Source organism: Natator depressus, chromosome 8 (genome assembly GCF_965152275.1).
Source record: "Natator depressus isolate rNatDep1 chromosome 8, rNatDep2.hap1, whole genome shotgun sequence".
Classification (NCBI taxonomy): domain Eukaryota; kingdom Metazoa; phylum Chordata; order Testudines; family Cheloniidae; genus Natator; species Natator depressus.
In genome coordinates, this window is record NC_134241.1 from 88,670,031 (window position 1) to 88,877,896 (window position 207,866).

Consider the following 207,866-nt stretch of genomic DNA (forward strand, 5'->3'; position numbering starts at 1 on the left):
CCTGCTCTCCAACGCCCTCGCATCCCTGAGCCCGCCCACACCCAGCCGCCCATGAACTCTGCCCTCCCCCGCATCCTTGAACCCGACCTCATCCCCCGCCCCCGTCTGAGGCACCACTATTCCCCCCGACCCCGTGCACTACGACCCCCATAACTCCCTGCCCCGCACACCTCTCAGCCCGCCTCCCATCCTCCCACACTGGAGCTCCGGCCCACGCACCCTCCTCCCCCTCACCCCCGCCTGGGCCACCCTCCTCCCCCTCACCCCCGTGCACCCCTGCCCCTGTACACCCAGCCCCTCTGAGCCTAGTACCCTGTGCACCCCCATGCCTGGGCCACCCATTCCCCACTGTTCCCCACCTCCAGCCTGGGACCCCACTGCTCCCTGGGTACCCCTCAAACCCATCCCCTCACCCTGGGACCCCACTGCTCCCCCCACCCTCTTCGCTTTTCCCCCCACTGAGCCTGGGATCCCACTGTGGCACCCCAGCCCACTGACCCCAGTAGAACCTGCTCCTCCCAAACGCCAAGCCTAGTATACCCCTGCACCCTCTCTGCTCGCGGTAGACCCTCCTCCCCCCCCACCTACCTACCCACCCACAGAGCCTCGGACCCCAATTTCCACCTTCCTCCCACTGAGCCTGGGACTCCACTGTACCCTTCCCTGCCCCTCAGTGCACCCTCTCTCCCCACACAGTGATTGAGCTTGTGACTTCACTGTACCCTACCCCCCTGTACACTCCTTCATTCACCTACTGAGCCTGGGATTGTATTGTAGCTCCCTGCACAGTGCACCTCCGCCCCCTACACCCAATGACCCTGGGGCTCCACTGTTGTCCACCAGCCCATGGTCCCAGGATCTCTACATTGCTACCCCAGTCTCACTGAATGCCACTGCTACCAGGACTCCCACTTGCAACCTTCTCCCTGAGAGCCTGCTACATCCCAACCTCTTCTCCCTGTGAGTGTACTACATCCCAGTATCTACTGCACCCCTAAGACTCCCACTATGCGCACAGCCTGCCACCCCAATTTTATCCCCAACTATTCAGTGCAGCTGCCACATCACTGCACCTTTTCTGTATTCCAAACCTCCATACACAATACACTCCCTCACAGCAGGAATCCATTGACCTTTCCTCTTATAAATTGTTCTCTCTCCCTAGCTCTTCCACAGGAAAGGGTAAAAAGCCAGATGCAGCTGAATTTTTTACATAAACATAGCCAGTACTATTACATCCATAAAATCTACACCTTGTGCTTGGCTCCACCAAGATCTAGCAGCAGATAAACTTGTTCCGCCCCATGCATGCTCCCTTTGATCCCCACATCTCCTCTGGGACACCACTTCATTCTGCTTCACCCTATATCCTTTCAAATTCTGCATCCTGTAGCTCAAGATCCCACCTTGCCATGTCTTCCACTTTCCCCCATAATACACATTTCCCTATGTACATGCCCTCAGGACCAACTGAAATAGAATCACTTGTGGGGCGACAGCTGCTTCACAGCACATGAATAATACAACAATTTAGGACAGAAAGTTAGCAAGGATACTGTATCTTATTAAAAATGCAAGGAGGATTTTAGGTAGGCAAAATATAATTACCCAAGATGGGCATTTGGCTAAGACACTGTTCTTAACATTCCCATTCTTGTGTGAAGTCTTATGGAAATATGGTAAATACAGATGGTCAGAACTTTTGGTGCTATGTCTCATTTAATAGATTCCACCTCCAACAGGAAGTGTCAGGTCATTCTAGTTTTTATGGTACATCTGTCTGTATATTTTCTAAGTTACTTATCACCTCACACTTAGTGAAGCTTGAGCTAGTTGAAAAATAGGACACATTTTTGATAAAAATTTTGTTAAGAATTTTTGTAATTTTTTAACCAACTCTATTTTTAACTCTAATAGAAACATTTTAATTGCTTTCTCTACTATCCTTGCCCATTTTGCTGAACTGACAAATCCTCCGCAACACTACACTCTAAACTTCTAATGACTTCTAGTCTCTAACAATGACTTTTATTATGGAATTTATATTATGAAGCAAAGAAAAGTCTCTTTGAAAGACAGAAGGAGCCAAATTCCAGTACAACTCTGGTAAGAATAAGGATCACATATGAATAAGTTATCAGTGTGTCAACTGACTGATTAGCCCCAATAATTTATGCCCCCAAAATGCTTTGTTTATCAGGCCTAAGAAGTCTCATAATTGCATGGTTTGGTCCATCTGCCTGTCAAAGTTGAAATCCCATATCCCATTTACTGGTCTCTCTTTCAAGGAGCAACCTCCTTGCTCTGCTCATGTGAAGAAAAGAATAGAAACTAGAGGGATCTTGGGGCTTTTATTTCCCTATTAAATCCCCTATGATGTCAGTTAAAACACTTAACCTCCCTCTCTCTCTTAAGCCATGTCCACATGTACAGCGCTGCAGCAGTGCAGTTGTACCAATGCCGCTGTGCTGCTGCAGCGTGTCTGGTGAAGGCGCTCTATGCAGACGGGAGAGCTCTCCCGTTGGCGTAAAAAACCCACCTCTGCAAATGGCAGAACATGAGCACTTAAATGGTGTAACTTATGGCGCTCGGGGGGGATGGTTTATTCACACTCCTCAGCGACAGAAGTTATACCAACATAGGCTGTAGTGTAGACATAGCCTTACTTATCTCAGATGAAAAACTACATAAAAAAAGCAGGACTTTACTGAAAGCCACATGCTGAACTGTGTAAATAAAGTACAGTAGGCCAAAACATTTATCAAAGGATCAGTGGTGTCCCTATACAAGGCATTTATTAGACTCTCCCTCCATATGGAACATTGTTTGTTGCATTGGTCATGGCACAATAGGAAGGATACTAGTGGAGAGAGGCTATAGCATAAAGGCAACAAAACGGTAACAGGTCTCACGGATATAAAATAAGAGAGGTCGGAGGTGATTTCCATTGGGCTGTATTTTTAAGGTGAGAACAGATTTTCAAGAAGAGGTAGAATAAACTTGGGAGAAAAACGTATCACACTAGTGATGGTTTCAAGCATTTGACAGTTTGCTAACGTATGAATAAAGGGGAAGCAGTTTCATACAAAAGGTAATAAATAATGAGTTATTGGAGAAGGACAGAGATTTAAGCACAGAATATAAATAAATTCAAGAAATACTTAAGCCTCAGTTACATTAGAGAATTCCCACTCCTGCCACCTGTTCAGATGAACAGAAATCTAGTGGGGCCTCTACTGCAGCCATGTTACAGCAGCTCTGGCATATTTACCATTTTGTTAGTTAAACCTGCTAACTAACTAGGTTTCTTAGGCCTAACGCCCCTTCATCAGTTTTTCTAGAATTTCCTTGTGTAAACACATTCTTAGGTTTTTAGAGGAGAGTGAAGTGAATGGGGGTGAAAAATGGTAAACTAGACCTTAGATAAAACAAAATAAAAGATGTGAAATGGCAGGCCTAGGCCAAGATGGTTGTCTTTTTCTGATCTTATTTCTCATCAGCAACAGACAAAACCAATGATAGAAAAATCAAATCAGATGAATAAACCAGATCCACAGTGGTGTAATAATAGAAGTCATCCTTTTGTGACAAAATACAAATGAGCCACTGGAAAAGTCATCTAGTAACACATGCATGAAGTTTTGCAGAAATTTTGCTTTGGTACAGTGCAACTTCACAAACTTTGGACACCAATTTGGCTAAATTTGAAAGAATGGATTTAGCAAACCTTAGCAAGTTCATGCATCCGATGAAGTGAGCTGTAGCTCACGAAAGCTTATGCTCAAATAAATTTGTTAGTCTCTAAGGTGCCACAAGTCCTCCTTTTCTTTTTGCAGATACAGACCAACATGGCTGCTACTCTGAAACCTAGCAAGTTAAGATTCCTAAGAATCCTAGGGCCTTTGTTACTTCTAAAATTAGTTTCAAATGGATTAAAATTCTTTTTAAAAAACTAGTAAAGAAAAAAAAACCTGTTGTCTTTTGGCATATTGATCTGAAAGTTTTCAGTGAGGCCAACAAGTTTCAGTTCATTGGGTTACCACCCCTTAATCTCATAGTCCAGAATTTTCATCAGCTAATAAAATTGCTCCTGCAGTCCTTTACATATATTTAAAAAGTTTAGAAATAACAAGTCCAAAGGAGGAGTATACATCTTTTTTCTTAAGAGTCTAGGAGCTGATATTTCCCAAATCTCAAATGGAGACTTTTTAATATCTCAGACATTTTTGAAGCGATGAAATTTGTCTTTCAGCACACGCTATGGTACAGGCTTATATTGTTACTGTTAGAGGATTTACAAATTATTATTTTTATTACAGTAGAACCTAGAGGCCTCAACCACTGATAGTAAAGCTAATAAAGAAAGGAAACTAGAAAAATACTTTTAGCATGACTATTCTGTCAGCAGTTCAGTCCTTAGTGGCGATAGATGCTCCAAGGAAGTTATAGTTACAACGGGGATAATATCCAATGTTATACAAAATCCTTGGGAAAGATAAAATCTGCCAATGAAAAGTCTTAATTTCTTCAAATGAGGCAATTTTGCCAGAGAAGGATTTTCATATCAACCAATTATTGAAATATTGATGCTAAGTACTATATCCTCAAATCAAGTACACAAACAAATCATCTTGTCGACTATTTAGAAAATGTATTTCTTGGACAATGAAAAAGTTGATAGCTCTATTAAAAGTACTGAAATACTTTTATAATCTGTTAGAAAGATTCATTTCTAGATTAAGTTATCATCATTCAGTTGTAGCTTTGCTTTTTTATTTTTCAAGATACAAGGACCATATAACAATGAAATAATCAGATTTTGAGAGCAGTTAAATTATTGAGCCCACTAAAAATATTCCTACTTTTAGAAAATGGATTGTTTTAGTTAATTATGTTATTGACAATTAATCCTCCCTATAATGATTACCTTCTCAAAAATTGCTTACTTTATTGGCTTTTAAATGGGCTGCAGGATATCTGAATACAGGTAATGGAAGGTTAATGTGCCATGCTAAAAGAAATGGTTCAGAAACTATATAGTTTTGTTTCATTAGTGGAATAAAACTCATGTCAGAGCCTATTGCACTGTGAGTGCTTGATAGGTCAGATAAGTCTATCCATTTTTTTTCTTGTTTAGAGACATTTAAAGAGCTAAATCGTATAGATAAAGATTAAGCAAGTATTTATTACTTCGATCATGTGAAGCCAGTTGCATTGACAGAAAGGACTATTAAATTATTATATGAACATTGCATTTTTCAAGTCTCATTCTATAAAGTGTTAAATTCTCAGTAGAGATCCAGATTAAGTACTTGGATTCACATGCAGGGTCCAGTCCAGCAAAGGCTTCTGCATGTAACTTTAACCATTGTACTACTCATCTGAGTAAAATGACTCACGTGCATAAATCTTTGCTGGTTTGGGTATTGCTGTGGGATGCCTGAAATTTAGTATTTTTATGAATATTTTTATTTTGCTATGTGCCTGAAGCAAAACCCCCCAAAACCGAATCAAAACATGTTTCTGATTCTCTCACCTACATCAGTGTAACCCCACTGGCAATGGAATTACTTCCCTTTTACACTAGTGCAAATAAGAGGAAATTATGTTCCCTATAACTCTGTGGCAAGGGTCTCAAACTCAATTTACCTTAGGGCTAGTGCCCGTCCTCAAATCCTCCCAGCAGGCCAATAATGTCACTGAAGATGGTGTTTATATTGTATTTTTTATTTCAAATTTCTTAGAAATAATAAAACTGTCATACAACTTTATACAATTCTTCGCCTGCCAGAGAGTTTTTAGTGTTTGCCAGACATCTGGCAATGCTTCAGTTCTGTCAGTTTGTTGATGTTTGGCCTCAGTGACTGAGCAGTTGAAACCTTCGGGATTGCAGCAAGGTGTGCATCAGATAGTTGTGTTCAGTATTTTGACTTGTATGTATTCATTGTGGAAAAAAGTGAGGCTGCCTCCATGGCTGACTCTGCCCAGCAACTAGTGATGATATCGCTGTCCCTCTCCCCCAGCCAATGGGAGTTGCGAGGGGCAGTGCCTGCAGCAGACATTGCCGGCAGCATGTCTGCCTGCGTCTCTCCTCTGTGGGCTGCAGTGGGGAGGTTCTCGCGCCGCAGATGGCCCGCGGGCCTGGACTTTGAGACCCCTGCTCTATGGGCTTGTCTACACAGTGAAATTTTCCAGCATAGTGATACCAGTATAATTATACTGCTGTAGTTATACCGGTATAAATCCCCAGGTGGATTCGCTTATTCCAGAATAAGAGTGCTTTTTTCCAATTTAGTTTATGTCACTTTGAAAGCAGTATAAAAGAGTTACAGCCCTAAAACAGTTACATTCTTACTTGCCCTTGTGTAAACTGGGAATAATTCCACTGAAGTCAACTGAATTACACTGATGTAGGCAAGAAGGGAATCAGACCCATCTTGTCTGGATTTGGTTCAGGCCCACACCTGTAATCAGAGCCCTATAAGTGAATACTCCTAAATTTGAGGATTCAAATCTGCATCTGAACTGTCTTAAATTTTGGGGTGTTCAGATTCAGCCCAATACAGAAATAGGCTTGAGCAGTGAATTTGCATAAGCCCATAATGTAGGAAGTAATTTGGTTCTTTAACGTGTTTTTACACTATAAAAAAAAATAGTGTATTGATCACCGACACCCTCATTCATGAATACAACTATACATTGACATGACATGGTCCTTGGATTGACCCTACACTGTGTTTTGATAAATTTTAACCTTGAACTTGACTTTTCCTCTTATTTTTTTGTTATTACTATTTTAAATCAAATATAAATTTTAAAATCTTTGCTATCTTAAAATCTCCGTTTTGTACAAATAATGAGATTTGTTGCCTACATACCAATTAGAGATGGATCTGAGCCACAAAATTTGTATCTGGGTTCAAATTTCTCCAAAATTCAGTGACATCTGGACACATTTCTAATGATATTAAGATTCAGACAAACTAGTGTTTGTGTAGATGTAGTAACAGCCAAGGTTTAGAGCCATGCACTAAAATTGGGAAAATCTAGACCACCCTCCCTCCAGTAGGAGATGAAGGAAATATATAACTGCAACCCTCCAGAAAATGGCTACTTTGCTTATGTCTCCCTTTTGCATATTTTCTGAACTCTGGAACATATTTATTCATTATTGAAATCCACCATTCCTATGACCAGGGTCCAGAATTCATCCACCACAGCAAAATGCAAACTTTCATTTTAAAAAAGTTTCTAGCCCTACTTAATGCAAATAAGAGTGTAAACCAATTAAAAAGTATTTTCCAGAGTTCATATACAGCTTGAAAGAATAAACCCTGAGGTAAGAGCTGCCCCTTCCATTGCAATGTGGTATAATTTTGAAATATAAAGATTTACATGTTATTGTCAAATGTTAATGAATTCAATGCTGATCATTTAAGCATCCACCAAACATATTTATCCCACAAATGTAAATTGGCTCTAACAGCTACCACAGGTGCTAAATATAGTTTGCATTTTCAATACCAAATTCTGAAGCACAATGAAAATAAGTTTTTGGGGCAATGATTTAATATCAAATGAAACACCACAGGGGTAACCGTTACTGAGTTATTCATTTTTATGGTAAAATAAAAACCTGAAATAAAAAAATCTGAATCTGTTGCATAATCTCCAGTCTTCTGCAGAATGCAGGGTCAGCTGACTGTGATGTACATGATTATAAACTAGGTGATTAGCAATCAGAATAATTCTAGACACTCAGACTGAAGTTTTGAGAGTCAGGAGTTGTGAGTTGAGGAGTGTATTTGCTTAACTGTTAGGCTTATTTTAATACAGGAGATATTTCAATTAATGGTTAGTTCTCCAAGTACTTAGGAACATAGGAATTGCAATATTGGGTCAGATCTCAGGTCCATCTGGTTAGGTGTCCTGTCTGACAGTGGCCAGCTGGCTAGCACCGGATTGTTTCAGAGACTACCAGGTCGCATGATTCAAGCAGAGATGCAGAGTCAACAAAAGGCTGCTTTCTCTTTGCTTGCACATAACATATGTCTATATAACATATATAATGACACTAAATATTCTCTGTGTATTTCAATATATGACCAAAATGAGACATTTCTGAACTGTTGCAACTTGACCTCCATAAAGATGCTAAAGCATGTTGAAAACTGACACACAAAATGCTCATGGGAGTCATCTTGGCCTGGTCGACACTTAAAATGTAGCTATGGCACTCAGCAGTGTTTGCTGTAGCTATGTCAACTTAACCCCCGGCGTAGATGTGGCTATGTTGATGGAAGAATGCTTTCGTCAACCCAGCTACTATTGCGCTGGGGAGGTGGTGTTCCTACAGCAATGGGAAAACCCCTTCCATTGCTGTAGGCTGTGTCTACACTAGGGGTCTCAAACACGCAGCCCGCGGGGTTCTTCCTTGCGGCCCGCCATGCTCCCTGCGGCCCCTCCCCAGCGCACCGCGTCCCCAGCCTACCTCCAGGCCAGGGGTGGGCAACCTATGGCCCCGGGCCGGATCCGGCCCTTCAGAGCTTTGGATCCAGCCCGCGGATTTGCCAACCCCATGGTGCTGAGGGCCCCGAGCCGCTCCGGGAAGCGGCGGGCACTGTTTCCCTGCAGCCCGGGGAGAGGGGGAGCAGAGAACCCCAACACCGTGAGTTGTTCTTGCCTGTGGGTACCTCCCCTGAAGCTCCCATTGGCCAGGAACGGGGAAGCGCGGCCAATGGGAACTTCGGGGGAGGTACCCACCGGCAAGAACAGCTCATGGAGTTCTCTGCTCCCTCCCACTGGGGCCACAGGGACAGGGTGCCCACCGCTTCCCGGAGGCAGGAAGCCTACCCTGGCCCCGGTGCACGCCCCTGTCACACCGGAGCCGCTCAAGGTAAGTGGCGCCGGGCCAGAACCCGAACCCCTCCTGCACACCAACTCCCTGCCCTGAGCCCCCTGCCTGCACTCCAACCCCGTCACACCCCGCACTCCTTCCTGCACCCCAACCCCTTGCCCTGAGCCCCCTGCTGCACCCCGCACTCCCTCCTGCACCCCACGGGCAGGGGTGGAGTGGGGGATGATGTGGCCCTTGGGCCAACGTACGAGTCCTCATGTGGCCCTCCTGGTGATTCAAGTTTGAGACCCCTCGTCTACACTATGGGGTCATGCTAGTGTAGATATGGCCTTTGCCTACAACTGAAAATCCACTTCTTGACTGGAACTTGGTAGCTGTTAAAGATGGTACAGTGCAGTTATTCAGTGCTTAGAAATAATGCATCAACAAGCAGGTCTACACTATAGACTTTTGCCCGCATTGCTATGTCAGCAAGTGGTTTGAAATGTGATCCTTCGCAGACACAGCTGTTCCAACCAACGTCCCTAATGTAGACACAGCTATACTGGCAAAGCTGCTCTTTTATCAGTTTAGCTTGTTTTGCTTGTGTGGGGTGGGGGGGTTTACTGTACCAGTACAAAGCATGCCTTTACCAGTATACCTGTGCCCGCACTAGGAGTGCTTTGACAGTACAGTATACCAGTATTCCTATAAAAATATATCACTCCTACTGTAGACATTGCCTCAATAAAAAGACGCGGTTGGTTGACTGCAAGTACTCAGTTACCAATTTTGTAGCATAGAGACAAGAAAAATATCTGTAAATAAATAGCAATTTTGGCTTCAGCAACAATAGCCATTTATATTAAGTACAGAGCACTAAAAGTTAAATATTGATATGTCTCACCTATCTATTGTTAGATTGTTGTAGGGTTTCTAAGTATATTGTACTTGGTTTAGAGCATGCATTCATATAACTTGTAAAGTAAGTAAATAGCCGTTCAAAGAAAATCAATGCAATGAACCGTAACTTACATCTATTTTCAGAACTGCAGTATTTACAATAGGATTTATAACCTTTGTTGATCAGGGCATATCTTCACCAGATCACTTTGAAGGCTGTATTTAAACTCAGCAGGAATCTCCAAACAAACCACCACAAAACAAGCTCATCTCTATGAGTCATATCTCAGGACCAGAGAAAATGAGACTGAGCAGAAATATTACGCCTTAGGGCCCTAAGGATAAGTATACCTCTCTTCAGTAAATAGCACTGTAGGTTACTATACTCAAGATGAGACCCCAGGCCCCAGCATCACACAGTCACACCCCATTCTAGCACAGTTCCCTCCCTGCTTCAGAATAAATCCTTCCTCCACCTGCATGGGCTTCATTCTCCCTCATCAATTTTAATGGGACTTTACTGGCCTGACAAGCTACGCTTCGGCAACGTTTGTATAAGAAAAAGACTCCTTGGGTATCTGTCAGAAGCAGATGGGGTAACACAGTGTGTTTGGAGTTCAGTCCTGTGTACCTTTGTCATTTGTGTCCATGGCTGATCTAGTGGCAGGTTGCTAGACGGTTGCCATCTTGCTCTTCAGCATGCTGTAAATCTGAGTTCCAGACCCAGAAGTCCTTTCTTCCCCAGCCTCTCCTGTATGTACATGCTACCTTTGCACTGTGCCAAGGGAGGGGCTGGAGCCAGTAGTATTAGGGTGACCAGACAGCAAATGTGAAAAATTGGGACAGGCAGTGGGGGGTAATAGGAGCCTATATAAGAAAAAGACCCAAAAATCGGGACTGTCCCTATAAAATTAATTTTTATCAATGACACGGGAGAAAACATGAAATAATTTTTGATAACATTTTCAGGCAACACAAAGATTAGAGGAGTGGTAGATAATGAAGAGGACAAGTCACTGATGCAGAGCAATCTGCAACACTTGTTAAGCTAGGCATAAGCAAACAACATGCATTTCAATATAGGCAAGTGCAAGGGCATACAAAACAAAGAAAGAATGTAGGCCATACTTGCAGGATGGGGGACTCTATCATGCAAAGCAGTGACTGAAAAAACTTGGGAGTTATGGTGGATAATCAGCTGAACATTGGTCCCAATGCAATGCTGTGAGCAAAAGAGCTAATGCAATCATTGGATACATAAACAAGGAAATATTAAGTAGGAGTAGGGAGGTCATAATACTTCTGTATTGGGCTCGGCTGAGACTGCTACTGGAATACTGTGTCCAGTTCTGGTGTCCACACTTCAAGAGGCATGTTGATGAATAGAAAAGAGGTCAGAGAAGAGCCACAAGAATGATTGTAGATTGGAAAAAATCTATTCTAAATAAGTTTTTATACCATGCTCATCAACATAGTATCTGAGCTCCTTCCAAGAGTGCATTAAGCAACATGACTACACATCTGTTGTGTGTTTGTTCTCTCATCTTCTTTGCATAAGGAGAAGCATGTGCAGTGGAGTGTCTTGTTTTGATAGGGTTGTTTTTGTTTTGGTTAAGTAAATATACCTGTGGCTGTGTGTTTATATAAGGCAAGGTCAAAGAAATGCACCCTGCACTTAGAGCAGAAAGTGGTGCGGTGTGTGATGTTCCTTCGTTCATGGGGAGTTCATTCCGCACAGTCATTATACGTGTTCTATAGAGAGACTCAAGTAACAATCTATTTATCTTATCAAAAAGGTTAAGTTACTTGATCACAGTCTCTAACGATCTACATGGACAACAGACACTTGATAACGGAGGTCTCTCCAATAGACAAAGGTATAATAAGATCCAATACCTGGAAGTTGAAGCTAGACAAATTCACACTAGAAATAAAACACTTTTTTTTTTTTTTTTTAAACAGTGAGGGTTAATCAACCATTATACAACCTCCTAAGGGTTATAATGGATTCTCTATCACTAGCAATTATTAAATCAAGATTTGATGTTTTTCTAAAATATATGCTCTAGTTCAACCACAGCTACTGGATATGAAACAGGGGAGTGCTGTTATTATTAATTAATTATATTAATTCAGGGGAGTGCTGTGGCCTGTGTTACGTGAGGTCAGACGAGATGATCACAAAAGTCAAATGTACCTACTCAGGTATTTCACCACTCACACAGCTACGCTACTGGCAGCACTGTAGAGAATGCAATGTACACAGGGATCAGACTCTCTTTATCACAGGGTCATCTAACCCAGAACTTGTCAACACTACAGCTTTCACCATTGCTCCCCCAGAGCTAAGGTACACACTCTAATTTTCCTAGTATGGACAACCAAGCTATTGGGGCAACATGCTGAAAAGAATATTGTGGTAACAGACAGGGGACTTCTGGGAAACTGTTTCTGTATTCATTGGGAAAAGGATGTCAAAATTATTTTCTAGGGACAGAAAACAAAATAAGTGAGACTGAAGGGTCACCAAAGAGAAAGGGAAACTAAACAAAAAAACCCAAACCAAACCGAACCATGAAAAGTACCATGAAAATTGTGAAATCAAACCATTGGGCCAGACGCTCTGTTGTGTAAATCAGCATAGCCCCATTATTACTCTCATGTACACCAACTGAGAACATGGCTCTTTGTGGAAAGAAGAACTTGACAAAAATCCAGAGAAGTATTGAGAATTGTATGTGTTTTGTTCTATCTCTGTAATGCATTGTCACTCAAGTCACACAGTAAGTGACTGAATAACTGGCACATATTGAGAAAGGGTCACATACATCTCACTGTCATTGGTGTACAGTCTGACAGCTAGCTTGTAATTTACCATTGCAAGACATTAGAGTTTAGAGTGAACATTACACAATAATTCATAACTCTGTCCCTAAAAAACGCAATAACTTATTAAAATGTGGAAAATTGTCAACACAGAAACCTTCCCACGGGCATTTTAAATTTATGTGAGTTTAAACTATTTTGCTCTTCAATAATAAAAAGGAATGGTTTCCACAGAAACTGTAATGTGACTTTTTTGCTGTTTGTGAGATACAGAAACACTTACCGATGTCTCAGACTGACTTCTGTATTTTTTTCTGTTTTTATGAGGAGGAAAAAAAAAATCCACTCTCCTGTTATCCAGGTTTTCTGGATGAGGTTACAAAAATAACTTACTTTGGTTTATGTTTTCAGAAACATTTTTTTCAGTCTGGCTGCAATTAAAATAAACAGATTTTGAGCTGTTAATATTATTGTGCAAGAATTACATCTTATAGATTCATTACTAGAACTTGCAACTCTCGAAACTGTGTGAGACTCAAACAGAAATTCAACATTATGCCATTGGAATTCACAGTAGAATTCAACTAAATAAAATTTCTCTGAGAGAGAAAATTGGAGACAGAATATACATTTGGACCATAACTATTTCACAGACTTTCTTTTTTGCCAAATTATTTCAGCACACGTCTGATTTTATTACCTATAGTTATGGTTTTAAGTTATCAGTTTAATCCATCAATTAAAATAAAGCTGGAAATGTTTAACATTCTAATGCAAGACCAGTCCATTACTCAACTGCCATCACACCATGAGATGCAAAATAAAGAATCAAGACAGGCATGTTTTTAAGGACTTCTGTATGGCATGGTGCAACAGGCTCCCTTCTCCAGCCTTTAGACCACCACCAACAGGCCAGATGCTTTTGAATTTATAAACACCAGTATTTTATTCATTGGGTCTCCTTCCCCAGATCACCAGTATAGCCTTGTGCAGCAAGTATCTTTCTTCCTTTTATCAGATTTTTCTTACGTGTCACCAGCTTTGCAACAATTTGAACAAATTTCTTTTGTGATCATAATTTTTGTTTCACCCCTTTGAACAGAACCTTACAACCCTGGTACTCACTATCATCAGCACCCATATACTGCTGCTTTTGTGAGTACTTCATGAATTATCTTCTGTTCCCTCTCTCACTTTGAATGGGCAAGGTTCAGATAACTTTTCATGATTTAAGTGCCTGATAAAATGCCTCTAGACAACTCAACCAACTTTCCTTTCAAAATCACGTTGCCAAAGCAATAATTCCAACAAGTAAAAATAATCTCCTTTTATCCATTGTGAAGCTATAAATCCTGAACATGTAAACAGCTTCACTGACCTGAGTGAACTAGCTGGGTTACTTGTCAGAGCCATACTTACACAATAGCCATAAAATCATCAACACACCATAATCTGTTAAAATTACTGAAGGCATTAAGATCATTTAGGATCAATGAACACATATATAATGAAGCTCATCATATCTTTAATACTGAACAGGCTTTAAAAAACTCATTTTCCTGGAAGAATGAAGAGAAAACGTGTGTAATGAGGCTGACTTAATTGACAGAGTTTCAGAAATCAAAGCAAGTAAAAATTAATGAAAGGCCACATGGTCTATTGGTTAGAGCTAAGATCCAGCAGGCTCCTGGGAACTCATCTGAGCACACAGTTCACTGTAGGTCCTTGAACCTCAGTCAACACAGCTGACTAACTGGGGAGGGAATGGCAGCAAGACCCTCATTAAAAAGAAAAATGCTGCAGCTCATCTTTTCTGGTTACATTTATTTCATTGTCTCACTCCACTAAGCATCCTCCTGTAGACAAACACTCGCACCTCTTTATATACTGGACTTTTTGTTTCGTCAGTCCAATAAATGTCTCACAGTGAAGCAGATTCGCCAAGAGCATATGTCCCTGAATGGGCATGGCCAGCTTTCAGCTATCAAAGTGCTTGGATTTGGGATTTGATTCACCTGTACATTCTGTAGACTATGAAACTGTGTCCTTGTTTGGCACTCTACAATAAAACAAGAGTATCGCAGAAATTACAGTCGTCCTGTGTTCAACTGCATCTAAAAATAGCTAAAATTGAGAGGTCAAAACAGAGAACAGTTACTCCCTTTTCAGGGTGGCTGATTTAAGGGTTGGGGCAAAGAACCGGGCACTGTGTTGACAGTATGTTTGTCCTTATGTAAATCTAGGAAGGAACACATGTGAGAAAGGGCTAAGAACTTTGTCATCTCTCCCACGTGAATGGCAATCACAGTACAACTACTTTGATTGCCAGGGTAGGGGCTTATATGGAGCTATTCACAGGCTCACTAATGATACCTTGTTGTTTCAGACTTGTACCACCTATCAGCTCAGGGCTTTAAGATGGCTACAGATCTAGAAACTCTCATAATGAAGTTAATAGTCTGCCAACACACCTCTTCTTATTTCTCAAGTTATGTAATAGCAGAAGCTTCAGCTGGTCTCATTATTGCAAGCACATATCACGTGTCCCTCTCCATAGGAATTGGGCATACTGTAAATAGTTAAGAATAAAAACAACAAAACAGGTACTAAATACACACACCATGACTCCTTGCAGCTCAGCAACCTTCAAGGCTGATTGCTGGGGTTTTAGATTAAGCAACTAGCAGAAAGCCTGGACAAAGGAGATATGTCATACAATGCTTCCTGAATGCAGCTTAGATGTATTTCTGACAGAAGCAACTTCCAGAAACTAAGGCTTGCTACTGAGAACACACTGCTGTCTGTTTCTATCCACATTAGTAGGCAATGTTTTAACTTAAAAACAACTAGGTAAAATATTTCAGTTAAAAAAATTAGTAATTTACTTTCCGCTAAGTGGTTTAAGTATTATTAATCTGTTTTCCTGTCTGCATTCACACACATCAATAAAATAATTAGATATTATACATAGGATTTCCAGTTGAAGCTATTAAAAAGTTACAGTGAATACACTGGAGTAATGGGACATTGATTTCTAGCTCATAAATATGAGATTAACAAATTTACATTCTGTAAATAGTAGTGTTAGTTTAATTAGGGCTTTACTTACACGGCCTCTTTCTGATAGCGAAAAGGGGCCACATCCTCAGCTGGTGTAAATCAGACTGTACTTCAGTGGAGCTATACTAATTACATCAGGTGTGGATCTGGCCAATTGTATTTTTTTCCCTTCATTTCCATTTATACTACTGTACACATAAAGAAAACTATTCTGGTATAGCTCAAACTAAAGGACTGGGGGAAAAGGTAGTATACTCCATTAGTTCAAGAGCCTCTACTAAGGGCTTGTCTATATGGGAAAGTTAGTGTGACATAATCTAGCATTTGAAGTGCCATAGCTATTCTGTACTAACCCCCTGCATGGACACTTTCGTTTCGCACTGAATGCCTTTTTGTGACTTAGATCAATCCACTTTAAAGTGGACTAAAATGAGAGATCTTTTGGGGTACTACAGGACTGGATAATTATCTAAGAGTAACTACAGGATTGTGCTTAATATATAGTACAAACTATTAACAAAATCTTTTGCAATTTTTATTTATTTCAGCAATTTCCATCTTTGAAGGCTGACGCATACGTTCACTTTTATGCTTAACGTTTCTTGCCTCTCTCTTAACTACATATGCTTTTTGTTTTGCCTCATGCTAATGCTAAGATGGCATATTTTCCATTTCCCTTGGCAAACATGAAAAGAGTAGTTACCTATAGCTTATTGCCCAAGAGCCAGGTATTACCTTTGATTCTCACTCAGAACTCCCAGTAAGTTGGGCACAAAGATCAAAGATATTCTGTGCTCCAAAAAGAGAAACAAGATTCTAGCATGAACATTTCAAAACATGAACAGGATTTAAGATCTTTCAGGAACTGCCTGCTCAGCAAAAGACCCATAAAACCAGCAACAAACAGCAAAGCAGACACAACCACATTTTCAATACCTTATTTTTTCTATATGCTGTTATTATTGGCTATGGTAAGCTTGCATTGTGCTTGAACTTTCCCAGAAGATTTAATGTTCAAAGTAGTTACAAACAGGGCTTCTTAAAATAGATTGTTTAAAACAAATACTGTAAACTGCATGTAAAAATTAAGCCCATCAGAACTAGAGATAGAACCATCGAAATAAGAGATGAGTCCTGACTATCAAGGGGTTCATAGAACTTTCCTTGGAGATGCCCATTCAGCCACACAATGAGAGGGAAATGAAAGAGAATAATCTGAGTTCAACGAGAAGTAATTCACAGAACTATACTTTATACAGTTTATTTCACTAGAGATTGAAATTTTATACATAGTATAAAGGGGTATCCTGATATCACACGTATACTTACTTTACTGTACTGTTTATGAACCAATTTTTTTTACATAATACAGTATTAAGTACCCTATTTGTTAAAACAGTATTCAGAAATCTTAAAAAAAAAACCTACATAAATGGATGTTTATCATATGCACAGTGCAAGAATGTTTTTATAACATTTTAATCACACAATGTGAATCTAAAATACAACACTGTGATTTAAAACTAATTTAAAATTACGATGCCCCATGTTGTATTAGAGAGACTTGATTAATCCCTGCATGAATCACAAAGCAGTATTAAATTCCAGATAAACAGCAGCAGCAGCTTATAATTACGATTTCAACAGAAACCTTCTGTAACAACCTGAATTTTACAATGTGTTTTACCACCTTCTGGTTTTGCCAATGGTCTAAGGAAAGAGAAATGGGATGTATTTCATTTTGGAATTCTCTGATTGTTAATGCAGTTCAAATACTGTATTATTACAGTGAAGGGAATCCTGTGCCAGATCTTGAGGGCCTTTAAGGGTGGTCAGAGGTATAAAGACAGGGAGAATACTTAGTGCTTTGGTAGGGAAGCAGAGGATTCTCCCCTTCTGCAAATTTAAAAACACCCAGTCTATTACAAATCAGGTGGTAAAGTTTACACAAAACGACTGTGGCTAGAAAACATGTAAACAAATCAGAGAGTGAGTCTTCATTTTCCCTTTTTGCAAAGTGGGGCTGTGGATGAATATCAGCTAATAAGAAACAGACACCTTCCTTGGAAGAATGACTTCACCATCGCACAGAATGTATGCTGTCCTTGTCAATAGTCACTAATGTGTTTTCCCCTCCCCCCAAAGTTCATGAATGTTTCAAGTTCAATAAATAGTAGAAAAATAATCCTTTACTTAAAAATCTTGAGATGCACTGTCCCAGGTCCCACACAGCAACTGTAAGAGCAATGTACTTTCTAAAAATCAAACGGAAACCTCAAAAAAACCATTTCTGTATCCAGCACCTTTTTTGTCTCTGGCTGCACAGATTTATACTCTTCCAGTTAAGGAAAGTAAAACATCTTCATCTTCTTTGAGCTCTCCCTTCTCTTGGCTCAGCTTAACAGGGTTCCTAAAGTTTCAGTTACTGTATAAACTTTTATCCCTGTGTTTGGAGGATTAACAGGCCTCCTGCTGCATTTTATTAAAATGTTATGGCAGGTCCATTCATCATGCTCATTTTCCCTCCATTCCAGAGCCAACGTTACATTTTGTAAATGTAAAGGTTGTGTGCATGTAACAGTTTCTTTAGGAAGGTAGTTAAACCACTCCTGGTAAAAGCACAACCACAAAGCTCCCTATTGCTGTATGGATCGTTGCTAACGAATTGCATTTCTTTTGTCATCTTTTCCCAAAGAATAAAGTCTATTAGCATTCCGCATCCACAGTGTGCACTGTGACTGCCGCCTGTAAGTGGTGGCTGTGATGAAGAGTTGGATGGTGCAACCTGTAGTGGTGAAACTTATGACTCAAGAGTGCAGCTGTTTGAGGTGGGGTATCCAGATCTAAATCTTCATCATGGTTTCCAACATCAACACCAGCTGATAGTGGATCATTATTGCATGGAGGATTTTCACTGTCTTCCTGAGGACTCATAGTGCTATAGCCTAGAACACAAAAACAACACAAAAGAACAGATAGTCTAGGGCAAAAGGCCCAACATTTCAAGGTGCTGAATACCCCAAAACCCATTGAAATCAATGGAGGAACTCAGTAATTTACAGAATAGGGCCCAACAAACAAACAGTTTTAAAATAAAGACACACAGTAGACAATCTTGTACAGTTTTAAAATAGTTCCTTCCTCCCTCTTCTCCCCTGCTTTTAAATAGCCTCTTGGCAGCTTCACTTGGAAATATCTGGTTCCCTACCAAACAAACAAAACCTACCTACCTACCTACTGGCATTTATTTAAAAATACACAATAAAGAAGAAGTATGGTTTTGGAGGCAAAAGCCTTGAAAATTATTTGGACTTTGCAAATAGATAAGGAACAAAAACTAGGTCAAATTTTGAGCTATACTCTTTAAATTGTACATTATTCCCATTCCTAATAAACTAAAACTTCCTTAGAAAAGCCATCAACTATTCTAATTGTAAATACTTCACATTATTGCTGTATGATTTTTTAAAATGATATATATATATTTAAAATGAAAAAGGTCCTTGCAGATGAAAGTGTTCTATTTTCAAAGTTCTGAGATTTTTGTAAAAAATATTACAGAACTTTCCTTAAAGTTTCAGAAGTGACAAAATATTAATATTCTGCTGAATATACTGCAAGCATCCATCAGTACCTACCTATGAGCTGCTCTGCTCAGATTTGTGACAGCCAAACCAATCTGCTTGTAGACAGCTGAGTAGACATGTTTTGTAACAAAATATATACATATATATATAAAACACACTGTGCTGAGGAGTTAGATCTAGTGAATCTATAAGAAAGTACTTCAAATGGATTAATCGAGCCAAATCCTGCAAACCGTTTTCTGGCTAAAATCTCATGAAATTAAATGACTACAGCAGGGAGACAGGGAAATACTCTGAGTATCACAATGTACCCAGCCTACCAGCTGCCTGAAATCTTGCCTGATCTCAGACAAGTACCACAGCCTATCTACTGCAAAACCTCAAAGCAGCCTGGTATGCCTGTGTTCAAGAAACCGCATCCTTTGCAACTGATCAGACTGGATATCTTACAAGAATATTAATTTGGTCTACCAAGAAAGGAAGATAATCAAAATACATCTTATATCACCTAACTCCTAAAAAGGCTTTCATATCATGTAGCTAGTTTAATCTAGAATACCAAAAGTGAATTTCAGTTTGGTCATGGCATTTCCTGAACTTACTTTATGTGCTGTAACTATGAGAACAGTATTACAGTTCTGAAAACAAAACCCACAAAAAATAGAAAATTTTGTTCTCTGCTAAATAAGGGCTTATGTTTTGTTACCTTTCAACTGTTTTAGGGTCTTGAGACTAACGTAAATTAGTTGCAAAACTGGTTACAGGACTGTTAAAATATACAGTTTAATTCTATTGATTTCACCAGGTATTTGCTGTGTGGTCTAGCAACCTCTGTCCAGCTGTTTTCTGGTCTTGCATTTCTTCTACATAAAAAAACTCTCTCTTATTTCTTTGAGAGAAGGGATACTGAATTGTATGAGGCACCTGAGATGACTCAAGTGTTAAATTGCAAATCTTTCACATATATGAAGGTGCACAACCCTGCTGGAGAGTGCCTCGTTCCCTGGCCCCATAAGCAACCGTATTCTACTCCCAGGCAACCCCTCCCATTCCAAAGAGCACACTATTTTTGTTATCTGTAGGATAGGTAGTTTTTATGATTGTTGAATTCCCTCTGTGAGAAGATACTGGCCAAGAGTAGTGAAAAGTGGCTAGTGATTTTGGCTGCCTCAATTTTTGCATTCTCAAATTCACCTTTGAAAATCAGGGTTCTCTAAAGATATCTCACCTTGGGCACCTGAAATCACTAGTTACTTTTCACAATCTGAGTCATAGTGTCCCTATGACTGAGAGAAACGAGGAAAGGATATGATGATGGGGAAGTCTCATCTCTCCTATCTGTGATGAAGCTATGGATATCTAAAAGAGGAGGTTATTTACCTGTAACTGGAGATTCTTGAGATGTGTGGTCCCTACCTGTATTCCACTGTGAGGTTACATATCCGCACCACACGCCCAGGGTCGGAGAGTTTTGACAGCAGTGCTGTTGGTCCGTGCAAATGTCCTGGCTCGCTTTGTGCTTCCAACTGAGGCGATTTCGCTCCCCCTTGCTTGTTGATATAGAACACAGTTGCAGTGTTCTCTGACATTATCAGGATGTAGTAAGAGTGGATAAATTGGAGAAAGAACTCACATGTTTTCCTTACTGCCCAAAGTTTCAGGACATCAGTGTGCACACCTGGGACTCTTGAGGTGTTCATGTCCCTTGTGTGGTGGTGTGGTTGTTCACATAAGCTTTCCAGCCTAGTCGGGATGCAATGGTAATGGCAGTTTTATCTGGAGAAGAGGGGGGACACCCACACATACATGATAAGGGTTTGTCCACCACTGGAGGGAAGGACAGTACCTTGGTGGGAACTGTGAAGGGAAAGTTCCTAGATGACTTGGTGAGCGCACTGACTGTAGCCTTGCTTGAAGATAACTTGCTTGAAGGTGGAGTCTCATGAATGGAGTGATCTATGGGCATGAGGCCATGTGGCCAAGTACGGACAGGCATGCCTTGGTCGTCACTTGAGGATTGCTCATAACGTGAGCTAATGATCTCGTTCATAATCTGGAACCTGTCTGTGGGCAGGTAAGCCTCAGAGTGATAGAGTTCAAGTTGCCTCAATGAAGTCCACAGACCGTGTGGGGGTGAACACAGACTTTTCGATGTTTACGCCGACTTCCAGAGAGGTGAGGAGGATCACAGAAATAGATGTGTAGGCCTCTTGGAGGGATCTGGCGGTGAGCAGTCAGTTGTCGAGGTACAGGAAAAAAAGTAGGCCATTATGTCTGACATGAGCAGCCACCACTGAAAATACCTATGAATACTGAATGGTAGCACTCTGTATTGCAAATGGTCGGATCCCACCATAAATCTGAGAAAGTGTCTGTGGGAGGGACGAATGTCTATGTGAAAGTACGAGTCTTCCACATCGAGAGCCATGAACCATGTGCCTTTATCTAATGATGAAATTATCGCTGCCAACATGACCATTCGAAATCTGAGTTTGTGGATGAAGCAACTGAGATGACAGAGATTGAGGATTGGTCTCCATCCGCCCTTGTGGTTGGGTATGAAGAAGTAGATAGAGTAAAATCCCATTCCATGATATTGTGGTGGAGGAACACGTTCTATTGCCCCTCACTACAGTAAAGAGCTCATCTCTTGGGTGAGAATACTGTCAAAGGGATGGGCATGGGGGTTTTGGAGGAGGTTGAATCACAAACTTGATCGTATTGCCATAGTGGATGATGTTCAGCACCCACTTGTCTGTTTATCATACTCCAGGTGTCAAAAAAGAGTGCTAGACGACCCCCAAATGGAGTAGTGCAGTTATGAGGTGTTAAGCTTATTGGTTCACGGATGTCGAGCTCGCATCAAAAATATCTCCTGGCCGGGGGTTGAGATTGAAATGTCGAGGCAGTAGCAGGAGACATGGGAAAGAGGGACCTTTGAACCTTTTGTTTTTTACGTGATGGTTTGGATGGCCTTCAGTGGTGAAAGTGTTGGCACCTATACTGCGGTGTGGCTGACTAGTGATGAAACTGCCTTTTGGGGGCCGGTGTATAAATGCCCAGTGATTGAAGGGTGGCCCTAGAATCCTTGAGGGTGTGTAGGGAATTGTCCATCTTCAAGAGGTGGGATTCAACATAGGGGAGGTCCTCAATGGTGTTCTGGACCTCCCTGGGGAATCCTGAAGAATGGAGTCAGGGCTCTCTTTGCATAATGATGACCGTAGCCAAGACCCTAGAGGAAGTATCAGTCGCATCAAATGCAGTTCTGGCTATTAATTTACCTTCCTCAATGAGAGCTTGGAAATGGGTAGAGTCCTACTGTGGGAGACTGCTGGTGAATTCTTCAAACAGCATAACTGAGGAAATCATATTTATCCAATAGCGCTTGATAATTGGCTATCTTGAATTGTAAACTGGACGATGAGAAAACCCCTCCCCAGTAGGTCTAAGCACAGGCACTGACTTGTATTTTTCCTGGTGGGTGCTCCACCCCTCCCCTGAGGCCTCACCATCTCTCCAGCTCTTCCCCCAAGGCCCTGCCCTCATTCTACCTCTTCTTGTTCCCACTCCGTCCCCTTCCCTGAGGCCCCGCTCTCGCTCCACCTCTTCCCAACCTCGCTCTGCCCCCTCCCCCGAGGCCCTGCTCTCCTTGCTTGTTGCTCCCTCCTCTCTGTCCCCCCTTCGCCAGCGCATCCCACCTGCTGAACAACTGATTGGCAGCCAGCCTCAGGGGCCCCACCGAACAGCTGATTGGCAGTCAGCCCTGGGGGCCGGAACCAGTACGGCTGGTGGGTGCTGAGCACCCCCTATTTTTTTCATGGGTGCTTGAGCCCCTGAGCCCCCATGTAGTTGGCGCCTATGGGTCTAAGTATTTTCCTTTTTAACTAGTGGCATAGATCTAGGATTTTGCTGCTTGGATCTTTTGGAAGCAGCCTGAACCACCACAGAATTGGGAGGTGGGTGGGAAAATAGAAATTCTGAGCCTTTAGCTGGTACACAATAGCGTCTCTCCACATCCTTGAGGGTAGGAGCACAAGTGGCGGGCGTGTGCCACACCATTCTAGCCAGCTCTTGTGGGTGCTGAAGTATGGAGGATGTTCAAAAGCTTGTGTTGAGAGTCTTGGATTTCCATGATATTGTGGTGGAGTAACTCGTGCTATTGCCCCTCATTGCAGTAAAGAGCTCACATCTTGGGTGAGAATACTCTCATGAGAGTGGTCCCTGAAGGGATGGGTACAGGGTGTTCTGGATCTCTTTGGGGAATCCTGAAGAATGGACTAGTATCCTCCTCCTGAGCCTCCTGCTTCCCCTCCAAGAATGCAGTTGTGGCTATTATTTACCTTCCTCAATGAGAGCTTGGAAATGGGTAGTGACTGCTGGTGAACTCCTCAAACAGCTTAACTGAGGAAATCGTATTTAGCCAATGAAAAGAACAGGAGTACTTGTGGCACCTTAGAGACTAAAATTTATTAGAGGATAAACTTTCGTGGGCTACAGCCCACTTCATTGGATGCATAGAATGGAACATATAGTAAGAAGATATATATATACACACATACAGAGAAGGCGGAAGTTGCCATACAAACTGTAAGAGGCTAATTAATTAAGATGAGCTATTATCAGCTGGAGAAAAAAAAACTTTTGTAGTGATAATCAAGATGGCCCATTTAGACAGTTGACAAGAATACTTGTCAGGACACTTAACATGGGGAAATAGATTCAATATGTGTAATGACCCAGCCACTCCCTGTCTCTATTCAAACCCAAGTTAATGGTATCTAGTTTGCATATTAATTCAAGCTCAGCAGTTTCTCGCTGGAGTCTGTTTTTGAAGCTTTTCTGTTGCAAAATTGCCACCGTTAAGTCTTTTACTGAGTGGCCAAAGAGGTTGAAGTGTTCTCCGACTGGCTTTTGAATGTTATGATTCCTGATGTCAAATTTGTGTCCATTTATTCTTTTCCATAGAGACTGTCTGGTTTGGCCAATGTACATGGCAGAGGGGCATTGCTGGCACATGATGGCATATACCACATTGGTAGATGTGCAGGTGAATGAATCCCTGATGGCGTGGCTAATGAGATTAGGTCCTATGATGGTGTCACCTGAATAAATATGAGGACAGAGTTGGCATTGGGCTTTGTTGCAAGGATAGGTTCCTGGGTTAGTGTTTTTGTTGCGTGGCGTGTGGTTGCTGGAGAGTATTTGCTTCAGGTTGGGGGGCTGTCTGTAAGCGAGGACTGGTCTGTCTCCCAGGATCTGTGAGAGTGAGGGATCATTTTTCAGGATAGGCTGTAGATCTTTGATGATGCGCTGGAGAGGTTTTAGTTGGGGGCTGAAGGTGACGGCTAGTGGTGTTCTGTTATTTTCTTTGTTGGGCCTGTCCTGTAGTAGGTGACTTCTGGGTACTCTTCTGGCTCTGTCAATCTGTTTTTTCACTTCAGCAGGTGGGTATTGTAGTTTTAAGAATGCTTGATAGATATCCTGTTGGTGCTTGTCTCTGTCTGAGGGATTGGAGCAAATGCGGTTGTATCTTAGAGCTTGGGCTGTAGACAATGGATCATGTGGTGTGTCTCGATGGAAGCTGGAGGCATGTAGGTAAGTATAGTGGTCAGTAGGTTTCTGGTATAGGGTGGTGTTTATGTGACCATCGCTTATTAGCGCAGTAGTGTCCAGGAAATGGACTGCTTGTGTGGATTGATCTAGGCTGAGGTTGATGGTAGGATGGAAATTGTTGAAATCATGGTGGAATTCCTCAAGGGCTCTTTTCCATGGGTCCAGATGATTATTATTATATTATAATAAATTATAATAAATTTAGCCAATAGTGCTTGATAATATGGCCAGTTGGAGGGATCGATGCGTGCTCGTGGAGGTCCCATGACAATGACTCAGAGGCAGATGTGGCGGTGGCTGTTCCCAGGGTCGTGCAAGTCTTTTGGGAAATGAGTAAGAGCAGTATGGGAGCGGCAGTTCTTCCAGTGGGTCTGAATCCCCCAAGGAAGAAAAGGTTGCCTGGGTTCCAACGATGGCAACACTGGTGCTGCCAGAGACACGTATGTAATACGTGGTGGGGGTGATAGGCTCAGCACTGCAGGCAGATCTTTCAGGGGAGATGAGTTCTCTGGGGACTGAAGGTCCCGATGGAGTGGGGGATTCTGGATCTGGGAAAAGTAAAAATGTCTTGTAGCGCAGCCATGGATCCGGATCTCCCATGAGTGAGACAGATTCTATCTGTTTGGGCTGCCGGAGCCGAAGATGGTATCCGGCAGTGGTCGGACTTCACCGGTGTTGGGAGGGTCCTGGGTCTTGTGAGGAGCTTGGGACGGCGGTACCAGTGGGGGCCATTCTAGAGGTGGTGCAATCCAGGCAGAGGATGGGGCATTAAGCTAAGGAGCTCGTGTTATAACACTGCTCTCACAAAAATAGCTTCATTGCTGGATGGTGTCATGCATTCAGAGGTGTCAAAATTGTTTAACTATGAAGCAATAAGGAGCAAAGATTTTATTTTTTTTGGGTCTGGCATTATCTCCTATGTTGCCAAACAAGCTGAGAATGCAGAGTCATTGGGAGTTTAAAGGTCTTACCGTGATCGCTCTCTGTTCCCGATCGCCCCCAGTACCGACGTCTACGTTCTGGACTATGTGCGTGCCGCTCAATTACAGCTGCTATAAACCGTGTGTTGCTGACTAGGAAAGAAAAGAGAGCAGGGTTTGTTTTAAACAGTGTTTTTACTAAGTTATATTAATGGAGCAATTCAATAACAAGGAATCAGACATGTTTTATAAACTACTTCTTTCAGATGCTGCTATGAAATTCTTATAGGGATTACGAGCTTCCACATCACAGAAATGATGGGACAAAGGTTTGCTGAGAAGTGCATGTCCTCGTCCAGTGCTGAGAGCAGGATGAATATAACTCTGATTTACCCCACTGTCTGCTTTGATTAATGAAAGTTACGAAGGTTCCCTGTAGCAATGCCAGAACACAGAGACCTCGGAGGCATCTAAAGCCTGCTCAACATTTAAACTGAAAAGCAAGACTTACTAACACGAGCTATATTAGTATCAATGGATACAAGCTGCAGAACTCAGATCCAGCTCTGGTTTTTGAACCTTTGATGTTGTTCAGATCTTGAATTTTGATTCAGCCCATTTTAAAGACAGGGTCACATGGGAAATTCTGATCTCTCCCAAAATCCAGAGGCCTTGGGCCCATCACTATACAATAGAATTATTATACACAATATTACAGTCATAACTGAATGGCAAAGAACTAAGTGCAAACAGGATTTACTGATTTTTCATTTAACTCTCTTGTTGAACTGAAGCTAGGAATTAAAAGGCCAGATTGTGCCTGCCCCTTCCAAGGCTGCTCATGGGCAGGAGCTTACACACCCCATGCAGTCATAACTGCAGTCCCGCAGCTCTCTAAGAGCCATTCCCAGAGCTGGTTGGGACACAGAGGGGGCGCCCCACTACAGGAAGGATGTGGACAAACTGAAGAGAGTCCAGCGGAGGGCAACGAAAATGATTAGGGGGCTGGAGCACATGACCTATGAGGAGTAGCTGAGGGAACTGGGCTTATTTAGTCTGCAGAAGAGAACAGTGAGGGTGGATTTGATAGCAGCCTTCAACTACCTGAAGGGAGGTTCCAAGGAGGATGGAGCTCGGCTGTTCTCAGTGGTGGCAGATGACAGAATAAGGAGTAATGGTCTCAAGTTGCAGTGCGGGAGGTCTAGGCTGAATATTAGGAAACACTATTTCACTAGGAGAGTGGTGAAATCTCCATCCTTAGGGGTTTTTAAGGCCCAGCTTGACAAAGCCCTGTCTGGGATGATCTCATTGGGGTTGGTCCTGCTTTGAGCAATCTTCCAGCCCTAATCTTCTCTGATTCTCTGAGAGCTTGCCACGCTGTAATATGTGGCAGAATAGGCAAGCTCCCACTGCACGTTAGTGGGCACTATATGGCCCAAAACTAAGAATAATTTTTTGGGGTGAGACTGAAGGACACGAAGCGTTACAAACTAAGTCAGTTAATCCTTTGGCCCTGTTATTTTGTAGAGCAAAGGTCACACTGTTACATCAAGGTGTTAAGAGAAATGAAAAACCCTCCACACATTTTTAATACTAAAGCAAGCCAAAGCAAGAAGCTCACCAAATCTTAAGCCTAATACCGGCATATTTTACAGTGACACAGCTCAGCACTTACTGATTCCTCTGTCTTCATGGCTGTCATCATCTCTCTCATCCCTATCATTCTCCAGGTTGGACATACGCACTGACATTTCTACACACCATTACAAATAGAAAAATGCAACTGTTAAGAGAAAAATTTTGGATCAACTCATTAACGACTCTCAGCCTGGTGGAGTGGTGGAAGCACTCTGCATTATCGTGCTGGAGTACTATGCTTTGGGAAGGGGCTTGGGAATCCCTGTTTTGGGGCCAGTTGGGGACTAGACGTACCCGGAAGAGGATATGCCAGGTACCCTTGAAAGGAACTGTATGTGTAAGACTTGAGCGATGCAGAAAGTTTAGAGAACAGGCTCAGACTGAGTCAGTATGGTCCAGTGGATAAGGCACTGGACAGGGAGTCAGGAGACCTGGGTTTTATTCTCAGCTCTGAGACTTGGGCAAATCACTTCCCCTCCTCATGCCTCTATTTCCCCTACCACACTTTGTGTGGTTGACTACTTAGATTGCAAACCTGAATGCCCTGATACAGTGTCTAGTACAACAGAGCCCCAGTTTCAGCTGGAGCTTTTTTTAGTATTCGTGTATTACAAATAATAATAATATTCATAATTTTCCTCTTCTTCCCTTCCTTTTGTAAGTAAAAGATGCCACAATGATGAATTTCTCTCAGAGTGCAAGTGAGGAGCCAGGGAGAAAAAGATACAACCAAAAAGCAGCCCCGACGGAGGCATTTTGAATATTATAATTGTAATAAACCGCTGGCAACAGCACCTATTACTTGCTAGAAAACAATCTACTATTCAGAAGTGACAGGACCGGTATTAAGCTGGGTTTACTGCTTTAGCTCGAGGAAAGTCATATCCACAGCATCCTGAGACTTGCCCTAGCATTTTCTGTCCAGGTCTTCCCAAGGAGACAGCAAGTCTAGCTGTGTACCCAGCAGAGGGCAGTAGCACACAAGTACATTGGACAGTAAATACATCATTTACATAAGGAGGGGAGTGGGAGATAAAATGGGGATCAGAAGAGAAGCAAGAATAAAGGATTCCCAAGGGATAAACCAAAAAATGATCTTTGAAACTAGGCAGAAGAATGTACAAAACAGCTAGATTTTTATCCTCACTGCTAATATCTCCCTCATGAGTTATCAGCTCACCCTGTGCAGCAAGAGGTGACATGTGCTGGTGACTCCTCCGGTGGATCTGGTGACGATACGCGTATACTGCCAGAACGAGCACCATGATGCATCCCATAATACCTCCAGCTACAGGACCAACGGGAGCACTTTTTATCATGTTCAAAGTGACCACCTCATCTCCTTAAAAAACCCAAAAACCAATATAAAACCAGAGCATAAATATCTTGCAAAAAGGTTTAAATCAGCATTTCTATAACATTAAAATAAACTCAAGGCTTCAGTACATGACTTTTGTGCACATACATTGATGGTGTATATAACAAAATACTGGCAGTTTAACAGTTAAATATGTATCCTCAATAAAAGACCAGAATTACCTATCGCACCCATGTCATCCACGTAAGGGCTTTTAGCTCCCACAATGCCACCAAAGCATTCCTTCTGAGGCGCGCAGTAGGATTTATCCAGATGGGTCTTTCCATCGCTGTCCACCATACACCACTCACAGTCCAACACGCCAAAGCAATCCCTGGAAATGAAGAAAAAGGGCTGGCTTTACCTTAAAGAAAATCATTTTTGGTTGGGTGTATCTCAGTATATTTATAGTCACTAGACAACTTGGAACCAAAATTGTCCATAAAGCCTCACAGCTCTGATGCTTGGCTACAGAAGCGTCATAAGGGTTTAATGACAGGTTTCAGAGTAGCAGCGGTATTAGTCTGTATCCGCAAAAAGAAAAGGAGGACGACTTGTGGCACCTTAGAGACTAACAAATTTATTTGAGCATAAGCTTTCGTGAGCTACAGCTCACTTCATCGGATGCATACTGTAAGGAGAGTGATCAGGTAAGGTGAGCTACTACTAGCAGGAGAGCGGGTGGGGGGTGAAACCTTTTGTAGTGATAATCAAGGTGGGCCATTCCAGCAGTTGACAAGAATGTCTGAGGAACAGCGGGGGTGGGGTCTTGTTGGAGTCTGTTTTTGAAGTTTTTTTGTTGAAGAATTGCCACTTTTAGGTCTGTAATCGAGCGACCAAAGAGACTGAAGTGTTTTCTGACTGGTTTTTGAATGTTATAATTCGTGACGTCTGATTTGTGTCCATTTATTCTTTTACGTAGAGACTGTCCGGTTTGGCCAATATACATGGCAGAGGGGCATTGCTGGCACATGATGGCATATATCACATTGGTAGATGTGCAGGTGAACGAGCCTCTGATAGTTTGGCTGATGTGAACACTTCAATGGTAACACCCATTGTTTCATGTTCTCTGTGTATATAAATCTCCCCACTGTATTTTCCACTGAATGCATCCGATGAAGTGAGCTGTAGCTCATGAAAGCTTATGCTCAAATAAATTTGTTAGTCTCTAAGGTGCCAGAAGTACTCCTTTTCTTTTTATAAGGGTTTAAGTTACACAAGGTAAATCATATGGGGAAAGAGCAGCTTTGTCATAAAGGGCCAAATGCACTGGCCTGCTCTCCTCTTTCTGCACCACTCAGGCAATGCTAAGGGAGAGCAGACCGCCCATAACTCCTTGGCTGGAGACTCTCTCAGCATGAAGGAATCCCCGTCTGGGTCGTGTCTCTCCCTCTTCAAATGCTCTAACCAGTGTCGGGGCAGAGAATCAGTGAGCTATAACTGGCTCCCTACCATTCCGCCAGCTCTGCCACACTCCACAAAACTGACTGCCTCAGAGAATCTGGCCCTGATCTTTGCTAGTCATGACCTGAGCCACAAAGCCTATTAAACTCATATCACAGTTTAGGTGACATACAGTTTATTTTTTGCTGACAGAAATCCTTGGTTACGCAGTGCCTACTCCCAATCTTTCTATGACCACTCTTTACCTTAAAGATCATCTGCTTCTCAAAAAGCGTAGGCAAATATTGTGGCACTTTCCTCTCTTGATGAGAGGTGGAATTCATTGTCCTTTCTACGGCTCATTTCTCCTCTGACTTACATTGGTGCATTCCATTGACTTCCATGTAGTCAAGAAAGGGTGTGACTGAGGGAAAATATGGTTCTCTGTCTGCTATTAACGGCATTAGGTGACTCAAATGGGAATCCTGGAGGTCTCAAGTTTACTGCATGGCAGCATCATGGTATGAGGCTGCAATTTTATAATACTTCATTTATTTAATGTCAAGGGAAGATATGTCTGTATTAGAATAAATAACAGCTCCTAATAATTTCAAGCCCTGCACGTATTTTCAGAGAGGGAAAACACTGTACTTTACCCACTCTCCAGCCTCTGATTACACCGCGTGTTAATACATTGCGGAAGAGCATCCTGTAGGCTAGGATCAATTGCTGTGAATGTCATCGGTTCCTGGTGGACTTCACAACTAGGATTCCTACATTGGGGAAAACAATTGAGATCATGTCACAAAAAAGAATTCCAATATAGCCAATCAAGAAAATTAAACTTTGCTAAGTACAATCCAACTGTTTAATCACTCTATTCTACCAGGCATTGTATATATGGTAGCATGAGAAAGTAGTCCATATTCAACGGTTATAACATGTAATACTCACAATAACAATGTTACTCGAGTTTTAGAGATACTTGTTCTCACCTGCTTTCTGCATTGGTGAGGTTGCCAGTACATTCATTGACCTCTAGAGGGCATTCACAAGGGCATTCACATTCATTTTGTTCCATTCTTTAGAAAAAAGAAAAAATGGCCAGTTGCATCGATATAAACTGAAGTCCAAATCCTAATCGCAGCATAGAGCCAGTGTTTCACATACCATGTACTGAAAAGACACCCGATTTGTAAGACTAAACTGGCTCTTTATTAAGAGAACTGTTTATTTACCAAGACGTTGAAACTTCAGCTAACATACTGGCCTCGTGTGCACTACTGCCTTCTCCACAATCTACCCTCCAGCAACCTGGGCTCTTCCCTCCAAGTTCCATGCAGGTTGCTACAGCTGAGTCATTAGGAACTCATAGTCAGGCTGAGCATTAGGAACTCAGCTGGGAGAAAGGAACCCTCCCACCCCCAGGTGGAACAATTCCTCTGGCTCCTATTCTGACTTGCAGATAAGGGGCATACCCCCAATGGGCCTGTGGAGCTACTAGCCCTCTCCTTGCCACATTTCCCAAGCCCCTGAATGTGAAGCAGCAGAGAAATCTCTTCTTCCTCCTTCACCCCATACCTCTTCAGGGTGGTCCCACCCAGAGCTCCTTCCCTCCTGTGCAGCTGTATAACGTTTTTATTGTATTTGCAGGGGCAGGGTGTGAAGGCAATAAGCTTGGCACCTATGTGACAACCCATCATATTCCACACCCAAAGGCAAGTGTTAATGGGCTGTAAAGAAGGTCTTGTCTCTGCAGACACTCAGACCTGGGAATAACTTTGCCCCAGATGAGCACTCCCATTCGCAAGCTAAGTGATTCACATGCCTGAGCGTTAAACAAAAGGGAGCACTGGCAAAAGCCAAGGAACAGAGGGGAAAATGCCTTAAACTCCCACAAAGCTTATATGACCATTTTTTTTTTAAACTACTGTGCACCATGAAAGAGAACCTGATAAATCTGCAAACCCTTATAAAAAAGGATAATAACCCTACTCATTACAAATAAAGTACATTTTATTTATGCAGGTACAATATTTGTTTTGTTCTGACACAGGAGTTGCACCGTACACGTTAGCTTAGCCTACAGAACGACCAGTGCTCTCAGTCTTCATTTGAAATAACATAAAAACCAATACCTGCACTTGCCAATTCATTTCAAATCACTCTCTTACCTGTGACAGTTCAGACAGAGCCTGTCTACCATACTGCAGGCACAGAAAGCAAGAGAGTCACAGGTTTCATTGACTATTCCAACAAAGGCATTGGTTCCAGGTATTCTTGTCAGTCTGTATTTAGAACAGTGGCTGCCATGCACAAGGTTTGTCAGATCACCCTAGGGAAAAGCAAGGCACGTCGGAGATGTAGCAGGAAACATGCTACCTAGTGCGTTAAAACCTTTCCCCCGCCCCAAGCACATTTATAGAACCATAAGCTGAAGCAAAATCTATGAGGGAACATGAACGTAGCATGCCTTTTCTTCAGATAACAGGCATACAGATTAACTCATCAGCCTGTTCGGGAGATGAGCAAAACTGAGCCAGGTACTGGATGACAAAGCACTTTTTGAAAGATTAACAACATTTGTTTATCATATAACATTATGATGTGCCATAATGGTTTCCAGTTTAGTATCCTGCCTGACAGCAGACAATACCTCATTCAAATAAATCTCTCCTCCCTTTCCTTCCCTATCATACCAATCAAGGATGTGCACGGGGTGGGAGGGGAGGGGGGCCCCAAGCAGGGACATGGCTCCCCCTCCCCAATAGTGGTGGGAGCAGCCAGCTCCTCTGGCCCCCGGGGCCGCGGCGGGAGCAGCCAGCTCCTCTGGCCCCCGGGGCCGCGGCGGGAGCAGCCAGCTCCTCTGGCCCCCGGGGCCGCGGCGGGAGCAGCCAGCTCCTCTGGCCCCCGGGGCCGCGGCGGAGGCAGAGAACGGGGCTGCCACAAAAGCAGTGAAATTTAAATTCCTGCAATGTCCCTGATGCCAATTACCTGTTACCGTCACACAGAGATTCAGTTCTGGCTGGCAGGCACCATCACAAGTTGCTGATAACTTGCTGGCATATGTACTATAAAAATATACTTCAGCTGTGAACTATCTGAAAAGCCAAAGCATTCCTGTTTCTGACTCACACAATGCAATCTAAATCTGTCCTCGGCATTTTCCTTTACAACAAAACTCCTGCCCGCCCTCCCTCCATCTCCAACCCATTTTGCATTTCGACTGTAGGAAAAATGTTAAAATCTATCCTGTTCTAACATAGATCCATTTAACTTGCCGGAGCTTTCAGAAATTTTCTTGACACTTTTACTAATAATCCTAGAAAACTGCGTTTAAACAACAGCTTTCTCTCACAGAGCCTTGAGTTTTTGACATTATTCCGCAGTGATCTTGTAAGGATGGATTTGTGACACAGTAGTCAGTACACTCTGCACAACAACATATGGCTGTCATGAATGTTATACAGACAAGGCGGGTGAGGTAATCTCTTTTATTGCACCAACTTCTGTGGGTGAAAGAGAAACACTTTCGAGCCCCACAGAACCCAGTGTGTCTCTTTCACCCACAGAAGTTTGTCCAATAAAAGAGATTACCTCACCCACCACCTTGTCTCTCTAATATCCTGGAACCAACACAGCAACAACAATACTGCAAACAAGAATATTAGATTACAGTCTGTTTGCAAGATAAAGAACAGGGGGAAGCTCTATATGAGACAGCGTCACCAGTCTTTACTTGAGATTTTTAGAAGACTTCAATTTGACAAATTATACTAAGTGCATGTTGATATATTTTCTACTTTGTTACCTAATAGCTTCTATCTAGCTAATAGTGTAAAAGGCTCCAAATGAGAAGGGTAGGAGTAAAGAGGAAGACCCCATCTGTGCACACTAGGGTGTGACAACAGAGAGGGTTGGTGACTGGACATAAGGAGCTTGGATCCACTGCAGAAGAATCCAAACCAACATTTTAAAAAAAACCCTTAATAAAAAAAGATAGGGAAGAGAACGTCTCAGCTCTCACTTCTGGGCTAGACTATGTAACGTTTGGCAAATACTCACATTCATAATCCCTGGCACCACTCATGTGACCACAGTTTGTACAATCTAGCCCACTGATTTTATGTTTCTACAGTGCCACCATGTGCTGCCCTTCACAAAGAGTTGGTTTGGGGTCTCTTTTTGCTGTTCCTGGTGATCAACATTGATTGACCTGTGCATCAGTCAAAGTAAATCCAACCCAACCAAAATACATTCAGAAAGTAAAACAAGAAAACAAACAACACTTACCACTAGGCTAGTGTTAAATTTATAAAACCTCTGAACTGTTCTGTCACTGAAACTGTTGCAGAGGTTTTTCTTCACAAAGTTTGGGTGGTTTAGAATGTCATTCGCTACCAAGGGTTCCTGAGAAGACAAGAAGAGAATTTTACCTTAAAAAAAAAAGAAAAAAAAGCATAAAAAGTGACTTCAGTACATTCCGTAATCTTTCAAAAAAGGGGGAAAAAAAGAAGAAAAAAAAGAGGATTTAGCCATACCTTGTGTGTAATATGCTGCTGTTCAACTGGAGCATGACCTTTAGGATCAATGAGAGTTGGGTGTGCCACGAGATACCCTCTATCCTCCATAATAAAGCACCTGCCCAAGATAAAGGAAATGCATTATTCATGAAGTGTCTTTATGTTTTAAGGAAATGGGTAGGTTAAATATGGCTGTAAAAAGAAACTTTAACAAAAAACTCTGGGCAATAAAAAAAAAAGTCAGTTAAAAATTCAATGGAAATAGTTTTTAAAAGAACATATCAATATTTCCCTGAAGTTTACAAACCAACCAGTATTGCAACAATATACTAATACTTGAGAATCTCAAGGTGGAATTGACTGGACACAGAAATAAGACCACTTGTTTTATTTCCATTGTCTAATTTGAGAGGAATGCACAAAGTAAACCAATAGCATAAATAGTGAAAAAACAGATTTTAGAAGTTTTAACAGCTTAACCTGAAATGCTACCAGTAACAAATGTAAGCACTCTCCTACAATTTTCCACCAGACATTGTCCCTTTAAAGTACTGTCAAGCTTTTAGTTTCATTTTAATGGGGAGAGTCACCTCCACTTAATATTCTTATGAAAACGTGAATCTCCATTAAACTCCAAATTCACACACCACTTCCCTTCCTATTCCCAGCTCTTCCAGAGTGACTTTGGGGAAAGCATGCAATCTGTGCCTTTGCCCCTCCATCTGTAAAATGGGGTGTTGGGAAGCATCGTTCTATAACATTCATAAAGTGCTTTGAGGTCCTCTTATAAAAGGGCTTACAGAAAGACAAATATCTTATTTTCCTTCTCTCCTATGTCCCTTTCCTGTCACCCTCTTTTTCCCCAGCCACTGTTGTGTTGTCAAACCCTTTTCTCACAGTTTCCTTCCCTCTCTGGCTCTGCAGCGGCTAAGCCTCCTTCTCCTTGCAAGGCCTTTCCATCTCTGGCAGTCCCTCTGCACAGCACGCCTGCCTCCCTTCCTCCTTCTGTTACCATAGACACAGAAAGCAGTGCTACAGGGGAAGGCAAAGGAGCAGGCATCCTAGAGAGAGGGCTTAGTCTGTGCAAAGATCAAGAGAACGTGTGGCCACAGAAAGGAAACTGAAAGAGGTTAATGTAGGCAGCTTAATGCTCCTGAAGAACTCAGCAGGAGTAGAGCTAAAGTCCCCCAGCTTAAGGGTAGCTTTGGTTGGGTCCTGCAGCTGTGCATGCATCCCCGCCTCCTGCCTGGGGCTATGAGAAACTGCAGGAGCTGCTTTACAAGTGTACAATTCCCACAACTGCGTGTACAGTGTAAAGTCCTGACTGTATCACCTAAACGTAAAAAAACCCCACATACATAATTTTAAAGGTAACCTGCACAAAAAAAATAGATAGGCTTGTACCCTTCACAATATAAGAAGGAGGCGTGAAAAGTTAACAGAATTTTTTTCCTACCCAACTTTTGTTTTTACATGAGAAATTCAGCTCTTGTCTGCTGTTTTTCCTGGAAGATGTTATAGACAACTGGCGAACTAGTAGACTTATGATCAAATATACCATGGGATGAATCCTGATTGATTGGAGATGGGAAATTATTTTTATTCAGACTGTTCAGTCTGACTGTTTTGGGTTGGGGTGTTTTTTTTTGGTCTGGCTTTGAAGACACCAATTTAAAATCAAATGCCTGACAAACACTTGGAAGATATGCTCTTAAAAAAACCAAAACAGGTTCAACACCACAGCGCTTTCCAGGGCTGAGAGCACCCAATTCTGTGTCCTGTGATGGAGAGTTACAGCAAAGTACTTAATCCAAGACTTGATATTCATGATATTGTAAAGTTGAAAAAAGAATGAAGCACCTAGACAAAAACAAAAGTGGAAAAAAAACAAAACAAAAAACCCCAAGCCAAAATCCCTGACAGGCCTTTTTTATACATCACAAAAGCATAAAAAAAAGTCACATATACATTTTTACCTTAATTCAAGGTCTCCTTGAAGCATTCCAAAAATACTTTATCAAGCTACTCTATCCATAATATAGAGGATTTTCGCTGTGTGAGTCTTCAGTGGAAGGCCAAGGGGAAAATGAAACATTCAGACATGCGTAGGCCACACCAAGTTAAAATTATGCACCAAAGAGGAGACCAAGCATGTTACACTACATTTGTAGTATTACTTATTTGATGTGACAACTTAAACAAAATAGTTCTTAATATTTATGCTTCAAATCAATTAAGCGGATTGTGTGATTTTCATATGTAAACAAACTTTGTTCTTTCATACTGTCAGTGTCACCAGTTAAGTATCTAAAAATACTCCAGGATAAGAACGAGTAACGGAATGAATGGAAGCTGTGTTCATCTTATAATGGATTTATGGGCATTTGTATTAAGCCTGAATAATACAAATAAGAATGAATTATTTCCCCTTTTTATACTTTATTGATTGTTCATATATGTTCAATGTCTGATATCAAGAGTCCACATTGTCCTGATGAAGATAATGACTGCAGATTGCAATACAGAAGGTGAGCCAGAGCAAGGAACAGAATGTTTGAAGATATACCACATGAAAGGGAAGACTAATTTAACTCAGTAACCCAAAGGTGTACCTTATTTTGTTGCCTCCATCTTGGTTGCAAACTGGTAGCAAGTCCATTAGAACCTTATAGAAGTACCTTAGAGTAAAGTCAATGCCCATCACAGCCACAGAATGTCCTGAAGACATTTGTGCACTAAAAAGAAAAAGAGAAGCAGGTTTGAGAACTATATGAATAACTAAGCATTCAAAATACTTTAGATTGCTGAGTTTGATATGAAGTAAATACAGACAGGCATCCAACCCCCGCACCATGTAAATGACATCCACCCAGGCTCAGACCTGCACTCAGTTAAGAAGTGTAGCTCATGCCCCATCAGGCTTATCTAGCTTAGGATAAAAGGTATTTTAAAAACACATTTGCTGAAATGTTTTAACGAACATATTTTGAAACCCACTGTGAACAGGACAGTTGTATCTTAACATGCAATTGGTGGTCGAGGTGAACAAAATGCCCCCACCTAGGTTTTACTTTTACCAGCTAACGCGTTAAACCTGGAGTATTTCTCACAATGGAACACGATCATGGCTGAGTGCTGAAGAAACCCAAAGTTATGTCCCTGCATTTTAGCTCATTTATATGCAGCCCACCCAGTATTTGCATAGTGATTCAGCTTGTATCCCTTGCATAGCAGAAAGCACAGTAAGGACCGGAGTCCTTCTTCCAGATGTTTCGCTTGAACACATCACTTGCACTCTTTCTATAGCAAGTCTGTAGAGAAGAAGAAAGCCTCAGATACCAGAAAGACTCATTTTCCACTGCATTCCCTTATGCCATATGATCTGGTCTTCATTACGCCAGAGTGATTCTTTACTGGAAAGTGAGATGAAAGGCTCAAACGTGGTGAAGTGATCTAAGCAGGTAATTTAAGGGGCCAACAGATATTCACTTTCATTACACATATAATAATGTAAGTTAGGGTTAAAAATACCCTAAACAAAAAAGAAAACATCTCCTTCCCCCACTCCCCGGCATCACCACAGTTCCCAGCCCCCTTACTCTCAGCACCAATTACAGAGCAATACACCTGCTTCCTGGGGGAGGATGCTGCTTAAAGAATCTTTTCAGCTTCTCGGGAACTGAGTGGCCTGCAGACCTTCTGCTTATTATAATTTTTATGGCTTTTTACTCACCCTCCTACTATGCCAAAGGGAGCATGAAGCCCCTCTTCAGATTATGTGAAACATCCACGGGGGGAGGGGAGGAAGGGGATTTGTTTTTATTCTTAATCCAAAGCTTTGTCTTTATTATTTATCTAGTTTAAACTCTTTAAAGTGTAATCTTCTCTAGCAAAAAGAGAGGTTGCCCCCTTCTGGTCACAATGTTTATTACTTCAAATAGATTGGAAGTTACAAAGCAGAGAGCAAAACACAAGACGACACCATATTCCACGTTTTTTTTTAAAACCGTTTTCTGCAGTTCTTCAGAACCGCCTTTCTGCCTAGGACAGTTCACACCTCTGGCTTTTACGCCACTGAGGTGTGTGACTACAAAGTTACAAAGTGTGACTTCAAAGTTAGCTGGCAAAAAAAGGGTTCATGTAAAAGCACATTAGGGGCTAAAAATATAGTTAATACTATACTAAACGCTCCTTGCGGACAAAGACTGTCATGTTTAACATCCTATCAAGCTCATCATGGTTAACCCTGGAGTGAGTCCTAGCTGACATGTAGATAGACATATACTGAGGGCTAGATTGCATTGAAAATCATGTTAGTTAACGTGTTCTGCCACAATATAATTTTCCAGCATAGGGAAACTGCACTTGGACAGAGATTCATGAAAATTCACATTCAGGAATAAAGCAGGATCTTCAGTTTTTGTGGATGATTAAGACCTGCAGCAGCAGCTGCTGCGAATTATAGTACCCTGTCCATATGTGGAGGTCTGCTGGTGTCCCCATTTTGCTCAGCAGCTCAAGAATACATATGGTTACCTTAGCAACTGACACATCAAAGACCTACAAAACACAATCTTAGAGCGCATATGCCAAAGTATGCTTCACAACAGTGCTGGAAAGCTCTCCTATTCCTCAATCATTTGCTTTTATTTCCCCACCCGTGCTGTTTTCTCCATTAACTATGCAGTACTCCAAAGAGTGCTCGTGGCCAGAGACTGGTGGCCGGTTAGAAAGTTCACAGCAAAACAACATGCTTTCTTAGGGTTCTGGTTTGTTTAGAGAGTTCTTGTTCCACTAAAAGAGCCCAAACCAGCAAAGTCTCCAGTGACATTCCCTTTAATGGTTAAGAGCCTGTGAAACTCCAAAACAAAACAACAAACAGGACATCACTTGTGTTTCCAAAGCTCCCTGCCTTGGCAAATCCTGTCTTTCTTTCTCAGGAGAGTAGCCTAGACGTTCCCTGTAAACTTCCCTGAGCCCAGCCTCTTCTAGATAGGACACCAACTTCTTCTTCTTCTCACCTCCACCCTCTGCCAGGATTTAACCCCCAAACCCCTATGGTGCTGTCTGGCTTGGCAGGGCCTCCTCCTAGGAGCACCACAAGGGCGTGACAGGAAGGAGGGACCCCCTTCTTTGGGGTACTGTATACCCCAGAGGTTCCCAAACTGTGGGGTATGCCCCCCTATGGGGGGGGTGCAGAGGAAAATGTTGGGGGGGAGCACAGCAGGGCGCAGGCCAGCCCCCATGGGTGGCAGGAAGGGAGTGCCACCCTGCCCTGTTCTGCTCTTAACTCTGATCCAGCCCCACCCCCAGCCATGGCCCTGGCTCCTGGCCTCACACCCAGACCTGGCGCCGCACCCAGCCCTTGTGCTGCTCCTGGTCACAGATCCACCCTCAGCCCGCTTACCCCTGTCCACATCTCCCCGGCCCTGGGAGCCACAGCCCCGCTTCCGGCCCTGGCTCCCGGACAGGGTGTTAAGGGGTGTGTGACCCTGAAAAGTTTGGCGACTACTGCTGTATACCCACTCACCAGAGATTATATTAATGCCTGTTTCCCTTCTAAGCACCCTATATATTGATGGGAGAATAGACCTATTTAATGTAATGCTATTTTGAAACTTTTTAAAAGAATTTCATCTGTGAAGATAGAATAAAAAACGTCAGTGCCTAGATACAGCAGCCAGTGGAACGGGACAGCTGGCCTCACGATGCAGCGGGGGCTTCTGTGCCAATATTCCAGATGCTGACCATCTGATGATTTTTCACACAAATAAAAAGCAGATCAATCAGTTCTAGTGGATTAAAGAAACCTGTCTGTGCTATGACTCCACCCATCTAAAAGAAAGCTGGCCTAATGAAGTGATCAGTGCATATATTGTGGAACAACATGAGCACGAGGTCCATAATTTCAGTCAATCCTAAAACTGTTCCCTGCACAAAACTGAGCCCGTACAAAAATTGTGCCTTTAGTTTTGTGAGGGCAAAAATCCTCAAACATGAGAGCATATCTATTTACATGTGCAAGTCAGGTAGACATCACAGAACACAGTTAGAGGATGTAAAGACCGGTTTGCATTCTCAAAAATGTTACTAGTGGCACTTTAGAGGATGGTTTTGCTAATTTAGCTCTTGAAGCTTTTTGTCCATAGCTATATTTTACCTAAAAATCCCTTTGGACATATCAAGCATATAGTCTTTTAATAAATACATTAAATTAAATCTGTTCTTATCTTAAAAAATTTCAGGGAGACAGGATTCCAGCGTAATACAATCATATTTGGTTCTATATAACAAGAAGGAGAACCATAATGTCCTGAAGATGGTCCCCCTCTCCCCCTGTAAAAGCCATACAAAAGGCTATTCTAATATATTCTGTATTAGAAAAAAAATTATTTTGTGCATGGATTGTCTTTTTCACAATCTTTGGAAGCAAATACTACGCCATATATAACAGGAACAAGAGAGAAGCAGTCAGTTCATGGATGTATTCTGATGACATCAAACATCAATAGAAGAAGAAGAAATAGAAGAAATTCAAGTATTGTGCACTGGCAAGGGATGAACAAGATGATCACACTGGCTGAGAGCATGGAAGAAGTTAAGAGGCACAATCAAGTGAAAAATTATATTTGAAAGAGGAAATTAACTGCTATTATTAATGACAATTTAGATTATTACAATGAAAACATCTTACTTCTCACTGCTGCTGCTTAGGGGTATTTCATTCAGCTTGGACAATAAAAATTTACTGATCTGTTTCACTTTTGTTTATAGGTCTCTTTGCAATTTTGGTTCCTGGTAACAGAATGCTGTAATATTTGGTCCCAAACACAGTAGGAACCGTTTTAATCTGAATAGCTGTTTCTAAAGAAAACATTAAGCCCTTGGGAATGTTTTTTTAAACACAAAACCTAATTTGGGGGCTTAACTCACGGGACAATATCCTTTTGATCAAGCAATACTTGGAGCCTCAATGACAGCTATATAAGTCTCCCTAAAATGATCTGAACCGTCTCTTATTAAACAAAACAGAAGAAAAAATAAAAAATGTACATATCACCACAAAGAGCCAGTACATTTTCATCCTCAGAGAAGAAGCTCTTATTCTCTTAAATGATTCCCTATGTGAAAGCTCCACATAGTTACATAGCCCTGACTGATGCTCCTGCCAAGAAAGATGGACAGATGTTTTTTGGCTGTGGGAAAGATCAAACAAAGTCTACATATTTCTGAAGAAAAACTAAAAGCAGCCCTAAATATTTTAGTGTTTAGAAACAGCACTGCCACTAATGTCCCCAACTCAGAGCTGGCCATGCGAACTATTTAGCAGAGCAATGCTAGAAACCAAGTTCTTCCTGCTGGGATGTTAGTTGGAGTGTGCATAGCAGACAGCTCGCCAATAAAAACGCTGGAAAATATTCTTCATACAAACCAAACTGAGTGGCTAATATTTATCTCTGAAATATTACAGTGTCTCTAGCAGGAATATTAAGAAGGTGTTCAATATGAAGAGAGCTACAGAAGTGAAAACTGAACTCTTCAAAGATTGTATGCCCTAATTTGATGGAATCTTATCATTTGGTTGAATATCTGGCCTGAAGACAAATTATTTTAAATCATCTGATCTTTGAATCACAAAGGATCCTTTCAAATATTGAAGTGGTTTTATATATAAAGACCTCACCCCTCTCCTCAGAGTCTCTTGACAGTAATGACAGAAGACATGCAGCAATGAATATCAACTCCAGAAACGGAGTGAAACACACTGAACGTTTTCTTAAAATGAGAGGGCCTACATTAACTTTTTTTTTTTTTTTTTAAAGTCATAGAAGAATCAGCAATACACAAAATGTTTCTTCCTACATCAGGACGGTGTTTATAGCTATGGGTGGTGTGTTGTTCCAGAAGTGGGGATGGATCTTTTGTTTTGATTTGGTTCCTGTCTGTGCATGTAGAGGCTGGCATGTACAGTTTCTTCCCATATAAACAAGTACATTTTTGGACATTCTTACACAAAATGGCTAAGCTCTAGGTTTTGAATAGCACAGGCGAGGGGCTTTCAAAATTTCATATAGAGAAATTCAGGGTATGTCTACACTGCAATGTAAGCCCAGATTTAGTAGAGCTTGAGTTAGCAGACTCTGCTTTTGTTAACCTAGAGCTTGAGCGTCTACACGCATTTGAAACCCCAGGTTAGGAATTGCTGAACCTTGGGTCCCAACCTTGGGCTCCAGCATCCACACTGCATGAGGTAGGACGGAGTCCAGCCACTCATATCCCAGACTTCCTAGCACCCTCCCAAAATGTGGCAGCTCTAGCCCTTTGTTTGTGGTGCAGTGTAGGAAAACTTGACGGTCTAGAAGACAAAGAAAGTCAGCCTATGGGACTGTGGGTATTTTTGGCAGACTCCCAGAGTACGAGTCTAGTGGGGCCGAGTCTGTACTGCAAAGCAACAGGGTTTGACTGCCGAGTCCCAGCTTGACTCAGACCTTCCATCCCCATGGGGTCCTGGGTCAGCAGAATGTGTGTGTAGATGGAAGGGGGATAAGGTGTTAGCCTGAAGGGGGATTAGTCTGAGTTTGATATACCCTCAGAGTGTCTTATGGCCCTACCTTCTCCATTTGCAAGTGTGCAAATTACCTCCCCTCCCATTCAACACCATGCAACGTCACTATGGCCAATACAGCAATTACTTACATGGAACAGTAATTTCAGGAAACTAAGGAAAAAGTTGATCAGTCTATTTGGCTATCTTGTCTTCCTCTCCTATCTGTTCTGTCCCCATCTCCCCCCCGGTTCCTGCTGCCCTTCTCTTCTCCCATTGCACAGGCCGTCCTGCTCCTCCTCCAGACCCCCCGTTTGGGTACTGCCAGCACAGACCCAAAGCAGCCAACTGATGTGCACAACATTGCTCCCACTGGTACCCATAAGACAGACCTGAGTAAGGCCATATTGTAAGTAAATAACTCAAGCTACAAGGATCTGAAAATATACGGGAATTGAAGGAACGAATGGAATAGGAGAACGTTCTCGTTTTAGAAAAACAACTAGCCGTGTTAGATGAAAAGCAAATTAGAAGAGCAGGAGCTTCCAAAGGGGCTGCACAAATTATGCTCCCAGATAGTGTATATGAAGGGGCTGACAGCTGATAGTGCAACATGCTAAAAAGTTCAGGGGGACACAGATATAATCTCCCAACATACATATCGCAGTTTAAAATTTGTATGAAATCTGGCTGCTCTATTTCCTTTGACCCACAATATAGTCCATGACCGATATGCCATGACATTCACTATGAAAACTAACATAGCTGCTCTCATGCATAGAGCATAATATTGTGGCTAGCCATGCACTGGCACACAGGCAGCCAAGGAGGTTAGTGCAAGCTACCTTCCCCTAACTTCCTTGCTTTCCTGATTAAGGGTGAAAACCTGCACACAGCCCAGTGAGTGCAAGGGCTATAGAGGTCTCTCACCACCAGTGGCACCAGACTCCTCAAAATGGGAACAATGGTGTAGGGAACTGGCTGTGTGCAGAGTGGAGTTTATACTGCACCATTTCCTAAGGGCGTTGCATGCTTCCCCTGTGTTCTAGGAGGCATTGTGCCAGGGCTGCACCACACACAGTGAAACTGCTGGCTGATAACCACAGTCTGGCTCAATGTTAATTTTTCTTTATTAGACCTTATTAAGAGAAGAATGTTGTCTCCAGGAAATTAAAAATGGTATGCTGGGACATACATGGCATATACTTGGTTGTGTTGTGCAGAGGAGGGGATGGGAAAAGAAGAGGGCAATAAGGGGAGGTTATTAATATAGAAAAGAGAGAGAGTGTGTGTAAGTGACCAACTGAGAAAGTGTGCATTTCTTAAGACTACACTGGAAAAAACAGATCTAACAAGAGTACCACCTGGAGCAGGGGTTGGTAACCTTTGGCACACAGCCCATGAGGGTAATCCGCTGGCAGGCCACGAGACGTTTTGTTTATGTTGACCATCCGCAGGCACGGCCCCCCACTGCTCCCAGTGGCTGCGGTTCGCCATTCCCGGCCAATGGGAGCTGCGGGGAGCGGCACAGGATGCTTCCTGTTCCCGGCCTGCTGCTTCCCGTAGCTCCCATTGGCCGGGAACGGCGAACCGGGGCCACTGGGAGCAGTGGGGGGCCGTGCCTGCGGATGGTCAACATAAACAAAACGTCTCGTGGCCCGCCAGCAGATTACCCCGATGGGCTGCATGCTGAAGGCTGCTGACCCCTGACTTAGAGAAAGAACACACATGAAACAAGATAAAGCTTCTCCTTTAAGTAGAGGGGGAAGGACGTAATCAAACATACACAGAAGAAGTTTAACTAGAAGATGGGCTTATTTTCTAAAAATTCTCATCAAAAAGCTAGTGGCATAACACAAGGGGTGGGGGGAATAGGGTATACACCAAAGTCCTTGACTCAAGGGGCATTTTTTTCATGTCTACATTTTATGTATATCAAAACTCTACTCCAATTCACCCATAATCACATTCAGGCACAACAAACCTTGTAACTCAAGTTTTGATAAACCTCCAAAATCTGTGCAATTCTCCCCCAGAATGGATTTTCCAAAAACAGAGCTTCAATTGGATGTTTCCCCTGCATCTGTATATGTTCTTTCCATTTTACTGAAGGCTCTTTTGGGACAAGCATTGTGCCTGCTCCCATTGGGAAGCACCTGGCCTATTGCGGCTCTAGCAAAAATAATTAATCACAGATAACAACGTCTTTACAAGTCAATTTCCAGATTTTTGGATTGATCAAATATTCAAAATGAAATTTTACCTTGAAGAATGAACAGTGTGGCTGATTGTAACAACATAGCCAGCTCCTCCAACATCTAAATAGGGACCGGTGAAAGTTATTAGCCCCGGATTAGCCACTGCATGTAAGTACCTAGTAAAGACCAAAACAAGCGTTATTTATGAACGAAAACCAGTCATTTTGAATGTAAAAAACGAGGCTTACACAAGTATTTAACTGAATGCCCTGTAAGCAGCACTACTGAAGTCAAAGAGACTGCTCACCATGTTGGACGGTAAGTAGGAGTTTTTATGTAAGCAGGATCAGGGCCCGAAACAGGCTAACTCCGTAGGATAATGTTACTCAACATGAAAAATCATCCTACATTTTTCTATACAAACCCATTTCACTGTATCACATTAAAGTAAAGTAAAATATTTAGATTATTTAAATCAAATCTTATTCTGAACAATGTTTGATTTAAAAACCAACTGGGTCATACATCCTTGAACAAAGTGTGGTTAAATTCACTTTGTAGAAAATGCAGGCGGAAAGGAGAAAGTATTCTTTTATACAAACAAAACTCACATGTGCAAACTTAAAAAGCTGTAAGAAAATGAATATTACATATTATTAATTTGAAGGGTTACTGCCACCTAAAATAACTCACACTTGCATCAGAATTTTTTTATCATCATTGTGACAAGTAACACCTCAAGGTTCTCTAACTGTAAGAGGTGAAAGTAAAACTCTCTCTTTTTCCAATTTATTTACTTTGCACAGTTGACATCACTTTGAGCAGAGACAATTTCACTGTTGTCTGCTTTATACATTTTTCACACGTCCCTGCGGCCCACTGCTTCCCGCAGCTCTCATTGGCTGGGAACGGCGAACCGTGGCCACTGGGAACTGCGGGAGGCCATGCCTGCGGACAGTCACGGTCAGCAAGATGTCTCGTGGTCTGCCATCAAATTACCCTGATGGGCCGTAGGTTGCCAACCACTGCTGTATACAGTTCATTTATAGTGTGAGCTCCACAAAGCCATCTAATTGCGTGAAGAGAAAAATTACAGCAAAAATCTTAAATTTATGTTCAGTATTTTGACTACAAAAATGTAAATGATTGAACACTGGAACAGAAAAAGACCAAAAGAAAGGTGAGTACTCCCAGTCCAGAACTATGGTCATTATTTTTCAGGGGAAATGTGGGGCAGTGGAGCTGTGGAACAAGCAATGCCACCGGTGATTTAGAGCCGTGCTGATAGAGCCACAGGGTAGGAACCCTAAGTTTACTTATGTACCCCAGTCTCTAACTTGATTGTTCAGAGCATACTGCAGCACCACCTGGCTGGCTTCTTTTAACAAAGCATATGTTAAAACACACTCAAGAGCTCTCTCGTGTCAAATCTCATTTGTTATATATATTATATATAAATATTTTCCTACATCATATGTTAACTGCAGCTATTAATTATGCACTTAGCCAGAAAATTCCTATTTGGAAATACAGTAAGAAAATCCATCGCAAACAAAAAGTGCTGCATAAAGTATCAATAAGCAAAATTGGCATGAGGAGCTGAAATTAACACTGATAGATCCTGAAGGATGAATAAAGTAACAGCATGGACTTCAGTTTCATGTGTAAATATTTTTACTCTTATCCTGTACAAAGGGATAAGAAATAGAAACTATCACAATAAAGAGTTATGATTTACAGCAAATAAAAATTGGAGTAAAATTACTATTAAACACAATGTGTTTTACTGAGCATATCAATTATTTAATTATAAATGTATTTAACTATCCTTTACAAACATAGCCTTTCTACTAATCCTACATGAAATATTTTGCCCAGTTCAATATTATCACCCTGTAAGATTTCTGAAATCTTTGATAATGGGACCCTAAAACTCACCATTGTCTCCTAGTGGGATCAAATGCTTTGTCCATGAGAGAACCAGGATAAATTCTGAGCACCCCATTGGGCGTTGCTATGTAACGGCGGACAATGTAACTGTTCAAGCTACTCATTTCCATTTGTGTCATCCATTCATCTGTGACGTGACTGGTAGCCATTACTTCATTTCTGACAGAGAACTGCAAAACAAAGACAGACCTAGCAGGGCTCCTTTAAGACTTGCATGAAAAGATAATAAGCTGCTTGCAGGGTTTCCTAAAGACCTATCAGAGATAATCTAAACCCAATTACTTCTTTAAAATCTTCTCACACCAGATGGAGTTAGCAAATTCCAAGTAAGGAAAAAAGCTTATTATAATGAAATATTGTTATTATCTGCACAGCTTTTAACATTTGCTTTTCACTTCAGGTAAATATAAATACTACCCCATTTGTACATAAAACAAAGTTTTCTCATTTAAATGTATAAACACACAAAGGCATCCCCTGACCCAATGTTTACTACAGCACCGTTCTGCATATTGTTAATTCTAATTGCAGCTTGTAAACTTTCTTCCTGGGGAAAAGGGCCCCTCCTCCCACCCCTGTGGTCTCTGAGCCCCTTCCCCCTTCCAATTTCTCCACCACCCTTGAAGCCCTCATGTCAGAGCCCCCATCCACCCAGCTGAGGAGTGGACAGGATTCCCTTTCAACCTAGTTCACACTGCTTCTTCAAGTGAGAGGGCTTGCTGTTGTTCAACAGGGGTCACACTCATCCATCCCGAGGGCTGAGCACAGTGTCTCTGCAGCAAGAGAAGAAAATCCTAGTATTCTACATGCCCAACACTCCCATAGGCCAAGAGCCAACCCAAAGGACACATGTGAAATGGGGACCAGCATGGTGACCAATAAGGGTAGGACGGGGGAAGGGAGGGAGAAGAGGGATTTAAATAGCATACTTTAAGCCCAGGGTTAGCAATAAGACGAGTGTTGTCGCTGAGGTATGCTGTGTAGTGTTCCACCATCCGTTTGGTCTCAGGTTGGCTCAGATGTTCATACGGAGAAGAAAAACTACCTGCAGCCAGCATTACTGTGGGGCTTTCTGAAATAATGAAGTATTAGAGAATTAAAAACAAAGCATTATAAATCGGTATATAATACAGGCCATCCCATCACAGAACACCATCTGATGTAGTATCCTGTCTGAGACTATAGCCATATAATGAAGGTACAGTACTATAGTATGGATGGTAGGGAATCTCTTCCTGACACAAGCTGATCACCAGTTTTTGCCTTGAAACATGAGGATTATCATCCCAAATAATAACAGTAAGATTATAAGCGCAGATCACGTCCTCTTTTGTTTTGAAACCTACTTTTCGTTTGAAACTTTGGAACGTTACAATAAAATGTCTATTTCACAGTCGTATGAGCATGGCTTTGAACAGGCTGGCTACATGAACCTTTTTGTAAGGTAGAGAAGGTTTGAGTGTCTTGCTGTCGGTGGTGGTGGTTTCAGTTTCTTAAGGGAAACAAGCAGATCAGTAACAGCAGCCTCACTTCACTGCCTGTCTAGCCATTATCAGCTGACAGCGTTCTGCAGGCATTGCAGAAGAAGCAAGTCTTAAGGTGGGCTCTTGAGGAAGACAGGGTAGTGGCTTAATGGGGATTTTAGCCCTGGGACAAAAAGTTCAAACGTGCTGGTAAGAGAAACTGACGAAGGTGTGATGAAGGCTGACGTGGAGTGAAGGGATGGCTAATGACATGATAAAATAATATAAATAAGTTGTGAAGGTAAGCACAATATATGGAGAATGGGGAAGCTAATGATGAGACTCAAAGAACTTTGTGGAAGAAAACTGGGTTTAGGTGGGATTATGCAGACGCCACCTTGAAGAACAACTGTGACTTTCAGGTTATTAACACAGGGAGAGGCACAAAAAACACAAGTCTGCCAAAACGGTGGAGGGAGTTTGCTAATATGAACAAGGGGGCAAAAAGAGTGACTACAAGAGATGTACAGAATAGCCTGGGTGTATTGCTTCCACTGAGCAAGAAATGTGATATTTAAAAAGCAAAGCCAAAACAGAACATAATACAAAAAAATCACACAATGATAATGAAGGGGCTGGGATGCTGAGAAATTGTTTTTTTTCCCTTGAATATTTAATAAAGGGGAACCAGATAATGTTCATCTTATTGTTTTTCTCAGTGTGCAACTGTCTCCAGGGGAAGAAATTCCCAGCACCTTAGAGAGACAATACTTACACAATGGAAAGGTTCTCCATTTTCCCACACCGCTCCCAAAGCATGCCACTGCACATCTAGCAGCCTTATCTATCCGAGTCATCACTTAATAAACCTCTATTGTATTTCCTCATCAGCTTTCCAGACTTAACTGTCTGAATCAATTATATTTTCTCTCACACTGAGTCTCTCAACATTATTGGCGTGCATCGCTGGACTTTTTCCATTAATGTCATGTCTTTTCTAAGGTGAGACCATTATGTGGTTCCCTTTTATCAAAAGCGGGCATTATATTCAAGACAAGAACGTAGTGTTTTATATAATGACACAATAGTTTACATATCATCATCTAGTTCCTCTGTAATACAGTCCAACATCTTATTAGCTATTTTGAGCACCACCATACAATGAGCAGATGTCATTGCTGAGTTGTCTAACAATGATGCCTATCTGCTTTTTCATGAATAAACTAAACTATTCATGAACAGAGTAACTAAACTCCACGGAGAAATCAGAATTTTAATCTTCAAATGTGTAAGATTGCAAACCTTTCAAACTTGTATAAACCTCTAGATTCATCTTTCTTAAAAGGATTATAAAAAGTTCTCTCCTTTCTATATATTAAAACATGTATTATCATATAATTCTGAGGCCAAATCCCTCTGTCCATGACATCAATGCAAATACGGAACTGAATGGAGTTGATTACAAAGTTTGATACATAGAAAGATGTACTATTGAACTTGAAGTTTTTATGTAGGTTTAAGAGGTCTGGAAAATCTCACATTAAAAGATTTCAAAGAATATTAAAATTCTGACTTCCTCATGAGCTATATCTTCTGATTTCTTCATACAGATGGATATTAAATATTTATGTCTGTGAATAATTTGCATAAATCCAAAGTCAACAGCCCCTATATACCCCATTTTCTAAGAATTAAACTGTGCAACTCTCATTTCTTTTAGTGAGCACTTACTCACATAAGCAGTCCACGAATTGCAGTAGGAATACTCAGGTGACTAAGTGCCACAAATGTAAGGGCTGCACAGTTTAGCTATAATAAAAAAAAGTGAAGCAGTGAAAAAAGTGAAGCAGGATAGAAAATTTCCCTTGAAAGGTTTGTTTTTTTTAAATAAGAAACATTTTTACAAGGATTATAACTAAAGATGTTTTCTATTTTCCAACCAGCTCTACAAAAACATGCATGAGATAAAGATGAGTTGAGGGATTGCTGTACCTAAGGTCGCCAGCTGCTTGAAGTGCAGACAGGCACTGGGCTGACCCAATAGATCCAGTCGATGATACAGTAGCTTGCTGCTAGGGACAGTGTTCAGATTCTTGAGCTGTTTAACAGGTATTTCTGGCTGTATTACCACAACACAAAGAATGAAGGATGTGTCTTGGGCCTGAAAAACAAGGACTAAAAATTAAACTGAAAAAAAAGTTGGAGGTTTTATATAATTGATTTTCTATTTATCCCCCCTCCCTCCTTTTTTAATTCCTCAGTTTCTTTTACACTAGAAGGTGGCATCACCTTTCCCCATACTCCAGAGCAGCATATTCCCTACTCTCTCTGTGAAATTCATCACCTCTAGAAATTGCTGAATTTCCCCATACTCCAGGAGAAAGGTCCTGATCCTGCACAGATAACTTTTGTGGGGAGGCGCTGTATGGGTGCTGGGGCATACCCAAACCATTCTAAATGCAGGATTGAGGCCTTAGACTTTAGGGTTTCCAATGGCAACAATACAGTACACATAACTAAGGTATGTGCTTTGATCAATTATCTCAAGCAATTAAAGCCATTGAGTTATATACGTTAAAAAAAAAAGAAAGATTTCTTCAAAGTTGATGCTTCGCGCACACATTTTGGTTTTCACATTTTTTTTTTAAACATAATATCTAAATTCTGATGCTTTTGTGTGGATACTTCATGAAACTTCATTATGGGCAAGAGAGTTTCAGTTCACAAATGGAAACAGAATACAATGTACCTCTTTGTAACCTGTTTCCCATTTTGAAAAATGCAAATTAACAATAATACAAGGACATCATCATTATTCCTCCAATCCTGTGTTGGATGGATTACTCGCTTTGCTGGTTTGAACACATTCTAAGTGCATCAGGTTAGAAAAACTTGGCAGTAGTATTGCCAGACTCTAAGGCTGTCTGATATTTAATACAACCTTTCAACAAGGCAACACTAGCTCCAGGAACACACCTACATGAACTTCTGGTATGTGACGACAGATTTAATCTCTTAAAGCCGCTCAGCATAATCTCTTAGATTATATTTAAATTAATTTAGGGAAACGATACACCAGTACCTGCTAGGTTTGTTGACACAAAGCAATTAGCCAATTATTCTTGGTATTAGCAAAATTTGTCTGGATCATATCTAGTTGTAGATTTCATTTTATTCCCTTGGTCAAGATAAGTACCCAGATTTGTTCACAAAATAAACTGAAAAGTGAATGGGCTGCTAGAATCTTTTTTCCCCCTTGGAACTGGGTAAGATAAGAACAGCTCTTTTCTCTTCAAGTTAATGATGCTGGGCTGCCAAATCCTCCCATTAAATATGATCTGTCTAATGATTATAGCAGAATTAAAAGCTTCCATATAGCTTCCATTCCATTTTAATTGATTTTATTCTGTAAGAATCTAGCAATTATGAATTCATCTAGATTATGCATAGGAGTTTTTTGCTCCACTGAGGGTAGTATTTGGGAATATTTTGTTGTTTTAATTGGTGTTGAGAGATTTCTGCAAGGTATTGCATCTGACTTGAATGCAAAATATGTACTGGGGAAAACTAGACACAGCACTGAAAATAAAATACCTATGAATATTAGAGTACTTGACTCAGCCTTGCATATTACAGGATAGACTAATGCCCTATACAGATCTAAGGGTTTGCAGTATTGCATAACTACAACTAATGGTTAAAAGGAAATTTTAATGTCTTGATTGTGAACAATGTTGTTAAAGTTTATTCATATTGGCCTTTCTCTCCAAACTGCATGAAGCAGTATACAGCAGGAAGGGACAATGTAGCATTTAAAATGACACCCATCTACATCCACCCCCAAAAAATTCAGCCACTGATTAGTTTAAAAATGTCCAATAAAATTAAAAGTTTTTTTTCCCCATTTTTGTTAGTATCAGCATTTTAACAATAATAAACTACATGCAAACACTATACTGTAAGTCTGTACGTTTATCTCGAGTCTCTGTGTGAAATACGTTCAACTACTTGAGCTTTGCTCTAAGACTTTATAGTGTGACATAGTTCAGTATAGACTTTTTTCCTTTAGGAAAATATGTACTATAATTGTGTGTGTACATCTATATTATATAACATATAATGGATGCGTACATTAATAGCACACACACTTTACACTTGCCTGTATGCGTGTCTCTGAGAATTAAATTATAATAAATTTGAAGCTACAATTTCAATGGAATGTGAGGTTATTTACCACAATAAGAGATGCATGCATACTGTTTCTTATAATTTAAAATTCAAACTACTCAAGCTTCAGTATATTAACATACATTGAAACTATATACTACCATTCAAAAGCAAGATCTCTTACCATTTTCCAGGCATAGCTAACGTTGTAGGCTTCTTTTCCAATTTCTCTCAGTTTGTTTACATGCCAAGACAGTGAGGAGTTCACTGGGACTGTAATAATCTGACTGCCCAGAGGGAGGCTACGGTGACAACAAATAATATCCAACATTTTATTCAACCTGAAAAAGTTGTGAATCAAGCAAAACCATCTATTGCATTTTTATACAAAAAACATGATTAGTCATGAAAGGGCTGGATAAAATCTGCTTTTAATTAAGAAAGAACAGAATGCTTTGGTTTGCTGTTCATGCATTTATCTATTTTAACGCTAATTTACGCTCTTATGTGTAATGTAGTACGGTTGAGTAAGCATTGCCTTTTTCAGTACAAATGATGAAGCAGAGGTAACTTGGTTCCTAAATTTCTACTCAAGAATTCATATAGAGTGTTTAATTTGTGTGGGGCTTGCCAGGGCTGAGCCCTGGTACCTCTAGGCTTGGCAGGTCATAGCCCCAGCACTCTGAGGTTGCCGCGTCAATTATGAGAGTAAAAAAAATTGCCTGAGCCCCAGCACCTAATTGCTTGAGCTCCATCACCTCTTTCATTACAATTTAAGCACTGTTCATAGAGAACACAATTACAGTTTGTCCTGGCTTGAGATAATGTTGCTAGTGGAATGGCACTAATTAGCTCTCTAGTTCAAAGGAACAAAGGGACGACGGGCTTAAAATTAGATCTAAATTACAATTTCCAGAACTGTTCATGCACATCATGCTGTACCTCTGACTATTCCGTTTTTGTGAGCAGGATAGGATATTGTCCGTTACTCTTGATGACCGAGAGTTTTCTGTATTTTAATACCACGCTTGTGTTTAAGAATAGAGCTAAGAAGTAGAGCTGGAGTGCAGGGAATATAAATACAATATGTACAAGCACTTTCCTGAGACTGTTGTGGGAGCGTTACCCAGCTAATAAGCAGATTTTTGTTCTTCTTTTCTTCCACCATGTCACATTAGTTGGGGTTGGCAGCTCTTGTTAATCTCCAAACGTTCCTGTTAAGTGCGTCTTCCAAGCCGACACCAATCTTCTTCATGTCCTGCTTCTGTGCCTTGAACCGCCTTTTTCTGGGTCTTATAGTTTTTGTCCTGTAACTACTAGATTGTATACTCTCTGACCAACATATCCCATGTCTCATCATCTCATATGTCCCAGCCATCTCAGTCAATGCACCCTTAGCTTTTCCATGATGGGGGATTACCAGCATCTTGGCTCAGACCATTTCATTGTGTAACCTGTCAGTTCTTGTCTGACCCAGTGTCCATGGGAGCACTCTCATTTCAGCAGCATGAAGTAGTTGTACTTCTCTTTTCCACAGTGGCCAGCATTCCAACCCATACGTCATGGCTGGGCTAATCATGATCTTATACATTTTGCTCTTTAGTTTAATTGGCACATTCTTATCACACAGAATTGCCGTCAATTCCCTCCATTTGCACCTAGTGCTTTTCATGCAACTGCTAGCATTCACATTCTTATTGTAACTCAGTACTATTTTTATTGGTTTCTTGTTGTCCCTTTCAATGCAGCCTCACATGTATTCAGTCTTCTCTTGGTGATTTATAAACAATTTTCCTCTAATGCAGCCCTCTGTCTTTCTAGATATCTTCCCAACACAAAAATGTCATCTATGAAAAGCATGTTCCATGGAGCTTCTCCCCTAATCTCCTGCATCAAGGTGTTCATTACAATCACACTTAGGAATGGGTTTAAGATTGATCCTTGATGTAGACCTATTCTCATAGTGAATGGCTCACTGCAGCTGCTTCTTGTTGTTGTACTACTCTCATACATGTCCATAATATCTGAACGTACGCCTCCGGAAGATTGTGCGACAACAGGCACCACCATATCAGTTCTCTAGGAACTATACTATAAGCCTTCTCTAAGTCCACAAACACTAAATGCAGTTTCTTGCATTTCTCCCTGTACTTCTCCTGCATTATTCCCAAACCCAAATTGGTTGTTGCTTACTTGGTAATCTAGCTCTTCATGAAGTCTTTTCTTGATAATTCTTTCCGACCATTTCATCATTTGACTCATTTTGATGGGTTTTTGTTATATGTATTATATTGATTTATTTATTTAGATTTAAAATAAAAGAGTCACTTATCCAAGGCTCTACGCACCCTAAGGCATCATTAACAATACAATAAATATAATAAAATACTAGCAACATTAATCATTTCACCAAGAACTCAGCCAGCCAAGCACTTACAGAAACTCCTTTCCACCCCTTCATCATTTGCATACCCCCTCAGTCCTGTCCAACAAACGTATCAAATTCACCTATGCCTAGTTTCCAAATGATTTATTTAAACAATAAAACAAACTATCAATTCCGAGATGACACATCCCATGCAACATCAAGCAACCTCACCACCTTATCTTGTGTATTCCTCCTTCTGCAGCTAGCTCCCTTCCTCAAAGACTTTAAGGCCAAAAGGGCCCATCATGATAATTTAGTCTGACCTCATTCACATTGCAGGCCACAGAACCTCACCCATCGACTCCTGTAATAAGCCCATAACCACTGGCTGAGTTGCTGAAGTCTCAAAAACTAACAGCAACATTTTTCTTAAGTACATCAGAAGCAGGAAGCCTTCCAAACAATAAGTGGGGCCACTGGATGATCAAGGTGCTATCGGAGAATTCAAGGAAGATCAGGCCATTGCCGAGAAGCTAAATTAATTCTTTGCATCAGTCTTCACTGCAGAGGATTTGAGGGAGATTCCCATACCTGAGATTCTTTTTAGGTGACAAATCTGAGGAAGTGTTCCAGGTTGAGGTGTCAATAGAGAAGGTTTTGGAACAAACTGATCAATTAAAACAGCAATAAGTCCCAGGACCAGATGGTATTCATCCAAGAGTTCTGAAGGAACTCAAATGTGAAATTGCAGAACTACTAACTTTGGTATGTAATCCATCACTTAAATCTGCTTCTGTACCAGATGACTGGAGGATAGCTAATGTGACACCAACGTTTAAAAAAGGCTCCAAAGGCGATCCTGGCAATTACAGGTTGCTAAGCCTCATTTCAGTACCAGGCAAATTGCTTGAAACTATAGTTAAGAACAGAATTATCAGACACACAGATGAACATGATTTGTTGGGGAAGACGCAACACAGCTTTTATAAAGGGAAATCATGCCTCACCAATCTATTAGAATTCTCAGAGGAGGTTAACAAACATGTAGACAAGGGTGATCCAGTGGATACAGTATACTTGGACTTTCAGAAAGCCTTTGACAAGGTCCCTCACCAAAGGCTCTCAAGCAAACTAAGCTGTCAAGGGATAAGAGGGAAGGTCCTCTCATGGATCAGTAACTGGTTAAAAAACAAGAAATAAAGGGTAGGAATAAATGATCACTTTTCAGAATGGAGAGAGGTAAATAGCCGTGTCTTCCAGAGAGATCAGTGCTGTTCACCATATTCATAAATAATTGGGAAGAAGGGGTAAACTGTAAGGTGGCAAAGCTTGCAAATGATACAAATTACTCAGGATAGTTGTGTCTAAAACAGACTGCGAAGAGTTACAAAGAGCTCTCACAAAACTGGGCAACACAACGGCAGATGAAATTCAATGTTGATAAATGCAAAGTAAGAAACATTGGAAATCATAATCTCAACTATATAGACTAAACAAAGGGGGTCTAAATTAGCTGTTATCACTCAAGAAGGCATCGTGGCTATGCCTCTGAAATCACCGGCTCAATGTGCGGCAGTCAAAAAACCATTAGGAAATGGATAGATAATAAGATGGTAAATATCATAATGCCATTATATAAATCCATTGTACACCCACACCTTGAATACTGCGTGTAGTTCTGGTTGCCCCATCTCAAAAAAGATATATTAGAAATGGAAAAAGTACAGAGAAAGGCAACAAAAATGATTAAGGATATTGAACAGCTTCCTTATGAGGAGAGATTAAAAAGTCTGAGTCTTTTCAGTTTGGAAAAGAGATGACTGAGGGGGGATATGATAGAGGTCCATAAAATCATGAATAGTGTAGAGAAAGTGAAAAAGGAAGTATTATTTACCCCTTCACACAGAACAAGAACCAGGGGTTACCCAACGAAATTAATAGGCAGCAGGTTTAAAACAAACAAAAGGAAGTACTTCTTCACACAATGCACAGTCAACCTGTGAAACTTGTTGCTGGGGAAGTTGTGAAGGCCAAAACTATAACTGGATTAAAAAAAGAATTAGATAAATTCATGAAGGATAGATCCATCAATGGCTATTAGCCAGAACCTCATTCTTCTGATGGTTAGAAACCCTCACCTAATTTCAAGCTTAAACTTGTTGATGGCCAGTTCATATCTATTTGTTCTTGTCCCAACAATTGTCCGTTAGTTTAAATAACACCTCTCCCTCTCTGATGTATCCTTCCATGAATCTTCATAACAGTGAATAGCAATAGGAGCGCAGCACTTTTGAAAATCTGTCCATTTATTTAGGTACTTGAGTACGGATTAAGGCACTAACTTTAGGCATCTATTTCATTAAAACTGTGGCCCTCACCTTTATATAGGAGTTTTCATTAATGAAAATAGTAGTAAACTTTTTGGCTGGGATTTTCAAAGAAGCCTAAAGGATATTTGCCCAAATCCCATTGAATTTAGGTGCTTAACTCTCTCAGGCTCCTTTGTTAGCCTTGATCCTACCCTATAACAGATTAGCCACTCTACAACACAGTCTGTAAAATGTGTCACTTCTGGAAGACTAGCATCCCAGATAAGGTCTTTGTAATTTTAAGGCCAGTGGGTACAATAATAGTGTTTGAAACTCTCTCTGCCACCCCAACAGGCACTTGCCAAGCTGGTGTAGCATCAATTTTCCCATGTCATCATCACTGATCTCAAAGCTGACCTGACTCCAGAGATAGGAGTTGATTCAGTTTTAATACTACCTTACTCCTGAGCTTCTCGTAAGCAGAGAACGCCAATCCTGTCTAATTAAATTGTCTGGGTTTTTTTGCAATCTATATTTCTATTCAATAAAGACACTGAATTTAGCCCACTGAGCAGATTTATATTCCAACAGCAAATCGGATTAAAAAAATAATTATACAAAAGATCAAACCATCTCAGACACAGAATTTTAACAGAGCACTCCTCTGACAGCGGGGGTGGGGTGGGGGGAGGAGTGGTGACCCAACTCAGTTTTTGCATATGAACACAGCATCCTGACTATGCAAGATGTGAACACTACTAGGAGCATAATCATGACGTGCTACGTGCCGACGCAGGGAAGTATGGGGTCACAAGGGCCCTCTCTTATTGCCACCGCTGGCTATATATATCACCAGTAGTAGCATCAGGGAGAGGGGGCAGCCTCTATGGAGTTGCTACTACCCCCCTCCAACCCAGGTGAGTGGGCACAGGCAGAGTCTTTGCTCCATGGCTCCCAATGTGCTGGCCTGCACAGCTGAGCTAGCATGCCAGTGCAAGTAATCTGCAACAGATTTTGGGCTGGCACAGATTACTTTCCCCCTGGAGCAAGGCAGGAATAAGGCAACAGATTGTGACTCTCCAAGTCACAGTCCAGACCGTAGTCTGCTCCTGGGACCAGAAACATCTTATTTACTCAGAGCTGGTGGCAAACCCACAAACCAGCCCTAAATTCAGGAAAGGACATATTGTATTACCCTTGATGTTGTACAGTTAGTGTACATTTATAGTTCAACTACCCTTTCTAGAAAGTCATTGTTATTACATGGAACTCTTGCATGGTCCTTCATACACATTTTTTCTCCAAGAAAAAGGAAGTGTTTCCAATATCTAAATTATGTGTTTTATAAAGATAGCTCAGCTAGTTGAACGTGCACAGAATTGCAAGTCAGGAGCTCCCATGTTCTAATCCTGATTTGTACACAGATTTCCTCTGTGGCTTTGGGCAAGTCATTTAACACCTCTTCTTTCATTTCCCCAGCTGCAAGTGGAGGATCAGGAGACTTACACACTTTAGAGAAGAGCTGTGGAGACTAAGGTTTATAAAGTCCTTCGAAGATGAAAGGCTCTACTTAAGCGCTAAATACTATCATTATTTTTAATTGGGGCATTTTTGGATTGTAAATTTAGAAATAAAGATAGAAAAATTGAGATTCAACATGAAAAAATAACTCAAAATGCAAATATTCAGTGAGAGACGGAACACTGAGAAGCAGTAACAGTGAAGGAGCCCAAAAGGACAGCAAATCACACATGGTTTAGCAATGTGGCAACAGCCAGCAAAATAGGCCAATGTCAGATTCTCTCTCTCTCTCAATCATGTATTGTCCCATCAGCCGGTACTTGGGACAGAGGGTGTGCCTCTGTTCTCCGTGCAATTGCACACATAGAGGCATCACATCATAGAGCAGGGAGGAGTTTCTCCCTATATGTCTAACGCCAAGTATATACTAACGAGTTAGATCGACCCAGCTATGTCACTCAGCGGCGTAAAAGATCCCCACCCCTGAGCAGCTCAGTTAAGCAGACCTAACCCCTGGCGTAGACAGTACTAGGTTGATGGAGGAACCCCTCCCGTTGCCGTAGGGAGTGTCTACACTGAAGTCCTACAGTGGCGCAGCTGTGCCGCTGTAGCAGTTTAAGTGTAAACCTAGCTTCACTCAAAAGCCCTTTGAAGTCAACAGAAAGACTCCCAAGGACTTCACTGGATTAGGTCAGGGTCTTTCTGGATATGGTGCAACCATTCCTAGGGCACCACTGCCGCATACCCAGAATACCAGACATTCCAGCACTTCCAGTAATGGTATGGGCCCACCCCTGCCAGTGTGACCTTGCATGCATTGTGTGGGTGAAGTCATGCTGCATGGAGGACACCATTTTGAAGAATGCGCCACCATGCCCCCCACTGGTGAGACTGCATGGAACGCCATTTTGAAGAGCGTGCTGCTCCAAGCACCACCAGTGTGACATCAGGCTGGTAGGGGCGGAGTAGAGCATTCTTCAAAATAGTGTCCCCCATCTGTGACCCAAGACAAAATCATGTCTGATTTTGTCTCAATACCAGACAGGGAACCACAGAAAAAAAGAGAACTGTCCGGCTTAAAACCGGACAAATGGCCTGCCTAACCACACCTGAAACAGTGAAAAAGATCTAAAAGCTGGAGAATGTTCAGAAAAGAACTGCAAAAATTACGAAGGAGGAGAATAGGGGCTGGAAGGATTGAGGGAAAATTTCAAGCAGCAGATATGCATACAGTAGTTCGATTACTTATTTGAACCCCATGGAGTGAGAGAAGTTATTTAAGGTGTTAACTAGGAATTACTGTCTGAAATATAGGAAGGAAAAATCCAGACTGAATATTAAGGAAAACTTCCCAACAATCAGCTCTACTATTAGATTAGAAGAGTCTCCCAAAGGAAGCTGTGGAAACTATTGCTGGGCACATTTAAGGATAGAATGGATAATGTGGTAGAAAACACAGTCCCGCATTGGCAAGAGATTGGGACTTCAATCCCAGCAGGGATCTCTGGGTACTATTACAACAGAAATATTAAACACAGTAATAATAATTCTATAAAGTAGCTCCCATTAAAGGGTTTTGTACAAACACTTCTGGGTCCTGTGAATAATTGATCTTAGCAAGCTATGAATCATAGAATATCAGGGTTGGAAGGGACCTCAGGAGGTCATCTAGTCCAACCCCCTGCTCAAAGCAGGACCAATCCCCAACTAAATCATCCCAGCCCGGGCTTTGTCACTTTGACTTGAGTCTCAGTTCTTCCTTACCTAAGGATGTTCTGCCGAACCAATTCAAATTTTGGAATGTTCTCGTAATGTATGATGTCAGTGTGAAGTGGTGGTTCAGACAGCAAATAAGGCCTTGTAAGGGATGGATGCATAAGAGTATACCCTAAAAAGAACAAAATACGTGTTTAGTACAAGTTTTGGTTCAGTATGTAATAAGCAGAGAACATAAAAACAAGTACACTGATGACGTGTATGAAAGTCCTCCAATTTACTTAAGAAACTACCCTAACAGTAACCATACCATCACATCATAAAGCAGTTTACTGCCAACAGAATTTTAAGAACTTGTAAATTAACGTAAACAAAAAATGACAAAAAAAAAGCAACATTTTTATATCAAGACCCCTGTACAATAAATGCAAACCATAAATCTGCTTATGTACAACTACTGTTAGACAGAACTACTCAACCAACTGACACACAATCTGCTGAGAAACAGCACTGTTCACTTTATTTTCTACTCACAATTAAGGAGCAGAATAAGGAGTTAGTTTCAGTCTACAGTCTAATTTCACCAAACAGGAAGATAGTGTATTTATGTATCTGAACCACAAAAATCACCTTTATTGTCTATGAGAAATGTGTAGGAAGCCAAAGAATCTTGATAATAGGTGACATCCTCCAAGATATATGCCAGGTTAACATCCACTCCCACAATTCCAAGCAGCATGTTTCCGAAGTAACAAGGTTTACTTACAGTCATTATCAGACCTTGAGATAAAAGGAAGAGCACAGAAGGCATTAGCAATAATGAACTTGCCAGTTAATTAATATAAAGTGTGTTCTTCACCAGTTGTGCTAAATAGAAAAGAGGGGACGTTAACTTGTGTAACCAGGTGACAAAAACATCCTCTGTCCAGCAAGTTCAATTTTCAAAAAGTTGCTACCGTACCACGTAGGAGTATTTTCAAAAGCTAAAATTAAAGACTTAGCAAGTAGGCTCCGATTAAACTCCCAATCAAGTCAAAAGACTCCCACAGGTTTCAATGGGTGTTAGATCAGATCCATATGTAGGGTTCCCTTCATAAATCACAGTTCTGTGGATTTCACTGAATATGGATAATTCAACCCTCTGTACAAGTTAAGGCAGTTTTAACCCATTTGTTGCAACTGTTTCCCTAGGACCATGTGACATGGTGACCCAGTGAAGCACAAGTAGTGGTACTATGATCATCTGATTCAAGAAATGTTTTCAGTGATAGATGTCAAACAATGGTAATGCCTGAAGCTCATGATTAAACAGCAGCATTAAAGATAACAGAAGCTCTACCAGTTTTGACATCTCTTACTGACAGCACTTCTGGAGTCAGAATATAGAACTGCTGCTAGCATTTAACAGTAGAAATATGGGAGTCGGGGGTTGGCGACAGGACGGAAGGCTGAGAAGGTGAGGTTGAGGAAGCATGTGAATTATGCTACAACATATTAGCATAATATCCTCATATTAGCCACTTTTTACTTATCTGGTGGTGAGTTAAGAAGGTATATTGAATATACCATAAGTTATTAAAATACACAGTGCATTTTACATTTTCTGTCTTCATCAGCACAGTTAGATGCCTTAGGGACCAGAATGTGAATAAATATAAAAGGACCTAGATTCGCATTTTTTTTTCTTTTTGTATTTTTCTTAAGGTCTGCATTTTTACTTCCCCCCCCCCCCCCATCCAGCTATAAAAATTTTAACAAAAATAAAAAAATCTTACTTGTAAAATATCAATTGGGATGAATTTTGCTCATCTGATTATATATGCAGTATGTTAGCCTCTTCTTACTTAAATCCCAACAAGGCCACTGTACTGGGTATTATAACCAAAAGCATTACAATGGTTTTTAGAAACCTCTCAATGCCTGAGGTAAAAATATAGCAGTCCATTTCCGTCTTACTTTCTGTGTCATGACCACATGGAAACTCACTCACCCTTTTAATATAAAACAGATATCAAATTCATCTCCATAAATGAGGTTTTTTAAAAATAAAAAAACCATGCACGCTCCTAATTATGTAAGCCAAATTTATTCAGTTGTACCATTTATAATCCTTATGTTGTACAACTTCTCCACTATGCTTGGATGTGGATGTGTGAGAGATGAGTGGCAACGCATCATGCAGAGTGATGAGAAAAGGAGAAACTAGGCTATCATTCTGCATGAGAGAAGCACGTCCAGGAGCAATCTCAGCACACACAGAGGACTTCAGACTCTCAAGAGTCACTCTGATCAGGTGGCAAATAAGGACAACCTGCCTGAGAGGTCTGAAAACCCTGCTGAGCCATACTCCTCAACCCCTCCTCCATAACATCACACAAAAGAAAATGGAAAACAATGTCCGGAGAAATGCAGGAGCTGTTAAGCTTATTAACTCTAATAGTAATTACATAGCACCTGAAATCTTCAAAGCACTGGGAAAACACTAATGTCATTCCCAACTCCCCTATAAAGCAGGGTTTTTTTCTCCTCACTTTACAGAAGCATAAGCAGAGGCAGAGAAGCATTGCTTTATAGGCTAGGTCGTACTCTGTCTCACAATGACAATCATGCCAGTGCAAGAGCCTATATTAAAGGCCCTCCAAGTCCCAACTCCTCCCATAAGCATATGAAAGGGGCCACATGTGGAACGCCATGGCCTTTGCATCCCTTTGCACTTTTTATGAGGGCTCTGTGCAGGACTGGCTGCATGTATTTTGCAGTCCTACACAAACATCTACGCATGCCCTCATCCCCTGCATTATTCCATCTGATCTCACTATTGCATCCAAGTAAAAAAAACATGTGAACATTAGGGTTTATAGAGGATTTAAGTAACAGGTCAGATTCATGTCCACAACCGCGATATGTCAGCATAAAGTGGTCTATAACTGGTGGATCTGGGCAAAGTATTGGGAGAAATACTCCACTGACGCAGAGCCATCATAGAGACTCCGATTCCATCCTAAACCTGGCCCCCCGGCAAACAGGGTGTAGTAACCAGGATGTTGCTGCTGATCCCTGGCTTCCAGAATGGCCATTCATGCCAGGGTTCAGGCTGCTCTGTCTTGTGCTGAGGATAACCACATTCCTCAGTCTTTTTTGAGCACAGCTTAATCAGAACAGAGAATCTGGTCAAATATTTAGCTGTTCCACTGGATATGCTGGGTCCTTCCCCAACCCTGTATGACTGCTAGAACCTTCTGGAGTCCTACTCTTCCAAACCCGGGAAGGTGTGGGGTAGAGAGTCCAGAGCAGCTGCTAAACTGTTTGGTGAGATGCTGCTCCATACCTCAGCTACTGTGGGGAAGGAAGGAAAAGGAGGAGGAAATGGCCAGCAGGAACAACCCCTCATGAAGCTGTGTTCATAGCTCCAATATCCGAGGAAGGAAGGGGGTTTTCGGCATCTGACAGGAATGCCACTTCCTCCATTATGCTGCCCTATGCACCCCTGTGGTCTGCTTAGAGGGCAACACCAGCTCTGAATGGGCCCGCTGGAGTGCAAGGGGCGCCATGGGTGCCATTACAGCCTGGAACCATGCTCCCACAAACCCAGAGGAGTTTCCTACACAAATCCAAATTACTGAGGCTGTATCAGTATGCCTGTGAGAGACAATTTCACCCTTCAACCTACATCCATTAGCTGTCACATTACCCACACTTTCCATAAACAGGCCCCTGTGAGTGTAAAACTTTACATGTAATCCCTGCATGAAGGACTTAATTTTACACCTTCCTTAGGGGCAGACCTAAAAGCACCTCCTTATCTGTTGGCTAGAAACCTGGGGGAAGGCAGACAGAAGCCTAACCTCTGTTTTTTTTTTTATCTGCTCAACTTCAGATTTTCTAAGCACTTACCATCTCCCATTTCATCGGAGAAGGGCAGACTGAAGACCGCCTCATCAATCATTCGATTGGGGAGGTTTGTATAAAATCGACCCACTGTGGTTTCCAAGTTACTGAGCTGGTTCAAGACCATCATACTCCCCTTGATCACAGGTAAGGCAGTTCGATCAGGCACTCCATACTTCACTGAGTTCTGTTCTGCCAGATCTCGGAGAAATGCCAGTTCTTTTAATCCTGTCACTCCCTCTGAAAAAAAGAGATATTGCCAGGATAAGGGAGGAGAAAGTAGGAAATGTATTTTTAGTTGAGTCTCTTACATCTTACTCCAAATTAAAACTACAGTACAGTACGTACTTTGTGTTGCCAACTCATGCAGTTAGTCTGAACATAGAGAATGCCTATTTAAGTGGAAGTGTGGAGTACTGTTTAGTGACTAATACTGGTGGGGTGAATTATAATGTAGGTATAATCAGTCACTAAAGGATTTAAAGGTGTCCACTCAGATAACTGTTCCACTGTACAGAAAATCAAGATGGTTGCTCCCATGTCACTATTTAGATATTTTTACCATTATTATTTTTTTTAAAACAGAGAGCTTTGTGTAACCCATTGTCTCCCACCAGTGACTAGTCCAGGTAGAGGTTTATGAATCTGCTATGCAGCCTTGGAGTTAATAGACCTTGTCCTTTAGCTCAAGCAACAGTCTCATGCTTTTAGATACAGATGTGCCAGGATTCAGCCCCTGCAGATAACCTAACAAAGGGAATTCTTGAAAGTGGGGACCCAAATGGGGATTTGAACTGCTATACAGCCATACAGTGTGTTAGTGTGGCTTGCATGCAAATTCTCTATGGCCAGGCATAAGCTTCCCTGGATGGGGTGTCTGTGCAACCCATGCTAATAAGACAGTCTACTGCTTTCTGTGCTACAGATATTTTTGAAAAAAGGACTATGATTCCACTGGGTCAGTGCGCGTACATTTATATTTAACTTTACTCTTGGCTTAAGCCCCAGTTCAGCAAAGCACTGAAGCACATGCTTGACTTCCAGCTCAGACTTAAATCCCATTGATAGCAATAGGAGCTAAACACATGCTTACATGTTTGCTGAATTGGGTCCTTAATGGGGAAACTCTTCCAAATTCAGGCTTGGTGTCAGAGGGTGAGGCTCCAGCAAACGTTATAGTTACACCATGTATTGAATTTGCCCCATGGTGCTAGGCATTCAGCAATTCAGGCAACATATTTTAATCAGCTCATTTGAATTCTGGTTTGCAAACATATGACCAAGTAGTTTTATGTCCCAAATAGGAAACTGTTATAATCTGGGGAATGGCCTCTGGATTCTAAGGGCCAAAACTCACTTTTGACCCTTTCAAACAGACACAGAACAACCCTGCACTGGGTTAGTAGAGAATTTTAATCTACCAGAAATTTGGCACACATTTCTTACCGTTCATGAGTGCATAAGTGAGAATCATAACTGAGTTATTGAGGAAACTATTTTCTTCATTGATGACACGGAGAGTAGCCTTTTTATCATCATCTGAAGCATCTTTTGATGTAATCCCAGCTGACAGGTAAATTATGACCATATCTGTAACTAAGCAGAAATATATATGGCAGACAGTATATTAGATTCCAATTTACTCGAGACATTCAGTAATGCAGTAAAAATCCTTATGTCAGTAAAAGAAGATAAATGTGAAGTTATCAACAACCTTACTTATAAGAGTTTCAGGTATCTGCAATGGATGAAAACACTCACTGTGTGGTTGTGAAGGCCTTTATAATTCCCAATGCACTTTCAGTTCCCACAGTTTCAGCTAACAAAGATTCACGAGTTTCAGCTCACACATTCTAACACACTATATAGTTTTTTAGTCCTAGGCTGTGACCTCACCAGATTTCTTGGGCTAGACTATTTCTGTCCTGGTCAGAACATGGAAGGGAAACATTCAAGGAACAGAGTCCTGCAGGAAGTTCTTTTAGTGATTCAATATGGTGACACTCCTCCCTTGAGAGGGACAAATTCATCCCACATGGACAGTCCTGAGCTTCTCTTAGCTGAGACCTAAGGTGCATGTAGTTACTCAAGGTCCTGTGGCAGGAGTTGGGGTGTTAGCCTCCAAAAACAAAATTTCCCTATAGGTAATTACATTTTGCCTACCTTTGCTCTCCATGCCATTTTTGCTGGTTGGCGTATTCTTCATTTTTTGTCCTACACTGCTAAACAGTGAAATGTCCCATCCCAGGGATGGATGCAGTTGAGTGATTCCTGTTTTTAAAGAGCTCTTGGTGGCTTTCCAGCTAATGTGGGAGTTGTGTGGAGGGTTACTGCACCAGTGGCAGTTGTCAGCAGCTGCCTGTAAAAGTAACTCTTACACCTCCGTTTGTACTTTGGCCACCACCTGTCTATGATCACCCACTATGTCTCCCACCTATTCCCAACATGACCCCATTTTGGGGTGGAATGTCTCTGGTCACACTAACTTGAGATGACTTCTATGTCGGCATTCTGGCTGCCTAAGTGAATGGGTATACAATGGTAAAGTGGGGGAAAGAGATTCTTACACCCTCACCCCCTCCTGTGCTGGGGCAGTCAGAATTTAATCCATGGCTTATGTGTTTGTACAGCTCCTAGCACAATGGGGTCCATGACTAGGGCTCCTATGTAGTATGGTAATACAAATAATAAACAATAATAAACACCACCACCACCACTTGATCTTTGGGATCCTAAAGGGTGGAAGACTATGGATACACAATATTGTATGTTAGAGGTAGTATAACATTTGAAGAATAAGACATGACATGTACTTACCATTCATCACTAAGTCATTTTGCCCTACTTAGACTGAACACATATCAACATATTTTTCAAGCTGTAAAGAATGTCTTATGTTAACGGCCTATCTCAAAGCCTCAAGGAAATTCAAATCAATGCTTACACTCCATCCTATACTTCAGCATTTAAAGCATCTTGTGTATCAGTTAGGGATCATACATTGGTCCTACAATACCAAAGCACACTGGAGCATATTACTGAAAGACTGCCAGCTTACCTCTGAATTTCCTTGCTTTGGTGGAAATGTCAGGTCTTGCCCGACTGATTTTAAAAAAAAAAATTTGAACATCAGTTTGCTGTTGTGTGTGTTGTGAACTAATAGCCTGAAAATGATTTAAATCAAAAGTGTTTTTTGATGCAAAGAAGCACCTGAAACTTCTATTTTCCTTTCCTTTTTTATTTATTTCCCCCCTCCCCTCACCCCTACTTTTTAACTAGAGACAGCTTTTAAATTTAATCTGGTTAAAAAAAACACTCCTCCAGGAGTATCCTCTTATTTCTGGGAAAGATTTTATGACAATTATTAACCTTTATTTTCAATCTACACTACAGGAGCTGTGTGCTGCTGTTAGGGGCACTGAGATACAACTTTACTTTTTTTATTGCTAGCAAGGGTGATAAAACATAGTTCTCTGTGCTAGGAACCCATGCTTTAGCCTAGGCTATAGCCAGTTCTCCTATACAGTTAATGAATCATGTTTTCCTTCCTACAATAGCAGTGGAAAAAAAACAAACAAAAATTTTACAATACAAAGCCCTTAACTCTCCCAAGAGCCCGGTCTTTAAATTTTCTCCACTTGTGCAGCAGGCTGTGCATTACTCGTCCACCTGGAGCGTCCTGTAAATCCAGGAGCTACAGGAGTTCTGTGGCTGTGGTGTATATATACCATTTGCAAAGCACTTTACAATACTGTGGGATTAAAGGCACCACAGGAATGTAAAATAATTACTGAGCTGCTGGTGACACCAATATAATAGATATTGACAGCAGGCTGGGGAACGCAGAAACGTCCATCTTTTCAATATAATTCTTATCTTACACACCAGGAATGCCTCAGTTTTTTCCATTATTAATTTACTTTTCTGCATGTGAATGGTTTCTTTGACACGCCTGCAGATCCTGTTAGGGAACAGGGCGTTTAAAATTCACGGTAAAAAAGAATAATATTATCTTGTTTCTTTTTGTACCAGAAACAAAGAATAGACAAGAAGATTGTTTACAATAAAATGGAAGTGCATCACACATCCTCTTCTCAGCCTGTCGCCCAGGCTCTCAGGTTTGTTGTACACATTATAAATTTTTAAAATTCTTTTGTTCTTACACATAGCCGGAGAAGGAGAGCATGTGCACTGAACTTTGAGCTTCAAATAATGTGTCCTTATGTACCAGTGCCTAAAATATAACGAGTATTATGCGTGAAACTGAAATAAATCCATGTGTTTTCACACTGCAGAATATGCCAATGTCTTCTATTCCAATACACACGAGTAAGAATCTATTGCCAACGTTCTTTGAAATAACTAATGATAACTAAGCAAGACTTACTCCAGCCAACTTCAGCTGCATTAGATTTGTTATCACCAGGCCGCTACCCTTCCCTCACTTTGTCAGAAGTTAAAAGCCTTGCCTGTTTGAGCTGATCTAGACATAAATACAAGATAGCATCAGATAGGTTGGACCTCTAGCTCAACAGATCCCAATGCTTATCAATCTAGAGGAGTACAAAGTGAAAGGGAGCACAGTTCACTTCATTGCTCTGGATCGAGCACTAAGCTCCTTAGATGTGTGTTATTGCTTTCTTTTCTTAAAAGTAAGTTTCAGTTAAGGGTCTCTCCAATGCCCATTTGAAATAATGGGAAGACTCCCATTCACTTGAAGAGGCATTGGAATGAGCCCTTAATGTACATCCAAAATCAAGCTGACCAAACCCCCAAATTAGCCCAGTTTCTCCACCCCGCACTGGCACTGGGAATGTGGAAATGGCTGAGGAAATGTGACAGTGCTTGATTGAACAAATTCTCAATTTGAATGCAATCAGTTACTAAAGAACACAAGTCTTAACTCCCGCCCTTCCTAAAAAAAAAAAAAAAAAAAAAAAAAAAGACTTCTGGGCAGTAGAATCTGCCACCCACTTTCCCCTCTCCCAGATATCTTTGTTAGTTTGGCTATTGTGTATTATTTTTGAAGTCAAATAGAAAGCATGGGACTAGATATGAGTAACTCTATAAGTCTTTACACACAAAAATTCAAGCAGATTTTCTTTAATGAGTGAGAATACAGTTAGGCCACCCTCACACATACATATAAATATATCATATTTCAGACATAGTGGTTGTTCTCTGTGAATGGTTTTTTGATGAGAAATATTGATATATTCCCAAGGATTTTACATAGCCAGAGCACATCTGTGCAAATGGGAATTTTACCTGACAGTCAAAGAAGTTTGCTGTGCTAATGATTACCATTAAAAAGGATCCACATCTGGGAAATAATTCAAAGATCTAGCAACTCATCCCCATAATTACATATTACAGATAATAAGGGAGGTAAAGGACAGTGGGTGGAAGAAGCAAATGAAATGTAATGGACAATTTTAGCAGCCACTAAGTACGTGAATTTAAAATTCAGTATATCCTATTTGATCAACATGGTAAATACTTTTAATAAGACACTGCCCTGCCCAGGCTTCTGCCAGTGTGAGCAATTCAGACAAAAAAGAAATATGCAAACTTAAAAAAAATAATATAAAGGTTTGTATAAAAACAGACTTACTTCCTTGGAGCTTTGTGCCATTGTTTGTATTTCGTATTAATTGAAAAGCCTTTTGAAATCCCACTGCATGCTGGGTAGGGTTGTCAGATGACTTTATACTACTAACGAAGGTGGACATCTTCCTTTTTGTCTCACTAGTGGCAGGAGACAAAAATGTCTTATAGCACTGATCCAGTGAGCAGGTTCTTACTGTGTCTGCCACAGTTAGCACTGAGATCTTAAAAAAGAGAAGAAAATATATTGGATTATTTTACCATTTATAATTCCTTATGTACTGATATAGCATACACAAGGATAAGCCAACAGAAAAGTTTCTGTGGATTTAAAACCAATTGTTAAAAAATAAAATGCTTGAGGCATAAATCCATCACATTTGAAAAGGATTAGACTTATGCTGATTAAGGTAAAAAGAGACTTTGGCCTTTTTTTCTCAGATTAAATCTGCTTCATTCTGCTCACACATAATAGTTACTATACTCTCATAGGCAAAAAAAAAAAAAAAAAAAGCTAAGCAAGCTATAGATATCTCAACCCAAAATCTGCAGAGAGCATTTTCAATAAATCTCCAGTGCCTACAGAAAAATGGAGTGCTTGTGGAAAAAACTAGGAAATTTCCACAGGCAAACATGATGAGCTCTATACTAACTTACTGTACTTTTAATATTTTATTGAAAGTGAGCCAAATTCACAACCATTTTTTATCCTGTAGATAAGTTAAAGAAAGCAATGATAATCCTTGCACTATTAAATGTATCAGTAAGATACAGTTTATGAAGTGGCATACTTTATTATGAGCTATGACTGATGCAAAAGTAGTGACCAAATAAAAACACTGCTGCATACCACAAGAGCCGTAAATGTGTGCCTGTAAAACAGATTTCAAAAATTACCAAGTTACTGCATAATTAAAGTGTTGTTTTAACTTATAATAAATATTTCCCCTTCATATAGTCCCTGATTCAGCAAAACACTTAAGCACATGCTTAACTTTAAGCACACGCTTAAGCATTCTGCTACATTGAATCCACAGTACCTTCTACCATAGGATTTGAAAATTCTTTCCATGCACTAAGTCTTATTCCTATATTATGGATGAAGAAAATTAGGGCAGAGAAAGGTAAAGTGACCCCAATGCCATGCAGAATGTCTGCAACATAGCTGCAAAATGGAACCCAGCCCCTGTGCTTTAGCCTTCCCCTTCTCTTATCTAAACTCTCTGGGAGCTTTGCAGACATTAATTATGTTTCACATCATCCCCGTAAGTTAGTGAAGTAAATTATCTTCATTTCACAGCCTGGAAAATGGTCTCAGAGGTTAAATGATTTGCCCTAGGCCACTTAGTGTGCCAAATGGTAGAGTAGGGATTAGTACACAGCTCTCCTAACATCTGGTCCTGTACCTAATGCACTGTATCACAATGCTTTCCATTACAAAAATGGTTACAAAATGTTTCCTAAAAAGCTGAAAGCATTACAGATAAATAACTCAGAAATAGGATTTTGTTTTAGATAAATGAAAAAATGAAAATGTAAACAACCCCCCACTCCCCGACGATGGTAAAAACTAAGGAAAGATACACTAGTGGCTTAGTGCAAACTCACCTTATCATGTTCATCTATAGAGCTCAGAATGACCTGACCTGCATCTTTGGCAATTTGAAGTTGTGTCTCTGTGACTGAAGCCCCATGGTCCACAATGATAACTATGTGTTTAGATTGGGGTCTAACCGTAGAGACGTAGACAGGCCTGAAATGACACAAACATATTGACATCATGATGACCTCTCAGCGTACAGTTTCCATAGCAGTTTACAACTGAAAAGAAAAAGAAAAAGAAAAAAGGAATAATTGCTTGGCATCATGAAATTTTACATTCGCGAAGAATACCTTGAAAACTTAACCTGATGACAGGTTTCAGAGTAACAGCCGTGTTAGTCTGTATTCGCAAAAAGAAAAGGAGTACCACTGAATGCATTTTCCACTGAATGCATCCGATGAAGTGAGCTGTAGCTCACGAAAGCTTATGCTCAAATAAATTGGTTAGTCTCTAAGGTGCCACAAGTACTCCTTTTCTTTTTGCTCATGATGAATGCTTGATGCAGTTTATCTTGGCCATATGGAGAGATGAGTACAATACTGAATGTTTGCTGGTTACACGACAAGTAAAAATCTGTGCAAGCTGTGTATAATTGCGTTAGCACAGTAGGTTTGGTTTATCACAATGAGAATAAGGCTCCTGCCAGGAAGGGCTTTTCTACCAATGCATTGGAATGTAATGCACATAGGTCATGCTCCACAAGCCCTTCTTATCTGTGCATTTTTAAACTGGATTATCAAAATTTGTCAAAGTCTGCTAAAAGTACTCAGCGTTTTCATGTATATGTTTGCCAACATCAAAATATACTACTTGGTGAAACGTTCAGATATAGTTTGATACCATGAGGTATGTGAGAAAGATTTACCGAAGATCTCTTTTCAGGGACTTAAAGCTGGAAGAAATTAGAAGGATCTTGAATAAGGAAGTCAAAAACAACAGAACCCTTTTTCCCTGTTAGCATAGACCTAAAACTACTTGACTTTAAGCATGAGTTTGGGATCTAATTTTTAGTACATCAAAATCACCCACAGAAGTCCTTTAGAGGAAATGCAGAAGATTTTAGAAAAGGCACAAACTAAGTTTAGCTGGCACAAACTATTTCTTAATTATAGAACAGGTTACAGCTCTACAGTGGTATTAATACTTACCATTTACACACTACTTTTGATCTTCAAAGCACTTAAAGATTAACTAGTTCATCCAACAAACCCTCTCAGGTAAGTACTGGTAAAAAATATTCCTAATTTACTTATGGAGAAATTGAAGCAGAGATTGAATAATTTGCACAAGGTCACAGAGGACGTCTGTGTCAGATCTGAGATTAGAACTCAAGTATTCTTGGCTCTCAATCTTTAGACCACACCCTTCTCAAACCACAGTATGTTCAAACAAGCCCAGCTACTCAGATCATATGATGATGACTATGGGGTAAACACCTACATATTAGATTAGATTGCTCAATATTGACAGATAAGTGAAACACATTTTTCAGTCTCTATGATCATCTCTCTCTTATATGGAAATATTCCTGTATGAACTAATATCTCCTCAGTAAGATTCATTATCCAGCATGATTAGCTAATATACAAGGAGAGAGTCAGGCGACTAGATTTTCTCAAAATACCACCACAAGGTGCCTTTTTATGCTGGCAAGCAAATTACAAACCTTTGTAAGTAGTCCATTACCTCCAATGTTAACCATGCATTTAAAAAAATTGTAACTAGGAAAATTCAGAGGCCTTTCTACAAAAGGGAAGTAGGCCTCAATCCTGCAGTTTCCAGACAGGCAGAACTTCTCATTACAATCAGTGAGGAGGTCCTTCGGAGAAAGGACTGCAAGATCAGGACCAATAACTGCATTACAGCACTTGCAAAGGAGTATACATTTCAAAATGGCTGATGTGAAATTCAACTGTAGGAATGACTTAACATTACAACCTTTCACCAGGTTGATCTATGCATTGGTGCTAAAATTCATATAGTGAAGGGCACTAGAGTCCAGGGAGGAAAAAAACTGTACTCAAGCTACTTTCCAACAGGATTACATCATAAACAGATTATTAGCATGGCTATCTGAATCATCCAACCGCTTATTCCCTAGTTTATTGTTGAATTTCAAGTAAGTTTCCTAGCAGAAAATGAAGAACTGATTTTCTACCATCTTCTGCGTTTCTCTACCATCTACAAAATGTTAGCTGGCTGAGGCATTACTTACAAATGTTTACTGGCTGTTAAGGTTATTAAGCTGAAGCTAGGGAAAGGTGAGTGTGTTGGAGGGTAATCTTATTTTATCCTTCCAAGCAAAATCGCTACTGAAAGTTTGATTTGCTGATTTTTAGAACAACCTAAAGATTCAATTTTCAGAGTGATAGCCGTGTTAGTATGTATCAGCAAAAATAATGAGGAGTCTGTGTGGCACCTTAGAGACTAACAAATTTATTTGGGCATAAGCTTTCGTGGGTTAGAACCCACTTCATCAGATGCATGGAGTGAAAATGCAGGAGCAGGTATAAATACATGAAAGGATGGGGCTTGCTTTACAAACTGTGAGGTCAGTCTAATGAGATAAATCAATTAACAGCAGGATACCAAGGGAGGAAAAAAATAACTTTTGAAGTGGATTCAATGTTCATGAGGATCCTCTAGAAAAGCAGGATGCTGGATTGAAAACAATATTTTGAGAATATAATTTTAGCACTTGTTTCCATCTGAGCACAAAAGAATAAAATCATACCTGCTACGATGTTCGTAACTTCCCTTACACCGGAACTTGTGCGCTGGAAACACAGTAAAAATGCCTTCTTCTGAGCTGAAGTATTGCCATTTAATTCCTGGGTTAGACTTCAGATTGTCAGCAAGAACTACGGAGTGAAAAGGAAAAAAATGAATGGGACTGCAAAGGAAAGTCAAAGGAGACGTGTGCATTTATACATGGCATCTTCAAAATATCTCCTGTTTACATGAATAGTTAGAATATCCAGAGTTATAATACCTAATGCCAACAACAACAGGTAGTAGTATTGGAAGGGAGATAAAACTTCATGTCTCAATCATGTATGATCCTGATTTAACATCTAACATCCAGACTGCTCAGTTTGGTCATGTCCTTAGTGATACTTTAATATTTTTTGTGGAGAACACCACATTTTCCCTAGCCATTGTTTCACTGCCAGGAACTCCACTTCTTAGTATACAATGAATTGATGTAATAGATTGTAACAGCTCCTTTAGCACACCTGGACATTTCCTTAGTACCTGCATTCTCCATACAATTCATAAAGCTGCTCTTTGAGCCATTGTGTCCATGCAGCTTCTCCTGGAAGATGTCACGCGCATACAAAATATCCACTTTTCCCAAGGATGAATCCCCAACCACTCAAATCCTCGTTGAACATTGTCCCCTCCAAATACCCAGAGCACTAGTGCATTATTTTCCTACCTGAGGAATGATGGGAAGAGGGGCCCATAAGACAGCAGAGGAGGAAGGAGGGTAAAGAAAGCTGCACAATCACCAATCCTCCCCACTGCAAACATACTACTTCTGTTTCAAGCAACTACTTGAAAAACCCCCTGCTTTCCCCTCCAGCTCAGAAGAATGTGAGAGCAGCTCATCTGTACATGGCTACAAGAAAGCAGCCTGCAAAAAAAGCTTCACTTTGTTGCTTCGATACACAGCTTGGCCCACTCCCAGGACCACAGGCAGCCTAACACCAGGAAGCCAGCAGGGGAGGAAGGGAGAGAGAACAAAAACACAAACAAAGCGACATTAGTGGGAAGAGGCACCCAGCAATGGGGGAGTTTCCACAAAAATAAAGTGGGAACCACTGAACTGATCTGTAGTATGGAGTGGTGGGGCTCTGAATTAGGAGGCTGTTTTTTAAAGTGATTGCCCAAAAATACACCTGAAACCACTAGCTCTTTTGTAGTCCTTTCACTTGAAAATGGCTGAATACACACACACACACACTTTACAAATAAATCAGCACCACAAAAGTAAAATCCATCCCCTTGCCTAGCAGTACTGGACTGCAAAATATTTACGACTGAGGTTACATACTTCTTGAAATTCAAGTTTGTGATGGAAACAACGATAAGCAAGTTACATGCAAATGTTACTATTGCAAATAATATTTGGGCGGAAAATGTTCAGAGAACCTTAACTCAGGATGATACTGAATCCTACTTGTAATGGATACTATGTGTCTACAGAAAACGGAAGTTAAAAATTAAAGGGAAGATTATTTTTGTAGTTTATACATGAATCCCCCCATGCATTCTGGTCCATTAGAAAAAGTTCCTTTACTTTTCTCAGTGACAGATCATGAGTGTGCTGCACATTCTTTGTATCAAAATAGCCTCAAAAAGTAACTAATAGATGGCCAGTAATGAGGCTATGGCCTGATTTGCTAAAATCATCTGGCTTATATATTTTCATGATCTGATACAAATATATTGTGGAACTTTCAGTAAATACGGTTCCCATCAGTCAGGGCTCAATAATATCTGGACCTGAGAGTGCGCCAAAGAGATTAAAAGGATACAAGAAGCTTTCTCCCAATTACACCACACCCTCATTTGTGCAAGGGATGGACACCAGTGGTGATCCCTGAACCCAAGGACTGCTCCAAGCTTCCAGAAAATGCTTCACTATAGATAGGGCCCTACCAAATCCACGGCCACGAAAAACACGCCATGAACCGTGAAATCTGGTCTTGTGTGTGCTTTTACCCTATACTATACAGATTTCACAGGGGAGACCAGCGTTTCTCAAACTGGGGGTCCTAACCCAAAAGGGAGTTGCAGGGGGGTCACCAGGGGTTATTTTAGAGGGTGTCACGATATTGCCACCCTTACTTCTGTGCTGCTGCCTTCAGACCTGGGCGACCGGAGATTTGCGGCTGCTGATTAAGGGCCCAGCTCCACAGACAGCAGCACAGAAGTAAGGGTGGCAATAATCATACCAGGCCATCCTTACTTTTGCGCTGCTGCTGGCGGCGGCTCTGCCTTCGGAGCTGGGATCCCGGCCAGCAGCCGCCGCTCTCCCGCTGCCCAGCTCTGAAGGCAGAGCCGCCGCCAGCAGCAATGCAGAAGTAAGGGTAGCAGTACCGCCATCCCCCACCCACCCCCACCACACAATAACCTTGCGGCCACCACACAATTCTTTTGGGGTCAGGACCCCTACAATTACAACACTGTAACATTTCAGATTTAAATAGCTGAAATCATGAAATTGACAGTTTTTAAAATCCTATGACCGTGAATTTGACCAAAATGGACTGTGAATTTGGTAGGGCTCTAACTATAGAGAACAGAACCATGGCCCTGTCACCCTGTACCAGTTAGCAAAGCTGGCTGCCTGCCAGGGGAACACAAGCTCTCTGTCAAATGGGGATGCAATGACCACACTGCTGAGCCGCAGTGGCACCAGAACCTCCTACCTTGGGCTATGGCTTTACGTTGTAATTGTGCCCTTTGGCCTTCATGGGCACACAATTTTAATTTAGAAAGTATGTGTCCTTTTCGCACAAAATGATACTGCTTGATTTGGTCGTTGTACCAGGTACTTTTATAGCACTTTTCATCCAAAGCTCTTGCAAACCCCTCTTATGGTAGGTTAACATTATTACACTCATTTTACAGATGGAAAATGAGGACCAAATAAGCAAAGTAACTTGTCCAGGGTCATACAGTGAGTCAGCAATAGAGCATGAAATATAGCTCTTGGGGACAGGATCCCGAAGCCCTACTCCAGTACCTAGAGCATGTTCATTCATTCCCTTAGACTGCACTTGCTTCATTATTAAAATAGGAAGCGCTTCAACAAAGTTTTAATTTATGAAGAGAGACTCAAAAACTTTATGTAGACATTTAATCCTAGAGAAGAAACAGCTGCCGGACACTACAAAAAAGTCAGCACAACAGCTGTATGCCAGTAATTTATACCCAATGACATTAACAAAACAGACATGGCTCAGTGAGAAACACAGATAATCTAGTCTGTCCATGATAAGGTTGATATATATATAGATACAGATATAATCAGGAATGGTTAATATTTGATGCTAAACTAACATTATTTTACAGACATTACAGAAATCCGTATTAAGTACACTAAATTCAAGTCACCAGAATTAGACACTCATATTTGTACCACCTCTGACAGAACACATTAAAACCACGAGTCCTGGTGTCCCAAAGAACCCCACCCTGAGACACAGAAACAGCACTTGGATTTTTTTCCCTCTTACAGTCATATGGAGATTTCCTAGCTGTCATTTAAGGTGCGTACCTCTCCTGTTACCAAAAAAAGACTGACACAAGATGAAGGAAGCAACAGACATGCAACACAACTGCTAGGTTTCTCCTACAGATGACATTAGACAGCTGCACTCCCACTGATCCTGTTAAAGCAAGAGGAAAAAAACACTAACAACTCACAGAAGAGGGAGAACACCAATCCATTAGCATAAGACTCCAATCTGCATTCCATCAGGACAATGACAGGATTCAATTGCACGCAAGCCAAATTGCCTTTTCCACTTGTGACAAACTAAAACCAAACTTTTAATAGCTGAATTACTTTGGCATTTTGCCGAACAGTGTTAACGGGACTGCATCAGCTTTAGATGGATGCATTTTGTAAAAAAAAAAAAAAAAAAGTAGATTTCCTTACTTGTGTTACAAACACCTCCTTTGATTAGAAACTTGAAAGAACTTTGGGAAAAGATCTAATTAACATTTCACCTTTAATAAAGAATTTACTTCTTGCATTTCCCTCAGGATGGATGCTGAAAATAGGCAAGTCAGTTTCATGTTCTGGTTCTCATACATTATCAGGATACTGCAGTATTCGGGATGGAATCAATGCAGGGGAATATTTCAAGCCACACCCAGATGATGTACTTCCAATACCTGAGAGTTAGATTGTTATTTGAAGTACATCCTCAACAGCTTAGCACCTTCTTGGGTTTCCCAGACTGGTTTGTGACTATATGGCTTCTCTCTGTCCAGATCAGTGCATTTATCTTGTATAATTATTGCTGTTTTTGTCCTTTATCATTATGCGTATTTCAGTAGTGCCTAGAAATCCCAAACAATCTCACGGCTCCATTGTGCTTGACACTGTACAAACACACAGTAAAGAGACAATCCTTGATCGGAAGATCTTACAACCTAAATAGAAAAGACAGAAAAAGGACTAAAGGGGATGCAGAGCTGAAGTGACTTGCTCAGAGTATCACAGTACGGTCAGTGGCAGAACTGGAAAGACAACACAGATCTCCTGACTTCTAGTCCAGCGCCCTCTTCACTGCTTCAGACTTCCTCTTTCCTCTTCAAATAATGATTTAACTTTCACACAAGAGAATGAAGCTGAGAATTTTGGCCTCTCTCTCACTCTCTGTGCCTAGCCAGCAACTGAGGTCAGTTGCGATGATCAAAGTGTCTGCCCCAGATGTACAAGTAATCAGCATCTATGGACTTAGCATTCTCAAGTGGAGGGCTCACCACTGTAGAATTCATTTGCCCTAAAAGGTCAAAAAAATGTGCGAATATTGCTAAATTTCCTAAATGTTTTCTGAGGCTGTGGGGTTGGGAATAATTTTTTAGTGTTACTCTTGACATGTCAGTGTAACAACACCGTGATAGCTGCACTATACATATTAAAAAAAAACAAAAAAACAAAAACCCAAAACACTAGTAGTTAGCTCACAGGATGCAAACTGTAGGCAGAAACTTTGTTTAGCCATTGTCAAGATACTTTCCTTGGGATGAGAACGGTTTATGTGGAGTAGAAATCCTGAGTGATCTGAAAAGTTTTTGTGTTGCCAACTTTTGCAATACTATTGAGCGTATCATGATATTTCATGTTTTTCTTTATGCCCCAACTCCTGGAGTCATGTTATTAGGTGTCATTTAAAAAAAAAAAATCCAGAATTTCTAGTCCTCATAGTTGTGGAGAAAAGCTTGAAAAAAATGAACCATAAAGGCTCAAAAAACACAAGGCAAATGGAAAAAAAACCCCAACATTTAATATTTTTAAATTTTCATGATTTTTAAACAAATCGTGATTTGTGGAGACTGACTCACAATTTTTGAACACTTAGGGTTGGTAATGCTGAGTCTGTCTCTTAAACGCCTCGTCATAATAAGATTTCGGATACAGCATTCACACAAACCAGTTTTGTACCCTCTTTCCCCTCCCCAATATTAAAATATTGAAAAATTTACTTTTTTTACATTTTGAAACAAGAGACTCAACATCTCTGAAAATCAGGCCATCAAAGTATGTGCAGGAATATTTTGTAGCAGAGTACTGAACTCCTGTTCGCTATTTTACACTTGCATTTTGTTATTAGTTTCCCTGCCTGGCAGCCAGTTTTGCAAGTCACAAGTACAGGCTGTTGGAGAGAATTGCTCAGCTGCGTTGTTTAGTGGGTGGCAGATGAGAATACTAAAAGACTGCCAGCAAACATTGTAGCTGTTTGCTCTTGGTCCAGGTGTGGAATAACTGACGGAAGATGTCAGAGTGTGTTCTGTACTTTTTGGGCTCTGCACTTAAGCAAAAAGATCACAGTTTATTTGAAGATACTATCGGTTCATGTATGTGCTGTGCCATACATCTGAGCTCTCAAGAAGTTGTGAACACTGGATATTTAAATTCAAATAGCAGCAGTGTAGATTTTGGGATTTAAGCACTTTTCGGTATTGAGCAACCCCCAACTGCAGTATTGTGTCCAGTTCTGGGCACCACACTTTGATAAAGATATGGACAAATTGGAGAAAGTCCAGAGGACAGCAACAAAAATGACTGAAGATATAGAAATGATGACTTATGAGGAAAGTTGAAAAAACTGGGTTTGTTTAGTCTGGAGAAGAGAAGACTGAAGTGGGACATGACAACAGTCTTCAAGTATGTAAAAAGTTGTTATAAAGAGGAGGGTTCTCCTTAATCACTAAGGACAGGATAAGAAGTAATGGGCTTAAACTGCAGCATTGGAGATTTAGGTTAGACATTAGGAAAAACTTCCTAATTGGAACAGAGAACCTAGGGAGGCTGTGGAATGTCCCTCACTGAAGATTTTTAAGAGCAGGTTAGACAAACACCTGTCAGGGATGGTTGAGATCAGTGGTCTCCAACCTTTTTACGCCCAAAATCACTTTTTGAATCTAAGGGCAACTCAGGATCTACCCTGCCCCTTCCCTGAGGCCCCGTCCCTCTCACTCCATTCTCCCCCCTCTGTCGCTCGCTCTCCCCCACTTTCACCAGGCTGGGGAAGGGGGTTGGGGTTCAGGAGCGGGCTCTGGGCTGGGGCCAAGTGGTTCACAGTATGAAAAGGGGCTCTGGGCTGAGCCTGGGGCAGGGGGTTGGGGTGCAGGAGGGGGTCAGGTGTGCAAGCTCTAGGAGGCAGTTTGGGTGCAGGAGGGGGCTCCGGGCTGGGGCAGAGTGTTGGGGTGCAGAAGGGGGTATAGGGTGCTGGGGTGCAGGAGGGGGTACAGGGTGCTGGCTCAGGGAGAGGGGTTAGGGCTGGGGTAGGGGGTCGGGGCACAGGAGGGGGTATGGGGTGCTGGCTCGGGGGGGGGGGGTCAGGGCGCAGAAGGAGGTATGGGGTGCTGGCTCCAAGCAGGGTCTCAGGGATAGGGTTGGAGTGCGGCCTCCCGCCAGGCAGCACTTACCTCAGGTGGCTCCCAGTCGGCGGTGGGCACAGGGGCCAACGCGTCCCTGGGGTGTGGAGGGCAGGAGGCACGTGGCTCCGCATGCAGCCCCTCTCAGCAAGCACTGCCCCCGCAGCTCTCCTGGCCAATGGGAGCTGCGGAGGAGGTGCTTGCAGGCAGGTACAGCACACAGAAGGAGACCCCTGCCCCCAGGGCGGTGTGGGGCCGGGGTAGCTAGGGAATCTGCCTTAGTGGCAGCCACACTGCACTGCCACCAGAGATCACAATCGACCAGTTGGTGACCACTGGTCTAGATGACACTTAGTCCTGCCTCAGTGCAGGGGACTGGACTACATGACATATCGAGGTCCCTTCCAGTCCTACACTTTTATTATTTAACAAAGTGGTCACATCAACAACCCTGACAACTAGATTACTAATCTCTCACTCATATAAAAAGGCTGAATTTCTGAAATTTCACCAAAATAATTTTTTTAAAATGGGTTTTAAAAATATATCTTTGAATGTTACCAGTGAAGAATCTGGGATTTAACCACTCAGTTAAAAGTAACTCAAAGAATATTATTCCATCTATAATATATAAAAAGTTTGCAAAGTTTAAAAAAAAAACTTAATTGCTGCATTAAAGCTAGACTCTATTATTTTGCTAATGAGACATGCTTTAAATTCAGCTCCTCTCTTGATGAAATAAAAATGTTCACTTTCCTAATTAACCGATTGTTCTCAAACCTCCAACTAATTACCAGAATCACTACCATCCTTAACGGCCTCTCTTCTTGCTCTTCCTTTTCAAAACAGTTCTGCTGGTTCATTTCCTTCAGCTAGTGAGTTAGTTTAAGGCGGCCTTCGCCAGAGACTGCCAATTTTATCATAACCCCCTGTTTATTTTTCTATGACCACAGCATACTATCTGCTGTCAGATAAGCAAGGACTACTACAGCTGAAAAAATAAGCTTTATTTCCTTCAGGTGCACTCTTATTTTCAATCTACTAAAGCAGCAAGAAATCCCTGCAGAGTCTTCCTACTTTCTTGTTCCCTGCTACAAAACCAAGCAGATATTCTTTTTAGGTTCTATTCTTCCTCACCCAAACCTTTTAATCTCTAAAATGATTGACTGTACTTTAATATCTCATATTTCCAACAAAGCCAATCTTGGGACAGGTTCTATAAGCACAAGAGCGCGACAAAATGTATCACAAGGTGGACTGCCTGACTGTCTGACTTCTAACTTAAGGCTGCATTTGTCAAACTTCTTTCAGTTCCAGAATTACAAGCTAGCTGGTGCACTCATGAAATAGTGCAGGGCTTTTCGCTATTAATTTTATTTCGTGTGTCTCCAAAGACCTGGCCAAGACAGTGGTCTTTATAGATCTCCCTGCTTTCAGCTCAAGATGCACTTTCTCCTCCCTTTTCCATTTGCAGAGTCTCCAGGACAGTTCTGAAAAGTACATTATCATAATCTCTCTAACATGTAGGATGATATACATACATCCTGTTTAAAATGTACATGCTAGGATAAAGAGACTGAAACCAACCACTCCACCAAATAAAGGCCCATTGTTGGACAGAGGTTGTGGAAGCTGAATGTTCAAGATTTCAAAACTAAGAGTGCAAAAGCTTTTAATTTCCTTAATTCTGCTGTAAATATGAGGGGAAAAAAGTTTAAGAGTACTAAAAAAACAGAGCACTTAAGGATATTCTCTGTCTCTCCCCCTCCAATTACAAATTGCTACCAAGGCATGAAGGACTTTGAGAAGGAGACCTCCATGTGATGGAATTTTGTAAAACTTCAAAGAGAATGCGATAATGATAATACTTAGCACTTATAGACTGCATTTTACATCTTCAAAGCATGGTAGAATCATTAACTAATTAATCTTCAAAGTGCAGCACAAACATTTAGTAAAAAAAAAAATTCCAAAAAAAGATTTAACATGATTAGTCATTATAGAACAGTTAGTTATAATTCTCTTGTTGAGTATTAAATTTGAAAGAGTGCCATAGGCTACATGGGGCACACCCTTCAAAAAAGGATGGTATACTGCATATATACACATGTAGCAGTTCTTTAAAGAGTGACTCTAAATAACAGCATCAAGGAGAACCTTGTTTATTGTTTTTCAATGATTCCAGAGTGAACTTGTTAAGTTTACAATTAAAGAAATGTTCTTTCCACCTGCTAGCCCTGCAAATTTAACCTTGGATTTGAAAGTCAAGTTGTGTCCTGACTCATACATTATCATCATCAGGGATAAAGGATTCTGTGACTGCAACCTAACTAACATTCTACTTATGTTGTTAGCCAGAATTAAATCCAGCTCACTCTTGGGTGGCTCTGTTGGCTTTCCAAGGCTAACTAGTAACAAAACCTTATTCAGTAAGGTTGGCAGACACAATTCCCTAAACATAAATGAACAGGCTTGATGACTAAAAAGATGCCAATTTATAGCGTCACTTCTAAAACTATGTCAGCTCTTTGCGTGAAACTCACCCTGTTGCAGTGGGCACACAAAATCTCTCTCCTCCCCCAACACACTTAAGCAGAGGCACAAAGTGGCTTTGCAGGGCCCTGTACCTTCTCTACAATCTGCAAAAGGAGGTTACAGTAGCTCTAAATAGGCTGAGAAAAATTGTTTGGGGGTAGGGGAGCTGTGCTGGGAAAGGTTCCACAGGAATCATGCTTACTGAGGGGTATAAGGGTATGAAGGGATCAAGTAACATGCTGGCTTTGGGAGTGACGTTCACCTCTAGCGGTAAAGGACCTGTTACTGTCAGTTAAAGAGTTCTACTTTTGTTCAAGTGATAGAGATCTACGATTTGCAGATGAAGGCCCCAGGATCCAGACTTGATTCTTTACATGTGTCCTATCCATCTACTAGAGCTGGTCAAAAACTGCAGCAACTGCCCTCCCCCTCAATGGAAAACTTCTTTATAACCAAAATAAAAAATGTGAAAAAATTTCATTTAGAACACAATTTTTCATTTTTCAACTAAATATTTTTAATTTCATTGCCGGGGGGGGGGGTACCACATCACACTCACCCTCTCACACTTTTTTCTACCAACCTTCCATTTTCCATGTGCAAAAGTATTTTAATTTCTAACCAAAATGAAGGTGTTTTTTTTAAAAAATGTTTCACAGAAATAATGAAATATGTCATGGAAAATGTCAAATGAAATAAATACATTCAATTCTTTTGAAAATTTTCATGAAATATACTTACCTTTTCTCAACTACTTCTACTGCCTACTAATTGAGTCTATTGTCAGGTTATGGATTTTCTAGAGCAGCAGTTGTGTTACAGTCCTGTGGTTTGCCAGGAACCTGTGGTGTGAATTCCAGTTCCCTCCAACCCCTATAAATACCCACCTCTAATCCTAGTTACTGAGGCTGTGTGGCATGGGCCAAAATTAATATTTAAGATTTGAGGTCAAGGGAGAACACAGTAATGTTTAAATTTATATTTTCCACATGGTTTCTACAAACCAGATTATTTAAATTGTGAGATAGCTGTTTAAAAGCAAAACACTAAAGGGGCAGTATAACCTGGCTCACAAATAAATTGATCTGGCTTGGATTTAAAAAAAAGTAGACCCAAACAAGAAAGCACTTTGAACTCCTGCCTGTTGGAAGATGTGATAGGCTCATGAACCCGTTGTGTAACCGAGTGGCAAGTTTGGGGCCCAATCACAAATATGCTGCTGCATCCAGATACAAACTCTGCTTGCTGGGAGTTCCCCAGAATTCAGAAGGAGCAGGGAAAGAAGGCAGAAAAAAAATATCAGAGATCCAGAAGCAACAACACTTGTTTACACTTAAAAGTTAATACACAGGATGTGAATTTAAAGAGAAAAATCTATTCCTGAATTACTCTTTACTCTATGTGTGCATTCTCTTGCTGCCAAATAAGAGTGTCTTATTTTGGCTTACCCCAGTGGTGTCCAAACTTACTACACAGGAGGGACACACAAACCTAAGCACAATCTTGTGTGGGCCAAACAGATTCTACACATTTTAATAAGATTTAAAGTCACCTGTATTGATTTATATTTTAAGTTAATCTTGTTTAGCATGTAGGTAGGTAGGTTTTTTCTACGTACAGTATTGTCTATTTATACACTTGTGTAAACTAAAATGATGTAAACATGACAAAATGCTAATGAATTGGTCCTTAGTATATTGTGTTGTAACAGGCCAAAGGCCTTATGAAATGCTCTGATAGGCCATGTATGGCCTACGGGCTGTAGGCTGGGCACTCCTGGTTTAGCTTAATCCACTTTGAAAGGTATTCTTATTCCAGAATAAGTGTCCCCATACATGGGCTATTTCTGAGTAATTCTATTTGTAGATAAGCCCTTAGTCCTAAATTTATCATTTAAGTAACAGATGCCACAGAACTAGGTCACAGCAGTGGGTGTGGGAAGATCCAAGAGGAGGCAATTCCACAAACTATCAAGAGATAGCAGCTCCTAAACAAGCACCCTAGAATTTCATCCAGGGTTTGAGCTCTCCATCCATACCCTAAACCTCCTACCTAAACTTTCCTACTTTCCTTCAGCAGTACTGTGTGGAAGAGAGATTTGGGGGAAGAGCTGTATCAGCTGTCCAGCTAGGGCACCAGCATCACTCTTGGTGAAATGTGTTGGATAAATTCCCATGTGGAGTGAAGTTCTTTATTCATCCTCAGAATGGGAGGCTGAAGTCCTCTATCCATAAAACAGATGAAGCACACCTAGTAGCAGGGCAAGTTTTCTCACACTGTCCTACCAGATAGTCAACAAGCCTCATTCCAGAAGGAATCTACTCCAGGGATTAAAGTCCATTCAAATCCTTGGCCTCTCTACTGATTCTACCAATGTGGTAGCCAGTGAGCAAGGGACAACTACAGAGGTGGTGATGGTTTCTATGATGCGGATTTTTGTTCCCTGGGAATTACACACAGGTTGATTCATTTCACATAGTCCACCACACAAGCATTTGATAAGGATAAATTAGAACCAGCAACCTACTGATGACTCCAGGTCTCATTTTCAATTGCTTGAATTTTGTTGTTGTTGCAGTTTCTTTTGTTTTTAAAAATTTCTTTCAGGCAGCAGAGAGTTGGCTGCTGCCATTAGTGACAGTACAAAAGGCCTTATACAATATATGTCAAACATTTTAACACCACACAGGGAAGATCTGTGTTCCCATCCAGAAGCAATCCCAATTGTTCTGTTTTCAGAAACAGAAATAGATGGGGCAGCAAATAAAAATTTCTATGCTAAATCTTCTAATTTCAAAACATGGGAAACAAAAAGCTGACTACTTTGGAAATGCTCCAAGCAAATTTGAAAATCTTGAGACAAGCTCTGGAAGACACGTTCTATCAAACTGACAAGAGGCTGGCAGTTCTGCCCAACATGTGCATGTTCTCTCTGGCCAAGTCTTTTTCCCACTGATCCTTAAAAATCTAACTTTCAGGTTCCATTAGGCCTGAACCTAGCAACAACCTTTATTTCTATACTGGTTCCAAACACAACCCATCACACCCCTTTCCCATGCACCTGCCCAAAGTTTCCCCATGCTGTTCTAGTCTCTCCTACTGGCACCCTGTTCCCTGATCAGAACATATGGGCAGAATGAAGAGCTCCCATTAAAGGAAATGCTTTGGGAGCAGCCTAGGTGGGAATCCAGAATATCATATACACTCCAGGTAAAAATGCTGAAGCACCTCTCCAGTGATACAGTACTCTTGATCCTCTCTCCTCTTGCTTTTAACTGTCCATTACTCCTGCACTGCTTGATTTTAGGATGTATGCTCATTAAAGAGTCAGCATTTGTTGGCAAGTAGGGATAAGGTGCTATTTAATTATTTGATCTTGTAACCTGTGTCAGGGGGGCTATAAGCCTTGGATAGGTGTCAGTTTTTTGTTTGGTCATAAATCCAAATTAATTAATTAATTAAGACATTTTAAGGCAATTATGGCTCCAAGTTATTTTTTTCATAAGAGCTTCAACAAAATGTTATACCAACAGGCATTCTTCCAGAAGTAAAATAAATGCTTTCACAGGAATTTGACTTAAACAAACATTCCCTCCATTTCAGAGTTTGCAAGTCAAATATCACAGCACTCTGCTATTGTAGGGGAAAGTCAAATGGACTGGAAACTGACTGAAAAAATATATTAAAAAAAATGTAATTCTCCATAGTAAAAGCAACCAAAAGAATAGGTGAACAGATGTCATAAATAGTGAAAAGTGTATTAGATTTTTAAAATTCTTTCAGTTTTAATAATTTACAGTAAGGACATTTGTTGTAAATATGATTTTAACCTGATACTGCCCCAGATATTTTAACGAACATCAAATTAAAACTTTAATTTAAAACACTAACTAAAACTTTAAAAAAAAAATAAAAACATGCCTTCGGAGCCAAATGTAGCCCATGGACTTCTATCATGTGGTTTGTGACTGCTCACCTTGAATATGGATAGAAGTGTGTGGCCTTCCATTTCAATTATAGCGAAGCAGTGTATGTATGTAGCTGGAAGGGCATACCATGTGTGTTCCTGCAGGGATCAGTTCTGGGTCTGGTTCTGTTCAATGTCTTCATCAATGATTTAGATAATGGCATAGAGAGTACACTTATAAAGTTTGTGAACGATACCAAGCTGGGAGGGGTTGAAAGTGCTTTCAAGGACAGGATTCAAATTAAAAATGATCTGGACAATCTGGAGAAATGGTCTGAAGTAAATAGGATGAAATTCAATAAGGACAAATGCAAAGTACTCCACTTAGGAAGGAACAATCAGTTGCACACATACAAAATGGGAAATGACCACCTAGAAAGTAGTACTGCTGAAAGGGATCTGGGGGTCATAGTGGACCACAAGCTAAATGTGAGTCAACAGTGTAACACTGCTGAAAAAAAAAAAATCAAACATCATTCTGGGATGTATTAGCAGGAGTGTTGTAAGCAAGACACGAGAAGTCATTCTTCCGCTCTACTCTGCGCTGGTTAGGCCTCAACTGGAGTATTGTGTCCAGTTTTGGGTGCCACATTTCAGGGAAGATGTGGATGAACTGGAGAGACTGCAGAGAAGAGCAACAAAAATGATTAAAGGTCTAGAAAACATGACCTATGAGAGAAACTGAAAAAACTGGATTTGTTTAGTCCAGAGAAGAGAAGGCTGAGGGTGGAAATTTCAAGTACATAAAAGGTTGTTACAAGGAGAAAGGATAAAAATTGTTCTCCTTAATCTCTGAGGATAGGACAAGAAGCAATGGGTTTAAATTGCAGCAAGGGAAGTTTAGGCTGGACATCAGGAAAAACTTCCTAGCTGTCAGGGTGGTTAAGCACTGGAATAAATTGCCTAGGCAGGTTGTGGAATCTCCGTCACTGGTGATTTTTAAAAGCAGGTTAGACAAACACCTGCCAGGAATGGTCTAATTAGGGGTTCTCAAACTGGGGGTCGGGACCCCTCAGGGGATCATGAGGTTATTACATGGGGGGGGGTCGTGAGCTGTCAGCCTCCACCCGAAACCCCGCTTGCCTCCAGCATTTATAATGGTGTTAAATATATAAACAAGTGTTTTTAATTTATGAGGGGGGGTGTCACACGCAGCGGCTTGCTATGTGAAAGGGGTCACCAGTACAAAAGTTTGAGAACCATGGGTCTAAATAACACTTAGTCCTGCCATGAGTACAAGGGACTTTAAAAAAATCTTTAAAAAAGGGAAGAAGGAGGATCCTGGGAACTACAGGCCGGTCAGCCTCACCTCAGTCCCTGGAAAAATCATGGAGCAGGTCCTCAAAGAATCAATCCTGAAGCACTTACATGAGAGGAAAGTGATCAGGAACAGTCAGCATGGATTCACCAAGGGAAGGTCATGCCTGACTAATCTAATCGCCTTTTATGATGAGATTACTGGTTCTGTGGATGAAGGGAAAGCAGTGGATGTATTGTTTCTTGACTTTAGCAAAGCTTTTGACACGGTCTCCCACAGTATTCTTGTCAGCAAGTTAAAGAAGTATGGGCTGGATGAATGCACTATAAGGTGGGTAGAAAGCTGGCTAGATTGTCGGGCTCAACGGGTAGTGATAAATGGCTCCATGTCTAGTTGGCAGTCGGTGTCAAGTGGAGTGCCCCAGGGGTCGGTCCTGGGGCCGGTTTTGTTCAATATCTTCATAAATGATCTGGAGGATGGTGTGGATTGCACTCTCAGCAAATTTGCAGATGATACTAAACTGGGAGGAGTGGTAGATACGCTGGAGGGGAGGGATAGGATACAGAAGGACCTAGACAAATTAGAGGATTGGGCCAAAAGAAATCTGATGAGGTTCAATAAGGATAAGTGCAGGGTCCTGCACTTAGGATGGAAGAATCCAATGCACCGCTACAGACTAGGGACCGAATGGCTAGGCAGCAGTTCTGCGGAAAAGGACCTAGGGGTGACAGTGGACGAGAAGCTGGATATGAGTCAACAGTGTGCCCTTGTTGCCAAGAAGGCCAATGGCATTTTGGGATGTATAAGTAGGGGCATAGCCAGCAGATCGAGGGATGTGATCGTTCCCCTCTATTCGACACTGGTGAGGCCTCATCTGGAGTACTGTGTCCAGTTTTGGGCCCCACACTACAAGAAGGATGTGGATAAATTGGAGAGAGTCCAGCGAAGGGCAACAAAAATGATTAGGGGTCTAGAGCACATGACTTATGAGGAGAGGCTGAGGGAGCTGGGCTTGTTTAGTCTGCAGAAGAGAAGAATGAGGGGGGATTTGATAGCTGCTTTCAACTACCTGAAAGGGGGTTCCAAAGAGGATGGCTCTAGACTGTTCTCAATGGTAGCAGATGACAGAACGAGGAGTAATGGTCTCAAGTTGCAATGGGGGAGGTTTAGATTGGATATTAGGAAAAACTTTTTCACTAAGAGGGTGGTGAAACACTGGAATGCGTTACCTAGGGAGGTGGTAGAATCTCCTTCCTTAGAGGTTTTTAAGGTCAGGCTTGACAAAGCCCTGGCTGGGATGATTTAACTGGGAATTGGTCCTGCTTCGAGCAGGGGGTTGGACTAGATGACCTTCTGGGGTCCCTTCCAACCCTGATATTCTATGATTCTATGATTCTATGACTGGACTAGATGACCTCTCAAGGTCTCTTCCAGTCCTATGATTCTATGTTGGGACATCTCGCCTCTCCAGGCCAACATCTGGGTTGAAGGTGAGGATGCCTGAAATAGTGCTGTTTAAACAATTAAGTATGGCCTTCAGACTCCTAGCAAGTTGAAAATCTTGAGTGGGAAAGTTTTAGCATCCCTACCCCAGTCAATCAAAAGGGGAAGTGGTGAGTGCCCAGAGAAGAGGGAAGGAAAAACAAGATGAATGTTGCCGCCAATCCTAAATTTCACAGCATTTATGACCACAGAAATGAATCACCTAGAGACCACTTGGAGCTTTAAAGAGGTACACAGCCAGAAGTTCTAGAGTCAAATTTGTACTTCCCTTATCAAATTTGTTGCAAGATCTCCAAATTCTAAGTCACTACAGAGGACTGGGATAGGGAGAAAACCCCACTGGTGAGAGGTTAAAAACACCTTCTTCTTCTTATAGAACCCACAAGAATCAAGGCTGTGTGCATTTCCTGCTGGTCCGGCATCAGAAGTTAAATAAAAACCACGCTAAATGGAAGTCTATAGTTAAAATACAGTAGTTTTAAAAGTTACAACCCAAAGCCATCAATGGAGGCAAAAAAATAGCGACTTTTAAAAAAAAATTAAAACCCATTTATTTCAAATTCTACAGGATATTAAAAAGAAAACCTGGGGCATAGGACCAAAGGCTGAATGCTCTCGGGGTAAGTCAGACACCTTAGACTGTAAGCACATTTCCAGTTTTAAAGTGTATCAAGCAAATGGGTCAACTCTCAAGATAGAAACTCCATGACAAGTCAAAGAAAGGAAATATTTTAAGATGTCCTTGTACTTTTGCATATCATTGCAAAAGCAGCTGCATATTATCTGAACTCAGCTAAGAAGATCAGAGAGGCACCTCAGTTTGGCACCATCAACACCTGACACTACTGATGCCATAGCAGACAGGGCTAGGAAGGAAAGCAACTTTGGGAACAGGCGAGATGAATAGGCACAAAAATCACAACGCATTATACGTGGTGTGCTGGAATAAGTCTTCATGACATTTTTATATTTAAAAAGTACTTAGACTAAGGGCATTACTTTAGGTATCATCTTTCAATCAGGAAATCTCAAATTAGGAGCTGCATGCCAGTTTTAGAGAGAAATAAAAGCATGTTGCTATAGCGCACTATGCTAATCCTCTGTACCAACAGAATGTTAAACTCTAATGGAAAAAAAAAAAGAACAAAACCAAATAAATATATTTGTATTACTTACCAGAGTTTAAATCACGTCCAGGATTGAAGGCTTTGCTATTAACTGTGGTAGACAATCTATCACAGCTAATAGTTCTAGAAACATTGGTGTTAAAATTCCCATCAAACCTGAAATGACAAACAACAAGATTAGCAAAGCAAAAGCTGACTTTGTAAAAATGTCTAGCCAAGGATTTATAGAAAAATTATCAGTTCGTAAACAGCAACTGGAGTTCCATTTGCATTTTTAATGGCACAGGCAAAGGAATTTTCCTAAGCACAAAGTGGGTGAGTTAAAACTCGCCACTTACAGGGCATATCCTACTCACTAATGCAATGTGCTGCATATTTTCATTTTATCCCTTGTGACACGTAAGCAATCATGAAATTAGAGTTGTAAAAGGCTATGTTAATCTGCAGGCCAGTGCTGGTTTGTTCCCTGGCAGAATATTTGAGTTTTGTCCAGTCCAGTTGTAAGAGACCCTAAGGCGGGGTGGCCAACCTGTGGCTCTGGAGCCACCTGAGGCTCTTCAGAAGTTAATATGCGGCTCCTTGTATAGGCACCAACTCTAGGCCTGGAGCTAGAGGTGCCAACTTTCCAATGTGCTGGGGGGTGCTCACTGCTTAACCCCTGGCTCTGCCATAGGCCCTGCCCCCACTCCACCCTTTCCTGTGCCCTCCCCTAAGCCTGCCATGCCCTTGCTCCTTCCTCTCCCCTCCCCCCCCCCCCCCTCGCCTCCTGCACGCCACGAAACAGCTGATTGGGAGGTGCGGGGAGGGCGGGGGAGGCATTGAGTGACGGGGCTGCTGGTGGGTGGGAGATGCTGGGAGCAGGTGGTGGGAGCTGCTGGGAGGCTGCTGACATATTACTGTGGCTCTTTGGCAATGTACACTGGTAAATTCTGGCTCCTTCTCAGGCTCAGGTTGGCCACCCGTACCTTAAGTGGTGAAGATCCAGCTTGGGAGAGCACATCATTAGGAATGTTTTCCAGCTATTCAGCCTATGTTTTTCTTCTCTTGGTTTCATTCCATTGCTCTTAATTATACACCCTTTTACTAGCCTGAACATTTCCTCTTCCCTGACTTGCATTCACGGTTTTCAAACACTGTACTTGTACATGGCTACATCTCTCACCATTACATTTTGGTCTTTGGAAGTCTCTATATAAGGCAGTTACAAGCCTACTTTCTGTAGTAAAGAATGGGGACTTCCAGTGTAATTAGAAAAGCTGCCTGCAGTATATTTTATTACATTTTTATTTTACGTTTTCCATATTTACCAGGCGAAATAATTTAGAAATGGTAATTGAACTTCATTTTAGATACAAAAATATAAATCAAACCCATATAAAACTCCGCAATGACTTTAATGAAGTCAAGAAATTCTCCATTTTGGTCTCTTTTTTTAAAATGTCACATGTCAAGGCTGAATCCCCACTCTGCCACTCTGAGTGCAGAAGTGGGGGCCCGCAAGGATTTTAAAAATGAATACTTGCAACTCCAGGCTTGTATTACACTCCCAAGGTTACAGCTTTTCTCTGACCTTGGCTTGGTAAACACTGCCACCATCCAAATGCAAAAAAACCCCTTTGAACCCAGGAAGGAGCATTTGGGAATTCCTCCCTGTGGGGTACCCTCAAGCCCTTTCACCCCCCACCCCCCTTCCGGGGAAGAGCTGAGAAAGAAAACAAAGGAAATTAGATGTGGCTACCAACTAATCAAACGACATGTACAAACCTCTTAGGACACCAAAAATCCAATCCTGTTCTTAAAAAAGGTAAATTTTAGTAAAAACAAAAAGAAAGAAAAGACATCTGGAACTTAGGCTCTTGTTAGATTTTAAAAGAGCAATTCAAAAATCAAGCACCCAAAACAGCTTTTTGTGGGGTTCAGCTTAAAGGTTACAAGCAAACAAAACCATCTGGGGTTAGCACAGAGGAGTCCACAAGTGAATAAGAAATAAAACGCGTCTTTTTAGACATTCCCTAATTTTACTTACATATCTGAGGCTCCAGATAAGTAGGTTAGAGGTATGAATTGGTAATCTATAATCATACCTGGTTTAAAGCTGGTTACAGCATTACTGCTCCGTGTCCCTGCAGCCCAGAGAACAACAGACAAAAGGGAAAGTTTCTTTCCCAATTTTAAAAAGTTCTACCTTCCCATTGACTCTTTTGGCCAGGTGCCCACTCCTTTTCTTTTACCTGCGGGCTTGTTAACCCTTTACTGGTTAAAAAAAAAAAAAAAAAAAGCAGAGAACAGACCAAGAGGGATTTTACAGCTAATTGGCTGGCTGGGTGTCCATCAAAGGGAGCTACTCCCCCCCCCACCTCTTCATGTATCACACCACATAACAATAAATGTGCTTCCTATTTAAAGTACTTAGATAGTAGCAGCATTTATAAGCCTTTATTTTATTAGAATTACAAATCAAAATCTGATCAAAGGGAACCTTGTCATCAGCTTTGATAAAAATAACAGACGTGATGCATCAGTGTACCTTATTTGCTACGGCTTAAGCCCAGATTTTTAAAGATATTTAGGCTTTGCTGCACTCATAACACCTAACTAATTTAGGAGCCTAAATCTCATTTTCAAAAGGCCCTTAGACACTTAGGAGTCTAAACTCCATCAAATGTCGATGGGATTTAGGGCACGTCTACACTACAGGTGCTCCTGTGGCGCAGCTACAGCGCTGTAGACACTTCTGACATCAACAGAAGGGATTCTTATGTCAATGTAGGTTATCCATCGCCCCAAGAGGCAGGAGTTAGGTCAGTTGAAGAAATCTTCCATAGATGTAGCCACATCTACACCAGGGATTAGGTTGGTATAACTGTGACACTCAGGAGTGTGAATTTTTCGCACCTCCCGAGTGATATAGCTAGGTCAATCTAAATTGTAAGCATAGATCAGGGCTCAGACTCCTAAGTGCCTAAATCCCTTTTGACAAGGAGATTTAGTCCCCTCAGTTCGGTGTTGTGATGCTAAATACCTTAAAAACAACGCTGAGCACTTTGGTAGGATTTGACACCCAGTCGTATTATTAAGGAACCTCATCAATTACCCACTTCCTGTCAAAAATACTCTGCCACTAATCTATACCTAGGAAATCATAATGCATTCCCCTCCACACTGAGTCTGCATGAGGTGAGGTTCTGAAAGAACCTTGACTTTTTTTTTTTTTTTTTTTTTTTAAAAAGAAGTTGGTGGAAAGCAAGTTTAGGAAAGAAATTGGTGAAGGAAAGTTCTTCAAGACTATCAAATTTCCAGTCTTATAGTTTTAGTTAAAAATGCTAATTGTAGAAAATACTTTGGTAACATTAAATCAGTAAAAATACTGGCCAGGCGTGTATTTATACAATATCCACCTCACCACACTCTCATTCATTTACTTGGACCCACATTCAGTAAAGGATTTAAACCTCATTGTCTTCAGTAGTGACGGGATTACTCAGTTGCTTAAAGTCAAGCACACACACAAGTGCTTTGCTCTATCAGGGACTAAAATAGTTAGAGGTGAAGCTGCTGGTCATCCTTCCACCACCACCACCACCACCACCACAAAAAAAAAAAAAAAAATCATCAACACAGATTTTCTTTTAAAAATAATATTTTTTAACTGACAAGCAAGTGGTCAAAAATTCAAAATTCAGAAAAAATTCTGATCAGCTCTACAAAGAAGCACACACACTAACCTGGAGCTTGATAAGATGAGCAGTTCTACTTTAGCCACATTAGAAACTAAAACAGTAAATAAGCTCTTAGGGATAAAGACTGTCTGCACTGTGCTTGTACAACTCTTACCACGGCTGTGGCTCCTAGGCACTATCACAATGCAAATAATAAACAAACTTCCCAGTGAGCTCAGTTAGAGAAACAAGTAAAGAGAAAATAAGAATGAGATATAGAGGAAGCATAATTAGAGGTTGCACACTTTGTTGCTCGTGTAGGCAGAGCTGTGTGTTATCCAACATTTGAAGTGCATAATGCAAGCCTGGGTGTGGGAGCTGGTCAGAACGGGGACAGTGCTGGACGTAGTGGGGGCAGAAAAGGGCCAGCTGTGGGAAGGGGCATGACTGATATATAATTTACAAAGTGTGTTACCTGCTGGTAAACTTCTGCCCGCGATATGTGTAGGCAGCAACAGAGGGTGCCAGAGAGCTTCCTCTGCCTGACGTGCCAAATGGGCAGGCGGTAGGCCTAATTCTAGTAGAAATCAGTATTTTCCAGTTTTCACCAAAAACCAGTAGGATCTGCCCACCGATACCTAGACCGTTCCCTGGAATTTTGAAATTGATTGGATGTGGTTTTCAAAAATTACTGTGTTACAGACAGACAAGTTGAGAGCAGGGCCTCGTGTGGCTCCAACACCACAGCATTATCTCACATTTTGGGAGTGCTATTCATGGCTCCATCCTCCATATTTGAGGATGAGTTGAGGTTTGCACTTAAAATAGGGATTCAACCACTTTTTAATGTAGCGTGTTTCTGAGTTACAATTCATTTTTTAAAAATCTTGTAAGAAAATGTAGCACTTGCATTAAACATTTATTGATCTTAGTGATTAAGAATATGGATCTTAATAAAGGAATAGCACAAAGTCTAATTTTACATGTACTTAGAATTCATTGGAATCTCATGCAATGGGTGCAGTGGAAGAAATAAGATGGCATTTAAACTTAAGTATTCATGATTGTTATTTCTACCATGCCCTGTGGTGACACCATGATGTAAAATGGTCTTAAAAAATATCAAACGTGTCTCTAAAAATCAGTTTAATCTAAGCCTTCACCACAAACGCTACAATGCCTTAATCATAATATATGGTTATTGAAGGTATCACTAAAGGGCAGAGTTATGGCTCTTTGGGTGCCTTAACTGTGTAATTTCATACCATAACATGTTTGGACTTCTTATAAATTTAACATTAATTTTTATTATAATGCTTGTTTTTGGACAATTAACACCCCCTGGTTTTTCTCCTAAAATAATTTATATGAAATATTAACCCTAGTTCCATCTTAATGCAGTATTTTTGTCTGGGAAGATATATAGGGCCTAATTTTTTGCACCCTAAAGATCCCTAAGCACTTTATATACTTATATATAAATTTTATAATGCATACTACACATTCTCACATGCATCTATACACGGTTATTACATATATGCCAATCAACAACACTACTTACTCTTTCCCACCCCACATATCCTTACCCATCACTGAAGTACAACCATGTGGTGGGATATGGAAGCTGTTTAATTTCATACAGTAACACTGCACAACAGTTTAAACAGGAAGCAGAAAATATGGGGGAAGGAGGAGGTATGGACAGAGAGAATGTAATTATCCACACTGAAATGTCACCAGGGTCCTTGCTCTTACGAAAAATACGGTGTGTTCTTCACTTAGCACATATGCTCAATGCTGCTTGTTGCATCTCATCCAAAAAAGCACCGTCAGAGGCACTGGGTCAGTGTTGGTGCTTTGATTCAGTACTGGCTTAGTTGGCACCGGTATTACCTACTGCATCACCAATACCACCCCCCTGCAGTGCCTGGGATTTCTTTAGAGATCTGCCTCCGAGTACCTCTGAGACCCAACCTTGCTGAGCTTGTGAGATCACAGCCAAAAGCAGATCTGCTGCAGCAAAAAGGGTGATGATACAATAACTGAACTAAACCAAGAAGTACCACCATCACTTAATGGGGAAAATAAAGAAAAGTGGGCAGAGCTTCAACTAATTAGCACAAGTATTCATAGTCCTAAAAACCCCCAAAAGTCTGCAGAGAAATTAAAACTGATCTTAAATTACCCTTAAGTTACAGAGACTGAAGACAGGATTTTTTAATATTTTTTTTTAAAACATGGATAGATGGAGCAGATCTATCATTCTAAAATGGAAAGAATATGTTCTGGCACACTGAGCCAGAACCCCCCCACCCCTCCCCAAAAAAAAGAAAAAAAAAGCATATAGGCAGGGCTGGTAGCATAACATATTAATAAGGTTGTCTGACACCTCCCATTATAAGAGGTTGCAAATAATTTTGCCCAACTTGAACCACTTGGGCCGATACTTTCCAGGCTGGGTGCTTGCTTCAGGCTGAATTTTATTGAAAAAAATTCTACTAAAACAGTTCAGAGGTTTCCAAGAACAAGGCCAGGGGAAGTTAAAAGATCCTGGCAACCTTTTCTTTGAAGAGCTCTAGTGCCCCATTCTTTGGAGCAGGGACCTGAAATTTAGCAGGAAGGGTGGTCTTTGTGTCAAGAATGTCCCTTTTGCTGTCCCCATGAAAATCTGCCCCAAATTGGTGAAGTCACAAGCCTTTGAAAAACTGTACTTCACACATGCTCAGTAGAGACTATTTAGATTTTAGCAGCTGTAATCTCCTAACATTCCATTGAGCACACTTGAGCCTCTGACAGTGCCTAGTGCTAACCAGACTGTGCACCCTTAGGGTGACCAGACTACTAATGTGAAAAATCAGGACGGGGGTGGGGCATAATAGGAGCCTATATAAGAAAAAGACCCCAAATCTGGACTGTCCCTATAAAATAGGGACATCTGGTCACCCTATGCACCTTCCAGCCCCGACTACAGAAATGAAGCTGGATGTTTCCTGTAATTGCTGCTCCAGGACAGGGTAAGCCAGGTACTGGCATGAAGAGCAAGGAGCCTGTCTCTCTTCTTTGTTCCCAATGCCCTCCGTCCCCCTTTTGCTGGCACCCAGACAGGGTGGAGGAAGAAACTCCCTGACTTGAAAGCAAAGGGGATAAAAGTTGGATGGGGAAGGGAAAGTAGCATATTGAGACAAGGAATTTGGGGAGACTAGGACTAAATGTGGGGAAGAGAAATGGTAACTGGGAGCTGGGGGAGTAAGGAGGCTGGTACTGGGCTGTGAGAAGGGCAGTGATGGAAACTGGCTGTGCAAAGAGATTGGGTGTAGGAGCTGGTGAGGGAAATGGGAGGAGGTGACACAGCTTAGACATGGAGCTGGAGGGATGAGGAGAGACTGGGACTAGGGAACCAGTATGGTATGGTGAGGAATGAGGGTAGGAGGAGGGGAAACAGATCTGACAGATCTGGGGGAGAATCTGGAAGCCTGGACACACAGACTGGGCCTGGGATGAGAAGCCTGAGGAGTGCAAACTGGGACTGGATAGGCCAGGAGAATGTGACTGGGACAGGGGTTCTCAAACTGGGGGTGCGGACCTCTCAGGGGGTCGTGAAGTTATTACATGGGGGGGTCGTGAGCTGTCAGCCCCCACTGACTTCCACTGCAGCTGTGAGTGCACAGCACTTCTGCAAATTAGACCCTAGGGTTTCAAGTTGGGCACCTAGAAAACGAGGAACACAGTTAGCGACCACCTGTGAAAAAATTGTGTTAAGTGACTAACACAACATAGCAACTCTGTGGCAGCGGCAGGGATAGAATCCAGTTCTTCATGGCAGCATTCAACAGCCCAAACTACGAGGCCCTCCTTTCTCATGCTGCCTCATTCACTATATGCCTTCCAATTTCTGTGACAAATGAGGAGGGATCCTACAGACAACAGCCTCCTTCAGGACGCAACCTTGATTTACCCCCAGAAGAGCTCTATATGCTGTGCACTGAATGAGGCAGGGGTCCTGTGGAAAAAATAGCCTGTAAGTCACATAATTAGACTATCCTACTGCCTACACACAAGGGGGCTGAATTAAGATTGCACACACACCCTTACTTCTGGCATTTCTTAACTCTGAGTGCTTGACTTTCCAATCTTAATAATGGTCTTTAAACATTTTGTGTGTGTCCAGCCCCCTGTGGTGAGGCAGAACCAAGCATACCTAGACCATCTCTGACAGGTGTTTTTTAAAATGTTCTTAAAAACTTGCAATGATGGGGATTCCATAACTTTCCTTGGAAGCCTCTTCCAGTGTTTAACTATCCTTTTAGTTAGAAATTTTTTCCTAATAGTTAACCTAAATCTCCCTAAGCCATTTCTTATTATCCTACCTTTGACACTCAGAGAACAACTTCTCTCTGTCCTCTTTATAACAGCCCTTAACATATTTGAAGACTGTTCTCAGATAGCAACTCTGTCTTCTTTTCTCAAAACTAAACATGTCCAGTTTTTTAACCTTTCCTCATAGGTCAGGTTTTCTAAAACTTTTTATCTTTTTTGTTGCTATCCAACTTATTCACATCTTTCTTAAAGTGTGGTGCCCGGTACCGGACAAAGTACTCCAGCCAAGACCTCACCTGTGCCGAGTAGAGTAGGACAGTTATCTTCTGTGTCTTACATACAACACTCCAGTTAATTCACCCCAAAAGGAGACAGCCCTGTTTCATAACTACAACAAATTGTTGACTCATATTCAATTTGTGATCTACTATAACCCCCAAATATTTTTCAGCCGTACTACCACCTTGCCAGTTATTCCCCATTTTGTAGTTGTGCATTTGATTTTTTCTTCTTAAATGTAGTACTTCGCACTTATCTTTACTCAGTTTCATCTTGTTGTTTTCAGACCAAATCTCCAATTTGTCCAGGTTATTTTGAATTCTAATCCCTTCCTCCAAAGTGCTTGCAACCCCTCCCAGCATGGTGTCATCTGCAAATTTTATAAGCATATTCTCCGCTCCAATATTCAAGTAATTAATTAAAATACTGAACATTCTATACATATATTGTAAATATTCAAAACATATTCTAATATCAAATAAATAATACTGAGAAAGACTAAGGAAATGTGAACTCTTATGGGAAGGATCCTGACATTTTAAGATGATAGGAAATAGCCAAGGTGGCCTATTGGTGCTGACAGCAGGATAATTATTTAATAACTAATGTAACATACCTCATGATATATATTTATTTATTTAAGAGCATCTGGAACCTTCTCAAGCCCCGGTTTTCCTTCCTCCATTGTGATTACCTCTCTCACACATGTGCACACACACTTTCCTAGACTCACTGTACTACTGAAATTGCCAGCTTTAAATTACCTGGTAGAGAAGTAATAAATATCTTGATTTAAAATGTCAAGGCACAGCAGTACTTTTCTTCTTAGTGCATTTAAAAGCTGCCAGACTGAATCCTGGATCTGTCAGTCAGGACAGGACAGGTAGGATATGAAAAAGATTTAAAGAACAGGAACAACAACTTGTCCAATTTTGACACACCGTCTGGGGAAGGGACTAGTAACAGAAGGTATTACTCTCACTGATCCCTCTCCTCTACCTTCCTTATTCAAATGATTTTCATCTCATCCACAGACCAACACTTGCTCCCTTTCTTACTGCCCTTTGATAGAGAAGCTTCATCCAAAAAGTGTCCTATGCCATGAGAGGTGGGTGTTTCAACAGTAACACTTTATATTTATGTAGCACCTTCACCCTAGCGTGTCAAAATGCTTTCATGCAAAAATTGGCCAACCAAGCCAAACAGCATACCAAAGAAGTAGGAATATTATTAGATTCATTTTCCCAGTGAGTAACAATTAGGCCCAGAAAGGTTGTAATATCCCCAAAGATCTCAGCAGCAGAGCTAGAAAGGAACCCAGGAGTCAACCCTGTCCTGTTCCCTCCTCACATTCTGACAACTACACCTCTATTCCTTCTGCACATTCTATTCTTTGTTAGTACATTCAAGCAGTTAAAACAGCAGAGAACATACACAAAACAGATAAATTTATAATATGGAAACTAGCTAATAAAATATGCAGAATAAAAGATTAACAGCAGCCCTGAGACAGAATTATTATCGCATTTGCTAGTAGTGAATGCTCCAGTAAGGCTTAGACTGGGAACAGTATTTACATTTTTTTTTTTCAGTTGTTGTTCACTCAAACTGCTTCTGCACATTTTCCAAAAGGGATTTGTTTTGAAAAGTTTAAGCTAAATCAGGTTCAGCCACTTTTGTGGCAGGAGGCAATCCATGTTCCAAATGAAATGTCGGTGGTCACACAGCCATAAACTTGTTGGGGTTTTGGGGGGTTTTTTTTTTAGTCCTGTGTCAGAAAACAAAAGTGAAAAAAACAAACAAACAAGCAAACATTTCTGCATTTGTAAGATCGTGTTTATAATCTCTATTTATGCATATACACAAGAATTTACTATTTGTTTCTTTCTGACTTAACTTAAAGCCACATCAGTTAGGATGTATTGCTAAATTATTTAGCAATGTATCGCTGCATTAAATCAATTTTTAAAGAATTTCCTGGCTTTTGATGGCTTGATTTCTTAACTGAAACTTGACATTAATTCTAGCTTCTGTACTTATTTACTTACAGATCTTGTAACTTCCCTGTATGAAAGTGTACATACAACCTGCAAAATCACTTATTTTGGAAAGATATATAAACTCTACAAAAGTGAAACTTACAGGCAACTGTTGATTGCTGCCACTGCTGGATATAAATAAGGCCTAATTTTTGGCAATATCCTACATTTTTGCTAAAATACTAGCTTGTAGACTAATTGGGCAACACAGATGACGGATAAAGACCCCTTCTGAAATCAGGCCCAAAATGGTACAGGTGACAATATTAAAATCATTGTTTATAAAAATCCCCCCCAGAAAAACTATATAGTTGGTGGTAATTAGTGTCTGTACGTACTTAAATAAGATCAAACTGTTGGCTGAAATTCAGTTTTAAGAGAAGTAACATTCACTGCAATTCCCCACTCCCCTTTTCATATATATAAAAACCCTTCCTTCTGGATTCACTTTAATGAACAACTGATCGAAACTGCATCCCGAGGGAGAAAACAGAACTGTGACTCCCACTTTGATCTCTTCCCCATGGAGAAATTCACTCCCTGCCTAGCTTGCAAGATGTTCATTTGATTGGCATTTGCTCTGATGTGCAAACTGCTTTGAACTTCAGACATTTAATTCCCATCAGGCTGCAGTCATTTTTATTCTCCTTCAACAGGATTTACAAGCAGGAGATCAGCAAATGCAGAAGATAAAATAAAATTTGCAGGAGCTTTGAATCTTACATCAAAACAGTGTTGAAGTGAGCTCCAATTGGATTTCATTCGGCCTCAGTTCAATGTAAATCAACTTCTGTGCAATTTCAGTTTAGAAAAAATAAGGGAACATTTATAAAAGTGACACATCTGTTGGGGTTTGCCTATTATATTAAGGTCGATTTCTTTTCTCTCACCCTTTGTTTAAATTCCTGTAAAGGTGGTTTTGGTGAGTAAATGCAGCTATATAATACATTTGCTCAAAATTCAGCATTTTCTTTAAAATTCTCAAACTAGCATGTTTTATTGATAGCAAGACATACCTTTCTACATATATATATATTTACATACTGTAGGATTCAAATATTTAAATAGTTTCAGAAAGAAACAGTTTTTTGTTTGATTTTTGTTTTTTTAAAGTTAAGTGAAAATGGCTTCATAGGTAAATCTACTGATGGAGGCCCCAATTCAGCAAGGTACGTAAGCCTCTGCCTAACTTTAAGCACATGAGTAGTATCACTGACTTCCAGCAGTGCCTGAAAGAGGAGGAGCATGCTTCATTTCAAGAAGGTAAATTATCTGAGTCATGTGTTTGGGAGAAATACTGCAACACAGAGTGCATCTAGTGACACAAGCTGCTGTAGCAAAACCCCCTCTAGCCTGAAGCACAGACACATTTCCTCTCACAAAGGAAAAGTTACATTCCAACACAGCCAGTTCCTCAATGCCCGTTAATTTGAAAGTCTGTTTTTATACATATAACTCCAAGGCTCACACGACAGAAGCCTTCCAGATTCCCTGAACACCCACAGCCATTGTAATAATTGGCATAATTGTGGTCTGGGCAGCTCTAGCCAACAGAGTTTAAATTTCCTTTAGTAAGGTCCAACCCAGTTCCCTTTTGGAAGTGCAGCACTTTAAATACTAACCAGAGCAATACATTTTAAAGGAACTGATGGGATTCCCCTTATCTCCCACTTAACTGCTCATGAGAGGAAGGATAAACAAAGCAAGAGCTGTGATAAAATTGAACAGCATTAGCAAATATTTAACCACCTGTTTAAAAAGGAGAAAAGCCCAGACCACTTCTGAAGGATACTATCACATTCATAAAGTAAATGATCTTCAAAAATAGGTTTGTAGGTTTACTTATTTAAACAGCTACACTAATGGATGTACTGCAAAGTTGTCAAGTAATATGTAATGGAGTAATACTTATCAGTGTATCTTTTCACAAATTGAGACAGATAAAAGCATTCCATAAACTTTTATCAGCAGTGGGGACTAAAACACAGAAAACAGACATCAAGCAGCCCCAAAGATGCGTAAACAAAACCAGCTAAACGTAGGGAAAAGCTGCGTACTCTTAACATGAAAAAAATACCATTACAGGGTACTTTAAATAAATATTTTTGGAAACTCCTAAAATAATTTCATATAAAAATTAGTTCTGAAACGTATTTCTCCCGGACAGAGGGAGGGGTCTGCACATGTGTTCGCGTGCATGCATATGCCACACACACACATGCAAATAAGCTCCTCGTTGCTCTCAGACATGACCCGCTGTGGCCACTTGCAGAATGCCATCGATACAGCATTGCATGGGGAGGGGTTTTTAAAGCATGGGGGAGGGAGAGGGGGAAACCCAGACTGGGTTAGAGAACACTTTGTCTCTATCTCGAAGGAAGTCAGTTCTCTGCCTCTTCTTTTCTTGAGTGGAGGGTAGTTCTTATGAAGATTAAGAAACTGACAGGCCCCTGAAAATGGAGTCCTGTCTTCAGGACAAGGATGGAACAGGCAGCAGCAGAACTAGCTCCGTCATGTTACCCCCACACATACACTTGGGTAAGAGGTTGTGATCTCTTCTTTCTGAGATAACTCTTGCTGCAGTTATCCATGGCTTTGTGATCCCCAGACTGCACTACCGCAATGTGCTCTATGGCCCCAAGGTACTTAGCTCTACACTGCAAAAAAAGACCTGCAGCTGCGAGTCTCCGAGCCCGGGTCAACTGGCTCGGGCTCGCACGACAGGGCTGAAAATAGCAGTACAGACATTTGGGCTCAGGTTCCGAGACCCATAGCCCAACTCTGGGTTTCAGAGGCTGGGCTCATATGTCTACAGTGCTCTTTATAGCACCATAGCGCAGTGGTTCTCAAACTTTTGTATTGGTGACCCCTTTCACACAAGCCATCGAGCGTGACCCCCCCCATATAAATTAAAAATACTTTATTATAAATGCTGGAGGCAAAGCACAGTTTGGGGTGCAGGCTGACAGCTTGCAACCCCTATGTAATAACCTCGCAACCCCCTGAGGGGTCACGACCCCCAGTTTGAGAACCCCTGCCATAGCGTGGGCCTGAGTCAGCTGATCCAAGCTCTGACACTGATTGCCACGTTTCTGGTTTTTTTGCAGTGTAGACATATCCTAAGTGTCAGTGGGACTACTCACAGGCGTAAATACTTTGTTGAAATGGGGCCTATAAAGAAGCTACCTTTGAAGACCACTCAGAAGAATAAGCTAGTGCAGAACATGGCTACTGTCTTTGGACCCAATCATGCAAGAAGCCGTACATCTCCCAGGGGACCTGAAATATAGCTAGGTAATACATCTTTAGTCCTTTAAATCAATGGAAGCTAAAGCCCAGGGAGGAGGCATCAGGTCCTCAACTCCAGCTTGATTCGCAACTTCCAAGTGCTGCCTACACAGCTATTTTAGAGCCCTAGCGCGAGTCCCATTAGCCCGAGTCTGTCAACCTGAGCTGGGTGGCTTGTTCCCAATCACTCCAAAATGCTGCCCAGACCATCACCCTAAATGGTTTGTGCTAATCAAAACTCTCTTCCCTAAGCAAAGACAGAGTACAGGGCATCTGTGCAAGCTCAGGCTGAAGTAGCATCCATGGCCTTCTGGGCAGCCCCTGCAGTGCTGGGCTACTGGATCCATGTAACTGTCGGTTAACTAGCCACAAACCCTCATTCTCAGGCTATTGTGAAACTGTGCTTCATGGCGTAAAGCGGATGCAGAGACAGCCCTGTATTACCTCTCCCATGTGCCATAAAGTGGGCTGCTTCTGCTGCATCTTGGCCCCTTACTTAAGCCAGAAGATTTGGTCCAAAGGAATTGACCTTGCATGAGCTGACCATGCAGACCCTGCTACTGCACACCATAAGTTCTATAGCATGCTTGGATCTATCCCACTTTGAAACAGGAGTAGATACAAGTGCACTCTGGTACTTTAAGTGCATGGGAACAGGATTCACATGGACAAGAAGCCCACAGACAAATGTAATGGAAGTGCATGGCAGGCTAGTATGAGGTCAACTTACCCGCCAGCTTGGAGTACTAACTGTGCGTATAGACAAGTCCATCGTGAGACCTCATGTAGAATATGCACTCAGTTCTAATTGCCTTTTTCAATACAGAAATACAGCGGAAGGCAACCAAAATTATTCCAGGGTTCAGGAATTCAAATTTAACGTATGCTGAAATGACTATGAAACAGACAGCTCTAAAACCTAGGACAGCAGGTCACACCTGGAACAAAGTTAACCAAATTTTAACCAATATTTAAAGGGTGTCAATTGAAAAAAATTCTGCTTGAGAATTTTGTACTCGGTGTAATAAACAGCGCCCGGGCCCCAGTGTCCAAGGTCATTGCATGTGAGTGCATCTCTGTGCCGGTATGGAGCCCCACCGACTTCGGCAGGGCTCTGTGTGGCTGTCGTGGTGAATCTGTATGCAAAGAACTGCAGGGTCAGAGCTTAAGTCAGGGCAAAAAAAAAAAAAATCCTCTCTATTTTTACAGCACATTTACTTTGTGCATTTGACAGCACTTTATGTTTAACTTATTTCCACTGTTTTGTTGATGGTCTGTTAGAGCCCCTTTTGTATACAGTACTAACAGGGTGACCTCACTCTCATGCACTGCTCTGGGAGAAACTCACATGTAAGTTTTTTTCCTAGGTCCTACAAGAAGGGATTTACTAGTAGCTGCAGTGATATTAAAGCATGATTGCCAAATCAGCACACAGATAAATGGGCAACTTGCATCCGTAACAGTTTCCAAACTAGTTAATTTGTGTTTCCTTGGGAGAGGAGTGTTTTAAGCATTATAAAATGGGCTACATAGTCTTATGCAATGGGGTTTTATTAAGTCAAGGAGCAATGTAATTCAATTAAACTGTGTTTTTGTTAAAAAAAACAAAAACAAAAAACCCACCCCCAATTCAATCATAAAGTATGTCTGGAGCCTGCATGACATCTGTTTTTCATGGCTTCTTCAGGCTCCTTTAATGTGGAAACCCAAGCTTAATTTTTCCCAGGAGGTGTTATGAGATTAAAAGAGCCGTACTATTTTCCCCTCTCCGCCTTCTCTTCTCCTTCTCAACCGCACAGCAGGCTCGCTTTCCTTCTAGCTGAGAAGGGCTGGGCACAGCTTTATCTGCCTCTCATCAACATTGTTCTGGTTGGTTGGAGTAGTGATATGTGCTGTCTCTTCCAAGGGCTCAGTGTGCTGGCACGGCAGTGTTCCCAGTCTTTTAAAGCCTTGGAATAGGGCACAAGCTCAAATCTGTAATTCTGATTTCCTGACCGCCGATATACTTCGTTACCATTGGACTGCCTTGGCCAATACCACGTTTTTGCACCATCTGCTTCTGTACTAAGCTGAGACAGCTTGCAAACCACCTGTCTGACATTAGCCCCTTTCTGCTCTGCAAGAAGCCCAGCCACATGTAATGGAAGGTGGGGAAGGCTGGCCAAGCACATGCTTTCTCAGTGGAATGCTCCTTCAAAAAGGACCTCAATCTTGACTCCTAATCAGCAGTAGAAAACAGACCTTGTGAGTTCATTTGTGCAGGGAGTGATAATTTGACTACCAGTCGTCCCCCCCCAGAAATACAGAGTTATAACTACTGATCCATAGAGAAGGAATATTTTAGGATGTTGGAAAATCCCTAGGAAAGAAGTAGACACACACCTCCCCAAACCCAAGGGATTTCTGGTTCTTTAGAGGTTATCCAAAGGGGCTTGCTAACTTGCTTAATGAGGTAAATCACGTCCTCATTATTATACAGACTAACATGGCTGCTACTCTGAAACCTGTCATTATTATAGTGTACTACATGGAATTCTTCTTGGGGTTGACTTTTAAGTTCCTTTGAGAGAGCAGTCCTCTCATAGGCATAGCTGACTCTTTCTTCCACACTGCCCTTCTTTGGGAGAAGATAAAGTAGATTTGTACCTGTCTGTAGTCTAGGCTGGATATTACTTTGTCTTTAAGAAACAGACAATCTCTCCAAGAGTTCAGGTGCAAGAGGTACACGAGGCTTTGGAGTTAACAAAGGGCCCAGACTCAGGACATGCAAAACCTCGTGTCCGGAGCTACCAGACTGTGGAGGCAGAGACCCCTCACAGAGAATGCAGTCCTTATCTATCTGAGCCTTGGGAAGACACCCATGGAAGTCCCACTGCAAACATCTGTGGGGCTTGAAGTACTTTATGAATCACTCCACTGCAGAAAAATTGGTCTGCATGTGATGCACTTGCATAATGCTTTCATCCCCTCTCCCCCAGTTACATATTGCTATTTTCTTCTGTATTTAAACCTTGCTCAGCTGCACCTGAAGCAGAGAAACACAAAGACTGGCAAAGAAAGGTACAATGCTCTGTGATTCTGATTCAGGAGTCCATCTCTATTTAGCAAAGCACTTAACTGTGTATTTAACTTTATGTGATTAAATCCCACTAATATCAGCACCTGCTTAAACAGTTTGCTAAATAGGGATGGATTTAAGCATATGCTAAAATGCTCTGCTGAATTAGAGAATATGGAGAAGTTGGTGCCAAAACTGCTCAACAGCCACTTATTGCTCTGCCTTGGTGAGAGGACTTGAAGTGGAATATAACACATGTAAGTGTGTGTGTGAGTGAGAGAGAAAGAGAATTCCGAAATAAAAAACATTCCTCTGCACACACTCCCCTCTGGGGAGCGGATGAGTGAACACACACATGACAGGATATCAGTCACATTGCTTAGTGCACTACTGGAAAGCACTCAGATACTACAGTGATGAGTGAGATATAATAACCTATGCAGAATAGAATAGTACAGATTGGGGGCTCCAAGACCAAGAAATAGTGTTATGTGTTCCCATTCTGACAGCAGCAGTTACCCAACAAAGTATCATTTGAATTCTGTCATCCACTCATTCCATGATTCTGGTACATTAACGCAAGCTGTGTATTAGCATGGTTGCTGCTGCTGCTAAATGTAAACAGCCCTCAGCTGCACTTGGAACACAGTGGGTGGCAGGGTCAGATGACAAATATATTTTCAAACTTCCATTGCAAGTACAATAAAATACAAATTAAAAATACAAAAATACTACTAGTCAGGGTCTTCGTAAGCAATTTGTAGTAGTTTTCCAATAAATCCTACATCAGTGCAATTCTAGAAATCTTAAACATTATAGAGGTATGGTTTAACAAGCCTGTATAAAACCAACTGTTCATATCAAACTTCCTCATACACTGTTATAACTATTGTTCATTTGGACTCTGCACGATATGAGCTTTATCTCCAGTGCTACATAATGGCAATAAACTACACATTGTTTTCATTGTCATCTCTCACTACTTTAATTAAAGTAGAGACTAAAATGTCAAGCTTATTTTATGTTGAATTTCCAATTTTATTGGTTCTATTTCTTTTTTATTGGTTTATTTTTACTATCTGATTGCTGTACTCTTGTGTTTTCATTCATCTTAAGCAATATAGCAACGTATACATTTTACTTCTAAACCAATGCTCAGATTGCCAAGCTATATACCAACAGTAAAGTGTCACACTTTAATCATCTTTGTCAAAATAAAACCTTCCTCTTTCACGCACAAACACAAAAAAACATTCCATTAATTAGTTTTTTCATACTAGCCTGCTACCAATACTTCATTCCAATTTTCCATAAGACGCTGGCAAAATTCCACAGTACTGAAATTGGAGGAGAAATATATGGAAAATCAACTATGAAAATAAATGCTAACAATTTGCCTTCTGATTACATACAGAACTGAAATGGCTATACTTTCTGTGGGTGTCTGGTAATAATTTGATCCAATAATTTGATTTATTTTAGAGTTCTCTTACACTAATCAAAATGCTTGGGTTATGCTCCCACCTTTACCACCAGGAAGAGACAAAGAGTGAAGTATTAAATGGTGTCATATCCTTTGTGTAAGAGGGTCTTATGGCTTGATGTCCTAAAAATAAATTGTAACTAAATTATAACCTCAGTGCTTGAGCATTCATAGTGTGGGATGATGTGCTTAGACCAGTGGTGGGCAACCTGCGGTAATCTGATTGCAGGCCGCGAGACATTTTGCTGACATTGACCATCCGCAGGCACGGGTCCCCCACAGCTCCCAGTGGCCACGGTTTGTTGTTCCAGTGGCCATTGGAAGCTGCAGAAAGTGATGGCCAGCATGTCCCTGCGGCCTGCAAGACTCCTCTCCTCTTATGGGCTTATAGGTCGATAGCACAGTACATAATGGAGATAGGGTCTTCCTGACTCTTCAAATAGACAAACTGAAACAAATGTCTCTGACAGCTGTGAACTTTCTCACCTCCCTGTTCATCACACTGGGGTGTTAACTCTAAGACCCAATAATGCCACCTTAAATGTCACCATTAACTATTCCTTTGCTGATCACTTTAGCAGATTAGGTGAGAAAGGGGACTAATGCCCACAAAATGGAACTGGGAGTTGCTGCAGGGAGAGAAATGAAGAAAGAAAGGAAGAGGACAGGCAGAAAGTCAGAAAAAGGAAAAAGGAAGAGAAATAAAGGGCAGAAATCAATGTTCACAAAAGTAAAGATATTACTTTTGAATGATGCTGAATGTGACAATAAGGCAGTTAATAAATAGTAACACTAGTGAAAACAAAGTTTTGTTCCATAAAAGGCCATGTTTTACTCCTTTTCTTTGTATAATCTTTATGGACACCTGTGGGATATCTGCTGTGGATTTAGGGTAGTTACATAGTTGTGCATAATAATCCTGGCCCCCAGATCATAATTACGTATTCAGTTTGGCCTTCTCCATAGAATTAGTTGGATGGCCCTGTTAAACAAGAAGAAAAGGAGTACTTGTGGCACCTTAGAGACTAACCAATTTTATTTGAGCATGAGCTTTCGTGAGCTACAGCTCACTTCATCGGATATGAAGTGAGCTGTAGCTCACGAAAGCTCATGCTCAAATAAAATTGGTTAGTCTCTAAGGTGCCACAAGTACTCCTTTTCTTTTTGCGAATACAGACTAACACGGCTGTTACTCTGAAACCTGTTAAACAAGAGCAGACAACCAACTGGGAACCACGTAACTTATTCAGTATTATTCTGCCCACTAATCAGAATCAGAGAGAATATCTTTAATAGAACACTCTCTCTCACCTGCTTCTTCTATGTTTTATTAGCAGTGGCTCCCATTTATTTTATTTAAAATCACCCATCTTTCTCTTCTGGAAAGGCTGTTTAATCCAGTCTGGGTTTCAAAATCAAAGATCTCTGGGTTGAGCTTTCTCTAGTGCACTTTATAACAAGCCAAAAATGACCTCCTTCATCATTTACACCACTAAAATAAGAGAAGTTGGGAGTTCAAAATAAATCAGCCAATGATTTCATCACAGAGAAAATGATTTCACAGAAAACCAGAGCTGCAATATTATCACCACTCACTTCAGTGTAGCTACACTGAAGAGTATTGTACTCCACAATGAAACCCTTTGAAATAGATGGGTCTACTCACAGAGTAAGAGACTACTCAATGTAATTAAGAGCGACACAATCTGGCCTAACGAAACTGGTAAGAGCAGGATCAGGACTACAGTTTTATCATTTTCCAGTGGCCACAAGAGTGGCAGACAACACAGTCTTTATTGCAAGCACTTTAATCCTGTACTATCAGTCTTTCCTTTTCCACAATTTAATTGAAAGCATAAAGTAATCTTAGCACTAAATACTTACTCCATCATAGACGGTGGAATAGTACAGCAGTCTTGGATTGCAGTCAGGGGTGATGTCAGGTGAGCAGTATATGAAGCTTCCACTACTTGCTTATTGCGATTCACTACATCCAAGTAACGGTTAAACTTCTCCCGAATTTTTTTTGCCAGCTGAAAACAAAAATATTTAAAATTAAACCAAAGACTCTTTGTACTATCTTCTGCCATGCTAATGAATCTGTGTTAAAAGAATCTGTGTTTAATGCATACATTAAAGCTAAAAATTCTATGCTTTATGCAACATATCACTTAATTTTCACTGCGCAGGTTGAAATAGTCATCATGTGAGTCATAAAATGGCCACACTAAGCAATCCATACAAAATGCTAAAATATATTTACTGTCTTGCAACATATACCCATTTTCAGCCATGCTAATTTTGCTTTAGTTGAACCAGACATTATGAAAAATCACTAATTTTTCACTGTGAAAATATAATTTAAAATGCATTAAAAATAATGATGCATTGTAGCTGTGGTGGTCGCAGGATATTAGAGAGACAAGGTGGATCGGGTAATATCTTTTATTGGACCAACTTCTTTATTGGACCCAGACCAGAAGGAGAGCTCTGTGTAAGCTCAAAAGCGTGTCTTTCTCACCAATAGAAGTTGATCCTGTAAAAGATATTCCCTCATCCATCTTGTCTCTCTGAAAAGTAATGAGTCAGAAAGTACCTTCATTTAATCGTTTTAAGTGAAAACTGGTACATAGCTCTCAGCCTTTGAAAGTTACCCAAACTTCATTCTCATATTTTACTCCTCACATCTTCTAGCACAGGACCTGATCTAACTCTCTTTCAAGTCAGTGAAAGGCTTTCCACTGCTGTCAGTCGGAGTTGGATCAGATCCTTTGTGCAGTGCTTAAGGATACTGCTGCTGCATTTACCATCTAACACAAGTATTTCAAACAATTTTTTCTGAGAAGGCCAAAAGAAAATATGGAGATTCAACAAAACAGACCAATATTCTTCAACGTAAGTGCTTAAGGCTGGGCCTCTAAATCCATATTTAGGGTCCTAAATAAACAGCCTGAGCAGCCCAAGCTGTACTGATTTCAATGGCAGATGTGGGTGCTTAGTGCCTTAAAAAAATAGAGACTCTTGCTGAATTTAGGAGCTTGACTTTAGGCACTCTCTATTTGGTAATTTTGGCTATTCTCTTTACATCTCTCTAATTTAAGAATTTTTATATCCCTGAAATGCAGTAAACATCACACAGGAACTTCCCTGGGCTATTTGCTTTTAGCCTGTCAGCCCAGGGGGGCCTGGATCATGTTGCACTCCCTGTCAGTACCCGGCCCGGGCCAAGGACGCTCATGATCTAACCAGCAGACCAAATTTGGTGATGAATCCTGGTCACATGCCACCTGAGGTACATTGCACATATACTAAGAAGAAGATCCCAAACCCACTGAAGTCAGTGGAAATGGATCAGGCCCCAAGAGCATGATTTTGTTTGGCACACTTGGTAATATCCATGACAGTATATCCTCTTCAGCTTGCATTCTGAATGCAAGGGAATAATCTTTTAACAGTTTACTGCCAGTAGTGAATATTCAAAAATATTTCACTTCACATTTTAATTAACTTTATCTTCAGAGCTGAAGAAAGTTCTTTAATTACTATACATATATCATTTTGCTCCCTTCCAACTCCAACACCTCAGCTAAAGAAATGACCAGACAACCACTAGTAAACTGTACACTGAGAAATGCAATTGGTCAGTTCAGGTCTCCAGGACTGACAAATGTCTTTCCTAACTATTACTAACGGAACATTTCATCATGATTTACTTTCTTATATGACTGATAAGGGCCACACTGATAACAGCAATGGATTTGCCTCCATTGTTCCATCAAATACTACAGCTCAATTACCGTACAGATCTCCAAGGAACATAGTTTTTAACAGACGACTGCTCAAATGAAATGACTTGTAGAATTATATCTATTTGGTTTTGTAGAATGATTTATTACTACCACAACAGAGGACTACTAATTGCCTCCCTCTTACATCTCTTTCAATGGTCAGATAATAAGTAGCTGAGTAGGTTCTCTCTTTTTCCATTTTCAGGCCAACTTTCTTTTTGATTATCTGTATTCATCAGTATATTAAATATAACACTGGAATACCCAGCCGTTCCAAAAAATATACAAGCCAAAATTTCTAAAATGTTTCAATACCATTTTCAGACATTTTTCTCTCAGTATGGGCAACTGAATGGCCGTGGTCAAGCTTTCATTCGATATTTAAAATTATGGGATGCAGAGAGAGGTTTGAGTCTGCTGATAAAATGGACGATGCAACTAACTGTAACAAAAAAATTTACACAAACCACGTGTAGAAAAAAGTACATAAAACACTTAAATTAAAATTAGTTTTTTTTGTTAACTGAATACTGTACGTAGTGAGTTTTTGTCATATAATTTGCGTTTTTACGTTAGCAGTTCAGCTGGTAATAAAACCCTTGTCCCTACGAGCAACTATCCCTCTGTACATTCACCGAAGTCTACAGGTCTGACAAATCTTTTTGCAGAATTGTCTGTACCACCAAACATAGGGATTCCACTGAGAAACTGATGTGACTCACGAAAGCTCATGCTCAAATAAATTGGTTAGTCTCTAAGGTGCCACAAGTACTCCTTTTCTTTTTGCGAATACAGACTAACACGGCTGTTACTCTGAAACCTGATGTAACTTTATAACACCTTCCCATCAGATGATCTCAAAATGATTCACACTCATTTTTCTAAGCTACCCAACACCTCCTGTAGTTGACAAGTATTGTCACCCACACTTTGTGGATGAGGCACAGAAAGCTGCAATTTGCAAACAATCTTCTGACACAGTGGGGCATGGTTGTGTGGTGTGAAACAGAAAATTCACAGAAGTCTAGAGCCCAAGTGGCTGAAGGAAGAAGATCACAGTACATCAGCCCAGACCCGTCACTACTGTTCAGGCTTACAATCTTCCATCTTCAAAAAACAGAACAGATTGAAAGAACTGTGTCAAGACCTAACCTGCTGTAAAGAACTAAAGAATGAACAGCATTTGTCATCACCTGTGCCCATTTGATTTCCACACAAAAAAAGTGTATCAATTGCAAACCAATTGTCAAAAAAGGTAGGGATTATGAGGTTATTGGCCTAGTGGACGGAGGGGAACAAGTAGATACGATATATCTGGATTTTAGTAAGGCTTTTGACACAGTCCCACATGACACTCATAAGCAAACTAAGGAAATGCATTCTAGATGAAATTACCATAAGGTGAGTGCATAAGTAGTTGAAAAACTGTACTCAAAGAGTAATTATTAGTGGTTCTCTGTCAAACTGGGAGAACGTATCTAGCAGGATTCTGCAGGGGTCAGTCCTGGTTCTGGTACTATTCACTACTTTCATTAATGACTTGGATAATGGAGGAGCAAGTATGCCTATAAAATTTGTGGATGACACTAAAATGGGATGGATTGCAAGCACTTTGGAGGTTAGGATTAGATTACCGTTTTGTGTTATGATGCTACCTATGTGTAATGCATTTCAAATGTCACCATTTGACAAATCAAGAGAATTGGTCATAATTCAACAAGATGAAATTCAATAAAGAAAAGTAAAAAGTACTTCATTTAGGAAGAAAAAAAATCAAATGCACAACTGCATAATGGGGAACAACAGGCGAGATGGTAGTACTGCTGAAATGATCTGAGGGTTATAGTGGATCACAACTGAATGAGTCAACAATTTGATGCAGCTGCGTAAAAGGCTAACTCTTCTTCGGGGTTGTATTAACAGGAGTGTAAGACACAGGACGTAATTGTCCTGCTCTACATGCCACTGGTGAGGCTTCAGCTGGAGTACTTTGTCCAGTTCTGGGCACCACACTTTAGGAAAGATGTGGATAAATTTGAGAGAATCCAGAGAATGGCAACAAACACAATAAAAGGTTTAGAAAACCTGACCTATGAAAAAAGGTTACAAAAAACTGGGAATGTTTAGTCTTCCGAAAAGATGACTGAGGGGGGACCTGAGAACAGTCTTCAAGGTAAGGGCTGTGATAAAGAGGATGGTGTTCTCCATTTCCACTGAAGGCAGGACAAGTAGTAATGGGGCTTAATCTGTCGCAAGGGAGATTTAGGTTACATATTAAGAAAAAGTTCTAATTACAAGGGTAGTTAAGCTCTGGAATAGGCTTCCAAAGGAGCTTGTGGAATTGCCATCACTGGAGGTTTTTACGAACGGTTTTGACAAACACCTGTCAGGGCTGGTCTAGGTTTACTGGGTCCTGCTTCAGTGCTGGAGACTAGACTTGATGACCTCTCAAGGTCCCTTCGAGCTTTATACATTTTGAAGATACTATGAAAACAAATTTTGAAACCTTGAACTTTGCTGTGAAATGGAAGAGTCTTCCTCCTGTCAGCTTGTCACAGTCCTCTTCAACTCAACTTAAAAAAAAATTGTTTTTCTTCTTGCTGTTCAACTTTTATCTCGTACTTATGTTTCTACATTTTCCCTTTTTCTTTAAGGAAGTGATACTGAATAACGATGACCCAGTGCTTACTCCAATCAGTGTAGTCATTTTACGTCCATTTCTTTGGGCAGCCAACATGCAGACCGTATTTTTTTTTAGTTACCAGTCAGGTTAAACAATAACACCACTTTGTGTTACGATGCTACTTATGTGTAATGCATTTCAAATGTCACCATCTCTACTGACAATGTTTCATCACAACATCAGTGAATTTCACTTTAATTTTTCCAGAGACATTTTTCTCATTGTGTATTCCCTTAGAGCCTTTTTAAAGCTCCTTTTACCTCTAAGCGCTACATCTCTGAAGTCTTCTTTGGGGGGCGGAGGGGGGGGGCCGGGGGGTGTTTACAGAAGGAAAGTTACTGAACACACTTTATTTATGGCTGTATCTTAAAGTTAAATAAATGTCAAAGACTGTATTCAAAATATGTATCAATGAATTTGAAAGCATGGATGATATAACTGACTTACACCAGGGGATTAACATCCAGGAAAGTTTTACTTGTATGTTGAAGAATGTATTTAATATCTTACTTTTGAATTCCTTATGAGTCATAATATTTTTGGCATCATGACTTTATAGATATCTTGGGGATTTATGAAGTCTCGTATTCTAGACCATCTCATAAATTATATTTACTCTTCTGTATCCCTTTTATTCTTAAAAGGCCCATGGCTGTCCTCCATACTCGGAGCAGACCACTGAGTTCTGCTTGAGTTAAGCACCTCAGGCTCACAACCATCCCAAGCTATTTGTAAATTGATACTAGAACATATAGTTTTAATTTCTCTGAATGGTACTGATAACACTTTTTACCAATATATGAAGAACCAGCAATTCTCCTTTTCTTAAAATAATGAGAGCCCAGTTCAGGCTCCCAGTCTTTCAGTACTTTTAGCAAAGCATCCCATAACACACTCTAGGAAACCTTGAAAGACTTTTCTAGTGGCTCAATTGTTGTCTACTCCAAAAATTTTAAAAGGGAACCCTAGTACCTTGAAAGTCGCTTTGAAAACAATTATTATAATCACATCAATATTTATAGTTTGTTTTATCAATGTACCTTAAAAACATTAAGTCTCAACACCACTGGAAGTATATCCTCATTTTACAGATGTGGAAGCAGCTGAGGAGATAATGCTCAAGTCAAAATGTCACTTAGCTAAAACAGGTTTCAGAGTAGCAGCCGTGTTAGTCTGTATCCGCAAAAAGAACAGGAGTACTTGTGGCACCTTAGAGACTAACAAATGTATTAGAGCATAATGAAGTGGGCTGTAGCCAACGAAAGCTTATGCTCTAATAAATTTGTTAGTCTCTAAGCTGCCACAAGTACTCTTGTTCTTTTAGCTAAAACACTGATCTCCACATTCCTTTAGACAATGCATGGACATGTATTTCTTACTGAAATCTGCAACTGAACATCATCTCATGACTGCTGTATCCTTCAGAGTTATATTAGACAATCTCTTAAGTAAAAGGGCAGACACCTTCACACCTATTACTGGCTTCCTTTTAATTGGATCTCTCTGAGCATTAAGTAAAAATTGTCACTTCGACCATTAATATGAAGTGTTGGCATGCTAAACACCCCTTTAACCCTACAAGCAGCACAGAATACTTGTTCGACAATTGTGTAATGAAAGCCCTGTCATCACTGGTTATTTTTTTTACATGTCCTTTTCTTCTGTCTTTCCTTAAAATATTGTAAAGAGCTTTGTCGACTGCAAGAGGAAAAAAATCAGCCTGCCTGCCCAATATGCTACTTAACCTTTCCTAGAATCCAGTTTATGGGCTACCGAACAAGATCAATTACCACAAATCCCTGACTTTTCCCATGGTCACTCACATCAAGACTGGCTGGGGTAGTGGAGCACCCAAGGCAAAGCTGGGTCATATCTGACAGATAAGGGACCTCTAACAAAAGGTCCCTTTTATTATTAAGGATCTTAAAGTGGAACATTGGTGTGTTTCTCCTGTTAATGTTTTGGGTATTCAGCTGAGGAACATTAGAACTGACTGACAGTTTAAGGTCAAGACGACATGGACACGGAGTGCTGATATGTGAAACTGAGGGGAAGTGGATGGCAGTCAAGAGCATTATTCTTCTCTTCCTTGAGTCTGGACTCTGTGGGATGAACTTCTTAGGCAGTATCTGACCTGAATCAATGACAAATGCATCAATCTGATCCATAGATTTTTAGGACCAGAAGGACCACTATGGTAATCTAGTCTTATCTCCCAGCTGTTCTGAGATTAACTGTAGATTCTTCTTCACTTTCCTGGTCTGTAGCCCCAAGAACCTATGTATTTCACCATGATCTTCAGACACTTTCTCTCGTGGATTGTGAAAGAGTTAAATTCACACAGGAATTTGTCCCTCCTTCCTACCCAAAATTGATTGAGCTCCACTCTGAACTAGGTGGTGAGCTACCATGGTTTGCATTATATGACACATTCTAAGTCTTTCCTCTGATGCAACAGGAAACAGAACGATTAGTGGAAATAGGAAAGAGCTAACACCCTAAACTGGGACTTGGCAGATCTGGGTTCAACTCTTGGCTCCATGCCTGGCTTTGACTCTATCTGACCATGCGCCAGGGATCAAGAAGGGATTTTTCTTCCCAAATGTATTCTGTTTTTTAACCTCCTTCTTTTGAAGCATCAGGAATGGCCACAGATGGAGCTGGGACATTGGATGGGGTGCACCAGGGCACTGAGGTGGCACCATGCATTCTCTCTCTCAGGTGCTTGACTGGCTGATTCTTGCTCAGATGCTCAGGGCCTGACCAATCGCTATATGTGGGGTTGCAAAGGAATTTTCTCCCAGGTTAGACTGGCAGTGACCTTAGGGTTGTTTTTTTTCTTCCTCTGTAGGATGTAGGTGTGGATCACCTGCCAGGAGTATCTGGGTTTCTCACACTTAATCATTTCCTTGCCATTGCGGGGACCCCTCCTATTGCCCACTGAGGTTGTGGAACCTCCATCATTTTGGCGATTTTTAAGAGCAGGTTAGACAAACACCTGTCAGGGATGGTCTAGACCACGGGTCGGCAACCTTTCAGAAGTGGTGTGCCGAGTCTTCATTTATTCACTTCAATTTAAGGTTTCGCGTGCCAGTAATACATTTTAACATTTTTTAGAAGGTCTCTCTCTATAAGTCTATATATTATATAACTCAACTATTGTCATATGTAAAGTAAACAAGGTTTTCAAAATGTTTAAGAAGCTTCATTTAAAATTAAATTAAAATGCTGATCTTACGCCGGCGGCCCGCTCAGCCCGCTGCCATCCTGAGGTTCCGTGCACCTAGGCCGGCAGCAGGCTGAGTGGGGCCTGTGACCTGGACCCCGGCTAGCAAGGGGCCGGCAGCCAGAACCACAGACCAGCGGCGGGATGAGCGGGGCTGGTGGCCGGGACCCCAGACTGGCAGTGGGCTGAGCGTCTCAGCCTGCTGCCACTCAGCCCGCTGCCGGTCTCGGGTTCCGTCCGCTGGCTCCTGCCAGCCAGGGTCCCGGCTGCGGCCCCGCTCAGCCCGCTGCCAGTCTGTGATCCGGGCCCTGTCCACACAGAGTGGGTACCTACCTTCTCCCTGGTTCTAGCCCATTCTCTTCCTCTCTCTCTGCACTGAGCTGAGGGTGGGAGTGTGCTGAGAACAGGGCTGGGGGTGAAGGAACAGGCTGGGGGTTGGGTCTGGCCAGGAGCTAGAATGAGGGAGGGGTCTCAGAGTTGGGGTAGGAGGTTTGGGGGTGGAGCGCTTACATGGGCAGCTCCCATTTGGTGCAAGGGGTGCAAGTGGGAATGTGTGGGGGGGGTGTGCGCAGGAGCTCCCGTTTGGTGCTCAGGGTGGGGGTGGGAATGTGGGGGGTGCAAGAGTCAGGGCATGAAGTGTGGGGGGGCTGGGTATGTGTGGGGGGTGCAGGAGTCAGGGCTGGGTGTGTGGGAGGGGGGTGCAGGGGTGAGGGCAGAGGGCTGGACGTATTTGAGGGAGGTGCAGGGGTGAGGGCAGAAGGCTGCGGGTGTGGGGTCGTGGGGGTGCTCCTAGCCTCCTGCCCTGAGCAGCTCACGGCAGGGGGCTGGAGGGGATATGCCCTGATTCAACCCCCCGTCCCCACCTCTTCTCCGCCTCCTCCCTGGAGCAGTGAGTGTGTTGCGGCTCCGCTTCTCCCCCTCCCTCGCAAGGGCCATCAGCAGATCGCGGCAGGGAGGGAGAGGAGGAGGGGCAGGAACCCAGCACGCTGGGGGAAGAGGGGGGAACTTGCCTGCTCTGCAGCAGCAGCCGGCAGGACCAAGAGATTCTTCACCCTGCCTGGTGGGGGGGGGGGGGGGGGAGGGGAAAATAGGGTTTTTAATGGCACGCTGCTGCCTGCCAGGGTCCCAGCCTGGGTTCAGCAGCGGGCCGGTGGCTGGGACTCGGCAGGCAGCAGCGTGCCATTAAAAATCGACTTGCCTGCCGTCTTTGGCACGCGTGCCATAGGTTGCCGACCCCTGGTCTAGATAATACTTAGTCCTGCCATAAGTTCAGGGGACTGGACTAGATGACCTCTTGAGGTCAACTTCCCATCCTACGATTCTATGAGTCTCTGCCTGTCACACACGATAGTTGAGTCTCCTGTGGATTGTAATACTTCGGTCTAATTCTGGTTGTTGGGTGTAGTGTGCGAGTGATGCTAGTGGCCTGTGATGTACAGGGGTCACATCAGACGATCTGCTGGTCTCTTCTGTCCTTAGGCTCTGACTCCTTCATCACCTCGCCCACAAATTTCTGCACCAAGCCTACAACTTCTCGCTGAGCTACAACACATCTTTTAGACAAAAAGAAAAGGAGTACTTGTGGCACCTTAGAGACTAACCAGTTTATTTGAGCATAAGCTTTCGTGAGCTACAGCTCACTTCATCAGATGCATACTGTGGAAAATGTAGAAGATTTCTTTACACACACAAAGCATGAAAAAATACCTCCCCCTACCCCACTCCCCTGCTGGTAATAGCTTATCTAAAGTGATCACTCTCCCTACAATGTGTATGATAATAAAGGTGGGCCATTTCCAGCACAAATCCAGGGTTTAACAAGAACGTCTGAGGAGGGGGAGTGAGGGGGGTAGGAAAAAACAAGGGGAAATAGGTTACCTTGCATAATGACTTAGCCACTCCCAGTCTCTATTCAAGCCTAAGTTAATTGTATCAATTTGCAAATGAATTCCAATTCAACAGTTTCTTGCTGGAGTCTGGATTTGAAGTTTTTTTATTGTAATATCGCAACTTTCATGTCTGTAATCGCGTGACCAGAGAGATTGAAGTGTTCTCCGACTGGTTTATGAATGTTATAATTCTTGACATCTGATTTGTGTCCATTTATTCTTTTATGTAGAGACTGTCCAGTTTGACCAATGTACATGGCAGAGGGGCATTGCTGGCACATGATGGCATATATCACATTGGTGGATGTGCAGGTGAACGAGCCTCTGATAGTGTGGCTGATGTTATTAGGCCCTGTGATGGTGTCCCCTGAATAGATATGTGGGCACAGTTGGCAACGGGCTTTGTTGCAAGGACAGGTTCCTGGGTTAGTGGTTCTGTTGTGTGGTGTGTGGTTGCTGGTGAGTATTTGCTTCAGGTTGGGGGGCTGTCTGTAGGCAAGGACTGGCCTGTCTCCCTTTGCTTCTCTACAAAAGAAAAAGGACACTAAACTTTCTAAACTACTACATGCCATAAGGGGCCACAGCAATGGTTCCCTCAACCCACCCAGCAATATTGTTAACCTATCCAACTATACTCTCAGCCCAGCAGAAGCAGCTGTCCTATCTCGGGGCCTCTCCTTCTGCCCCTCCACCCCCACGAACATGATACAGTTCTGTGGTGACCTAGAATCCTATTTTCGACGTCTCCAACTCAAGGAATATTTCCAACATACCTCTGAACAACATACTAATCCACAGAGACCTCCCTACCAACACTACAAAGAGAAGGATTCTGGGTGGACTCCTCCTGAAGGTCGAAACAGCAGACTGGACTTCTACATAGAGTGCTTCCGCCGACGTGCACGGGCTGAAATTGTGGAAAAGCAGCATCACTTGCCCCATAACCTCAGCCGTGCGGAACACAATGCCATCCACAGCCTCAGAAACAACTCTGACATCATAATCAAAAAGGCTGACAAAGGAGGTGCTGTTCTCATCATGAATAGGTCGGAATATGAACAAGAGGCTGCTCGGCAGCTCTCCAACACCACTTTCTACAAGCCATTACCCTCTGATCCCACTGAGAGTTACCAAAAGAAACTATAGCATTTGCTCAAGAAACTCCCTGAAAAAGCACAAGATCAAATCCGCACAGACACACCCCTGGAACCCTGACCTGGGATATTTTATCTACTACCCAAGATCCATAAACCTGGAAATCCTGGGCGCCCCATCATCTCAGGCATTGGCACCCTGACAGCAGGATTGTCTGGCTATGTAGACTCCCTCCTCAGGCCCTACGCTACCAGCACTCCCAGCTACCTTTGAGACACCACTGACTTCCTGAGGAAACTACAATCCATCGGTGATCTTCCTGATAACACCATCCTGGCCACTATGGATGTAGAAGCCCTCTACATTCCACACAAAGATGGACTGCAAGCCATCAGGAACACTATCCCCGATAATGTCACGGCTAACCTGGTGGCTGAACTTTGTGACTTTGTCCTTACCCATAACTATTTTACATTTGGGGACAATGTATACCTTCAGATCAGCGGCACTGCTATGGGTACCCACATAGCCCCACAGTATGCCAACATTTTTATGGCTGACTTAGAACAACGCTTCCTCAGCTCTCGTCCCCTAACGCCCCTACTCTACCTGCGCTATATTGATGACATCTTCATCATCTGGACCCATGGAAAAGAAGCCCTTGAGGAATTCCACCATGATTTCAACAATTTCCATCCCATCATCAACCTCAGCCTGGACCAGTCCACACAAGAGATCCACTTCCTGGACACTACAGTGCTAATAAACGATTGTCACATAAACACCACCCTATACCGGAAACCTACTGACCACTATTCCTACCTACATGCCTCCAGCTTTCACCCTGACCACACCACACGATCCATCGTCTACAGCCAAGCTCTGCGATACAACCGCATTTGCTCCAACCCCTCAGACAGAGACAAATGCCTACAAGATCTCTATCAAGCATTCTTACAACTACAATACCCACCTGCGGAAGTGAAGAAACAGATTGATAGAGCCAGAAGAGTTCCCAGAAGTCACCTACTACAGGACAGGCCTAACAAAGAAAATAACAGAACGCCACTAGCCGTCACCTTCAGCCCCCAACTAAAACCCCTCCAACGCATTATTAAGGATCTACAACCTATCCAGAAGGATGACTCAACACTCTCACAAATGTTGGGAGACAGGCCAGCCCTTGCCTACAGACAGCCCCCCAACCTGAAGCAAATACTCACCAGCAACCACATACCACACAACAGAACCGCTAACCCAGGAACCTATCCTTGCAACAAAGCCCGTTGCCAACTGTGCCCACATATCTATTCAGGGGACACCATCACAGGGCCTAATAATATCAGCCACACTATCAGAGGCTCATTCACCTGCACATCCACCAATGCGATATATGCCATCATGTGCCTGCAATACCCCTCTGCCATGTACATTGGTCAAACTGGACAGTCTCTACATAAAAGAATAAATGGACACAAATCAGATGTCAAGAATAACAACATTCATAAACCAGTCGGAGAACACTTCAATCTCTCTGGTCACGCGATTACAGACATGAAAGTTGTGATATTACAACAAAAAAACTTCAAATCCAGACTCCAGCGAGAAACTGTTGAATTGGAATTCATTTGCAAATTGGATACAATTAACTTAGGCTTGAATAGAGACTGGGAGTGGCTAAGTCATTATGCAAGGTAACCTATTTCCCCTTCTTTTTCCTACCCCCCCCCACCCCCCCCAGGCGTTCTTGTTAAACCCTGGATTTGTGCTGGAAATGGCCCACCTTTATTATCATACACATTGTAGGGAGAGTGATCACTTTAGATAAGCTATTACCAGCAGGAGAGTGGGGTGGGGGGAGGTATTTTTTCATGCTTTGTGTGTATAAAAAGATCTTCTACACTTTCCACAGTATGCATCTGATGAAGTGAGCTGTAGCTCACGAAAGCTTATGCTCAAATAAATTGGTTAGTCTCTAAGGTGCCACAAGTACTCCTTTTCTTTTTGCGAATACAGACTAACACGGCGGTTACTCTGAAACCTATCTTTTAGACAGATATCCAGTCTTGACTGAAATACTTCAAGTGATGAAGAACACTTTATTTGTTGGATCATTAGTGTGAGGGCAAAGCAGCTCTTTGATATTTATTAAAGGCTATTAACATATTTTGTAACATGTTTGCATCAGGTATTTCCCTGGAAGAAGGGGACTGTTGTATAGGATTGCTGTCTATAAAAAGGTTCTTGTCCTAGCACTGGGTGGAGGAAGGGAAAAACATGGGTATAGACACCATGGTGTTCTTTCCCATAGCTTAGATAGCTACAATATAAAATGTACCTGTCAAAGGAAAAGGTAATGAAGTTACGGAGCATCCAAGAATTTTGAAAGGGGAACCCTAAGTGAATTAACTGGCAGCTGACCAAAGGAAGGAGCCCAGAGAGGCTTTAGAGAAGGAGTTACAGTATATATTTCAGAAGGCTAGCAGCAAACCTCCTGGGTATCTAAAGGGTTATAAAACCCAAATAGCTGCAAGGAAAATGAGTAAATGGAAGACTAGTAGGGATGAAGAACTCCCAGATGTAGGGGCCAGAACTGCCAGACTTTAGTCTGAATGTGGAACAAGAACCCCAGCTACAAAGGAATCCATAAGCTGAAACTCCAATGAAGAAGGCTTCAGCGACTGATTCTCTGGGATTTTTATGCTGTGTGCATGTGTTATTTTGTTCCCTTTGTTCCCTAACAAGCCAACTTGGCCTGTAAACTGGACATCTCATCCCTAAAACTAATTCTCCCAAGGTCCCTGAGCTTCACCCAGTGTCTAATTTACTTTGGTTGGGTCATGCATGATTTATATCCTTTACTGAGATTTTTAGAACAAAGTTTTATGTTCTGCATTCTTACACAGTGAATGAGTTATGAATGCAATATGGAAAACCAAGCATGAACATAACTGGTTTTTAAAAGAGGTACAAAGTCAAAATGGCTCAAAGAGCCAATCTCATTAAAGACATTATTAATTAGTGTCATTTCTTCATTGGGGGCAGAAAGAAGGAACAAATTTTGCATGTTAGCAGGAAAATACATCAACTTCAATTATCAGCTGTTGTGAAAAAAAAGTTCCCATGTGGATTCAAACTAGAGAAATGAGGGTATTTGCTTCTACCACAACAATTTTATTACATCCTCCTCAGAAGCTGTTTTGTATGTTCCCTTGCCAAATTGCATCTGATATCTTTCCTTAACTCTCTGTTGGATTTAGGAAAGCTACTCATGCCCTTTCTGATGACAGGTTGGATTGCGAACAGAAGATCTAGGGAATGCCTGCTATCTCTCAATTGTTATGTATCCTATGGAACCATGTTAACACCTTCTGTAGAGCTTAGTGCTAAAATAAGTCTGACATGGTGGCTTGTTTATACAACAGTGACACTTCCTGACCCTTTTCACAAGCCGATTGATACAAGTTGTTGCATGTAAAATTGTTAAATGCTACTTCTGTAATATGCATCAAGGAACGCCCTTGTCAGTTATCTCTTAAGCCCTGTCCTAGAAAATCCTACACAAACAGAACTTGTGTATCTTTTCATATGGTCCTGCTTATTTAACAGCATCTCATACAGAATAACTTTATACAATGGAGGAAAAAGCATAAAGAACTCCTTCAATTTTTGCGGGCTCAGAATTTCATTAAAAATCTTAAGTGAACTGCAAGCTCCATAAAACTCCTTGATCTTACCAAGTTGTGACAGCAGAATCAACAGCAGAGCGTAAGCTAGCCCATATCACTCTCCTACTCCTGCTGGGCAATCACTATCCACAGGAGCAGCAGACACAAGGTATTTGGGGCACAGGAGCATAAAAGAGTGACAAACAAGAGTTTGTTTACAATTCACTGCTTGACCCCTCCTCCGGCTAATTTTCCCCTGGCTGTGCAAGAGTAATAGGAAATGAAGGGAGTGGAGAGGGCTTGAGAGGGAAAGCAAGGAGTTCTGTGTTAGCTAGATTAAGTTTAATTTGATGGCAAGGGATCTGAAGGAGAGGCCAAAGAAACAGAGACTAAATGCATCCGATGAAGTGAGCTGTAGCTCACGAAAGCTCATGCTCAAATAAACTGGTTAGTCTCTAAGGTGCCACAAGTACTCCTTTTCTTTTTTCTTTTTACGAATACAGACTAACACGGCTGTTACTCTGAAACCAGAGACTAAATGGATGGAGACAGATCAGGAGTGAAGAGGCACATTTGTGAATGGTCAGGGAGGGTAGAAATGGCAGCTGAAGTTTTGTGATCAAAAGAAATCACTTAAAGTTAAGATGTAAAGGGAGAAGAAGAGAGGGCCTAGGAATTTGTGGGAAACTCACAGACACTACGAGAAAGGAGGCTATAGAACTCACTACCAGAAAAATAACACCACGCATTGCATTCAATACAAAATACAAAACCCCTCTCCTCTTTGACTGAGCTTTTCCTCAATAAAAAATTCACAAACAAAGCCCCAACCATCACCACCATCAAACTCCACACAAGAAGCTGCAAAGGAAGGAAGGAAGATGGAGAGAGATTATTTCTAGGTGAAAATAGGAGGGGATCAGATACTACTATAAGGAGGGTTCGTACAAATACACAGACTAGATCGATCCAGTAAAGGAGGTACTATGGGAACTAAAGTGAGGGAGGAGGTGAACTAGGAGAGGACAGTGTCACAAAAGACAAAGGAGAACAAGTTGTCATGGGAAACGGTGTGGTCAACAGTGTCAAAAGCAGTAGGGGAGTCATAGAGAAGAATGAGTACACCTAGCCAGATTTGAGGACCTTGAAACCATTAAACCCTTGGTGAGTAGTATCGACGAAGTGGAGAGAGAAGCCAGACTGGAAGGGATCCAGGACAAAGCTGGGGTATATGAATTTGAGGCAGCTATTGTAAACTTTTCACTCAAGGAATTTTGAGGAGAAGAAGAAGAAGAAGAAGAAGACGACGACGACGACGACGATGACGAAGGGAGACTGAGCAATAGTTACAGAGGAAGGTAGGTTTGAAGGTTGGCTTGTTGAGGATGGGGAAAGGGGGGGGGGAAGGAGGAGAATGGAGGGTGAGTACAAAGTTCAAATACTAGATCTCCTTTACTCTTTCTTCAATTCACTTGTGTTAAACTATTAAAAAAACTCTTGGGCCAGTCATAATTTCCTTCAATTCAACATATCTTAAATTGATCAAAAAATTTGTTCAATCAAAACTGTATCATTATGTAACTTTGACTTTGGATTCTAAACTTACATTCTCTGAACTATCAGGAACCTTGATGTCTGACAATCTTGAACAGATGCTCTCCACTCTCATCTGCAAATTCTCCTACTCTTCCCAGAATATTGCCTGTGTCATGTGCGACTTAAACCACCTATCTGAAGAAATGCTTAATCTTACCTTCCTTTCCTCTCAGTCTGATGGCTATCATATTAAAACTATTCTTAATTCATGTAACTCAGTTAAGATTCAAACTCTCTTTATAGGGAAGCCACTGACACCATACCCCACATCTATGGTGCAAATACTTACTTCAACGTGGAAAAGGTTACATGGTACTAGTAGTAAAAATGGGTCAGAACTTAATAACCAGATAGTAACAGACCGTGAATCCCAGTGATAACTGAACTGTATGATATTCTGAACAAAAAGTGCTCTCAACTATGCTTGTAGCTTTATCCATTGCTTCACATGGACTCGGATATTCTGTTTCAGAGTGACACACAAAATGACATGGAATCCTACTGTACAGATTACTCTTAAGAAATAGACAGCTTTAGATTTTGAGAGCAATCAAGAGTCTTAGAGTTTTAAACTTAAAACCACTCCTTGTGTGGCATAAAGACAGTTGATTGTATTAAATCGCTGGTGCTTAAGGCCAACAGCTGTAATTTTTCCCCTCTCTGTTTCCTAGACGTCATTGTTTACATGGCGTTTTTTGTTTTGTTTTTCAAATAAAAATTGAGTGGCCTTCCAGAAAAGTTCTCAGTTGACAGAAAACTATAAATAATTGCCTTTGGCCATCAGTTGGTAAGAAAGTGTTAATGACTGACCAAAAAAAAAGGAGCCAGTGATAGGGGACTTAATTTGCTTACCTTTTATTTGCATTTGTTCAAGATGCTCAGTTGGATGTATCGCTCCTACTCATAAACTTCCAGTTATACTACTCGTGATTCATTAGGACTGAAAGACTAAGTTATTAATAAAACAGAAGTGCTCAATTATTCTTCTATCCAGTTCAATACTGAGCTTTTAAACACAGTAATTACACTCTATTGGGGTCCCATTTTTCTTCTGTGACAGTTAAGTACTCATCACACTACTTACAATGTTTAGACATTTATTTATATCTACTTAGAGTTAATGCGTGCATCTGTGACTGGGGTTTAAGCTAGTGTCATTTTTTTTCTCAAGTTAAAAAATAATAAAAAAAAAAAAGCGTAGTGAAGGCTTCAATAAAGACGACCCAATTCAGTTTCTGAATTTCCCAAGCACACTTTTTACTTTCAAAAGCCATCTGACATGTATAATTTAGCCCATGTGACTTTTATGTGGTGTGCAGACCACCCAGAAATGGTAGTGAAAGATATTATTCTTCAACTTTAAATTAAAGCCAGTGAGCCCTTCTTTACCAAAGTCAGGATGATTTAAGGCCTAAAACTTCAACTTACCATGACAATTGCCCCATTTTGGACATGTTGCACACAAGCACACACATTTGTGCATGCTCAAACAGAAACAAATTTCTCTACAATGGACTGCATAATAAGCCACATTTTTTCTAATACCATATACAGTATGGCATAGATTTTCAAGGCAACTAATGATTTTTGGTTGCTTCCATTTTTGGATGCCCAACCTGAGACATCTTATGGCCCATCCATAGAGTTTGCCTCAGCACTTTCTGAAAAAGCAGTCCCTTTTAAGCTGTCTCAATTTGGGCATCCAAAAACTAAGGCCACCAAATCACTACTCACTTTTCAAAATCTCGTCCCATACTATCGGGTAAAAGCACACAAAAGACCAGATTTCACGGGGGAAGACCTGATTTCACGGTCTGTGACACGTTTTTCATGGCCATGAATTTGGTAGGGCCCTACTTATAATCCATCTTTTGTAGTTAATAAACTTGTTTTATGTTTTAATCTAAACCAGTGTGCCTTTAAGTGAAGTGTCTGGAGAAAAATCTCAGCTTGGTTTAACACAGGCTTGTTGCATAGTCCTCTCCACACTGAGGGAGGGGCAAACTGGGTAATAAATTCATACTGGTCGGGGTTTTGGCCAGGGCAGGTCAGTAAAACTCTGGGGTCCTAGGCGGAGAAGCTGGTGATATCTTAGCTGTAGACTCTCTATTGTTGGTTCATGCAGTGTTCGGCCAGCCTGTATGTAACTACAGCTGGGTGTGTCCCTGCCAGTGTGAATGTATAGGACCAGGAGCAGTCTACAGCTTGTCACAGCAGCACAGTGTGAGTGGGAACCCAGGCTGGTGAGTCAGAGGGCTCAGTGGTACCTCAGTTCCAGGTGGGAAACCATCACAATAAGTTCCACTGTATCTAAACTGGAAGAATATACAAGGTTCTTTCTCTCTTCCCCCACTCCCTCCCGCTCTCCTGAGTTAAGCACAAGCTCCTTTCTGCCTGCTCCCATCTTATTTACTTCACAGCCTTCATAACGGGACTAGTTTGTTGTCTGCAGTGAAAACCAATGACCCTTGAGTTTAAAATGAAGGCAATAATTGTTTTTAAACCTAGTGGTAACAGAGTAGCTTTTTAAATCCAAGTGGCCCCAGATTTTAACATTAATCTTCACCACCAGTGATTCTGGGCATGTTTATACAAATAGAATATGGTGTGGCACCAGGTTCAATCCAAATATTATATTGTGATAATTAACCTGGCCCTTTAAATTGGTTTAAATATGAGTGTACAGTATGTTAATTTAAGACTAGTAGTAATAGGAAAACTTTAGAATCCATCATTAATCCAGTATTTTTAAAATACTATATTACCAATATGCATTCAACTTCCTTCAAGAAAAAATTAGGAACCTACCAAAAAACATGATTGGCAACATTTCTGAAAATTCCAGACAATGAACATTACTATAAACTCAATTACTACTCCTCACTAGTATATAGGTTTGATACTATGACACGAGAGATCTCTTTTGGGTACACTATAATCACTGAACCCTTTTCATGTCCCTAATGACAAAAAGTCATTTTTTGTACAATTATGAGAAAGTAGTGTCAATTTTTTTATGTTTTGAATAGTTGAATGATATTTAAATATGTAATACGGATGGATGCAGCTATACTAAGTACACTAAATTCCTAACAAAGCAAAAGTAAACCTTAGTGCATAAAACACCAGTGAATTAACTAAATTAGAAATGTCCGCAGATCTTTTTTGGTATTATTATATTGTTTCCTCAACACTGTTGCCGTGGTTTCTTTGGGAACAATGCTGCATATCGCAATGAGTAATTAAATTTTAGAAAGGGAAACTGTCAGGGTAGTTTAGGATAAAAAATATATATTTAGTTAGAATAAACACGTTTGTTAAGACCCAATGTTAATTGAATTTTTATTTTATTTACTATTTATATACAAATATTTTGCTGAAATATTAACTGAAAAGTGAATCCAACCTAGGCAATTAGGCAACACAATGAAAGAGTTTAGAAATGTAGTGGTAATGCACTTGGGAAGAAATAATTTGAACTTCTCAAATGCGTAGCTGGGTTCACAATTACCTGTAATCACTCAAGAAAAAAATATTTTTGTACACGCACACCACTGATATAATGATACAGGGGTGTCATTGGGGACAGCGTCAGCTCCCTAAAAACCTCTGATCGAGTTGAGTCACAAGAATAGTCTAAAAAAATAGCAATGTGAGAATGCTCTGTTAGGAATGAGATAGAGAATAATACTGAAACTAATACAAGGCCTTTATACCAAATTGATAGCACACCCTGAACCTCATTACTGTGTCCAGTTCTGATCACCTCAGCTTAAAAAAACAAACAAACCAGAAATAGAAGAAGTCCGGAGAAGGATAAGGAAAATTCTTAGAAACATGGGAAGTCTTCCACATAATTTAGTTAAAAGAGGCTACAAATACAAGGTGACTTAGATGCTGGAACAGAGCTATACAGGGGAAATAGAAAATGGAACAGAGAAGGCCCTCCTATCATATTTCCCCGTCCTCTCCCATATTACAAGCACAAAGGAACTGACTCCCCAACTGAATTGAAAGGCAGCCAGTTTACAAACACATTTAATGCGTGGAATTGACTGCAACAAAATACTGAGGCAAACTGCTTAGCAGGATACATTAAAAAGATTAGATATTCATATAAACAACATCATCTACAATTCAGGACACAACCCAACTGGTACTAGGAAAAAAAAACTTCTCCCACAGAGCACATGCTATTGCATAATATCCATTGCCGGAGTTTATCCGCCATCCTCTGTAGTATCTATCTAGTATTGGTAACTGTCAGAGACAGGATAATTGACTAGAATCTCCCCAGCAGTTCCTATGAACAATGTTATCACACCAATCAATCTAGTTTCACCAACCTGCATGAATTCAAACAGTACACAAGAAGCACCAAAGATGAAGAGTAAAATTTCCTTTTTACCAATCTTTCAGTTTCCATAAACTAAGGTGGGCTTACTTACAGTGGGGGTGATTTTTAAAATGTATGATTTCTTTTATCCGATAGCCTGCTTTTCATCCTGGGTCACTAATCATACGATCATACACAAGCATGAAAGCTGAGCTCTGATATATTATGCATCTTAATTTCAACTCCAGCAAAGAAGAACATTCTTAAAACTGAAGATTTTTTTAAAATAGTACCTAAAATTGCTAGAATTTTTCTTATATTATTCCATTTTCCACATATTAACTCAACTCCAAGAATGACCATAACCATATTCAAATTACTGTATTTCCTTTGAACTAGAGAAGGGCTGCGCTCCAATTTCAAATCCCAATTTGCCCAAAGTTTGAGTGTACTATATTTGAATCCAGAGTTTAATTCAAGCCCATCTCTATTTTGACTTTTTGCCCTGGAAAGCAATTCATGTCTGATAGTTACTTGGAGAGTTTGTTTACTTATCTGCACATCCAATTTAAATGCATATGCTGATGCAAAGCTGTAAAATGCTCTTGAAAGAGTACAACTGTCCAGCCACCAAATTAAAAATTACTTGCATGTTTTGAGGGCAATTCATTTTTCCCCCAGGAAAACCCTGCTCTGAGGCAGTATTGTTTTTACTGAATGTTAAAATAGGTTTGATGGAGTCTAAGGAGGTCAAGTTACTTGCATAAGGTCACAAGTGAGTTAGTGGCTTAAGTGGGAATCAAAAGCCAGTTCTTTGTTCTAGCCCCTAGATCAGTTACATATAACAGTGTTTGCCATTTCTATCAAAATTGATCACATTTAGCATGAGATGGAGTTCTGAGAATAAGCAAGCTGAAAGTAAAATTAGAATTTTAGGTTTGTCTTTTTCATTCAATCTGATCCTTTAGCCTTTATATTTACCCAAACATAACCTTTGTTTCATGCACTGCAGTGTATTAAAATAGAAATAACCAATGTGAGGGCCTACACTTACCTAATATTAAACTCAAGATTTTATTTTTTTTAACCCAAACATATGTTGAATTTTCAAATCTATTATTTTAAATAAACAGACAAATTTGAGTGATGCAAACAGATGTTATAAGCTAATCAAATACCTGCTAATCAGATGAGATTACATTTGAAAGCTCGCAAGTACACAACACTGCACATACAAATGTCAATGTGTTAGTGATCACTAAACATGCACCTAAAGTGAAGACTATTTAAAAGGCACAGTCAACTTGAAATCTAGTCAATTTTCTTTTTTTAGGAAAGCAGTGTCAATACTATATCTGTCTCCAAGTCCTGCCTATACTAGACATGTTTTTCTCTCCCTTGTTGCTGAGTGAAAAACCCTTACAGAGAAGTAAATTGCCTTACTATTCAGGGGAGAGCAAAGCTACCAGATGGGTACAAAGTAAACCACCTTCAGTTATTGTTCACTCTGATTTCATGTGTAAGAATAGTCAATAAAATACATTCAGACAAAAGTGTGATATTTAAGTTGACTGTGTCCCTTTAAAAACCCAACACTTTCCCCCAACGGGTGGCCAGGGATTTTTATACATTCCATTTTTTCCTTACCTGCTGAACTTCACTTTCTCCATTTGAGATTTTTTCGGTGTACACAAAGGAGTTGAATATCCGCTGTAATAAAATCAGAAATGGTGCTTAAGGGACATTGGCATAATACTGATTTCAAGCAATATTGAAGGGAAAAAAACAATAAGAATGCAGTATGTTAGGAAAAGACAGATTTCATATTATGAGTCATTTAAAACAGTTTTTAAAACTGTCAACTTTACCTAAAGATAACCACGTTTATGCAAGCAAAATACATGCTTCTATAATTAAATAAGTAAAGCAGATGTTTACATTTCTAAAAAGAAAAATACAGGATGTTATTTGCAGAGCCTCTGCTATTTTATCCAACTGCTATAATTTAAAATATCTATGCTTCCTATTTAAAATCTGTTACCTCTGACTACTATAATTGTTTACAGATACTAAACATTTAACATAATAAAGCTCTTTCAAAACATTATTCTTTCCATATTCTCCAAATTTTTAATTCATTTCTGATCCTCCAGTTGTTGGCTTTTGCCTGCATCCAAAAGCCTGTGGGCTAGAGGTTAGAAGGTGGGTCTCTGTGTTTGTTTGGACGACAGGAGAATGAGACCTGATTTTGTATGCCTACTAGGAAGTGAGACTGGCATTGATGTAACAGCAATTACTATCCCAGTCTTTAAGTTTCTAGAGTAGGGGGGGAAAAAAGGACTTTCAGAATTCTTTGAGGGGGTCAACAAGCATGTGGGGATCCAGTAGATATAGTGTATTTAGATTTTCAGAACGCCTTTGACAAGGTCCTTCGCCAAAGGCTCTTAAGCAAAGTAAACTGTCATGGGATAAGAGGGAAAGTCCTCTCATGGATCGGTAACTGGTTAAAAGATAAGAAACAAAGGGTAGGAATAAATGGTCGGTTTTCAGAATGGAGAGAGGTAAATAGTGGTATCCCCCAGGGGTCTGTACTGGGCCCAGTCCTATTCAACATATTCATAAATGGTCTGGAAAAAGGGGGAAACACTGAGGTGGCAAAATTTGCAGATGATACAAAACTACTCAAGATAGTTAAGTCCCAAGCAGACTGCGAAGAGCTACAAAAGGATCTCACAAAACTGGGTGACTGGACAACAAAATGGCAGATGAAATTCAATGTTGATAAATGCAAAGTAATAATGCACATTGGAAAACATAATCCCAACTATACATATAAAATGAGGGGATATAAATTAGCTGTTACCACTGAAGAAAGAGATGTTGGAGTCATTGTGGAGCGGGAGTCAAACATCCACTCAATGTGCAGCGAGAGTCAAAAAGTGAAAAGAATGCTGGGAATCACTGAGAAAGGGATAGATAATAGGACAGAAAATATCATATTGCCACTACATAAATCCATGGTACTCCCACATCTTGAATACTGCGAATAAAAGTTATACTGGAATTGGAAAAGGTTCAGAAAAGAGCAATAAAAATGATTAGCGGTATGGAATGGCAGCCATATGAGGAGAGACTAATAAGACTGGGACTTTTCACCTTGGAAAAGAGACGACTAAGGGGGGATTTGATCAAGGCCGTCCCCCCCCATACCAAATTTCCTGGTGCCCCATGCAGCTGCGTGCTGCTCCAGCCCCAGCCCCGCCCCATCCCTGCTCAACCCCGCCCCCACTCCACCCCTTCCCCAAAGCCCCCGCCCCTCCTGGCATATAGTAGCTTTCACCCAGATACCTGGCCTCAGGGTGCTTTGCAAGAAAAAAAGAAGCCAACCATCAGAGGTGTAACTTTTTGGTTTGTACTGCAAAAACAACAAGGGGGAAAAAACTGTCTGAAATGGAAAGGGAGTGAATTATTGATTAAATAAATATTAGTTCAAAATTTTAAGAAGACTAAATACTACAAAAATAATTTTAAAACAAAAAAACCCAGTTGGCCCTTTGAATGTTAATGTTAAGTTAGGTTTAATATTTAGGGGCATATCTTTAAAAAAATATATATATTACTGTGGGATTTTTATACATATTAAAGTGACTCATTTTTCAGTGATGTTTTAAGAATCCTGTAGTAATGCTGCAGTACAATCTGTAGCCATCTGGTTCCTTACTGAAAGCTTTAACCAATACCGTTCAAGATTGAAACTTTTGCTTCTGCACCTGTCTTATCATTTTACTTCTGAGAAGAAAAAAAGTAAACAACTGCCACCACAATCTAAACTGAAGTTACTCCACAAAAACTTACGGCCCAAGCAGCACTTTACCAATGCAGCCTCTCTACCATTTACCGGAGCCTCAGTGCATCACATAGGGAAGAGAGCGAAACATTGGGGATTACATTATAGACGTCAAAGACACTAAAATGTCAGTGACACAAAAGAAAAAACAAGAGGGCAAAATCCTGGCTCTACTGAAGGCAATGGGAATTTTGCCATTGATTTAAACAGGGTCAGGATTTCACCCAGAGAGTGGACATCGCATACATCAACATGGAGCCCACTGCATGGAAATGGAGCAGCAAGAATACCAGTTGTTCCTGTTTGGCTATGTATGTGCCATGACAGCTATTCAGAGACACTATGGTGGAGGACACGAAGTTGATGGAATGCTTCACGTTTACAGCAATGCGGTAAGTCTGAAACAGACTTCCCAGACGCTCAGTTCAACTCTCCTAAGTTTTAACGATATAAAATCAGAATTATTTAGAGCTACATAAGGCGTTTAACATTGAATCAAATGAAGTTTAATAGAAGAAGTTGTTCAACAACTGCATGAGTTTTCCAGGTGAGAGTTTGGTCTATTTGCTTTTAGTCAGAACGTACACATGTACACAGCCAGCAGAGGCCCTCTGGAAAACCTTGGCTTATGACTGTCACTTTCCCTTATCCCTTTTCCTCTTGAGGACTTTAGGAATTTCAGAAATTTGAACTCTTAATATGAGAGCAGCATTTGGAAGGGCAGTTCACAAGTCCCAGGGAGCCTAGAAGGATAAAGAGACAAAAATGTGACTACTCTTAAGACATACATGCAGATTTCTTTTTCTTTCCAGACTTTTGTTAAAAGCTATGCTCAGGTACTTAAAACTACAAAACATGTTTTTTCCCTTCAGATGAGAAGAAAAATTTAACAGAGAAAAATACATTAAAGGGTGTCATTTTGATGCAAAATGTTTTAAATGAATTGAAATTTTCTCCCCACATAGCATTTAATTTCTAGATATCAAAAGAAACAACAAGGAAACAGTTTGTCAGCTAGCAAGAATGAAGCTTCTTGTCCTTAATACAAAGCTGACCCTTCCCCTGTACCTTTAAATATAGCCGTGTTTATGAACTATCAAAATAATGAGAGAGTATGTTATGAACAGTTACGAAAAAAATCACTACTTGTAATAATTCATTTGGCCACTGGAATAAAGTTTTTTATTTTAAACCTATTTTGGGTTAAGATCAATTTTAGTCAAATTCTTTAAAATATTCTTTTCAGGCAGAGAATTTTCTGAGTTTTATTAAAACTATATAAGAAAAGTAAAAACCTGTTAGCCAAACTGCAATTTTCAACAATGAATTAAACCAGAAATCCACACTAAATTAGGATCTCACCAGTTGGAGAAAGGGCTAGATAAGGTCCCCTGATCTTTCCCTCAGGTTACAGATGAATTGCTCTTCTACCTCTCCCAGCAATTCTATTACTTAGATATCTGTTCCCTATTCAATAAAACTACCTGGAATTTTCACCTAGAGCAAAAATTATTTCCCTCTGCATAATCAGGAGAATTTTAATCTTACAAAAAAAATCATCTCTGTACAAACATTCAGTTTTCTCATTTTTATTAAAACTATGCAAGAAAAGTATGAAACCTATTAGCTAAAATGCACTAAGGATTGCACCAACTGGAGAAAAGAGTAAATCATAGAGCAATTCACAGATAAGATCCCCTGATCCTTTTGCCTTTTATTGTTATTTAACCAGTGTGCAAAGGACATGTGAACATTTACATAGTGTGTTATTTAATTTTCTAAATAGAAAAAGTCTCTTTTGTCAACTTCCAAAAGAAGTTAAAGAGATTCCACAGATTGAAAGGTAAATTTAAATTCCAGAAACTTACAAAAAAAGAGAAATATTTAAAGAGAGCATTCTCAGTGCGGGTTGCACAATGTATTAGCATCTTTACTTTATTCTCCCCACCCCTTGCTGTTTAATTGAGTCTGCTTAACAGATGGCAGCAGAATCCTAGCTCACTTGAACAGGAACAATTACATAAGTGTTTAATGAGATGGTCATTCAAGATTATTTGTCCTGACCCATCATCACTCAGTCCAACAACAGCTCTAGGAACATAGGAATTGCCATGCTAGGTCAGACTCAAGGTCCATACAACAGAAGCAGGGACCAGATGCCTCTGACAAAGGTGCAGATAACCCTACAGTAGGCAGATGTGGGGTTATCTGTGCCCCTCCCCCAAACGAAGGTCTCATTCTAATTCTAATCATTAGAGATTGTCTTACACCCTGAAATGTGAAGTTTCATTTCTCTTCCAGTACTTTTTTTCTTGGCATCAATCACCACCACTTTGGTTATTCTTGTGGTTATCCAGTTCTTTAAATTTTGATAAATTATGTAACAAAGTATTTCCTTTTCTCACTTTTAAATTTGCAGTCTTTCAGTTTCATGTGCCCTTGTTCTTGTGTTCTGTAACAGGGCGAGTAGAAGCTCCCTATCTACCTGTTCCACACCATTCATTATCTTAGATACTTTTATTATGTCCCCACTTAATCATCTTCTTTCTAAGGTGCACAATCCCATTCTTTTCACTCTCTTCATATGAAAGCTTTTCCATCCCCTAATCAGTCTGGTCACTCTTCTCTGATCACCCTCTAATTCCATCAGGCCTTAAGCAGGGTTCGAGTCATGCCCGAGCACTCCGGAACACCATTCAGGCATTATTATTTTTAGCATTCTTATGAATGATAGTGCTGGAACACTCTTCTGGTACTTCCTTTTTAAAAAGTGAAAGTCATAAAGACTCATCAATAAGTCTTGAACAACGGTCATCAATAACTATTACTAAAAGTCACAGTAGACCATTCTAGGTTTTTTGTGCAGACATACATACATACATACATACATACATTTGAAAGTCTGGAAAGTTAGAGGTAAGTTTCCACAAACAACCCTAATTCTCCTCCTTATGTATCCCTCAATACCTTACTTTTATATTGGACAGACCGTGCACCCACTCAGTGTATCTTTTCATATTTCCAGTAGTCATAGATTCCAAGGCCAAAAGACACCACCGTGATCTAGTCCAATCTCCTATATAACACAGGCCATAGAACTTCCCCAAAATAATTCCTAGAGCAGATATATTACAAAAACATCAATCTTGATTTAAAAATTGTCAATGATGGAGAATCCACCACAAACCTTGGTAAATTGTTCCAGTTGACGCTCCATGTCAAAATTGTACGCCTTATTTCCAGTCTGAATTTGACTAGCTTCAACTTCTAGCCACTGGTTCATGTTATTCCTTTCTCTTCTAGACTGAAGAGCCCATTATTAAATGTCGGTTCCCCATGTAAATAGCTATCAACCATAATCAAGCCATCCCTTAATGTTTTCTTTAAGATTTAGCTAACCAAATTGAGCTCTTTACATTTATCACTATAAGGCATGTTTTCTATTCCTTTAATCATCCTTGTGGCTCTTCTCTGAACCCACTCCAATTAATCAACATTCTTCCTTAATCGTGGGCACAAGAACTGGATACAGTATTCCAGCAACAGTCACACCAGTGCTAAATACAGAACCAAACAAGCGCTCTACTCCCACTCAAGATTTCCCTATTTATACATTCCAAGATCACATTAGCTCTTTTGGCCACAGTGTCACACTGGGAGCTCATGTTCAGCTAATCATCCACCACATCACCCAAATCTCTTTCAGAGTCAGTGCTTCCCAGGATAAAGTCCCCTATTCTTCAAGCATAGCCTACATTCTACAAGGTGGTATGGTGCATCCCTATAGGTGCTCCACTCTAGGTGATTATCGAGTAGTACCCTCTGCAAAGGGGTGGGCTTCAGAGTCAAGTCTAGGATTGATGACAGAACAGTAGAACCAAATATGGCATCAGAAGCTGAGGCATGAGTGACTGCATAGTGTTCAGGAAATGTATGAGTGGACGTCCAAGTCACAGCTCTATGTCTTTCTGTGATGGGAACATTCTTAAGAATGGCTATTGAAATAAAGAGGTGGAGAGAGAATGATCCTTATCCTGAAAGTATACGTTAAATCTTTTTGTTTTAAGTTTTTGTTTTGTTTTTGAAAACTATAAAATTACTACAGCTAAGTAACACAAAAGGAACTCATACTAACTAAATATTAATAATGAAAGAAAAATTCAGTAGAGGTACGCTCAACTCGGACACTGCTGAGGCAGCTGAGAAGGAACTGAGGGCGGTTCACCCATGCAACTCAATATATTCTCGGAACAGGGCACAAGGCTGCAGAGGGCACATGCGTGGGCCAAACAAACACTGCCACTTAAAATCTCCGATCTGAGGCACATGGGATGCAAGCACACCGACAGTGGCACTCCCATAGGGACACTACTCAAAGAAGATCATCATCAATTTTTACCCCAAATACAGAACAGAAACATTTATTGAACACTTTTGCCCTTTCTGTGCCACTATTGATAATGCTACCACTTCCATCCAGTAATGGACTAATACCATTGTCAGGATGCTTTTTGTTCCTAATATATTTTTAAAAACTCCCTCTTACTGTCCCCTCCCGCAGCAATAGCCTTCTCCCTGTGTCCCTTTGCTTCCCCCATCAATTCTCTGTAGTTTCCAACTTCTGACCTATATTCACTACCATCAATTTCCACTTTCTTCCTTTTGCTATATATTTTATAGCTGCCTTCACTTCCCCTCTAAATCAGGTTAGTTTTTTAATGAGCACAGCCTTCTTCTTCACTTGTGGGACTGTGGCTTTTGGGGCATCTAGTGAGGTGTTCTTATATGATTCACCATCATCATTCACATTTTTCTGATTAAATTCCTCCTCTCTGCTGATTTGGCTCACAATTCTTTTTCAGCTTTGTGAAATTGGCCCTATTAAAGCACGATGTATACATATGACTAATCTGGACTTTGCTCTGCTTGCACATTATAGATCAGATTCATGATCACTTGTAGCTAAAAGCTACCATAAATTTTTAGTTCTGTGATGAGCCACATATCCCCTACTATAGTAGCCCATATGCTACCCTAGAATTTTGTCATTACACAGTGAATACCAATCTAGCCAGAAAACTCTCATATTCACCCTCCCTGAATGAGCCAGCTAAAACATCCAGTCTCTATCTCAACAAATACAGATGTGTCCCTCCCTCAGTGACATTCCTACTATAGTCAACAAGCAACATTTTGATGTATCTTAGCACCTACACATAGCCTTCAAGCATAATACACCATAAAGTGGGCCATGGCAAGATACAGAGGCAGAGTTAATGTTATTTACGGAACCTGAGCTTGGAATTTCCAGACATTGATTTGCCCCCACCCATATAGTTCTCCTGTCTTCGGCTGATACAGCTATACACCGGTGAAATGTACAAACTCTGGCAGATGTCATAAGCTCCACAAAGATTGATGAATTCTTCAGAGGGTTATAGTTTCATTGTTCTCTTGTATTCCCCCATATACCCATCTCTATCTGTTATCTCTTTTCTTAGACTGTAAGCTCTTTGGGGCAGGGACTGTCTTTTTCTTCTGTGTTTGTACAGCACCTAACACAATGGGGTCTGGGTCCATGACTAGATCTCCATGGTGCTGTGGTAATACACAATTCTCAAGTCTGCACTATGGACTCCTATATACCCACATAAGAGCCCAACTGTACATGTCTTCTGGACCATACCCAGCTCCATCATCTGCTATTCAGAACCCTCTCCACACTACTCCTATACTTGACCATCAATTTCCGTTTCCCTTCATCATCAGAGCACACAGATTATGATACTTACACTGGAGTTTAGAGAGGAGATTACAATATCTGCAGGGGCTAATGTAGAATTTCCAATATTCAGCAAGGGGCTGGCGGATAGCAAACTAAAATCACAAAATATTTTTGGTTTCCAGAAGACAACTGTGCTAGCTTTGTGTGGATAAGTATGTGAAACAACTGGAAGTCTTTATAATACAAAACCCAATTTCCCCAAACAGAAGTTTTCAGAAAGTTAAGACTCTACTTTTTGAAAGATACAGAAGTCAAAAACAGCTAGTCTGATTAACCTGAAACTTCCCAAAGCTCCTCTTTAGCATGTAGTCATGGTTTTGGGGTTTATATGTACTTATGCACTTTCCAGCACAGCTGTCCTGACTCACCAATGGCTTTGAAGCTTTCAAAGCCTTGAACAGATAAAGTAAACAAACCAGCAACCAATTTGCAAGGAGAAGGCGGCTTCTGATGCTGCCCAATTCACATAATCTTAGTGATGAGTGGAATAGGACATGGAGGCTTACCATGCAACATTTGAAGCTGAAAGAAGTGAGGGGGTGTTTGTTTTTTAAACTTGGGGAATGGTTCTAAACTGGGCTCAGATCAGAAACTAAAATGTACACTGCCGAGTTGTTTCCTCCACTCCTGAAGATTAAAGTGAACCCAGCAGCAACATTCTGCAGTTAAAAAACACTTTCACAAACATCCATCATGTGATTGTTAACACCGTATCTCTTCGTCAAGAATAATACAGGCTCACACCGTTAGTCAAAACAGTCAACCATTTGCACATCAGTTTTGTTAACCAGAATTAGAAATGGCAGACTAGAACTGAATCCAGCTTTCAAACTGGATGGCATTTTTTCTGCTGAAGATAAAACATACTGACAGCCAAAGACTGTCTGGAAAAAAAATTAAATGTAAAACATTTGTGCAACATTCAGTGAATGGTAAATGAAGTGCAGCTAATTTAGCAGTTACATTACAAGTCATATTTTTAAAGAACTGTTTATTGTCTCTGTAAGTGCTTTGTTTCCAGTTTCCTGTGAGATTTTAAATAACTGCTGCCTCAGCCGTGGCAGTAAAACTCTCCACTAGCAGACCACAGTAGCCTGTCTCTACACTGGGCATCTCTGTGAAAAATTTCCAACTATTGCTATCACTGGTTCAGCTACAAGGGAAGGAATATTAGGGCAGGCAGGGCTTCAAGTGGCTGATGCTATTTTAACACTATCCGCACAAAGGCTTCCCATTTTTACCATTGGCAGAGCTATTTGTGGTAACTGTGGTGAGAAATATTTTTGGGGAAACCACACAACACAAAAGCAAACCCTTGTGGGAAACAAAGCCCTAGGAGACAAATGTTTCAAAGTTACCCACTATGTTTTCCAAACCAAATGGGGGTAACAGATCACTGTAAGGTCATTAGACCAATTTGTTCAAAACAAGGTGTCATGGTCTACAATGGTTTTTTCCTTCCCTAGAATAAGGGTTATAGCAGTACAATTATACAGTTACTTAATGTAGGCATGGGCACTTTTTGTGGTTCAGTTACAATTATTGATTGTGGATGACAGAAAAGAGGTGTTTTCAGGAAAGTTTTTTAAATTATCGCTCTTTATTACATTATTTGTTAAGCACAGTGTGCTTGGCATTGCACAAGACAAAGGAAGACATAGTCCCTGCCCAAGGAACTTACAATCTAAACCGATAGAGAGAACTCAGACACAGAGATAAGCTAAACAGGATCAGGCTAGGCCAGTACCTGTATGAGAGGGAGGGCTTGGGTGGTCTTCACCTCTGAGTTAATACCAAACCAATGCCCCAGTATGCTCTTAAAGACCACTGTACTGCTGAAAGTGCAGCCTTTTGGATGAGGAATAAGAAGTAATTCAAGATTCCATGATGGTTCTCACAGGAGCAGAAGTGCTAATCTTGCAGTCCTGGCCTGGTTTATTTAGAATTACATATCACCTAACTCAACCTTCAGTTTCTTATTTTATTCACACTTTATGCGTTTTTTAAAAAGCATCAATAAGATCACAGCACATATTGCAAACATAAAAAAATCAACGGCTCCAACAACGTACATGCTTGTGCAAAGATGGCCTGGTCTAACTCTCATTGGAGTCAATGGCCAAAAGTCCACAATCCTGTTTTTCAGAGCAACCCCAGGCTCACATGGGCACTGGGACAGCAAAGCTCTTAGGCACGTGTATAATTTTAAGCATGTTATAATACCCATTGAAGTCAATGGGACTATTTGTACACGTAAAGTTACGCACCTGCTTCAGTGCTTTGCTGGATTGAGACTACGAGAAATGAGAGAAAGAGTCCCCATCGGAAGTCCGTTTCTGAAACAGTAAAGGCCTATCATGAAAGGCAAGGCCCTACAGTTTTGAAGTGCAAGAGACACTCAAAGAGATATACAATCTTGGCCTGAACCTTTATTGGTTAAGATATAGTTACACTGTAGCCAAGTAAGCGAGTCTACAAAATAGCTACACGTTCAGGAATAGAGAAAACATAGGTGCATTAGGACAACAATCCTGGCCTCGGCTGGGAACCACAAATAGTAGTCACCATCACCTGAATTACACAGATGACACTTCACTCCATCAAAAGCCCTCTGGGTGGAATCTTGACCACTCCCCCTCCCACAGTTAAAGTCAATGGAATTTTTGTCATTGACATCAATGGAGCCAGGATTTCACCCTGCTTTTTAACCAATGATAGTGTATATTTAAGCCTCTTCATTTTCAGTTTAAACAGATTTTTACGGAAAAAAATCCCAGGTTTTACAAAAACTATTATTTGTTTTTTTCCTGATTTTCACCCTACCCTTGTATCATTCAAATGTATAAAAAAAACCTTGAATTTACCTAATAAAACACAATACATTGCATGAGATATATGCATTATGATAATACATTAGTCTGTGTGTGTATATGCATACCTGCCTGTTGAAGTAAGGCTATGAATTAGTCTAGAAGATACACACAACAAACAAGCAAGCACGCACAGCTCTGAAGTGCGTGTGCATCTGAATGCACTGATGAATCTCATGCCCACCATGTACGCATTTGAAGCTGTTAGCGGAGAACGGGCCTTGGAAAAGATTCCCTGAAAAGACTGCTGCAAATCTACGCTATACAGGACTTTTGGAAATTACACTGAAGGACTTCACATAAGACAATGAGTGTTTATAAATATTTTAAAATATTGGGCCCAACTATTACATGTAAATATTATAGGCTAATAGTTCTAAGTCTACAACAGTAAACTGTTTATTCAAATGAAAAGTTCCATTTGGGGATTAGAGATGTATTGTTTTCTTAAACTCAGAGGTGGCATTGTGGTTTGAGTTCTGTTTTAGTTCTGCAGCAAACCACACTGAATTCGATTCATCAAAGCATTAATCTACTGAATATTTTTCCCCCGTCTTTCCATCCACCAAAATAAACCCCGATAGTTACCCAGAAAAATTATTAATAGTTTTTTGCACCAATTTTCAGTTGTTTTTGTTGTTGTGGTAGTAATAAACACTGAGAAATTCCTGGGAAAATTGGGGGGGGGGGGCCGCACAGAGGAGGAGTGCACCAAATGGTTAAGGAGCAAACCACAACCTCCTGCAAAACATTTCAATAGGAAGTCCTCATAATGGTACCCAGTAAAAAAAAATTTGTGGTGACCTACAAACCCCTCTAACCTCTCAGTTTATTCTCCAGGATGCCCACCCTAGTCTTCAACAAGTGAATTCTCTTTGGCCATGCCTGCAACCAAACTACTATGGCCACTGATGGAAAGTTCAAGGTTGGAGGCCCACATGTCATCATTAATCGCTAGGTCAGTTCAAATTCACGGTCTCTCACAGAGTCCATTTTGACCACAGTGGGTATGTCTACACTGCAGCTGGCCCATGTCCCAGAGCTCAGGCTGACATGGGCCAGCTGCAGGTTTTTAATTGCAGTATAGACATACCCTGCACACACATCAGACATTTGAGACATTCATTCATTACCTCTAGCTGTAGTATATGATAGCCTCAGGGTCTTGTTGAGGCCAGGAGCCAAGATGATAGCTACTTCCAATGAAGGTTTGAACTGGAAAAATTTGTTTTTTAAAAATAAAATGAAAATGAAATTGCTATACTTTGGCATGAGGCCTGAAAGAAGGAAAGTTCTGAAAAATAAATATTAAATTGCGTTTGGTCAAGTTGAAGACAGGATTTATTTCCAATGCAGGCTGTAGCTATGGTAGTGCTTGGAAATAGCACTTGAATTTCATTTTGAACTGGCATTCTTCTTCACTTCCTGTCTTAATCTATTGTGTAGTAGTGTTGTTGGCTTTTACATAACTGCTCCATTTTACGCTGGAGATGGCTACATTTCGCTAGTCAGTAAAATGATCACACACTCTGATCTACTTTGCAGGAATACTGTAAGGCTCTAACATCATTTGCTAAGCTTTTTGGCAGCTCTGGTTAAACAAAACACTAAAAACCTTGACAATTAAGCAATTTTGATTATTTCATGAGTTAACGTCATACAAGAGGTCTGGATTTTTTTGTGGTAAAATTATGCAAAAGTATTTTTACATAGTCAATTATTACTCAAAACAGAGACTGACAAACTTAGTTTTTCATAAAAAACTAATTAAAAATTCCCTAGCTTTCAAGATTTTTTAAAAAAAATATACCTACAATATAATACATATGATATAGTTTCATCATATGGTGATGACAACACTCCTTCCTTTAACATCCACCTGAGACCATCTAAACAGAAGCTACTAAAGATAGACATTTTAAAACAGCAGGTCCACATAACTTGCATTCAAGAGTTTTTAAAGAGCTGGCTCAGGAATACACTGGACTTTTAATGTTGATTTTTAGTAAGTCTCGGCGCACTGGGAAAGTTTCACCAGACTGAGAGAAAGCTAAGGTTGTGCCAATTTTTAAAAAGCGTAAATGGGATGACGTGTAAATAGGCCTGTCAACCTGAAATCAATCGCGGGCAAGATAATGGAGTGGCTGATACAGGACTGGATAATAAAGAATTAAAGAAGGGTAATGTAATTAATTCAAATCAACATAGGTTTATGGAAATTAGATCCTGTCAAAGTAACTTGATATCTTTTTTTTCCATGAGATTACAAGTTTGGCTGATAAACATAGTAGTCTTGATGTAACATGCTTAGACTTTTGTAAAATGTTTGCTTTGGTATCCCACAACATTTTGACTAAAAATCTAGAATGATAGAAAATTAACAGGGTACACATTAAATGGATTAAAAATTGGCTAACTGATAGGTCTCACAATTTAACTGTAAATGGGGAATCATCATCAAGTGGGTCTGTTTCCAGTAGGGTCCTGCAGGGATTGGTTCCTGGCCCTACCCTATTTAACACTTTTGTCAATAACCCTGGAATAAAACAAAATCATCACTGATAAAGTTTGCAGATGACACAAAAATTGGGGGAGTACGAAGACCACAGCTCATTGATTCAGAGAGATTTGCTTCGCTTGGTAAACTAGACCCAAGTAAACAATAGGCATTTTAATATAGCTAAATGTAAACGTATACATCTAGGAACAAAGAATCTAGACTATATTTACAGGTTAGGGGATTCTATCCTGGGAAAGCAGTGACTCTAAAAAGATTTGGGGGTCATGGTGGATGATCAGCTGAATGTGAGCTCCCACTGTGCTTCAGGGTATGTATACACTGCAATTAAAAACCTGCAGCTGGCTCATGTCAGCCCGAGCCCTGGGAGATGGGCCAGCTGCAGTGTAGACATACCCATTGTGGTCAAAAGAGCTAACGTGATCCTAGGATGCATAAACAGGGGAATCTCAAGTAGGAGTAAAGAGGTTATTTTACCTTTGTACTTGCCACTGGTGAGACTGCTGCTGGAATAGTGTGTCCAGTTTTGGTGCCGATAATTGAAGAAGGATCTTGATAAATGGAGGAAGGCTCAGAGAAGAGCCACAATAATGATTAAAAGGATAAGAAATCATGCCTTACAGAGATAGACTCAAAGAGCTCAATTCCATTTAGCTTAACCTTAAAGAGAAGATTAAAGGGTGACTTGATTTCAGTCTGTAAGTATCTACATGGTAAAAAAGTATTTAATAATCGGCTCTTCAGTCCAGTAGAGAAAGGTATAATGCGTCCAATGCCTGGAAGTTGAAGTTAGATAAATTCAGACTGGAATAAGGAATACATTTTAACAGTGAGAGTAATTAACCATTGGAACAATTTGCCAAGTGTCGTACTGGATTCTCTATCACTGAACATTTTTAAAATCAAGATTGGATGTTTTTCTAAAAGATCTGCTCTAGGAATTATTTTGAGTAAGTTCTATGGCCTCGGTATTACAGAAAGTCAGACTAGATTCTAGGATCACAATGGTCCTTTCTAGCCTCGGCATCTACTACTTTTAGCAGGAGTAACTGATGTGTCTTTAAAGCCCCAATTATATCTTAATGAAGGTTGTGTCTCTAATTGAAGTAAAATGTATCTTCAGTATTTTTTAAGTACACCTATCACTGTGATAAGTGAGCACCATGTATGGTGATTAGAAGCAAACACCATCTGACAGGATCAGGGTATCCACGTATGCAACATTTCTTCCATATTGCGAGTGATGTTAGAAGAGATGCTGCCCATTATCCTGCGGTCATCATTAATGTGGGATGTCTTGTGCAAACAGGCAGGCCTTGAACTGGGCCCTAGCGGTGTCAAGATCCAGGTTCATCCTGTTCTCCGGTGGTACAAAGCCACATAGATAGTATTTATAATTTGGTAAATACAATAGGATATGGGATATACTGGCCTTTATAAAGAGCAGCTCATTGTTTCAACAGTTACATGCACAACCAGAGAGTAGTAATTAGGTATGACATTCCCTGAAAGCAAACATTCAAGCTGGAGTACAGTACTTCTAGACATGTCCCCTTAGTAAACTGCAGGCTTTTACAATGAGAGAAAAGTAAAGGAAAACTGAAAAACTGCCAAAAATGCAACAAGGTACTGGATTTTTTTTCTTTTTAAAGGGGGGCAAAAAAGGGGTGGGGGAAAAAATTAGTTCCATATGTTAAAAAGATTCAGCATCTAGCCAATATAATTTGACTAAAGTTATATTCATGACAATGTGCATGGCAATATTTCAGAAAAGGAAAGTTATGTTACCAAACCTTAAAATGTAAAGCAGATGGTGGAAGTAACCCACAACAACTCACTAGGACTTGCCCTCCCTCCCAAGCTTTACAGAAAAATAAAAATTATTCATTCAATCCTACAAGACTTCATACCCAAAAGTATTTACATGAATTGCTTCATGTTTATGGTACACATAAAATGGATGATTTTTCTGTAGGTTGCTCTGGCAAGTTACACTGCATCTGGTTATAGAGAGGAAAATTTTGCATCTGAATTCTGAGGTTTGGGCCAGGCGTGTTTGTATTCTGAATGCTATAAAAAAAACAAAAACCACCACCCCAATTGCATCTTTGCAGTTTATTCTATTTCCAACAGATATAATGGTGGCTTACAACCACCCTAGAAGGGAACTTGATGGTCAGAATCCATAATGAGATCATTAGTTCATATCTAAACCGATCTACCAGTGGCCAAAGTCATTCTAATGATCCCCGTTCCTGGTAGTTTCAGCAAAGACCAAAGACTGAATGAAGTGCTGATAATGAGCTATCCTCTCATCCCTAGATGCTGTCCCTTCCTACCAGGGCTGAGACACCTTCTCAGGCAATGTCAAGCTTGCACTGTTATCTGCCTGAGAGGAGCCTGTTCTGTAGACAGAGGATGTCAGTTTCCAGAATTCAAGAACATTTCTATAAACTACTTTTAAAGTAAATTGTTTTTAAAAATTAAAGTGATGTTACTACATCAGTGTTTGTTTGGATTCCCCCCACCTCCCCTTGCAAGGATAAAAAACAAACCCAAAATCCAGAGAGTGAAATCCTGACCCCATTAAAGTCAATGGGAAAGCTCCCACTTACTTTCATGGGGTCAGGATTTCTCCCAAGGTATTCAGAGTATGCTTAAATCATCATAGATACTTAACTTTGGGCTAAGATCTGCAGACAATGGACCATATAAACTCCACAGCCCACCCTCCTTCCCAAAGGAAAACATTAGGTGTTGCAGAAGCACCTGTTGGAAGCTGATGTATTTTTTTTGGCTCTCGCAGAGCAAATCTTTCATCATCTCTTTCACTCTGACACACTCTTACTCCTCCCGGAGTAGGATTTACTCCACAGTGAGGCACAGACTGGGCAGCCCTTCCTACCTCCCGCACCAACGTTTCTGACACAGTCTTACCAGCGTTCGGCCTATCTGTCAGGTAACAAGGTTGAATGCATCAGAATTAAAAACATATATTTTCAATGTGAATAATGTGTAGTATTTTGCAGATATGACACACAAAAATGACCCTTCCTGAATGACCAAATCTCCATGCAAGCTGCCCCAGAGGGGTGAAGCTTCCTTTCCTTTCATCCGTCTCCAAAGAGAGCTTAGTTTGGAGCACTTATAGGATCTTGGAGCATTCCAGTTCATTAGTTTCCACATAATGAAATATTCCAGTGCAACAGAGGATTTCTGTTGTTTATGTTAATTTCAAAGATGATTAACTGAAAAACAAAACCAAACCTGGAATCCTAAACAGCAAATTGATACAAGCTGGCCTTTATGCCAGAAGAGTCTGATTTCATTTGTGATATGAGTGCTGGCCTGCTCTACTTTGCTGCTCTCCCAGTCATGAGCCAACACTCAACTTTACATGTGCCCCTGTAGTTTATATAACATTCCAGCTAGACCTGTGTAACTTTATACTGATGCCAAAAGAAAAACAATGTGCATGACATTGTGTGCTAATCTCATTAGTACAACCAAGGGCAGAAGCTGTTGGATTTCTCACAACCTTGATGTGCTGCATAAATACTAAGGCTAAATGACATTTTAAGTAAAAATCTAATTGAAACAGAGAGAGCCCACCAATCACAAGCTTAAACACAGGAATTTATAAATCATAAATCACCATATTAAACTTTTGTCTGTAAAGTGAATGGGGTGATGCTAATGTAATTACATAAATGTTTTCCTTAAATCTCCAAAGATATCACTTTTCAGGCTCTTTCACAGCAAGAATCACCATCACACATATCAAATACCCTGGTAACAGTCTTCTCTTGTAACCATTACAACATCATCTGCAATACTTTTCAACAATAACTGTCAAATAGCAACTTGACCTACTGCTGGCTGTTCAGAACTTTAAAACTACAATACAATCTGGGTTTGGTTTGGTTTTTACAAGCAATTGCTAGTAACATTCTTTCAAGAGGGAAAAGGAAACCAACAACTTTGAAGAGGCTGCCTGTGTGGAATATTTTATAAGTTATATATGCAAAGCTATAAATTTCTAACAATTACAAGCATATCTTAAAATTCTCCAAAATTCAGTGACATACCTCATTTTTGTTACGTTGCTTGGATATAATCTTCTGTTAACCAGTTGGTTTCAATAATTTAGGAGTTTAAAAAAAGAAAAGGAATACTTGCGGCACCTTAGAGACTAACCAATTTATTTGAGCATAAGCTTTCATGAGCTACAGCTCACTTCATCGGATGCATAAACATCGGATGCATCCGATGAAGTGAGCTGTAGCTCACAAAAGCTTATGCTCAAATAAATTGGTTAGTCTCTAAGGTGCCGCAAGTACTCCTTTTCTTTTTGTGAATACAGACTAACACGGCTGCTACTCTGAAACCTTAGGAGTTTAAAGTATTCTAAAAGGTTCAATTCTGCAGTAATTTTTTAAAACTTGAAAATTTGGACTACAGAAGATCAAAGCTTTGAATTATCTTAATCATTGCCTCCAAATTGGATTTGAAATTGTTTTTATATAATTATGTGGATAGATACTGTACAGCAGTGGTTCACAACTGGGGGTACACGTACCCTTGGGGGTATGCAGAGCTCTTCTGGGGGTGCATCAACTTATCTAGATATTTGACTAGTTTTACAATAGGATACATAAAAAACACTAGGGAAGTCTGTACAAACTAAAATTTCATATAGGCAATGACTTGTTTATACTGCTCTGTATATTAGACTCTGAAACTTAAGTACAATATTTATATTCCAATTGACTTATTTTACAATTATATGGTAAAAATGAGAAAGTAAGCAATTTTTCAGTAATAATATGCTATGACACTTATGTATTTTTGTGTCTGATTTTGTAAGCAAATAGTTTTTAAGTGAGGTAAAACTTGGGGGCACGCAAGTAAATCAGACTCCTGAAAGGGGTACTGTAGTTTGGAAAGGTTGAGAGCCATAGCTGTATGGTTCTGAGACTTAGGAAAGTTGGATTCTATTCCAGACTCTGCCATGGACTTGCTCTGTGATATTGGGTATATCATTTCTCATGAATAAAATGAAGATAATGACACTCACCCAACTTTGTAAAGTGTTTTCAGATCTTTGCCTGAAAAATCTGGCGTGTTATAAAATAGCAATGAGTCTTACAAAAGTTCATACCCTCAATTTGCTGAAACTATACTCACTAACTCACATATCCCGTCTTTGACATGGCTGGTTTTGCAAGCCAAATTAGATAGATGCTGTGGCTGGACTATCCAATTGTTGGTACCAATGATTAAAGGAAGAGGTATTGAAAACTATGGAAGAAATTAATGGATACTTCATATACCGAAACATTTTCCTCCCTGAAAATACAGTTTTGCCCAAATCATGTTCACACCAATCAGCTTTATTTTGGGCTAAATTATTACTAGACAAGCCAGATGTGTGATGGGATGGTAAGGACGGGTAATCAGCTTGAACAATGGTGGTTAAAGCATTCTATTCTCCATAGGTCAGAGGCAGCAAAAATGTGAAAAAAAGGATAAGCAAACACAGACGCATTCACTGAAAGTTGGACAATTATCAGATTTTTGTTTGTGAATACCTTATCATCTCACAATGCAGCAAGAAAGAGCACAACCCACAAAAGGTGCATACCACCACAAAAGGTGCAGATCATCACCTTGAAAGAAAAGGGTCATTAGAATTTAACTGTTCATAAAACAAATAAAGAAAGATAGGCTGCAATTAAATTTCTTAGATGTTGAAAAAATATCTACCTACTACTTTTATAGTTTTCAGTTAAGAGCATTCCTTAAGAAATTTTTTTAAAAATTATATTGTTCTTCATAAATTATATTAATGTTCCTGATATCATCATTAGCTACTCTAATATGAAATGGGATACCATCTCATATCAAAATACTCAACTGGTTTGACCTATAAACTAATTTTTTTGTTCTGGTCTTTTCCTTCCATATTACATGGTAAATATTTTTTAAAAATCGGTTTCCAAATAGACCCGGTTAATAGCACAAGTTTCACCAAATGTATTTTAGTCTGTTTTCTCTTTAACATATTGTGAATTTTCGTCTGCAATTTCCCATAGCTTCTTTTGCTCTGCACTCTTTATCCGTTTTCATCACAAGTACTGGTTTCCTACTGTTAGGATGTTGACCATGATAGATAGGACACTTTCTCTTACAGGAAAAAAAATTATTAAAAACTAATCCCACCTTCCTCCTTCTCAAAACCCATTTCTGTTGGTTAGCTTTCTAAAGCTGATGCCCTTTCCCTCCTGGTATCAGCATACTGCTTATAATACAATTAAATAAAATTAGTTAAAAGCAACATGAGACATGTTTCTCAAAGAGACTTTATATTGTGTTCTTATTCTTTGTATTACAGTTCAGCGTACAAACCTTCAGCAACGAGCAGGGCCCCATACTGCCAGGCTAGTGAGAGACAATCCTTGCCTGGAAAAGTTTACAGTTTAAATTGACAAGGAGGGCAAAGGTTGGGGAAAAGCAAGATTATTATCCCCATTAAAACAGATAGGAAGTGAGACCAAGAAATTAAGGGACTTGTCCAAAGTCAGACAAGGTGTCTGTGGCAGTTGGGAATTAAACTCAGATTTCCTGAGTCCCAGGCCAGTGCCTGAATCGTAGGTCCACCTTCCTCTCTCCTTAAGCTTTCTTTTCCTTTACTCCACATCTTTGTGTCTCATGTCCTCGCTTCCAAAGGAATATTTACTCAGATTGTAACTTTCTAAGATGTAAATCCCTATGAAAACATAAGGTACAGAATAAGAGTTGGTTGACACATGACTACTGTATTTTAAAACTTAAACAACAGGCAAATTATCTTCCTATTTGCTGGCTAACTTGCTTTCCATGGCTAAGTCACGACAGCCAGATCCCAGGTTCCTTCTCACAAACTCTGATAGGTGGGATGAACTGAAGACTATGGTAAATCCTACCTTGATCAGGTTGTACAACCTTCTCTTCGATCCTCTCTGCTTGGCGATTTGTGGTCCCTCACCCTCAGAGGTAAATTCCTGATACCGATCACCTTGGCTGGGTAAATAAGTGGCTCTCCTGAAGTCCTTCATAATAACCAGGTGGCCCTTTACTCCTGACCTGGCTGCTCCTAGAACTCCTCTTCCCCTTCACCCCACCAGGACACTTCCCTGCTGAATTTCTGTCCCATCCCTAGAGGTAGGAAGGAAAAAGCCTGGCAGATCTTGAAACTCAGAAGGGCCCTCAATGTGTACTTACACAAGCAGAAGCCTTCAGAGCAGTGGTGTGCAACTGCAGCCCATCAGGGTAATCTGATTGCAGGCTGCAGGAATGTGCTGGCCGCTGCTTCCCACAGCTCCTATTGGTCGGCAACAGCGAACCGCGGCCACTGGGAGCTGTGGGGGAGTCGTGCCTGTGGATGGTCAATGTCAGCAAAATGTCTCCCAGCCCGCAATCAGATTACCCTGATGGGCCGTATGCAGCCTGTGGGCCGCAGGTTGCCCACCACTGCTTCAGAGGAATGGATTCCTTCTTACAAGGTTCAAGGAAAGACCTCAAATTGTCCAATAGGCCATGCCTAATGCATCAAATCCTGTATTGAGTAGGCTTACAAAGCTAAAGAAATTCCCTCTCCAAGGAGGCTTATAATTAAGTATATTACCATAGTGCCCAGGAGCCCTAGTGATGGACCAGAACTCCACAGTGTTAGGTGACGAGCCGGTTCCATAGGAACTGTGACCATTACTTGGGCTGGAGAAGAAAGCATCCATGGACAAGCTTTACAAAGCTGCCACTCAGAGTTCCCTCAACATGCAGGCACACGCAGTCAAGAGATCTATCTGTAGAGTGATTAAAACTGGGCTTCCATAAAAAAGTTATCCCAGACACAGGAGTGGGTAAATTGGGAAGAGGTTCCCACTTCCCTTCTTACACCACTCTTGCCCACAGGTTCCTTCTCTTAGGTCAGAGGTTCTCAAACTGGAGGGCACACCCCCTGGGGGTGGGGCGCAGAATGTATTCGGGGGGGGGGTGAGAAGCTTTAAAGAAAAAACACTTTCTGGGCAAATTCAGAATATGGATGTAAAAGTTTAACCAGTTAACTGATAAGCTTGATGCTTATTGGTTTCTGTTAATAATTAAACTCCACCCAGCGTCCCGGCTCCACGCCCCTGGGGGCTCTGCTGCTGGCCATACCCGGCATCCTGGGACGCCTGGGGTCCTGGCTGCCGCCACGCACCCAGGGCTCTGCTGTCGCCCATCGCAGAGCCCCGGGCAAGGGGCCGGCAGCCGGGATCCCTGGGCATGGGGCCAACAGGGGAGCCCTGCCTAAAACGTAGGGGTGCTACAGCACTCCCCCCCCACACACACACACACATAGTTCCCTGGTTAAACATTTAACTGCATAACCGATAGAATTATAATGGGTTACACGATTATTGTTTTTACACGTTATTTACATCCTTAATTCCAAGCTGGGCGCTCGACCAGCAGCCGTAGCTCTCCAGTCTGCCTTCAGAGCTGGGTGACCAGAGAGCAGTGGCTGCTGGCCGGGTGCCCAGGAGGGGTGGGTGTAAACAACTACAGACACAAAGAAGGGGTGCGTGATCCAATACGTTTGAGAACCACTGTTCTACATCACCCTCCTTCTACAGGGTTGTTTCCATAACACACTGCTGTGCACAGCTGAATGTGCTGCTGCAGACTGAGCCACAGAAAGGCAAATATGTTCCCCCTCACCAGCTAATTTGCTTTCTTTGTGAAATTATAGTCCCCCTCACTAGCGCAGACTGACCACCCTACCGGGCTCCATTAGTAACACGAGACAGGTAAATCACATCTCTGGGTTATTTTTAACCCACTTTTCACTGACAGAGCAAAGGCACATTAATAACAAAATCCAAACACTGCGCCAGTCCATATAACGGGTTAAGGGATTTAATGCGGGCAGAAAGCAATTGCCTCACTAAGCATGTCTATTTATCTCCCAGACATTTTTAAAAACAGGTCTTTTAACTTGTTCTCCTTTTTTCTGGTCACAACAGTGCCTTTTACACAGATTAAATTTAAAACAAAAATATACAAAAAACCCTAAAATGGCTTGTAAGCTATTAGAAAAAAAAAATCGGCATTTCTAATAAACTGCTTTAATTATTCAAAGTAATTTTAATAATGCCTTAAAAATCCTCACTATTAATATTAAGAGGTAGACAACATTCGTCTAACCTAAATAATTATATATGTGTGCATGCCAGTGCACACTCTCCTTCCCCCCATGAAAAGATCCCAGCAGGTGTTAATCCATAAAATTGGCTTTCCTCATAAAATAGCCACTCTTTGGCTCCACTATGTCACATCAGAAACCGATACCATTGATCCTTCTGTGAATTAGCCTTATTGAAATTGTCACAACACATTTTTCTTCCAGACACTAAGTCGTGACAAGTTACACTGAACCTCAATTTAAAAATCAGTCGGTACGGCACCCTTTTGATGAATTTCTGATTAACGATGTCAACTCGAACTATTTTTGAATTATTACTGCGTTTGAAAATGGACTCTGTAGATGAAACAGAAGTTGAAATCCTACTAACTTAGTTTTTAAAAGAGGAATTCAGCTTCAAGGAAAATATGCTGTAAGCATGCCAATAAAAAACAAAACAAACCTCCAGCAAATATTTCAAATAGCAAAAAAGACACCTCAGATTACAAGCCGCAGGATAACCATCTATAATATAGGATTTGCTCGTTTCCACATGTGCATCATCCTCTCGTAGCCAATGGAACAGCTTATCTTCAGCCATTTCAAAAGATCAATATGAAATCCTCTCCATGGAGGTCAAAATTCCTGTGGTTTAATATTTAAAGCTATCCATCTCAGATACACTTCAAGAGGAGTTTACTGCTGGTACCATCCCACTTGTACTACTGTTCATCCCCAGAAGCTCCAGGAAAGAGAGATTAAGAGGTGTTACCGCAATCTATTTTCATCAGTACAGCTTGCGTACACAAAAAATCCCCTCAGCAAGAGTAAGGGTACGTCTACACTGACAAGTTTCTGCACCACAAGTTATACCACTTTTATTAAAATGCTGGAATTAAATCACTGTTGGTGTCCACACTGTGCTCCTTGTGACGCTGGAGCGCATCCACATTAGCAGCTCTTGCAACGACAAAGACAGCAGTGCATTTTGGTAGCTCTCTCACTGTGCACCTGGCCGCAGGGTGCTTTGGGAAGGGTTTGCAATGCCTCATGGGGCAGGCACAGAGTCACATGATGCAGGATTCCCAATGCCATTGTTCTATGGGCATCCTACTACATTTCCAGCTGCTTTTCAACTGCAGTGTGGGGAAGGGGAAAGTGTGTGACAGGGAGTGTGTGTGTGTGTGTATGGAGAGGGGGAGAGAGACAGTGTGTTTGGGGGGACAGAGAGGGTCAGTATGCTGTCTTGTAAGTGCACACAGCAGCAGGAAGCAACCAGTCCTGAGGCGGGGGAAACCCCAACATCAGCCCCCGCCTCTCTCCCTGGGCTTTCTGCACAGCACACACACACACACACACACACACATACCCCTCTGACTGTGTGTTCAACAGCACAAGCATTCCACATTAATTGTTTGCTTTGTATCCCACAGCAGATCAGCACAGCACACAACAGCTGTCAGAAACGGTGCTTTGAAAGGGGAGGGTGCATGTTTCCAGGGCAGCCGAGTTCAAAACAATGAGCGGAGTGGTCATTTGAGGCATGATGGGACAGCTCCGGAGGCCAATTACAGCGCAGAAAGCAATCAAGTGTCTACACTGGCAATAAACCGCTGGAGCCTCTGCACAAATAGACTTACGACTCCCGTCGAGGTAGGTTTCAACTGAGCAGTTTCTGCACACAAAGTGGCTTGGCAGTGTGTACACGGCTGCAGTTTGAGTGCAAAAAGCTACTTTACTGCGCAGAAACTTGTCAGTGTAGACAAGCCCTGAGTTACTACAGGCTTTTGTAAACTATCATTTACATTTAAAAAAAATCATTAGAACTACACTGCCTATAGATTTAAGCATGGCGCTTCAAACGATCAACACAGATTAAGAGACAAAATACTTGGAGCTTTAGTAAAACGGATAAGAAAAATTATGTATCTAAAGTCTACCATTCATTTCTCATCCATCTTTACTGATTGAGTTCTAACAATTTACAAGAGATGCTTTAAAGACTGAGTCCTAAAATTAAATCATCCATGTGTCTTAGTTTACCAATGTGCCATCTTGTAAATTGCACCATCCCTTCCAGCAGCCACCCACCTTGCTTTTCTGCTTTGTGCTCAAAAGGATGGAAATATCCAAGAGGTCTGTTTCTCTGCAGCCCTTTGAATGCAGTTTTCTCGTGTATGTCAAAGCCCTGCTCCCTCATAACAATGGAGTGGAAAGGCAGAGAGTACCACAGATTAGGTTTTAGCTCATTGTCAGCCATATATAAGGGGTGTTTCCCCATCAGTGTTGAAGCCTGTGTTTTGTGGTGTCAATAGGTTCTTCTGGATAAGGATAATTTAAAAATAAAATACAGAATTTTTACAGGCAGTTAAACTTTGGCTGCATCTGGTTTGAGCCTGTGTAAATTAGAGCAGAATAATACAACTTAAATTTCATAGTTTATTTAGGAAAGAATACAGAAAGCCTCTAGAGAATGCTGTGCACCCTCTTCTCACATCTTCTCTACTTTGGCACCATTTGTATCTCCCCCCCTCTTTAAAGATTGTCACAAAATAGAGACATAGTGTTGCACTTAATGCCTTTATAAACGTGTGAAGTAAGTATCTATTTTGCAAGGATGTGCTCTGCTGAATAGGATAAAATGTTGGTATGGGTTATATTTTTTAATAGTTTCAACCTGACAGCCCACACAAAAAAGAAAACGGAACAAAAAACATCAGGTTAAACAAAGCTGCAAAGCAGTCTACCAGGGCAGATCTTTATGTCTGCATACTCAGCCATGCCTGCATGTCTCCCTCTGCAGGATGAAGTCCTTATTACTTCCAAAATATTCATTTACTCATCAGAGGACACATGACTACACAGTATAAGCCTGAAGAAGGAAAAAGTAGAAATCTAATCAACAAGCTTTGAAACTGTTTATCCTTCGCCTGTTAAGATTTTTAAGTATTCATAAACAGCAATCAATTAATATTTATTACTTACACACTACTTACAGATATGCATGGTGCTGTAAAAGTTTAATGCTCTATGCTTAGAAAATGTTTGGAACTTTTCATTTATTACATTAGGACCCAACTCTGCAAAAAGTGTTTAACACTCTCACCTCCCATTTGAGTTCAGCATCCGCCAAGAAGCTCTTGGCACATTCAGGAGATTGGACACTTACATAATAAACTGAAAAGTATGGTTAACCTACCAAAAGTCAGCGTGCTAAACAACTGCAAAACTTCACCCCCAAAAAGCGTGTATGTCCTTTGTGATATATATAGACAGCCTCTGATTTTTCTTTTAGTGGGGGGTTTTTCCAAGTGTATCATGTCATACATCAGCTGACCTAGAGTAAAACCAATTGCCTAATGAAACCCAACACCCGTACTCCTCGGATTCTGCACACCAAAGCCCAAATCTTGCAACTGACTGTGTAGAGGGTAGACTGCCACAATGTTGCAAGGCCCCATTGACTTCCTTCCCACGTACTGTCAGTTGGAGGATTAGGGACCAAATTTCCACCATAAACCAAGTTAGATGGCGGAGAAAAAGCTTTTCAAAACCAGGAAATTTATTCTGGAAATATTAATAGTTCCTCTTACTATGATGTTACTGCCAGTTGTCATCGTAATACTTATCAGAAAGCTCAGCAAGGGTCCACATGTGTATAGGCAAAGACATTTTCTTTTTTTAAACTAACAAAAAAATTGGCAAGGGGTTATTTTCCACTAATTTCCTAATGTTTATTTCAAACTGCTTTTTCCCAAAACATTTATCCTCTCTGAAATGAGTTGTGCTACTGCTGGTAAATGAGTACAATTAAAACAATTTCTATTTCAGCCAGAAGAGAACTATTTGACCATTTGATTTTTTAAATCTTCAATTCGGTTTTAACTTTTCTTGTCTAGATACGTTAAAAGAAAGAGTTTTTTGAACCTCTGGAGGAAAGACTGCTAATTTACTGAAAATAAACCTCAACTGTGATTTACTTCAGAAGAGCCTTATATTAACTTCATTATTTAAGAAGTACCTGTGCTGATCTTGCAAACAGTGTCATCTTCATTAAAAATAATTAAGATTCCCTGGACAGACATTAATACTTGACACTATAAAATCTCAATGTTTCATAGTACCGAAAGGTTTTGTAATACTCATTCATATTTAATTTTTGAGGATGCTTCACTGCACATAAAATATTTATCAGTCGGAGGGGTTTGAAACTAGAATACTAAATGTCAGCTTCTTCCTCAAAATAGTTTTCATTTTATTTTCAATAAATTGTCTGGACTTCAACTCGGAAATGTCTAATTTTTACCCAATGTAAGAAATAAAGGGTGATGATATGAAACTGACAGATGACAATGCGTAACCTACACCTGTTACGCAACAGGAAAAAATGGATTTTAAAATAACATCTTTCATTAAATTCCAAAAACTATTAAGTATTATACAATATCAAAGCTCATCTACATGGAACAGGTTGAGTTGAACACACAACGCAACAAGTAACCTTGCTAGCAGCCCAGCTTTTGCTGCATTCATTCAGAATTATGCACTAAAAATTAATGCATGAGAAACAGAGTAAAATAAGAGAAAGGGGATAGAAAAACCTAATCTGTGAGAGTCAGATTAAAATTTTGTGACAGCATCTTGCCATAGAGCAAAATGGCTGCATTTGCAAACCATTGCATTCACATATTTGTGTCAATCAGGAAAAGCAAGTGTTAACATTCATTTTGGTCTGGAAAGGGTCTGGTTCGACGTATTTTTCATCAAAAATATTAGAAATCAAATCATTTGTTGGATTTTTTTTCTTCCTTTAGTACGTGTTTTGAGAATTTACATAACTGTCATTGCTTTCTGTAGTGTGAGGGCAAGTTCTGGCTTTGGCTCCTGATGCTGACTAACATCTTAAAAGAAGGGATTTGCAGAGCACAAATTCTACTCCTTAATTTGGGCTCCTCCAAAAATCTTTGACAATGACACTCTGCTAATCTGCTGTATCACTGTATATACTAAAAAACTGTATCATTGCGATTTGAACCACTGGGATTGCACTGCTGTAAACTGCAATAGTATGCTCCCATTAACCATCCTGTTTTGGGTTCACACAGTGCACGATGTCCATACACAGAGTTTCCAGGCCTGAGGATTATTGCATCTATGCCCAGCTCCCTGGACCTGGTACATTACATCTCTGGCACACAGGACCTGATTTTCAGAAATTTAGAGCATCTGCAGCTCCCATTGACTTCAGAGGTGGCCATAGGAAGGTACTCAACATCTTTGAAATCAATCCAATTATGCCTGCTTGAAACATTGTATGTTTCATTCTCTTTTAAATTCTGCTTTGCTGAAGTGTCGGGAAGGGGGTAAAAGAACCCCAGAGGAGGGGCTGAGCAGAACTGAGACCAGCTGAATACCAACTTGGTTGCTCTCAGGTCTGTAGCCAGCAGCAGGGAAATGCCTGACAGATGACAGAGCCAGATGCTATCAAAGACTTCAGTGAAAAAAGTATGCAGGAGCATTGAGGGAATGACTGGGAGGACTAACAGCACTGCTACACCAGCACTTGCTGTACGTACTAGCACTGTAATAGTGCAGTGAGATACAGTAGATGAGAATGTAGTATTCAGCCTCGTTCAGGCCAAGTGAAATTCACAACAGTAGTGTGTACACTTATGAACTCATGAGTAGGGCCCTTCCAAATTCACAGTCCATTTTGGTCAATTTCACAGTCATAAGGTTTTAAAAAAAAATCATAAATTTCATGATTTCAGATATTTAAATCTGAAACTTCATGGTGTTGTAAGTGTAGGGGTCCTGACCCACACGGCGACAGTAGGGGGACTGCAAGGTTACTGTATGGGGGGGTCGTGGTATTGCCACCCTTACTTCTGTGCTGCTGCTGGCAGTGACGCTGCCTTCAGATCTGGGTGGCCGGAGAGTGGCAGCTGCTGGCTGGGAGCCCAGCTCTGAAGGCAGCACCACTGCCAGCAGCAACGCAGAAGTAAGGACGGCACGGTCTGGTATTGCTACCCCTACTTTTGTACTCCTGCCTGCAGAGCTGGGCGCCTGGCCAGCAGCCACCACTTTCCAGCCAGCTCTGAAGGCAGCACAGAAGTAAGGGTGGCAATACCATGTCCATCCTACAATAACTTTACAAACCCTCTCCTCCACGCCACGACCCTCTTTTGGGTTGGGACCCCCAGTTTCAGATACGCTGGTCTCCCCAGTGAAATCTGTATAACATAAGGTAAAAGCACAGAAAAGACCAGATTTCACGGTCCGTGACGCATTTTTCACAGTCCATGAATTTGGTAGGGCCCTACTCATGAGCCCTGGTGTGCACGCAGGGCTTGTGATGACAATATGCTCTAGCTTAGACCAGCCTTATAGTCTGAGATGAGCAGGTGTGGGGCCTCATGGCGAGGGGTGTATTCCATGGTGTTTTAGTGCACACCTGCCCCCGGTCTGCCTGAGGCTTCATGCAGGTGGGAAAGATACTAAAAGAGATACTACTGAGTAGAATCAAATCAGTGCTACTTTTGCAGCATTCATTCATCATCTTCTTATAACAGGAGCCACTGGTAGTGTGCCAGACATCTAGGTTGCCTAATACTTCCCATTATCAAAGATTAATGTGACCTTTTTGACAATCTAACACCTCTGGTGTTTGCAGCAAAACATAGAAATCTGGCAGGGAGCAAATTCTCAGGCTAGGGGAGTGCCTTACCCGTCATTTTTTCCCCATAATCATAAATCTGGTATTTCCTAATTTTCAATGGGTAACTTTGCAACCTAAATAATTTTCTTTTAAACCTATTTTTATGCAATTATTTACATTCTGGCAGTTCTTAAATACCCCACACCTTGTATATATGTATACACACAAAATAGCACATCGTGATGCACTGTCACATGAAGATTAGTGCAGAGTTCAAATGCTAAAAAAGTAAAATGAACAAGCATCACTTTAGACATTGCTGAATGGAAGTAGTTTAACATTACAGCACAGAGTAATGAGATGCTAAACACAGCTACTACATTTATATCAGTATATGGAAGACAGAATATTCAAATACTAAAACCCTGACAGTGTCCTTCTTTTAAAAAGAGAATTTTGATTATTCTGATAATCTATTTGGCTCTTCCTCCCTAACTGGATATGTGAATTCAGAACCATGCCTGCTTAATATTCCCTTGCTGCAGTACACGTGCTGTAGTTATTGACTGGAGATTCGCTGCTCTGTTCCATTTGTCACTGAAGAGAAGAGAAATGGATTGATGAAAGAGCGGCAGCAATAAACAGCTGCAGGAAAAGGCTCTCTCTTTGCTTCCCCATTAAAATGAAGGAAAACGTTTATGTTTAATTCAGGTTTTTTAAAAAATAAAATGGCACATTGGAGAACAGAGAAGGTTCACATTAAAGCACTCTTTCTAGATGAAAAATGCCTGGGAGAAAGCAAAGGACTAGTAGGGGAGGTAGCCCAGGAGATCTCTTTCCAACAAAATGGTCTGCAGAAGAACACTGTCCTTCAGAGAGTCTTTTATTCCTTCTCAAAATTCCCTGGTTGGGAAACTCAAGGGCTTGTTAATCACCAGCACTTGCTCAGACAGTGTATCAATACCTCTTTCATGCAACTGTCTTATTCTCCAGAATCTGTTTTCATTTAAAAAAAAAAAGTCTGGAATTGTTATGCATGCAAAGATACCCATGTTGGGTCAGTGCATGAGGCACTACAGAGTTATGCCCCAAAATTCAAACCTACAGAATTGTACAAAAAAATGGCTTAATGCTGCAGCCTGGACTTCTTTCTTGCCTCCACAACTCCCGCCTCCTTTTTCCACCTTTCTTTTCAGTTTTTAATAAAAAGATCTAAACACAACATTAAAACGACTGCAAATTAAAAAAACAGAAAATGCAAAAAAGACTCCCATCACCTTAACTTGCTCAGTTTGCATCTGATTTATGTAGCATAGTCCTGTGCAGCAGCACTAGTTACTCCACAGTTAAGGCTGAAGCGAGCTCCCCATTATAAACAATTTTCAACCCACCTTAAAATTCCCCCAAAAGAAATTAGCCTTCCTTAAATTTTGCAGGTCACATCAATCTAGGAAAGATTTTTTTTTTCTGTAACTTGTAGTAAAAACCAGACAGAGCTTTAAACTAATGGTCTTCTGCTTTTTTGGCTCACGTACCCTGTAAGTGAAGAAGGAACATATGGTGTTATGCAGTGGCTGCATCTCTTAAAATGTTCCTTTCCAGACAAACAGTTTTGATTTTGCTTTAATTTGGAGGTAAAAGAATTATTCTCTGGAAATGAGAACAACTCTGCCAATACACATTTTCAACCATTTCCTACATTTCTGGTTTGCTAGTTTATATTTTCAATGCCTAGTTAGACTTACATCGCAAGTTAATGTTGTATTTTCCACTGGTAGGTGGTACTACCAATCTGTGCATTTGAGTCCTCCCTGCACAAAGTGAAATGTCCAATAATGTCATTATCTAATAAAAACATAAAACATCCAAGTAGAAAAAGCACCAGAGTTAGGTGTCTCTGTGCATATGTTAGGAATTATGAGGTGGTGACCTTCACATTAAATTATGAAAAAGAGTGGAATGCTAGCCAAATCCTTCAAAGTTATTCCACAGATGTCCAAATAATATCCAAGAATAGCATCTAAGGAACAGTGATAATTCCAAAAGCTTAAGCAATTTTACAAGCCACTGTATTTGATCAATACAGCAATCACTAGTTGCCTATGCTAATTCAATATTTCTTCATACATTTGCATCCAATTTCTGCCCATTTCACAACCAAAAGCCATTATTCACATTGTAAAAGTGATCTGGAAGGCTGATGTCTTGCAGCAAGCTGCTCCTCTATTCAGCCAAAGCAATAAGGACACAGAGGTTTTCTTCAAAGCATGAAAAATCAGAGCAAAACCTTTACAGTCCTTTTCAAAGTCTGGGCTCCATTTGCATGACAAAGTTGAACAATTACGAGGTCTTGGAATTTTTGTATTTCATTATACTGGTAATACCAAGAATGAAGCATAGAATAATTTCCAGATGGTATCCTGTTTTGCATTGATTTTTCAGTTCTGCGTTATTCTGAAAGCTTTTGTTTCCAAAGTTCCAACAAATCTGAGTCCATTTTATCAACCCAAAATAAAAATCCACCTCCTTCCTTTACCCTCTCTTACTCTTCCCCCATTTCATTCCACAAATGCGCCACCCCCCAAAAACTTAATGAAAGTTCTGTACAGCAGTGACTAAAAAACTGACAGCAAAAGTCTTAACTACAATAGAACCTCAGAGTTATGAACCCCAGAGTTATGAACAATTCCATTAGTGTTGCCAACTTTTTAATCGCCCCAAACCAAATACCCTTGTCCCCCCCTTCCCCCCTTGTCTGTGGCCCTGCCCCCACTCACTCCATCCCCCCCTCCTCCCTCAGTCACTCGCTCTCCCCCACCCTCACTCACTTTCAGTGGGCTGGGACAGGGGGTTGGGGTGTGGGAGGGGGTGAGGGCTCCAGCTGGAGGTAAGGGCTCCAGGGTGGGGCTGGGGATGAGGGGTTTGGGGTGCAGGAAGGGGCTCCTGGTTGGAGCCAAGGGGTTCAGACTGCAGGAGCAGGCTCAGGGCTGGGAGTTGGGGTGTGGGCTGTGAGAGGGTGTTCATAACTCTGTGGTTCTACTATATCACATCTTGGCTTTTTATTTGTAAAGGGAAGCAGTCATCTTGAAATCTAGTCAATTAAAAAAAAAAAAAACCCAATCAAGTAACTTCAGATACTGCACCTGCCCCCGATCCCCCTTCTGCCAATATTTGTGGTTTTGCAATTGTTTGTTTGTTTATGTTTATTTTTTTCCTATTTTTAAAATGCTTCTCTCTTCTTTGTTGCTGGGTGAAACTGTCTATGTAAATGGCACTGTCAAATGTACAAAGTAAACAAACAAAAAAGAGGTTTTCCTCTCTAATGTCTAAATTACACTACTCTTGGGTTTTATTGGTAACAACAGTAGGTAAAATACAATTCAGACAGAAGTGTGATTTTTAAGGGGTCAATGTCCTTTAAAGTTTACAATTTACAAAGCAAATTTCACTTAGAAAGGTCAGCATTTCTTAGTCTGAACACTTAAATGGGACAGGAAGATCTGTGGAAACCAAAGATTTCAAGATTAAACTGATAAGGAAAAAAATCATAATAAAAGAGGGATTACAGATTAACAGAAAATACATATTGAGCATCTATTAGCTCTCTAATAAGACAGGAATGTATCTACTAAGCCCATATAAACTAGGCTTCTGCATCTGACAATCATTCAAATAGAAGCTTCCAAGTGCTATACCATGGTCTTTTCCTGCAGGGTCCTCTGCAGCATGAAAGTCCCCACCTATGTAAAGCAGTGACATACCTAAGACGAGACAAATATTAACCTGAACTGAGCTCCAAGTCCTACTTCAGTTCTTTCAACATTCTCATTTACATCAATACAGACTATGTGGATTTACCCAAAATGGTACCAAATCTGAGGACTTAGTTATTAGAAACAGTAAATTCTACAACAATCATTCCTTATTTATCTGAACATAGCAGTCAAGAAAATTCCAGATTTTTTCTTTCATGCATTATTGTGTCTCTCTCTGTCTATATGTAGACAGAGAGAATAATATATAAATATATATGGACACAGAAACTTTTGTGCATTTATGGTGTTTATACCTATCTAATGGAGGAGTCAACAACAAATCTGCAGTTAAGGTTGCGTTGAAGTTTCCACTTAGAGCAGCACTGAAATCCCCTCATTCAACACTTTAATGACTGAATTTAGTCTCCAAGTTTGGCACAATAACTTTCCATAAAACAAGTTTTCTTTGTGATTTTAAAAGAATATGTACTAGCTTTTGAAGAGAAAACATTTTAAAATGCTCCCTGCTTAAAAAATAAATCCCTGTTCCTTTGGGTTCCTCTAGCTGAATAACACCCCCACACACACACATGCAAGCGTGCGCACACACAAGATAACATCTCAGACACAAGCCACTTAAAAAAATTGCAGTTATTCCTTTTTCAAACTAACAGTGCTGAACTACACAAAGGTTAGTCAACAAAAATGTTTAGATCCCTCAGCCACTCCTGTTCTCCTGCGCTGTCAGCCTGCCTCCACAGCTGTGTCTGCACATATCCCGAGTGAGCCAGGCTAGGCACCAAAGAAGCTGATGTTGGTAGGATGACCAGACAGCAAATGTGAAAAATCAGGACAGGGGTGCGGGGTAATAGGTGCCTATATAAGACAAAGCCCCAAATATCGGGACTGTCCTTATAAAATCAGGACGTCTGGTCACCCGAGATGTTGGAGATGGAGCAGGCTCTGACGGTGATCAGCAAAGTTAATGGGGATGTGCAGGAGACTGAGATGGCAGATGAGACCTGAGGGAAGAGAGTTTGAAAGGCTTCCCCAGGGCTGCATCAGCTCCTTGGTTCACCAAGTGGGGAACCCTTCATACAACTCAACTCCCTCAAAATTCCTCCTTGTCCCCCGACCTCATCAACCCATCCCCATTCCTTGCCTCTGTTTCCCTGGCACACCACATAGCAGGAGGGGGTCATGATCATCTGAGAGGAGAGTGGCTAGGCGTGCAAGCAGGGTAGTTGATGGTGACATGCAGATCAATTGGAGCTTGGAGGGAGAGAGGCGAGGAGAACTCTGCTCTGGTAAACCCATCATGGTACATTGCAGCACAGCTCCTCTTTCCCCATAGCTCAATCCCCATCTCTCCCTCATCCCCATCTGGCAGAACATGTATTTGTCTGTATCCCCTCCCCCATTCACACCACTCATAGCTACGGTGACCAGATGTCCCGTTTTGGGGGACTTTTTCTTATATAAGCATCTATTACCCCCCACCCCCCGTCCCGTTTTTTTCCACAGTTGCTATCTAGTAACCCTACTCATAGCTCCCTTTAACCACATGACCCTTAATCCCCCAACACCAAACACCGCTGTTCTCTCAGATCCCCCAACCCAAGCTTCCTTAGATATCAAGATCAGGACACTTCCCCTTTTTCCTAGAAAAAAATTACACTAAAATAAACGCTCTATGACCAAATCTGCAGGCAAGTTGCAACTGAAAGTTTAGAAGAGGCTCTCCATTATCTTTCTCTTCCCTTGAGGTGTGGGACTTAACCAAAATATTTTAGATGTACTCTGGCACTTATTTAAAAATAACATTTTCCTAGAAAGAAATGTTCTATATTAATATAATGTCAAGTAACTGAATCCCTGATACGCATTGAAAAGCTATACAATGCCCTGTGGAATTTCCAACCTAACATCTATGTCAAGAATTACCTTGTGCCCACTGACAAGCTATCTAAAAATAAATGCCCCATGTCAATATTGAGGTTTTTTACATATTTCTTCATATTTACATGCTTAACAACCAACCCTTCTAATACAAACTTACACTTCATGATCACGAATATATTTGTAAATCTACATTTTGTCATTGCTGGTCAGATTTAAAGACAAGATCTGTTTGGAATGGAGTACTGGAAAGAAGTGTCCATCTTGTTGCCATACATACGTCAGCTTCACGTTACAGTATATAGTATCCCTGTCCTGCTCAAAGTTTTCCCTTGCAGTTTAATCACAATGACCCCTCAGGTATTCCATCAATTACAGAACAGATGGACACCTTTACAACAGATTTGCTCACTTCAGAAGAAATCAGTATAAACCCTGCAGTGAAGAATTAATCATGGTCTTCATACAGCGGTCATGCTTTAAAACTTGCCAGTTTCCTTAGATAATTACATACCTTTACATCAGCACTTGAAGTATTCTAGCTACTCCCTACAGAAACAGAAGAGAGTAATACTACACATATTGAGGTAATTGTATCCACTCGCCTAAACCAAAACTGGAAAGTTGTTTTTAATGAGGTTGATCAACGGTTGTGCCAACTACCAAAGCTAGTCATCAAAGTATTTTCTAGGCCAGATTCTCATTTCCCCTTGACTGCTTTATATAGCAATAGCAGTGTTAAACAGCCCTAAAGTGAGAGTAATTTATGTTTGCATCCACCTTAAGGCTCCTTCACATAGTGGTGCAAAATGGCCTTCATGTAAATTAGAATTAGGCCCCTAGTCTCTCAAGTTGTGTCTACACTGGAGCTTGGTGTAATTTCCAGCTCAGGCAAACATACATGCGCTAGTTCTGATAGAGCTAGCATGCTAAACATAGCATGTGCCGTGGCAGCTAACCGCCTGAGTACGTGCGCAGGGTTTCAGATGTGATCGTACTTGGGTAGCTACGTCTGTGCCATGGCAGCTACTCTGCTATTTTTAGTTGGCTAGCTCGATCACAGCTAGCACCGGTACATCTAGCCAAGCTGTACATTACATCTCCCGCTTCAGTGTAGACACACCCTGAAGCTTATCCCTCAAACCAGCCTAAATGCCATCTTGTTCTTGGTCTCTTACTCCTTTTACAACTTCCTGAACTGCTACACTTAAAGGGAAAAGGGGGACTCGTTTATTTTATTATGTGATATTGTTCTGCCTGCACTGACAATGAGCAAAAAAAGGAGCGAAAACCTTCCATAATTCTCCCATGCTAAGCGTAATGTAGAAAAACTCCTTGTACGCACAAGGATGCCTGAATCAGTTTGCCCTGAGAGCTCAGCCATCAGTTCCATTATGAAATAGATTTTAAAAATTCTTACAAAACCTCCTCCTATTGTATTTTTCAGCCTTCCCAGGCATTCTTTAGCTTTCTGCTTTTTCATATTCAAATTCCTCACAAGGAGTCCCAGATTCATTATTATATTTTAGTCTCTGAGGATAGAACAGTTTTTTGGGCAAGATTTTGAAGATATACTCGCAGATAATACATAAGCCTCAGCCTATCATTTTGAAACTGTCAAAATTTAAATTAAAAAAATACAGGATTTCCCATGTAACCTTTTGCTGACCCCTGGGGAAAAGCACTACGAGTTTTTTCTAATATACGAATGAATTTCTTCACTTGTAAAATTCTGACCACAAAATGAAAGCAACTTTTCTTTTCTTTTCTACACACAAGGTTTTCTACTCACTGAAACTCAAATGTCACACAATCAAACCAATTTGTCTACGGTGGACAAGCTGACCCAAGAATCCACTTATGCGTTGGGACACAACCCTGGGATTTACTATTTCCAGTCACTGGGTTACTAACTAGCACACATGACATACTGGATTCCTCATTACTTACCAGTGAGTGACCTTTACTGGATGATTAAGGGCACACGCTCTAGAATCCATGACTTAATCATCACTTAAGCTATATCATGTCTTTAGTCAAAGGTTGTAGATCATATTAGCATCATCAGTGGCATATTAGCATCATCAGTGGAAAGACCAGTTTTCTGACTTAGGCACTGAAGGTAGGACACTGACTTCTGTTTGTGCACTAAAATAAGTCTTTTAGGTGCCCAAGTACTGATCTGAGAGCCCAAATGCAAAACTGGCTTTCCTAATCTAGAAGTCCATATTTGAAAATTGGTGTCACAGAAGGTATTACAAAGTTGCAGAACAGAAGAGAACTAAAATTCAAGACCATTGAATGACAAACATGAAAACTGATTCAGTCCTCATCACCACGTGCAATGCACATGCATACCCGAGGGCAGAGTCTGAATGAGAGTCTGTTTGTGATCTTATGATTAATGCGTGAATCTGAGACTTAAGTCTTTTCCTTGAGAACACTGGGGAAACATTTGTTTGTGCATACAGCACGTGAGTGAGCACATTAGAAATTTTTCCAAGATAAAGTTAACTCCTGTCCTGCTGGTCTTTTTCTTTACCTCAATATCCCATTAGTAGGGCCCTACCAAAGTCACAGTCCATTTTGGTCAATTTCATGGTCATAGGATTTTCAAAATTGTAAATTTCATTATTTCAGATATTTAAATCTGAAATTTCACGGTGTTGTAACTGTAGGTGTCCTGACCCAAAATGGGGTTGTGGGGGGGTCACAAGGTTACTATATGGGGGGGTCATGCTATTGCCACCCTTACTTCTGCACTGCTGCTGGCGGTGGTGCTGCCTTCAGAGCTGGGCTGGTAGAGAGCAGCGGCTGCTGGCCAGGAGCCCAGCTCCGAAGGCAGAGCCGCCTCCAGCAGCAGCACAGAAGTGAGGATGACACGCTATGGTATGGACTTACTTCTGCGCTGCTGCCAGTGGGGCTAACGCTCTCTGGCCACCCAGCACCAAAGACACTGCAGAAGCAAGCATGCCAATACCGTGACCCCCCCTGCAATAACCTTCCAACCCTCTCCCCAACAACTCCCTTTTGGATCAGGACCTCCAGTTTGAGAAATGCTGGTCTCCCCTGTGAAATCTGTATAGTACAGGGTAAAAGTACACAAAAGGCCAGATTTCACGGTCGAGACCGGATTTCATGGTCCATGGCACGTTTTTCACGGCCATGAATTTGGTAGGGCCCTACCCATTAGCAAGAAGCAAAGCCAGTGCGCGTGTGTTCAAACTAGACCTATCTACTGTCAAATGTTCAGCAGCAGCTAGGGGTTGAATTCCTTGTTCACTTATGTAAGAGGATGCTAAAGGTTTCACTAACAAAGTGTTTCTGGCTCTCTGAATTTTCAATCAAATTAGAGCTCTCTGAACTCTTCATTTCATTCCTCACTTCACTCTCTTGCCTCCATGCAACATGCACAACTAATGATCCCCCTTTAGCACCACATCTTTATACTGTCTATATTTTTCTATGTGGCCCCTATATTTGAAGTCTCCTTTCTCACCCTCTCTCTCATGCTTCCACCCCATCTTCCAAAAATCAACTAGCCAAAAACACACAAACCCACTTCTTCTACAATGGGTATAATTACAACCTTTCATCTCAGAGTAACCATTTAGACAAGTGCATAACTGATAAGTAACTAACCCAGTCCTGCCCCCCATAATAACCCAGTCCTGCCCCCCATAATAACCCGTAATGCCCCCCATACTTGCTGATAGACCTTGTTTTCACTTTGTGCTGGACTGTGCAAACTGCACACAATTTATCCTAAAGGGCAGTGTGGAGCTGAACAGCATGAATCAGGAAGCATTTCTGCTTTATTGAAACAGGTGGTTTCAATAAACCCCAAGAGCTTAAAATGCCCTCATAGCCAACCCTGATCCACCTCCTCCTAGTCCACCCAGCACCATTTGAGCCACCAGATGCACCAGGGGGAAATATGGAGAGTGCAGGGGCACTATTCTGCTCCTCCCTTATGCAGGCTACACGGGGGGGGGGGGGGGGGGGAAGGTTCCTGATGCCCTCCCTCCCACTCCCTACCCACAAGAGGGCCAGGAGAATCTGACCTATATAGCGTCAGCGCTGAGGTAAGATAATAGAGTAACATTTTCAAAAGTCCCTAAATTCTATTTTTAAGTGATTTGGGCTTCTAGAAGCCTTACTCCCATCGACTTTCACTGAAATTTAGACACCTCAGTGTCCAAGTCAGTTTTTGAAAGTCTCCTTTGAAAAATGGGACTTAGGAGCCTAATTCACCTTTAGGCACTTTTCTAAATTTAACCTATGTTATTGGTCACTAAAGCATCTCATACTCTTATGGCAGTATAGAAATCCTATCAGAGGTGAATATATTTTCTACAATAGTGTGCATCTAGACTAAAAGTTCAACCCACACACTAAGCCAGAGTCTGTGCCCCACTACACGCACTAGACAGAAGGCAAGTCTACAGTCTGCTACTGTTCGATTCCACATACTGACTGGAATACAAATCATCCATACTAGAGGAACTTCTAAGACCCTAAAAGTATGAAATGGGAGGTCAGTTGTTATTCATAAGACTGACTGAGATTAGTTCTTGCTAACTAAAGGTAATATGGGGAGCAAAGGAAAAGGAAGGTTCACCAAGCAAATAGAAACTACAAAGTAATTCTCATGTATCTTCACTTTGAAATAAGTATCCTTAGATAATGTCATCTTTGTGTAACATACCACAAGCTGCATTCATAGGTGGGATATACAAGTATTTTCTGATTATGAAAGTTATGGAAACACCTACCTGCTCCTCAAAATTACTGCAGATATTCGACAAAACAAAAACTGAGAAAATATATACACATCTAGCAGCTCCATCACTGGATGACTTTGGAAGGGGTTGCGGGGAAAACCCAGGACTACTGTATCAGAAAATATTTTAGAACATACAGACCAGCCACTCTTCCGTGAACACAGAGATATCAGCATGTTAGTTTAATTTCTGTACATCACCTCAGACCACCTGCATTCCCACAGTGTCAGATTTCAGGCCTTTCTTCATACATTAATTTTACATTATCCTCTCTTGCAGGCAGCCAGGGAGCTAACAAGCAGTCCCTGAGGCTCAGTCTGAAAGTGAAAACTGGCACATACTCAGCCAATGCAATTACAGCTGTTGCCTAATAAAGGTCTTCATATGAGGAAGCTGCGTAGCCACCCAAAATATTAACAGCCAAGCTGGTTTTAGGTTTATTTTTTAAGCCAGCCACTTTAGAAAGTTAGCTGCTTCCTTACAACTTCAAAGGATGCAAGCTCATTTGAACTTTTTAGTTCTATGGCTTAATCAAAAAAAGTCAAAGTCCAATTAGCCAGAATGAAGTTGCATCTGATTCTGTAAGGTACATCTACTAGCTAGTGTGCCACTGGTGTCCTGTGTGTGGGGAGTGGGGAGCAGCTGGGGATTCATGAAACTTGAAATGCCTTCTTCAAAGATTGGCAAACATTTGGATTAGATGGCTTCCACTTACAAGATGCCAACCTCTTGGGTTCAAAACTGACCAGGCTTGTTAAGTGTTAACTAAGGTGAAATTGGAAAAAGGAAACCTTTTGCTTTACTCACTCTGGCACATGCTAACAGAGATGGATACAATCTGTATAGAAAGAGAAGATGATACACAGGGATAGTATTTCCAAGGCCAGGAGGCTACAACACAACAGTGAAGAGTGTGGTGGAGACATTATTTAGGAGGTAATGATACAAGGAATGCTACAGACCTCATGACTGTGAAAGGTTCCTGCAACAACTCTCAAGCTACTCAAAAACCACAGGATGCTCATGGGAGAAGGAGGGAACTTTATCCAGAGAAGTTAGATAAAAATATAAAATTCTCTTGCTGGAAAGTTGCAGCTTAGAACTAGAATTTCTTAATTTAGAACGCTAACACACAAGAACCCCAAAACAGACAAACACAAATCAGGCTGCTCCCTAAAACTCTGAGAGGCACAACTCACTCCTCCTTATTCTAGGCTGGCTCTCTGCAGACTGACTGCCTGAGACCCAGATTGTACACTTCCCTGAAGTGCCCCTTAGGCAACAAGCAGGACCAGGAGACTCTTTACACTTAAAATGATAGCTGGAGCACAAGTTACATACACCATGTGGCAGCACATGTCTCAGCCCAGTAATCATCAGGCCAGCCCACGTGCTTCATTTTTGACTAGGAAAATGTTCTTTGTTGTGGGCTTTTAGCTTAACAGCTGCCGTATGCAGTTATGAAATTACTCTCAATTATGGTGACTAGAGCGGAGAGAACAACTGATATTTTGGTTTCTGCAGGATTGCCAACTTCAAGAGATCAAAAATCATGAGTCAACCCCCAAAAGTCCTGAGATTTGTAAAAAAAAAAAAAAGATTATATTGTATTTTCTAAGTCAGTCTCTTGATGTTTAATCTCCCGCTGCCCACCCGCAGGGTGTGTGCATGTGACCACTTAGTGTTGCCCCCTCTCCCACACGTACTGGATAAGGGGATTTTGGCCCCTGTTGCAGGAGCTCTCACCCCCACATCTGCCCACCTCCGGCCCAGCAATTAATTCTGTCCTCCAGGCCCCCAGCAGTTGTGTCCTCACCCAACCCCGCCCGCCAATTCAGTCCCCCAGCTCCATCATCACAACCCCATCAGTTCAGCCCCCCTACCTCTACCGCCCTCAGTTCACCCTCCCAGTACTCACCCCATCTGCTCAGAACCCACCATGAATACAGCTCCCCCGCCCCCCCATCAGCCTCCACCCTCCTCATCTGAGCCCCCCTGGAGCCCCCAGGCCATAGTTCAGCCTTCCCAGCCTCACCTCTGCTCCTCTTATTGTTCATCACCTTCCCCTGGCCTGGGGGGCTGCAGTGGGGTCCCCCTCCCACTTCCCAGGCTGACAGCAGGAGCCCCACCACCTACGGCTGAAAAAAACAATCCTGAGATTTGAGAGTTCTATCACCAGATCACGAATGAGGCTTAATTTTACTTAGAAATTGCATCTCTCATAATAAATGTGTGAGAGCTGGCATGTCTGTTGCTGGTAATTCCAGAAAAAAAAACAAAACCAAACCGAATTAGGTTCTATCTAAACTGAAACCAAAAGTCCTGAAAAATTTTGACAAATTGTAAAACTCAACAAATTTCACTTTAGGGGTGAATGACTATTTATACACAGCGGAACAGCTTCAACAGGAGAGACTGCCAGAGCTCCATATAAGAATATCTTATAGCCCAGTAGAGACGCAAGTTCAAATCCCTGCTCTACAGTAGGCAGAGAAGGAACAGAACCTGCGTGGTCTCCCACATCCCAAGTGAGTGCCATAACAACTGGGCTAAAGGTTATAAATCAGGCACGATTACAGGGACAACTTTCTCCTGCTGAATGGCTCTTAAGTCCTGAAAAACTTTTTTTCAGCTGAAACTATTCAGCAAATTCACTTCACAAATACATGCGGGTCGACCAAAATTGCATTTTTGGCAAATAAACTCGTCATGCAAAACATTTCACACAGTTCTAAAGATGACAGACTACTGAAAGGCTACTTGGGCCACATACGAATACATAACCACATGGCTGTTCATGTTAGTTTGAGCCATTTTAGCTTTTATTTGCCTTTAGTGTACATACAGGTCAACAGCTGATCAACCTCCTAAATTCTCTAAAGTTGTGTGTGTGGCTTTATGAAATCACAGTAAAGAAAACAGCAAAAATTTACATGATTAAAATCAAACAGTTGAATCAGTGACATCAGTTAATTGTATACCAAACAGGGTGATTATAAATAGAGCAAGTATATGCAATAAACAAGCCATAAATTAGTAAGACAAACTCAATATATCTTTGTCTACATTCTTTCTTCCCACCCCTCCCCACATAAAGTTTCTCCACTGCTACCACCTCCAGTGCATCTCCACCAGCTGATGATGTTGTCTAACCTTGCTAAAATAAAGGTCAGAACATGTTGGTTAAAATGCCAACAGTCAGTCTGCACTAACGATCTCACCATTACTACAAACTGGAGCACTTGCAGTTGTAACAGTGGAAAATTTTGAGAAAATCTATAGTTGATTTTACAGCCAGTGGCACGAAGGACGAACTGAAGGCTGTGTTACAATTAAATGTGCTAAAGGTTGTCCAAGGTAACAAAACTTCAATAGCTATTATTTTCATTTCTCTTCCCCCCAAGTTTCCTGAATGGAGTGGGGAGATTTAAAACAGTGTTACCTATATCTTTAAAAATCAGGGAACAAAAATCAGAGATCGAGTCTTGACTTAAATTAGTTATGAGAGTGAATTGGAGGAGGGGAAAGGAGATGGTCAGGGAATGGTACCACCATTTGAATTAGCAAAACATGCTGCAAATAATCTCCACGTGGAGATTCACTCAGTGGATCAGTTTTATCCAGAATACTAATTCTGATTCCTGACTAGACACTAGCTGGCAACAGGCTGCCTCATATAAAATCAATTCAAAAAGAATATGTTTTAACCATAGGATAGAGATTGCTCACAAGTCTGTAGCTACAGGTCAACCCTCGTCCACAGCTGGAACCACCAATCTCTCTCGACTGGAAGAACAAAATTCAAAACTGAAGAAAATTAATAGATCACTGTGACTATGTTAGGCAGAACATTAGAAAAACTTACATCTCATATTAACCTAGAGCTATTCAGGCATACAATTTTTCAAAAAGTAAATTTCACATCAGACCATTGGGAGCAAGATTCCATATGGTCTCGTTATTACATTCATTTCCTAAAACCACTGGGAGGCATTATTTAGCTCTGGTGCAAACAGCTACCTGTCATAAAACAGGTGCTTCTCAAAGTGTGAACTCCTTCAGTGTTAGAAGATTCTTTCAGAAATATTCAGCTTCCAAACTCATGCTTAAAATATTTTAAACTGCAGCCACTCTTGATATTAGGAGAACAAATAAAAACTGGATTCGGAACATCTCCCCTTTGGGTACATTTTGTTTAAAAATGAATGTAATAAGTTTCTCTCCGATTTATGCAGGTTCTTAGTTGAAGATTATTTTCTACGACTGAAAGAAGTTTTAAAATAAAAGGAAATTGATTTCTGAAGAGTGAAGTGATGAACTGTGTGGGATAATGGTCCAAATGGTCCAAGATAAGTTATATATATTTGATGCATGGGAGACCTAATTTAGTCCTACTTATTTTACCCTAAGCATCTTATACTGTAATAGATATCATTCAAAAAAGTTTATTTGTACATACATGAGGTTTTCATAGCCTTTTAGGGTTTGTGAGAGGGTTTCAGTTAATGGGAGAATTTACCGGGCTAGATCCTTAGCTCATGTAAATCAGCACAGGTCCACTGACCTCATGAGAACTATGCCAATTTACACAAGCTAAGGATTTGGCCCCCACCACTTGTTTTGTTTCTTTGTTTTATTAGCTCTGCCAAGAGGATCAAGAGTGTTGAAATATGACACCTCCACTAACTGTGGCCTGTGTTATACCTGAGGTCAGACCAGATGATCAAATGGTCCCTTCCGGCCTTGGCATCCCTGACAGGGTGTGTCTCCAAAGTGAAAGTGGAGCCTTATATAGCTGTGGTATATAATTTCCCTGTATGGTTTTCAGTCTGCACAGATGACAACCAAGACTTACATGGGGAAGAAAAAAGGAACCCTGCTAATTTTTTCTGCAGCTGATTTACACCACTTCAAACACCTTCCTTTCAGTTAAATAAAAACTAAGTTATCAGGTACTAGGAGTTCCCAAGCTGGTAAAAATAAGGATGAGAGAAGGAGTAACGCCTCCTAGAGGGCATCAATATTTTTGGTGCCTATTGTTACTACCTGATGCAATGACGGGCTCACCTTCAAATACTCAATCAGTCCCTGTGACTCCTATCACTGTAAAGTCTGCTCCCCTGTATACAACAAACAATTTAAATTGTCGAAGATCCAGAATTACACTAAATATGGTTTGTTGCCTTACACTGAAGTGATTTACCACAAAAGTCCTTTATTATGAATTTTACCTTATTGTAAACAATTATGTTCTGATACTGTCTTTCCGAAGGTTAGTGTCCACTGGTACTGCAGAAGGGTTAAATTTGTATCCAGACCGATCAGAATCCTCATCAGTGAACAGGAGTTATTGATTTTAAATCTACATTTTCGTTCAAGGATAACTTTCAATGCCTTTTTGCACTGTTGCCATTTCAATAAACAGAATTACAGGAGAAACTGAGCAATAATCAAGTCTGAAGAAACTCTCACATTTTCAATCTAAGTGAACTAAATTTAAATGAGTTTCAGTAACTGAAGAGAAGGCAACTGCTTTCAGCTGTATACTATCTTAACTAGGCACATCAGCCACACATCTTTCTAGAAAGAAACATATTCATTGATTAGAGAAGAGGGAGACTGCAGAAAACAGATCTGCATCTGCTCATTTTCTGAGAACAGAATGACAAAACCAAAAAAACATTTTGTATCAAACAAAAATAATTCCGCAAGGCCAATTTCAAATGTGCACCAGTTATTGAATATCTGGTGCTGTTTAGATTTGGGTTTCAAATATAAATATATAAATTCCATTAAAAAGCAATCTTTGTGCTGCTTTCACTGATTTTAGTTTTTCCCTTGACTATAGGCACTACCAGGTTTCCTTGTCCTTGGAGTGTTTTATCTGGGGATTACACATCTATTCCAAAACACAGCTGTTCCACTTTTTCCTCCTTTATTTTTTCACATTAAAAAAACCTCCCACTATCAGCCATCCAATTAGTTGCTCACTATCAAAAGGCTGCTTTGGCCTTTCATCTTCTTGAGAACTGGATACGAATGACAGGGTGTCATGGAAACTGTAACTCCGGTCATTTCCTGGTTCAGTTTTTAGCCACCAACATATTAATAATACAGTTTTATCAGATGGAAATTAATGAGTACTTGTTATTCATTCTGAAGAGCATGCAAAAAACAACAAAATCATATTTTCCTTTTTTCCATACAGTCCATACTAACACCTGGCAAAGTGGAGGGGTTGGGGAAGATAAAATATAGAGGGGGAGGCAAGGGAGTTAAATGCACCATACATGTTTGACAGCCCTTTCCAGAGAAAGCCCACAACTACAAGATGAAAAGATGCAGAGATTCTAAGGCAAGAGTGGAGTTATAAAATGCCAAACAGAGGAAGGAAATTCCTTTTGTCACTTTTCTTTATGGCTCTATCACTCTTGTCCAGTAACCAAGTGTAGGTTCTCCTTTGATAAACTTGACCTTGACACTGGCTGATCTAGGTAGAATTTCACCCTCCTTTATACCGGTGCCTCCAGCTGGCAGTGCTGGTAGAGCAGCTTCCCAACCACACACAGTATTTTCCTTCCTCCTTGAAAAACAGGGTAGGATAGAAAGCAGATGAAGTTTCAAGTATTCAAACACAACAGGACTGAGACTTCCACTTGGAAAACTCAAGAATTTGCAGAGCTCCACTTATGAGGTTGCAGGAACACTAACTTACCGCCAGTGTGCAATTTGCAGTATTTTTTCCTTTCTATATTTTGTTTAGACCAGCAGATTTCCCAGACATCTTTGATTTGTCTTGTGCTTGTTACAAACAAACTCATTTAAACCATAATATGGTTGCATTTCAAAAATATGAACTGAGCTTGATTTTTCTTCAAACTTGTATTGCACTGAAAAAGTTTAAAGTTCATGTTGTTCCAGCCAGTATTGTCTGACACCATATTTGAAGTCATTGTCTAAAAAAAATGAAATTTTTATACAAGTCTAGCCATTTTTGTAGTTTACTAAATATACTTACCAAAACACCCATATTATTCTTATCAATTAGCAAATAGGAAACAACGTGTATTTATGGTTCTATTCCTAGCATTTAACTTTTAATATAATATAATCACTTTGCAAAAAAATTGCAGTTTTACAATACATTTCCTTTAATATGGTAATAAAAGTAAGTAATTTTGATATTATTACAGTTCCTTCTGCAAATTTTGTGTCTGTTATTGTGACAAGTAAAAAGCCCACGCAAAGATAAAATGCTTCAAAAATAAAACAGTTTGTTTACTTTGTATATTTGGTAGCACTTTGTGAATAGCTTGTTTAGCTGTGTTGTAAAGGGTCAGTTGTTTCCTATACAGTTCTGAGGGGAGCTGACACACATGCTGTTATCCAAGCTCTGAAAGAGGCTGATTGCTGTACTGTAATTGGTAAAGGCACAACTGAAACTTTAGAATCAGCAGGCAGGTGTCTGTACCAGCAGAAAGGGCAGGGAGGAGGCAGGATGGGGCAAGGATCCCCAAACTCTGGAATGGGTACCACACTAGTGGTACTTGAACTTGATGTTCCATCCATACACTTCAGCATATTTGGTGGTGTTGCTCTTCAGCTCATCCAAAAGATCCTTATAAATAAAGGAAAGGGATTTTCGGCTTCCTATAAAATATTTTCAAGTAATTAAAAAACACACTTCGGGGCATACTATTTCGAGGGTACTGTAATCAAAATACTGAGTATTTTTAAATTAGTTCAATAAAATTTATGTTGACCGTGTCCCTTTAACAAGCAGGAAGAATCTATATGAATTGAAGCAATTTCTTTGCACAAACCATGATTAAAATAATTGAACACACTGCTGAAGACATCATCATCATCAACAAAAAGCAGAAATTATTTCAAAAGGAGCAGTAGACTAAAGTTTTGGGAAAGAAGTAGAGGACAGAACCACAGACTGGATGTTGGGGATTAAGACAGCCAGCTGATTTAATTTAACTGAAAGAAAAAGCAAAATAATTAAAGGAAAACCATGGTTAATAGGCACCTTATTATAAAAGAGTTATTTTCCCCCCATAGAAAATGTATGCTGTAATTAGAAATGCTTGCTAGTTTGTCCTTAAATCAACTGTATTTATGAGGTTTTGGTTGCCTATCAGTATTTATGATATCCCAAGAACCAGCTGCATTTTATAAAAGCTGAGTAAAAAAAAAACAAACAAAATCAACATCACACTCTCCCTGACTTTGGTAACAGGGGTACGATTTTACAATGAAGCATCGTGGTTTAAAAAATTAAAAAACATACACTGGTAAAATACTAATAGTCTGAATCTTCATATAAAAAAGCAAGTAACAAAATTGAAATATGCCAATCAGGTGACTGTGTGGAAGCTTTGCTGACAGCAAGTTTAACATGAATGTTACAGCCTTCAGGAAGAGGAACGAACCCAAGCTCTTAATCTGAAACCCCTGCCTGTACTAACGAGAAATTGATTTTGTACCTTCACCACATTCTCTCAATGTAAACAGTTTTGAAACATCTTGTTTTCTTAAGCAGGGTGTATTGGAAATTGATATTTTTCAACTTCCTACCTATGCTTACTTGATTGCTTTATGTATAGTATACTCTGAAAAACTATAATAGGAGGAAATACTTGGGGGTAGGGGGAAAGGGAACAGATATTTTGTGGAGGACCACAAGTGCTCGCTTGTCAATATCTACATCTCTAGAGCAGCTGGTTTCTGGCTCAAACAGCAGAAACTGCTCTTCCCTAGTCTTTCAGCCCTGTGGGTTGCAACTCTTCTTTCATTTTCAAGATCATATATCACCATCTCATGCTTTTAGAAACTCAAAATTCACTGCATGAGATACAGAAAAGATGGGATCTACACTCACAACCCAGAAATGCTGAAGTCAATGAATTAGAGAGCTTTCATCCTAAAGAACATGGGGGGCGTGGGGGGAGGACAGCAAACAAAATTAAAAACTTATTCTTTGTAATCAGAAATATCAACTTATTGGACCAACTTCTGTTGGTGATGCAATCAAACATATAATAATCAATAGGCCATTACTCCCTTGCTGGATTTTTTCTCATTTTGATGATAAAAAGAAAAATAAGACAAATTCAGTAAACATGGCAAATTTCCACTTTTTTTTTTTTTTTGGAAACCTAACTTCAAATAACATGCTTGGTTAAAACAACAGCCCTTTAATCTTGGTTTTAAAGTGCTAGGGAAAGGATGGACCATCTTCACCTTCTGGAGAGGATTTGATCAAGGATTTTGGTGTTTGGCCATCACTTCTGTGAGGAGAGCTAGTTCTGGAGAAATCCTGTCTTCTGCAAGAAGACGCCCCAGAAACTGGATGGCATTTGGAACCTGACCCATTTCAAGAGAGATTGTAGAAGGACTGGGAGAGGGATCTTGCCTTCATCCAAAAATTCACACTTACCTAGAACCACGTAACAACTTCCTATGCTCTGCACAAAGATGCTAGGTGGAGTAGCTGGGCATGTGGCAAGTGGGTGACTGGGTGATTTATATGACAAGAGTCTTTCATGCTCTCAATCGGCTCAGAACAGAAATTATTAATTAACAGAATCTACATCAAAGCAGCACAAGAGGGTTTCCTGCTATGTAGGCAGACGAGACAGTAAGGGCTTAAGTACTGGAGGAGGATGGAAGAAACTCAGTCGTCTTCCATTTCATGCCAGCAGCTCTACATTCATTGTAGAAACATGGCAGTCCAAGATCCTTACACGTTTTAACCCAATATATCTTTGCTTTCCTTTGAAGCTACCTCAGGTTACCCTTTCTTCAGCTTTCCCTCTCAGTTTATGCCACCTGGCTTTCATCAGAAACTTTGCTAGCCTCAGCAGCCACTTGTGGCTATGCTTCCTTGTCTGCTATGTTGCAACCTGTAGACTTTCAACTCACACAGTGGGCCTAATTTTGCTCACAGCCTGATACTGTCTAGGCTTACCAGGTTCCCCCTCATTTCTACAGTCCCTGTATCTCCTGAGTAGAGCTGCTCAAAAAAAAAAAAGGTGTTGGGAGCAGGCATGCAGAAGATGATCACATTTTTTCCAATTTCTGTTCTTGTTTTTCTTCAAACATTTTCGAAGTGCGCTGAGGAAGTTGAGTCCACCAGCCCTTAAAATAATAATTATAATGTCTATTATGTAGATAGCATCCAAAGATGCCCCGATTCACTGAGTTTACAATCTAAGGACAGTAAGGGTGTGAAAGATAAAAGATATGTTATTAGATCAGGGGTCTCAAACACGTGGCCCGCGGAGTTATTTGCTGCGGCCCGCTAAGCTCCCCGCCCCCCCGGATTTATTTCCTGCGGCTGCCAAGCTTCCCTCCCCCGCAGCGCGCTGTGTCCCTGCTCCTCTGCCTACCTCCAGGTGCTTCCCGCCGCCAAACAGCTGTTTGGCGGTGCTTAGCACCTTCCCAGAGGGAGGGGGAGGAGCCGCATGCTCAGGGGAGGAGGCGGAGAAGAGGCGGGGCAGTGGCGGGGATTTGGGGAAGGGGTTGGAATAGGGGCAGGGAGGGGGCGGAGCTGGGGTGGGGACTTTGGGGAAAGGGTTGGAATGGGGGTGGAAAAGGGGTGGGAAGAGGCGGGGCCTCATGGAAGGGATGGAGTGGGGGCGGGTCCAGAGGCGGAGTGGGGGGCTTTTGTATCTTTATATGAAAAGGTGTCAGTGATGTGGCCCTCAGGCCAATGTACTAGTCCTCATGTGGCCCTCGTGGTGATTTGAGTTTGAGATCCCTGTATTAGATATTTCTGTATAGCCTAAGACAAAACGGAAGACAAAAATAATGTGGGGGTTTCTTTAGATTAGTTTGTAATTTAGATTGTGGTTAGATTTGTTTACATGACTTGTGATTGTTCGGGTATGCATGGATCTCTAGTTTTTAAATATATCTGTTAATAACTATCATCAACTTTGTTTATGAAGATAATGCTAAGAAGCTGAGGCTTTAGTGTTCTGAGAAAACGCTAACACCTAGTGCCATTTAAGGAACGAAGTTACACATATATGGCTGCTGTAATAAGCATGCTGCAAGAAATGAATTAGTATAGGCAGGATTACTAGATTGCATTCTAAAATTAAGGCAATTTACAAAAGCCTGTGTTATTTGTTCAAATGAAACAGCCAGTTGACCATGTTGCTTATTTATTACATCTCATTCAGAATGAAACTTGATCAAGATGTGGGGCAGTGATGTCCTCCCTTTGGAAGTTTCTCCGTAAATTACTTAAAATTAGGTTTAAACCAAATTCATCAAAAATTGACCCACCTGTTGCCTCAGGAGTTACCAAGTCCTCCCAACCTCTAGAGGACAACATTGCACCAGAGGAGTGGTAGCCAGAGGGGAAGCCGGACCAAATCTGAGTGGTGCTGCAAACACACACACACGCGCCCCAGGTTGCAACGCGTGGAGCAGGGAACTGAGCCAAGCCCGGCGGGAGATGGCCCGCTGCTTCAGAGTAAGTGCGGGGCAGGCTCAATCCCCAATATGAGCCCCGAGGGCCTCCCCATCCACAGTGGACAGGGATCAGGGTTGTGGTGCCAGTGTACACGGTGTGCTGCAGGCGACTGGTGTCCTCTCAGAGGAGTGAGGAGAAAATAACAGTAGCAGAAGAGGATGACAACTCTGGCCTATGATTTTGGGCACCCCGTCCAACTTTGGACCGCAGATGGAGCCACAAAAAAAAAGAGAAAAAAATCAAGTTGGGAAGTCGCCTTAGTAAAAAATTTGGAACCAGGGGCTTAAGGCTTCAAATATTAGCAACAACACTGGAGGGTAGTTTGTTGCCGAGACGTCAACACCACACGAATTCGCAGGTCAACACCACATGAATACAGACTAACACGGCTGCTACTCTGAAACCACCACATGAATTGTTTTCTTCAGTACAGAGAAAGATAATGGTCATTAAGAGGGATTAGAAATAAAGCATTTACATCCTTGGCTATGAAAAAAGAAGGAAATTTCCATTATTAAACCAAAATGTTCCAGGTTTTTGCTCTTCTTTAGATATGTCTTGTGCAACTTAAGCAGTTTGTCAGTTCATAACAAAAGAAACCTGTGAACTCACCACCTTGTTATTTAAGACAGAAAATCCTTTCCATGGCAACAAACCATGGTGCGTCAAATACTAAAGTTGTCAGTCCACACATTAGCCAATCAATAGTTGAGATATTAGACAAGAACTAAAAGTGCCCAAGAAAAAAGGAAATCGATAAAAATTGACAAATCTAATATTGTTACCTAACAAAGACTATCTGGGTTGAGAAAAGTTCTCTCAACTGACTGGGATAAGAAGCGTTATTGTTGACTTAGAGAGAGAACCACTTTTACTTCAAAAACAAGGAGGAGTCCTTGTGGTACCTTAGGGACTAACAAATTTATTTTGCTGATACTAACCCGGCTACCCCTCTGAAACTTTTAATTCAGCAATCGCATGGGCCTCATTGTAAATGCAAAGCCCCAGTTGGGGGTAGGAAGAACTAAAAGTGTTAAATGCTCAGATCATGAGTTCCAATACCAATCATCTCTGCATTCCAAAGCGACTGATTCCCCTCCCCCACTCCCATTCCCCCCCACCCCCATTATTCTCCATTCAGGCTTAAAGTGAGAAGGTCTTTTCCTCTGCCATTCTATGTCAGTGAGACTTGGGAAGCTCCACAGGAATTGCTGAGAGATCCAGAAATGCACAAAAGCTTCCTTCCACAAAGCATTCTTTCATCGAGGCAGTGTGTCTATTAAATACCTCCTGTTAATGTGCATACATTTTTATAAAGAGATTATGAACTGAGGACTCATTCACTAAATAACCACACAATAAGATTTTTCTATCCACTACTAGAAAAACCAGAGCTTAAAATTAGTTGCTGGAGGTGTTTCAGAGCCAAGCCAGTATTTCATAACTTCTTTTTGGTAGCAGTCACATAGATGTCGTACCCAAAAAGCCACTGCAGCAGCAGCTCAGCTCACGCTTGACGTGTTTTAATATTATTATTATTTGTAATGGAGAAGTGCTTGGGAGTTTGTCCTGGAGCAGGATCCCAATGTGCTAGGCGTTGCAGAAACACAAAACAAAAGACAATCTCAGTAGCAAGGAGCTTAGTATTTAAGTACAGCAGCTGAGCTCTAACTTGGTGAGAAGCAGCAGCAGCTTTCAGCTTTCATCATGTTTTCAAATGATCCAAAATTACCACCATTTCTCTCCTCTTTAAGTTAGTGCTGTATCGTATGGTATGGGGACCAAGCTTTAGCATGAATTTTTCCAACCTGTAATATGATTGCTCTCTATAAATATATCAGAGGGATAAATAAATACCGGGGAGGGAGAGGAATTATTTAAGCTCAGTACCAACGTGGACACAAGAACAAATGGATATAAACTGGTCATTGGGAAGTTTAGACTTGAAATTAGACGAAGGTTTCTAACCATCAGAGGAGTGAACTTTTGGAATAGCCTTCCAAGGGAAGCAGTGGGGGCAAAAGACCTATCTGGCTTTAAGATTAAACTCGATAAATGTACGGAGGAGATGGTACGATGGGATAACATGATTTTGGTAATTAATTGATCTTTAAGTATTCATGGTAAATAGGCCCAATGGCCTGTGATGGGATGTTAGATGGGGTGGGATCTGAGTTACTACAGAAAATTCTTTCCTGGGTATCTGGCTGGTGAATCTTGCCCATATGCTCAGGATTTAGCTGATCGCCATATTTGGGGTCGGGAAGGAATTTTCCTCCAGGGCAGATCGGAAGAGGCCCTGGAGGTTTTTCGCCTTCCTCTGTAGCATGGGGCATGGGTCACTTGCTGGAGGATTCTCTGCTCCTTGAAGTCTTTAAACCAGGATTTGAGGACTTCAATAGCTCAGACATAGGTGAGAGGTTTTTCGTAGGAGTGGGTGGGTGAGATTCTGTGGCCTGCATTGTGCAGGAGGTCAGACTAGATGATCATAATGGTCCCTTCTGACCTTAATATCTATGAATCTATAAGTCATTTAGGTGTCATCACCGGAATATGAAATGGAACAAACTCAATAGGCTTACTCTTCAAACAGGTTTAAAAATGGCATATCGGTTTCACATTTTCCCTTTTACCAAGGTATGCCTGTTAGTCCTAGTTACTTCTATCAAGGTTGTCCCTTCACCTCTACTGCCTTGAAAGAAATTCAAGTACCTACTTTGTATACCATGGTATAAATATAATGCTCTCTTCAATTTATATTTTTAGTTTATAGACCCTATATTCTACTGTTGGACATATATAAAAAAGCTAGTTTTGGATATTTGAGGTTGCAGTTAGTGGAATGTATTTTCTACACTTGTAGTTAAGTTACTGCATAAATAGACATGTGGGAGAACCCTGCCAAAATTAGATTTATGTACTAGAGAAATGGTACGCCAGTACTTGTGACTATTTTAAAATGCATTAGACTTTGCAGACCTAATTTTATTTCACATGGAGATATCTAACCCAGAAACCACTAATTCATATTGCAGATTACTAGCAAGAGCCCTACTTAAAAATAATATTTGGGGTATCTTAACTGTGAGCCTGAATCCAGTAGTTTTAATGACAATATACTATAGTAGGTTCACTACGTGTAGATCGATAACTGAAACATTAGAAGGCAAAGAGAATTTTTGGAATGAAGTACTTTTCCGCCGGTTACTGCTGCAGTCAATAGCTGCTAAGAAAAGATCAATACAGTAAGCATAATGCAGTTTCCATGGCAGTGAGCAGTTTGACTTTTAGCTGACAGACCATAAATACCCTATGCATTGTTGTTAAATGAAATATGAAGTTGAACATTCATTAATATCACACGGTTTGTAACAGCAATAACAACTTCAGGGCCAAGTATTTCATGGCAGCTAATGCCCAGCTATAGACCAGAAGCCAAGAAGCCACTGACCATCAGAAAATATGCTCGTAACTGCTTAGTTATTAAATTAGAAAGGCAATTTGTAGATCCCCAACTACTCTGGATTAAAGAAGCAGGTACACGTTATAGATATCTGGTGAATGCAGCTCTCAGGATATACAACACTCATACTTTAGCTCTGCTAGGCCTGGGTTGGAACATTTAAACAAAACAAATAAGGAAGCCATAAAAGTTCACACTTCTTAAATAAAAGGTGGATTTTATCTATTAGTTGATGTTTGTAGTGATGTGATGGATGTGCAAATCCAAGCAGTTTGAGATTTTACTCCTCCCCACATACGTTCTTCTTATGAAAATTAAATTAAGTTTTATTCCAATAGATAGAGGGAGGAAAAATAAAATCTTGAACCCCTTCTTGTTTTCACGCATCCGTAACAAAACTTAAGGCCAGTTTCAGAATGAAGGCTTTTTACTCACTTGCTAACTCTCACCCATTTGTATGGATACTGTAAACAATATATACGTTATTCTGAGACCTCTGCAATATGTAACATGATGGTGTGAATTAGGCACTGAGTGAGAGACCTTTTTCAGATTTCAATGCACAGTGAATGATCCTTAGAGCAGTTACTGAGGGCTTGTCTACACTACAGCTTACATAGGTATAAGTTATGTCGTTCAGGGCTGTGCATATGATACCCCCTGAGCAACATAAGTTACGCTGACCTAAGCACCGGTGTGGACAGCACTATGCCGGTGGGAGAAGTTCTCCCACCAACATAGCTACTGCGTTCTCGCAGAGGTGGTTTTATTATGCCGGCAGGAGAGCTCTCTGCCATCAACATAGAGCATTTTCAGCTGTGTTACTGTGGCACTCCTAGTGTAGATTAGCCCTGAGATGATCTAGATGATCTGCAATAACTCTGCTAACCACCTACAATACCAAGAGGAATGAGCTCTTGCTGTGTGAAAGATTTACACAAACATACATGGGAGGGGGAAAACATGTTAAAAAATAGGAAAGTGTGCTCGTAAAGTAAAAGAAATCAGCAGTGAAACTCAGGGGCAGTATTTGAAAGCACTTAACTCATTCTTGAGGGGCAGATTTCAAGTTAATTTTAGCACCAATTTTGTTGTTATGGGCGGTTTTCAAATAAACACAATTAAACAGATACTCCATCTTACAAACAATTTCTGTTGGTAAACAGATGAGGATCAGTAAGGGTTGAAAGCAGAGGTCAAGTTTTTAAGTGACCTTAGCTTTGTATTTTCATACTTCAGTTTACTCACCCCCACCTCCTACGTGTGATTTCAACCTTAAATTTCCAAGCTAGTATCAGTGTTTAAGAAAACTACAACTGTCTCTTAAGGGTTTTAAATAGTTGGTATCATTCCTGCACTGCTTCATGAAGTGTTTTGCCTTGTAATTTCAGTGTATATTTATGTGGCCAAGGACTGAAAATCTCTATTACACATATAAATGTGCAAAGTGGCAGATTTTACAAAATTAAAATCTCAACATTAACTGCCTTTTCCATATAAATGGTACATACTGTATCTTTCCAGTGCATTCTATTCTGTACCTGTGATTAAATATTTATTTGTTGTTTAATTTTTTCAGGCCTGATTCTGCTCTGACACTGATGAAAATCAAGAGCAACCCCTCAGAAGTCAATGGAATTACACTGGTGTAACCAAGATCATAATTAGGCCTCTTATCATCTACCTAGCTAACTTTGAAATATTTAATTTGGGAGAGGGAGCAGAGATGGTTAGACTAACTATACAGATGGTTAGAAGAAAAATTAAAATCAAAAGATTTCAGATTTTTTAAAAACAAAAAATTAATCAGAAACATCAAGACAATTTGTTGGAGGGTTTTAAATTACGTATGATTTGCATCTTCAGCTACTTCTTGAAATGTATGGCCTGCTGATTATAGGTAGCTCTTTTGGTAAAGAAAATATTTTAACTGTTTTGAAATTAAGATTTTAATAAATTCTACATAATTTTAAAATCAAAATTATTCAATAATCTGTGCTGGGAAAAACAAAAAAATTAAAGAAGTTTCAAAACCAATTTTATATTAAGTTGTTTTGAAATGAAGAGACAGCTCTTCAAGCTTCATGTCCCAAAAAAGTAGTAAAATTGTTCTTTTTTCTGTATCTCAGACTCTTTGAGAGTTTTAAAATTCTCCTGATTATGAAAAATACACCTGCATTTTTGTTTCCTAAAACTCCATATAAGGATTTATCTGTCAAGCTGCAATCCAGGAATGGTTAATGTATCATTTCTAAATTTTAACATCTGATTACATACTTATAGATGCTCCGTGATAATTACTCAGGCTTTTTCTTTACCTCTTAGCTAAAAGTTTGAACATTTATTTTCATTTTCCACCTTAATCCCCATACAGTATTAAAATTTAAAAAGAAAAATCAAGGCTTCTTAAAATAAACATTGAAATTCTGTGCATCTGGCTACAACAGACTTTCTAATTTTAAATATGCCAGACCAAAGACTTTGGCATTTATAGTAAAAATAGAAGCATAAACATTGCTGTATAATTTGTCAAACTGGAAGTCCCCAGTGTTTATTCCGATGTCCCTGCAGGGCCCAGAAAGTGTAATTTTCTCTGTAACTTAGTTTTTTTTGAGGCTCAACTCCACCAATCCAGACTGGGGGACTAATTCCCACAGCACACCGGACAGTCATTGGGTAGTCAATAGCAAAAGGAATAAAAAAGAGCAATTAAGGACTAGTACTGGAAACATCACATAGGATTCTGTAGTCAAAAGATATGTCCAAGGAGGCTCAATGATCTTCTGTCTAGACCAGTGGCTCCCAAACTTGTTCTGCTGTTTGTGCGGGAAAAGCCCCTGGCGGGCCGGGCCGGTTTGTTTACCTGCCGCTTTTGCAGGGTCGGCTGATCGCGGCTCCCAGTGGACGTACTGGCCGCCGCTTCCAGCAGCTCCCATTGGCCTGGAGCAGTGAACCACGGCCACTGGGAGCCGCGATCGGCCAAACCTGCGGATGCGGCAGGTAAACAAACCGGCCTGGCCCGCCAGGGGCTCTCCCTGCACAAGCGGTGGAACAAGTTTGGGAACCACTGATCTAGACCATAGTTTCATTAGTGTATACAGTGCATGAACACCCAATTTAAACTATTCCTTCACGAAAGGCCTCTTCCCTCTATTCCAAATAAGATGAAACTATCACATTGAACGGAACTCTAAATTTTAGAGGGACCTGTTATACTTTATCTAGAAGCAATAAGCCCGGGGGAAATGGCATACAAACCCCATATTTTATCTAAAAAATGCTGCTTTGGAACCTTTGGTGCATCATTCCAAAACTGACAGATTAAGCTCTGCTATAGGAGAGTAGAACCAGACCCAAGTCCTCAGAATACACAACCCTTTCAGCTCCTACGCTTAAGGAATTAATAGTCACAGCACCTGATTCACTGAGCCATGGTGGTCTTTGATGCTTCCATCATCTCATCTTACAACTTTCACATATCCGAGGGGGAGGGGGAGCTGATCAAAAGCCCTCTCTCACCTTTTCCTCCAAGTAATATTTAGTTCTCCAAAATCAACAGACCACCACCAGAAATTGAGGCTCAGAGAGATTGACTTACCCATGGTCAGGTAGAGTCAAAGTCACTTGCGGAGCCAAGAATTGACCCCAGATTGGCCGAGTCCCAGTCCAGCACATGAACCCTTTCCTGTTTCCAGTAATCTACCTGCTTCTTGTTGCATCACTACAAAGACTTAGTATGTATCATGCACTACAAGCCATGGTAGCTCACCTCCTGGTCTGGAGTGGAATTTTGGGAAGGAAGGAGCGACAACTCCTGTGTGAATCTCATCCTTTCAAAACTCAGGGGAGAGAGTGAGTGTCTGAAGATCATGGTGAATAACATGGGTTCTTGGTGTTACAGACCAAGAAAGTGAAGAAGCATCTAAAATTAAAATCCAGGAACACTAGATAAGATTCTGGAATCAAGCCTGATGACGCCACGTACAATGATATCACTCTCATCACCCTTGGTTAATCTCTATTTTCCAGAAAATTGTTTATCATCAAAAGGAGAGAAAACCTGTATCCTGGGCAAGGGAATTCAGAATGCATCTGTTACTGGAGCTCTCTGCTCATTGGACCTTTTACAATAGGACACAAGCTTAGGATATTGGTCATGACTGCCAACAATTTAGTGGAGTTCTCTGTCACCCACCCCACAAACGAACATGCTACTCAGCAGATGGAGCTCCTGAGGATGATGTGCCCACTCCCTGAGTGAACTGATTTGTGGCATGTTGGGTTAAATCGACTATTTTTGACATCACACTCTCCCACATACATACCCGTTACGCTGAATTTTCTGGAAGAACCAGCCTCCTTAGCTCTCCAATGAAGTGAGATGCCATTTCCATCCCTGAGAAGGGGAAGTAGGTGAGTGAAGGTGTAGGAGGCCTTTTGCTGTTATCACTGGACTGGCAAAGTAACTTTATAAATTGTACATTACACAAAGTGATGGATTAATCCTCTTAGCACCTCTAAGAAGAAAATGACCCGTGGCTGACAACAGCCATTTGCCACGCTCTCCATATTGGTCTAATCATCATCCAAATGGCGTTGAAAACTATGATGTCTATATTTGCCATATCACCAAATGACACCACATGTGAGGGGGGGAAAGCAGTAGTGACCAGATGATCAATGACTGACATCCATCAAACCACCAGGTTATTTTCCTCAAGTAAAAAAAGCCCTGGAATAGGAGAGGTCAAGATTCTCCTGCTTGTGTGGGTGACTTTGAATCAAAGCCAAGGTGCTCTTTGGCTTCCCGTTCATTTTCATCTCCTGCTCCAGGTCCCCGTCCTGGCACTAAAGCCCTCAATAGACTCAAAGACGCCTCTCCTTTCATGACTCACAAATATAGCTGCACTCATTTTCAACAAATAAGCTACTGTAGCCCTACATGAACTTTTGGGGGTGGGACAGTGATGAGTCATTTCTGAATGGAGGAATCTCATAATTAGAGTCAAATGAGCCCAGACTGTTTCTGATCTTGATGAAAAGCTCATCGTTCTGTCACACAATAATGGGATCTGCAGAACAATTAAATGGGAGGGGAAAGGGCTCTAAGGAAATCCAAGTCTAAGCAGCAAAACCCAAAAATGGAAAGAGCAGGGCCCACTAGAGATTTACCTTTTTGCAACTGTTTACTTCTATACTTACAGGGAACCCAACTCCACAATATCTAGATCCTAAAAAAAAGGCATAGATAGATGACTATGTGGGCTGTGAAACAACAATTGTGATCACTGTCTGCCTAACACAACACTCAAAACCTAAGGGATATTACACCTGGACACAGAGAGAAAACTGGATGGCCTCATGTTATTGAATAAATATAAACCTGCTCCTACTCTTCTTTCACCCACTGTTCAATATGTAAAATTCTCTCTGCTTCCTCCATCATCTTCCCCGGGGTTGGAAATGTTTCCAGCCTTGGCCCAAACAGGCTCCCACTCTAGTTAGTTTCGAGATTTTGTGCCTCTCCCCTCAGACTCTTTTTGTTCCATATTAATTCTGAGGTAATGGATCAGGAGTAAGTACTTCTAATGCTTCACTTACTGGACGTAGAGAGAGAACAGTGAAGCTGAACAGAAGATGAATTGATTATGAAAGCACCAGAATTATTTGGCATGTTTGTGGCACTATTTATTAACATATCATGAGGTTGGACTATATCCATATTGGATCTGAACGTGCAGAAACAGGAAATCCCCGCCCCCCCAAAAAAGTCAGTGTGCGTCTATTTCAATAGCTGTCTTGTGAAAGTTGTGTCAAGACTCCTATCTATCCAAGCAAAGCTTGACAGTGGACAAAGGTTGGAACATATACTCTTCCAGATGGTTCTTGGAAGATAAACTGGCATATAGAACCTAACGTAATTTTATAGAGAAAATTAACAAATAGCAGCTGCAGAGAAGAGTGGCCACTTCACTCACCTCAGCAAGGAAACATACATGAAAAAAATTAACCTGGACACAAAGCAAGTACAGCAATGTTGATCAAACAGATGACTGCAGCTAGGATTTGTTTAAAAACCTTATACGAACACCAGCTCCATTTATCCTCCAAATTTGCTGGGGACAAAATGCAGGTTTTATAGTGAAATCTGCCAAGTTCTCAGAGAAGCCCTTTAGATTCTGGATATTGGGGACTAATATGACAGGGCAGGGGTGCTGTCTTGAATAGTACTCAAATATGCTCCAGAAATGCGGTACAGTACAAAGGAAGACATGCAGTAACCTTACCAGAGGAAAAGGAGGAAGAAGCACTGCTGAAGATTTCCAGACTCTGCAAACCTCTTCTAGAACTTCCCAATGTGTCTTTAAAGTCTTTTCCTCTGGCCTAATTTCCATCTGTGGTGATCATATAGTTAGCCATAAATTTCTGCTAGGTCTTAGGGGTATATGAAAAAGATGGGGAGGGGCAGGGGAGAAAGCATAAAAATACCTAATTATAGTGCCCTATAAAGTGCTGGCTGACATACAATTGTGGCTTCTCTCAGGAAGCATTATGGTTTCTGTTCTCTAACTAGTAGAGTGGTTGCAGCTTCAAATGTCATGTCCAAAGGCAAAGTGAAGACTGGACATTTAAAGAAAGAAGGAAGTTCTAGCAGAAACAAGGACTTATGGGCTACTTCTGCTTAAGAGCTGTGAAGCAGGAAAACCCATCAGTATGAATTGGGAAGAGCAGTCTTCTTGCCAGCTGTTTGTAGCTGTGCAAATATACTTGCAAATGCACTCTTAAACTCTTTTGCAGTCAGCCTATAACTGGTAGTAGTGAAAAGTGATTTGATTTAAGCCTTGCCTCATACTGTGCATTACCACTGCTGACTTGTAACATTCATAATCATGTTCCAAGAGTCAACTTGGATTTCTTCTGCCAAACAATATGTAGTCTTAGTGGCAATGCTGGATTCTGTGGGCCATAGAAGAGGCCATGAAAAATTGACACCCCAAGTCCCTAGACCAAGAGAGCTCAGAAGCAGTGCTGAGGAAAGAGAGGGATGCACTTGGATTCCAACATGAAAGTGAGTAGAGGGAGAAATAACCTTCTCACTATACAAACACCTCCTGCTAACGGATTACCAAGTTCCTGATCCTAATTCATATAAAGACAGCTTGGGGTATGGCTGCTTGAAAGTTTTCCATCAGAACTGTTTTTAGACAGAAAATTGGAATTTTTACACAACTAAATTTTTCACAAATGGTATCTGCTTTCCATGGAAAATTCCACTCCCCTCCACCCCCCCCCCCAAAAAAAAAAACCCAAGAAACTAAGTGTTTCTGTTTGGCTGTCATGCTGCAAAAAGAAAAGGAGTACTTGTGGCACCTTAGAGACCAACCAATTTATTTGAGCACAAGCTTTCGTGAGCTACAGCTCACTTCATCGGATGCAATGACTGCAGTGACTCATGGGAGTTGTATTCAATTGCAGTATGTGGAAGTGTAATATTGTATAAGTATAACGTTGTATAAGGGGACATGCTGGATACATTGTTTATGAGAGGGCATGCCAAAACATGTTACAAAGTATCTGAGGGAGCACACGTAGGGACAGTTAGCTTTTGAATGGAGAAGCAATTAAGATAGCGCCAGCACGTCTAAGAAGCAGGCATCAGAATGGAAGGTGTGAAGGGCAATTAGTTAAGTTAACTGGAAGCTGTTAAAGGAGATTGTTAAGGGTGGCAGGTAATTGAAGATACGTGACTGGTCTCAGGGATCTCGAAGGGTGGTGACTAAAATCTTTTTCTTCTTTTGTCTGTAACTTCTCTGTAACTTGTTCTCCAAAAAACTGTATAAATTAAGAGACACAAGCCGCACTCGGGGGGCTCACTTCTAAATGTATTAGCAGAGCAGCTTTGCTAATAAAACAGAGTGGTCTGATAAATTGTGAGTCTGAGTCAAACTTTGACAAGTATGTCCCTATTCTCCACACTGGGCGAGACTCCCCAGCCAGATTACTTCTCCCATGATGTACCAACCAGTTCTGGATAACTATCACCCTGTTTTTACTAATGAACTTTATTAAGCTTTGTTTTCAATTTATGGCCTAGCATTATATTGTTCTATAAAACTTTTTATTAACAGTTTCACTGTTGAACAATACGGAATAGCGCTACAACAAATTACAGGGAAGTTAAGATTACTAAAGGCTAGATTCATAAAGAAACATAGGTGCAGCAAACTGAGTGTCACCACACCTAACTTTTAGTCATCTTAAAAAAAGAAAAAAAAAAAATTAATGGGATTCATACCTAGGGTCCCTGTACAGTGAATGGGGAGAAGCATCTCAATATGAGATTCACAAAAATCAGCAATGCTAGCTGGCTCCTCGCCTAAGCTAGCCAACAGGAAATGCAGAGGAGAGGGGTATGTCCTAAGCCCCACCCCTCTCCCAGGCCATGTCTACACTACCCGCCAGATCGGCGGGTAGTGATCGATCTATTGGGTATCGATTTATGGCGTGTAGTGTAGACGCGATAAATCGATCCCTGATCGCTCTACCGTCGACTCCGGAACTCCACCACGGCGAGAGGCAGAAGCGGAGTCAACGGGGGAACAGCGGCCGTTGATCCCGTGCTGCGAGGACGCGAAGTAAGTGATTCTAAGTCGATCTAAGATACGTCGACTTCAGCTACGCTATTCTTGTAGCTGAAGTTGCATATCTTAGATCGATTCCCTCCCCCCCAGTGTAGACCAGGCCCCAGAGTTAGGCACCTAAGCCCAGGATGCAAAGAGGTGCCTCCCTCTGCTCAGCTGCAAACCCTCTCTTGGTGTTAGAAGCCTATATTGTTTTTTTCAAGAAGCAAGGGGGGAGGACATCAGACCTCCCTCATAACTTTAAACCCAGTGGTTAGGGTGCTCATCTGGAATGTGGAACACCAATGACTCAAATCCCCCTCCACATGAGGAGGAAAAGGGATCTGAACAGGGGCCTGCCACCTCTCAGGTGAGTGTCTGAGCTGTGGGCCATTCTGATGTAGGACCTGCTCAGTCTCTCCTCTTGAAGCTGTTCCACAGTGGATAAATAATTGAAAATGTCATTGGAACAGGGGGACTGGATCCGGGGTCTCAACCCCCAAGTGAGTGCTCTAAACACCACGCTACAGAGTAATTCTCATGCTTGCTCTCGCTCTCTCTGGCCCACCGATTCCTTCATTATTTATTCACAGTGGATAGCTTCAACAGGAGGGAGACTGAGGAAACCCGGCAAGAAAACATTTTAAAGCCTAGTGGCTACTGCACACACCTGAAAGGTGGCAGATCCCTGTTCACCTGATGAGAATGGACTTAAATGCGGAGAGTCTCCTACATCTCAGGTGAGTACCCTAACCACTGGGCTAAAAGTTATAAGGGAGGCAGCCCTCCTCCTGCTCCACTGGCCGTTTTGTGTAAACTCCTCTATGGGGCCCAATCTGGTACGCAACCATGGCACACGCCTACCGGATTGGCACAGCAGGCCGGTTAGGCCAAGGAACATACCCCCATTTGTACATCGCTCTGAGGCTTTGGATCTGGATGGCTGGCACAGAGCTGCAGTACGCACATTCTGAGACAGAAATGTAGGCTCAGAGGGAACTTTTACAGGAAAAACCCAAATGAGTTTAGGCACCTATGGGGCTTGGCTGCAGCTGAGCAGGGGTTTTGTGAATCCCATCGAGGCCTGATTCTGGAATTTAGGCCCTCAAGTGGCAGTCTAGCACCTAAGTCCTTTTGTGGCTCTGGCCCTAAGTGTTTTCCTTTGCAAGGCCTTCCATAACTGCATAGTATGATTTTTTTTTATTACTCTTAAGCATTGGAATGGTGTAATACATCAGAAGATAGAACTGCCATTAGTTGATACCCACAGGGTAGAATTTTTGATACATCCAAAAGAAGGTATTTAAGGCTACGTTTTTATTGTATTATTTATGATGTTCAGAAAGACTTATAAAAAAAGAGGCAAAAGATTGAGTTTAAAGATATAGCTATTTATTATATAGCCCTGACCCTATGCTCATTGAAATCAATGGCAAAGTTCCCCTTAACTTTAAGGGGTGCAGAATCCAGAATCCAATGAAAGTGAACTGGTGTGTTATGTACAAGAAGCATACAAACATATAACATCCTACAGTTATTACATTATTCTCTGCATGGAACACTGATACTGTTTAAACTCAGATTATTTTTTAAATTATGTTGATACCAAACATTTATTTTGTCCCCAAATGCACTTTAACCGACAGTTTACATTTTTGTAGTTATTCCTTCCTATTCTGAAACTCTCATAAATTGCAAATTTATTTTTTAAATTGACATGTAAAATATAAATGTTAATTTCTTTGCTACCAGTGCCAAGGTCAGGCTGATGGAACCACTGCAAGTACTTTGCTATATTGTAGGGATCATTAGGCTTTTGCCATTTCCGCTTTGCTGAATTAAGCTAAGAAAAAGAATTGGCTAACATATACTGTACTTACTTTGTGTGTTTCCTTAACATATGTCTTATCAGCCTTGCCACAGCTGAGAGATTTCAAATTGCTTTATGACATACTTGGATTTCCTCCCATTAATAATTCCTCCTTTCTCCCTCCCATGACTGGCAGGGCTCTTCAACACAGCAGTAAAGTGGGACAGCTAATTATCTAGCAATCCACCTTGCTGCACCACATTTTGGCAACTTTTATCTGCACAGGACAGCTGCGTTCTCTGTGTTTGAAGTGAAATGTCAGTCTCCACTAATGCAACAAGACTTACATCACTAATGATGTCTCGACACTTTGAAGAAACAACTCAAAGCCTAATTAAAAATTCAGATTCATTCTCCTAAGCTTTACTATTTTAAGTGCCCTTCCACCAGGACCGCACTATATCTTTTTGAAATGTTTCATGAAAAAAAGTCCAAGTGGAATAGGATGAAAAACTGCTGCAGTCTTGGGCTTTCACAGAGCCTTCAGAAAGATTGTTATGATTGGATGCAAACCAAGACATAATCATGTAAAACAGATGAGATTTTACTCCACTGGCTTCCACTCCATAATTACTATAATGTATACTATTGAATAAGAAAAAACAGTAGCTCATAAACTATTTATCAACCTGCACTTCTTAATTTTTATTTTGTTTCACTCTCCCAAATGGTTTTCAAGCACAGTAAACCACAACCAGAAGCCAACAGAAAAAAAAATACATAAAAATAGATACTTGTTCTTCTATTCTGTATTCAAGTGGATGCTTTAAAAAAAATAAGTAGATATGAAATTAGAAAAGTTTAATTTGATAAATGTCCTTAATTTTGCAAACTAGAGATCTTGATTTAAGATCATGATAATGATTGATGGTTTACAGATTTTCCCGTGGCACTAATCACCCTAGTATCTGAGCACCTTACAAAATAAAACCATTAATGTCTGTAACACCTGTGAGAGGTAGAGAAATATTGTTATCCCCATTTTAAAGATAGGAAACAGAGGCACAGATTTGCCCAAGGTCACCCAGGAAGTTTATGGTGGAGCCAGAAACAGAACCTAGATCTAAGTTCTAAATCTAATGTGTTATCTACAACTCCAACCTTGAATACCTACCTCTTTTGTGAAGTTTGCTTTTGAGATTTATGGATGAGAAGTGCTAATTCTGGTTACTAGAATTCTTGGTTTATTACAACTCTATCAACAGCATCAGACAACAAACAGTGGTTCTGTACTCTTCAAAATAAAGGTGACATTATTTCCTTCCACACACAATGAAAATCTGACAGCATTCCACTTGTGTCTGTCAGCCTGGCCTGTGTCCCACCCTGCTTTTACTGAAAAGCATTATATGGCTAAACATGCTACTAGTATAATAGTCTCCCAGTCGAGCTGGAGGAGCCTGTATACCATAGGTTTTTCTATTGTGCCCATTACCACAGCATCTGAGCAAGTATTAACACTGTTATTCAGAAACCAGAGCGCTGTAATTTAACAGACAGAAAAATGTAGTTGTTTTTGTCCTTGGGAGTAGCTGACTGCCATTTTAGCAGTCAGGGAGGCATTTTTTTCCAACTGTGCTCCCATGTTTGGAGATGGTGGGGGGAAAGAGAAAGGAAGAATTGTACTCTTCTAGCACAATAAGCATAAAGGATCAGGATGAGAAAGTTGTCAAAATATTCTAAATCCTAAGGGCATATTGCTTGCTTCTGGGTCTACATGGCTTTAAAGTTATGTAGGTACTCAAAATTACAATAGATTTTCCTCTACCAAGCATTCATTAATCCTCTAAACACCCTGTGAGGTAGGTAGGTAGGTATATCTCCATTTTATAGACAAGGAGTCTGAGTTAGAATGAATTACCCAATGCCACTGAAAAAGTCAGTATTGTAACTCAGGAGGTCATAGGTCCTGTGCTTGTTAAAAAACGGTCAACATTTTCACAAGAATTGTGTCCTGTTTTTCCAGTCAAAATTTCTGAAGTTTTTCAACCAGCGATCTACACTACAATTACAATGGAAGCAGGGAAACCAATCTGGGATTAACCAAATAACAGAACATAGTTAAGGGCCAGTGTACTCTGTTCGAACTGGGTTAGGACACAATCTCCAACTTGGTTGTAATTTTAATGTAAAGCCCTGTAGTTTTTAAAATGACTGCCAAGTGCCAACTGAACAGACAACTCAGAAGAATACACAGAATTTGCCCATTAACCTGTTCATTCAACAAAGTACCATCTTTTGTGGCTTGTGACATTAAGATAGTCCATTAAATGTATGGTCTACCAAATGATGCAAAGTAATATGGCCGCCTTTTAAAATCACTTGGAGCACACAAACATAACTTAAATTGCCAGTTTAAGCATCAGGTGTTTTCAGAACACACATCATTGCCAAAACATACTGTAGCTGCTGCTCTACACCCACCTCCCCAGAACCCAACAGCTCCAGCCATACAACAGAAGAAGAAGAATTGCCAAAACAAAATTTCACAGTAAAATCAGATGGTTTTTGTCAACTTGAAGTCTAGCTACTGGTTTGGGCAGGGATGGGTGGGTAAGTAAATTGTAATTTCAGGTACTATGCTTGCCCCAGAATCCCACTGTGGGTTTACAGTCACATTTCTTTGAAAAAGTTTTTCCTCTCCCTGGGCAAGCAACAGGGGAAACAGACTACACAGGTGAAACAGTGAAACAATTTACAAAAGGTTAAATGTTGCCCCTCCTTTGTAAAGCACTTTGAGACCAACCAATGGACAGGGCTATAGAAGAGCTAGACATTATTACATCAACAAAGAATTGGCCCAAAGTGTTGTCAAAGGCATACGGTAAATATATTTCTACATAACACTTGTGATACAATATTCCACAAAGTATATGTGTAATGGGGGCACATATTTGTTCAAAAATAAATGTCCTACCTGCCCACGGAATGCTGCTCCTCACACAAGAAATCACACAGCCATGTTATCCTTACTCACAAGTATCTTTATTTGCAATATTGTTTATGGTATATTATTCTATACATTCAAAGGCTAATTTGAAAGCAACACACTTCCAGCAATAGACCTATGTTTAAAAACATAAAACTTGGTTTAAAAAAAAAAAAAAACCAGCTTCTGCACTGATGCCTGTCAGCTCACCGTCTACAAATAAGATACAGCTGTCCTAATACCAAGACAATTGTTAGAACGATGCTGTCACAATAACTATCATCCTTACTATCCACGCAGAATCAGTATTATTCTTACTATTCACAGATGCATGCATCCCATTCATTCCAGTAGGATTTTGCTACTCTTAGAAAATAAACTATAAAAAGTAAATGTTATATAACAGGATTTCAATACAAGTCCATAAAAACAATGAGCCTTCCTATCAATATTCCAGATACATTTTCTTCACATTAGTGCTGTAATAATTGTATTAGAGGAAGTAGATATAGCATCAAGGAGACAGATTTTGTTTATAACACTAGCCACGTCTCCAACCTTTTGGCTTTTATATATACACCCTCCCCTTTCATGGGCTTCTAAGGCTCAGTGCTCTCCTAGTTCCTCTCTTACCTCTCCAGATGCTCCTTTAATGTTTCCTCTGGAGGCTCCATCTCATCCTCCCTCCCTTTCTCTTTTGGTGGTCCCACCTTCAGTTTTCTCCTCTTCGGACTCTTTCCCAGATTTACATACGCCAAATCAACCTCTCGCCTTCAGTCTATTTACGGATTTCCACCTGCCTCTCTGATACTGCAGCCTAACATTCATTGGATATTTCATTGCCACCTCAGACTCGATGCAGCCACTAAACTTATTGTTCCTTCAAATTCCTCTCTACCTCCCATCTCCATCCCTCCCATCACCAAAGCTCATGACTTTGGAGTCACCATTGACTCCTCTCGCACTCTCTCCTTTCTTCACATTCAAGTTCTTGTCAAATCCTGCCATTTCTTTTTCTATGTACGCTCTCTCAAAAAATAAAAATCCATCTCTCTCTCTCTCTCCATCTCAACTGACCACATACTACAGAATGCCCTATTTGTTTCATGCTTTAAGCACTGCCACCTTTTGCTCCTCTCAACTCCAGTCGATGCTGAACACTGCTGCCCAAAATCATATCTAGGTATCTATGCTAGTTTCCCCTCTTTACTTTCCTGGCTCTCCACAACTCGGCCCTCATCTCCTCCCACATTCCCTGTCATGCTCTCAACTCTGCCCAAGCACTAATCCTAGCCACTTCCTTTGTCTCCTTCACTCACTCCCGCTTTTGGGCCTTCTTCCGTGCTTAGAGCAACCTCCCAATTAAGGTACACAAAGCTCCCTCATTCTTTTTCCAAAACCCCATAAGAACGGCCATACTGAGTCAGACCAACAGTCCATCTAGTCCAGTATCCTGTCTTCTGACAGTGGCCAGCGCCAGATGGTTCAGAGAGAGTAAACAGAAGAAGGCAATTATCGAGTGATCTATCCCCATCATGCAGTCCCAGCTTCTGGCAGTCAGAGGTGTCGGGGCACCCAGAGCATGGGGTTGCTTCGCTGACCATCTTGGTTAAAACTCATTTGTTCCTAAATGCCTTCCAGTAGGAAGGACCACCTGATCACACAGTGCAATACAGAACAATGTAGTATAACAATCTTTTGCCCACAGACTGACAGCTCTTTAGAACATGGAACATGTTGACTGGCACAGCTCTCCTACTATATAGCCCACTAACAGCACTACATAAATACCAAAGATAATAATTCTGTATTAATTGCATGCAGCCCTTTTTGAGGACTAACTGCTTAAATTTAAAGAGTTGAAATTTTATAAAGATTTTTGTTCAACTGTTGGAAGAGATCATCAGAGAAGCTTCTAAAATCACGGGGAGTTTGTTTTCAACCAGTTTTTAATCTGAAACAGCTGTAGCAATGTACAGAGGAAGTGGGGAACGTTCAGATTAGCTTGATGGGACTTAAAACAGCCAAATATTTTAAAGAATCTAGGGCTCATCCTGTCAACTATTGGCTTCACTGTATTAACTGCTTTTGGCCTCACACGATTCAAGTAACAATAAATGCACAGCATTTAGTGTTGTTATTTTGCATACCTATATCCTGGCATCAAGCTAGCTTCCTAAGCCAATAGCCACGACCGGCTACAATTCTTGTGGAGGAACCTGGTTCATTTTATGCCTGCCTACAACACAATGAGGTGTTGTTATGGAAGATAATTTTGAGCATATGTTTTATGTGAGCTGACTTTAAAAAAGAAACAACCTAAAAACAAACCAAAGAAGACACGTGTTGAAGCTGCTAGCACTTGTCAAGAAGGTTTTTTTTTTTTTTTTTTTTTTTTTTTTACAGTGGAGAAATAAGTTGAGAAATATGATAATCCTCATTTAATTTCCATTAACCAGAAGCTCCACCATTTATAGGACTATATATATAATTTTCAGGGGGTAAATATGCCTCTAGATCTCTAGACAGAAAAAGTGATTTCCCTAATGTTCTCTGCATTAATAATTTACTTCTATCTACGTTGTTAAGTGAAGTCATTTACATACATGTCTGATTATAAAAGACAAGACAACAGCTTGGTATTTTCCTGGACAAAGCCCCAGCCCTAGGAGGCCAGCCAACACAATGATGTTTCAAAGGTGGTAGAATGAAGCCAGTTTGGAGAAGATAAAGGGCCATTTGGGGAGGGACCCCTGCTGACCACATAAAAGTGTCACCTACTCAATTTGTGAGGCTTTTAAAACTGCGTTTGGTACTGCCTATACCTTGGATTGCAGTGCATCTGGGATCCGATTTCACTTTTTGTGTCTGTGTATGTTGTAGTTGATTGTTGTAACATAGCTATTAGCATCCTATGCAATTCCAGCCAGTGATTACAGAAATCACAGTAGTTTTACTAAAAAGAAAAGGAGGACTTGTGGCACCTTAGAGACTAACAAATTTATTTGAGCACAAGCTTTCGTGAGCTACAGCTCACTTTATCAGATGCATTCAGTATTTTTACTGAAAGTAGTTTTACAATCATTAATATGCAACCACGAAGGCAGGGATACAAATAATTCCTAATCACCTCTCTCCTCCTGGAGCTGAAAGAAATTACAATGTCAGGAAATGAGATGCAGGAAGATAACAAATTTGTCAAATTGCATATTCCCTTCAGAAAGGATGGTCTCCCTATCTCATCATCATCATGTGTGTAAATTCCACATATAAAAAAACCTCTCCTTCCATGAAGGAACTACAGTTTGTGATTTACTGACATCAGAAAGAAAAATATTCGGAGATGAAAAAGCTAAAATTGTACATGGACCTGAAGGACTTTGTTCAAAACCAGTTAGTATTAAATTCAGCTTTAAATATTGCTATACTTAAAGAAGTCTCAAAATATCCACCTTCAATTACAGCTTGTTTTATAAATAAACCTAAAGTTTACAATTCAAAACCTCTTTTTGAATCTTGCGAAATAAAAGTTTCAGTATTCTTAATTTAAGAGCTCAGAATATATATACACATATACATATATATATACACACACACACACACACATATATACACACATACACACACACATATATGCTGTTGGTTAGTTTTCGGGAATTGTATATAGTCATGAATATAAACAAAAAACAGAAACAAATTCCAAGAAGGAAGTACTTTTTGAGTTTTAAAACAATAATCAAATCCACCTAAAGATTTATCAAGGATCAAGCTTGCCTCTGCCTCACAAAAGGCACAGGTCCCTGAAACTGAAGAGACAAAAGTATGCAAAATAGTTTCAAGACCCTCATAAAATACAAAGTATCCCTGCCCCACGAGGCAACAGCCCCGAACAGGGAGTCATGTTTCAAAACTTTATAACGATGCACTAAACCACAACGATCCAGGAGCTTACTGATCAGCAAATGGCAACAAAAAACAACCCCTACTGACTGGAGGGAGGACGGGGGGTCGTCTGTGTGTCATGCAAAGCTGCATGGTGGGGGGAACTGTGGCCACTGTGGGAAGAGACTCCACAGCCACAGGGCTCTCACCGGCTCCCTGCAAGTCGGGGCAGAAGCGAGGGGCTTGCGGGGGAGAAAGGCGACCGGGGGTGGGGTGACAAGCGGGAGGGAAGTTTGCAAAGAAAGAAATGGAAAGAAAAACAGGAATGAAGCAGAGGAGCGAGAGGAGGAGGGAGCGAGAACTAGGAGAAGAGGAGCCAGATAGAAGAAAGAAAACCAGGAAGAAAGGATGAAGGGAGAGAGGAGCAGAGGCAGGAGAGAGGGAGCGCACACAGGGAAAGGAGAGGAAGAGAACAAGGGGCAGGGAAGGAAGGAAGGAGAAAAGGGCAGGGGGGAAGAGAGGCGTGGAGGGGGAACGGTACCTGCATAGTGACGACCCCCAGCTCCTCTGTGGCAAGTTTCTTCATCTGAGTGGCTAAAACTTGCGCTTCATCCAAGATGGAAAACTCCGTCTCGGCCGCGCTGAGCCTCCAGAGAAGCGCCATGTAAACCAGCCAGAGGGGCCGCTGGAAAGCGCTGCCCCGACGCCAGGGGGAGAGGAAGCGGGGGTTCCGGCGGCCGGAGGAGCAGCGCGCCGGCCAGGCGGCCTCCTCCCGACCTGCCCCCCTCGCCATGCTGCCGCGGGCGCCTTGGAGAGACCCGCGGGGGGGACGGACCCTCCCTCCCCGGGCCGCAGCGCGCAGCCCCCCGCAGCAAACTTTCCACAGCGCCTCCCAAACTTCTGGGCAGCCCCTCCCTGGGCTGGAGGGGTCCCACTAGGGCGCGGGGCTCGGGGGCGCGGCGGCCCACCCCTCCATGCGGGGGACGCGAAAGCCAACCCCTGACGCTCCTCCCCGGAGGACCAGCCACACCAAGCGGCGCCCGCGGCGCGCACCTAGCTCGCCCGCCTGCGCTCCCGCTCCCGCTCCGGGCGCACTGAGCCAGCTTCGGGATCGGCTCCGCTTCGCTGCCGACTGAAAACAGCGGTGGCTGCGGAGGGAGGGAAACTGCGGAGCAGGAGGAGGAGCCGGGCCGGGATCGGAGTCACCAAGGGGGGAAAGGGAGGTGTCTGGTGCCACCAAGCTGCTCGCGGGCTCGGTGCACGCCTCAGTGGTGTGCTTGAAACGCGGGGAGGGTAGTGGGGAGCCGGCAGGGGGGTGCACACGCCCCTTCGCAGGCCTTCAAACCTTCTGCAACTTCCCAGCCAGGATTTTCCTCTTCTCTGCGGGTCTGGAGTGTGCATTGGTGTTCGCTCAACCTACATCAGGCCCACCATATTTACCTGGCTGCGACCCCAAGGGATCTCACACTGACAGCGATCCTGCCTTTTCTGGAGGCCTCACCCACCAGCGGGTGGGGTGCTGGAATTCTGACTTTGATAAACGTGTGAGTGTGTAGACCGGTTAGAACCTCCAGTCCGTTCCCCAAGGATGGGTAGTTCCCCGCTGGAAGACTGAGCAGATATTAAGCGGATGCGACACACTTGATCTTTGTGAAAAGGTCAAAACTGAGGGTGGCCAGGACACAACCTTGTGGCAAAAGCTCAGGTCTGGGAGGGAAGAGATCTGAGTTTTATTCCTAGCTGGGGCAAGACATTGCATAGCTCAGGTCCCCTGTCTGAAAACAGAAATAATAATAAATGTTATTTTAACGGGTCATTTTGAGTCATTAATGTTTGTAAAGTGCACTGAGATTCTCATGGAAGATGCTACAGAAGAACAAAATATTG

General features: G+C 41.0%; 1 protein-coding gene across 1 annotated transcript; it reads right to left on the reverse strand.

The window, feature by feature from the left end:
- Window positions 1-17,561: 17,561 nt before the first annotated feature.
- CACHD1 (cache domain containing 1) lies at window positions 17,562-206,830 on the reverse strand. Its single transcript, XM_074961589.1, has 27 exons — window positions 206,521-206,830; window positions 134,050-134,112; window positions 112,006-112,154; window positions 92,048-92,154; window positions 74,719-74,845; window positions 71,990-72,134; window positions 70,389-70,605; window positions 66,221-66,370; window positions 64,781-65,014; window positions 61,517-61,666; window positions 60,935-61,058; window positions 53,157-53,274; window positions 50,798-50,966; window positions 48,272-48,414; window positions 47,331-47,512; window positions 45,458-45,568; window positions 37,262-37,384; window positions 34,668-34,767; window positions 34,420-34,536; window positions 32,301-32,461; window positions 31,122-31,208; window positions 30,783-30,899; window positions 28,923-29,074; window positions 28,564-28,725; window positions 27,421-27,498; window positions 25,797-25,898; window positions 17,562-18,570 (listed from the first exon to the last, which is right to left on the reverse strand). The coding sequence occupies exons 1-27, from the start codon at window positions 206,770-206,772 to the stop codon at window positions 18,332-18,334; spliced, it is 3,879 nt and encodes a 1,292-aa protein (XP_074817690.1). The 5' UTR covers window positions 206,773-206,830; the 3' UTR covers window positions 17,562-18,331.
- Between the last annotated feature and the right edge of the window lie 1,036 nt (window positions 206,831-207,866).

Excerpts from the sequence above, each read along its gene's own strand:
- CACHD1 (XM_074961589.1), bottom strand. The coding sequence starts at position 206,772 with ATGGCGAGGGGGGCAGGTCGGGAGGAGGCCGCCTGGCCGGCGCGCTGC. Across the intron at positions 48,415-50,797 it reads CAAGCAGCTGGCGACCTTAG|AAAGCCCCACAGTAATGCTG; the intron begins GTACAGCAATCC and ends TCATTATTTCAG. Across the intron at positions 37,385-45,457 it reads CACACTGTTCATTCTTCAAG|TGCACAAATGTCTTCAGGAC; the intron begins GTAAAATTTCAT and ends TTTTCTTTTTAG.